The 288,358-nt window shown below is 41.0% G+C and overlaps 8 protein-coding genes and 2 long non-coding RNA genes across 26 annotated transcripts in view; 7 read left to right on the top strand and 3 right to left on the bottom strand.

Moving 5' to 3' along the window:
- The window catches only part of tet3 (tet methylcytosine dioxygenase 3), a 57,330-nt gene extending 54,442 nt beyond the window's left edge, over positions 1-2,888 (top strand). For all 7 annotated transcript variants that reach the window (XM_037779151.1, XM_037779150.1, XM_037779153.1 and 4 more), the window contains one exon: positions 1-2,888. This exon is cut by the window's left edge and continues 5,366 nt beyond it. The gene's annotated coding sequence lies outside the window, so the exon portion shown is untranslated.
- Positions 2,889-12,327: 9,439 nt separating this feature from the next.
- Positions 12,328-16,214, bottom strand: LOC119493664. Its single transcript, XR_005208011.1, has 2 exons — positions 16,132-16,214; positions 12,328-12,383 (listed from the first exon to the last, which is right to left on the bottom strand). It is a non-coding gene; the product is annotated as an uncharacterized LOC119493664 (long non-coding RNA).
- Positions 16,215-31,455: 15,241 nt separating this feature from the next.
- On the bottom strand, positions 31,456-41,987 carry npffr1l2 (neuropeptide FF receptor 1 like 2). The gene is made up of 3 exons (XM_037776906.1): positions 41,645-41,987; positions 35,779-35,878; positions 31,456-32,718 (listed from the first exon to the last, which is right to left on the bottom strand). Exons 1-3 carry the CDS (start codon positions 41,985-41,987, stop codon positions 31,710-31,712), a joined length of 1,452 nt encoding a protein of 483 aa, XP_037632834.1. The 3' UTR covers positions 31,456-31,709.
- On the top strand, positions 40,040-40,391 carry LOC119492447. The gene is made up of 2 exons (XR_005207783.1): positions 40,040-40,165; positions 40,270-40,391. It is a non-coding gene; the product is annotated as an uncharacterized LOC119492447 (long non-coding RNA).
- A 56,719-nt stretch (positions 41,988-98,706) lies between the features above and the next one.
- Positions 98,707-159,487, bottom strand: hk2 (hexokinase 2). Of its 2 annotated transcripts, XM_037776758.1 has the most exons (19): positions 159,367-159,487; positions 159,146-159,271; positions 147,869-148,031; positions 143,427-143,575; positions 142,578-142,697; positions 138,937-139,032; positions 133,235-133,334; positions 127,692-127,875; positions 124,069-124,230; positions 121,516-121,749; positions 119,619-119,923; positions 119,347-119,495; positions 118,214-118,333; positions 115,253-115,348; positions 112,206-112,305; positions 111,817-112,000; positions 109,768-109,923; positions 102,939-103,175; positions 100,839-100,983 (listed from the first exon to the last, which is right to left on the bottom strand). In XM_037776758.1, the coding sequence occupies exons 2-19, from the start codon at positions 159,206-159,208 to the stop codon at positions 100,839-100,841; spliced, it is 2,763 nt and encodes a 920-aa protein (XP_037632686.1). In that variant the 5' UTR covers positions 159,209-159,271; positions 159,367-159,487. The 2 variants fall into 2 exon arrangements, with proteins under 2 accessions (XP_037632687.1, XP_037632686.1); XM_037776759.1 differs by having other exon boundaries at positions 98,707-100,983; positions 159,146-159,436.
- Positions 159,488-173,438: 13,951 nt separating this feature from the next.
- On the top strand, positions 173,439-184,825 carry figla (folliculogenesis specific bHLH transcription factor). Of its 4 annotated transcripts, none has more exons than XR_005207763.1 (7): positions 173,439-173,749; positions 175,577-175,723; positions 175,818-175,907; positions 176,665-176,817; positions 180,354-180,390; positions 182,067-182,118; positions 184,160-184,825. XR_005207763.1 is itself a non-coding variant. In XM_037776790.1 (6 exons), exons 1-5 carry the CDS (start codon positions 173,564-173,566, stop codon positions 182,079-182,081), a joined length of 591 nt encoding a protein of 196 aa, XP_037632718.1. In that variant the 5' UTR covers positions 173,441-173,563; the 3' UTR covers positions 182,082-182,118; positions 184,160-184,825. The 4 variants fall into 4 exon arrangements, 2 of the variants coding, with proteins under 2 accessions (XP_037632718.1, XP_037632717.1); XR_005207762.1 differs by having other exon boundaries at positions 182,067-182,123; XM_037776790.1 differs by lacking the exon at positions 180,354-180,390 and having other exon boundaries at positions 173,441-173,749.
- A 2,784-nt stretch (positions 184,826-187,609) lies between these two features.
- On the top strand, positions 187,610-217,275 carry add2 (adducin 2 (beta)). Of its 6 annotated transcripts, none has more exons than XM_037776764.1 (17): positions 187,610-188,230; positions 194,021-194,074; positions 198,190-198,388; positions 198,900-199,041; positions 199,633-199,784; positions 200,875-200,955; positions 201,897-202,046; positions 202,835-202,978; positions 204,868-204,966; positions 205,429-205,605; positions 209,006-209,257; positions 211,000-211,113; positions 211,201-211,287; positions 211,386-211,512; positions 212,692-212,778; positions 215,719-215,752; positions 215,917-216,054. In XM_037776764.1, coding segments are annotated over exons 3-17 (1,794 nt in total). In that variant the 5' UTR covers positions 187,610-188,230; positions 194,021-194,074; positions 198,190-198,241; the 3' UTR covers positions 215,918-216,054. The 6 variants fall into 6 exon arrangements, with proteins under 6 accessions (XP_037632692.1, XP_037632688.1, XP_037632689.1 ...); XM_037776765.1 differs by having other exon boundaries at positions 187,614-188,230; positions 212,695-212,778; XM_037776760.1 differs by lacking the exon at positions 215,719-215,752 and having other exon boundaries at positions 187,612-188,230; positions 215,917-217,275.
- Positions 217,276-218,099: 824 nt separating this feature from the next.
- Positions 218,100-224,699, top strand: snrnp27 (small nuclear ribonucleoprotein 27 (U4/U6.U5)). Of its 2 annotated transcripts, none has more exons than XM_037776791.1 (6): positions 218,100-218,318; positions 220,623-220,752; positions 221,090-221,178; positions 221,830-221,909; positions 224,031-224,095; positions 224,479-224,699. In XM_037776791.1, the coding sequence occupies exons 1-6, from the start codon at positions 218,264-218,266 to the stop codon at positions 224,531-224,533; spliced, it is 474 nt and encodes a 157-aa protein (XP_037632719.1). In that variant the 5' UTR covers positions 218,100-218,263; the 3' UTR covers positions 224,534-224,699. The 2 variants fall into 2 exon arrangements, with proteins under 2 accessions (XP_037632719.1, XP_037632720.1); XM_037776792.1 differs by having other exon boundaries at positions 218,105-218,300; positions 224,479-224,696.
- A 1,010-nt stretch (positions 224,700-225,709) lies between these two features.
- Positions 225,710-247,616, top strand: mxd1 (MAX dimerization protein 1). The gene is made up of 6 exons (XM_037776788.1): positions 225,710-226,625; positions 227,291-227,390; positions 235,974-236,003; positions 241,881-241,995; positions 243,989-244,145; positions 244,733-247,616. Exons 1-6 carry the CDS (start codon positions 226,559-226,561, stop codon positions 244,927-244,929), a joined length of 666 nt encoding a protein of 221 aa, XP_037632716.1. The 5' UTR covers positions 225,710-226,558; the 3' UTR covers positions 244,930-247,616.
- A 16,520-nt stretch (positions 247,617-264,136) lies between these two features.
- Positions 264,137-272,258, top strand: zgc:65851 (uncharacterized protein LOC321113 homolog). Its single transcript, XM_037776770.1, has 4 exons — positions 264,137-265,258; positions 267,941-268,258; positions 268,732-268,856; positions 270,258-272,258. The coding sequence occupies exons 1-4, from the start codon at positions 264,506-264,508 to the stop codon at positions 270,610-270,612; spliced, it is 1,551 nt and encodes a 516-aa protein (XP_037632698.1). The 5' UTR covers positions 264,137-264,505; the 3' UTR covers positions 270,613-272,258.
- The last annotated feature ends 16,100 nt before the right edge of the window (positions 272,259-288,358 follow it).

Here is a 288,358-nt window from a genome sequence, read left to right as displayed (position 1 = left end):
TGCTTGACAGCAATTATTTGTTTTGACATTTTACAGCAGGTGTCCCAAGAGAAACTCTCTTAACACAAATTAATGGCAAAGTCAAATTTCAATTTAAGCTTGAAAAAAAAAATGTTGTACGTGGTACTCAACATCAGTGATCTACTGGCAGTAAGCTAAGGACTAATGTAAAAAAGGTAGCCAGAAACCTGATATGTGCTGTTTGTTGTTTGAAGGAGTAGTTTGACATTTTGGGAAATATGCTTATTCACTTTCTTTGCTGAGAGTTAGATGAGAACATTGATACCACTCCCATGTTTGTATGATAAATATGTAGCTGGAGCCAGCAGCCGGTTAGCTTTAGCTTAGCATAAAGACTAAAAATAGGGGGAAACAGTCAGTCTGGCTCTGTGAACAGGTTACAAAATCCACCTACCAGCACCTCTACAGCTCACTAACACATTACATCTCGTTTGTTTAATCCGTTCAAAAAACAAAGTTACATGTCAGACTATTCCTTGCAGGTAACTAGGCAACCAGCAGGGACTACAGGAAGTCACTGCTCCCAGTCAAGACCTTGTCTGGCCAACACAGTCTAACGCAGTTCATGAAATAGTCAGAAAATTTAATCTATTTGATTCGTGTACATAGACACGAATTTCCCTTTTTTTTGTGCGTTTTCCTATGAATGTCCAGCAACACGTGATGCCCGTGTCAATTTCCGCTCCAGTCTTTTCAAAATAAAACTACTTAGTGAGGTTTAGGAAGAGATCGACTTGGCTAGGCAACAAAATTACTTAGGTTTAGGAAAAGATTGCGGTTTCTGTTAAAATATCACCGGAAGTGGCGTAACTTAAGTATGGAAGTTACTTGACAGAAACTACTTAGGGTTAGAAAAAGATCGTGGTTTGGGTTAAAATACATCGGAAGTGGGGTAACTTAAGTACGGAAGTTACGTAACAAATAAATCGACTTTGACATCTGGTTTCACAAGGAACAGTGGTTTCCTGGGCAATCCACCCCGACCTCCTCCCTATGCGGCATTCGCCGCTCTCTATACTCCCCGGTTCACAATTACGTGGATTACATACGAATTGATTTTTTGCTGACCGTCACAAAAAAAATTTAAATTTGTGTCTTATGTACACGAATCAATACATTAAATTTCATGACTATCTCACTAACTGCTGTGCGACTGGGCTGGTCTGGCACATGACCTCCTGTAAAAATTGTCGTTTGTTTGTAGGCAGATTACCTTTGGTCAGAGCCAAGCTAGCTGTTTGCCCCTGTTTCCAGTCTTTATGCTAAGCTAAGCTAAGCTAAGTGGCTGCGTACAGAAATGGGAGTGGTATCGATCTTTCCCAAAATGTTGAACTAGTCCTTAATATCAGTAGAGCTGTCCTCTATAAATTGGCCACCAATCATGTGCAGGACCGCATCCAAAAGGGGGGGGGGGGGGTGTTTTGGAATATACTGGTAGTTGCAGAGTCAGTCTGAGGTGAATCAGTGGGCGATGTTTTAGCGAGTAATAGCCCAGCAATCTTTGTCAGTTGTGTTAGACTATCAGGTAAGAGACTGCCTCCCTGCTTGTTTAGATGTATCTATCATTATCTACTCTAGTTCTCATAATAGTATAAACTTGGCATAAAAATCATGCCGCCCCTGTGTTTAGTTTGTAATAATGAATCATATGATACACTGATCATGGCCAGCAGTAGTTGGACTGGTGCAGGTGCTGGGACTGGTACAGTAACAGCCCCATTTTACTCTTTAACCATAATGCATGGCCCACATTACACACACACACACACACACTTGCCTAACAACGGGTGCTGAGGATACAGTGTATATGATATCTTAATAACTTTGTAAATTTCTAAATGTCTCACTATTTTGGTGGATGGTTCTCATGAGAGGCGCCTCCTCCCGAGCACGTATACCGAGATGGGGGGAGGGGTCGGTCAGCCGGTGCTATGATGCCACACCTAAAAAATTCACTGTGTAAAAAAAAAAAGAAAATGCGAGGGATAAATGATTACCACAAATATTTTTCTGAGCTCTTCGAATGTCAAGAGAAGTATACTTTTGATTCAAGCAGTTTCCCAGGATGAGGAAGCTGCCCTGGTGCTGACTTTATGAAAAGTCTTTTGTTACGATGCTACAAATTTACATCTCTTTTTGAGGGCAAAGGGGGGGTGGGGGGGGGGGGGGCACTCAAACAGTTGATTACATTCTCTATTAATATTCATTCCATATTGTACTTGAACTCATTAAAACTAGGATGAGATATAGAATCATATTATATGAAGACTGTTATCTGGGTTTCACGTTTGGTACAGCGCAAGTACCAAAGGCTATTGAAATGATCTTTTGAGTATGTTGTACATGTTCATGTTAACTGAATGCTAAGATATTTGAACAATACAAGAATAACATGTGTACTGCCTCCCTTCCTCTTCCTCTCCCTGGTCATGCACTTCCTTTACTCAACCCCTCTCTTATTCTTCACACCTTGTATATTTTGTCTTTCTCTCTCTCACACACACACACATAGATATACATATGCATCTCACTGTGTATGGCCCACTTTTAGAAGTCTATCGAACACCTAATTTAATGAACACTCTCCAAATTTGGGATAGAGACTTGGACCCTGGCCCGTACAAAAAAAAGAAAGAAATTCAAACGAACCTCCACAACTGGCAGCTACATTCCTTTTTGAGTTTTAGGATTGTTATTGGTTCTTTATTTTCATGTCAAGGATGCAGTATGTAAAAAAAAGTGTTTTTGTTCAGTCTCTCTCTCTTTGTAGCTGTATGGTGTATTATGTGAATACATAGTGTATGTGGTAAAAAAACACCACAATATTGTTTTATGTTGCGCGATAAATAAAAACATTGAAGTGAAAACGTGTTTGGTTTAAGTGAGTTTATTTTTCGGTCAAGGTGTAATAACCAATTCTGATTTGGATTACAGTGATGGTCAACGTGGCACCCTGGAGCTGCAATGTGTTCCAACAGGAAATGAACTCTCATAATTTCACTGATTGGTGCCTCCACTTTAATCAGTGACCTCAGGGTGGTCTCATCACAAGGACTAGAAAGCTCCTCTCTCTTCCTCTTCCCACGCCATTCACCTGCTAGAGAAACATAGCAAAGGGCACCAAAGTGTAGAGGGTTTCCTCACTGGAAGAGCACTATAGAGGTCACTGTGGGGGCGATTACCTTGACACCGTGCCTTCTCCCACTGGCTTGAAAGGAGAAAGAACCATTGTGCAGGTTCATCGTATATCTGACTCATATGGAAACAAAAAGCGTTTCATCTCAAATGAAAAAAGAAATAGGCTACTTAAGGCTGCAGTGGGTAGAAATGGAGCAAATATGATTAAAAAAAGTTATTTTTATAACTATATATCCTGACAATAGTGTATGAGACAGGTAATCTGAACAAAATCATGTGCCTCCGTGTCCTCTGTGTCCGCCCGTGTTCTTCCGGTGCTCCTAACGGCATCTGCAAGATTTCACAGACCGGAGGAAAACAAGCAGTCACAGCTGATCTGGAGTCTGCCGTCCAGCTGCTGTCTATGAGAGCCGGCTGTCAATCACTCGCAAGCTCCGATCAAACAGTCAAACTAGTCAGCGCCGATCAAATATGAATCAATATTTTGTTACTGTAATGTCTATTTCTCGCATAAAATGTTTTCAGAATCATCTTGTAGTGTACTGTTTAGCTGTAAAATGATAAAGTTTGAGACCCGGCAGCCATGTTGAGATAAAGTTGAGGAAATACCAAGCACCGCCCACCAGCTGGAGAACAGCCAATAGGAACGCTCTCTCTCTCTCTCTCTTTGAAATGACCTGTGATTGGTCAAAGTCTCCCGTCCCGGGCTAGATGTTCTAAAGTCTGAAGTCTAGTTTTCTCTCAGAACACTTGAATTACAATATGCTGAAAGGTTATTATGGAATTTTTGCCCAATGATGCCAAAAAATTGTTGCCTACTGCCACTTTAAGTACTGGAAATACTTAAACATAAAATAATAGTCATTTGTTATACATACTGGAATTTAAGAATTTTAGCAATGACACTGTTGCATCACCTCAGGCTGGTCTGACATGTTCAATGCTAATTTCTGTAATGTTTTCTTTTATGAATTTTATCCCTTTTTTCTTTCAAGTCATAAAACATACAGAGCAACAGTGTGCTACAGATTTCTATGGTCCCAGTGGCGACCCATTGGCAGTGCACTAGAACCGCTATTAGTGTGAAACCTTACAATAGCCTATAGGCCTTCATTGTGTGGTCTGAAAGGATGCAAAGTGCAAAGAGCAAAGAGCGAGTCCATTCAGGTGATTTGAAAGCCAGAATGAGAGGTCTTGGCTCTCATGTACGGACAGCAAATCGCTGCGATGTGCGCACATTTTCTGGTTTGGATAGCTGTCTGAATTGATTGATGTGGATGACAAAGATAAGCTATGAAATACAGTATGTGCATGGATCAAACTTTCAATATCGGATAGAAAGAAATGAACAGATTCTGGCAATATTTCAATATTTCAGGTGTCGACAAGCTGTCTGGACAGTAGGCTTAAAGGCAGGGTTGGAAGTAACAAATTACATTTACTCTCGTTACTGTAACAAAGTCTTTTTTTTTGTACTTTTAGGGCTACTTTTTGAGTTTATTTTAAAACATGTGATTATTTTTACATAAGTACTTTAGTATCGTACTTCGCTACATTTCAAGTCGCATCGGTGTGAGAATGGACCAGGAGGAAGGAGATAAATCAACAGGTGTGTCTGCAGACACTGCACTCCGGAAATGATAACATTATAAATGTTGGCGTTGAGGTTCACGAGCTAGTACTTCAAGCACAATCAAACTGAGGATCTCATCAGGTGTGTGGTTATAATTAGCATTATTGTACCTTAATAACTGGTTTAATGCACCACCATGCTGGGTCTGGTTAACATGCTAAATATTAACATGCTCATGGTGGATATTCCAGCGGTGGCTTCTGCATTTACTGAGGAACTTTTACCTTCAGTGAGGTGTGTGAGGACTTTCTGCTGTTTGAGACTGTTAAAGCTTCAGTAGGCAACACTTTTTTGGCATCATTGGGCAGAAATTCCATAATAACCTTTCAGCATATTGTAATTCAAGTGTTCTGAGAGAAAACTAGACTTCTGCTCCTCCTCATGGCTCTGTCTTCAGGCTTTAGAAAATCTAGCCCGTGACGGGAGACTTTTACCAATCACAGGTCATTTCAGAGAGAGAGAGAGCGTTCCTATTGGCTGTGGGCGGTGCTTGATATGTCCTCAACTTGATCTCAACATGGCTGCTGGCTCACAAACTTTCTCATTTTACAGCTAAACTGTGCGCTACAAGATGATTCTGAAAACATTTGAGGAGAGAAATAGACATTACAGTTACATAATATTGATTCATATTTGATCAGCGCTGCTTAGTTTGACTGTTTGATCGGAGTTTGTGAGTGATTGACAGCTGGCTCTAATAGACGGCAGACTCCAGACACTGCTTGTTTTCCTCCGGTCTCTGAAATCTTACAGATGCCATTATGAGCACCGGAGGACACAGAGACACATGATTTTTTTTCAGATTGTCTCATGCGCTACTGTCAGGATATAGTGACCGTTTTATAAAAATAGCTTTTTTTTTAATCATATTTGCTCCATTTCTACCCACTGCAGCTTTAATCCCTGATGTGACGTTAGAGCCTCATTCCGCTCAAAACGTTTTGAATTTGAGGAGCACAGTGGGACCAGAGAGGCCGAGAGGACATTCCTAGCCACTCTGGCCAGGCTTCCTCACAGAGTTTATATATATTTTTTTACTTTTTAATGTTTGTTTTGTCTTTCTCTGTCCTTTTTGTGACCCTGGACAGCATTATGTGTGGTGGGTGGAGGCGAGTCATCTCATCAAGAATCTCAATGCCAGCTGCCTCCGCTTGTGGTTTGGCTTTTGAATAGAGGACCTTGAATTCCTCATCTTCTATCATTGCTTTCAACCTTTCAACAATGGTGTTATGCACATTCACATATATATGTAATTTATCTGGAATGCAGAAGAAGCAACAATGGCAGTCTCAGTGAAGACAGAATGAAGAGTTATAATTTCAAAATTGTTGCTAACAGAGAACATCCAGTTATTACCTACTGCAGTGTGTCCTCATTGAGGACCTGAAGAACACTACCGTCTGTACACTACTGGAAACGACACCAGTCAAATAACAAGGTTTTTATACTTGATTGTTTGTGTGTCTGTAATATGCTTTTTTGTGTCTCCATCCATATAGAAAATGCTAGATAAGCAGCTCAGCCTCCTCCTCCGAGGCGAGGTTGATGCTGGACGAACTCACAGAATTAAGGAAACATCAGTAAATATTCTCTTGATACTTTGATTATTGCTTCAGTTTGTTTTTTTGTTTTTTTGCACTTTGACCATATTTATTCGTAGTTTTATCCTTTTTTATTGATAGATGCAGATTGGAACCAGTGGAATTATATTGTATGTGTTGAAACCACTTGACTGCCTGGACATGCATGTTTTATTTATTTTTGATTTGTATTTTATATCATTTGTCTCCTTTGTTACGAAATTAATGGACAAGGTCTCCATTTAATCATTGTGAGTCATTTTGTGACTTAAAAGGCCTTAAATATAATTAAATGTAAGTCACTTTTAACTCCTTGTCATCATTACACAAGGCACATTGTGATTACATGATCAGATATCTACGAACCAATATACCTACCTATCTGTGTTTTGTGTTGTACGAGGTTTTGATCTATTTTCCATGAAAACAGATGCAAAATGTCTATTTGAAACGTGGTGAACCAGGGTCTGTTATTAGAGCAGGAGAGAATTTTGTATATGTCTCTGTTTTCTGTCCAAACTGCTAAATGAACAAAGGGACTTGAAGGGCCAGGAAGAGACGAGAACTGGAGCGCATAAAAATGTCATACTATGGTATCTCATAAAAAACGTCATAGTATAGTATATAGTATACCATGAAAAAGTCATAAAAATTGATATACAAAAATGTCATATAAAAAGTATTATAAAAAAGTTGTAGTATAAAATTTCATAGTATGCCATAAAAAACTGTCATAAAATGTTCATAGTATAGCAATAAAATGTCATAAATAATGTCATAAAATAGTATGCCATACAAATATCAAAAAAATATTATAATATAGTATGCAATGAAAAAATGTATGATATAGTATGTCATGAAATAGTCATAGTACCATGATAATACCATCAAAAATGTATTAGTATAGTATGCTATCAAATTGTTATTAAACACGTCATAGTGTAGTATACCATAAGAAATGTCATAGTATAGTAAGTCATAAAAATGTTTAGTATAGAATGGTATGCCATAGAAATGAGCTAAAAATTTCATGGTATAGTATGCTATAAAAATGACAGCAAATATCATAGATTAGTACGCTATAAATAGAGTCATAAGATGTTATAATATAGTGTGTCGTAAAAATTTATATAGTATAGTATCTCATAAAAATGTCATAAAAAAGTCGTAAAAAAAATATATAGCCTATTATGTCAGAAGAAAATGTCAGAAGAATATAGTAGCATAGTATAGCATAGTAAGTCATGGAAATGTAATAGTACAGTATAACATTAAAAATGAATGAAAATATCATAGTATAGTGTGCCATAAAAAAAGTCATACAAATGTAATAGTATAGCATGCCATTAAATGTGATAAAAAAGGTCATACTGTAATATGCCATAAAAAGTAATACAATTATATAGTATATTATTTAAGAAAAAATGTATTGTATGCCAAAAAGGCATTAAAAAGTCAGTATAGTGTGTCAAAAAAAAGTCATAAAAAAGTCAGATTATAGCATTTCAATGAAGTGACAATCAAAGTACAGTATGTTGAAAAAAAGTCATAACAAGTTATAGCATAGTATGTTGAAAAAATGGTCATAGTTTAGTATGTTGAAAAAAGTAATGAAAAAGTCACAGTATTGTATGTCAAACAAGTCATAAAAAGTCATAGTATAGTATGTAAAAAAAAAAAGTAATAGTATAGAATGACAAAAAATGGTAAAAGGGTAATAGTATAGTATGTTGAATAAAGTTTTGAAAAAGCCAGAGTATAGTATGTCAATAAAGTGAAAAAAGTATTATATAGTTTGTTGAAAAAAGTAAAAAAAAAAAAAAAAAGTCATACTATAGTATTTTAAAAAGTCATTGTATTGTGAGGTAAATAAAACCATAAAAAAGTCATAGTATAGTATATCAAGAAATTCATAAAAAAGTCATGGTATAGTATGTTGAAAAAAAAAAAGTCATAGTATAGTATGTCAAAAAAAGTCATAAAAAGTTATAGCATAGTATGTTGAAAAAATGGTCAAGGTATTGTATGTTGAATAAAGTCATAGTATAGTTTGACAAAAAAAAGTCATAGGATAGAATGACAAACATGGCAAAAAAGTCGTAGTATAGTATGTTGAAAAAAGTCATGGAAAGTCAGAGTATAGTATGTCAATAAAGTGAAAAAAATCATAGTATAGTATATTGTCAAAAAAAGTCCTAGTGACTTAGAGGATGTGTGTGATGCGAGTAGCTGGACATCCTTGTCAACCTACGCAAGGTTTCATTGCTTGAACCTGGCTTCTCCCGCTGTCCCCTCATCTGTCCTCAAGGCTGCAGTGCATTCTTGAACTTTTGTCATTTGTTGTTCTTTCTGGGTCCTCTTTTGTTTTCCATTCCATTCCAGTGGCGTTGGCCTTGATGTTTATTTCTAACCATTAACCTGGAGAGACTCACTTTGTTCGTATACCTTTCAGTTGCTGACAATAAAATGCTTGAACTCGATCGATTGTGTTGTGCTGGTTTACTAAGATGTGACTGAATCCTCCTCTGTACAGCTTATTGACCTGCGGGTGGTGCCGACCACAATTGCTCCTGATAGTTACAGGTTCACTTTCATTCATAAAACCGTGTTGAATCGTGCCTTTTGAATAAAGATGGTTCAAATTTGAACCCAGACACTCTCCCAACATACATAACTGTGTATCAGCTGCACAAAAGAAATGTATGAGGCCAGCAGAACACAGTTTTCAGGGTGTTTTACTGATCTGAAATTCAGGCTAAAAGAATGGGTCAGATTTTGACTTAACAGCATGCGAGGGCTAAGTCAGCACTTTTTAGGCTGATTTGTCTGCTTTTTCCCAACGCATTGTTTGTCATCAGTATTGTGCTCGAATCCCATTTTTTCAACAGCCATTGTGTGCTATCAAAATTATATGACAGGTCCAACGATCAACTGAAACTGTCTCTCTCTAGAGCCAGTGTTTGGTTTGTCCATTCTGGGCCACTGTAGAAACATGGCGGCCGGCTCCGTGAAGAGTACCCGCTCCGTATGTAGATATAAACGGCTCATTCTGAGGTAACAAAAACACAACAATATTTGATTTCAGGTGATCGCACACTAAAGAAAACGTATTAATATTATATTCCATTTCTGCCAATAGATCTCCCTAAATACTGCACACCTTTCCTTTAAAACGACAGAACTGTTCTCTTACCGGGCAATTCGTCTGAATGAATTTGTTGTTTTGAGATGTCTTGGGTGACCCAGCGCCGGGCTCATGCCTTGGTTGCCCTTCTTCTCACGTTCTTTAAGATGCAGTCAATTGGAGGGGAGATATTGGGGTTTTCCAGGGTCCCAGATCTTTTCCTTGCACGGTTTTGTCCTCAGTGATGAGCCGTGAACTGGTTCACTCGTTCACTCGTTCACATCCTCATCCTCGTCGCCAATTTGTGGTGGCAGTTTAAAGATGAATTCACAAAGAGCAAGCATGTCCTTTAAGAATGTTACTGCGATAATCAGTCAAACATTTAGAAATGGACCTCCGAGCTGGTCAGCCAAGAGATCAAGAAAAGAAATACAGAACAATATACTTGTAAAGGCAGGCGTGCGTCACAAACATCCTTAGTTCTCACACTCAGCAGGTGTCTTTGCTAAACATACAATATTCTGTCTGCCCATTCAGACCTTTGTCTAGTCCAGGGTTCAGCAACATGCGGCTCTTTAGCCCCTCTCCAGTGGCTCCCTGTGGCTTTGACAAAAAATTATACAGAAATAAATAACGGTTATTTTTTTGGCATTTTAACTTTCATTAATCATTGTTATAGGCCTAAAGTGATTCTTACATTCTCCAACTGGAAAAATGTGTAGCCTATACACTAAATAATATAATAAGTTTTACCATTTTTTTTTACCTTTATTTATTCAGGGGAGATTCACTGAGAGCAGTGCTCTCTTTCACAGTTACACATTCACACCTGGAACCTGCCCAGTACAACCACAGTTTGATCTGCTGGCCACTGAGCAAATGGAGCGGTTGGGGTTAAGGGCCTTGCTCAAGGGCACCTCAATCACTTTCCCCACCCAGGTTTATCCTGCCGGTCCTGGGGATTGACCTGACGATCTTCCAGTCACAAGCTCACTTCTGTAACCTTTAGGCCACCATTGCCCGTTTCAGTCAACTAAACTGTGTGTCATAGTCTACGTACGTCTACGGCCCGGCACCTCTAATTTTGCCAATCCTCAATAGCGTTGGCTAGTCTTGGCTAGTTTCCTTAGCTACAGCAGGTTTCCATATTCAAAAAAGAGAAAATTCTCGGAGGAAAATGGAGAATTAAATAGTGCGTGGACAGATTTCTTTGCTTTCTGCGGCGAGAAATTAGCAAACAACAAAAAAAGTAATTGAAAGGCATTTCCAGAACAAACACACTGGAAGCTCCTGCTGAAAAGAGATTCCAGCCAAATCTCCTCAAGACAATTCTTCAATGTCCCGCCTCTTGTTTGCACCTGGCTCCTCTCTGCATTACACTTAACAGACGGTGTTACCTTCATTATAAGGCTCAAATACATTTTGCGGCTCCAGACAGATTTTTTAATTTATTTTTTGGCAAAAAATGTCTCTTTTGATAATAAAGGTTGCTGACCCCTGGTCTAGTCTGTCTATGTTTACTGTCTATGTTTACTGGAAACCAAGAGTAGAAGGTTGAATCCCCACAACTCGGTTTTAATAACATTCTGCTGTGACATGGCCTTACCCTTCACACAGACATCAAATGACAACACCTGCTTCTTTGTTTGTGGCTTTGGAATACTTTGGATGGCTGCTGAAAGCTCCGGGGATAAGGATTTATCTTGTTCAGTGATCACGCCCCAGAAAGGTCACCTGACGTTGCATCAATTTTAATTTGCTCAGACTAACTTGGTGACCATTATCACGTTGTACATATATTATATGTTGCAACAATTTTCTTGTAGTATTTTCACAGGCCTCTTCTGTTGGTGAGCAGATCATTACTGTAAGTGATCAGTTAGGTTGACTTAACCTTGCCAGAGGTTTTGCAGAGAATATTGCCAGACTTGGTCTTTGGACAAAGCTGTTAAGCCATCTCTGATCTTTTTATTGAGAAATATTTGTGTTCTGACTGATAAGGTTTCACATGTTACAGTAATTCCTAATTTCAGGAGTGACTGAAAATAAACCTGGTATTATACCTTCTATAGCCTCTGGCTTTAGTGGATAGTGATATTGGGTATTGGATATTGACCTTTACGTTACAAATATCATATTGCTTTTAGCCCGGAGAGCTTTAGGAATATCTGTCAGCTCTGGTAAATCAATTTACAATTTAACAATGACGTTGTTGTTTTTCTGAGCAGGAGCTTCTGGTTGCAGGTTTACACCTCTTTTCCGAACAAATATGTCATATGTAGGGCTGTCAATCGATTAAAATATTGAATTGCGATTAATCGCATTATTGTCCATAGTTAATCGCAAATGAATCGTACATTTTTGTATCTGTACCAAATGTACCTTAAAGGGAGATTTGTCAATTATTTAATACTCTTATCAACATGGGAGTGGGTAAATATGCTGCTTTATGCAAATGTATGTATATATTTATTATTGGAAATCAATTAATAACAAATATTGTCCAGAAACCCTCACAGGTACTGCATTTAGCATAAAAAATATGCTCAGATCACAACATTGCAAACTGCAGCCCAACAGGCAACAACAGCTGTCAGTGTGTCAGTGTGCTGACTTGACTATGACTTGCCCCAAACTGCATGTGGTTATCATAAAGTGGGCATGTCTGTAAAGGGGAGACTCGTGGGTACCCATAGAACCCATTTTCATTCACATATCTTGAGGTCAGAGGTCAAGAAACCCTTTGAAAATGGCCATGCCAGTTTTTCCTTGCCAAAATTTAGTGTCATTTTGAAGCTTTGGTTGGTACCAATGTATGCCTTATGCTTTCCAGTTTCATATGATACCAGTACCTTCACTTTAGCTTTAAAACTGAGCACGCTACAACCTAAAAAATCGCAACTTGCGTTAATGCGTTAAAGAATTTTTTGGCGTTGTAACGAATTTGCGTTAAAACGTAAACTTTAACAGCCCTAATCATATCACATGGTGTTTTGTATGATTTAAATCTGCTGTTGTAATGAATCAAAGGCTTGCCTGTTTCTGACCAACACATATTGAGCCTTTTGAGATTGAGATTGAGATATGTGGAGCTGCGTCATGCACTTTGAAAGAGTGGTGTTTGACGTCAACTGATACTTACTCTCCTGCTATACTTCTCCTTTTGGTACCAATTTTCCTGTAGTCTGATTTGAAATTACCCAGTAATTTAGAAATACGATGTCACTTCAGGCAGATTCTGCTGTACCTGTTACATGTCTACTGTTAACTTTATGATAGGTTGCTACCGGACATTTCCTTTGCATTATCCTTTATGTTATTTATGAATACCTTCCTGTCATTAATGAATAGGTGTTTTTAAATCCTTAATGGGATTTTTGGAGAGCCTTTTTTTCCTCTTCAGCACCTAAACTGAATAAAAAAGGAAAGAAGAGCTCTGGGCAGCCTTCAGCAGCATCTGCCGCTGGGAGAGAGAGGGGGGGAGAAAAAACTTTGTTTGTTTTGGTGTGTTTCACCTGGAGTGAGAGCACATTCAGTCATCACACAACCAGACACTTTTCTGATTGCTCAATAGGCACGAATCATAAAACACAAATTTTAGATTAAAAAGAAGCAACTTTCACAATACAACTAGGAATTGATGTCAACAGTTTAATCCTGTCCCCCTTATTGCAGTGTTTTTATTTTTCTAATTTGAATTAATGCATTTACTTATAAACAAATGCAAATGAACCACAATCCTTTAATCCTTTCACAATCCTCAGTATCTTACTGGAGCAGAAACCAAAAGCTCTACGATGCATTTATAAAACATCAACATCAAGCAAAAAACAGATCTGAATGGTACGTTTTCAATAAAGATGGTTCAAATTTTAACCCAGAGCACCCTCCCAACATACAAAACAGCAACAGCTGCACAAAAGAAAAGGATCAGGCCAGCAGAACACAGTTTTCACGGTGTTTTACTGATTTGAAATGCAGGCTAAACGAATGTGTCAGATTTTGACTCTGAACAGCATGTAAGGGCTAAGACAGCCTTTTTTTTTAGGCCAACAAAAAAACAGTTAGGTTTAGGCAACAAAACTACAACTTCTTTAAGTTTAGGCAAAAAAAACCCAGTTAGTATTAGTCAACAAAACCACAACTTCTTAGGTTTAGGCAACAAAAAAACACTTATTTAAGTTCAAGGAAAAACATAGTGTTTACGCACACAACCTCACATTGTTTGTTTCACACGGGATGTAAACTCCGGTCTCCTGGGTAAAAGTGTTTTGTGTCCCATCCTTCGTCCCCGACCTCCACCACTTATGGAGTTTCACACTGTCTATACTACAGCGCCTGACTTCTACTTCTGCTCCTGTCATAATTACTACGGTCGCTAGATGTCGCTGTTGTGTGCTTTTATTCCTTCTTTCGGTGATCTACCATGTGAATAGATGATAAAACCTACTAGTGGGTGTAGTAGGCCCCTATTGACCCACATCTATGGGGCTTATAGCGACTGATAACGCTTATTTAATAGCCTGACAACAGTCTAACCGGCTGTCTTAACGGACAATTCCTCTGAGTGAATTTTTGGTTTTCCAGGGTCCCAAACCTCTGCCGTGCACGGGTTTCATTGCAATAATCAGTCAAACATTTGCAAATGCACCTCCGAGCTGGTCAGCCAAGAGATCAAGAAAAGTATACAGAACCATATACAATTCTTGTACAGGCAGGCGTGCGTCACAAACAGTCAGCAGGTGTCTTTGAATAAACGTCTGCCCATTCGGACCTTTGTCTAACCTGTCTATGTTTACTGGAAACCAAGGGTAGAAGGTTGAATACCCACAACTCAGTTTTAATCATATTTTGCTGTGACATGACTTCACCCTCTCACACAGACACAGAGACATGCAGCTCCTTTGGCTGCCTGAGTGCGTGGGGCCAAAGGTTAACAATCTGACAATACATAATGTTTTATGGGGAGGGGGTCATTACGTGTTATGTGTTCTTATTTCTTATTTTGTGTCTTGACTGTTATACTGACTGTTTGTTGTTCTGTCATGAGCCCAGTACACTGAGGCAATCCCTAACAACTACGTTGTGCGGCAATTAAGTATTGAATCTTGAATCTCGAGTATGTCCTTTCTGCTAACAGCACGTCGCCTGCAGTGCATTTACATTTCTCCCTCAGATTTCTCATTTAACATGCATAACATGCAGCCTAATTAGTGTTACTGTACTTGACTTTACTCAAGACCATATTCACTATGCAGCCCTCTATAATGAACCTTCATTTCTATGGCACATGCCACACAAAGAAAATTAATGAATTAAATTAGTGAGATGCTTCTCCAGTGGCAGAAAAAAGAATTCAGCATGTTTAATTTGTGTATTTTTTAATGCCAGTCACGATTTATTTCCAATGATGGAACTGCATCACTGAGGATCAGAGCACAGGGAATAAAATAAAGAATAAATAAGGAAAATTGATCACGATATACATACATACAACATATCTGAAAATGCTTTTTAAATGGTTGAACATACTGTATTTGTTGATTAGAGTGTTTTTACTGTATAGTACTGATAATACTCCAAGGCCATTGCAGCCATGGTTGGATTATAAGACAATGTGCCCCTGGGTACCGTACAGATATATAAAAGGCCCCCTACCCCTCCTACATAGGAGCAAGACACTGACTGAAAGAGACACACAACAACGTATACGTGTTATTTGTAGGGTTGTTTGTGTATCTTTGTACTACTCTTTTGTCTCTTTGTGGTTGTGTTTCTGTGTTTAGAGGCAGAGGCTTACAGACAAGAAATCTCTTTTAACTATCTCTTGAAAGCTCATATACATACATATGTATTAGGGCTGTCAATCGCATGATTAGCCGTGATTAATTACACATTAATCACACATTTTTTATTTGTTCAAAATGTACCTTGAAGGGAGATTTGTTAAGTATTTAATACTCTTATCAACATGGGAGTCGGCAAATATGTTGCTTTATGCAAATGTATGTATATATTTATTACTGGAAATCAATTAACAACAACAAATATAGTCTAGAAACCCTCACAGGTACTGCACTTAACATAAAAAATATGCTCAAATCATAACATGGCAAACTGCAGCCCAACAGGCAACAACAGCTGTCAGTGTGTCAGTGTGCTGACTTGACTATGACTTGACTATGACCCCAAAACTGCATGTGATTATCATAAAGTGGGCATGTGTGTAAAGGGGAGACTCGTGGGTACCCATAGAACCCATTTACATTCACATATCTTGAGGTCAGAGGTCAAGGGACCCCTTTGAACATGGCCATGACAGTTTTTCCTCGGCAAAATTTAGTGCAAGTTTGAAGCATAGTATAGCTAGTAATATAATAGTTAGTATATATATAGCTAGTATGACATGGATGGTACCAATGTATTCATTAGGCTTTCCAGTTTCATATGATACCAGTATCTTCACTCTTGAGGTCAGAGGTCAAGGGACCCCTTTGAAAATGGTCCATGCCTGTTTTTCCTCGCCAAAATTGAACGTTAGTTTGGAGCATTAGTTGGAGCGCTAGTATGACATAGTTGGTAGTGAGTGAAGACCAGACTCTTCACTCTAGCTTTAAAACTGTGCACCCTACCACCTAAAAATGGCAAGTGGCGTTAATGAGTTAAAGAAATTAGTGATGTTAAAACAAATTTGCGTTAACGCATTATTAACTTTGACTGCATTAATTATAAGACAATAGGCCCCTGGGTACCGTTTTGTGTGTGTTTGTGGTTGTTTTGTGACACTTTGGGGCAAAGGCTTACAGATATACAGTATATGTATGTATATATATACATATATATATATGTGTATATATATATGTATATATATATATAATTAATATATTAATTGGTCATGCTGTTGATGTTAGAATTTGTACAAAATGGAACATTATATGGTATTATTATTTTTATTTCTTTATAGCAGACCGTTGCTATGTATAGCAGACCGTTGCTATGGGCGCAGTTCTGATGTCGGACTCTGGCGGACCATTTCTGTGTAAAATTATTGATTTCATAATAATAGCTGTGTAATAAGCGGGATAATGTACAGCTAGTGGGTCATTGTTGTGAAAGAAATCCATTCAGCGCGATGTAAGGGCGTCCACCCCTCCACTCGGCGTCAGGGTGCAGCGTCGCCCTGTCGGGGTTTCTTTCACAACAATGACCGGCTCGCTGTACATTACCCTTACGTGTGTGTCACTGTCATGAACTACTGCTAACCAGGACTCACTTTCCTTTAGAATGACTTCCGCAATCTCGGTACCGTTTAACCTTATAATTCTCCTTCTCCTTACAAGCAACCTAAAATACAATGTTGTGTAATCCCATAAAACAGCTCACAGTTTTTCAAAGGCAGGAATTGTTGCAGGACTTTTACATTTAACTGGTAATTTGCTGTGGACTTAGCATCCATTCCATACTCTACTGTATATCATTTATTGGAATTCACTGCCTGTTTGCTTGAAGCCGTAACATGTAAAGCAGAGCACAGAGATACTCCTGCTGCGATCTGACTATAATGAAACCTCTGTTCTGTGAGTACAGAGCACATATCTCAAACCTTGATGTTATACTGAGATCAATATTAAACACTGATTCCATGTTGGTGCTTTTCACTGCAGTGCTATGAGCAACAATATCAATGTTCATTATTTTTCCAAATAACCCGATCCATCTGAAAACATTAATGAAGTGGGAGATAGTTTCATACCCTCAGAGAACAACGTTGTAAATTATTTTCAGTAAAAAGTTATGTTGGCTCATTTCTCAACAAAAGGACTTTCAATGTTTTTTAATATAATGACGTCTTCCTTTCATTCTGTCTTCCTGTACATTTTTTTAAACCATTTGTCCTGTTCAGGTTTGCAGGGAACTGGATCCCATCTCAGCACACACTAGGCAGGTCACCTGACGGTCACAGAGCTTAAATATACTCTTGAGGTTCATAAATGTAAGCATGTCAGCCCGGTGTGGAGCACAGTCCTAGTTCATCAACCCAGCTCCCAGTGAGGACAAAGAAAAAGCCCCATTCCTTACTGGACAAAAAAACCCACTAACATCTGGCTTTTGCCTTCAGTGGGAAAAGTTACAATCAACATTTTACTAACAAAGACCACGGCAATAATGGTGCTGTATGGGTTTGGAACAGTGTTCAAGATTAGTGTGAAGATAAAGGAGAGCAATGATGATGTAGGAGGAATGGGTTAGGAAGGAGGATGAGGGATGAAGGGATGAGGGTCAAAGGATGAAGGGATGAGGGTCGAAGGATGAAGGGATGAGGGTCGAAGGATGGAGGGATGAGGGTCGAAGGATGAAAGGATGAAGGTCAAGGGAAGAAGGGATGAGGGTCGAAGGAAAAAGGGATGAGGGTCGAGGGATGAATGTCAAGGGAAGAAGGGATGAAGGTCGAAGGATGAAGGGATGCGGGTCAAGGGATGAAGGGATGAGGGGTCGAGGGGATGAAGGGATGAGGATCGAAGGATGAAAGGATGAGGGTCAAAGGATGAAGGGATGAGGGTCGGAGGATGTAGGGATGAAGGTCGAGGGATGAATTTCGAGGGAAGAAGGGATGAAGGGATGAGGGTCGAGGGAAGAAGGGATGAGGGTCAAAGAATGAAGGGAGGAGGGGATAGGGATGAAGGGATGAGGGGATGAAGATCAAGGGATGAGGGTCAAAGGATGAAGGAATGAGGGTCGAAGGATAAAGGGATGAGGGTTGAGGGATGAATGTTGAGGGAAGAAGGGATGAAGGTCAAGGGATGAAGGGATGAGGGTCGAGGTATGAAGGGATGAATGTTGAGGGATGAAGGGATGAAGGTTGAGGGATGAAGGGATGAATGTCGAGGGATGAAGTGATGAGGGTCGAAGGATGAAGGGAGGAGGGGAAGAGGGTCGAGGGAAGAAGGGATGAGGGGATAGGGACGATGGGAAGAGGGGTCGTAGAAGGATGGATGGAGGAGAGCGATAGAACCGGTGGAGTCGAGACTCAGAGTGGGGAAGCCGTCTATTTACAGAGCTCCCAGTGATTCCTGTAATCAAACAAGAGAGAAAGAGTGAGAGAAAAGAAAAAGGGGTTTTGGGGGAGAGATGTAAAAACTGGGGGAGTTAACGGATCAAGTGTGTTTAAATACTTTTGCTGCGGAAATGGGATGTGTATGAAGCGTGGTCTTTGTTCCCGAACTTAGTTATAAAACTTCATTCATTAGCGGGGCAAATGACTCTGCAGTGGTCATGGGTATTTATCGGCTCAGGCTCCGATTGGCAGTGATGGAAACATGACACCCACAAAATATAAAATGAATATGCTCTCCTCAAAGCCACCAGACTCCAGTCAGACAACCGGAGTTTGACCTCGCTGATCGTCACACTTCATTCAAACTCAGCAGAAACAAAGTAAAACTCATCAAAACCATATTTGTTATTCTTCCCACTGTTCCAACATTCACCAACTCTGGTTTGAGAGTTTGATATAGAGACTGAATAACTGATATAAAAAAAGAACCAGTGCAACAGCACGGCATACTCCCATGGCAAAGGAGTCTAACGCCTATTTGTAGCGTGTTTTACCGTGTCTAAAAGACTAACTTTGGTGGGAAAAGGGTATTATATTTGTGCCAACAGAAACCTTGCATTCCTCTGTTTCCAACATTGTATTTAGGCATCTTAGGCTGTTTTAGCCTTTTTTGAAAACTTGTAATTTTGCCTTTATATACCACAATATATTATATATCATATTATGTCATATTTTATACCTATATTCTAACTTGCACAATTTTATATCCTAGATTTTCATTTTGTTTGTTTTTTTACTTGTGATTTTTATACATATTTAATTAGCATTGATAGAGAGAGCTTGAAACCCAAGATTTTTATTGACAACTGCTTCTTTAATTGTTGTGCATTTGATAATAAATAACATTAGAAAAATGTTTATGCCAGTGATTGGTATGATTTTTTCAGCACATCACCACCTATATGATCTTTTTTTTTTTCGCTTTGACATACTGCATCAATATATTGGACCACAAAACACACACAAAGAAAAACACAGTTATGCCCAGTGCGTTCAGGAGCATAACAAAGAAGGGAAATCCATACAGCAGCAGTTTAAATAAACAAGTAAATGTAAATGTATTAAAGATAATTTGAGGGAGAGAGAGACAGCCATCTTTGATTACCCAGTTTATATTTGCTCCCAGCAGGTGAATACAATTTCTTAATGAGAGAAGGGGGGGCGGCGGGGGGGGGGGGGAGGCAATCAGAGGGACTGAACGGGGGAAACAGGCAGGCCAAGACAGACAGAGAATCATATTGACCAGGCTGTCACAACATAAAATCAGATTTGGAAAATTATGTTTAAAAAAAAACAAAAACACAAATACGCTCAATGAATCATTTTAAATGTTGGACATATAAACACATGTGAACATATACAAGTAAATTGAGATAAACTCAAACTATATACAAATATTTACAACAAAAAGCAGGTGTTGCGTAGGCGTCTTTTTTCCGTTTTAGCTATGCCACTCTTCAAAACAGTTTACGTTCACAATTAGTCAGAGAACTACATTACAGGCCTTGTATTCACAGAGTGTGAAGGGTTCCCAAATAGTGCAGGAGTAACATTAGTGAAATTGAGATTCTTTACTGTTTAGTTTTTTTTGCACGTTTGTTGGTTTTTGCTGGAAGAAGTCCATTAGTGAGGGTTAAAAAACCTTAAACTTTATTAGAATCGTCACATACATACAGGTACATACTGTACATGAAAATTTGACCTCTGCATTTAACTAAGCCTTGTAGGAGCAGTGGGCTGCTGTAAAGCGCTTTGGGAGCAACGTGGGGTTCAGTGTCTCGCTCAGGAGGAGCCGGGGATCCAAACGCCAACCTGGTGGCAATTCAGAAACCTGCTCCCATTAGAAAGGAACGACTACTCTTAAGTTCTTAGTTGAGATACAGTATGCCCTTCTGGTGCACTTAACTTTTGTCGGTGACCTTTATACAGAGTCAATATGAGACAAAAAAATTACAATGTTGTTTGAGATTCTCTCTTTGTTAGAGGAAGGGGACGAGGTAATGGTGGATAAAGCCTTCCTCCTTATAAGTGACATTTTGTCTGCCATAAATGTCAGTCTTGTAATAACACCAGTCCTAAGGTCTAATTGATGGCTTACCCAGGAGGAGGTGTTGCAGACACAGGAAATTGCTCGCCTGAGGATTCATGTTGAACGAGCCATTAGAAGAATTAAATAATAGCATGTTTTTGATAGAACATTACCCATGACCACTGTAAGGTCTATAAACCAGGTCTGGAAGGTGTGTGCCCTCCTCACAACTTCTCAAGGACAATTGTTCAGAACCTAAATGTGCTATTGTATTGCTATGTTTGTTTCCTGTAACCTAGCTCAGGCAGTTATAGGCTACCTAATCACTTTTAAATACATTTTTATAAAAGCATCTACTAAATGCATTAACATTTTTTATTTTTTTTATTTATCCTTTATTTAATCAAAAAGGTCCCTTTGAGATACAATATCTCTTCTGCAAGGGAGCCCTGGTCACGATTGCCAGTAAGTCAAAAAAGTTTCAGATATGAGTACAAACGAGGACAGATAACATTACAATATAAAAACACAACAACAGACACAAAACATACAGAGATCAGAAGCTAAAATAATCAAGACAAAAATAATAGCACTTGTTAAAAGCAACTGAAAAACAACACATTTTACACAAGAGATGTTAAGATATTTTTAAACATGTCAAGAGGGTAAAGATTCAAGTTAAGTGTGCCTCGCAGCTCATTCCAAGCTTGTGGAGCGTGACAGGAAAAGGCAAATTTACTCAGCTCTGTTCGGATGATTGGGACCAAAAGAAGAATCTCTGATGATATAGTGTTATATAAAGAGGCCCGAAAATTTTAACATGATTTTTTTTGAGTTACTTTTTTTTGCCTCTTAGGAATACAGGTGAATTTTATTTTTTTAGGCTGATTTTTCGAAGTTACTTTGTTAAGTGTTTGTTGTTGTTCTAAGTAGGACTAAACATTCAGGTTTTCTACCGGGTGAGATTTAATTTCTCCATGCACTCTGAACACAAGGTACGTATAAACTGTTTCAACGGCATGGCGTCGCTAGGCAACAATTTGTGTCCGTGTTTACTTCCTGTCAGTTAATGTCATTCACATACACTGTAAACTCAGTCTCAAAATCAGCCTAAAAAAATCTTCCACCTGTTTCCCCTAAGAGGTAAAGAAAAAAAAAGGAACTTAGAAAATTCATCCTAAAATATTTTAATTAATTTTTTTTTTTTACATGTGTTTCAGAGACAAAAAAAAGGAACTTAGAAAGATTATCCTGGCAAAAAAAAAAGTCCCACCTGTTCTTAAGTCATAAACACAGGAGAGAAAATAGTTTAGATCAGACTTAGAAAATCGATCACCAGAAAAAAAAAAAAAATCTTGCTTGCCTTTAAGGGCTTCCGTAGATGTAGCTTGTTAATAAACCTGCAACTTGGGAAAGGTTAAGACCTGCCTTTGTCATTTCAGTAAACTTATTATTAGAATATAATTGTTAGTGACAGTAGAATAGCAACATTCCTTCCCTGGAAAAAAACAATCAGAGAAATACTTCAGAGAAAGCACAAACTATGCACTGCATACAAAATCACAAATATTTCTAAATGCAATAAAATGTTGTTGACTATTCAAGAAAGTGATTCAGTGATACAAATTCATGAATGTCAAAATGCATTGAAATGGTCATAGAACACAGTCTGTGTGTACTCATAACAATTTGCTTGTGTAGCATTCTGTAGCTACGCTTCAAAAAAGTTGGTAAGAAGTGTTAAATAGAAGCGGTCGAGTTTCTGCTTCACATCTGCACACATGTTGGCATCAAAACACAGTCTCTCTAAGTGGAAGTCACTGTGAGACATGACAACGGGGCAATCATCTTTATCTGGGCATTTCATTTCCAAGAAACCATAAGGGCAACCGTCAAATTGGTCAATCACTCTCCTGTCTGGGGTTGCACCTAAGTGGGGAGCATTGTGTATTTTTCTGCAGCCACTGGTTCCATTGCGATGTCCCTTTGCATTGCTTTCGTTTGTACTATTCTTTTATCCCTCTGTAAATTGACAGCAACGCTATCATAGTCACCTCGTCTTGAATACACCCTTTTAAATTTAGTTGATGTAATACGCTTAGGGCTGACAAAGCTAACGCAAATTTGTTAACGCATTAACATAATTTGTGATTTTTAGGTTGTAGGGGACTCTGTATTAAAGCTAGAGTGAAGATACTGCCATCATATGAAACTAGAAAACCTAAGGAATCCACTGGTGTCATACTAGCTTGTCGCCAAGGAGGCTAAATAACGCTCCAAACTTACGCAAAATTTTGGCGAGGAAAAACTTTTCAAAGGGGTCCCTTGACCTCTGACCTCCAGATATGTGAATGAAAATGGGTTATATGGGTACCCACGAGTCTCCCCTTTACAGACATGCCCACTTTATGATAATCACATGCAGTTTGGGGCAAATCATAGTCAAGTCAGCACACTGACACACTGACAGCTGTTGTTGCCTGTTGGGCTGCAGTTTGCCATGTTATGATTTGAGCATATTTTTTATGCTAAATGCAGTACCTGTGAGGGTTTCTGGACAATATCTGTCATTATTTTGTGTTGTTAATTGATTTCCAGTAATAAATATATACATACATTTGCATAAAGCAACATATTTGCCCACTCCCATGTTGATAAGAGTATTAAATACTTAACAAATCTCCCTTTACGGTACATTTTGTACAGATAAAAAATGTGTTATTAATATGCAATTAATCACGGCTAAACATGCGATTGTCAGCCCTAATACATATGTATGTATATGAGCTTTCTAGAGACAGTTAAAAGAGATTTCTTGTCTGTAAGCCTCTGCCTCTAAACACACAACACAACCACAAAGAGACACAAAAGTAGTACAAAGACACACAAACAACCCTACAAATAACACGTACACGTTGTTGTGTGCCTCTTTCAGTCAGTGTCTTGCTCCTATGTAGGATGGGTTAGGAGCCTTTTACATATCTGTACGGTACCCAGGGGCACATTGTCTTATAATCCATGCATGGCTGCAATGGCCTTGGAGTATTATCAGTACTATACAGTAAAAACACTCTAATCACAAATACAGTAAGTCTCCCCTTTACAGACATGCCCACTTTATGACAATCACATGCAGTTTGGGGCAAGTCATAGTCAAGTCAGCACACTGAGAGCTGGTGTTGCCTTATCCTATTTATGTAACGCTGTTCCATGTAATCCGTTACTCCCCAAGCCTGGTTAAGAGTTACACATGCACAGTAACGTTACCGATCGGGCAGGATGGCATAGCGACACCAACAGGACTGCAACCAATTATATTTAGAGACAAAATCATGAGTGGATCTGCCCACTTACTGTTGAAAGGAAAAAAAACACTCGCGGGCAGGAGAGCAATTATATTATTGTTTCGCTCGGGTATAACATTTTACTTGTGTGCACACTCAAAGCATGGTTTTCTACCCACAGACTACAATATTACTTGTGCACTAGCAAAAATAATATGCTTGCGCAGCTATTTGAGTTGCACACGCGGCTCCCCTTCATCCATGCGAATGGATCTCATTTGCGTTTGCATTTTGGCCGTCACACTAGTTTGTAAACCTACAGCAGCTCCCAGTGAGTACAAAGCTAATATGTGTGCTAAATTCCACTGTTTCCAACAATGTGTGAATTGAAAATGTGTCCAGCCGACAGCGTGACTGAAAGTGAGAGAGTACATTTCAGAGTGAGCTTTGTAAGCGGTGTTACAAAGGACCCTGCGGTTGTAAACATATTATTAAGTTATCTGAACTGCCTCAGTATATTGACAGTACACAATAACAGCAAAGGCCTTTGTATGAATCATTTATTTGGTAACCATCAAAAGGAGCAGGCATACAAAACAACACTGATAGTGGGCACATTAAACATGAACACACATGAACAATTTATGTGTGCATTAACATGAAAACCCCAAAACACAGATGTGGCAAGATAACACACTTTACATTACCTAATGGTTAGCCGCTATTGGTGTCACACAGAATTTAGCTTCAGCTTCTCAGTTACACCCACAACCAAATTCAGCTATGTTACCCACACCTGTCTTTTACACTTGACATGAAGGCATGCTTAGTGCGAAGTACTGGACAACAACCATGGTGCCCAAAGTATCAATCCTGCTGAGTCCGTTTATCCTCTGACTTTTCCTCGAGCGCCACCATGAGGTTGCGGTTTGTAGTTTTAAGTGAAATGCTACAAACTATTGGACGGATTGCCATGAAATTCAGGAAATCAGAGACTAAAGTGATCTTTTCTACAGTGAAATTGGCACCGTTGTAACTTATGTGTGTCCTTTCAATTATGGAATGCCATTGCATGCTCTGTGTGAAGGTCGGCACATTTGGGGTGAAAATTTAATTTAGTTGAACTTGGCAGAAAATCAGTGTCCAGGCTCACACAGTGGCTTAGGAGAAAATAATGGCCTTGCTTGCATTTTTAGTGTGAAAGGAGAGTTAGATAGAACATGTGATGGTGCAACACACCACACCACAGCCTAGATGCATTCATTGTTTTATTTGTTAAATCTATTAGGATCGATATTCCTCTGCTGGGATACTCATTAGCTACCGCTCCAAGCTGAGGGTCGGTAGCTCTGGCTACGCTAATGAGCTTAAAAAAATAATAACATGATGTTTGTCAAAAGACAAGCTGGTTCATTATCATACATCACTTCAAACTTTAGACAGGAAAACTAAACGTTGCTGGTTTGTTTGTGGTTGCAGCTTAGTGCTTTCTTTCCTCAAATACATTTCTCATAAAGAATAATGAATATTTGAACAAACAAATTGAGGAATTCAATACAAAAATATCAATAATTGAAAAAAATAATTAATCGAGCCATAGTACATAAATAGAAACAATATTACAGGCAGTTACACAGCATGAGAAAAGCATAAAGAACAACAATATACACTAAGTCAAGGTTTTACATTGCAAGCCAGAAACATACAGTAGTCTGCAACATCTGCTTTGGTTCATCAGGCATCTTTCACTAAAATAATTAATGTTGAACACTCTTCTGATGTCTTCTCGTAAATAACAACATACAAACTAGTGATTGGTACTGCGAACAATAGACCGCCTCAAGGCTGAAATACAATAATAATGTGGCACACGATGACAAGACCACAACCCAGGAACACTTTCAAGTTACACCACATCAGTGACGGATTAGCAATAAAGATGGCAGCAAAACACAATGATCCCAAAGATTAACACTTTAACACATGTGTAAGGATAAACCCTTCTATTATGATATCCAATTCTTTGGTTGTAGATAGATGGGTACAACACACATATTTTTGGGTATGCACATTTGTATTTGTATTTTATGTAGTAGTGCTGGTAATCTGTCTTGCTGTAGTGGACCACTAACCTTGCACGGCAGCTGGATTCTGGCAATGTCACGAGACAACGCGAGAATCACAGGATCAAATATCACACGAAAATCCATTTTGGCAGGCTTCAAGTAGCTCGCCAGACAATGGACCAATCAGGGTCCTGTGAGGAGGTACTGCAGCTACGGGTGTGGCTTAGGTGTGAGAGACCTGGTGAGACCATAGTGTGAGTCAACACAGAGAGGCGACTGTTCGTTCTAAACAACAATGGCGGCTCCTAAAAAGGTTAGCATAGATGTTGCAATAGCATCAGAACTGGAGGATATTTTTTCATTGAAAAACGAGCAAAGTACGGCACTAAAGGCGATGTTTTTGCCTTCAGTTAGTTTGGCTTTCGTTAGTTTGATTGACAGATGGTTCATCCAATCACCTGCTGTATCACCTGTTCAACGGTGCATCAAATGGGGACATTTATGCTTTACACCGTACAGGGTCCCTGGTAGTGCTTCTTGCAGCATTGGCAGGGGGGCATGCCCGTTCGAAGCGTGTGCCCGTTCGGAACGCGTGCCCGTTGGGAGTGGGCTGATTGCTTGGCCGCTGGATTGCTACTTGTAGTGTTGTCGAGAACCGCTCATTTGTTCGTTTTCTCCAGGGAAGTGAAGAAGAGTTTGGTTGTAACGTTAGTATTTTCCAGCATCCAGCAGCAAAGATGAACTGGGTCCTTGGGTCCCCAGCAATACACTCCCCAAGTGTGATGTAGATTGGATGAACGGTTCTTGAGATATTCGAAGAACATACCCACAAACCTACATACAGAAAGACAGAGGTTCCTTGCTTTATATATAGTTAGATATGAAGTGAAAGGATTTGCTGTGATTGTTAGAAGAAAGTTGAGCTTTTTGTGTACGTTGCATTCTGACCACTTGGAACGTTTTTTAAAGGTGTCTTGGTTTTGTACATTATTTTGATCAGCCAAACGCTTATTCAGGTGGAGGTTATTTATTGTGTACACTGATGGAAATTGAGGTAGTTTACCAATAGCTTTTGTGTATTTTATAATGAGTAATAAGGAGAACTTGCACTGACTTTTGTACATCTGCAATGTTGTAGAGGTAGATTTTTTATCTCAGCCAGCCGATCATGCGTTCCGTTGTGTGTGTGTGTGTGATTATCTTTGTATGTGTGATATTATCTTTGATAGCATTAGAGTTAATTTATCCATATTTGAAAGAAACAAAGAAAGATAAACAAATACTCATTAGGTGAAAGAATGGGTCCAGACAGTTCCACTGCAGTATATGGAGGCCCCCTCTTTGATAGGTAGACATCGCTCAAGGATGCAAGTCGCCTCTTGGCAATTTCTTTCAAAAAATGTCAGTATTATTATGGTAAAAGACCTTAAAAGTAAATTTTCTATTCTATTTTTTGTTTTTTAAAATGATCAGAAACAGAGATCCACACCTCGTCAGTGTAGCATGATAGTCCACTGTTGGTAATATAAGAATGTATGTGTGTGTGTCTGTCTGTCCACGGTTAATCTTGCATACAACTGGACCCATCTACCTAATCTCTTTTGTTCTCATTCATGACTGTATGCTCAAGGACATCTCGTGGTTGTGGTGATTCACTATTTTTGAAAAAACTATTTTATTGACTGTTTTATACCATCATTGACTCACTTCTCCTAACCGGCCAGTAGGGGTCACAAGTGATCACCAACTGCTTCAGTAGCAAAAGGCATTCAGGCAATTGGCTAAAAGCTAGGCTCAAAACTAGCCTTACCTAGTCTGTTGCAGACCACATTTTGGCTTCTGTCGTGGCTCAAAAACTGACATCAATAGCTGCATCTAATCTGCATCTGCAGATTAATTCCATACCCGGTTATGATCCACTAAAGTTGGGCCCAATGCGAGATGAATAAATCCCCGTTTTCGCTGCCATCTGGACTGTAAGGGAGCCGAGAGGGACAATTTCAACTCTTCTTTGTTTGGGAGGGGAGAGGGAGACAACCCGGCGGAGATCTGCACTCTACTGAGTGCACTTTTCTAGTTTATTATTGTTTGAAGGCACAGTTTTTGGTGTCTTGTATGGCAATATCCATCATATGACTCCTACAGAGGCATTAACTAGTACAACTGTTTTTGCTCTACAGTTCCATTGAAGTTACCGACCTACATATACAAGAGTAATCTAGGATAGACAGTTGTAATGCACTTGTAAGATTGGTAAAGGAGGCATGACAGTTGAAATAAGAAATTAGTTGGTCTATGAAATGGCATTTACTGTGATGCATTTCCTGTTAAAACAAGCCATTGAGGTGTGGTCTTGAATGTGCAGTACAACAATGAACTCTTTGTTATGGAGAGTATATATATACTGTATATTAGGGCTGTGAAAATTAAGGAATCCATTGGTACCATTGGTGTCATACTGGATTATCACGAAGGAGGGTAAATAACGCTTCAAACTTAGGCTAAATTTTGTTGAGGAAAAACTGGTATGGTTTCTAAGGGGTCCCTTGACCTCTGACCTCCAGATATGTGAATGAAAATGGGTTCTATGGGTACCCACGAGTCTCCCCTTTACAGACATGCCCACTTTATGATAATCACATGCAGTTTGGGGCAAGTCATAGTCAAGTCAGCACACTGACACACTGACAGCTGTTGTTGCCTGTTGGGCTGCAGTTTGCCATGTTATGATTTGAGCATATTTTTCATGCTAAATGCAGTACCTGTGAGGGTTTCTGGACAATATCTGTAATTTTTTTGTGTTGTTAATTGATTTCCAATAATAAATATAGACACACATCTGTGTAAAGCAGCATATTTGAGTATTAAATACTTGATAAATCTCCCTTTAAGGTACATTTTGAAAAGATAAAAAATGTGTTATCAATTTACGATTAATCGCGATTCAATAATTTAATCGATTGACAGCCCTAATATTTATTTTTTCTTGTCAAACTTTTCATTTACAGTTTAACAAGAACCTCAAACATCCTATGTTGATTTAATTTCTGGCATGTACAAGCATAAATTACAACATATGTTGTAAAAGTACATGGCAGTACAGTCTGACTTGGTATGGGTTCTATGCATGTTGCCACTCCATGCTGAGGTAACTCGGGGCAACAACATGAACACACAACAACATGATAACTAACATGCTGAGAGAATTATGCATAATCTCCCAATGCTTAGAAATGAAGGCCATCTAGAGTCTATTCAAACAGGACTGAACCCGAGAATGCAAGTCCTGTGGTGGAGGAGACTCCTACAGAAAGCAGCAAATCACACGTCGGTGGCCTTTAGACCACCAGTGAAGTTCAATGAAATGTGATGGTGCAATGGTTTGTTAAGTGCCTGAACTTCTGTCAGTAGTTTTAATAAGCATAAAATACAAAACAATGAGATGTATAACATGCAGGGAGCTTGAATTGTGCCTAGAAGATCCCTAGTCAGTATAATCAATCTTTATACCCCTGATAAATACTGACCGGACATTGCATGTACTTCTTTTAATTTCACACAGGCTTTGTCTTTAAAATCAGGATGAACTCAGCCCCGCTCCCCCCCCTCATCCTGCGCGGCTCCCCAGTTAACACGGTGGAGTCGTTCCGTTTCCTGGGCACGACCATCGCCCGGGACCTCAAGTGGGAGCTAAACATCAGCTCCCTCATCAGTAAGGCCCAGCAGAGGATGTACTTCCTGAGGCAGTTGAAGAAATTCAACCTGCCACAGACCATGATGGTGCACTTTTACTTGGCCATCATCGAGTCCATCCTCACCTCCTCCATCACCGTCTGGTTCGCCGCTGCCACCGCCAAGGACAAGGCCAGGGTGCAGCGGGTCATCCGTGCTGCAGAGAGGGCGATCGGCTGCAACCTTCCCTCCCCTCCAGGAGTTGTACACCTCCAGGACCTTAAGGAGGGCAGGGAAGATTGTGGCCGACCCCTCCCATCCTGGACACCATCTATTTCAGACTTTACCATCTGGCAGGAGGTTAAGGTCCATCAGGACCAAAACCTCACGCCACAAAAACAGTTTTTTCCCCATGGCAGTAGGGCTCTCCAACAGCCCTGTGACTGTCTCCCCCTCACACACACACTACTGCCCCCCCCCCCCATCCCCTTACCCCGACACTGACTCTCCCCCTCTCTCATACACTCTCAATACCACCCCCTACAGTATCCCTCTCTCTCCCTCTCTCTCCCTCTGATACCTGATTGTTTTGTTTGCACACCGGCAATATTTGCACTATCTGTTTATATCATGTTTGTTTTTATAGCTTATTTTGTAAATTGTACATTTTTATTCTTATTTTATTCTAACGTTTTATCTATTCTTTGTTATTATACTGTTTGTCTCGCACCAAAAAGCCAAAGAAAATTCCTCGTGTATACCCCTTACACCTGGCAATAAACACCTTTCTGATTCTGATTCTGATTCTGATGAATTCCATTGACTTTGTCACTTTTCTCCGTGGCTCCACATGCACATGGATGCACATGCTCAGCCAATCGTTTAACTTGACAGGGAGAGGACAGCAGTAATGACAGGCATGAAATTGGCACCTGCAGCTCTTAGCTCAACCATACTAATGTGTGAAATCAATCTGTTCATTACACTAATTGATTTGGACCAACTTCTATCATTGTTTAAAAGCCAGCTGGCCTGGCATGCTGGACGAGGCATGGCTGTCATGAAATGAGTGCAGATCAACCTATTTTTTCAACTGTTAATGGGACTGTTTGTAACTTCTTACACGTATAAATCATTGCGTGTCAGTGTCCCATGCGCGCTCACGTGTGGCTACGCTGTTCAGACTCTGACTCCAACACAAACTACACGGAAGCACCAAAACCGCAAAGTTCTATCTAGTGAAACCCGTCTGTTAAACAGTGTTAACTCTTCCTGCTCCAGCCCCCCGACCGCGGCCAGAAGACACAGGGGAGACCGTAGCTTTGGTCTCCAGGGCCGGAGTCTCTGCTGTACTCTGCTCCTCTGCCTCCGGTGTCTACCCTGTTCCTTCTGACCGTGGTCGGGAGGCTGAAGCAGGAAACACAGTCTCAGCATTGATTCATGGAGAGACCTTCGTCTGGTCAGCTAACATTACTGCCAAGCAGCTGAAATATAGAGTGATATTGTGGTTTTAGCTGACGTGTGTCGCCTCACTGTTTTGACCGATGCTCGTTCATGTCTATGTAGAGCGAGCACAAGCGCGAGCGCGAGCAACAGGACGCTGACTTTCGTTGACTTAACAGCCACAGGTGTCTCTGTTACCAAGCAATTTCTGATTCTTACATAGAGTCCCTTTAATGTTGGGTTAGTTAAATTTGGATTTTGCTTAGCGGTCCAAATCTTGTCAAGCACTCATGTCTGCTGTCTCTGCAGTGGTAGGGGTGAGTACAATAATATGTTAATAATATTATATAATAACCCCTGTTATTGCCCCTGCCACCTCCAGTAGTGTCATCTGTGCTGTCCATTGGCTGAGCATAAGCAACTGGAAGTGCTTACATTATATACAGTATGAGGCCTTGTCTAGAACTAGGGTTGCAATGTGTAACCATCATTCCAAACAGTAACAACATTACACATCAGATAATTTACATTGTCTCTTCCTCTGAACTACAATGCAACATACTATGGCTTTGTTTGGTTCATTACTGGGTAACATTGTCAACGCTCAGTTATCCCACGCCTGGCACACTGAACCTGCCAGTGAACTAACCCTCTCTGACTCCTCGCCATTACTGCCTTTCTTATGTACAGCTGACATTTCTAACCCTTGATCTGAAAGACTTCTCTCAGAGTTGACCGCCACACACCCCACCCTTACACTCCTGTTCACCTCTGCTGTTTCGGTCAACTTGTTGTCGTTATGGACTCGATTTCTCAGCCCCAAGACGAGATGGTTGTGATTGCTAGAGGCATCTCTGAAGTGAGTACCTCCACAAGGTGCTTGCGCGGACCTGTCTTTCCTGCCCCACCTGGCCATCCTCCTCCACTGCTGGCACTGGATGAGGCAACAGAAGGGCCTGGACTTGCACACCGCCTGGAAGCCCCTCTTAAAGTTCTCATTGTAGTATCCGTAGATGATGGGGTTGACGCTGGAGTTGGAGAAAGCCAGCCAGTGGGCAAAGGGGAAGATGTAGCTGGTCAAAAGGTCCAGCTGGTCCCTGTCCAAGCCTGCGTAGTCGGTCATCATCATGAGGGTCCAGAGTGGCAACCAGGACAACATGAAAAGCAAAGCCACCAGGATGAGCATCTTTACCACCCTGATCTTTTTCTGGGAAATCATTGGCTGACCAGCCCTTCTGCCCCCAACCTGGACTGCGCCGTTGGCCAGCTGTGGCTCTCTGTTTGCAACCACGGTGGAACACAGTTTGCCTCCGATACTTCCGTACATCAGTGTGATGACAGTGAGTGGCACCAGGTAGATGTGAGCAAACAGAACCGCCGTGTAGACCTTTCTCATCTGAGGGTTGGCAAAGTTTTCGTAGCAGGTATACAAGGGAAATGTGTGGTTGACGTCGTTATTGTACACCATGTAGTGGAAAGGAACTTCATCCACGGTCAGCGCCACAGCAGCTGGGCACATGATCACCACTGCTAGCACCCAGATTAACACGATGGCTGCCTTGGCAACAAGTACAGTCGGCTTGGGTTGTAGAGGGTACACTATACAGCGAAACCTGTGGTAAATAAGGAAGAGCATTGCCACAAATTAGCTATATGACTTTGTAAAGAAATTGATATTTCAGACTTATCAACTCTTATGGACCAGACACACCAAGCCGACATCTAGTGGCGATGAAGGGCGACTTGGCCGACATGTTGTACTTGAACACACTGCAAAGACTACAGTCGATGGCTAGTTAGCACGAACGTTTTGCGCCTGCGTGAAAGGAAATAACTCTCCACACCAGCAGGCGGCGGTAGTCTGTATTTGTCTTTCAAAAAGGGAAACCGGAAGACCGAGGACTGCGGATATACAAGACATTTTTTATGATACGTACATGAAACAAAGAGACATTTGCCAGTCATTCTCCGACCGCTCTCACTCACAACTTCAGACACAACACAGCTTCATTCAGATGGCCATGTCATTGTGAAAATATCCGTGTATTGGAATGATCAGATGAGATTCAACATGCTGAATCGGCCGAAAAACATCTGACACGAGCAGACTTGAGCCGACGGTCCGAAACTGTCCGAGGGCCAACCCTTGGCTTGGTGTGTCAGGGCCTTTAGCCAGTCCATCAAACACCACTTTAAGTATCAAAAATAGCAATAACTCTGATATCCTGGTGGGAATTCCATAAAATCACAAACACCATTCTTGCACCAACAAACTACACTCCCATTTGGAACAAACAAAAAGCCACTGAACTTTCAGTAATGGATCAAAAAGGGCATTACACATCTTAAACATATCTTCAATAATAACACCATGGTCTCATTCTCTGACCATGTCCAGAAGTACAGCATTGGGAGCAATCACTTCCTTGAATATCTACAATCTCAAAATCTTCAAAATCTCAAATCTTCCATTCAAACTAAATTGAACATGAATGACATTGACCTGTCCTTTCCTCGAGATTTAATTAACATCACTTCTTCAAACAAAACCATATCCAAAATATATAGAATTAGAAATAATTATAAATTATAATAAAATAGGAACAAGATTTATCGATCACTCCTGCTGCTGACTTCTGGAACCAAATCTGTAAGAACATTTTTTTTTTTTTATGGGTAAAAATACCCACATGGAGCTCATAAAATACAAGACAGTCCTTACGTCTCTATTACATCTTTATTATTAAACTTTGGGGGGGCTCTGTCAAACCAGACTGGCATGGGGTGATGTGGGCGAGGGCTGGGTCCCCTGAAACAATGGAAAAACTACAAAAGAAAAGAAAAATAACAACTACATAATACCTCACTCACAATGGACTGACTCCCTCCTACAGGGTGTGGAAGCAGCCCAATGTGAGAGAAGCTTGGAATAATCTTGCGTGGAGCAGCCCAAGGCAATGACCCCCTTAAGTTACTAAAAAAACAAATTGTGTGTTATGTTGTGTTTCTTTATTTGAACAGGGAAAATGCACAAAGAGCATTCCCCTTTTATTAAACAAGGAGATGTAATGTACCGGGGTTTTAGCAAACTGCTATTTTCAACCCGTAGTCCCTGGGAAAGTAGGTACAGTAGAATAATAAAGAGCATCAAATACAGTACTAAGGTAGTCAATACAAGTATACAACACAATGTTGAGTAGTATTTGATGCTTTACTGTGTCAGAAGCCTCTCGCAGGTCGAGGAAGACTGCCCCCACCACCCCTCCTTTATCCATTTACTTTGCAATCAATTGTTCTGCTACAACCTTTTAAATGACCTTTGAAATGGCAGGAAGCATGCTGATGGGTCTACTGTATAGTTGCTTACCTCCCATTTATCACACACCTGCTCACAGGGTTTATCTGTGATGGTGTCATTCCAATTAATTTGCTTTATTTCGTTATCAGTGAGCACTAGATTCTTCTTTGGAATGAAAGAGGTATTAGGATTCTTTTCCATTTGGTTTTGATTGCTGGATCCTGTCTTTGTCTGCTTTCTAACAGCTAGTGTAAGATTATGATGCGAGACACCTGTGATTAAGTGTCTGTTTTATTTGTGAAAATAAGGTTTGGGGACATTTTCTACTCTTAACTGGCCACCCTCTCGGCCACTGCTCTCCGGCCAGAGACGCAGGCTGTGGTCAAAATCGCATACTAACCTACTGCATGCTACATACTTCAATCAATATGTACTGCATTCTCGCCTGAAACATATCAAAACTTAATAAAGTGACATATTAACAGCTTTTAGCCTGACTCAAAATCTCACAAGATTGATGACCTGTTCCGGCTTCGGTTTCGACAGCGGCTCTGACACATTTGTGAAAACGTCGCAGCCAATTTCCAAACGGGCGTTATTTGGATAAACTGACCACATATTTGGAATGTAAATGGTTACTTTCTCGCATGAAAACATAATAATAAAACTTAATAAAGTGACATATTGACAGCTTTAGTCTAGGTCAAAATCTCATAAAATTGACAGCCAGTCTCAAGGCTTTTGAGAGTACTAAGTAGACTTGAAGCCTAAGTAAACATTACAGTACGTAGCGGTTACACCCGTGAGATGGAGCTGAGAGGGGGACTGCCCATTGCTCCGACGACCCATTATTCCGAAACCCCAATAGTCCGAAAAATGTCCCATTGGACCGAAAGCCCGTTATCCCGTTAAAACAAACGGCCATGTAACAAACAGAAGCACATGGCTTACTATGCAGAATGACGTTATCGGATCTTCCTGATTTTTCCTACTGGTAAAGGCATGACCCATCACCTACCGCCTCTTCTTATTAATAACAATAATAATAATATTTATTTAGTATAGCACATTTCATAGAACACAATTCACAAAATGATTTATATGAATAAAAAAATATTAAAAACAATAAAAACAATAACACAGCTGTTAAAAACATAAACTTACAATACTAGACAGCGCAAGGTGACACATAAGCCAGTTTGAATAAGTGAGTGTTTAGCTGTCTTTAAAAGGCGTCAAAAGAGACACATACAATACTAAATCTGTTTATGTTTTGTGTTACTGTCTGTCTAATTTGTCACCTTTATGTACTGTGTCCGGTTGCACTAATACAAGGGGGGGGGGGAAAGGTTATCAAAGCACAGCATACACTAACCTTTCAACAGCTATGGCCACCAGGGTAAAGACTGATGCAGAGACAGACATTCCCTGCACAAAGCCACTCATCTTGCACACCGTGTTGGAAAATGGCCAACCTGTTGAAAAAAAAGACAAATGCTCATTAGAGTCAAGCTTGTGGCTGGACCTCAGTGGTATTACAGTGGGGATTTTCAGAAACCTAGAAACACTAGTTCACAGCAGACTCATGCAGAACTTGTTACAGAGTGACCATAATGTGACAGGAAGATGTTTCAGGTAGTATACAGATATTATTAAATCTGGGTTTGAAATGGATGTGGAAATGCAGAGGAAACACAAAGCATCCAAGTGAGAGTGGAACGAAATAGTGAGAACGAGCGCAGTGTGTGAGTGAAGGCAGGCAGGCAGAGGGGCACAGTACAGCATGGACTCCGGCCCTGGAGACCAAAGCTACGGTCTCCCCCGCGTCCTCCAACCGCGGCCAACACTGTTTTGCAAGACGGGCTTCACTAGATATAACTTTGCGGTTTTGGTGCGTCCGTGTAGTTTGTGTTAGAGTCTGAGTCTGAACAGCGTAGCCACACGCAAGTGCGCATGGGACACCGACTTGGATTGATTTATATGTGTAAGAAGTTACAAACAGTCCCTTTAATTTCATGGAACCTTCAGTTTGACTTGACAGCTCCCACTCGATCTTCCCATGGAAACACTGGGGAGGTCGCCAGCTTTAAAGGCAAACTTGGTGGTCTTTGTACAGCGGTCTTGAAACCTTTCAGATGTGTCAACTTGACTCTCCATCTGTTCCTCAGCAGGTAATAAGACAACCAGCCGCCTAACGTCCCTGTGAAGGATGGTGGCTTGGATTTTCCTTTTCTGCCCATCAGAGGTAGGATGGTTTGTCTTTGCTTTCAAAACTTTTGTCACAGGTACATGGTAGCTTGGGAAGATCCTGACGTTAACGTCCCTCACGATGCCTTTGCTGTCTTGATTCGTGCCAACGACTCTGCCAAGCTTGAATTGACCCCTTAGCGCATTTTGGTTGCTTAGCCAGACAATGTCCCCAACAGTGACATTCCTTTGTGCAGTGTGCCACTTGCTCCTTACAAACAAGTTGGGGCCAGCGAATTGACTCTCCAGAACTTCGTCACCTCTGACTCCATTGCTCAGAGTCCTTTGTAGGGGGTAGGGATGTCCATAATTAACCGTTAACCGTTAACCGACATTAAGCATTTTAACCGATTAACGCTATCAGTTAAAACAGTTAAAAGAAATGTTAATAATTAACTCAAAAGCTGAGCAGCTTGTCACTTTAAGGAGAAAAGCTGGTCCACCTTAACAGCCCACCTTAAGAGGCGGAGCCGGAGTTGCAGGATACAGGAAGTCGGCTCCAGTCTCTGGCTCGCTTGAGTGGAGAGGAGTTGTAGTTTGGTAGCATTTATTCACCGACAAATAAACTGTACACACACTGCTACACCTACGATCACAGCTAGAACGCCACCAACAACCTCACACTCACCGCCAACACACACACGGTCTGATGGAAACTCACTAAAGTTACGCAGACTACGTGTGCGGCGGCGAGCACGAAGCCTCCGGCAATGCTAGAACTGCTAATGTAGCTCAAAAATACACACTGTTTGTTGGCCACTCGTTAAAGTTATAGCGGGCAGACAAAGGGTGCATCCCAAAGCTCTTATTTGTCGTTTCATCGCTACTCGCTCGAACCGGAAGTTGTTCTGGTGCGCCATCTTGAAGACCGTCCCAAAGCTCTTATTTCTGCACCGAGGACCGAGGAGCGAGGAGGGATCTCTGAGGAGCGAGGAGCGAGGATACATGAGAGCAGCCTTCACGGAAATCTTTTACCGACCGACACGCCCCCTTATTGGATATCAGTTACTGATTGGACGCTGCTGCAGACCGGACTGATCTGATAACTTTACCTCTCAACATCACTGGAGTTTCATACCGGAGTGAAGACAGATCACAGATTAACAGTTTTATAGTTTAGTTGTCTTCTGATTCACCATCTAGTTAAAATCTGTGTTAACTGTAGGTGTGAACAGCAGCAGAAGGACCTGCAGTATCTCTCCTTCACACACTGCCAGTGAAGCAGCTTAATACTGAGAGGGGTTTATAACACCTGACAAACGGGCTTAAATAACTTTCTTCATTTATTAGAATGTTTTTTCTTTTCATTATCTGTTATTTCGCCCGTTAACTTTTATTAATGATACTATTAAAGTCAGAGAGAGAAGGAGAGTCTGTCTGTCAGCAGCAAACACCTTTTACATAATTTATCCTCATTTCCATTCAGTCACATGCAAAGCTGATAATTCCTGAGTGTCGGGTTTGATATGAGTTACATCATTTACATTTTCCCTGAAACATTCAGCCTAATAAATAATGGCCAGTGTTCAAAAGACACCATAGTCATATTCTAGGTTATTAAATAATGAATTCACAATCAGAATATCAATAAATACAGACGCTAATAATGAATAAATAATATAAAGGCATTGTTCCAGTAGAGATGGTTCCTGGTCCTCTAAGCAGGACTCAGTCCACAGTAGAAAAACAGACTGCAGCTGTTATTCATGTGCAGGTGTTTGTTAAACAGGTAACAGGCTACAGAGAGAAAACACTGCTGCTCTGCCCCTGATAATAACTGTGTGTCTTTATTAGTATTATTAGTACAGTTCAGACACAAACTCCATCTAAAGTCTCTACAGCTGTTAAAGCCAACTGACAGCAGATCCAGCTGTGATCAGGTGCTGCTGTCATCGGAAACGGACGTTGCTTCACGTGACGCTTCAGAGGAAACGACCGTCTCATTTCTCTTAAAACATATTTCCTAAACTAAACAAAATGTGCGGTGGAGACTTTTACTGGGAGAGTGGCTGCATGTCTGCGACACTACACGCAGCATCGTGGCTGCTAAGTTAACGCTCCCGGACGGTGAACTGGGGACTCCCGGCAACCAATATCTGTTGTGCTCCTGCAGCTGGTACGAGGCACAAATCTTGTCGGCTAACGGTTAATAATCGGTTAATGAGGGTCGGTTATCGGTTAAGAAAACTTTTCAAAATGAGCATCCCTAATAGGGGTAGCTTGAAGGGTTGAATGTCTTGAAATCCCTGCTTTGAGACGCTCGACCAATTAGGAGCGAATTGGGTGTGATATATTGAATACAGTCCTCGTGGCTCTAAACCCTGGCGTCAATGGGGCGGTCATGGTGTAAGCCCCACAGCTACTGTAGTGGCTGTTTGTGCTGTGCGGTAAAATAAGTTTGGTCAATTATAATTCCATTAGATCTTCCAGAATAACAGCTTTTGATAGGGAATGATTTCAATGCTGTACGGCTTGATGCTATTGATCTAAAGGCCCAGACGCACCAAGCCGACATCAAAGAACTAGCGCCGATGAAGGCCCCCTGGTGCTTCGCCTCATATCGCAAGTTGTACTCGAACACTTAGCAAAGACTACAGCCGGCGGCCAGTTACCACCTACGTACTTCGCCTGTGAGAGAGGAAATAACCCTACTTCAGAATGACTGTTTTTGAAGAACTTGAGGCTGAACTGAATGAATTCATCAGTAAAAAGGGCATTAGTTGACGACCTTTGAGTGTTATGGGATGCTTCAGAAATAAAAAAAATATATCCTTTGCATCAAATCTTAATGACGTTAGGAGCCGTCGTATTGAGTCTTTGGAAATTGAAATTGCAACGTTAGAATAAGGCATGCTAAATAACCCTTCACCTGAAAACATTCACATGCGACGGAATTTACTGAATGAATAAGACACGAAGCAGAATTAATTTTTCAGTGCACGGCAGAACTATTATATAAAAAGTGCTTGACTCAGCCAACTGCTTGCTTAGGTTAAGGACAAATGGCCCCTTAGCAAATATCTCAGCAAATAGGACCAAAGACACTGACTTAACCTCTGATCCAATAAAGATTAATAGCACCATCAAATGTTGAAAAGAGGATGAAGCTGTTACTAACAGTAAAGGCAACTGCCTTCATCCCTAAAATAGTGTTAAAGCTTATAACAACCACAAATTATTTCATCACATTCACACACATTTCAAACAAAACTAGAATGGCAATCGTAAAATCTCAGAACAAAAATATCAAATATTAAAGCTTCAGTTGTCATGTTCACTACCGTTAGTCTAGGAGTTCCTTTTGTTTCCTATGTTTCCCTGTCCTTTTGTCTCTTGTGTGTTTTCCCCTGGTTTGTCTAGTTTGTCAGTGTGTCGGGAGGTGTGGCCTCCCTCCTCCTCCTCCTCCTCCTCTGGGCGGGCTCGGCTGGAGCAGCTGCCACCAATCATCACACCTGCAGTATATATACCCCGGTTTTCCTGCTACTTGTCGCCAGATCGTTCCGTCACCCACAGTGGTAGATACTATATCAGGCTCCCTGGAATTTTGCTAGTCTTTGCGGTTGCTCTTGTGTTTTTTGATGGTTTGGACTAAACCTCGTTTTTGTTGCTCTGTGTGCAGGTCTGTTCTCCTGCCAAGCTGTGGCTGCTTCCAAACCTGCCTGCTCACTCCTGCTCTCGGATCTTACTCAACCTGGAACCCTGTAGTTAAAATAAATTATTCTTTTTGTTCATACTTTAAAACTCTCGTGTTGTGTGCTGCATTTGAATCCACGTTTTTTGGAACTAAAACATAACATCAGTAGGCAGAAAGTTTCCATAATAACAAATTCCATAATAACCTTTCAACATTCAAGTGTTCTGAGAGAAAACTAGACCTCTGCACCTCCTCATGGCTCTGTTTTTAGGGTTTAGAAAAATCTAGCCTGTGATGGGAGACTTTGGCCAATCACAGGTCATTTCAGAGAGAAAGCGTTCCTATTGGCTGTTCATTGAACGTAGGCCGCTGTCAATCACTCGTGAAGTTCCAAACAAACGGTCAGTAGGCAGCGCCGATCAAATATGAATCAATATTCTGTTACTGTAATGCCTATTTCTTGCCTCAAATGTTCTCAGAATCATCTTGTAGTGTACTGTTTAGCTGTAAAATGAGAAAGTTTGCTATGGCTGGTGGGCGGTGCTTGGTTGGTGTCTGGTTAATTGGACTGGGTTGACACAGGGAGGCTAAAACTGGGACCTCATCCACTCTACATAGATGGTTTCCTCATTGCCCTCATTTTGATCCACCTTTCCCACATGAACCGAATCAGCTGTTTGACTGACAAAAAGTGGGAACTGTTCACCGGCCTAACTGTACAGTCAACTGATCTCAACATGGCGGCCGGGTCACAAACTTTCTCATTTTAAAGCTAAACAGTACACTACAAGATGATTCTGAAAACATTTTACACAGGAAATAGGCATTACAGTAACAGAATCTTGATTCATATTTGATCAGCGCTGCCTAGTTTGACCGTTTGATCGGAGTTCGCGAGTGATTGACAGCTGCTCAGAGACGGCAAGGCTCCAGCTCGGCTCTGATTGGATGTTTTCTTCCGGTCTGCGAAATCTTGCAGACGCCGTTAGGAGCACCGGAGGACACATACGCACATGATATTTTTTCAGATTACCTGTCTCATGCACTACTCTCAGGATATAGTGAGCGTTTCATAAAAATAACTGTTTTTAATCATATTTGCTCCATTTCTACCCACTGCAGCTTTAAATGTGCATTATTATATTTTCTCTCTCACACACACACCTGACATCCTAAGAAATGCTGTTAAGATTAGATTCTCTATTTTTACAAATCTTAAATTGAAAGTCCAACCAAAGTTACAAAACTAATTTCTGTTTGCAGACAAATTGAAATAATTGAACTAGAAGATTGCCAACACCTCTTGGTAATGTTGTGAAATTGTAAGTGCTGTTCCAAACACTTATGACGGGGTATTTACCTGTGATGAGGTTGTCCACCAGTGTTGTGGGGATGCAGAAGATGCCCACCAGCAGGTCACTGATAGCCAGGTTGAGGATGAAGAGATTAGTAACTGTGCGCATACGCCGGTTTTCCAGTACGATCAGACACACCAGGATGTTTCCCACCATACACAGCAGGAAGATGAAGAAGTAGGCCAGGATGTAGCTGGCAGCCACATAGAGAGAGTGCTGATAGTAGGGGGAAAAGATAATGTTGGTGACGTTTGTGGCACCGTCTAGGCTGATGTTTATAACGGCCGCTGTGGTGGCCGATCCTTCCAACTCCATCCCTCCCTCGCCCATGTTGTCCAGTATCTCCATTCTTTGGATGAACCAACACTGCAGGGGGATATCAAATAGTGTGGAGAATCAAAAAATATCACCTGATTTGCTTGACATTTAAAACATAACATCTGCAACACATTTTATTCAGTAAATAACACTTGACTCAGTAAGGATGTCTCATCTGGAAAATCTGTTGTTTGTCAACTGACTTTTCGCTAGGCAGGCCTGTCAAGCTTCAGATTTCTCCACATGCCAAAGTGTTGTGTATGAGACTCTAGTCAGAGCGATACTCTGCATTTAAAGAGTTTTGACCATTTAGTTGTGTATTTTTTTTAGCCTTTCCAAAACCAAATACACAAGAGCAGAAGTGTAAGAAGGAATAAAACATTATGTCTGTTGTGAACGTTAGCATGCGGGGCTAACTAGCTTACTGCCTAGTAACCTAGCACTACTTCCACGTCTAAGGGGTATTACATACAGAACAAATTGTGGGGTTACAGGTTATGTAAAAAAAAAAACACATAGCATATTCACTGTGTAGTATTTCACCACTGAGTTGAAGCCAGTCAAAGAATATATATTATTTTCAAATAAAAATTAAATGAGGTAGTAAGCCGATGTGCAAACTCAACATGTGGACGATTATTGCAGGAGCAAATAGTTTATGGTTATGGGTAGTTTATGCTCCAGCAAAGAGGGTCTTCACAGAGGAGGTAGAGAAGGAGCTTGCAGACCATATCAAGAAGCTGGCTGAACAGTTCCTTGGCCTTACTCCAAAGAAATGCTGTGAACTGGCATTGGAATTGGCAGAAAGAAACAACATTCCTGTCCCCAACAACTGGAAAGGGAAGGGTTTAGCAGGTAGGCCTAGGTCAAACCAAAGACCAAGACGAAAATCACAGCATACAGCAGTTCTGAGGAGAGTGATGTTCCCATCCCATTTGATGACACTTCTGAGCATGAGAATTCTAATGATGAGAAAAATGAATCAGACATCTCAGATCTGTTAGTTGGTGACTTTGTCATAGTAAACTTTGCATCCAAAGGCAGGAGCTACCATTACATTGGCTTGGTTGAGAGCCTGGAGGGCAATGAAGTGAGTGCAAGATTTCTCAGAAGAATCCGGGGGAGCACTAGACGTGAGAAGCCCAGCTTTGCATTCAAGGAAAAGGATGAGGCATCTTTTCTGCTGAGTGATGTGCTGAAGAAGCTACCTCAACCTCAAAAGGCTGGAGGAACTGTAAGGAGGGAGCAACAGTTCATATTCCCCTGCAACCTTGACGTCTGGAATATTGAATGACTTTTTTGATTGTTCAATGGTCTTGAAACTCACTGGTGGTTTGTTCTCACAAGTTCATAACTGTGAAACTGTTTGTTAACACACTTATGCTGAGGTTTAAACTTAAAAACTCAGATGTTCAGTTTACCCCACGATGGCTCAATTTACCCACTGACTCGGATCAACTTACCCCTTACCTGGGGCAAGTTAAGCCACAGGAGCACTTTTTTTGGAAGGTCATTTTTTTCAGACAGCTTTGTGATAAACGCATGCTGATCATTTCATTTGATAGGAGGCATCCTGAAATTAAGGTTCATGTTTTCATTCTACTTCTGTCTCATTTTTCCTAACCTCGAGGACAGCATAAGTAAAAATTGGCTCATCTTACCCCACTCTCCCCTACCTATAGCAGTGGAGGCTGGTCCATAGAGGCAGAGGAGGTTGATCCTCCTCTATTTATTTGAGAGGTGAGGAGGCAGGGAGAGCAAAATTTGAAAAAAGAGTAATGGTTGAAATAAATCATTACCAAATCTCAGTATCATTCAGAAAATATTTTTTTCTCTTCTCTTCTTTGGAAAATTCCATTATTTAATAAAGTCTAATTAAAATGCCTCAACAGTGACCCCTGCAGGGCAGAGGGGAAAAGGCAGCCTGTGTGTGTGAAGTGGTTGTGGGCATCGTGGGGGGTAGAGGAGGACAAGCACCCTCCGTGCTCCCTTAGGGCGGGACATATTCTATCAATTCAATGCATTTCATTTTATTTCATTGGTAACAGGCCAAGGGAGGATAACCTCCTGCCCGGGTGGGCGCGCGGCAGCAGCAGGAGTCGGACCCCGCCGGGGAGTGAATGGAGAGAGATCCGCTCGGAGCTCGCTGCTAGGACCTGGACCCATAGCGGAGCTACAGAGACGAGCGGCGGAGTGAGGCTTCTGGTGACATATTACAAAAATAAGGTTCATTTCCACGCTGCAGTGATTGTTTTTAAGAAATCTCATAAGCCTTTGTTTTACTGCTTCATTTTTCATTTTACATAAGAAAGCAGAGATAAGTAACGTAGGCAACTAGTATCGTAATAATAATAATAATAATAATAATAATAATTTATATAACACTTGTATAACTTAAGCACAAAGTTCCCCCCAAGCAGCACTGAGCCCATACATAAAATGGATGTGCAAGTGCAAAATAGGAGAAATAATGTAATAAAATAACATGACACCGTGGGCTGGTTTTCCTCCTGTCCTTCAGCCAGACACTGACTACTCTGAGTCACCAGCCACCACTGACCTATAGTCGGGTATCATTCAGGTTTTAGGAGCAGTGTCCCAGTCAGGAGGCTACTACATATTATGCAGCAGGATAAAGAGACACATTCTCAATTTCAACAGTCAATAAAAGATACCAGGATATATTGGGTTTAGGGGTCGTCCTCCCCCAAGAAAACTATAATATTTGACATCATTTTGGACCATTATTAGTTAAATGATTATTTTATTATTCACACTAAATAATACATTTCAGCTCCCACGTTCTCACACCTTTTGATTTTAGTGTGCCTGTGTAGAAGACAGAGAGGAGCTAACTGTTTTATTGCCTATTGAGACTCCTGTTGGTCAGGTCGTTGGGATCTGTTCCTGTTTTAACATTCATATTTTGATTTGAAGAAAAAAACTTTGGATTAAACTTCACTGTATTTGTTTAGAGAAAATAGCAAATACTGGAAATATTGTTATGTGCAGTCGGTTCTCAGGCTGTAACACCAACGCACTGACAGAAGTAGCGCACACCATGTGTGAAACTCCCGTGTCGGAGGTGCTTCGCAACTTTCATCAGGTGTGTATATCAATTATCTAAAAGATGTTTATGCCGGTGACAACACACTGCTGCATCGGAACCTGACGCTCATTCGAGCTCACTAATGATTGATAATTGGAAAGCTGATACAACACAGCGACAGTTTCTAAAGAGACAGAGAGAACTTGATTTTTAATAAACAAGATTAGGCAGGCCTGAATATCTCATTGGTTGGGAGTCAATGTAAGTCTTGCTAAGAATAGCAAGTCACTTTCATCACTTTTTGAAGCCTCAGCATGGAGTCTAGATAGCAAAGCAAAGTGACAACTGCAAATGAGAATAAAATAAGAGGAAAGAAGACTGCTTGTTAACCCTCTGAGACCGACTTTACTGTCTCTCATACGCTGTAGCAGATTCAGTTTTAGAGTGAAGGTGAAGGTATCATATGAAACTAGACAACCTAAGGAAGGTACCAACCACATCATTCTACCCTGTTGGGAAGGAGGCTAAATAACACACTTTATGCTAATCACATGCAGTTTTGGGCAAAAAACATGCAGTTTTTTTGGCACGCAGTATGAATGTGTTATTTTCGACCTATTCTAAAATGGTGCATTTAAATATTTCTGCATACTGGGGTCCCGAAACAGTCTTAAAATTGCATAAATTGGGTATGACTGTAAAGCTGAGACTCTTGTGGATCCAATGAGCTCAACTGTGTTCACCTGTGATGATGTTAGTCCCCATTGTAGCCATTTCATTGTGATGAGACCATTTTTTATAATTTGACCTCACTGTATAAAATGACCTGTGGTGACCTCTAGGATAATCACAGCCTCATGAAACGTTACAACCACAAACAAGAGACCTAGAGCATTCAGAGGATGGATGGCTTTCCTAGCTAGATTGACAATAAGGGGGTTTCTGAGCAGTTTACACAACAGAAGTGCTCGCCGTCTAAAAGAAAATGCAATTGTTGCAGAAATCTCAAAAGTTTTTGATACCAAACCACAGCATGGCTTTTTCTATGGTGTTTCACAAGGTCTTGGTGTCTTCATGTGGTAGTTTGGAGGAATTATTGGACATTTTTATCAATTGTTGATTGGCAACAAAAAGGGTTACATTTAGCACCAAATCTGTGTAACAAATCGTATAAACCCCCAAAAATTGCTGCAACAATTTATGAGACATAATAGAGCATGGGGATGACCATCATATACTTTGATCACAATGTTCTAAGCCCTCACACACTCTCACAGTTCATTTTAATTAAGTAATTAATTAGTTAAATAATTCATGTTTATTTCTGATTCAAGACTAGAACAACTTGACACACAGTGCTGAGCTGCATCTCAAATTAATCTCCAGGTTCCCAGCTTTCAGATGATGTACACCACTTCTATGTGACATCTACTGCTGACCTGCTATCTCCCCATAAAGACTCCCTGTACCCCCCTAAAAAGAGACAAAACTGTGCCTATTGTGGGTCTCAGAGGGTTAATGCAGGGTTCAAATGTTCATCAAATGTTTAGGAGGAAATGAGCAATAAAAAAAAAAACAGAGAAGAGGGAGAAGATGAGGAGGAAAACAGAGCAGATCACATCTTTTGTTCCTTCAACTCAAGGTGAGTGAAATATTGTATAATTTATTCTGCTAACATTCTAGTGTATGAATTTACCAACGTGTTGTTATGGTGATGATCGATGTTCTGCTTCTGTAGACACATGCATCAGTAGTATCCCATTTTACAGAGGAGAGCAGTGAGCTGAAATGTTGCATTTACCTGGCAGATTGTTGGAATTGACTACAGATCTCAAGAGGATCTCCTCTTGATAGCTCAAATGGTCTATGCCAGGGGTCAGCAACCTTTACTATCGAAAGAGCCATTTTAGGCACAAAAAAAAAAGAAAGAAAATCAGTCTGGATCCGCAAAACATTTGAGCATAGTGATGAAGGTAACACAGTTTATAGTCTCAGTATATAGTATATAAGTCTAATGCAGTGAGGGCCCAAGTGCAAATGTACTACGAAGTATTAGAGCCACATTGAGGGAAAAAAATCAGAGATTTCGAGAATAAAGTCATAACTTTACAAGAAAAAAGTCGTAATGTTACAAGAATAAAGTCATAACTTTACGAGAAAACAAGTCGTAATATAACGAGAATAAAGTCATAACTTTCCGCGAAAAAAGTCGTAATATAACGAGAAAAAAGTCGTAATGTTACGAGAATAAAGTCGTAATGTTACGAGAATAATGTCATAACTTTACGCGAAAAAAGTCGTAATATAACGAGAAAAAAGTCGTAATGTTACGAGAATAAAATCGGAATGTTACGAGAATAAAGTCATTACTTTACAATAAAAAAGTTGAAATATTACAAGAATAAAGTCATAATTTTACGAGAAAAAAAGTTGTAATATTACAAGAATAAAGTCATAACTGTACGAGAAAAAGTCGTAATATTACGAGAAAAAAAGAAAATAACACGTAAAATTACTACTTTATAATTTTATGACTTTAATCTCAAAATCTCAGATTTATGTTTTTTCCTCAATGTGGCCCTAATATTACATCGTACCACAGACCTACATCAATTATAAATAAAAATGAAAATAAAAAAATGAAAAAAAACCCACAAAAAAACTGTTATTCATTTCCACTAATTTTTTTTAAAAATCCACAGGGAACATGTGGCTCCGGAGCTGGAGGTTGCAGACCCCTGGTCTATGCCAACCAATGTTGGGAGCAAATGCACAACACGCATGTACGCATATATTAGCATCTGTGCTCATGCGACACAGAGCAAGACAATTCAAATACACAAAGCTGGCACAATACAACCAACGTTTAACTGGGATACCTTAAATACAAAGAATTCAGTTCACATTTTGTATTAAAATTGAGCTTTATTTTGCAATGGATTTTATTACCTGTAATATTGTGATTAAACTACTTCCGGGCGCCGAGCAGTAGGCAGCCTGTTGCAGTAGCTCTCTCTCTGTACTATTTCTTATTTTGGACTTTTTGTCTACTTCACACTTTTGTGATTCTTGACTACCTTTTGTAAGCTTGTGAGCACTACTGCAACGTTTTAGTTGTGGTGTTACTGGTGGACGGTCGGTAGCTCCAGCACATATTGTAAGAATATATAGTCAATCAAAAATCTAAAAAACACCTAAAAAATTAAGCTACGATTGAAGTTTACAGTGTTGGTCTTTTGTTCTTTGGTCTGCCTGGTTCTTGTACTAAGCCACTTGATGTCTTGATGTATGGCTTCCTGCTGAAGCTGAACATGAAAGGAGATATAAATGACACAAGTGAGGAAGGGCAATCTTCCATCACTGGTGACTGTCTGTTCAGACAATAGACTAATCTTCAAATCAGCTCAGTGCGGTGGCTTTTAATTAGCTGGTCTTTATGCTAATGTATTCTAAAAAAAAACACACATTTTTTACAAACAGAATTTGCACACAGTTTACAGGTGATCATGGTTTTGCTCTTAATGACTGACTTGCCTGGTAAAATAAAAGGATTGAAAATGGTGGCGCTATCAGCGGTGCGCTGATTGATTTTGAGTGCAACTGAAGGTGGAGACTAGGGCTGTCGCATGCAATCCCAATAGACTGCTCGCGAAAATGGATAGTAGTAATGCGTATCGCCTCTGGACATCACAAACCCGAGAGGGAAACACAGAGAGAAGCAGAGAGTGAGTGTGAGTGTGTGTGAGTGAGAGATGAACACACTCATTTCTGGCGAAAGTCTTTTAGACTAAAACATTACATTTAAAAAGAAGTCAACACTTGTAGTTTTACCTTGATCCACCAGTAAAAAAAAAAAAAAACGTTTTTGAAAAGTGAATAATTGTTTGGGCTGATGAAGCATCACTGAGTCTATTGTTGCACTTTACAAAGTGTTTCCAGTTTCCAGGCATGAAAGTAAAAGTCACAAGCCTTCATAGAAATACATGTCGGGTTCAAAATGACTGTGTCAATGAATGTCAGTGCAATACTTCTACATACTGTGCTTGTTAATATTCAAAGAGGTAGCTCACATGTATCCACCTGAAGGCATAATGCTGAGTATAGACTAATTACAGCTCTCCCTTGGGAAGTTAGAAATGTCAAACTAAGGAGGAAAAAAAACAAGCTTGACATTACTATGGCACTAGATGTAGACACACTGTTTAAAAGAGAAATCTTGTAATTATTTGTATAGTTAAACGATTCAAAAGAAAAAGCCCTTAATTTCTTTAAGCTTGTCATCTTGTAATTTAGTTTATTGTTATTTAATTTAATTTTTAATTGTTCTGTGTCGGACACACAACCTCTGGCCAACGGTCTATGACTGTGGTTGTCTGAATGTGAGAAAACATGTTGCTGGAAAGCAAGTATACTGATAAAAATGACTTAATTATGAAACAATAATCAATTATACAATAGTTAGTTCTGATCAGGTTACTAGATTGGAGTCATGCCATGTGTGCTGATATCACAATATAAAGCACTGCAGCATTTGAGCTGTAAAGTTAAGCTGCAGTGGGTAGAAATGGAGCATATGATTAAAAAAATATATATGTTTATAAAACGGTCACTATATCCTGACAGTACTGCATGAGACAAGTATTCTGAAAAAAAAAAATCACGCGCCTCTGTGTCCTCCGGTGCTCCTAACGGCATCTGCAAGATTTCACAGACCGGAGGAAAACAACCAGAGCTGAGCTGGAGCCTTGCCTTCTCTGAGCCAGCTGTCAATCACTCGCAAAGTCCGATCAAACGGTCAAACTAGGCAGCGCTGATCAAATATGAATCAATATTCTGTTACTGTAATGCCTATTTCTCTCCTCAGATGTTTTCAGAATAATCTTGTAATATACTGTTTAACTAAAATGATAAAGTTTGTGACCCAGCCAGCCTGTTGAGATCAGTTTTGATTTGTATTGAGGATTTTCACAACCAATAGAATAATAAAATGCATCAGACTCAGTGTGCAAGGTATCGGATGACGGATTTAAAAAACGCAAACAAAAAATACGAACTTAGTGTGCAAAGACCTTAAAATGGCAGTAGACAGTATATATTTTAGCATCAGTGGGCAAAAAGCCCATAATAACCTTTCAGCATATTGTAATTCAAGTGTTCTGAGAGAAAACTAGACTTCTGCTCCTCCTCATGGCTCTGTTTTCAGGCTTTAAAAAATCTAGCCTATGACAGGAGACTTTGACCAATCACAGATCATTTCATTGAGAGAGAGAACATTCCTATTGGCTGTGCTCCGGTCATGTGACAGGAATTTGGCGTTCCTTCAACAGATTTTACAATGGCTGCGTCACAAACTTTCTAATTTTACAGCTAAACAGTACACTACAAGATGATTCTGAAAACATTTGAGGAGAGAAATAGGCATCAACGTAACATAATATTGATTCATATTTGATCAGCGCTGCCTAGTTTGACCGTGTGATGCGATGTGGAAAACTTGTACTTCAGGTCAATCTTCACTTAGATCAGCGGTCAGCAACCTGCCGCTCTTCAGCTCCTCTCCAGGGGCTCCCTGTGGATTTTTAAAAATGGAAATGAATAACTGTTTTTTGTTTACATTTCCAATTATTATTTATCATTGTTGTAGGTCTAATGTACGACAATACGACGGAGTATTAGGGCCACATTGAAGAAAAAAAAAATCTGAGATATAGAGAATAAAGTCATAATATTATGAGAAGAAGTCGTAGTATTATGAGAATAAAGTCATAATATGATAAAGTATTATATGATGAAGTACTATACAAATATTTTGAATAGTACAAAAATAAATAAATAAATAAATATTCAAATATAAAAAAAAATATGTTTGATTGTGAAGAAAAAAAGCAGCACCACCACGGCTGGCTGCCTCTCGTGCACATCACTTTTATTTATTTAAAATGAAATGTAACGATAGTTCCAACTGAACGAGGAATAATTCAAGAATGAGCAGCAGAATGAGCAGCAATGTGCAGACAGTGAGTCAGACAATGTGACAGTACAGCATCAGAGAAAGACCACTTAATTATTCAAATCCTTTGAATTCTGCCGAGGGCGAGCTGTCTGTATCTGTGTATTTGGAGCATATTTTATGTAACGCTGTTTTTGTCTGTATGTGTTTTATAAATTTGTATTTTGTGTCTAGAGGACCACCTCGAAAATGAGATGCTCTCAAGGGGCTATCCTTTCAATAAATTCAAATTTTGTGCTTTCAAAAATCAGTTTTACAACAGTCTCCAATTTAAAAATCTGCATCTTTCCAATACCATTATCTCTGTGACCCACCTCGGTACATGAACATTACAAAAACAAAACATGAATCCTTCTGCAGTACATTACAAGTGTGCTGTGATCTACAAAAATAAGGTTTTCACGTAGCAGCTCTAAGACACGGCACTTCCTGAATGCCTATGGCATTTTACACCGCATGAACAAGGCAAAAGTGAGCATGGTTCACATACCCCCGCTCACCGCTTGACCCTTACGAAAGTAGGGCCAAAGGTTTAGGAACTAATGGAATTAAGTCTATTGAGCACAATGTAGCTTATTAGCTCACCTTCCGCAAGTCCAGGGTGCCCAAAGTTTTGGAAATTTTGGGCACCCTGGACTCTAACCCCCAAAAGGCAAAACTAGACCACACTGTTAACCATCATACCAAATTTGAAGTTCCTAAGTTACATAGTTTCTGAGTTCTACTCCGGAAACAAAAGTGTGACACGCGAACGGACGGATGGACGGACGGACACATGGAGCGCTAGATACCCGATAAACGGTGGTTTCTTTTCACATCTAACGTGGTGAATTAAGGGTTTATTTTGACCAAACCAGAGTTGGTGATTGTTGGATTAGTGGTAAGACTAACCAAGACAGTTTTGGTGAGTTTGAATGAAGTGTGTTTTACAATCAGTAAGATCAAAATTAGATTTTTCAATGGAGTTTGGTAGCTTTGAGGACAGCGTATTAATTGCACAGGGCTCTAGACCCATAGAACCCGTTTTCATTCACATATCTTGAGGTCAGATGTCAAGGGACCTATTTGAAAATGGCCATGCCAGTTTTTCCTCGCCAAACTTTAGCCTAACTTTGGAGCGTTATTTAGCCTCCTTCCTCACGAGCTAGCATGACGTGGTTGTTATGATATCTGTTCCTTTACTCTAGCTCTGAAACCTGCTACAGCCTCTGAATAGTGCAATCAGTGTGGGTCTCGGGGGGTTAAATAAAGATTAAAAATGACAATTAATTTTGGTCTTTGTTGTTATTTGATAACCACTAATAAATAAAACAATTTGTGAACGGGCAAGCAAAACTTGACTTTGGGAAAGTAGATTTCTGTTGGGCAAATGAAAAAAAACATTGACATTGAACCCTGTAACCTGATGTTGTGACCAGCTGTGAACGATAAAAAGTTCTTATTGTTAATGTGTTACTAATGTGTTACTAAGAATGTAACACAAGGGTCTTCTGACTCAAAATGACTGTAGGCGATGGCCCAGGCTAATAAATCATCATTAAAGTATTTATGAATTGCATTGTTTATTGAACCTGTGTACAGTAGGCCTATATGAGCAACATCACACTCAATACCATAGATATTAAAGGTCCCATATTGTAAAAAGTGAGATTTTCATATATTTTATATATCATAAAGCAGGTTTAAGTGCTTTATAAATACTGTTAAACTATCAAAACGCTCAATATACGGAGAAATACACGCAGCCCGTATTCAGAAACTGTGCGTTTGAAACAAGCCGTTAGGATTTCTGTCCATTTGTGATGTCACAAATATGCAATTATATAGATCATTACATGGTTTTTAAACATAAACATTCTAAATGTGTCCCAGTTTATTTCCTGTTGCAGTGTATGTAAATAACATCAGCTGACAGGAAGTAAACATGAACCCAAACTGTTGCCTACCAACGGAATTCCATTGAAATGCACTAAAACGGAGCGTTTCAGACAGAGGGTGAATACAGGTATATTCATACAGATAGTATGAGGAAAATAAAGTTTTTTTTAACATTACAGCATATAAACATGGTCTAGTAGAAACATAAAATACAAGTAGGAACCTGAAGATGAGCATGATATGTCCCCTTTAAGTATAGGCTCTATAGGGGTCTCCAACAAGTAGCTCTGCTAGCTTCTGAGTGGCTCGCTAACGGTTCAAAGAATATGTACAAGTCACTTTGTAAAACCGCTTAAATTACTACCCAATCAAATTCACAGACATCCCACCCTCTTCTGAGACCAAATGATTATATTTTATATCTGCTGTCATTTAAACTAGTTAGGCTGCTGTCAGGTTTGTAACGCTATAACATACAGCGATGTTAGCAGACTAGCAAGTGCACACCTGATTTAACAATGATCTCAGGAAATAGCCCGCCCAACAAAAGGCAAAAAAATATATAATTCTCTTGAGGAATTGGTATGTGTCACATTTGCAGTGTGAGCGTCAGTTTCAATCAGTAAAAAATGTAACATCGAGCGCCAAGTCCACGGCAACTTTTCATGGGACTTTTCCGGCTGGTAGCAGTCTACAAACAGAGAAGGTTAAGGAGCCTAAAAAACAACGCTTTAAAGACGACAGTCTCTTTTTACCAAACTGACGAAGAAGGCCAATGAAGCAAAGAGCCCTTCGTCTTTCCCCTGTGCTATTCTCTCTTTTTACTAATGAATTTATGATCAATGAGAAATGTTTTAGACTGTTTAGGTATGCGGATTACATGGCCTTAGTTGGCCTTTTACAGAAAACAGACCCACTAGGTGAAGCTGCCTATCCGGCCCACACTACAGCCCTTCAGACACGGTGTTACCTTAGCCAGCTAGAAATCAATGTGGCCAAGACAAAAGAATTAATCATGTGCTGATCATCTGATCACAGAGACAGTTACACTTGATGGCCAACATGTTGAAACTGTGGAAAACTTGAAATACCTCGGTACAGTTCTGGACTCCCTGGTGAGCTTCTCGGAAAATACAGAGTATATTTTCAAGAGATGCTCACAGCGACTTTATCTTCTAAGGAAACTTACTGGCCTCGGTGTCAGCCAGCAGATTTTAGAATTAGTGTACAAAACTATGGTTGAGAGTGTTTTAACCTTTCATCTTCCTGCCTGGTACGGCCACCTGAGCTGTAGATAGAAGAATAAACTGTCTAGGATTGTGTCAATGGCAGGCAAAATAGTTGGTAAATACCAAAAGCCCTCGACTCAACTTGTTACAGAAAGGACGAGGAAGAAAGCGAGGAGTATAGTGGCAGATAGCTCCCATCCTCTCTTCAGCCATGAACTCATGAACTCCGGGAGGCGCTATAGGGTCCATCTGGCAACTAAAAATGTGTTCAAAAAGTCCTTCATCCCAAATGCCATCAATATTCTTAACTCACAATGTGATCGAGCAGATCTAAGCAACAGACACTGACATGAACTGTTTTAATGTATAACATAAACTGTCTATGTATCTGTTTTTTTACTAACTACTGTCTGGTTTTTAATGTTGTTGTTTTCTGTTTGGTGAGATGAAGACAAATTTCCACCCTGGTGGACAATAAAGTTTTATTGTATTGTAATGTATTGTATTGTAGTGGTGCACATCTTAAAGAAACACAAAAAGCCTTCGCCTACGGAAAAATTTAAATAGAGGTGATGACTGCGGTGGCTGAAACGTTATTAAAGGACCATAAAAGCAAGACAGAAATGATGTTTGCTACTGGCGTTGTACAACTTGGTGCTTTGAGGAGCTCTCAGCCACTTTCACTTTGTCAAATTAGCTCTCAGAGGGAAAAAGGTTGGAGACCCCTGCTCCACAGTGTAAAGGCAGTTCACCTTAAAATAGCGTTCAGATATATAATAGACCTTTTCAAACTTGATGATATAAATAAAATTATAATTAGACCCCTTTGTATTTCCTGTTCCAATTATTGTTAAAGCTGGCAGGAAACAAACTTGGACCAAAGCTGTTGCCCTAGCAACAGAATGGCAAAGAAAAGGTCTATACTTCTAATATCATGCAGAAAAGGTCTTATTTGTAAGCTGAACAGCAGACAGACAGACTATTGTGATGATGTTTTTTGAGCTACACTAAACCCTGGGGCTGCTCCTTTGATAGAAAATAATGGAACAACTGTGCCACCATGACAATATAAGCCCTACATTCATATAAAATTCATTTGGATGTAAATTATAGCCCATCGATGAAACCTGTTGAATCAGAACCTAATTAAATGTCAGCAGTCACTTCACAGCATTTTCTGACAGAAAGCCATCTGTGTTGGTAGAAACTAAATTCTCCAAAATCCCCAAAAAACCCAGCACATTGACAATTTTATGGTGTATGTTCACTTTGGATTTTGTGGCCCATTATTTCCCACTTACATGGGATGCTTCACAGCTGTTCATGGTCCTACTTGGGTTGAATCCTGTGAATTGAGATCTTTACATTCATCAGGAATTCTCAGCAAAATTGACTTCCTTTTCAGAGGATAAATACCTGCAGAACATAGTTGTGCGCCTGTGTGTTCACATGCTCAAGACTATTGTTTGCAATAAAACAAAGACACCTTTTCGTAACCCAACTAACATGAACACACAGGTGTTATAACTAAACACCGGTGCTGACAATCAATTAAAATATTTAATTGTGATTAATCCCATGATTGTCCATTATTAATCGCGATTAATCGCAAATTAATCACACATTTTTTATCTGTTCTATTATTGTATTATTTATTTATATTATTATCCGTTATTAGAAATCAATTAACAACAAAAAACATTGACAAATATTGTCCAGAAACCCTCACAGGTACTGCATTTAGCATAAAAAATATGCTCAAATCATAACATGGTAAACTGCAGCCCAACAGGCAACAACAGCTGTCAGTGTGCTGACTTGACTATGACTTGCCCCAAACTACATGTGATTATCATAAAGTGGGCATGACTGTAAAGGGGAGACTCGTGGGTACCCATAGAACCTATTTTCAGTTCAAAGGACCCCTTTGAAAATGGCTATGCCAGTTTTTCCTCGTCAAAAATTGAGCTTGTAGTGTTATTTAGCCTCCTTTGCGACAAGCTAGTTTGACATGTTTGGTACCAATGAATTCCTTAGGTTTTATAGTTTTATATGACAACAGTATCTTCACTCTAGCTTTAAAACTGAGCCCAGTACAACCTAAAAATTGCAAGTTGCGTTAATGCCTTAAAGGAATTAGTGGTTAAAACAAATGTATGCTTTGACAGCCCTAATAATAAGTCTTAATCATTTTGTCATTCAAGTCTTTAATTGAAGACTCTGGGTTTTGCTCATATTTTCATTGTTAAATTTTCAGAGACAGGTATTTTGGCATGTATTTGATGAAAAAAAAGGTCAGCTTTTTCTCGGATTGCTCTTTGCACTTCTAATATTTGTCATTGTTTTGTGTTTTTAATTGATTTCCAATAATAAATATATATACATTTGCATAAAGCAAGCATATTTGTCCACTCCCATGTTGATAAGAGTATTAAATACTTGACAAATCTCCCTTTAGGTACATTTTAAATAGATAAAAAATGTGTGATTAATCGTGATTAAATATTTTAATCGATTGACAGCCCTACTTTTTATGAATAACAATGTCATGAATTCTTTTTTAAAACATTGCACTTTTTATTCAATCAAAACACTTCATTTTAACAGACAATGGTATGAAGTTATTACCCGATCAGCCTGAGCATTACGACCACAGGGTATAACACATGCGCAGCGTAACTGATGACGCGTTGAAGACTCATGACCCCGCCTTCTTCCTCCTTCTGAGAGCAGAGAGATATGTGTGTGGATGTGTGGTGAGATAACAAGGCTGACCACCTCACGGTACTGCCGGCTGTGATCTGTTTTTAAAGTCATGCACCTTGGCGGAGGTCTGCGCTCTCAGAGTGCCATTCTAGTTTGTTTTTAAAACACGTTAAAACATTTCATTTTTGTGGGGAAATCATAGTAGTTATGGTAATCCAACCCTTAATAACTACCTGTAGTCTCCTAGTCCAGTGGTTCCCGACCAGAGGTACGTGAAGCCTAGCTACTTCTGCAGTTGATAAGGGGTATGCGGAAAGATTGTGGAGAGGCTCAGCTAATTTGAACAAATAGAAATCTGGATTTTATTTAAAAATGTCTCCACATATTTGTGTTTAGGGGGAAAATAACACAAATGGGATTACAAATTTACAATTAAACTTTAAAATACTAGTAAATAACTTTAAAATCAGTTCAAATTAAAATGACAGGTGGTGTCAATTAAGGGATATGTGAGATAATCAGTGGTGGAGGAAGTACTCAGATCTTTTACTTAAGCAAAAGTACAAATACCACCGTCTTAAAATACTCCATTACAAGTAAAAGTCCTGAATGCAGAATGCCTCTAAAGTAAAAGTATGCAGTGTGTAATGGACATTTTCATATCTGGAGTAGGCCAAAGTTAACCATTTACCTTTAGAGAACCTCAGGCCCTTACATCTAGCAGACAACGTCACCATAAGCATTAAAACACTAACCCGACAGTTTGATCTTCTGACTGATGACCTCTGCAAACAACAGATGGCGGACGACTCGTTATGTCTCATAATGCTCTGTCGTCTGTGAAGATGCTGTTCTGTGCTTACTTAAGGATAATGATTCACTTTACTATTTTTCCATGACTGCACTTATCTGTGTGTTATGTATTAGTATGTATAGCAGCCAGACTATTCTTGTGCTCGGGGCTCACTTGCCACAGCCCACTCAGGTGGCTGTGCTCGTGAGTCCATCTGCAGATGCTTTTTTATTAATTTTACTTAAAAGACAAGTTGTGACCTTGGCTTGTGTCTTGTTTTAACAGAAACTGACACCACAAGTGCTATCAACAGAATGTACTGAAGGTATCAAAAGTAAAAGTACTCGTTATGCAGAACGGCTCCTTTCAAAGTGTTGTACTATTATAGAATATTATATTATTCTGTTTTTATCACTAACAAAAACATTTTAATGTTACAGTTCTTTTTCAATTTAGATATATTGCATATATATTTATATTGTACTGGGTAGATTAGTGGTACAGTACGGCATGATATCATAAAAGCAAATCATATATTTTTTATGTAAAAAGTACTAGTAGCTAAAGATATCAAGTGGAGTAGAAAGTACAATATTTTCCTCTGAGATGTAGTGGAGTAGAAATATTAAGTAACAGAAGTAGAGTACAAGTACCTCAAAATTGTACTTAAGTACAGTACTGGAGTAAAGCAGTTAAGCATAACAATTGCGCATTTTGCGATAAAATTACAAATTTGGCACATACGTAGGTTTATATGTTCTGAAAAGATATAGATATCAGGGTACTACAAATTTGGCCCCCGAGGGCCGAAAATGGCTGCTGAATTAATATTCCTAAATCCTTCCATTGGAACCTGCGATCCTCTTGCTGTGAGGCCACAGTGCTAACCACTGCACCACCCTGCAGCCTAATATTCCTGAATGTTGCCGAAAATTGATTTCATGACTCTTGATGATTTCTAAGGTGTGTTCAAGTTGATTAGATCAGGGGCCTGGATTACAAAGCAGGATTGACCAGTTATCGAGGTCACTTCAGGGTTAACCCTTCAGGGTTTTCCGTCCTACGATGGTGGTTCACTTCTTACCGGGTTTAGATCGCCATGGTAACTTATGCTGAACAGCTAACCTGCTCCGGAGCAGGTTAGCTGTTCAGCATATGTTCCAGATAAGAGATCAACTCGTATAAAAGCACCGCCTACTGACCAATCAGAGCTCGGTGCGCTGATTGTATGGTAATATTACACAAATATGAATTAGTTTAAGTCATAATCCAGACTAAAAATAACACAGTTTAAACTGACAAATGCAAGAAGGACAGCTGGATTTATGCTGTGGGTGTTTACCGCTTTGAATTATGTTTTTATATTAATTTTTTTACTTGCTCATGAGTCTATTTCACACCGCCAGAGACGGGAGCTGAAAGAAGGCTGAATTAGTCACACACGCCTCATCATTGCCAAAGGTCATAATGAAGTGTAATCCATACACCCATTACCCTTCTTAAAGATATTTAAACATCACTTCCCCATCTAGACGACTATATCTGACTGTTGAGTGTTCCGTTAAATTAATAAATCTGTTACGCATTCACACATTGGCAATTTTCTTCTTTCACCAGCTGTCCTTCCTGCATTTGGCAGCTTCAACTGTGTTACTTTTAGTCTGGATTAAGTGTTTAACTAATTTGTATTTGTCTAATACAGTTCACTCTTCCTTTGTAAAATGTGCCGCTCTGCCTGCATGTCTGTAGACTTGTCCATGTTTGTGATTGGTCAGATGCTGCAAATCCCGCCCCTTTATGTGAACTAACAAGCGTCGTAGGACCGTTTAGCAGGATCTCATTTGTTAGGGTTAGTGAAGCCAAATAACAAGAAGATACCCTGGGTATGTTGAACTGGCTTTGTAGTACAGGCCTCTGATGTCAGAAGATCATTTTTGCCCTCTTTATTTTTTAAGGTTTGGGAACCAATGTTCTAAATCATCTGATAATTTCACAGCATACACGCTACTGCAAACAGTTGGTTGATGTTGTAGGCATGTGATAGGAGGATGACGCCATATAAAAGTTTGCCTTATTTTATCTCCCTAACAACACGCTCTACATGTACCACTCAGTCTGGCAACGGCCTGCGTCTCCCTGACCTGGTATGCTGGCATCTGCTACTGCTTTGACAGAAAAAGGTGGGCAGTACACCTTGCATTTGTGACAATCGCTGATTAGGAAACCGTTATCTACCATCACTGCCATATTTTCTGTCAACATCTCAGCTATCCCAGATTGTTTGTTTTCCTTATCGCTAACCGAACCAACATACAGATCAGAGATGAATGTCACCGCACCACGTGGGGGGGATGTCAACCAGGGCTTTCACGGTGCAGTGGGGATTTGTATGCAGAGTACATCTCACTTTGGGTGAGGGGGTGAGAATTTGGAGTTTGACACTTCAGCTCTGTACAATCAAGGATCAACTGTGTGTCTGGGAAATCTCTGAATGCATCAGGGAGGAAAGCTTGTACTTCTGAAGGTGTAAGCCAAGTGCAGTGGCTAGAAAACTTGTCCATGTTACAATAATGCGGCTCACTGTGGACTGGTGTACATTGAATCGATGTGCCAGGTCCCTCTCCTTCAAACCAACCGACAGGAAGACGAGGAAAAGGAAAAACTCATCGATCGGCTGGAGCAGCTGTCTCTGGGAGGTTAAAAGAAGTGGTTACTCAAACTTTCTCTGTCATCCAGATACTGTCAGATACAGATGCAGCAGAAACAGACGTGCTCGGGTACACAATATGCAAATTAACTGTAACTTTCCTAAAAAAACAATAATCTGTTGTTTTTCTTCAGATGATAGATCAGATTATATTAATTATATAACTAATATTGTTTTGAGAAGAAATAATATTTTCCTATGATGGTTGTTTCTTGTAGTTTATTCAGTCGGTAGTCCTAGTATGTTAAATAGGTTGGTGGGACGAGAGTTAAACTTTATCAAACCACTTTTTATATCAACGTGATGTAAAGGTCTTCTTAATTTGTCGTGTCTCATGCTGTCAGCTGCCAGAGTTTTCAGATTTAAAATACACTCTGGTCTCTCCTCATCTCCCACCGCCTATATTAGTATTTATATTTATACATATGTAATTGACGGTACTGTTGGATTGCTGCTGTGCGAGAGAGAAAAAGGCAAAACGACAAAATATGAACTGAAGCAGAATATTTCCTTAGATAAAAACATGTAGTGAATTTTGGCAATAATTACAATCTCTCTTTTTTCAATAGATTTTGACTTTTGGACTTTTGGACTGAGGCAATTACAGAGAAGGAGAGAGCGCCGCGTCACTCGCTCTGTGTGTGTTTGAGAGAGAGGAGGAAAGAGAAGGTGGAAGGCGGGCTAATGTTTCTGTAAATTTAATAATAATTAGAATGTTATGAATGAACTAATCGGTGCAGCCCTACTTTGTCATATTTTCTTTCGATTACCGTCAGATGAGCACATTGTCTTGTTCGTCTCTGAAGCATTGTCTGTTTATCTTTTTGTCCCGTCAAATATCTGTCTATCCTGTAAACCTGCAGACTACCTGTCTGAATGAACGCCACTGCTGCCATGGATGTGTAAAGAGCCGATTTGTTTACTGATCCGCTGTGAAAAAAAGATTCCAACGTGAAACATTAATTGCGCATCTCATTTGAACCTGATCACGCGCCCCACCTGTCATGGGGTCCACCCCCACAGTTCAAGAACCACTGCATTAAGCTATGAACTACTAAGGTTGTGCTCTTGTTTGGCTAATGTGTACCACATGGAAAAACGGTGAGTTGCTGTAGTGCTCTGATGTATTTAAAGGGGGCTGAGTACTTAAGTTTAGCCTTTAGAACTACACAAATGCAATGACATACCTGAGAAATATTGTCTGCCCTCAGTTTTTGTGTGTGTGTAAATAACAACGCATGGACCCCCCCCGGCACTCCCCCCTTACCTCTGGCTCTGTAAAAGCACACACAGGCTCAGTCCATAACCTACCGTTGGAGGACGTGCATGTGTGACACCTTCTTCATTCCTCTTAGCAGTTTATTTGGCTCTTTAGACCCAGACCATTTTATAAATGGAAGGCTCAATGAGAAGCCAAAACCCCATCAGGTGGTCATAGCTCGGAAATCTATTCGCAAAAGACACATACATCATGTCAATCATTAATTAACATAGTAAATAAAATCATGTTAACTGTAACAACTAAACTAATGTGCCATCTCGTATGCTACACATATTGACATTCAGGTAGACTGATTAAAGAGGCTGTGTTTAATCTGTAAGCTATTTTAACCATTGATGCGTCTGTGTGAAACATGCATATCGTTGTAGTAGGTAAACAAAAAAATGTCAGACTGATGTCAGGATTCTTTATAATTTAACTGATGTCAAATACCATTAGTTAGCTGGACTAGATACAATTTAGGCATACCTGGTGTAGAATCAAATGTCGGAGCCAGCAAACCGCTGTAAACCGAACTCTCGCCAGACACGAAACTCCTGCAGTTCCCTTTTCAGATCCTCTATTTCTTTGGACAGGTCTTCTGTTTCAGGGACTGAGCAGTAGTCGTGATCCATGACATTGATGGGCTGTTCTTGCTCCTCAGGAGTGACCGGTTCAACTGGCCGTTCTATTTGCTCCCACACACTACTCCGCGGTATTTGAATGCTATAGCTATTAGAGCGTCAATACAGCACCTTAAACAAACCTTCTTCGACAATCAATGGTCTCTATGAGGTGACCAGTGATGAAGTGTCTGCTGCAGAGCTTAGTGTGAGAGGAGATGGTGAAATGAAACCCAGCGTATGTTTACCAACCATTGTCTTCTAGGTCGGGTTGAGTAGGAAAGCCATGGAAACTTAAATTTGGATGATGCCGAACAAAGCAGGACACAGCAATGCTCGGAGTATTTCTTCTCCTGTTTTTGAAAATGTTCCGTCTTGAACATTTTACGGAATACACTTATTGTGAAATAGACTAAACATTAGTCTAGCTCGAAGGTAACAATAGGGAAGGCGCCCGGAGACCGGAAACAGACGAGCAGCATTAGTTGGAATCGGATGTACGTCACAGACCTTAGTGCCTAATGTAGCGTATTACCAAATACAAAGACATTACTATTAATATTATTATATAACATCAAACATTCAATGTGCTGCAAGGTCTGCAGTACGCCAGGGCTTGAAAAAAAATACAAATAGGATATAAACACACAACTTGTCAGAATTGTGAACACTACCTGAACTGATGGTTTTCACCACGAAATCTGAATTTTAATAATTTTTTACTCCATTCCAAAACCCTGAGTGTTTCAGATAGCAAATTTCATGTCACTTTTGAAGTCCTCATAGGATTAGTGAAGAGGTATTCGAAAACTGTTTACACATGTTTGCTATCGGGTATCTCCTTCTCTGGAATTCCAGTGGATCCAGAGGGTTTAGGAGAAAACCCTGAAGGGCATACTTGCCAACCCTCCTGATTTTCCCTGGACACCCGTTTTTTATTGTCCTCTCACGGTTTCCTCCCAGGGTCACAATTCTCATGTATTTCTCCCAATTTATGGCAAATTTCCATACTTTTTTTTCCTTTTCGTTATCTCAATCTGTTTCTGGCACTGTACAGCGTGTGTAATCCCTACTGTTTCCACACGGACGACGATAACCTACAACTACAACTGTCGTTTCCCGGCAGAAGAGAGCAGTTTTCGCTCGCGACACAGCGCAGTTTGAGCTTGTGTTTGAGCTGCACTCGCCGCTAAGTTCAGCGCACAAAGTTGGGCTTTCCTCAATGTAGCGAAAATCCGGCATGGCGTGGCAAAAGCCGTTGGAAATGATGGGATTTAGAGCGCAATGGTGCCGTTGTTGTGTTGTTTTCTGAAAGGGCCTTCATTGACTGAGAGACAGAGAGTGAAATGGAGAGTACTATCTCAAGGAAATACTCAAGCAGGGGCAAAGAAATGAAAAAAAAAAAAAAACTGATTAATATTAGTATATCTACTCTGGAGCTGTAGAGAGCATCCCGACAGGAAGCATCACTGCCTGGTTTGGCAACTCACACACTCCCCTCCCTGCAGGACCTGTACACCAGGAGGTGCAGAACCAGAGCCTGTAAGATTAGGAATCCTCACCACCCAAACATCTGACTGTTCCAGCTGCTGTGGTCAGGCAAGCACCTCCGCAGCCACGCTGCCAAAACAGAGAGACTGAGGCAGAGTTTTTTTCCCCAGGCCATCAGGACTGTAAACTCTGACCTCTCCAGGGCGCCCACCAAGCGTAACATGCTGCCCCCCGTATCCACACACGTTAACACACACACACACACACATAGGGTTACATACAGAGCATACACACACACTCATTACTATTCTATTCATACACTTATATTTATAGTCCATATTGTATATAGACCCCTATCACTTCAAATATTGCCATTGTCCCTACAATTTTTATTACATTTTTAAAATATTTGTATAGTTGATGTTTTGCACAATCTCGTGAGCACTGCCACTTTATATTTCACTGCACATCCTGTATGAGTACGTGACAAATTAAACTCTTGAATCTTGAATTCAATCTAAATATGCCAGAGATTAACAAGCCAAATTCCAAAAGGAGGGGTGAATTACTCAGTTTTCATGTTCATATTCAGTTATCATGAACATGATTTTTTTCCCCCACCTTATACAATGACCATTACATAGATGTGATAAAAATATTATATATCCAAAACAAATTGTCCACATGCATATAAACTGGTGTTTTGATGTCTTTGAAGGAATCTATTGTGTCAACTGATTTCAATGAACAAATATATGTATATAAATATAAATATAAATATATATATATATAGTGCATATATATATTTTTTTTAATTTATATTTATATATATATATACTATATATATACTGTATATATATATATATACTGCATACATATATATTTTTTTATAGATGCAATTAACAGTAGGGTGACTGCAGAATAATTAAACTGGTTTCATAAGAAGGATGCTCAACTCACTCCTGTGCAACTGTAGCCTCGTCCACACTGGGAACGTCAGGAATGCGTGGCGGCTGCGTTACCTTCTACCTGTTTTTTTATTTCAGCGTCCGTGTTAACAGGTTAGAGCAGCAGCTCCGTCTTTTCTAGAGATTCAAGGTCTAGCCTATTTTTGACGTGAGCCACAGCAACAATAGACAGTGAAGGTGATCTATTGACTGATTATTAACATCATATCAGCAACATTACTACAGTTTTGATGTCTCTATCTGTAGGAAATTAAAAACAAATGAAAAAAAGTGAAGACTTGTTTTAAATCAACACTTCCTGCTTTCATTTCAAAATAAAAACCCTCAAGCATTTTTTTTCTGTGGACAGAATTCCTCCATTTGTTAACATGAGGCTTTTATTCTGAAATATGTGCAGGAACTTGGCTCCATGAATGAATATAGTGCTGGGTTGTAATTGTGGATTATTACTATTATTTACAAATTACCACAAGTTCCTTAACCGTTCTCTGTCTAAAATAAATACACATTATAATTATAATGAAATGAAATGGCCATTATGAAAGGCAAACTCTATGTAGAAAGAAAGGGCTGACAGCAGCAGCTGTAGCAGCAGATATGCAGCTGGCATCCAGCTGAAACACAGCTGACAAGCTGGTGTGAACACCTGACGCCTCGATCACGCAGCCTCCACGCACTCGTGACGTTCCCAGTGTGGATGAGGCGTTAAGTGTTTACCAAAATGCTTTGAATCCATGCAGGAATATTTCATTATCTAAATGTATATGCACCTGATGTAACTACCAGCAACCATGCAAAAGATTCAAACCATTTTTAGCTTCTAGTGAAAACTGAATGGTCTTGTTTTTAGTCTGTTTCTAATGAAGTGTTTAAGAACTGCGCAAACAATGAGGACATTATCATTTCCCCAGCAGTCTTTACAGAAAGACTGAATGCACACACACACACACACACACACACACACAAACACACACACACACACACACACAGCCTCCACAGTGACCAATGATCATGACATGCACAAAGGCAGCACTGCTTTATGGAAACAGCTGGTTACACTACTCCTCAAAAATCACACCTCGTTGTCACTGTTTCACTTCACATCCAGTGTGCTGAGGAACAAAGCCAGAACACCTACAACAGCCTGAGAACATGTTAATAACACTGTGTTGCTGTCTACACCAGCAGCATTATTATTCTCCCTTTGTTTAGAGAGGAACTGATGCTTCATGAGACTTGGGTGTTAAATGATGTATTACACGTGAGGAAAAATAACATTGACAGCCTGATCATTTAAACAAATAATACAACTATAGTATCTCCCGTTAAAAATGAATAAATAAATCAATAATGGGAGAAACGCTGACTTGGCTATCGACTATAACTATTTTTTGCACTCACTCAAACTCCAAAAAAACGACATCGTTTTCATAAGGGGATAAATAACAGATGTTACTGTGCGTGAAAATACACAACGGACTTTAATATGGGGGCTTGAATAGTTTGTGTCATTATTTTTCGTTCTTTTTCTAGTTTTGTTGACAGAAACGAGACTTTACAGGCAGAGACAAAGTTCAAGCTGGTCGCTATATTTGATCCTACTGTAGTGAACCTGTCGTTGCCTTCCTGGAACAGCACGGTGTATGTGTAGCACTGATATATATATCTATATATATCATATAGCCTAAGCCCAATTAAGTCCACATCCAGCGGGTGACAGAAGACGGTAACACCGGTGCTTTTTTTTTTCTTTAGTATTTTTCCTGCAACGAAGGTAAATATATGTGAAACATGTCAAATGAAACCTACCTTTGTGGTTCCAGCTGCTCTTTAACTTGCAGGAATCAAAGAGTCGACTGTAGAAAATGAGCAAATCAAACCCAAAGACCGCGGCGTTCTGCGTCGTCCAGATAGTCTACCACTTTACAGTTCTAACAGTGACAACGATAATGTAGTCAAAAAGTCATAATGTATTGTTAGAAGTTGCTCCGGAGAGTCAGACCGACCGACCTGCTCACTGTGCTCCGTGTGGAGGAGGGGAGACCGGGCGCAGTGGTACCATGATGGAGATGATGGAGCAGCTTTATTGTTGACTATAGGTCAGAGAGGCTGAGAGACATGACTCTGATCTCTTCACACTTTCTATTCCTTAAAGCTGAAGTAGGCGAGATTGGAGTAAATATGATTAAAAAAAGTTATTTTAATAAAAATCGCTATCGCTATATCCTGACAGTAGTACATGAGACAGGTAAAAAAAAAATAACGTGCCTCTGTGTCCTCCGGGGTCCTCTGGTGTCCTCCGGTGCTCCTAATGGCATCTGCAAGATTTCACAGACCGGAGGAAAACAACCAATCAGAGCCGAGCTGGTGCCTTGCTGTCTCTGAGCAGCTGTCGATCACTCGCAAACTCCAATCAAACGGTCAAACTAAGCAGCGCTGGTCGAATATGAATCAACATTCTGTTACTGTAATGCCTATTTCTTGCTTAAAATGTTTTCCGAAACATCTTGCAGTGTACTGTTTAGCTGTTAAATGAGAAAGTTTGTGACCCGGCAGCCATGTTGAGATCAGTTTAGGAAATACCAAGCACCGCCCACCAGCCGGAGCAAACATTCTCATTTTACAGCTAAACAGTACAATAAAATATATATGTTTCTGAAGACAGCTGCCTCCGTTGAATGAACAGCCAACAGGAACAATCTCTCTCTGAAATGACCTGCGATTTTTTAAAGCCTGAAAACAAAGCCATGAGGAGGTGCAGAAGTCTAGTTATCTCTCAGAACACTTGAATTACAATATGAGGAAAGATTATTATGGAATTTTTTGCCCAATGATGCCAAAAACATTCTGCCTAACCCGCTTTAAAAGATGGCTAAATGCATTGTCCATCTGAGAAAGATATCATGTCACAGAGGCTGTACAGTACATGAGTTTGTGAGTGATTGACAGCTGCCTCTGTTGAATGAACAGCCAATAGGAACGCTCTCTCTCTGAAATGACCTGTGATTGGCCAAAGTCTCCCGTTACGGGCTAGATTTTCTAAAGCCTGAAGACAGAGCCATGAGGAGGAGCAGAAGTCTAGTTATCTCTCAGAACACTTGAATTACAATATGGAGGTCAAGGAAGGTGAAGGAGAATTCAGAAGGACTTAGGAATGAACAACCGCAGTGTTCAGAGAATCCGACTGCTCTTTCACTATAGGCTCAGAAATGATGATATGGCGGATGTTAGTGACGCGGGTCTGTTGTGGTGAAACTACAATGTTCTGAAGATGGACTACAAAAGGCGCTTCTTCCCCCCCGTGTGTTCTTAAATAGGTCTTTCAGTGTCAGGCTACTTCACCATCAGTGTGTGTGAAAGAGAGATACCACCTGTCCTTCTGCTGCTGAAACACTTTACATCAACATATAGAAAAGGGTCATCTGACCTAACGTGAACAACCAGTGAAAAATATTACTTCATTACCAAAGTTGGAATTTAAATAAACAGGAATATATGATAAATATTGAGTTAATTGTTGGAATTATGCTGAAGGTGTAGGATCATATACTTATTCCAACTTCTTTTCAGACATGTAATATTTATTTATGTTGATTATTTGTTAATTAATTGTTTACGGTTCATTTTATTTGTTATTCTTGTTTTGTTTTTTACTTATTTGTTACATGTTCGAAATAAATAATTAATTAAAAATAAAGTGAAACAAAATGGTTGTCACTGTCCACTCATATTAAACATGAATCCCAATTAGTGTATGCGAGCTGCTTTTCTGCTGAAACCGATCTGCCCGTGTGCAAAGTGAAAGTGCGGAGCAGATGTATGTGGTGCTTGGCTGGTGGAACCTCTGCCTCCGCCGTCTCCCAATCCTCTGTCCCATCAACAACTCCATTTGACTGCATATGAGCAAATGCATCGATAACCTATTCAAAATTCATTATATGATAATAAGCACTAGGCTAAATATGACAAACATGTATTGATAAATTCTGAAAACTGGATTGCTTTCCGATGCAACCCACGGGGGGACTGAGACTGGCTGAGTGGAACCCTACAGAGATGTATTACGCACCAGCCTCATAACGCCGCCGTTTAGGGGGAGAGGGCCCCCTAAGTAGCCTAGACGTCTACACCGGCACACACAGGGGGATGATGAAAGGAGACGCCACAGAGGAGTGTGCACCGTGATCTCTCTGGTCACGGCGGTCATGCCACAAACTACAGACCTAGAGCATTCAGAGGATGGATGCCTTTCCTAGGTAGAATGACAATAAGGGGGTTTCTGAACGGTTTCCAGAACAGAAGTGCTCACCATCCAATCGCTGAAAAATGCAATTCTTACAGAAATCTCACAAATGTCAAAAGATTTTGATATCAAATCACAGCATGGCTTTTTCTATGGTGTTCCTCAAGGTCTTGGTGTCTTAATCTGGTATTTTGGAGGGATTATTGATCATTTTTTATCAATTCTCAACTGGTAAAAAATGGTTAAATTTAGCATTAAATCTGTGTAACAAATGGTATCAACCCAAAAACTACTGCAACAACTTATAAGCCATAATAGAGCATGGGGATGGACATCATATACTTCCATCATAATGTTCTAAACCCTTACACACAATTTATTTTAATTAATGAATGAATTTATTCATGTTTATTTCTGATTTCTGACTAGAACAACTTGACACACAGTGCTGAGCAGCATCTCAAAATAATCTTCAGTTTCCCAGCTTTCAGATGATGTGGCAGACTGGGTTGAGACACCGCGGCGCGCCACACACACACACACACTCAGCCTTTTCCAGTTACCTCGCCCTGCACATCTTCCCCAACTGCACACGGATTGTGTAAATTAGCAAAGTCTGGAAATAAAGCCAGTGAATGCTCTCGCACAATCTTTACACTCCATGTCCTCATTATCATTTTGAGTCCTAATCATAATGCAGGCCAAGTTCACTAAATCGAAACTTAAATAAATACATAAATTGTGTCAAACTTCCATTTTCAAATGATATCCCGAGGATTACGTGAATGGAAATATTAGGAGTGTTAAGTGACCACCTCACATACCAGCACTTTGATTTCTCTGTACCTTTTCTTGGTCTTCCTCTCGGTTGTTACCATGATTCACCGTAAAGAACCACTGATCAGCAGGCTCATTTCTATGTATCAACATTCATGAAGTGCTTTGTGTTGACCATTTATGGTTGAATGTGGGCGTGTAGTGTTGAAGAATGAGCTCTCTCAACCTCATATAAAAATGTCAAGTTGACCCAGGCACGACTGATTTTAAAATACGTAAGGGTTCTGATCTTTTTGGTCAAGACATTCCCCAGGGATGTGTCTGGGGGAAGATTAACGGTTTCCAGGGAAGTGGTATTGTGATAGAGTATCTGTGAGAAACATTAGTTAAAAACCATGCCAGGAAAATTAGGTGAGATACAAGAACATTTTCCACGTAAGGTGCTAGAACCAAGTTATAAAAGTCAGACGTAAGAACTCTGACGTTTGGAATCTGTTGTAAGCTTGTCATTCTGAGCAAGAAATATACTGTTTCCCCGCTGGTTGCCAACTCCAGAACTGGATCGCCCCCCTTCATTTTGCCACGACAGTAGAGGGCGGGATGTGATTTGGGATTTATAAAAGGAAATTGCGCACTGGCAGGTGTACGCACTGTTTTTACAAATCAGAATATTTTTTGGCGTACGTACATTTCCTCATGCAAACATTTAGTGTGGATCCTACGCACTGTTTTATAAATGAGACCCCAGGTGAGCCTCCAACCCCCCTCTACAGACTCTGTCCTTCCTGGGTCCCAGTGCTAGACTTCCATTTACCTTCCCTTCCACATCTATTTATCGTACTAATTTCTGTCCTTGAGCAGCTGCAACACTTAAAGAAATATAAAAATATAAATGGAAAGTCCAGTATTAATTGGACACTGGAACTACCTTGAAGCATTAAAGCTCACCATCTTGTCAGCTTTGGAAGATTTTACTTTTTCATGCCTCCACGCCGGTGACAGCTGTAACAGGAGGTATTATGGTTTTGGGTTGTCCGTCTGGCTGTCCGGCTGGCCGGTAGGCAACATGTTTTTGGCATCATTGGGCAAAAAATTCCATAATAACCTTTCAGCATATTGTAATTCAAGTGTTCTAAGAGATAACTAGACTTCTGCACCACTTTTGACCAATCACACGTCATTTCAGAGAGAGAGCGTTCCTATTGGCTGTGCTCCAGCTGGTAGGCGGTGTTTGGTATTTCCTTGACTGATCTCAACATGGATGCCGGTCACAAACTTTCTCATTTTACAGCTAAACAGTACACTACAAGATGTTTCTGAAAACATTTGAGTCAAGTAATAGGCATTACAGTAACAGAATATTGATTCTGCCTAGTTTGACCGTTTGGTCGGAGTTGGTGAGTCATTGACTCATAGATGGAAGCTGGACAGCAGACTCCAGCTCAGCTCTGACTGGTTGTTTTCATCCGGTCTGTGAAATCACCAGAGGTCACAGAGGCACATGATTTTTTTTTCTCCAGATTACCCGTCTCATGCTCTACTGTCAGGATAACCGTTTTATAAAAATAACTTTTTTAAATCATATTTGCTCCAATTCTACCCACCGCTGCTTTAAGTTTTGTACATATAATGTAAAAAGGATCCATCATCCAATAAAGCGGAAGGAAATATTAAGCTTTCTCAAGAAAGACAATTGGTACTGAGAGCTATTCTAAGAAACCCATTTAGTGGATAAAGAGTACATGAGCACACTTAGTATTCATCATTTACTTGCAACAGCAGGAGAGTCGCTATTTTTATAGACAGAGCCACTCCATTTGTAGCACATAAAAAAGGGACCCTCAGGCCTTCTCCATGGTACAGTTTATGGTATACATGTCAGTACATTATGTACAAACATTTATGCTCATAATCCACTGCAGTCATTTTGGACCGGCAGACCTGGAGGACTACAAATCCTCTCTACAGTGCTGGGTGGTGACTTTAATTTGTTGTTTAGACAACAAATTAGACATGTCTCGAGTAGATACATATAGAAAAATGAGTGCAGGTGCTTCACTAGTTAAGATGTTAGATGATATTAATCTGATAGGTGTATGGAGAACTTTAAAACCATCAGCCAGGGATTTCACATTCTACTCTAACCCATAGTATTCCTATACTCGAATGACCATTTTTTGTACCACCGCAGACCATATAGGACAAGCGATTACAGCGATTTGGTGTTTAGGTTCTGGCAGGAAAAAGGGTCTGAACCAGCTTGTCAAACTCTATGAAGGAGCAACAATAGTCATTCAAAATGTTCCTTACGGTCTCATTTTTTTCAGAATTTACAAATAAGGTGCTATATATACCAAAAAACAAACATGCTCCAAATGTCTTTCTTGGAAGACATTTATAAACAGCACATTCCAAAAAGATTTTTTACTTATGTTTTATGAACCTTTGGTTTAAACTTGCATTATTCTACTTATCACATCCGAAAGCAGCGACATACGTACACTGATGGAAGACACTGCCCACAACCTGCCCATCAGGATCTAATATAAATGGTAAATGGACTTGCATTTATACAGCGCTTTTCTAGTCTTCCGACCACTCAAATACTCATTCACACACCGATGACTCAGCCTTTGTGAGCAATTTGGGGTTAAGTGTCTTGCTTAAGGACACTTCGACATGTGTCGAACACAGAGCCACAGACGCCCCATATGGAAGAAAATATCTGGGCATCAGTTACTGAAAACACGCTTATTATTCTGAGCTGTAATACTGAAGGAGAGATACAATTCAAATATTACACAGGCTTCATTGCACACCATTATTGAGAAGCACGTTTGGTCTAAGCTCTCCTAAATGTGTTAAATGCAATTCAGAAATTGGCACATATGCACATGTTTTGGAAATGTGTAAAGATGCAAACATTTCATTGGACATTGGATTGTTACTCCCTTTCTGACTACTATAGAGCAAAATTTCATTTCAGCTCTTTTCTTGGATGGTAGTGGCCTTGCTTATCTTTGAATAGTGAAAAAATAATTGTACTGGTGGGAGGAAATCAAAAAGAGTTGTTTTGATGTAATATTCTGACCAGGTGAGTAGAGACGCACACCACTTGCTTTGTCTCCTCTGTGGTGCAGAGAATCAATTCCCCTGAATATCCAATTCCAAAGAAAAAAGGCACTTCTCACACGCACTTCTCTGCTCCGCATTGCGTAATTAAAACAAGGATCTTTCTCAACACATAACAATTATAAAGTGACACATTGATTAAATATATGCAAAAACATTACAGAAGTGACATTACAGATACAACAATGATAAGAACAAGGGGGAAATACCCAAGGAAAGTCTAAGAAAACTGGGTGACATACAGAACTTGACTCCCATGTGCCATCTTTGCCATGAATGCCTTCGTTGGTTGGATTGGTTAGGTTTAGGCATGATGAATAAGATTAGTTAGTTTAGGCTAAGAATATCAGGGTAAGCCAACCAGAGGCAGAGTATAGTGGGTATTGTCTTCGCCATAGTAGGAAAAAAATATTGCGATCCGGAAGGTCCAATGATGTCATTCTGCATAGTAATTTGCCATGTGCTTCTGTTTGGGATAACGGGCTGTCGGAATAATGGAAGAATAGAAAAAGGCAGTGTGGTGCACCTTGTGTTTTCAACCTATAAAACTCGCGCAGTCTGATCAGAGCCTTATACAGCGTTTAAAGCTTCAGTAGGCATCAAGTTTTAAGGGTCATTGGGAAAAAATTCCATAATAACTTTTCAGCATATTGTAATTCAAGTGTTCTAAGAGAAAACTAGACTTCTGCTCCTCCTCATGGCTCTGTTTTCAGGCTTTAAAAAATCTAGCCCGTGACGGGAGACTTTGACCAATCACCAGTCATTTCATTGAGAGAGAGCGTTCCTATTGGCTGTGCTCCGGTCATGTGACCAGATCTTGAAGTTCCTTCACCAGATTTCACAATGTCGGCGGCGTCACAAAATGTCTAATTTTACAGCTAAACGGTACACTACAAGATGATTCTGAAAACATTTGAGGCGAGAAATAGGCATTACAGTAACATAATATTGATTCATATTTGATCAGCTCTCACAGCACAGAGAGGGATCACTGGGACACGTGCACATAGCCGAGGGGCGTGACACAGCGGCTATTTGCTGACACCCAGAAGAGTCCAGAGTAAAGCAAAATATGAAGAAAAGAGAAAATGAAGGCAGAGGGCTGCAGGGTCTCTGCAGAAACAGACACCACCACACACTTCTAGTGGGGCATAGGTCATGATTGAGAGGGATTAGTTTTCTATCATTCCATACATTGTTTTTTGTTAATTCTTGCAAATGATATCTTTAAGAAGAAAAAAAGGTCTAATACCAATATGTATTGTTACCTTCGCCAAGGCCAAAGGCCTAGGAAGGAGGTTATGTTTTCACCGGCGTTGGTTTGTTTGTTTGTTTGTTTGTTCGTTAGCAGGATTTCTCCAAAAGTCCGCGATGGATTTGAATGAAATTTTTTTTGAGGGGTGGGGTGTGGCACAATTAACACTCCGGATTCAGGAATATTTTTAAGGATTCCGATCAGCCTGAGCATTAAGACCACAGGGTATAACACATGCACAGTTTGACTGATGACGCGTGACCCCGCCTCCTTCTGAGAGCAGAGAGATACGTGTGTGGATGTGTGTGCGGGAGCTGCTGGCTGTCCGTGGTGAGAAAGAACAAAGCTGTAGCTGACAGGATGAGAGACAACGTAGTGTAACGTTATACAGACATAACAAGGCTGCTGAATGAGAGAGGCATCCGCCGATACGTTACACGGAAACACACCATGTTAATAATAAGCCGACCACCTCACGCGTTGGCGGAGGTCTGCACTCTCCAAGTGCAATTCAAATTTGTTTCTACTTTTCTCTAATCTTTGATTTTTGGGAATTATCAGATAATTTGACCTCTTCTGGACTTGACCAGTTATTTAAATGAAATCATGTGAGCAGTTTAGAGGGTAAATCTCTCTCTTTCATCCGAAACATGACAAGGGGCAATGTGTTGTATTTCATAAGATTATCAAATGTTTTTAATGTAAAATCTTCAACTGAAAAGTAACTCCAGCTGTCATATAAATAGAATGGAATGGTTCAATATGAACCTAATTCCTAGGGATTCTGTGCTGAACAAGTTAGAACAGCTTCTACAATAGCAGCTATAACAACATTGGTGAAAATAGAAAACTACACCTGCATCTATGACCTGACACTTCAATCGTCACAGTAGGCGAAGGCCTCCGGTGAGAACTTGAAATTGATTTTTCACACAGTCCAATTCGCAAGTACACGATCTCTATGGAGGTGTGAAAATGTACGTGTCAATGAGATGGATTGTCCATCCATCCATCCATCTGCAACCGCTTATCCCGTTAGGGGTCGCGGGGGGGCTGGAGCCGATCCCAGCCGACATTGGGCGAAGGCGGGGTACACCCTGGACAGGTCGCCAGTCCATCACAGGGCTGACACATAGAGACAGACAACCATTCACACTCACATTCACACCTACGGGCAATTTAGAGTCAACAATTAACTTAACCTGCATGTCTTTGGACTGTGGGAGGAAACTGGAGTACCCGGAGAAAACCCACGCTAACACGGGGAGAACATGCAAACTCCACACAGAAGGGCCCCAAGCCAGATTTGAACCTGCAACCCTCTAGCTGTGAGGCGCCAGTGCTAACCACTGCACCACCGTGCAGCCCGAGATGGATTGTGTGAGGTGTAATTTAACTTATCCTGAAACCCATCAGCCTGCAGGCCAGAAGTTCAAGGGGATTTTAGTGTTCTCGCAGAAGCATTCGGTTGTGGAGGGATGGTGTATATTTTGTGGCGCCGAGACACGTACGGTCATGGGAAATTATAGGCCATTAGGACTTTATGGTTTGTTTTAAACTGCTACTTAAAGTACAAGTTGATAGTTGTTGTTTCGTTGAGCTACATATTGAGGATTCATATTCTGGCTCTAAACTCCGAGATGCTACACAGAGATGTTTCTCTTATTCCTTTTTCTATTTTCATAATAATCACTGCAAGGGAAGGGAAGATAAATGAAGAAATATGACGCTACTGATGATGTGCTTTTTGACGAAGACGGGGCCTTGTTTCCAGAGACAAGAGCTGTGGGTTTAACAGCACAACGGTGGGTTGTATGTTGCATGCGAGCTACATAATAACCTTTCAGCATATTGTAATTTAAGTGTTCTGAGCAGCGCTTGAAATGGAAAAAAATAAGTGCAGGTACTCCCCTTATTCACATGTTGTGTGTTCCTATTTATTCATTATTTCTTTAAGCATGTTAAACTGTGTCGCTATTCAGCTGTGGTTTTATTGCTATATTATTATACTTCGGCTCTGCATCATCTATAGAAGGCCTTTCGTACTCCAATTATATTCCATCTGGAACATTATGTGGTTAAGGTGGTGTGTTTATATATAGTGTTAATACTTCAAGTGCTGTCCTGTGTTATTTGTGGCCTACAGCATCACTCTATCACATATTATAGATGCCTATAGGCTTGAATCAACAGCAGGAAGCCAGACAGGCAGGTATGCAGAGCTGAGGTGTGTGAGAAAGAGAAAAGTACATTAATGTCCAATGTGAAAATATAGTTTTGATGTTCATACGGCTTAACGAATCTGGCAAGAAAACACACTGATAATCTATAAACTATATAAAAGATATATTATATGTGATATAAATGATCTGATTCTGATGAGATGATAAAACATGCATTCCACGAACACCTTTGACTTCCCTCCCCTCTCTCCCTGCTGTTCTCCTGGTGTTTGAATTCCTCCGATTCCTTCCATCCCTCCACCCCTATTTATTTATTTATTTATTTATTTATTGTTTATTTTTGCAGGGACAGCGCACAATTAAAAATAATTGCACCAGAGTTAGCTGGAAGCTAATTTGCATCTGCAGGTAGACAAAAAACAAACCACACTACATAACCACTGTACAATAACTTGTGCAATAATTGAACCGTGCAATAATACTAAATTTAAAACTGTACATTTTAAGAAATATTCTTATTTAATTCTTATTAATACCATTCTTGCATTTATATTTACACACTTAATAGAGCCCACTTATTTACTCATTTGCACTGTGGTTATATGATTCATACAATGCAAATACTATATTATATTCTCATTTTCATTTTTATTATTTACTTATATTTCTCTACATATATTGTGTTATATATTGTAACATTATGTACATAATTGACACGTTACTTACACCTTTATTTCAATTTTTCTTACATTTCTTTATGTTTATATAAGAGCAACTGTAACAGCCCATTTTACCACCGGGGATCAATAAAGTATTTATATTCTTATTCTGATAAAACAGCACAATAGTCCATCAGTGTACTGAATATAAACATAACATTGTTTAAAAGAAAACTCTACATGGCACCTTTAACCCTCACCACCATTTTTTGAGAATAAAACATGATGAAAAAAAATGTCTAATATAAAAAGAAATGTATCATAACCATCCAACCATGTTATTCAATTTAATAATGATCATGCATATAATTCTATCCGTCAAACTCGCAAACTCTATGGCACCGATCCACTCGGTATGTGCAGTATCGCCACATGGTGATGTTTGGAAATGGATGAGAAATCTTCTTTCCACTCTGCTGCTGCACCCGAACACAACAGATGGAGCATCACATGAGAGGCCAGAGAGCATTTTGGAAGGAAAACCCTCAGCAAAATGAGCGCTTATCGGAGCCAACGTTTGGCAGACGTTTCCCTCGAAGTTCAAATCATCTGGCTCAACAAGATCAAAAGATATGTCTTCAGGCGATTCCATAACTAAATCATCAAATAGACTCTTTTTTATTTAAACTGGTGGCCTTATTCTGGATAAGCCTGATTGTTGGAGGACATTCAGGTTTCCTCTCAAGTAGATTTCTCTTTATTTCTGTCGTATAAAAGGACGAGCTATATTAGAGTGGAGAATTCTCTCCATATACCAACCCAACCGTCTCCCAAAAGAATTACGTTCCCATTAGGGCTGTCAAAGTTAACGCCATAAAAATGCATAAACGCAACTTGCAATTTTTAGGTTGTAGCGGGCTATATATACAGTATATATATATATATAAATATATATACTGTATATATATCATATGAAACTATAAAAACCGAAGGAATCCATCGGTACCAACCGTGCCATACTAGCTTGTCGAGAAGGAAGCTAAATAACGCTCCAAACTTACGCGGAGGAAAAACTGGCATGGGCATTTTCAAAGGGGTCACTTGACCTTTGACCTCAAGATATGTGAATGAAAATGGATTCTATGGGTACCCACGAGTCTCCCCTTTACAGACATGCCCACTTTATGATAATCACATGCAGTTTGGGGCAAGTCATAGTCAAGTCTGAGTTTGCCATGTTATGATTTGAGCATATTTTTTATGCTAAATGCAGTACCCGTGAGGGTTTCTGGACATTATTTGTCATTGTTTTGTGTTTTTAATTTATTTCCAATAATAAATATATCCATACATTTGCATAAAGCAGTCAGGATTTTGATCTTTTTGGAAACTAACGAACCCCACACCTTCACATCACGGTGAAAGGCTTTCCTACATATGTTCCTTAGTCTTTTGAGATGTTTTTGGACCTTGAAATTCTTCCTGCTTTTGAGTCTAAGAACCGTTGGACCGTGTTATTAAGGCCTTATCTTACTTGCAGATCAGAAGGGAAGGATGCAAATCAAAATATGGAACAAATGAAATTAATAATAATAATAATAATAATACATTTTATTTGGTGGCGCCTTTCTGGACACCCAAGGACACCTTACAAGAATTAATTAAAACATAGACAGATAAAACAATATAAAAACAGCAGGACATGACAGAGACATATTTGTACAGACACATAGGATGGGTGATGATGAGTGCTAGAGAGAGTATGCCAGTTTAAACAGGTGGGTTTTGAGGAGGGATTTGAATGATGTGATATTGTCAGACTGCCGGATGTGTGGGGGGAGTGAGTTCCAGAGCCTGGGAGCAGAGCAGCTGAATGCCCTGGCTCCCATGGTGCTGAGGCGTGAGGTGGGGGTAGTCAGAAGTCCAGCTGATGATGAGCGGAGGGAACGGGAGGGGGCGTACTCCTGGAGGAGGTCTGTGAGGTAGGTGGGGGCGAGGTTATGGAGGGCTTTGTAGGTGAGCAGGAGGTTTTTGTAGTCAATCCGGGATTTAACAGGGAGCCAGTGCAGTTGGATGAGGATGGGGGTGATGTGGTCGGAGGATTTGGTGCGGGTGATGATCCGGGCGGCAGAGTTCTGAATGATTTGGAGTCTGTTGAGTAGTTTGATGGGAATGCCAGAGAGGACAGCGTTGCAATAGTCGATTCGGGATGTGACAAAAGCGTGAACCAGGATTTCAGTGCTGGAGTGGGACAGGGATGAGCGGAGTCTGGAGATGTTGCGGAGGTGGAAGAAGGCAGTCCGGGTGACGTTTTTTATGTGGGATGTAAAGGAGAGGGTGCTGTCCAGGGTGACCCCAAGGCTCTTGACGTGGTTTGAGAATGGTACTGAAAAGCCATCAATGGTGAGGTTTTGAGCAGTGGTGGGTTGAGATTTGGAGATGTTGTTTTTGGAGCCGATGAGCAGGGCCTCGGTTTTATTGCTGTTTAGTTTTAAAAAGTTCCTGCTCATCCAGCTCCTGATGTGTTGTAGGCAGGCGGTGAGTGAGGCGGGTAGGAGGGCAGCAGTGGGTGTAGTTGAAATGTAGACCTGGGTGTCGTCGGCATAACAGTGGAATAGGACATTGTGATGACGGAGGATAGTGCCGAGAGGAAGGAGGTAAATGATAAACAGGAGGAGACCCAATACTGACCCCTGGGGGACACCCAGTGAAACAGCGGAACACCTTGATCTGTGATTGTCCAGTTTTACAAATTGTTGTCTGTCGGTGAGGTATGAGGAGAACCATGTGAGTGCAACACCAGTGATACCAATATCAGTCAGACGTGTGATGAGTAGTGGGTGGGAGATGGTGTCAAAGGCAGCAGTGAGATCGAGGAGGATGAGGATGGTAAGCAATCCAGAGTCAGCTGCACGGAGGAGGTCGTTGGTGATTTTGACCAGGGCTGTTTCAGTACTGTGTTTGGGGCGGAAACCAGATTGGAAGGGTTCATGGAGGTTGTTTGAGTTGAGGTGGGACTGAAGTTGGGCGGCGACCACTCTCTCAAGGGTTTTGGAGATGAAGGTGAGGTTGGAGATGGGCCTGTAGTTGTTCAGATCAGCTGGGTCAGCACCAGGTTTTTTGAGGGTTGGTGTAATTGCAGCAGTTTTGAGGGTGGGGGGTACAGTACCAGTGGTGAGGGAGGAGTTAATTATTCTTGTGATCATGGGGGAGATGGAGGGCAGACAGGCTTTGACGAGGATGGTGGGGAGGGGATCGAGCTGACAGGTAGTGGGTTTGGCTTTATGGATGAGTTCAGTGATGGTTAATTCCGTTGTGGGTGTGAAGTTAGAGAGGGTGCTGATGAGTGGTTGGCAGGAGGTTGCCATCCAGGGTGGGTCACATGGGGAGGTGCAGGATGAGGCCAGCTGTTGGTGGATGGTGTTGATTTTGTTTTCAAAGAATTCCAGAAAGGCAGTGCAGTGATCAGTGGAGGTATTTTGGGGGAGGGTTCTCGGAGGCTGAAGAAGGTGGTTTACTGTTGAGAAGAGGGTTCTGGTGTTACCTTGACCGGTACTGATGAGGTTGGAGTAGTAGGAGGATTTGGCGGTGGAGAGAGCGTTCTTGTAACGGTGGAGGTGTTCTGTGTAGAGTTGGATGTGCACTGAAAGTCCAGTCTTTTTGTATAACCGCTCTAGTTGACGGCCGGTGGTTTTGAGATGGCGGAGGTAAGGGGTGTACCAGGGAGCGGTGTGGGTGAAGGAGACTGTGCGGGTTTTCACGGGAGCCAGGGTATCCAGGGAAGAGGAGAGACAGTTGTTGTAGTGATTCACCAGTTCAGCAGGGGAGGAGGATGGGGGAGGACTGGGGGAGGAGTTAATAAGGGTGATGAGATCTGTGGGGTTGATATGCTTGATGTTTCTGAAGGAGATGGTCCGTTGCTCTTTTATTTTGGATAGGGGGGCGTCGATTTCAAACAGGATGACTTTGTGGTCAGAGATGGGGAGGTCAGCATTAGTGAGGTTACGAGGGGTGATACCAGTGCAGCAGATTAGATCAAGTATGTGTCCTTTGTTATGGGTTGGGAAATTGACATATTGGGTGATATCTAGACATTCAAGGAGTGAGGTGAAATCATTTGTAAAACCAGAAGAATTGTCAATGTGGATGTTGAAGTCTCCTAGAAGGATGACAGTAGGGGACATGGCACACACAGAGGTTAATAATGCTGACAGTTCAGTGATAAAGAGGGCAGAGGGCTTTGGGGGTCTGTAGATGGTGATAATGATGATGGGTGTGGAGCCTGTGAGTTGTATGGCTAAGCATTCAAAGGTGGAATGAGGGGGGACGGTGACTGTACAGACTTTAATGCTGTCACGATAAAGTACAGCAAGACCGCCCCCCCTCCCTGAAGCACGGGGTTTGCTGGTGTAATTAAAGCCAGGTGGGACAGCTTCATTGAGCTGGGAGAAATCATCTAGCTATTGCCAGGTCTCAGTGAGGCATAAGAAGTCCAGTTTGTTGTCCATAATAAATTCATTAATCAGCAGACCCTTGCTAGTGAGGGATCTAATGTTAAAAAGAGCCAGTTTTAAACAGACCAGTGGTGTATAGGTGGCTGCTTTGTGCAGGGGGACAACACACTATGATTGACAGGACGGGTGGCAGTGCGAGGGGGGCGGGGCTTAGTGGACCAGAAGGAGGGAATGCTTGTGTTGTTGTTGTTGTTGTTGTTGTTGTTGTTGTTGTAGTGCTTGGTGGACTGAAAGTTCCGTCTTGATCCACGATGCACGTATCTGGGTCGTTTGAGGATGTCCCGATGTGGAAGCAGAGCTGGAGGGATCGTGTAGTGGGATCGGAGAGACAGCAGCTCCGTTGCAGAGTATTTCAGCGGCAGGGTGGCGCTTGTGATGGTGAAACACAGAGCGATCCAGATGAGGAGTTTGATGCCCAACATGATGAAGTGGAGAGTTGTCTGTAATCCAAGAGTTTTGTAATCCAGATGATGATGATGAGGCTACGAAGCCAGCCAGGTAGAGGTGGAGCGGTTGAGTGTGTTGGCTGTAGCCGTAGCGCTGCAGGCTACACCCGGGCGAGGAGACCAAAACACGCCGCTGAGACGTGCAGCCGGTTAGCAGGTTAGCTGGTTAGCCAGTGGGCGAGACCACACTGTGCTGTGAACCACAGGATCACTTGGAACCCAGGAAAGCAGGCAGGATAGACAGCAGACAGCTTCGACCAGGCGTGTGCCAGATCAGGGAATCCAGCCACAGTAAGCACAGGGGAGACCCGACAGTCCCATACAGGTGAACCCCTTTACCGGCGAAATTAGCTCCAAGCTACCGGGTGTAAAGTAAAACACAGTAGCGCCAAACACACATGAACAACCAAACTCTTGCACTACTTCTGCCAAGAAGCAGACAGTCTCAGCACTATGCAGCAGACAGGTTGAGGCAAAACAATCAAATAAACAAATAAACAAACAAATCACTGAGGAGGCGCGGCAGCAGCTTGCCAGCGGTCCCTCTCTCCTGACAGCTCACATACCGCCGCTTCGTCATGCGAATTGAGAGCTCAGAAATTGAGGTAGCTGACGGTTAGGTAGTCTCCTATGTTCCTAAAGACTGGTTAATAAAAGCAGCAACAACACAGAGATGTAGAAACGTTATAAACTCCACAGCGCTGCAGCCCACAAACACACATGTTAAAGCAAAAAGAGAACTGCACACCACGTTAGTGCATGAACACACACACACCTTAGCCCCATTGTTAGAATGCCCGAGCGGTCCGAGAGGCAAATGAGGAAGAGTCCACGACAGGATGGAGATTCAGCATGAAAACATTTTATTTTTCTTTCCCAGCACCGTGCACACATGTTGGTCTTCACCTTAGCATTGCCCACTCGACTAAGATTCACCAGCCTCATATTGCCCGTTCAATTGGCACATACCATTCCTGATATTAAATACAATACACAAATATACAAAAATATACAAATCTATTTACATAAAACCATTACCCCAAAATATAAATACTCTTAATAAATATATTCACACCTAAATATCTTTACTAAATACCAACAAATATTTCACATGAATAAATATATTTAAAACAGTCCCGCCGAACCTCCCTCTACCCACTTCCCACTGGTTTTTCTCTCCCTGAACTATTTATTGGTGCGCGAGCCCCCGGGGATCTCTTTCGCCCGAACACCCTGGTGACGGAAACAGGCAGAGGTAAGTACATGCATGATATTGAAATGACAGTTTTAATGTTAATACCAGCTTTGTGTCTAATCAATCTACTATTTAATTACTCCACATTACATTCCTCTACTACTGGGGTATACATCGATGTGCATTTTAATACGTATTTTGATCCTTTACAAGTGAACGACGAGGTGGAATCGCCCCACTTCCCCGCTGTAAGACGCCCTGCAAGCCAAACTCAAATACAAATACATCGACAATTAATTAATCAATCAATCAATAAATACTATACTATCTGTAAATATCTGTTAAAATACCATCTGTGTGTTTATTTAACCCTGTTATCAATCTGTGTAAATAAGTATTCAATTCAATTCAAATCACTTTATTTGTCCCCGAGGGGCAATTGTAGAGGCTCGTAGAGTAGTACAATTAACAACACAAAACAGGAAATTTGAAACATCTTGAAAGTTAAAAAAAGTGATTCTAATATAGTACTAATACTAATAAATACTTAAAATAGTACAAATAGTGCAGTATACACAGTATACGGTACATATGGATGTAAAAAAAAATAAGATGAATGAAAAGCAGTCCAGGGCCGAAGGGTGAGTAGAAGGAAAGGGATTGGTTGGGAGTTGAGGCGCAGGACAGCCTTGGGGACAAATGTTGCTCTTCTCCTCTGTGTCCTGCAGCCTGGGCAGCGAAGCCAGCGTCCTGAGGGGAGCCACTCAAATGCAGGGAACAGGACGTGTGAGGGGTCCTGTAAGATCCTGCCGGCTGACCTTAACATCTGCTGCTCGCATAGGGTGGAGAGAGCTCTAACAGGAAGTCCAATAATTTTGGAGCAGACTTTGACTGTGCTCTGCAGGCGGTTTCTGTTCTGAAGGCTGATGGAGTAGAACCAGCAGGTGATGGAGAAAGTCATGATGCTCTCAATTAAGGAGTAGTAGAAGGTTGTGAGGATTTCCTTGCTGACCCCAAAAGAGTTGAGCTTCCTCAGGAGATATTGTCGCTGCTGGCATTTCCTGAGGATCTCCTCTCTGTTGGAGGAAAATTTCAGCAGGTTACTTAAAATTGTGCCCAGGTACTTGTATTCAACAACAGTCTCTACAGGCTTCCCATGGATAATAGTGGTGACTGCCGCAGCCAGATCTCTCTGCTTGTTAGAGAACGTCACTACCATCTCCTCGGTCTTGGTCACATTCAGTTCAAGGCGAGAGTTGTCACACCACTCCACAAACTCATTAAGAGCTGAGCTGTGGTGCTGTGAGGGGCCTGAAAGCAGAGATAGGAGGACTGTGTCATCTGCGAACTTGACCATGTGACAATTTGGCTGGTCGGACCTGCAGTCATCAGTGTAGAGGATGAAGAGCAGAGGTGAGAGGACACAGCCCTGCGGGGAACCAGTTGAAGTGTGTGAGATGTCGGAGAAGGTGTTGTTAAAAAGCACTCTCTGTGACCTGTTGGTGAGAAAGTCTATTATCCACAGGATTAGTCGGTCATCTAGATGAAAGCGGGTAGTGAGTTTCTCAGCAAGAATGTGTGGCTGCAGCGTGTTGAATGCCGAGGAGAAGTCTGCGAACAGGAGTCGGGCTGTAGTGTTGGGGGATTCCAGATGCTTATGGATGGTGTCTATGATGAATGCTTTTGCGTCGTCCACCCCTTTGCCTGTGCGATATGCAAACTGGAGTGGGTCCATCTGTGAGTCTGTTGCCTCGATGATGTGATTTTTTATGACCCTCTCCATAGCCTTCATCACAAGAGAGGTGAGAGCCACAGGCCTGAGGTCATTCAGGACGTTGGTAGTGCCCTTTTTTGGTATGGGAATAACTGTGGAGTTTTTCCACAGCTGGGGGACTATGCTGCTGACCATGGAGCTCTGAAACAGGAGCTGGAACACGCCCCCCAGCTGCTCAGCACAGTGCCACAGGGTACGGCCACAGATGTTGTCTGGCCCAGGTGCTGTGTTCACTTTGGTCTTCTTGAGGGCTCTCACCACATCCTCTGTGTTTATGATGAGGGCAGAGTCACAAGGTTTGAGTGTGGAGATGGTTGCATCTAGCTGGGTGCTGTTGTCTGTCTCAAATCTGGTGTAAAAGGAGTTGAGGTCATTAGGGAGAGATGCTGGATTGCTGCCTGCAACCTGAATGGGCTTGCGGGTGGTGGAAGCAGTGTTCACAGCCGCCATGTTCTTGAGACCCTGCCAAGCTGAGCGGAGGTTCCCTCGCGTAAACCTTTGCTCTACTTTGTCTTTATATTTCAGTTTGGCTCTTTTAATGGCGCGCTTGACCTCTCTGTTGACCTCCTTTTTTTCAGTCTCAGAACCAGTGAAGAAGACTCTTTTTTTCTTGTTGAGGATTTCCTTAAGTTCTTTAGTCACCCAAGGTTTATTGTTGGGGAAGATTGTAACCTTTTTAGTGGGAATGATATTGTCCACACAGAAGGAGATGTATGATGAGACCGTGTCCACTTGCTCATTGATGTTGCTGGATTGGGCTATGAGGTTATTCCAGTCAGTGGTTTCAAAGCATCCTTGTAGCCTGTCAATGCTGTCATTGGTCCACTGTTTGATGGTTTTAATTACCTTCTCTGTCCTCCTCACAACTGGTGAGTAGGCCGGTGCAAGCAGTATGGAGAGGTGGTCGGCAGAACCAAGGGGGAGGAGGGCAATAGGTCTGTATGCGTCTGGGACTGAACCATAGCATTTAGCCAGTGTCTTTCCCAGGCGGGTGGCACAGTTGACATATTGGTAAAAACCTTTTAAAAATCTGTCGGCTGAGCAGTGGTTAAAATCACCCAGGATGAATTTGGGGGAGTCTGGGGATATGAGTTCAAGTCTGTCTAATGTCCTCTTGATGTGCTCTATGGCTGTGGTTGCATTAGCTCTGGGGTGAATGTAGACCAAAATGAAAAAGAGCTGTGGGAATTCCCTGGGGAGGTAGAAAGGGCGAAGGGAAACAGCCAGAAGTTCGATGTCTGTGGTGCACAGCTTCTCCCTGACAATCACTGTAGAGCACCAGCGTGTGTTTACAAAGAGGCAAACGCCACCGCCATGTTGTTTACCAGTGAGCTCACTATCTCGGTAAAGTCTTATGGGTTTCCCGAAGCCATCTATATGCAGAGTGTCATCATCGTCATTCCTATTCAGCCACGTTTCAGTGAATGCAAGAATGGAGGCAGCGCTGTACTCATATAAATGATTTACGTTAGCTTGTAGTTCGTCTGTTTTGTTGCGCAGGGAGCGCACATTAACTAGGATGACTGAGGGGAGCGGTCGTTGTTTACATTTCTCCCGTTTGAGTCTGGCTCTAATTCCGACCTTTTTTTCCCCCCTTCTGGTTACCTTCTTCTTGTTGTGAAAAGAATCCCCTTGGTTAGAATACTTGCATCGTATTTCCTCTGGGAACTTCTCTGTACCAATAGCATGGTGGGAGTGAAGTCGTAGCTGCAGCAGATAATCTGGAGTATGTAACTCGCAGGCTGTCCGGGAGGTTGAGTCCAGTTGTTAAGCAGAACAAATACTCCAAAACGAGCAGAAGCATCAGTGACCAAATGAATCTTCTGCGATCCATGTTGCTGGTTAGTGTCCCCAAGCAGTTTTATGCTCCACAGTGAGCGGTCGTGGCAGGTAAACAGAGGAAGCGGAGACGGAAAATAGCCGTGCACGAGAAAAAAACCTCGTCAAAAAGTTTAAGACGGCGACGTAAGCAGCCCAACGTCAATCACAATATCGAGAAGGATATAACGTAACACGAGCTATATATACAATAAATAACAGACCGATAGATAAAAGAAAAAGAAAAAGAAAACTACTCTCCGAGCCGACCGGTCACCACACGAGCAGTGACCCTGAAGTCTATCATCATAAAAGATATATAGTATATAAATTAGTTATAGCTATAGTTATATTTACTATAATTAACATCCAGTAACGGCGAGCCGTCATTACACCCATTCTAAATTGAATAAAAGGACACATTGGATTTCCTCAATTCAATAGTGGACATTGGTTGCACACGTACAGAATTGCGAAACACTTTACAATAAGGTACACAAAATGTGAGTATTACTGGGGAACGAATGAGGAACTAAATGCTAGTGAACCATTAGTTAATGAGTAACTCCCAATCCAATTTTATAGAGTAGCTAATGATTATAAAACGAGTGAGGAATAAATCAGGATGGGACTTCTCTAATAATTCCTAATGGAGGATATATTATATAGTAGATAATGATGAGTTATTAGAGAACAGACTGGGAGATCTTGTATTAACGAATCATTAAATAATGATTATAGTTCATGAATATTATGTGAATTGATCATACTGACCACTTTTATGAGTCGTTCCTGATTAACTCTGAATCAGCTGCTGGGTGGCACAAAAATAGTAACGACTCATTAATAACTGATTAGTTAAAGCTGAAGTAGGCGAGATTGGAGCAAATATGATTAAAAAAAGTTATTTTTATAAAATGGTCGCTATATCGTGACAGTAGTACATGAGACAGGTAACCTGAAAAAATCACGTGTCCTCCAGTGTCCTCTGGTGTCCTCCTCATCTTGTAGCTTTAGCTGTAAAATGAGAAAGTTTGTGACCCCGCCGCCATTGTGAAATCTGGTGAAGGACCTTCAAGATCTGGTCACATGACCAGAGCACAACCAATAGGAACGCTCCCTCTCAATGAAATTACCTGTGATTGGTCAAAGTCTCCCGTCACGGGCTAGATATTCTAAAGCCTGAACACAGAGCCATGAGGAGGAGCAGAAGTCTAGTTTTCTCTCAGAACACTTGAATTACAATATGCTGAAAACTTATTATGGAATGTTTGCCCAATGATGCCAAAAATATACTGCCTACTGAAGCTTTAAACATTAGTTACTGTTTTTGTGTCCTCCTCAAGTAAAGTGAGACATAAATACGGAGTAATTACTGAGGAGTCCCTCATTACTTCATCATTAATTTATGATTACTTGCCCTTTTTGTGTCAAAATCTGTGGTGGCAAAGACATTACTAGTAGAAGTATTCTGATGATACAGCTCTAATATCTCTGTTAAAGGTCCCATATTATAAAAAAGTGAGATTTTCATGTTTTTTTATTATAAAGCAGGCTTAAGTCCTATATAAATACTGTGAAAGTATCGAAACGCTCAATCCACAGGGAAATACACACAGCCCGTGTTCAGAAACTCTGCATTTGAAACAAGCTGTCAGGATTTCTGTCCATTTGTGATGTCACAAATATACAATATTTAGACCCTTCACACAGTTTTAAACGTAAATGTGTCCCAGTTTATTCCTGGTTGCAGTGGATCTGAATGTCATCAGCTGACAGGAAGTAAACATGGACCCAAACTGTTAACTAGCAACGCAATTCTGTTGCAATTTCGTCGCAGTTCCGTCAAAATGTGCTAAAACGGAGCGTTTCAGACAGAGGGTAAATACAGGCATATTCAGGCTGACAGTATGAGGAAAATAAAGTTTTTTTTTAACCTTGCAGCATGTCAACATGTTCTAATAGAAACCCAAAATACTAGTACAACTGGTAACTCGGACAACCTTGTGCTGCACTAACATGGCGTGAACAAAATGGTCGAGTGGAGTGATAGTAATGCTCTTAAGATTAACACAAAGAAAACAGAAGATATTGTATTTGGTTCACCATCTGACTCTCATAGAGTTCCTATTGTTATTCATAACGGAAAAATCATGCAGTTATTTTCATATAAATATTTGGGCGTAATGATAGACCATCTGTTATTTTTGGAAAGACAACATTGAATTTGTCTGTAAAAAGACAAAAAAGAAGAATTTACTTTCTCCGCCACCTCGGGTCTTTTGGGGGCGAGTAAAGAAATTCTTCTTTTGTTTTTTATTTCTGTGATTATGAGTGTCCTACAGTATTGTTTTACTACATTGTATACAAGAGTTTGTCACTACTTTAAAGACGAAACTGCTTCACCAAATGAAAATCTGCACAAAGATTGTAGGTCAACCCCTTGAGAAATTCTATGAAACAGCCTATCATAATAACATCTTAAGGCTGGCTAACACCATCGTCTCTGACCCCAACCATGTTATGAACAGTGAATACAAATTGTCCGACCATCACTGACCATCAAATCGGAGATATAGGGTTCCAAGGTTTGATAAGGTTAGAGCAGGGGTCAGCAACATCCAGCTCTTTAGCTCCTCTCTAGTGGCTCCCTGTGGATTGCTTTTAAAAATTAGTGGAAATGAGTAACTGCTTTTTGTTTACATTTTCATTTTTATTTATCATTGTTCTAGGTCTATTGTACGACGGTACGGCAGAGTATTAGGACCACATTGTGGAAAAAAAAATAAAGCTGAGATTTTGAGAATAAAGTCATAATATTACAAGAATAAAGTCATAGGTTTTATGAGAAAAAAGTCGTAATATTATGAGAATAAAGTCATAATAATATAAAGTAATAATTTTACGTGTTATTTAGTTTTTTCTTGTAAAGTTATGACTTTATTCTCGTAATATTACGGCTTCTTTTCTGGTAAAATTATGAATTTATTATCTTAATATTACTACTTTTTTCCCGTAAAGTTATGACTTTATTCTCGTAATGTTACAACGTTTTTTCTCATAATATGACGACTTAATTCTCTAAATCAATTTTTTTCCCTCAATATGGCCCTAATACTCCGTCGTACATTTGCACTTGGGCCCTCACTGCATTACACGTATATACGATATACTTAGACTATAAACTGTATTACCTTCATCACAATGCTCAAATGTTTTGCGGCTCCAGACAGATTTTTCTTCTTTTTCTTTTTGCCTAAAATGTCTCTTTTGATAGTAAAGGTTGCTAACTCCTGGGTTAGACTGAAGCACTCCTTTGTTCACTCAACGTGTGTCATGGGGTCAGAGTGCATAGATCGACTATATGCTATAGCCAGCTAGTTGCTTCTCAACTCCATCTCTTTCAGAGCAACTTCACCGCCAAGTTGTGCGAATTTCGCTCGTCAACAGTGTGCCAAGGATAACAGAGACTCCTTCAGTCAACATCCATCCTTTGATTAATCTATAATCACCATCATTATCTTTAGAATTTGGTATTAAATTAAGGACTGGTCAAACTCTGGCCTGCCTTTAAATGTCAATTTGTAATCCGTTTAGAGAACATGTGAACAATCACCAAACCGTATCTTTTCCCTTCTCAGAGAGTAAATTCAATAAAATCCATAAAGTCATTAGATGATCTGTGGTCATGAGTATCTGTGGTTACTCCCCCTTTGACACTATAATCTTTTTAGTAGGGAAACAAACATTGAGGTAAGCATATAGGTTAACAACAGGACCATATAAAACATAATTAAACATAACAAATATACATTTATTGTCTCTCTCCACTGGATACGCCCCTTGAGAAGCATTTTTCTGGGCCTCAAACTGGTCCGACAAGCCCTGACTTGGTGCTTGTTTGAGTTTGGTAAAACCAGTGGTTGAAGTGGAAAAAAAATATTTCTTTTGATAATAGTCAAGTCAAGTTCATTTTATTTGTACAGCCCAAAATCACAAATCACAAATTTGCCTCGGGGGGCTTTACAATCTGTACAGGATACGACACCCTCTGTCCTTTACAGTGCGACCCTCTCATCGGATAAGGAAAAACTTAATAAAAAAAAACCTTTTAACAGGGAGAAAAAATGTTAGAAACCTCAGGAAGAGCAACAGAGGAGGGATCTCCCTTCCAGGATGGACAGACGTTCAATAGATGTCGTGTGTACAGAGTAACAACATAATGAAAATACAACATAGACAATCCATATGACAAAAAATAATACATGTGTGAGAAGGTGGATCCAGGAGGATGTCAAGCAGCTTCCCGGCATCACCAAACCAGTAGAGCCAGAGCAACAAGACCTCCTCTCCACGCCAACCAGATAGAGCCTTAGCAACACAACGTCCACTCCACGCCAGATAGGTAGAGCCAGAGCAACACGACCTCCTCTCCACCATAAACCTAGAGAGAGGACCATATTTTTGTTTTTAATTCACAGTTGCTTAGTAATGTAAACGTCAATTTGAAGTTTTTGACTTAAAACAATTTAACATAATTTTGGACCATTATTATTACCAGTTAAATGATTATTTTATTATTTACACATATCACAGCCTTCATCTGAACATTTAATTCTTCTGTAAATATTTGCCCTAAAAGAGCAGATTCAGGATACTTTTAAATAAAGTTTCATTAATTATATTTAAGGACGTGAATATTGTATTAATAAATTACAGAACCCTCGTTCTCCAAAAGAGAAGCTGATATGGAGATGGCAGAAAAGTACCGTCAGCTTGTGAGAAGTGCCGGCACACAAGAAAAAGTCATGGTACACCAAGGAAGTGCCGCTACTGCGTACCGGTGAGTACCGGCCCACTTCGAGCACTGGGCAAAAAAAAAGTCAGTGCCCTCGGGGAGTCCAGGTCAAAGAGTCATTTGGTCTCCAGTCCGTGGTCATGTGTCATGCTTTGCAGAGGCTGAGCTTAGTTCAGCATAGTCAGGTAAATGTGTAGGAGCTTCGTTTAAGTAAATTTGCTAGATCTATTCCAGAGAAATGTGTAGCGCTTACTGGGAACCTGAGTCAAAATAATATGAGGATCCGGCACTATACCGGAGCTCTGACATGCACTTCAGCATTCACTGCTTTTAAATCTTGAACAAAATGCCAAGTGGTTAGGAGCCATTTTAACAGGGAAGATAAGTGTGTGACAAAGGGGAGTCTGGACGTGGCCCAATTGTTCCTTCCTTCAATAAGGATTCAAAGAGAGGAGTAAAAGTGCCAAATTCATACATCAAATCAAGAGCTAACAGATTAATAGGGCAACATGCTGGAAAGATGAAAGAATGCTTCCTGTCCTGTCTACCTGTTTCCGAAACCACAGACAGAGATGTCGTGGATCATCTCCCCTCCCCCCCTTCCCCCCTCCACCCCCCCCCCCCCCCCCCCCCCCCCCCCCCCCCCCCCCCCCCCCCCCTGCTCCTACAGTATACTGTGCATCCACTCATTTTATATATATAAATATATATATATATATATATATATATATTTATATACACACGTAGGCAAAATTGTTGGTACCCTTCCGTTAAAGAAAGAAAAACCCACAATGGTCACTGAAATAACTTGAAACTGACAAAAGTAATAATAAATAAAATTTACCGAAAAACAGAATCATTTTAAAAAACAAACTAATGAAACTGGCCTATACAAAAATCATGGTACCCTTAACTTAATATTTAGTTGTACAACCTTTTGAGGCAATCACTGCAATCAAGTGATTTCTGTAACTCTCAATGAGACTTCTGCACCTGTCGACAGGTATTTTGGCCCACTCCTCGTGAGCAAACTGCTCCAGCTGTCTCAGGTTTGAAGGGTGCCTTCTCCAGACTGCATGTTTCAGCTCCTTCCACAGATGTTCAATAGGATTTAGATCAGGGCTCATAGAAGGCCACTTCAGAATAGTCCAATGTTTTGTTCTTAGCCATTCTTGGGTGTTTTTAGCTGTGTTTTGGGTCATTATCCTGTTGGAGGACCCATGACCTGCAACTGAGACCAAGCTTTCTGACACTGGGCAGCACATTTCGCTCCAGAATGCCTTGACAGTCTTGAGATTTCATTGTACCCGGCACAGATTCAAGACACCCTGTGCCAGATGCAGCAAAGCAGCCCCATAACATAACCGAGCCTCCTCCATGTTTCACATTAGGTACAGTGTTCTTTTCTTTGGATGCTTCATTTTTGCGTCTGTGAACATAGAGCTGATGTGACCTGCCAAAAAGCTCCAGTTTTGTCTCATCTGTCCAAAGGACATTCTCCCAGAAGCTTTGTGGCTTGTCAATATGCATTTTGGCAAATTCCAGTCTCGCTTTTTTATGATTTGCGTCCTCCTCGGTTGTCTTCCATTAAGTCTACTTTGGCTCAAACAGTGACGGATGGTGCAATCTGACACTGATGTACCTTGACCTTGAAGTTCACCTCTAATCTCTTTGGAAGTTGTTCTGGGCTCTTTGGTTACCATTCGTATTATCCGTCTCTTCAATATGTCATCAATTTTCCTCTTGCGGCCACGTCCAGGTCGGCAGCCTACATGCAAAAGACAAATGCCCGTATAAAGAGAAGCTGAGTACATGCTGACTACATGCATGTCTGACAGATTTTGATGATTGAATGGATCATTTTGTGGCTCAAACGGTGAAAGAATGTTTAGAAGTTGTGATGAGTTGATTCTCAGTTTCACTGAGAATCAACTCATCGGTTTTGATCAGCAGGACATGTGCAAGTGGTTGTTGTACACAATTGTACTGACTTTTTGCACACATGTGCCAAAACACGTGCTATTTATTTGAATGAATGAGAAATTCTAATTTGTTGTGAGCAACAAACTAATTGTTCAGAGATTTGAGCTCATTGTTTTGAAAAAAAATTATTCTCATTAGAGAATTGAGCCAAAGCGAATGAGAAGAACAAATATTATTTAAGAAAAAAAAACAAAAACGTTCCCTCAGGTTGACTAATTAGTCTCCCTGTAAATTACTTTCACCTGTTTCCTTAAAGGTGAAAGTCATTTACACACACCTCTCTCTCTACTGGACACAATGGATTACATGCAGTGCTTGAAGTGGAAAACAATAAGTACCAGTTCTCCTCTTATTCACAAGTTGCCGTGTGTATCGGCCGGTATCAGCATCTCTTGTGACTTATTCCTATTTATTTATTATTTCTTTAAGCATGTTATACTGTGTCAGTAATCAGCTGTGATTTCATTGCTATATTATTTTACCTGGGCTATGCATCTACAGTAAACATTATAGGGTTAAGGTGGTGTGTTTGTATATCTACCCATAGTGTTAATACTTTAAAGGTCCCATATCATGCTCATTTTCAGGTTCATACTTGTATTTTGTGTTTCTACTACAACATGTTTACATGCTGTAATGTTCAAAAAATCTTTATTTTCCTCATACTGTCAGCCTGAATATGCCTGTATTTACCCTCTGTCTTAAACGCTGTTTTAGCAAATTTTGACGGAATTGCAACAGAATTGCGTTGATAGGCAACAGATTGGGTCTATGTGTACTTCCTGTCAGCTGATGTCATTCACATGCACTACAACCAGGAATAAACTGGGATGCATTTAGAATGTTTACATTTAAAACTGTGTAAAGGGTTTAATTATTGTATATTTGTGACATCACAAATGGACAGAAATCTTGACAGCTTGTTTCAAATGCAGGGTTTCTGAATACAGGCTATGTGTACTTCCCTGTGGATTGAGCGTTTCGATAATTTCACAGTATTTATATAGGACTTAAGCCTGCTTTATAATAAAAAAAAAAATTAAAATCTCACTTTTTTATAATATTGGACCTTTAAGTGCTTTCCTGTGTTATTTGTAGCCTACAGTATCTCTCTATAATATATTATAGGATGCCTAGGAGTCAACAGCAGCCAGCCAGCCAGACGGGCATGCAGAGCTGAAGTGTGTGAGCTCGTGTCCCCGTCAGGATGCTTCTATATAAACTGGAAAAACAAAGTTCGGAAACTTGTGTTTGATGGATTATTTCTCTGTTGTTAAAATGCTAATGGTCATTGTATTTTACATGGTTGGAAAGCCTGTTTATTTACCTTCGCAATGATGTCCAACTTGTAAGGATCATGCATTTGTGGGATGAGCAGCACAGCTGATTATGTGGGTAGCGCCCAAGAAAAATTTGCCAAAATGCTCCGTCAATGGTAAACAGTGAATTCTCCTGTTGGTGTTGACTCTTGTTTTGAGTTGTTTGCTGGATTGGATGATTGAACTCTCTATCAGTAACAAGGAACAAACAAGATATATTGGCTATTTTACACTTTATTCATTTAATACAATATGTCAGGACCCTCAGTAGCGGGTGGAAGATCCATACGCAGCCACAACAGTCTGGCACCTCCTCCTCATGCTGGTCACCAACCTGGTCACACGTTGCTGTGGGATGGCGTTCCATTCCTCAACCAGGATTGGTTGCAGGTCAGCCAGCATGGTTGTGTTGGTCACTCTAACACGTACAGCACGCCCAAGCTGATCCTACAAGTATTGAATTGGGTGGAGGTGTGGACTCTTGGCAGGCCGTTCCATTCTCTCTACTCCCACATTGTGGAGGTAGTCTGTGATAACCCTGGCTCTGTGGGGGGGGGGGGGGGGGGGGGGGGGGGGGCGTTGTCATCTTGGAGGATGAAGTTAGGTGCCAGATTGTGGAGATATGGGATCGCCACTGGCTGCAGAATCTCATCCCGATATCTCACTGCATTGAGATGGCCTTCAATGATGAAAAGCCTTGTTTTGCCAGTGAGGGAGATGCCAACAACCAAAAGCTGTTACTCGATCAGTGCAACAATCAGCATAGCGTTCTCCGCGTCGTCTCCATACTTTGACCCTGCCATCCAACTTTCGCAGACAGAACCTGGACTCATCACTGAACATGACATTCCCCCACATGTTCAGGTTCCATTGTCTGTGTTGTCGACACCAGCGCAAACGGACCTGACGGTGAAGGGCAGTCATTGCAGGCTTCCTGGTAGCCTTATGAGAATACACTGTTTACCATTGACAGAGCATTTTGGCAAATTTTTCTTGGGCGCTCCCCACATAATCAGCTGTGCTGCTCATCCCACAAATGCATGATCCTTACAAGTTGGACATCATTGCGAAGGTAAATAAACAGGCTTTCCAACGATGTAAAATACAATGCCAATTAGCATTGTAACAACAGAGAAATGATCGACCGAACACAAGTTTCCGAACTTTGTTTTTCCAGTATATATTACAGAGGCGCATTCTGATTCTAGGAGATGTTGGTTTCTGGGGATCCTCCCCCAAGAAAATTTGAAAGATTTTGACTTGTATTTTAACATTATGTTGGACCATTATTATTATTACTAGTGCTGTGCGTCGGCTCTTCCAGATGCCCTCCACATTCCACAGAACCTGATATGGAGAGGGCAGAAAAGAGTACCGGAAGCTTGTGAGAAGTGGCGGTGCACGAAAAAAAACAACCTTTGTAGTCCGTACTGGTGAGTAGCCTAACTAGTACAGGGGTCAGCAACCTGCGGCTCTTTAGCTCCTCTCCAGTAGCTCCCTGTGGATTTTTAAAAATGGAAATGAATAACTGTTTTTTGTTTACATTTTCATTTTTATTTAGTATTTTTGTAGGTCTATGGTACGACAGTACGTCGGAGTATTAGGGCCACATTGAGGAAAAAAAATAAATCTGAGATTTCGTGAATAAAGTCAGAATATTACGAGAATAAAGTCAGAAGTTAACGAGAAAAAAAGTCGTAATATAAAGTTCTAATTTTATTCTTGTAATATTACGACTTTTTTTCTCGTAATATTATGACTTTATTCTGGAAATCTCCGATTTATTTCCCTCAATGTGTCCCTAATACTCCGTAGTACATTTGCACTTTGGCCCTCACTGCATTAGACTTAAATACTATATACTTAGACGATAAACTGTGTTACCTTCATCACAATGCTCAAATGTTTTGCAGCTCCAGACAGAATTTTTTTTTTTGTTGCCTAAAATGGCTTTTTTGATAGTAAAGATTGCTGACCCCTGTCCTAGCACAACACTTCATCCAAATGAAATGCTCTTAATACAAGCAGGAAAAACATTTATAGATGAAGCAAAACTAATTCTTCCTTCCCTTAAACCATCCACCCCCAGGAGATCCACTAATCCTTCCTCTTCACACTTTGACCACCACGGTTTAATTAACTTCCCCCCTCGCGTAAAGCAATCGAGGGTCCGAGGGTGTTTTCGCAAACTCTTTAAATCTACACACAAAAAATGCAAATCTCTTTAAACACCGGCTAGTACAAGATAACACGAGTTAGGCTTCGGTTAAAGGCCTCAGTATATTATTCCATCATTTATAATGTCTGGAGCAGATGATTATGTTATGTAACAGATTCACCTGTATTTACATTTCTCACTACATGACCTCTGCTCAGGTTGAAGGTGGGCAGAGCTTTGATTTGTGGCAACAACACGAGTGTTTCTTTAACGTGTCTCCATGACTTCATTCATCCATCCTTTGTGAATTTTCAGTTCAAAGTAGTGCAAAAAACTAACCTGCGTGGGTTTACAGAGGCTAAAAGGTTTCCTATTTTACTCATCAGACCCAGCTTTTACCATCTGTTGTAGCATCGCAATATGATGAAATTAAATTCTCAGGAATGCTTACACTTTCACACTAATAGAACATGCTTTTTGTAATCAGAAGTCAGTGGTTAAAGTTCAGAGCACTGCAGATCGGACCTTTTTGCTTCAGTTGGCGTGCTGCTGCGCCAGCCGGCCTTTCAGGAAACGGTAGCTGGACATTTCCAATTGTTTTTAGTACGAGCTTGTTTAGCCGTTTTGTTCTGCCAGTGGAGTCGGGGGAGGCAGGATAGCACAGCAACATAATGAAATGTGGAGGTGGTGTGACAAGAACAAATGAGGGCACTGAATGGAGAAAGCAAAGCAATAGTGAAGTGAAAAGGTGCAAATATTGAGTAATTCGATCTAATTCAGCGCCCGTCTGAGGAGAACAAAGAGTGACTTCCACTGGATTGACACCAACAGCGGCTCATCTCTAGCTTTATTGGGACAGTCTTTGTTTGCTGATAACAACACCGTGGGAGTAATAATGATTAGTATCAGTCATCTTTTATCTAAATAACAAAGCAGACAAACTGTTGTTGAATTCTGTTTTTCTGTAATTATAGGATATGTTCTCGAAGGAGCGAGAAGTTTACAAAGATTCTTGCAAGAAGTACAGGAAGATTCATATTCATATCAAGCTAATCAAACATGGAGTAATCAGAATCAGTTCGGTAAAGAAAAATACCATTTCATATAGTAATTAGTAGGGCTGTAACAACGCAAATTCGTTTTGCCATTAATTTCTTAAATGCATTAACGCAATTGATCTTTCGGAAGTTGTAGCTCAGTTTTAAGCTACTAGCTTATCGCAAAGGAGGCTAAATAACGCTCCAAACTTGTGCTAAATGTTAGCGAGCAAAAACTGGCATGTCCATTTTCAAAGGGGTTCCTTGACCTCTGACCTCCAGATATGTGAATGAAAATGGGTTCTATGGGTACCCACGAGTCTCCCCTTTACAGACATGCCCACTTTATGATAATCACATGCAGTTTGGGGCAAGTCATAGTCAAGTCAGCACACTGACACACTGACAGCTGTTGTTGCCTGTTGGGCTCGAGTTTGACATGTTATGATTTGAGCACATTTTGTATGTTAAATGCAGTACCTGTGAGGGTTTCTGGACAATATTTGTCATTGTTTTGTGTTAATTAATTTCCAATAATGAATATATACATACATTTGTATAAAGCAGCATATTTGCCCACTCCCATGGAGAGAAGAGTATTAAATACTTGACAAATCTCCCTTTAAGGTACATTTTGAACTGATAAAAAATGTGCGATTAACTATTTTAATCGATTGACAGCCCCAGTAATTACTGATGGAATAAACATTTGTTCCATAAACAAAGACAGATCGTATTGATGATACAACTGGATGTTGGCGTTTATGGTTTTAACAACTGATTCTCACACATGTACAACAATTCAGGAATTATCTGAAATCTCTCTCTGAAGCTACACAGACCTGTTCAGACACTTGTCGTAGATTGCCATTTGTTTCTTTCTTTGTACAGCGTACCATCCAAATTTGATACGAAAGACATAAATAAATAAAATGAAACAAACAAGTCAACAAAAAAGATTAGAACAATCCCTTCTTTTACCTTCTGTATTCCTAATCCTAACCCTTTACATTCTGACCCCTGTGGTTTAATTAACCTCCCCCCTCCTGGTAGGCAATCATTGTAAGGGTCTCTCTGTTTTCTCTTTAAATATACCCCCAATGTATTCAATGTTTACCGTTGGTACATCTTACTTCATGCATGAGAATAAGTTTGTTGCAGTCATGAGACCAGACAGTATGACAGTATGACTAAATAAGATACAGTATGAATAAGCTTTGCTTCCAGTTGTCTTGTTCAGTCGGGTCAATCTAGCGAGTCTTTCCTTATTGATGGCAGACGCTCCACTCAGTGAAGAGACGGAGAGTGTAACATTTATTCTTAATGAATTTTTTTTTTAATATTTAACACTTATATGAAGACAAAAATTTAAATTTTATTTTTGAGGAAAAAGTACAACTGCATAAAAAGTTCTTAAATTCAAATCTTTTTCATTCTTAAAATTGATATGAAAATATAAATTCAGTGTGATAAAAATAATTTTATTCTATGAGGGGTGGAAGTAAAGAAAAATTTATAAAAATTGATGAAAATGCACGTGAATTAAAAAAAAAATGGAGCCTTAAAATGGATGTGAAATGAAAAATGGAGTGATAAAATATCAAGTGATTTGATTCGTTTAAAGCCGATTTCACTAAACCAGTCGTGATGAGATGAAAACGGAGCCACGTTTCATCATTTTCTCCATCTTACAGTCATCATTTACAACACCAAATTGCCATTTATCATTTTAGGAAAGTGTCTCTCAGGGTTTGGAAGTAACAAAAAAATAATTGTAGAAAAAGGGAAGTGATGAGAATGCATATGAATTAATAATGGCAGTGATGAAAATGTATGCAAATTGATAAATAGTGATAAATTGTCCATTGATTTGATGAACTTGACTGACATTTTATTTGAAACGGTGTTGCTCTGATGATCGACTGTTGACAGTTCAACACGATTTGTTGTGTTGTGAATGTTTTTACGCATTTTCATCGCTTCACCTTTTCTTCGATTATTTCTTTTGTCACTTCCACCCCTTGACGCCACTTTCCTTAAATGATAAAGGCCAATTAAGTGTTGTGAATGATGAATGTGAGACGGGGAAGATGATGACACATGGCTCTGTTTTCATGGCATCACAACGGTTTTGGTGAAAATCGGCTTTAAATTAATCAAATTAATTAAATGTATCACTCCATTTTTCATTTCACATGCATCTTCATTACCTCCATTTTGATCAATTAATTTTAATAAGGGATGGAGCCCAAAGCATAATAGAACTAAGTATGCAAAAATGCAAATGCAAAAAACTAAATGCAAAAATCATGCAGATGTGTTCCTTGTTGTTGCTCGGGTCATTTCCATATTAAGATATGATTTATTTTTTTTCAGCACAAGGGAAGGTTTCTTGGTTCTGTTGCACCGCAATCATCTACAATTTCCTTTCCAGCTTCCTTTATTTCATGTCTCGTGGCTTTTGATTTTTTTTTGAGAGGCACTTTGTGATGTCTGATCTTTAACGTTGCTCATCACAGACGTTATTAAAAAAAAATGAAGTCAGTTGGGATGAAAAGACCTGTGACTTTGAAGGTGCAAACAAAAAAGGAGGGAGTGTACCACAGATCGTAACAGTCATATTCCACAGAAGGTGCATCTCTAACACACTAGCTAAACTAGAATTTTCCACCGTCCTATGCAACGTCAGCTCATGACGAACAGTTCACTAATGATTCCGAACACAAACCAAAAAACTCACATGCACGTGTATGTGAAACCACACACAAAATAAATCAGATTGAACATATCAGTAACTAAAGATCTAAAACTCAGGTCAAGGCGTGTGTGTGACTGTATTTTGGCGACCTCAGATGTAGTGGCTCATGTTGACGATTCAGTGCTGCCCATCGCTCTTGATCCTGCAGGCCACGGCCGTGATCAGCGCTGCTCCCTTCCCGCTTCCGTCCTCGGACTTGTGGAAAGTCACCTGACACTGCGGTGCCAAATCCTGCAACGTCTCTTGCATGATGCTTGAGAAACTTTAGTGAGAGTGAGGGAGGGAAAGAGAGTAAAAAAAAAAAGGGTAGTGTTGAAAAGAGTGACGTGAAAATCTCCCCCTCTAATATTTGATGCACACTTAGTAGTGAAGTTATGAATAAACATTAAGTAGCTGTCTCAAAATTTGAAGGGGACCTATTATGCTTTTTCCCTTTCCTTTAGTGTGTTATAGTTTTTTGTGCATGTAAAAGGAGTTACAAAGCCCAAAGTCCACATCAAAAACAGTTACTCTCCCCCCACAGAAACACTGCTCCTGGACTGCCTGAGGGGCCGTACACATGCCGCGTCTAAAACGCACGAAAGAAACGCCAGCTGTGCCGCTATTTCTTTTCTTTCCAATGTGCCGCAGGAGGTTGTGCTCCTGTCGCGCCTACCGTTACTAAGCAACCAAAACCTGCGTGCTATAGTGATGATGATGATGATGATGATGATGATGAAGTTGTTTTAATTTAGCAGGAAGCCTCACTGACTAAACTAAACACAATCAAAACAAAGATAAATGGATTTCCAGCTCCGTAAATCCCTCACAGTGGATTTACTGCTCCATTTGCTTGCGTCAGCGTGGCTGACCTTTCCACCGGATGTTGTGACGTCCTCGGACAGAAAGGGGTGACGCAAGAAAAATATTCCGTGGGACTGATGCTAAAGCTCTGGGTAGCCCTGCAATAAAACGATTAACTTCTCCTACATATATTTATCAGACTTATTAGATTTACGGAAGAAAGAAACAATATCTGCTGGCTGTGATTGGTTGTTCCTCGTCACATGACATGCGGAGTACACTGCAGCATTCCGAAAAGTTGAACTATTTTAATCTCGGGGCGCAGCCGTCACGGCTCGAAAAAATACCTGCTTGGGAACGCTTGCGCGCTGCGACGGCGTCGCTCTCGCGTTTGAGTGTGCCTGCTGCGTGTCTACATTGACAACAATGGATTTGAGCATGCAAAAGACGAGGCATGTGTGCGGCCCCTTAAACACGTTGCTCGGAGTCCTGCCCTTTCTTCTAACATGGTGATGTCACCAAGTAACACATTTGCATAGCGGCTAGTTTGGCACGCCCTCAAACAGAGCTAGTTAGAGTGGAGTCCAAAGAGTTTTGTTTGATTGACCGATCACTTCACTGACCAATCAGAGCAGGCTGGGCTTTTCGAGGGGGGCTACAAGTAGCAATGTAGCACTGACAGCTAGCGTTTCAAATGGGTAACAGCAGCCCAAATTCAAAACATTGGAGCCGCCGCACGTCCGCTCCTCTGGTGTGACTGACAGTAGTTAGCACACATTTTCGCAATTTGAGGGTTATCGTAATCACTTCACCGGCTGTGTGTCTCAAATACTCGCTGCCATGATAACCAGCTGCACACGGACCACATAGAGAGATGCCCCGAGGCTTTCGGCCGGTCGGGTAGAATCGTTAACGTTATCTCTGTTGGTCCAGTTGGTTTACTTGTTTCCATGGCTGCAGAAGGCTGTGTTTGCATGCCAATCTGTTTCATATGTGGTAACGGGGTGTTGAAATGGGCAGTGGACGAGATCACACAGATCCAAAGCAAAAAACAGACGTTCCGGACCAGAATGGAAATTTCAAAGGAGAACATCCTGGCTGTAGCATTGTTGTAGGAGAAGCCAGTATTTCAATTCAGCATGTTTCCTTAATCTCTGATGACACATCAGGGTCATTTTACGATTTATTACAGTAAATATATTAAATATTGGTTCTTTAAAGCATGTAAACATGTTCTAGTAGAAACCCCAAGAACAAGTATGCACTTGAAAATAAGCACAACAGGTCCTCAGTTGTCTTGTATTAACAGGCTGGTTATTTACAGGCAGCACTTAGCCTGAATGATGGTAAGGTCCTGACAATGGTAACCCAAGGCTTAAGTCTACCTACGCACACTTGTTTAGTACTTTGTGTTAGGACATGATTGCTCCTTACTGAGGGTGCGTCTTATAAAGGGTGCCGTCCACTCCCACGGTGACCGAGAGCTGATTCAGGTTGCGGTTCTGCCGTATCTTGTCGACCACGGCGGCTAAACCGGCGCCGCAGAGCTGAGCTGCGCGGCGTGCCACCACGCTGCACACCTCCTTCACCAGTAGGCTGTCGTCTGTCGTGGAGCTGGTGAGGCCCAGGTGCTGCAGGATTGAGCGGACCTGTCGCATGGCCAGACGATCACTTTGGGGGTCAAGAGAGAGAGAAAATAAATCAGGGTTATGCACATAAAAGAGACGGCTGACATGCAGGGTGTGTGAAGGACTTTCTTTGTAGCGGTGATTTTAATTTATTTAACTTGCTTCAAAAGGGGTGACATTGCTGTAGATTGAATGTCGTTCAGTGTTATTATGCAGACAGAATCACTGTTAAACTGCACTTCACCCACACAAAAAAATTGTTTTATTCCAATATTCAGCACTTTCATGTTGATAATGTAAAAGCTGCTTAAAGGGACTCTCGGTGATCCGAAATTGCTTGTAAACAGTGACACCTGTGGCCGTTAAGTCAACGACAGTCAGCGTCCTGTTGCTCGCGCTTGTGCTCGCACTACGTAGACACGAGCGAGCATCGGTCAAAACAGTGAGGCGACACACACGAGACTGAACGTAATTGACAGGCATCATGTTGATTAACGTTAGCATCATTAGCAGCTAAAAGCACAATATCACTATATGTTTCACATGCTTGGCAGTAACGTTAGCTGACCAGACGAAGGTCTCTCCATGAATGGAAGGCCTGGCCGATGTTGATCCTAGTGTTAACCTTTCCTGCTTCAGCCTCCCGACTGTGGTCGGAAGAAACAGGGGAGACACCGTAGTTTAGGTCTCCTGGGCCGGAGTCGATAACGTTACTCGCTCCGGAGTTAACCCCCACCGTCACATCACGAGTAACAAAAGTTGCGTGGTGTAAACAACAAACGTCAGTGGGGTATTTCAAATTCAATTTATTTTTCTATAGCGTCAAATCATAACAGAAGTTATCTAAGTTTAGATCGTTCTCTATAATGAAAACGATTTGTTGTGTTGTGAATGATTTTAAGCATTTTCATCACTTCACCTTTTCTTCGATTGTTTTTTTGTTACTTCCACCCCTTGACGCCACTTTCCTTAAATGATAAAGGCCAATTAAGTGTTGTGAATGGTGAATGTGAGACGGGGAAGATGATGACACATGGCTCTGTTTTCATGGCATCACGACTGTTTTAGTCATATCGGCTTTAAATTAATCAAATTAATTAAATGTATCACTCCATTTTTCATTTCACTTGCATCTTCATTACCTCCATTTTGATCAATTAATTTTAATAAGGGATGGAGCCGAAAGCATAATAGAACAAAGTAATTTAAATGCAAAAATCATGCAGATGTGTTTTGTGTTGTTGCTCGGGTCATTTCCATATTAAGATATGATTTTTTTCTCTTGTGCTGTTGCTTGCGCTTGTGCTCGCACTACGTAGACGCGAGCGAGCATCGGTCAAAACAGTGAGGCGACACACACGAGACTGAACGTAATCGACAGCCATTATGTTGATTAATGTTAGCATCATTAGCAGCTAAAAGCACAATATCACTCTATATTTCACATGCTTGGCAGTAATGTTAGCTGACCAGACGAAGGTCTCTCCATGAATGGAAGGCCAGGCCGATGTTGATCCTAGTGTTAACTTTTCCTGCTTCAGCCTCCCGACCGTGGTCAGAAGAAACAGGGGAGACACCGTAGTTTAGGTCTCCTGGGTCGGAGTCGATAACGTTACTCGCCCCAGAGTTAACCCCCACCGTCACGTCACTCAGCAGCAAGGAAACAAGACACATTCCTGTACAAACTACAACTTCCACTGTACATTCACTTGATATTCTCAAAACTAACTCTCTTCTGCTCCGCTGCTCTCTTATTGTCTCACACATTTGCTGCCCCTTTCTCTCTTTTGCTTCACCACTCACTCCCCACGTGCACACACTCTCTTCACTCTGGCTCTGCTATTCTCCCACAACACTAGTTTTTGCGCCGGCGCCAATCACAATCATGTTTTGCAAGAAGGGCTTCGCCAGATCTAATTTTTGCTTTTTCTTGTGATTCCGTGGGGTTTGTGTTGGAGTCTAAGTTGTGGTGGGGGCTGGTCGTTTGTTGGCGTTTGCGGACTTCATTTCTAACCGAACGTTAGCTACGGCTAAGGCGCTCGCGAGCGCGCATGACGTCACATCCGTTGGAGTTTCCCAGAAAAAACATCCCGCATTCTTCAAATTAAAAGCAGTCTACAATAGGGATGAGTTATAATTTTCGATTTATTGAATAGGCGTTATTTGTAAAAAATAAATAAAATAGTTTTATGCGACTATTCGTCCCATCTTAAAAAATATATATTTCCCTTGTATTAACCGTTGCAGGCGCTGCCTGGTAGTAACGTTACTACCGGTAAAACATGTGTGGAACCGGGTATTATTCGAATAATAATCGAATAATTCCCACTAATTTTTTAATAGTATTTTTGCTTGAAATGCACATCCCTAGTCTACAGACAGAGAGAGGAAACCCAGAAAGTCAGTTCTCAAACACATTTAGACCGCTGAGTTTTACCACGTTTAAAAAAACAAAACGATTCATACGTGTAAAAATTTACATTCAGTCCCTTTAAATATATGTGGCCCTGAGTTCACTGATTTAATCCATGAGTTAACTTTATCTTTCTGGCATTGCTTCTTTCCTGAGTGAATTGCTGATAGAGACAATGCAGCCACCTTTTACGGGGGCACATGAGATTATTTTGTGAATAGAAGCGATTTTTGTATATCAGAGTCAGATCATGGTTGGAAATAAATACTGTGTCAACTGTTATCACCTTTTGTATTAAACACACAGAAAACAAGACCAGTACACTATAGAGTTTCTAATTGCTTCTTATTCCATTGTGGTTGAGTGTTTACATCTCTTATCTCAAAATAAACACTAATCTCCTCAACAGTCTTGACATTTCTAAGATTGGTTGGGCGATGGAGCCGACAGGCCTTTGTTTTCAATTATGATCCGTTTAAATGATTATTTTTCATCATGACTAGCAGATGAGCGGCATCATATAACATTTCAATTATATAAGTGTGAATGCTTTCTCAATTACTTTTCTGAATCACTTCCAGCTATCAAAACGTGTACAGTACATACTAAAGCAAATTAGAAACTTCTGTAGAAATGACAATCCTAATATATACCATATACTATGGTGTACGGTCTAAAACCTGCTCTGTATATAAAGCGTCTCGAGATAACTTCTGTTATGATTTGACGTTAATTAAAAATAAATTGAATTGAATTGAATATAAAACTTAACCCCTTCACTGCCTCATTGGCCCTTAAATCTTCCTCACGGGCGGCATGTAGCAGCATGTAGACTCGGTCTCATCTCTGTCCTGTATTAACGCCTCTCCCTCTGACCAAACCACCACATACTTGCACACGTGCTCTTCTACATGAGCGGGCTGCTGTGCCTCTCTGATGTCTGTCTGTTCTGTATTCAGGAAACGTGACACCTACGTAAAACTCAGCGGTCTAAATGTGTTTGAGAACTGATAATTTAACAACACCGAAAAGGTTACACAAATACATTTGAGAATGAACTTGTTGATGAATTACTGTCTTTATTCACTAGGTTTCCATTTATGTGGCATTAAAGGGATGTGAGTGTTTACGCGTATAAACGTTTTTTTAATCATTTTTTATTGCCAAGCCAAAATCCAACGGATGTGACGTCATGCACGCTCGCGAATGCCTTTATTTTCAGCTGCGCTACAGGGATAACAGTGTGCAACCATAGCTAACATTCGGTTAGAAATGGAGTCCGCTAACGCCACCAAACGACCAGCCCCCACCGACCACAACTCAGACTCCAACAAAACTCCAAGGAAGCACAAAAAAAACAACCAAAGTTATATCTAGTGAAGCCCATCTTGCAAAACAAGAATGTGACCAACGTCGGGCGAAAACTAGTGTTGTGGGAGTGGCGTAGGTCATTTTGGAGGATAGCGGAGCCAGTGCGAAGAGTGTGTGTGCACATGGGATGTGAGTGGTGAAGCAAGAGAGAGAGAGCGGTGGCGAGTGCCTGAGGAAACGCGCAATCAGCGGAGCAGAAGATAGTTAGTTTAGCTTCGAGAATATCCAGTGAATGTTCAGTGGAAGTTACAGATTGTGCAGAAATATATGCTGCAGCTCCTCGAGACCAACAACTTTCCTGTGTCTTGTTTCCTTGCTGCGGAGTTAACGGGGGGTTAACTCCGGAGCGAGTAACGTTATCGACTCCGGCCCAGGAGACCATAAATACGGTGTCTCCCCTGGGCCTTCTGACCACGGTCGGGACGCTGAAGCAGGAAAAGTTACCACTAGGATCAACATCGGTAGTGATAGTGATATAGTGGTTCCAGGGGGCTTATTGGTTCATGGTGGAGAGGAGGTTGTGTTGCTTGGGCTCTATCCTTCTGGCATGGAGATGTGGTCGTGTTGCTCTGGCTTTATCTATCTGGCGTGGAGAGGAGGTTGTGTTGCTCTGGCTCTATCTATCTGGCGTGGAGAGGAGGTCGTGTTGCAAAGGCTCTATCTGGTTGGCGTGGAGAGGTCGTGTTGCTCTGGCTCTATCTGTTTGGCGACGCTGCTCGACATGTCACTGTTTTGACCGATGCTTGCTCGTGTCTACGCACAAGCGCGAGCAACAGGACACTGACTGTCGTTGACTTAACGGCCACCATGTTCACTGTTATTAAGCAATTTCTGATTCTTACCGAGAGTCCATTTAACGCCCTGCTGAGCGCCAACCAACTCGTTTTCCTTGTGCTTGATGTTGTTTTTATTCAACAAAATCTTATTTTCGTAAAGTAAAGATTGGCATTTTTAATATAGTTCCTAGTTGTATATGCCTGCTGTCTGTGGCTCACACATGTAACAGCCAATTACTGTATTGATTTGACTAATGTGATCTCATTCGGTAGCTTTGGCGCATCACTAATGCCCATTCTTGTTTTGTGGCGTTGTAATTTATCTGCAAAGTCTCATATGGTTTTCTTTTTTTCCCCATTCTTACTGCAGTTACCAAGGTGAACAGGGGTGAGCTGAGGAGAGCACCTATTCAGACCTGGCAGTTACAGTGGAGGAAATAAGTATTTGATCCCCTGCCGATTTTGTAAGTTTGCCCACTGACAAAGAAAAGAACGGTCTATAATTTTAATGGTAGGTTTATTTTAACAGTGAGAGACAAAATATAAAAAAAATAATCAAGAAAATCACATCATATAAAAGTTATAAATTGATTTGTATTTTATTGTGGGAAATAAGTATTTGATCCCCTAGCAACCAGCAAGAATTCTGGCCCCCAAAGACCGGTTAGATTAGTCCTCTCGCTTTAAGAAAGTACTCTGAATCTCAACTCGTGACTTGTATAAAAGACAACTGTCTCAAGTCATTACCTGTATAAAAGACACCTGTCCACAATCAGATCCCAACCTCTCCACCGTTGGCAAGACCAAAGGTCTGTCTAAGGACGTCATGGACAAGATTGTAGACCTGCACAAGACTGGAATGGGCTACAAGACCATCAGCAAGCAGCTTGGTGAGAAGGAGACAACTGTTGGTGCCATTATTCGGAAATGGAAGAAACACAAAATGACCATCAATCGCCCTCGGTCTGGGGCTCCACGCAAGATTTCGTTTTGTGGGGTAACGATGATCATGAGAAAGGTGAGGGATCAGCCCAGAACTACACGGGAGGAACTTCTTAATGATCTCAAGACAGCTGGGACCACAATCACCAAGAAAACCATTGGTAACACACTACGCCGTAATGGATTAAAATCCTGCAGCGCCCGCAATGTCCCCCTGCTCAAGAAGGCACATGTACAGGCCCGTCTGTTTGCCAATGAACACCTGAATGATTCAGAGAAGGCTTGGGAGAAGGTGATGTGGTCAGATGAGACCAAAATCAAGCTCTTTGGCATTAACTCGACTCGCCGTGTTTGGAGGAAGAGGAATGCTGACTATAACCCCAAGAACACCATCCCCACCGTCAAGCATGGAGGTGGAAACATTATGTTTTGGGGGTGTTTCTCTGCTAAGGGGACAGGACGACTTCACCGCATCGAAGGGAGGATGGACGGGGCCGTGTACCGTGAAATGTTGGGCGACAACCTCCTTCCCTCAGCCAGGACACTGAAAATGGGACGTGGATGGGTCTTCCAGCACGACAATGACCCAAAATATACGGCCAAGGCAGCAAAGGAGTGGCTCAAGAAGAAGCACATTAATGTCATGGAGTGACCTAGCCAGTCTCCGCACCTTAATTCCATAGAAAATCTGTGGAGGGAGCTGAAGCTTCGAGTTGCCAAGTGACAGCCTCGAAACCTTAAGGATTTGGAGATGATCTGCAAAGAGGAGTTGACCAAAATCCCTCCTGAGATGTGCACAAACCTGGTGACCAACTACAAGAAACGTCTGACCTCTGTGCTTGCCAACAACGTTTCTCCACCAAGTACTGAGTCATGTTTTGCTAGGGGATCAAATACTTATTTCCCACAATCAAATGCAAATCAATTTATAACTTTTATATGATGTGATTTTCTGGATTTTTTTTTTATATTCTGTCTCTCACTGTTAAAATAAACCTACCATTAAAATTATAGACCGTTCTTTTCTTTGTCAGTGGGCAAACTTACAAAATCGGCAAAGGATCAAATACTTATTTCCTCCACTGTATATGCATGTGCAGACAGGGTCACTGAGACTAGTCTGTAACACTCACCTTTCAATCTGTGAAAGGAACTTTGTCTCGAAGATGCACCGGGTCTTGAGTCGCTCGGACAGTTTGCCCCTGAACAGCAAGCCCTTATCGGTGAAATCTATGAGCACATTCCTCACGATCTCCCCCAGGTACATGCCACTGATCATCTTTTCATACCTCAGAGAAAAAAGACACACAAACTGAAAAGTCTCCACAGCCACAGATTGGTAACATTCACAAGGTTCACATTAATATCTAGTATTTCAATCACACTATAAACCTTTTATTTTGTTGTACTGACACAAACTCTATAATCAAACAGGAATGAATCTAACTGAATCAAAGAGAAGAGCTCTAGCTGTATTTTGATGAATGAAAGTTGAAACAAAGACGAGCTGGCATCCCGGTTGTTACAGAGGGGGGGGTTTAATAGACCTTTTTTCACGGCAGACATTTTGACATGTCACAGCTGGAAAAGCACAGGTGTATTCGATAACATTAAAGTAGCAATCCTTGAGATTTCTCCTTGAGTCTTGCTTGATTTAGAATTTCTATTTTAGTGAAAACAAAAGAGTGCTTCAGGACTGATGTATTTGTGGAGGCCAACCAGGAAGTTAGCATCGCCCTGGTTCCCTCCACAAAAAGCCAATGGGATTTTTCCATTGGGTTTTGGATTATTGCTGAAAATAAACTCTGTGGCAAACACATGTTTTTGATACCTACACGTTTTGTTATGTAAAATAATCTCCACAAATGAACGCCACTTTTATGATTTTTGAAGTATCAATTCAATCGCCAGAAGTAAAAAAGCTAACGTCAGGCTATAAAACAAACTACTTAACTCAACTGAATAACAATTTGTGCAGTAATTCTACTGTACAATACTGTCATTAATACTGCATTTATACTATACATGCAAGAAATATTCTTATTCATTCCTTATTTATACCATTCCGGCATTTATATTTAGCACACATAGATCCTACTTCTCGGCATTTTGTATTTACTTATTTGCACTGTGGATAATTGTTATATGCGGCATGTCTTAAAGTGGTAGTAGGCATAATATTTTTGGCATCATTGGGCAAAAGTTCCATAATAACCTTTCAGCATATTGTAATTCAAGTGTTCTGAGAGATAACTAGACTTCTGCTCCTCCTCATGGCTCTGTTTTCAGGCTTTAGAAAATCTAGCCTGTGACGGGAGACTTTGACCAATCACAGGTCATTTCATTGAGAGAGAGAGCATTCCTATTGGCTGTGCTCCGGTCATGTCTCCAGAACTTGGCGTTCCGTCACCAGATTTCACAATGGCGGCAGCGTCACAAACTTTCTCATTTTACAGCTAAACCGTCCACTACAAGATGATTCTGACAACATTTGAGGAGAGAAATAGGCATTAACGTAACATAATATTGATTCATATTTGATCAGCGCTGCCTAGTTTGACCGTTTGGTCGGAGTTCGCGAGTGATTGACAGCCGGCTCTCATATACGGCAGCTGGACAGCAGACCTCAGATCAGCTCTGACTGGTTGTTTTCCTCTGGTCTGTGAAATCTTGCAGATGATGTTAGGAGCACCAGAGGACACAGAGGAACATGATTTTTTTCAGGTTACCTGTTTCATGTACTTCTGTCACGATATAGCGACTGTTTTATAAAAATACCTTTTTTTAAATCATATTTGCTCCAATCTTGCCTACTTCAGCTTTAAGTGGTGTTAATAGCGCACTTGGTGTGCACTTTCAGGCTCTGTGTAGGACTCTCGAGCTATTCAAACTAATGTCACGGTGCTGAATAGACTGCACTTCACACACATCTTTTTAATTTGCTGGACAATTCCTCTTTTACAGAAATGTTGTGAAGAGCCTCAGCTATTCTCTGTCACTAGTTTTTTTGTTTTTTTTAATCTCCGTGCCTATCTTGGTCTCTGTCCATGGCACCCACTCGCTCATTAGTTTATACTGTATTTGTGACTATGTGATGTTTTATGTGAGTGTTGGCACTTTGTGGTTGGTTTTTCCATTGACATAAAGTCGATTTAATATGTCATAAATTATACATCCAATACCTCTGTTTCCCAGGGTTGTTAGAGCAATCGTCGACTATGCGATCAAACTCGGTGGAGAAATCATCGAGTTCGCCGTTGTCACCAAATGCTCCCCACTCCATGTTGACACACATACGGCCATCATCACCCTCCACCAGTTCGATGTTCTGCATTTCCTCCATGTAGCAGGCATTGGTCCCTGTGCCTGAGTTAAAAAAAATATAAATGGAAAGGTATTACTTTAAGTTCTGCCGTGGAAGGAAAACAGTCAGTTTATAGAGCTTCATTCCGAAGACTCAAAGAAAAAAGATCACTCAATGTTCGCTCACAATTAATTGATTCTAATGTTTAAAAATGGCAAAAAGAGACAGAGACTGTCTCCCAGAGAGGAAGGTGGGGGACAGACTTACCTACGATGAGTCCCACCTCACATTCGGGGTCCTCATAGCTGCAGGTCATCATGGTTCCCACTGTGTCATTAACCACCGCCACAAAGTTCAAGTCAAATTCCTGCAAGCAGTGATAAAAAGATGAAAATCTATTATACTGGAAGCACACAGTAGCAGCCTACTTGTTTGAACTAATTACAACCCTGACTTTAAATCCAGAGTCCTAACAACTAGTACAGGTTACTGAGAGATTAATGTTGGTTTGGTGCAGCTCTCTTGTTGTAAATAAAACTTTCTTAAGCTTTAGAGAATGTCCTGATTGTATTATCGTCCTAAAGTAAATATACAGTAGTGCATATATATTATATAATCTATTTCTGGTTTTTTTTATTTTATTTTTTTTTATGAATTCCTGTGTTTACAGTTCTGTTGCTTGATTTTGCAATTTTGTTACCGTACTTAAACTGTCTGTCTTTCAACATTTTGTTGTTTTAAAGCCATGACACATCCATGGTTCACCCACACAGGTTGTGTCAGACCCACTGTTTTGACACCTCCCTGTTAGTTTTGTTGTACCTGTCAGAGCAAGACAACGTACACCTTAAGCCCCTTAGACCCACAATAGACCTGTTTTTGTCTTTTTTAGGAGGGTACAGGGGGTCTTTAGGGGACGATAGCAGGTTAGCAGTAGATGTCACATAGAAGTGGTGAACATCATCCGAAAGCTGGGAACCTGAAGATTCATTTTTTTTTTTTTTTTAAAGTTATTTTTTTGGGGGCATTTTCCATTTTTATGACAGGACAGTGGATAGAGTCGTGAAAGGGGGGAGAGAGAGAGTGGATGCGGAAAGGGCCACAGGCCGGATTCGAACCCGGGCCGCCGCGGTCAGGACCAAGCCTTAATACATGGACGCCCGCTCTACCAACTGAGCTAACCCAGGCGCCCCCTGAAGATTAATTTGAGATGCAGCTCAGCACTGTGTGTCAAGTTGTTCTAGTCATAAATCAGAATGAATGAATGAATTATTTAAAATTAATTGTAAAAGTGTATAAGGGTTTAAAACATTATGATCAAAGTATATGATGGCCATTCCCATGCTCTATTATGTCTCATAAATTGTTGCAGCAATTTTGGGGTTGATACCATTTGTTACACAGATTTGGTGCTAAATTCACCATTTTTTACCACTCGAGAATTTATCAAAATCAATAATCCCTCCAAAATACCACATTAAGACACCAAGACCTTGAGGAACACCATAGAAAAAGCCATGCTGTGATTTGGTTACAAGAATTGCATTTTTCGGCGATTGGATGGCGAGCACTTCTGTTGTGTAAACTGCTCAGAAACCCCCTTATTGTCAATCTAGCTAGGAAAGCCATCCATCCTCTGAATGCTCTAGGTCTCTAGTTTGATCCATCCATCCTCTGAATGCTCTAGGTCTCTGGTTTGATCCATCCATCCTCTGAATGCTCTAGGTCTCTAGTTTGATCCATCCATCCTCTGAATGCTCTAGGTCTCTAGTTTGATCCATCCGTCGTCTGAATGCTCTAGGTCTCTAGTTTGATCCATCCATCGTCTGAATGCTCTAGGTCTCTAGTCTGATCCATCCATCATCTGAATGCTCTAGGTCTCTAGTCTGATCCATCCATCATCTGAATGCTCTAGGTCTCTAGTTTGATCCATCCATCATCTGAATGCTCTAGGTCTCTAGTCTGATCCATCCATCATCTGAATGCTCTAGGTCTCTAGTCTGATCCATCCATCATCTGAATGCTCTAGGTCTCTAGTTTGTGGCTGTAAAGCTTCATGAGGCTGTGATTATCCTAGAGGTCACCACAGGTCATTTTATACAGTGAGGTCAAATTTTTAAAAAATGGTCTCACTACATTGAAATCCACAAGAGTCTCAGCTTTACAGTGATAACCAATTTATGTAATTCCAAGACCGTTTATGGACCCCAGTATGTAGAAATATTCAAATAACACCATTTTTAGAATAGGTGAAAATAACACATTTATACTGCATGAAAAAAACTGCATGGTTTTTGCCCCAAACTGCATGAGATTATCATAAAGTGGGCATGTCTGTAAAGGGGAGATTCTTTTCTAGTTTCATATGATATCTGTAGCTTCACTCTAGCCCTAAAACTGAACCTACTAGAACCTCTGAAAGACAGTAAAGCTGGTCTCAGAGGGTTATTAATCATTCTTAGTACTACATATAGTTTGGTGGCCTCAGAGCATTCCTAGCATTCCTATGAACAACCTCAATATGAGCCGAGGTCTAGTCATCCAAAATAAAGTAAAAAAAGAAACGTGGGTGTAGTTTTGATAAAGGATTACTGGTGAAACCAGAAATGATCTAAAGTTACATGTCCCTGTCACAGCAGTAATCTAATTAAAATAAAGTGTATATTATATAATATTATTTATAATTATGATAATTACTAGAGCATGATCCAGACCCCATAACAATGGAATATATTACACATTATCATTATTAGACGCTGCATTATACACAGGTTCAAAAGGAAACCTGACTTAAGATGAAACCATTTAGAATAAGAACTATGTCTTTTATTTTATACCTCTGAAACCTCACTAGATCAGCTACTCAAATTAATGGCTGGTTAAATTTCACCGCTATTGATTCTCCGTGAAACCTTTCAGATGTAACCAATTAAAAAAAAGTTTCTTGTATGGGACACTATAAAGAACCTCCAAAAGGTTAGACGTTGCTGTGTGCAGCAGTTTGCAACCTAAGATGTGAGGGGAATGAGGGAGGGAGAAAGAATGAGGGGGAATATAGCTGTAGACAAATAACTTAAAGGATATACAGATGAAACCTAAATCCAGGAGGACTGAATTCAAATACAATTCCATAGGAAACAGATAAGATCAGTGTGGCCATTTCAACTCGCTCTCTACATCACACACAGTAAAAAGCTGCTCGTAAGCCACATGGGTTTACTTTTTTATTATATTCTTCAAGTGTGTCAACACTCACAGGCCACATTTCTCAATAAACAAGTGTCTGACAGAGTGTCTGTGATGCGTTTACTGACCTGTCTTCGACGGACGGCATCTTGCAGTAACGTAATGACATCTTGTCCCTCACAGCCGCTGGCTTTGAAACCCTTTGTCCACTTCAGAAGAATGCCCTGGACAAATGACAGCAGTGATTTGTGTGAGTGTGTGACTTTTATTATGAATAGAGATAAATTACAGAATCTAAAATCTAAATCAAAAGTTGTTGCCACAATGAAGAATGCAGAAACAACAAATTCTAACATTTTCTTTAAATGCACAGATATTGTGTTTCACTACATACTTTTGCTTGCATAATATAATCGGATGTATTTTTTTTTTTTAAAGCTCCCATATTATAAAAAGAGAGATTTTCATGTCTTTTGTATTATAAAGCAGATTTAAGTGCTTAATAAATACTGTTAAACTATCAAAACGCTCAATAAATGGAGAAACACACACAGTATGCAGAAACTGTGCGTTTGAAACAAGCCGTTAGGATTTCTGTCCATTTGTGATGTCACAATATATAGATCATTACATGGTTTTAAACATAAACATTCTAAATGTGTCCCGGTTTATTTCCCATTGCAGTGTATGTGAATAACATCAGCTGACAGGAAGTAAACATGGACCCAAGCTGTTGCCTAGCAACGCAATTCCGTTGCACTGAACCGGAGCTTTTCAGACAGTGGGTGAATACAGGTATATTCAGGCAGACAGTATGAGGAAAATAAAGTTGTTTTTTTTAACATTACAGCATGTAAACATGTTCTACTGGAAACACAAAATGCAAGTATGAACCTGAAAATGAGCACGATATGGGACCTTTAAATCATAGCTTAGATACATGTGGTACATGCACACCGTGGCAGAAGCTCATTTACGCTTCACCAATCGATTTTTGTTATTTTGTGACCTGAGACACAGTGAAGGGGCGCACAGGTAAAACGTTGTAACAGGGTTTGACCTTGTGGGCCAAAGCTCAGTAAAGCCTTTGCTTGAGTTAAAGGGCCCTGGGCCTCATTCACTAATATGTGCGTAGAAATGTTCTTACTTTAAATAAGTGCACACGCAAAATTACTGTCAGATTCATGACACGTGCACGCCAGCCAATTTTGTTCTTACCACCTTGCGTATGTTAGTGAATCAGAATCATTCTGAATTGACAAGCGAGTGCCCGCTATTTGCAATCAGCATACTTTTTTACAGTATCCGAGGTGGAAGGCCAAAAAGGCACACTATTCCGAAGTGTACGGAAGTGACGATGATGAGAAAATAAAAGAGTGTCGGGCTGCAGTGCACTGCGGCGGTGAATGATGTGTCCCCTGAGATACTGACTGTGACTCCGGTAAAAAAAAAACAAATGGTTTCAATGTTAAAGTTGATGTGAAAAAAGAAATAACAGACCAGAAGAAAAAGAAGGAAAAGGGTGGAGGAGGTGGACCACCTGATCTGTCAGCCTAAGATGAGAGACTCGCCTGAAGAGGGACTCGTCCAATAAATGAGGGTGGGGCGCCGTAGTAGCTCACCTGGTAGAGCGGGCGTCCCATGTACCAAGGCTTAGTCCTCACCGCAGCGGCCCCAGGTTAGAATCCGACCTGTGGCCCTTTGCTGCATGTCATCCCCTCTCTCTCTCCCCCTTACAAAAAACTATCTTTGTCTCTGCCAAATAAAGGAATAAAAGCCCAAAAAATAATCTTAAAAAAAAAAAAAATAAATGAGGGTGAAAGTGATAACATCCAAGGACTTTCACCCAGAGTAGGGCTGGGCGATATGGCCTAAAAATAATATCGCAATATTTTTAGGCAATATCGCGATACACAATATACTGTATATCACAATATTTTCAAATATGCTCTAAGCACTTCATAAATGCTCAATTTAACCACTTTGATGCATACAATCACACCAATATTATGACTCTCGTAGTCCCTGCAGCACACTGTATGTCTGCATTAAAACCTTGTTTATATTCATTAGTGGTTTCTCTTGGAACAATTTTAATCTTGCATGCAAAAAGGGGGAAATCACAAGTTAAATGTTGTACATTTTAAAGTTAAATGCATCAATCTGGTGCACTTTGAAAGCAAAATTAAGAGACTAGATCTTCTACTCTTGTAAACAATTTTGTGCTCCAGCAGTGGTGGACTGTAGGCTACTCAAGTACTGTAATTAAGTACGGAGCAGGGGACCGCCCCTCCCCGCAGCGAAAGAAGGAACAGCCAGACCTCACTCAACGGCCCAATGTGTGTGTGAGAGGGAGCCGTAGGAGAGAGGGACAGAAGGAAATGCCAAAGTTAAGAGCTGATAATCAGGGGATTTATTTTGAAGTATAGTTCTGGTTGAGCTTCTGCTTCAATTTATGTTGATGGCCTTAGTCTATAATTACATTATATTTATATGAAAATAACAAAGCTGCATTTTCTTTCAATTAAGATTTGATAATGAAGAAGTGTTTATGTTACCTATGTAAACCTTACTTTTGTTAAGGCGAACATTTGTTAACTTATTTTTGCCAAATAAATGAAAAGCATGTTGAAATCAGATCATGACCTCCTCGCTGTTACATAAATGTACCGAACCGAACCGAAAAACCGTGATATGAACCCAATCGTGAATTTTGTGAACCGTTCCACCCCTAGTTCACAATGTACCTTAAAGTGAGATTTGTCAAGTATTTAATACTGATTTCTATCAATATGGGAGAGGGCAAATATGCTTGTTTTATGCAAATGTATATATACAGTATATTTATAATTAGATATCAACTAACAACACAAAACAATAACAATTATTATCCAGAAACCCTCACAGGTACTGCATTTAGCATAAAAAAATATGCTCAAATCACAACGTGGCAAACTGCAGCCCAACAGGCAACAACAACGTAATGTCATTCACACTTGAAGTTCAGGAAAATGTGCAAAAATTCAGAATGTTACCATATGCATGATAGCTAGTCTTCCACTTCTAATGAATACTGAATCAAACATTACCTGATCCAGTTTGCTTTGATGACAGGGGAAGGAGAATGTAAATCCCAGAGGTAAGGATGCTCCACTCATGCCCATGTATTCCAGAAAGTCGGCGATGCAGTGCACAATGTGGTTGAAAAGCTGGCACACAAGACAAAAAAAAACAACAAAAAGAAAAAAAAACTGAAGTTACATATCTTTATAAGGAAACTGAATGCAAAATCACATATAAAGCAAGTTGGTGTTCAATATAATGAACTGTGTTCCACTGTTATGCATTACATCAGACAAAACTGTTCACGTGTAAAATGCTAACTTTGATAAATAAAATGTGTTGCTCGTAATTAAGCATTGAGACATAGATGAGTCTATTTCAGATTTGCACAATTCATGACGCCATTTTTGTCAGCGGACCAGTTTCAAACATTGAAAGAGATGATTCAACTTTACAGACCGTCCCTCAGTTCCATCCTTTCAGAAGCTGTAATCACTTATAATTTGGGCTGGCAAAATTAATTAAAATATTTAATCACGATTAATCGCATGATTGTCCGTAGTTTATTGCGATTAATCGCAAATTAATCGCAAATTATTTATCTGTTCAAAATGTATCTTAAAGGGAGATTTGTCAAGTATTACCTATACCCAAACTGCAGCCCAGCAGGCAACAACAGCTGTCAGTGTGTCAGTGTGCTGACTTGACTATGACTTGCCCAAAACTGCATGTGATTATCATAAAGTGGGCATGTCTGTAAAGGGGAGACTCGTGGGTATCCATAGAACCCATTTACAGACGTAGGCAAAATTGTTGGTACTCTTCTTCTTGAGGTCAAAGGTCAAGGGGACCCCTTTGAAAACGGCCATGACAGTTTTTCCTCACCAAAGTTTAGTTTGGAGTGTTATTTAGCCTCCTTCTGTACAGGATAGTATGACATGGTTGGTACCAATGGATTCATTAGGTTTTTCTAGTTTCATATGATGACAGTATCTTCACTCTAGCTTTAAAACCTCCGAAATACGAATCGCGTTAATGCGTTAAAGAAATTACGGTCATTAAAACAAATTTGCGTTTGCAAGTTATTATCGTATTATCTTTGACGGCCCTACTTATACTGTGAAATACTAAAGTACTTCAACCCCAGTGATGTTTTTACCTCTTCCCCTGTGCCCTGCATAGTCTCCTGTGGGATATTGTAGATCTTGTGGTGCATGTCCACGTTGTGTCTCTTTCCACTTCGCACTCGCACCAGCAGCACCCGAAAGCTGGAGCCCCCAAGGTCCAAAACCAAGAAGTCTCCATGCTCTGATGAGGAACAATAAAAGACAAGAATCACAAACACATACATAAAAGCATTATATGAAAGAGAGAAAAGTGAACTCAATAACAAGTCAAGTGGAATGTCTGTTTTTTCTCTTTAAAAGCTACCGGTTCCATCTGGTGTGTCTCTAACATAGGTGGGAAGCATCTTGACGCTCGCTTGCTCGTGGGTTTGCTTCGACAGGCCTCGCACCATCTCCTCACAGATTCGCCTCTTCACCTCCAGCAGCTGTTCACGGCTCAAACGCAAGGCGTCGAGGATGCGCTCACGCTCGGCGTGTTGAGCGGCGAGACGGTAGGCTACTGCTGTTACCATGGCAGCACCCTTCCCGCTGCCACACTGCGACTGCAAAAAACGCACATCACAGTCCGGCACAAGTCGCCGTACCATCTTGTGGAGCCTCCTGGAAAACCTAGGGAAAGGAGGTACATTTTGTTAAATCTGTAGTCACTTCTGTTATCCCCTTTCCTCTTGCATAGACAAGCTCATTAAAGTTTAAAAGGTATCAAAATGCTGATTTATGCCATGTCATTTACGATTTACTCCTTCAAATGCAATAGCACAGCTCATTACGAGTGTAGAAGTTGGGAATATAAAAAGCTAACCTTGACAACCTACAGTGTGCGCGAGTGAACGTTATTAGCCCAGGAGGGAAAACATGGATGAACGTGTGAAACTGTGAAAGTAATAGCCTGTTAGGTAGGTTTTAAAGCCTTAGCCGAGGTATGCGCAAACATGTGCTTTCTTGTTTGTAAAGCAGAGTGATCACTCATCCCTTCAACTGCAGTAAAATCTATGTGCCGACTTTATGATAATCGCATGCAGTTTGGGGCGAGTCAGCACACTGACACACTGACAGACTGTTGGGCTGCAGTTTGCCATGTTATGATTTGAGCATATTGTTTTATGCTAAATGCAGTACCTGTGAGGGTTTCTGGACAATATCTGTCATTGTTTTGTGTTGTTGATTGATTTCCAATAATAAATATATACATACATTTGCATAAAGCAGCATATTTGCCCACTCCCATGTTGATAAGAGTATTAAATACGTGACAAATCTCCCTTTAAGGTACATTTTGAACAGATAAAAAATGTGTGATAAATTTGCAGCTAGTAGCAATTAACTATGGACAATCATGTGATTAATCGTGATTAAATACTTTAATTGAATGACAGCCCTGGTAAGAATACAAAATGCTATAACTAAGAAACATAAACTATATTAAGTTATTCTTTCTGAGACAGGTTGGACATGATAAGGATGTAGCTGTTTTTGTAACAAGCAACAAGACCAGAATGCATTCTGGGAAGAGAGCAAACACAATTAAAAAGACTGTTTTTTTTCCAGTCAAATATCAGTTGCACAGTTGATACTGGGCAAGCAGAAATGACAAGCAAGTACAACATCAACAACAAGTATGCAACGGGTAAACATGGAAACTCCTTAAATGTTATGGCATCTAGGCAATTTAGCTGGCAGCAATTTCCCTCAAACTAAGGGGGCCTATAAAATCAGTCACCCCCCCGTGGATTTGTTTGTGCTTATTGGTCTGATATTTCATCAGCATTGCCTGACACTGAAAAACTACAAGGACAAAGCTCATGCACTATAGCTCAGACCTTTTTCATCGCCATTCTGTTGCAACAGCTTTGTTCCCCGTTTACTTCCTTTTAGCTACTGGCACTGATAAACATTGCAACAGGAAACAAAGGTGCCCACTTAGAATGTTTTTTTGTTAGCAGGTGATAATAGTAAGTGCTTCTGTAGAGCGAGGTATACAGAATCAACAGCAAATGTGTAAACTCAACAATGTGGATTCAATCACGGCTATTATCTTGTCAGCTACTACTATCGAACTCTATTCAGCGGACATGCATTCAATCCTACCCCTACTATACAATGTTGAATACTGAAATCACTCTATAAACTCTGCTTAAGTGTATGCGTGTGTTTTTGTGAGATACACCGAGACAGACATGACGGTGTTCAGGAACACTTACTCTGGATGATTCTTGTAAACGGAGCCGTCCACTCCGATAGTGGTACGCAGCTTCTCAGCTGCTTTGTTATCCCGGAGCTGCCGCAGCACCGCCACTAGAGTGGCAGCGCACAGGTGTGCGGCCCGTGTAGACACGATCTGACACACCCTCTGAGTGGCTATGCAGTCCTCGACCGACGGGTCCAGACCCAGGCCCCGGAGCACCTTCTCCGCGCTCGCCAGACCTTCCTCATCTCTGCAGGTAAACATATTACAATTACAAACTGTAACAAAAGAGTATAGAAGCAAAGAGACAAAACTCCGATGCTTTTCTGACAACAGCCGCTAGATGGTGCTGCGGTAGAGCTGCCGCCATTTTGGACTGAAAACGCCAATGAGTCCATGGCCTTGGGTGTATAAAGAGACGACTGTAAATCAGAGGAGACTTTTTTTTTTTTTAGGTAAATCTACTTCCCAGTAGGAACACTTACATAGCCCTCATTTAAATCATTATTTCTTAAAAGTTGTAAAATGAACTAATAGCCAAATCCAGGGTTATTCTCCTCGGCATAATGAACGTGCATCAGACCCACGGGACTGGATTTAATTAGCGGAGGTATTTTGCCTGGCGGTAACGTTATTACAGTGGCAGTCACAGTCCTACACCAGGGAAGCACGGTCTTAGTCACAGGGGGAAAACACACAGGTCGCGGCTTACGCACGGTCACACCGGTGAAATACACTCTGGTTCAAGCTGCCTATGTGCGGATTCCGCTCTTGTTAACTCCAGGGAAGTGAAGAGGAGTTCGGTTGTAAAGTGAACGACAGGCAATGAGCCGCGGCTGTTGGGAACGATTGCTCCCGGTATTGCTACTGGCAGCATGGTCGGAGGCTCCTGCTCGCTGTGGACGTCATGCTCGTCTCAGTCCGCAGAGCCCTGAAGGCCCCTCCCCCACTGCTACACAGAACGCTATGTGCCTGTTTATTCAAAGTTAACTAATATTGAACGTGTCACGTGTCCAAATTGCACAAAATTCGACACAGAACGGTTCTCGAGATATGCAAATAAACACACAGACAGACAGACAGACAGACAGACAGAGATTCCTCGCTTTATAGTTAGATAGTTATAATAAGCATATTATAAAACTTGTTTTGTGAGGTCACAGTGACCTTGACCTTTGACCACCAAAAACTAATCAATTCATCCTTGAGTCCAGGTGGACGTTGTGTCTAATTTCAAGAAATTCTCTGAAGGCATTCCTCAGATATCGCAATCACGAGAATGGACCATACAGACATATGGACGTACAGACGGACAACCCGAAAACATAATGTCGCCAGCGGGGATGCATAAAAGCAAACACCATGCTGGAAATGTTTGTATTTAGCTGGTTTAGCAAGTGAGCCTGTTACCAATGCAAAATGATTGCTTATTGCCATTTTGAACCGACAGTACGACCTGCCTGCATCTACTGCTATACTTCACTGGCCTACAAGGAAGACTTCAAATGTAATGCAAACTCATCTTTTCTGTCCTTACGTATAATATAAAAGACAGGAGGGACAGCAAACATCAGGAGAGCCTATTCTTTGCATACTTAAAGGCAGGGTTGACGATGTTCTCCAGTATCCACTATTTGTTCTATTGGTTGAAATGGTCTTTACACCCCGACAGCGATCCATTACTGATGAGCTCTGAAAAAGGACCGGAAAAGAGCCGTCATCTGTAGCTGCTGTAATCCTGTAAAAACGTCTACCAATCACTGCCTCGTGGTACGCTTGGAAAGAACCAATCAGATGCCTCCCTGCTTGTACTCTACCCTTGGCGTGCACCAGCCTGAACTCAAAGGTTCCAAGGCAACACCCCCCCACACACATGCACGAGCACCGCCGCATCGTAACTACTTCACAGACACAGAGCGGAGAGAGGACCTCAACTCAACAACGCTACCTCATGACAAGTAACCGCAGCAGTGCTACTGCAGGGCTGAGTGTTCTCTTCCATTCTCCAGGAAACGTGCGGCGGTGACGCGCTTTGAGTTCAGGCTGGTGCACGCCAAGGGTAGAGTACGAGCAGGGAGGCAGAGAGGCATCTGATTGGTTCTTTCCAAGCGGACCGTGAGGCAGTGATTGGTAGACGTTTTTACAGGATTACAGCAGCTACAGATGACGGCTCTTCTCCGGTCCTTGTTCAGAGCTCATCAGTAATGGATCTCTGTCGGGGTGTAAAGAACATTTCAACCAATATAACAAATAGTGTATACTGGAGAACATCGTCAACCCTGCCTTTAAGTAATCAGTGATTACCAGATTGACTAACACGTGCTGATTGATACTGTCAATAGAGTCATCTCATTCATCCAGGTGATAAGATGTCAGGTCCAAGTTAACCAAAACCATTAGACCTTTTTGTGACCTTAAAGACGTTTCAGTGTTCTTCAGTTCTAAGTGAACACTATTTGTCTGCTTGTTACCACTGTAAAATCACTGCATCTGACTTTCTCAAACACACACACACACACACACACACACACACACACACACACACACACACACACACACACACACTAACTTGTCATTGTCAATGGCATAGATGTAGCTGGTGTTGAAGCTTCCAGTGGTGAGAAGCTCTGACTTCGTCTTGCCCTGGAACAGCAGCCGCTCTTTGGTCATTCTCACCAGGATGAGACGCACCAGTTCCCCCATGTACATGCCACTGATCATCTTCTCAAACCTGCACGCCAACACGAGAAAAAGAGGATCAAATATTACACATTGTCACATCTATAAGAGTTTCAATCATACCTTAAAAAGGCCTATCAAAAAATACTGTATCTATTCTACATATGCACATACAAATGCAAATGCAGCTAACTGAAAGCCTAACAGATGCTGAACTCTCATGAAACCAGTGATGTTTCAGTAAGGACACCTCCTGGTTTACATCTCTGTCTCGAGGACATACATTTCACATTTTCCACTCATGTTCTACTTGATCTGCCTTTTGATAGCAGGTGATTTCTGTTTGCAGCGAGGCAGCATAGAAACATGAAACGCAAAGTGCACTCATTTACGTCGAAAAAAAGCACACGATTAATACAATCGTGCACTGAATCAACCTGTAATAGTTCACTTTATTCAATACTATTCCTTCAATTTAGAGCGTGTGGGTGTATCTGTTCTCTCCATCGGTTTAGGCTGATTATCATCTGCATGTACTGTATTCATGGTAACTGCTAATTTGCTTTGACCTCTCTTCAGCTGGCTACATAAATGGTGAAAGGACTTTTATTTATATAGCGCTCCAAAGCACTTAAAGCACTTTACACTACATGTCACATCACACAACATTCACCCGTTCACACACACATTCATATACTGATGGCAGAGGCTGCCATGCAAGGTGCCGACCTGCCCCTCTCCCCGACAGTTTTTGGAGCTCCCGGACAACAGCCCCAGATCAGAGGCAGATCCACGCTGGCTCGGCGCTTGAGCCGAGAGGCTCACTGATTCATCACGGGCAGATAATTAGCATGCTAAATATGTGGACCTGTCAAGGAGTCTGTCAGGGAGCTATAATCAATGCGAGTGCAAGTCACGGGGTTGAGGGGAAACCTGGCGGAGGACCAAAGTTGTTGTTGCACTTAAGAGTGTTGGATGTTTGCATGAATAACCATAACACATGACACAGTCACCGATCTACATAGGGGAAATAGTAAATATGTGTGGAAACAGGCTATATCAACGAGCCTGACTTTGCACGGTCACGCTTGTTGATGTTAGTTTTTGTGACAAAACATAGTTTGGAGACCTCATCCGTGATTCCTCCTGGTGAAAGATCTTGTAGCGTGTAACTGCCTGTCTCCGGTCAGTCATTTTAGTATGAAAACCACGACTTCAAGACTCCCGATAAAGACAGCAAGTTGTGTAGTGTGAACTTGGCTTTACTTCAGCTGCTGTTACTGTTAATTACACATCCATGCATTAAAATACATTAAAGTGGCAGCAGGCGGAATATTTTTGGCATCATTGGGCAAAAATTCCATAATAACCTTTCAGCATATTGTAATTAAAGTGTTCTGAGAGAAAACTAGACTTCTGCTCCTCCTCATGGCTCTGTTTTCAGGCTTTAGTAAATCTAGCCTGTGACGGGAAACTTTGACCAATCACAGGTCATTTCATTGAGAGAGCGTTCCTATTGGCTGTGCTGCGGTCATGTGACCGAAACTTGGCATTCCTTCACCAGATTTCACAATGACTTGACTTGGCCCCAAACTACATGTGATTATCATAAAGTGGGCATGTCTGTAAAGAGGAGACTCGTGGGTACCCATAGAACCCATTTTCATTCACATTTCTTGAGGTCAGAGGTCAACAGATCCCTTTGAAAATGACCATGTCAGTTTTTCCCCGCCAAAAGTTAGCGTAACAAACTTTAGTCGTACTCGCAAAACGGCTCCGATACCACTTTACAACAGCGCGACATTAACCTCTCGTCACCATCTTTCGGGTCCTCACGCTCCACCTCCCCGACTGTGCGGGAGAGACATGCCGGTGCGCCCGACCCCGCTGGGCCGGCATCCCGCCTCAGTCGGCGCACGCCGGCCCTCACTTTCATTGCGCCACGGGGTTTTGCTTGCACCCTCTGACTCGTGCGTTAGATTCCTTGGTCCGTGTTTCAAGACGGGCCGGGTGGGTTGCCGACATCACCACAGACCCCTGGTGCCTTTTACGTGGGCCGCGGCACAACGCGGTTGGGGCGCACTGAAGACAGACCGCCCCGGTCGACCGTGACGGGGCTCCCTGCTCCCGGTCCAGGTCGGGGCAGGAAGCGCTGTAAAGCTGCAGCCGCGAGCCACCTTCACCCCGAGCCTTTCCAAGCCGACCTAGAGCCGGTCGCGGCGCACCGCCTCATAAGCGGGACTCCCCAGCCTGCCGTGTGTCGCTCACACCCTCCAGCTGGCTGTTAACGAGGGTCTTTTGGCACAGAGAAGTGCTCGTATTGGTACTCGGTATCGGCGAGTACTCAAATGTAAGTACTTGTACTCGATCTGACAAAAAGTGGTATCGGTGCATCCCTAGAATGAATGAATGAATTACCAGATATAAAACTGATCAAAATCAATTCAGCTCATTTAAGCAAGTCAGTGTCACTGACACTGGAAATTATTATTAACTACCTAAAATATCTCGACCAAACCTGATTCATTACATATTTATACATGAATGACTTCTTATATACATAAATATAAGGAGTCAGACTTCCAGACTTCAATTTAAAAGAACCGTATGAATGAATTAGCGCTGTCAATTGATTAAAATATTTAATCACAATTAATCAAATTTTCTATCTGTTCACAATGTACCTTAGAGGGAGATCTGTTAAGTATTTAATACTCTTATCAGCATGGAAGTGAGCAAATATGCTTGCTTTTTCGCAAATATATGTTTATTATTGGAAATCAATTAACGACACAAAACGATAACAAATATTGTCCAGAAAGTGAAATTGACCGTGACTTGGCCCAAACTGCATGTGATTATCATAAAGTGGGCATGTCTGTAAAGGGGAGACTCGTGGGTACCCATAGAACCCATTTTCATTCACATATCTGGAGGTCAGAGGTCAAGGGACCTTTGGAAAATGGCTATGACAGTTTGTCCTCACCAAAATTTTGCGTAAGTTTGGAGCGTCATTTAGCCTCCTTTCGCTACAAGATAGTATGACATGGTTGGTACCAATGGATTCCTCAGGTTTTTCTAGTTTCATATGTTGCCAGTATCTTCCCTTCACTAGCTTTAAAACTGAGCCCGCTACAACCTAAGTTGTCTTAATGCGTTAAATTTGTGGCGTTAAAGTGTTACAGTAGCTAACTTGTTGGCCATAACAAGGATTATTCCCTTTGAGTTGCTGAAAGGCTTTTTTATGTGCAGAAAGTGTTTCACTCAGTGAGTTGCATTGAAAGCAGCTTAACACAGTGAGAAAGAACATGAAGTTGAATAGACTGGAAATCGTGAGTGAGAACAGCATCCGTCTGTTTCAAGGAGAAATCAGAGTTATGGCAGGATAATGCTGTGGAAATGAGATAAGAAATAAAGGCATCTTTTATACAGGCCCTGTCTGCAGAGGAGTAAAGTCACTACTGGAGGGATGTTTTACATAGTACCAAGTCAGATACGCTCAAAGACACTCACAGCTGCTTGCCAGGGTTCAGAGAGCCTGCGTCTATGTCCCGGTCAATGTCGGTGCGCAGGTCCTCCAGGGCGCCGTCGTCTCCAAAAGCGCCCCACTCTGTGTTAACACACATCCGTCCCTCGTCACCGTCCAGCATATCAAGGTTCCTCATCTGCTCCATGTAGCAGGCATTGGTCCCCGTTCCTTGAGGGAAGAGATGTTAGAAGAACAATTAGTAATTCTCATCTAAAAATAACATCCAGATTGACTAAACATTCTATTGTAGAGTCTCTCAGTCATGTTTGAATCAACAAAAACTCTTCATTCAGAATCTCCACCAGTGTCTACTCTTTTCTTTAAATCTTAACAGTTCTGGTTTGTTTCATTACCAAAAAATGTGTCCTGTCAAATCTGTTCTGTGGTAAGAACTATTACAGTCTACAAAAGGGAAAAGCAGCAGCACTGAAATAATGTCAGCATCTCTCCCAGATGAATCTAACACCTTCTTTGCACGCTTTGAGAACAACTTCCTGGCTGAGCAGGTACAAAAGGACCAGCACCCCTGCCCACTAATAATATCCAGGTGCGTGCAGATTAACTGGCAGATGTGTTCACAGAAATGTTCAACCTCTCACTGTAGTCTGTAGTGAGGTAGTGCTGACTGATAAATCGGATTTTCATCGTTTTCGCGATATGAACATACCCAATAAACACATCGCAAAAGACCGCCTGAAACGTAATGAATGAGAAAAATAATTTTATTTAGGAATGGCTACCGAAACTCTGAATAAAACGGGTGAAGTGGAGTTGACAACTACGCTCATTAGGTCTCTCTAAGTAAGTGCAATAAAACCTTTGCAAGTAAAGCCAGCTCGGCTAACGTTAAAAGCATAATTTTGTTGAGTCCTGAATGACTTTAAGTTCCCTCTAGTGAGCAGTGTTCCAGTGTATGTGTCCGGGGATTTTATTGTGAAGGGTGGAACGGAAGGAGTGAAGCATGTGATGCTGCTGTAGTCAAGAAGGTTGGAGTAATAAAGTAATTCCCGTCTTGGTGCAGACTGCGGAGCCTCCGTGTTATTAACTTATTTCCTTCATAAATTATAGAGGTTGTGTCCTGTGCTTTTGCCCTGCGTGTTAGTAAATAGCCAACACTACATTAAATTCTGGCACTACTAGCTACTGGCCGATAGCCGGTTGTTTGGGAACAGAGACGTTAACACATCCAACACGGTACAGGCTTACACCATACAGCCCATGGGTGAGTTATAATAAAAGTGATGAATTACAGCCAATATATCCATTATTACAGCCACATACAGCTAGCAGGAAGCTGGCAGAACCGGATTTGTCATATGAGCGTACATGCCCGTGGGTCTGATGCACGAGGAAAATAACTCAGGATTTGGCTGTTCGTTAATTTTATAGCTTTTAAGACATGATTTAAATGAGGGGTATTTAAGTGTTCGTACTGGGAAATTGATTTACCTAAAAAAAAAAAAAAAAAAAATCCTCTGATTTACAGACGTTTCTTTATCGGAATTTTGTCTTTTTTATGGTCTTTGCCTGAACATCCTGAAGGGCAGACCCCAGGTTGTGCGTATAGGCACCACCAATCTCGGAACCCATCGGCTATTGGGTCTGACGACGGATAAGCCTCTTTCCGTGCGCTGCTCATTGTTTACAGTCCGATTAGCAACTTGAGATGCGAGACTGGAGCTGGATTGGAGTTGGGTTCCGAGATTACATTTCAGACAATGTGTTCCGCATCTTTTGCTCTCAAAATGGACTGTTTACCTGAATGCAACCAAAACTTCTTCGAACACGATTGGTCAATACTACTCATGGCTCACAATGGACACCAGAATGCTTCCGATACTAAAATCTTGTCCCGTTGCCTACAGCCTGTATAAACAGATTCAGCATATGAGTGCAGAATATGTTTATAGAGATTAAAGCACCACAAAGGCACCTCCACCCTGACTCTCAAAACCGGCACCCCTCAGGGCTGCGTGAGTCAGCCCTCTCCTGTACTCCCTGGTCACGGGTTAGGGGTTTGATCACCAGCGATGATGAGACGGCCTACAGAGAGGAGTTCAGAGACCGAAGGAGCCGATTGTGGACCCCATCTTCGTCAAATGGGACTACAGTAAAGGGAGTCGGCAGCTTCATGTTCCTCGGGGTTCACATCAGCGAGGACCTGACCTGAACCCATCACACAATGGAGAGCAATGGCTCTTCTTCCTCCACAGGCTGAGGAGGCTCAACATGGACTCCAGGATACTCTGCAACTTCTACAGGTTCACCATTGAGATTATCCTGACTGGCTGCATCACCGCCTTGTATGGCAATTGCACCGCCCTCACCTGCTGACGCTGTCACGGCTTACTGGGACACTTGAATAAATCAAAGCCATTGTTTATGTTATCAGTTAACACCTGTGCTTTTACTACTGTGACAAGTCAAAATGTCTGCTGTGAAAAAGACAGTAACCTGATAAACAGGGGGATTTGTCCCACCCTTAACAGGTGCAACTGGATAGATAGATAGAAAAATAAGCCTGTGTAGGTGGACTGTGGGTGTTAAGGGCATTTAATCCATTGTGGAATAAAGGTTTAGTCTTAATTTGATATAGTTATTGTGGGTACCCAAGCACATTCTCCTAAGAGAGCAATCAGGCAGGTTTGTGAGCACCAGTTGGCAAATAACGAGCCCTAAAATGACCAGATGTGTACCTTTTGGTCCACCATAAAAGATATTACCCAGGACAGCAAAATGTGAACATCTTTACATTTTCAGAACTACAGGTAAAATAGCAATATTCCAGAATACACTCTATACGGTAGTAGGAAAAGTATAACTTAAAGGGACTCTATGTAAGAATCAGAAATTGCTTGTCAACAGCGACACCTGTGGCCGTTAAGTCAACGAAAGTCAGCGTCCTGTTGCTCTCGCTCGCGCTAGTGCTCGCTCTACATAGACATGAACGAGCATTGCTCAAAACAGTGAGGCGACACACGTCCGCTAAAACCACAATATCCCTATTCTCACTGTTGGAGAACGGTGGTTGGCTGAAAGAATTGAAAGTTCTTACAGAATACATACAGTACAAATTAGATTCCTGTGTAAGTGTGTGACAACAAATAACGGTTAACAACAGATGTTACAACTAGTATTGTAACAGGCTGACATTTGTGTGTGGTGGGATGTAACATTTAACTGCTTCCTCAACAAAATAAAGTCATTCATTTTGGGTGGGGCTCCATCAAACCTAACTGGCATTGTTAACCAGTGGGATGCTGGTGTGGGATCATGTTCCTGTTGCTGCACCAGTGAACTCTGTCTAGGTAGTGAGCAGTGCTCGAAGTGGGCCGGTAGTCACCGGTAGGCAGAACCGGCACTTCTTCATTTTACTCCTTGGCGTACTGTGACTTTTTCTTGCACACACAAGCTTCCAGTACTCTTTTCTGCCCTCTCCATATCAGGATCTCTGGGAGATTCATAACGGCGCAATACCAGCGTATTTGCACCGCGCCTCTCGATGAACATTAAAAACTACGTGGGGAGCATCTGGACAAGCAGACGCACGAAGCGGAGGTGAGCTGCAATTTATCAGTACAATGTTCACGTCCTTTTTGTAAAATAATTAGTGAACTGTTCGTCATAACATTTGTTATTTATGAACAAATACAATTAATGAAACATTATCTAAAAGTTTTCTGAATCTGCTCTTTCAGGGGAAACATTTCCAGAAGAATTAACCTGACCGTGCAGTTGAGGTCACAGATTTCTCGCCTGGTGCAGACTTGCCATGAAGATTATGGGGGTCGATAACCACCCTAACCCTCCAGGTGCTTTATGAGCAGTCTGTCATCAGACAGGCACAGAAAATTGTGACAGACCCAACTCACATCTTTACATCAGGAGTTCCAACTTTTACCTTCCGGCAGGAGATATAGAGTCCCACGGAGCAGATTGAACCGTTACAAACATTCGTTCTTGCCGATGTCCATTAAACTTCTCAACAACTCGTAATATAAAACCATCATAAGGACAGCGCAAAATACACAGGGAGAGTGCAATATGTTAAGACAGCAAACAGGTGACATGAGTGCAATATAAAGGAAGTGCAATAGGGGACAAAAAGTCATAGTGCAATGTGTTATACAGGGACAATGCAATAAGTTAGGACAGTGCAATGTGTGAAATAGGGACAGTGCAATATGTTAGGACAGTGCAATGTGTGAAATAGGGACAGTGCAATATGTTGCATCTGTGTAATATTGGGTTATTGTCTGTGCAATGTGGGCAAGACGGTAGACGGTGCAATGCACTACCTGGGGACAATACCTGCCATGGTGTGTGTGATGGTATGTGCCATTATGTACGTGGACTGTCTATGTGTTGAAACATCTGTTTCCGTCAAACTGTTTCCCTGTCTTATGTGGAAACGTTTATCATTCTTGTTGTTGTTGTTTTAATTTAGTGTTAGTAACTGCAGTTGGACCAAGTCCAGGGAAAATTTCCCCACGGGGGACAATAAAAGTATATCTTATCTTAAAGAAATATTGAATAAATAGGAAATAGTCACAAGAGATTGCTGATACCGGCCGATACACACACACACCAGCATGTGAATAAGAGAGTACTACTGGTACTTATTTGTTTTCCTCTTCAAGCACTGATAGTGAGACACCTCTGCAGCAGGGGATGAGATCTAACGGGTAGATTAAAAGAACTCCATGTGAATCCGAGGAGACACAAATCTTTCCCCCAAAACAAGAGTGGGAGTTAGTAGTGACGGGCCCTGCAGTGCAGGGAAGAACTGGCTGATCCAAATTGGGAAAAAAAATAACAAAAAACAGACTAAAGGATACTATAATGTATATGGCACTGCCTAGGCAACACCCTTTTGCCCTCCAGGAGGTACAATTCTGCTCTGTTTTCTCTGAGAATTCCTTTAGTGTGCATAGTACTGTTAAAATCCATGTCTTCTGATTTGATGCAAGCACATATAAAATGAAATAACACAGTGATACTACAGGAAAGAGGAAAATCTATCATGGTATCGACACGATGGAACGGGTTCTTGTCCCATGTCAAGACACAGATCTATCCTTTCCAGCCCTCCTTCTGCTCGCTTTGCATATTTAAATCTGCACATTATACACCTACTCTATTATGGTTGCATAAACAATTCACTGTGGCTTGCGGCACATATACGGCCAGGAGACAAATTACAGGAAAAACCTGAATAACATTACCAATGCAGATGCTTCCATACAAGGCATGAGGGGCTCTCTGAATGGTTTAATGTTTAGGAACATTATGTAAATAACATGGAATAATAAAAATGTTACACCTATGTGAGATTATTTTACTCCACATGGCAAATGTTGGCAATCCGCCAAATGACGATGCATTTTTTCCCCTGAAATGCTGCTCATTCAGTAATGTTTCCTCCAGCATCAGTATCCAAACGCTCTGCTAATTGGCATATGAGCAAACACTGACCTTCACCGATCCTTTGTTATTTCATTTACATTCAAAGTTAGACTGGACTCACCCACAATGAGGCCAATTTCACAGTGATGATCATCGTAGCCGCAGGTCATCATGGTTCCCACGGTGTCATTGATCACGGCCAAAATGTCAACGTCAAAGTCCTGCGATGAGATTTAATTGTATACATTAAAAACAGCACAGACTGTAAAGCTGCGGCAATAGGCATAGAACTTTTGATTTACAGATAATATACGATATTTTCCTAATATTTAGAAGTATTTCAAGTCACCAGGACTTACATTCAAGCAGGTAAAAATGTCATAGACTAGGACTGTCAAAGTTAACGCGATAATAGCATGTTTATGCAAATTTGTTTTAACGCCACTAATTTCTTTAATGCATTAATGCAACTTGCAATTTTTAGCTTGTAGCGGGCTCAGTTTTAGGTAGAGTGGCGATACTGGCATCATATGAAACTTAAAAAAACCTAAGGAATCCATCGGTACCAACCATGTCAGACTAGCTTGTAAGGAAGGCTAAATAACGCTCCAAAGTTATGCTACCTTTTGGCGAGGAAAAATTGGCATTGCCAATTTTCAAAAAGGGTCCCTTGACATTTGACCTCTAGATATGTGAATGTACAGACGTAAGAAAAATTGTTGGTACTCTTCCGTTAAAGAAAGAAAAACCCACACTGGTCACTGAAATAACTTGAAACTGAGAAAAGTAATAATAAATAAAAATTTATTGAAAATTAACTAATGAAAATGAGACATTGCTTTTGAATTGTGGTTCAACAGAATCATTTTAAAAAACAAACTAATGAAACTGGCCTGGACAAAAATGATGGTACTCTTAACTTAATATTTAGTTGTACAACCTTTTGAGGCAATCACTGCAAACAAGTGATTTCTGTAACTCTCAATGAGACTTCTGCACCTGTCGACAGGTATTTTGGCCCACTCCTCGTGAGCAAACTGCTCCAGCTGTCTCAGGTTTGAAGGGTGCCTTCTCCAGACTGCATGTTTCAGCTCCTTCCACAGATGTTCAATAGGATTTAGATCCGGGCTCATAGAAGGCCACTTCATAACAGTCCAATGTTTAGTTCTTAGCCATTCTTGGGTGTTTTTAGCTGTGTTTTGGGTCATTATCCTGTTTGAGGACCCATGACCTGCAACTGAGACCAAGCTTTCTGACACTGGGCAGCACATTTCGCTCCAGAATGCCTTGATAGTCTTCAGATTTCATTGTACCCTGCACAGATTCAAGACACCCTGTGCCAGATGCAGCAAAGCAGCCCCATAACATAACCGAGCCTCCTCCATGTTTCACATTAGGTACAGTGTTCTTTTCTTTGGATGCTTCATCTCTTCGTCTGTGAACATAGAGCTGATGTGACTTGCCAAAAAGCTCCAGTTTTGTCTCATCTGTCCAAAGGACATTCTCCCAGAAGCTTTGTGGCTTGTCAATATGCATTTTGGCAAATTCCAGTCTTGCTTTTTTATGATTTGGTGTCCTCCTGGGTCGTCTTCCATTAAGTCCACTTTGGCTCAAACAGTGACGGATGGTGCGATCGGACACTGATGTACCTTGACCTTGGAGTTCACCTCTAATCTCTTTGGAAGTTGTTCTGGGCTCTTTGGTTACCATTCGTATTATCCGTCTCTTCGATTTGTCATCAATTTTCCTCTTGCGGCCACGTCCAGGGAGGTTGGCTACAGTCCAATGGACCTTAAACTTCTGAATAATATGTGCAGCTGTAGTCACAGGAACATCAGGCTGCTTGGAGATGGTCTTATAGCCTTTACCTTTAACATGAAGGTCTATAATGTTCTTTCTAATCTCCTGAGACAACTCTCTCCTTAGCTTTCTGTGGTCCATGTTCAGTGTGGTACACACCATGATACCAAACAGCACAGTGACTACTTTTCACCCTTTGAATAGGCAGACTGACTGATTACAAGTTTGAAGATACCTGTGATGCTATTTACAGGACACACCTTAGTTTAATATGTCCCTATGGTCAAATTATTTTCAATCTTTTCTAGGGCTACCATCATTTTTGTCTAGGCCAGTTTCATGAGTTTGTTTTTTAAAATGATTCTGTTGAACCACAATTCAAAAGCAACAGCTGATTTTCATTAGTTAATTTTCAGTAAATTTTTATTTATTATTACTTTTGTCAGTTTCAAGTTATTTCAGTGACCATTGTGGGGTTTTCTTTCTTTAACGGAAGAGTACCAACAATTTTGCCTACGTCTGTAAATGGGTTCTCTGGGTACCCACGAGTCTCCCCTTTACAGACATGCCCACTTATGATAATCACATGCAGTTTGGGGCAAGTCATAGTCAAGTCAGCACAATGACACACTGACAGCTGTTGTTGCCTGTTGGGCTGCAGTTTGCCACGTTATAATTTGAGCATATTTTTTTATGCTAAATGCCGTACCTGAGCACAAGATACGTCTGTACGCGGATGATGTTACTCTCTCCAAACCAGACTCTAGCCTGCCTAAACTTAAGTCCCACCTTGAACAGTTTGGTTTTGATTCAGGATATAAATTCAAAATACATAAAACCCAAATCCTTTCTTATGACTATTTACCACACAAGAACATACATAAAAGTAAATGGAAAAATAATAAAATTAAATACCTCATTGTTAATATACCGAAGAATCTGACTAATATTTTGAATTTAAATTACTCTTCTATCACAAAGGAAATGAAAACAGATCTGGATAGATGTATTCCCTTAACACTTAATATGTATAATCAAATATAGATTATAAAGATGAACATTTTACCACAATTGCTGTTCCTTTATCAGTCTCTACCTGCAGAGATACCAATGAAGCAATTCAATGAATGGAAACAAATGATTTCCAGATTCATATGGAAGGGTCAAAAGCCTAGGGTGTGACTCAAAATACTACAGTTAGCCATTAGAAGAGGGAGGAATGTCTCTTCTATGCCTGGAGGATTACTATAAAGCAGTTAAACAATTAAGATTCTTATTCTGCTGATGCAATGATGATTATAAAGCAAAATGGAAAGAAATAGAATTAAACCAATTGGATACCCCCCCTTCAATCCATATAGGGTGATAAAACTACTAAGACCATGCATTCAGAAAAATTAAATCACCGGAGAATGGTTCCTCTCAACATCACAGAATGTCAAAATCTTAACTTGCACAGTTTCCTCAGAGCCGCACCGCGCACCTCCTGAAAAATGTGTTCCCCCCCCCCCCCCCCCCCCCCCTTCTCCGTTCAGCTTGCGCCATCATCCATGTCTATTTTTTGTTTATGTTGAGATCAGCTGTTGTAAAACACTTCATTCAAACTGGATAGAAACAAAATAAATCTCACCTAAACCGTCGTCGTTACTCTTTCCAACAATCACCAAGTGTGCTTTGGTCGAACTCAACTGTAATTTCACAGAGTTAAATGTGAATAAACCGCCGAATCTACAGTTGAGTTCCATATCTACTGCATGCTGCAGGGCAGAAGCTTTACTGTACTTCCCACAGTTGTTCACGGATGAATCGGAATGTAAGTCCTCCCCTGAAGTGGTTGTGTTTGCCCCTAAGCCTCAACCAAGCTCCCGTCCACCTTCCTGTACCTCACCTAAATCCCCAGCTGTTGGTGAGTATCAAGGTGTGATCAGACAGAACTTGCAAATGCTTTGCCCACGTTTGAAACCTTTTTGACTCACGCGGACAAATATTGCCTATAGTCGTGCCTTTCCATTGTCTCTGTATGCAATCACGCCACCTCTAAATTTCGCTTTGCATTCTGTCTGAACACACGGTCGAGACAGATCCAGCCCGCACTCATAACAGTAACCCCTGAAGGTAAGTATGTTCCTTTTCGACATGTGGTATTTAAAAAAAAGGAGGAGTTCAGTTTTTTCCCACTGAAACGCTTCTGAGAAGAAGTGAGTTGTGCTGTGCCATGCTGCTTGTCACCGAGAGCTGCCAGGGGCTGTTTTCAGCTCACTTTGCAAATTTCCCTCAAGCATTACCCTCAGACTGAGCCTGTCAAGAACATGTATTCTTTCAGCTCTAGGACTATAACTATGTTTATAACTATACTTTGAGGTCCAAATACAAATTCTTTGTCATGTACAGTTTGCAGTGTTCATTGTTTTGGGTTGCTAGTAGGGCTGTCAATCGATTAAAATATCTAATCACGATTAATCGCATGATTGTCCAAATCGCGATAAATTGCAGAACATATCTGTTCAAAATGTACCTTAAAGGGAGATCTGTCAAGTATTTAATACTCTTATCAACATGGGAGTGGGCAAATATGCTTGCTTTATGCAAACATATGTATATATTTATTAGGGGTATAACGATTCATCTACTACATCGATGTATCGACTTATATTCCTACGATCCAACTACATCGATAGATACTCGGCAAGTTGTCCTTCACGGGAGACGTATATTGATTTTTTAGCATTTTTATTAGTAAAGATATGTTAAACGTTACTCCAGTTCACTCTCCAGACATGTGCCAGCTTGCCAGCTTGGCCCTCTGCAGCGCGAGCATGCATCCATGGCGTGCATGTGGACGAACAGCGCACTGGACTCCTCGCTCTCTCACCCGGTAGTGGCGTGGAGGGAGACGGGCAGCGGTCTGCATGAGCTGCCGGCGCTGCAGTGCCAAAGCAGAGTTTCATTTTGGGGGCATTATATGAGCAGGCGCTATCAGTCAACTTGCGAGGGCGGCTTCACCTACGGGCACTTTCCTTGTGCGCTGTCAGTTTTTCATTCAGAGAAAATGACTTTCCTTTCCCCGTCATGATATCTATGTGCACACAGCATCAGCCTCACGTATCCAGCCGGAGAGCAGAAGGTGCGCAAGGCAAATTATCACGGGAGTAAAGTAAAAAAACAAAACAGAAATTCAACTAACGTTAGTCTAACGTATTTTTAAAATGTTTTCCCAGATTAAGCAGGTTAAACCACTGTTCATTTAACTTGAATAGAAGTTGGTTTATTATATTTTTTGTTAAATATTGCACTGCCTTGTATCTTGAGAAATGAATTATTTTCTAATAAATATTTATTTGCCATTGATCGTTGTTCACTTGTTTATATCCATAATTAATTTATCCCTGATTCCCTTACAAGAAAAACTTTGAGGAATCCTGACCTGCTCTGTCCAGCATCAGATATTTATTTCAGTCACACTGATTGAATCTTTGGCAAAAAAAAGTTACTGTATCGATTTCAAATCATTGAATTGTATCGTGTCGTATCGTATCGCTCTTGATGAGCCAAATATCGTCCTTGAATGGTATCGGAAGCATGGAAATCGTATTGTATCGTTTTAAAACCGTATCGGTACACCCATAATGTTTATTATTGGAAATCAATTAACAACACAAAACAATGACAGATATTGTCCAGAAACCCTCACAGGTACTGCATTTAGCATTAAAAATATGCTCAAATCATAACATGGCAAACTGCAGCCCAACAGGCAACAACAGCTGTCAGTGTGTCAGTGTGCTGACTTGACTATGACTCTCCCCAAAACTGCATGTGATTATCATGTGATAGTTTCATATGATGCCATGATGGATCTTCACTCTAGCTTTAAAACTAAGCCCGCTACACCCTAAAAATCGCAAGTTGCGTTAATGCGTGAAAGAAATTAGTGGGATTAAAATTAATTTAAGTTCTCACGTTTTTAACGCAAAATAAATTTACACAGAATTATTAACACTAAACTAGAATATGAACACTTACCCCTCGTTTTTTGATGGATTTCCTCAGAAGGCTGACCACATCCTTTCCCTCAACTCCGTTTGACTTGAAGCCTTTGGTCCAAGACACCAAAACACTCTGCAAACAGGAAAATAAAAGACACAGAGCAGAACCAAGATTATCTTCCCATTTCAGCCTCGTCATATTGTGTCATTATAATCAATCAACACACTGTTCTGACCTCACCGAGTAACAATCTGATCGAATGACTTAACATAAACGGGCAAAAGTTAAAAGTTGACTCTTTCCTGTGAAAAAATGAGATATGATATGGCTAATTACTATGTTAATCCAAAAACCATGTATTTAATAAAAATGCAAGAAAAACTTGATGTTATTGTATCACATGGAAATCTACTATATATACTGTCTACTGTATTTACAACAAGGTTTGGAAATTGGCACCATTCACCAGCCAAATGCTGGTAAAATCTGCAAGTGGCTGCTACATTTGCTTCATTTACCAGCCAAAAAAAAATGTTATCTACTCTATAGATTACCTTTTTTTTTCACAGTGGCAGATGGACAAAAAAAGTCAATTTCCAACACTGTATACAGCTGTATTGACTGTTTGTTTGGTTTATTTACAATACGGTGTGATATTGAATTATTCAGTTCTATAGCTGTGTCTGTAGCTCAGAATGCAACCTTGCATTATGCTTCTTTTGCTGCATGTTATTGTCATGACTTTGTGAAGGACAGTTTATTGTGCAATGTTTTTCTACTTAGTGCTGAACAGCATAACAACAACACAACCAATTAACTGAAGTGACATTTTTTAAATAACACATTGTTGGTGCCAGCCATTGTCATCCACAGAGATGCGAGTGGTCCTTGAGCTGTCATACAGGAAGGTGTCGTAACCAGTTCCTCCTCATCATCCAACTCTTCCATAACTTGTTTTTTCTAGCCATGAAGTTGTGTTGGGCCAAACTTATATAGAACTATTGAATCACGCCTATCAAATAAATGAAAGACTGCCGACAAAGGATTTGAAAACCGTGGGTCTAAATCAAAAAGAAATTACGTGCTATGTGCAATCTGCCGCGGTACTATGGTGTGTGCGAGAGGGGCCCACACAGACCGCATAGGCGCACAGCCGCAGGTGTATAAATCAGGCATAAGCATGCTGTGTCCATTTAGGCAGGCCATGGTGGGAAAGCCACAGAGACTCAATAGGTGTGAGCTATGAACAATCGTTATTCTCTCAGGGCTCGACATATCTCAGGCGTTGATATAAAGGGCAACAGTATCATGTCAAGTGTCAAAAGAGGAGACCACACTGCACCAAATTTGCACATGACAGAGGAGGCAAATCTAGCGAGCCTTTTCAGGACAACGGAGTTCAGGTTCATACCAAGAGGAGGCCAAGCCGTATGCGCATTTTGCTGTGAAAATGTTGTGTGTCGGATGTGGAAGGGTAAAGCATGACTTTGAAACTAAGCATGAGGAAAGTCTCGATATCAGATCCATCTACCTTCATAAAACCCTCTCTCCCAGTTCACCCCTTCAGTCAGAATGTAACTGACATATTGTTATGTAGCTATAGGCATGCTCCTATTGCCTACTGGTGCACTGGTCATCGTTTCACCCTTCTGCATTAAACGTTCACAAAAATACAAATAAGGAGGATTATTCATATAATCTCATGTTCTGCATCTGATTCCATTAAGAAGCATGTGTAATGCTTTATAAGGCCCTGATCAGACAGAGTGCATTTTAGCAGGGGGTGCTTTCTGTAATTGACAGTGAAGCAACATGCAAGGGTTCCTAAGTGCCAAAGTGTTTCAGGACGCAATGGTTACGCCCCAAGAGGAACACCGTTCAACTTTTGGAACGCAGCAATGTGCACCGCATGTCATGTGACGAGGAACAACCAATCTCAGCCGGCAGGTATCTTTTCTTTCTCCCGTAAATATCAGCCTAGGTATGCTAATTTTGAAAACATTTCTTAACCGATAACTGACCCTCGTTAACCGATTATTAACCGTTAACCGACAAGATTTGTGCCTCGCATGCAGCGGTGCACCAGCTGCAGGAGCACCACAGATATTGGTTGGCGGGAGTCCCCAGTTCACCGTCCGGGAGCGTCAACTTAGCAGCTACGATGCTGCATGTAGTGTTGCGGACATGCAGCCACTTTCACAGTAAAAGTCTCCACCACACATTTAGTTTAGTTTAGCAGGTTGTCCGATACTTTGTCTGGCCGGCATAACTTTAGCAAGTGTCTAACAAACAGTGTGTGTATTTGTACTACGTTAGCAGCTCTAGCATTGCCGGAGGCTTCGTGCTCGTTGCCGCCACAACCGTGTGTGTGTGTTGGTGGTGAGTGTGAGGTTGTTGGTGGCGTTCTAGCTGTAAACGTAGGTGTAGCAGTGTGTGTACAGTTTATTTTTCTGTGAATAAATGCTACGAAACTACAACTCCTCCGCTCAACTCAAGTGAGCTGGAGAGACATCCACGTAGAGACCGGAGCCAACTTTCTGTATCCTGCAACTCCGGCTCCGCCTCTTAAGATGGGCTGTTAAGGTGGACCAGCTTTTCTCCTTAAAGTGACGAGCCGCTCATCTTTTTAATTCTTTATTAATATTTATTTAAACCGATAGTGTTAATCAGTCCCACGGACAACTTCACTTGCTTTCCCTTTCCGTTTGAGGATACAACATCCAATACAACATCCGGTTGAAAGGTCAGCCAACTAGACACGGAGAAATCGAGCAGTAGGCCTAACGTTACTGTGAGGGATTTACGGCGCGGAAATTCGTGTAACTTTGTTTTGCCTTTGTTAAGTTTAGTCAGTGAGGCTTTCATTTCCGCAGGTTCATTATCGTCATTGCAGTGCGCAGGTTTTGGTTGCTTATTAACAGCAGGCGCGTCAGGAGCGCAACCTCCAAAGCTTTTCCACGCGTTTTTAGACACAGCATGTGAACGACCCCTTTGAGTTTATCCGCGTTTATCTGCTTCATGCAACTCGCGTTTTTTGCAGGAGCACCCTGAACGCCTACATTTGAAAAAACTTCAACTCAGAGCGGAAAAGTGCCCAACGTCATAATCGTTTGTTTTTTTTCCCATTGTAGTGACTTTTGCTGGATACTCGGAGCTACAGTATATATGACTTTACCAACCGTAGTTACCATGATCTGAACAGAAAACAGCAGGCCTTGGAGGCAAATTAGTGCGGTACTTGAGATTTTGTTTTCGATAATTTAAACTGTACTATTAACTATTAGGGACCGTACAGTTCTCGGTTTGTGTTAAGCTAACATTAGCACTCATTCCGTGGTTGCCTTCCAACAATTAAAAAAGAAAAACATCGCAAAGCGCAAAAAAAACGCTTTATCTGATCGTGTGTCTTTAACAACAAAAAAAGGCAGTGCGGTGCGCGCTCTTGTCTGATCAGGGCCTAATAAAACCAATGAGGTGGATCTGATGGATCGAACAGCCGCTGTTAAGGACAACTCGGCTCCCATTCCTGTTGTTTTGGACAAGGCTAAAACAAAGCTGCACTAAAACTCACTGTATGCTATACTGACAAACTTCACCAGTGTTTGTTTACAAGAGCAACTTTCACTCAAAGTTAAAATATCACTAGAAGTAGATAAAAGAACTTTTCTATCACTCACCTCATCCAACTTGGTCTGTTGACAGGGAAAAGAGAAGGTGAAACCCAGAGGAAGCTTTTTATCCTTTATGCCCAACTTCTCCATGAAATTCGCCAGACAATCGGCTATGTGGTCGAATAGCTGCAGGAGAGAGGAAAAGGTCAGTTGTCTTATTAACCAAGGGCTTCAAAATTGAGGGTTTCATTTGAAACAGTAGCCTTGTGTTGTCACATTTGTGACAGTTACACTGAAATCTTTGTCTGTTGGTTAATGTGCTCTCTCCGAGCCGCTGAAAGTATTCTGCACAAAGATAGTTGTCAGGGAAAAGACCCATCACTCTGTAACATCACTCTGTAACATCATTCTGCGACCACAAGTGAACTGTGTTGTTGTAGTTCAACAGAGTGGCGGCTCTCCTCTAGAGAAATCATCTAGCTGGTTAAATACAGGAGTCCCAGGTAAACATTTTATGAATATGAAATCTATATTTTAATTTGATCTCTGACACCACAGGTGACAGGCTGTGTGTTCTGTAGGGGCTGACCCGAATGCTTCGAAGCTTTGACAGTTGCCATGGTAACTGACCTCCAAATCCGGATTCGAATGCTACGTTTTTTTTAAATAATTTATCTTTTATATATAAGTATGTAATATAAAGTATACATCCCAAAATAGCCCATGAAATAAAGAATAATCCCACATTAATCATTATTCATATTCATTATCAATTTTTATTAGTTCATCTCAGACGGATAACTGATGGGCAGGTCGGCACCTTGCATGGCAGCCTCTGCAATCAGCGTCGGAAGACTACTAAAGATAAATGCAAGTCCATTTACCATTTACCATGTAATGTGTAATGCCTCTCACCTCAGACCCGCTGCCTCTCATGAGGTGTTCAGGAATGGCATAAATCTGATTTTCCATCTCCACCTCTTGCTTGCCGTTAGCCATAACTTTGACCAGGAGCACCCGGAAGTTGGATCCTCCAAGATCGAGTGCCAGGAACTCACCTTGCTCTTTGAACAAAAACCAAAAGACAAAATGTAATCACGTATCATATCATATATCACATATCACAGACACACACACACACAAAAGGAATTCAAATTTTAATCAGAGTTCCTACCTCATAAAACATTAAAGCCGCAGTAGGCAGTATATTTTTTGCATCATTGGGCAAAAATCTCATGATTACCTTTCAGCATATTGTAATTCAAGTGTTCTGAGAGATAACTAGACTTCTGCACCTCCTCATGGCTCTGTTTTCAGGCTTCAGAAAATTTAGCCCGTGATGGGAGACTTTGACCAATCACAGGTCATTTCATCGAGAGAGAGTTCCTATTGGCTTCCTACTTGGCGTTCCTTCACCAGATTTCACAATGGCGGCGGCGTCACAAACTTTCTCATTTTACAGTTAAACAGTACACTACAAGATGATTCTGAAAACATTTGAGGAGAGATATAGGCATTAACGTAACATAATATTGATTCATATATGATCAGCGCTGCCTAGTTTGACCGTTTGGTCGGAGTTTGCGAGTGATTGATAGACGGCAGACGGACAGCAGACCTCAGATCAGCTCTTACTGCTTGTTTTCCTCCGGTATCTGAAATCTTGCAGATACCGTTAGGAGCACCAGAGGACACAGAGGCACATGTTTTTTTTTCAGGTTACCTGTTACCATGTCACGAGAACTGAGAACCAAGTCGATGCTAACATTTTAAAAAAGTTACGGTACTCTTTTTCTACAGTACCGAAGGTACCGTACGATGCCTGTAATGGTCATTGGTAGGGATGTGACAGTGAGGAAAATTTTCCCTGTGTGCTGACTCTGATCTTTACTGTCGGGTGGCGATGTGTCGGGCCTCTCCGGTAGCGCTTTTGCTGTGGGGGTCTACCTAGCGCCGCTGCCCTGTGCACACCGGCTGTGACGGCCCCATCCACCTCGCGGCGATTATCTCATTAACGTTATTGTTCCCTTATAGTATTGGGATTAAACGTGAAATATTGCCAAATAGGTGCGTTTGCTTTTTGCTTCCACAATAAATCCTCTGCTACAACTAACGATTATTTTCATAATCGATAAATCTGCTGACTATTTTCTCAACTAATCAATTAAGCATCTTTTCTGTAAAGTGTCATGAAATTGGGGGGATAAAAACAATGCCCATCACAATTTCCGAGGGCTCATGGTAATGTCTTCAAATTGCTGGGGGGGGGTTTTCAGGGGCAAAACTCCATAACCTAAACAAATTCCATTCATAATGATATAAAACAAGAAAAGCAGAAAAAAAAAAATCCTTCAATTTGAAAAGCTGGAACGAGCAAATATTTGGTATTTTTGCTTGAAAAAGGACTCAAACGATGAATTGATTATCAAAATAGTCGACGACTACGATTCTGTTGATGAACTAATCAATAAACAGACTAATTGTTCAATTAGAAGCGTGCTCGTGCATATACAGCGTAGGGCTGGGTGACATGGAGAAAATCAAATATCACAATATTTGTGACCAAATACCTCGATATCAATATTGCGACGATGTTGTATGGTTGACCATCGGTGCTTTTACAAAATATGTCCACAATGAGATTTTTGATAAATAATCATCAGTAATGTGGATATAATGACTAAGTTGCTGTAATGCTGTAATGTAATGCAGCTTTTAAAACAACTTGTATACAGATATCCAAAATCTAAGATGATATCTAGTCTCATATCACGGTGAGTGGTGTCAATGTTGGCTTATTAAACCAGCGGGAAAACTAGGGCTGACAATTTATTAAAATATTTCATTGTGATTAATTGCATGATTGTCCATAGTTTATCGCGATTAATTACAAATGAATCTCACATTTTTATCTCCTCAATGTACCTTAAAGGGAGATTTGTTAAGTATTTAATCCTCTTATCAACATGGGAGTGGACAAATATGCTGCTTTATGCAAATGTATGTATATATTTATTATTGGAAATCAATTAATAATATAAAACTATGACAAATATTCTCCAGAAACCCTCACAGGTACTGCATTTAGCATAAAAACATATGCTCAAATCATAACATGGCAATCATAACAAAAGTTATATTGTTGTTGCCTGTTGTTACCCAAAAGGCAACAACAGCTGTCAGTGTGTCAGTGTGCTGACTTGACTATGACTTGCCCCAAACTGCATGTGATTATCATAAAGAGGGCATGTCTGTAAAGGGGAGACTCGTGGGTACCCATAGAACCTATTTAAATTTACATATCTTGAGGTCAGAGGTCAAGGGACCCCTTTGAAAATGTCCGTGCCAGTTTTTCCTCGCCAGAATTTACCATAAGTTTGGAGCGTTATTTAGCCTCCTTGGTGACAAGCTAGTTTCTAGTTTCATATGATGCCAGTATCTTTACTATAGCTATAAAACTGAGCCCACTACAACCTAAAGTACGTTGTGTTTATGCGTTAAAGAAATTAGTGCCGTTAATACAAATTTGTTGACGCGTTATTATTGCGTTAACTTTGACAGCCATGGCTGTCGTGTGTGTGTGTGTGGGGGGGGGGGTTTCCTGTAACTGGCGATGTCCTGCAGGCCTCTCCACACTGTCACAGGGCTGTTGGCTGAAAACCTGTTTTTCAGCTAGTCAGTGTAGCTTCTCTTTGCTACTCTGCTCTCCTTTTTTGTTTCTGGCTTGGTTGTACAGGATTTAATTTATTCTTATATAGCATCAAATCATAACAAAAGTTATGTCAGGACTAGGGATACTAATTTTGAAAAATGTTCTTAACCGATAACCGACCCTTGTTAACCAATTATTAACCGTTAACCGACAAGATTTTTGTGTACCAGCTGCAGGAGCACAACAGACAACTGAGTCCCCAGTTCACCATCAGGAGAGCTACTATAGCAGCCACGGTGCTTCATGTAGTGTCGCGGACATGGAGCCACTTTCCCAGTAAAAGTCTCCACCGCACATTTAGTTTAGTTTAGCAGATTGTCTGTTGTGTCTGCCCGGCGTAACGACACTCTGTCCGCCCGGATTAACAATAGCGATTGCCCGACAAAACAGTGTGTGTGTTTGTGCTACGTTAGCATCTGTAGCTCTGCTGGTAGCTTCATGCGCACCGTTGTCACACACATACAGTCTGTCAGCGTATCTTCAGCAAGTTTCCGACAGACCGTGTGTTTGTCGTCGGTGCGGTATAGCTGTGAACGTAGATGTAGCAGACAGTGTGTGTACAGTTTATTTGTCGGTGAATAAATACTACGAGGCTATAACTCCTCCGCTCAAGCGAGCTATAGACGGGAGCCAACTTCCTGTATCTGTAACGCCGGCTCAGACTCTCTTAAGGTGGACCAGCTTTTCTCCTTAAAGTGACGAGTTTTTCTCAGCTTTTTAATTAATTATTAACATTTATTTTAACCGTTTTAACCGATAGCGTTAATAGGTTAAGATGCTTAATGTCGGTTAACGGTTAAACGGTTAATTATTAACATCCCCAGTCAGGACGCTTTTGGTATAGAGCAGATACTCTGTAGGCCTCTGTAGAGTTCAGCTGTAAACCAGGGTTTGTTGTTGTAAGTGCAGAAAGTTTGAGTTGGCAAACATATCCTACACAAAAGCTGAACTAAGATGTCACAGTGTTGGGGAGTTCATCCAGGTATGTAGCTGCAGTCTCAAAAACACTCCAGTCAGTGAAGTCAAAGCAGGCCTGTTACTCCAGCTTTGTCAGGAGAAGATGAACCAGACAGTGATCAGAGTCCCAAAGCTGCACGTGGGGGGAGGGGTGCGATAGACGTCCCTTAATATGGTGTAGCAATGGTCTTCTGTGTTTATATCTATAGTGGGACAATAAATGTGCCGTCTGTATATTTGCATTTCACTGCAGAGGTTTGCCCTGTTAAAATCCCCTACTACAATGAGCCGGGAGTCTGAATGTTTGTGCTCCGTGGAGGTTATCTGGTCAGAACAGGTGTTGTAACGCCTCACTAACACAGACCTGAGGTGGGATGAAAAACACCGACCAGAATAAAGGAGGAAATCTTCTGCAGTGAATAAAACGGTTTACAGTTAATGAAAATGGTCTCTTAGTGAGGAGTGCATGTTGTCTTTAACACTGTGACATCTGCACTCACCGACCTTTGTTTATATATAAACAGATTCCACCTCCCCTTGTTTTCCCCCGATAGCTCCGTGACGCAGGGCACTGGGAGGGAGTTGGAAACATGGCAGATGTAGTGTACTATCTGGGATGTGCTTACCCAGGATTTTGGTCTTAAGTGGACCCAGTTTATGTATTTGTTGTCTGAGAAGGGGGTATTACCTGTTCCATCTGGAGTGGAGAGCACAAACGTGGGCAGCATCTTGACAGCAGCTGTGGGGTTGGTGTCTCTGCACAGGCCTTTGTCCATCTCTCGCCGAAATCGTATTGACAACTCCATCAAGGTCTTATCTGACAGCTGAAAATGGTCCAGGTATTTGTCCACCTAAAGACGTTGCAGAGAGAAGAAACTGTTACACGCAAGCCAAGAAGTCATATATAGCAGTGGAGCAGTGAGTCAATAAATAAAATAGTGAATGCATTGTCATTAAAACAAATCAACTAACAAATTACATTAAAAAATGGAGAGCTGTGCATTGAGAAAAGCTCAGAAACTCTTTAGAAGGGTTCCTTTATTTTGCTGTCTGTAGCAAAAGCAGCATGTTAAAAGGCATGATGCGCCTGAAATAGATGCAAAACAACCTTTTTTTGTTTTCTCAAAAGCAGCTCTGCTGGTATTGCTGGCTGATGCGCAAGTGTGGATTTTCTTTCAGTGCCTGGGACAGTGCTGCTGCTGCACTACTGCACACAAATGCACCTCTACACACAACAAACAGCGATATCCATCTGAGAGTAGCTAATCATAATTAATGTTCAATGTGGAATTATTCCTTATTTCATGGGATATTTTGGGGATTTATACATTATTATTATTACATACTTATTTATAAGAAAGCTTCAGTAGTATTCGGGTCAGCCCGAATAGGATCCACACTAAATGTTTGTATACGCACAAATGAGGAAATGTACATACACCAAAAAACATTCTGATTTGTAAAACCATGCGTACGCCTGCCAGTGTGCAATTTACTTTTATAAATCCCAAATCAATTTGGAATTGTCTGCACAAGGATCAGCCTCATATACCGCCCTCTACACATCCACATTCATTCAACCATAAATGGTCAATGCAAAGCACATGCAAAGTCGTCCCTGAACACTCGTTCCCTCATAATTCTTCCACTCACATAGTCCCAGTGCATCCACCATCCACCGTTCAGCATTATGAGTGTCACCGCAATATTTATATGTTTACAGCAATCAGACAAATTTGCTTGGGAAATTTGGCTTATGTCATGATTAGGACTGAAGATATGGAGTGTAACGATTGTCACTGACTTTATTTCCAGACTAATTTACACATTTCATATGTGCAGGTGGTGAAGATGTGCCAGGTGAGGTGACTGGAGGAAGCAGAGAGTGTTTGACAGCCACAGCGGTGTCTCCAATGAGTGCGCCACAGAGCACTGGAGACACAGTATGATACTTGCATCGGATAGCGGTTTTCAGTTGGTCTATGTATACTGTATCTGTCTGTATCAAATCCATTTTCTCATACAATGTTAAATATATTTAAATATGATTGATTGGACTTATATTCGCCAGAAGTATAAAATATTATATGTCCCTTATAAATTAAAAAGAAACAATCACTAATTTGTGAGGGAAATGTCTTTATTATTTGTTTTTTAGGGTTGCTGGAAAACATTTAATAAATAAAATGCCTGACAATGACTGATATATTTGACTTTAGGACATCTCCGACTAAATACATGCTGAAAATCTAACATTTTACTGTATCAATGTAGATATTTTCCAAAGTAAAAGTCTCTAGAAATGTATGATTCAACATTTCCCCATGGTGTAGTGTTAAAAAAGTTAACAAAAATCACAATAAATCGTGATATCGAATCACATTACTTGTAGAATCACAATAGTTAAAAATCGCAACACATATCGAATCGGCATCGTGATGCTATCGAATCGGGAGATAGGTGTATCGCTCCAGCCCTAATGAAAACTAAAATCATGCTTGGTGATATATGCACAGTATTATAAGATTATTGAAAATATACATTCTGTTCTGCAGTTCTTTAGTGCTATTTGAGGTTATCTTGGATTTCTACGACCGATGATAATTTCAACAGCTTGAAAGGTGCTTAAGGAATAGTCATAGCTCATTAGCACAAGCACAGATGGCTTGAATGTTTATGATAAAGTGGGATCTATAAGTAACATGAGATATGAGGAATAATTAAATGTGTGAGAGGCATCATTATGTGTATAATGATGCCTCTCACACATTTCAATTTCTACCGTCTGGCTTCAATTCACCGCCTCACCATCCGCATCGCCAATTTCTCCTGTCTACATAATGTACAAACGCGTGGGTCACAGTTTACGTACAGGTGCGCACATTCTCCCACAAAGTCTGTTTTTATACATCACAACTGGAAGGTGGCATTTTGTGCATAAACAACGGTTCCAAACAAGACATTTTAAGATTTTTCTAATAAATAAATTGTGTACCCTGAGACCACCTTTTACGGAAAAAGTTTTCAGAATGGATTTAAGACAAAATAAAGACTTTTAAAAATGCATCAGCTTTCCTACTACATCACCTTGGCCTCTGGGCATAAAAAGAAACAGAAGTAAAGAAACAAGAACAGAAAGAACAGAATGGTCTGGCTCACAGGTACAAACTGTCTGTACTATACTACAGTCTGAGAGTGGAGATAGTGGGGATAGCAGAGTTTAACCAGAAATAGTTTGACAAAACGAGGTGAGAAGGCCTTTTCTGACGATAAGACCAGATTTTCCCCATCTGATGTTATGACATTCAAAAAAGGCCCAGTCTACTACTGGCATGTTTTGTCTGACACATCAAATAATCTAAGGGTAAGGAGTGAGTGGAAGAAACTAAATATGGGCCTGGTATTAACCAAAGGAACAGGGGGAAATGCAATGTTTTGTTTCAGGTGACCCTTTTTTTTTTTACTTTTGTACAAACAAAGGTCAGCATTCTTTCAGAATCAGAATCAGTCTATGTCTACATTACCTTATTTCAGACTTCTGAGGCCCACTAAGAGTGTTGAAACAGCAGAAACCATCCCAACAGAAATTCACAACACAGCTGCAACACTTTTTCAATAACTGGTTTGAATAGATTTGCGTAAGCAGAGGACCAACTACAGGGATCCTATTGACCCAGAGCAAGTTGAACTCCATGCAAATCCGAAGATGTGAATGTGCTTCGCAACAGGAAGCAAATGTTTTTTCGCCGCTTTGCTCGCATAGAATGGAAGCGAACAGGAGGCAAATGTTAATTTTGGATGTGTGACCGTGCCTTCAGGCTGCAGTGACATCAGATCCGGCTGTGCAGTGAAAATACAAGTCCACCAATTCATTTTGACTAGAGGTAGTGTGTTTAGGCTGCGGCTGCGGCTGCGGCTGCGGCTGCGGCTGCGGCTGCGGCTGCTGCGGCGGCTGCGGCTGCCACAGGGGGTGCCAAAAAGAAACACTACGGCTGAAAAGTAGGAACAGAATCAACTTTTGGAGAAACCGACATCACGCTTCGGTGGCCAATCACATAACTGGCGATCCAGAGCTGTACAACCTAGCCATGAGGGAACAAAGTCAGTAATCACTGCAATCAGTGGGCCATTAAAGTAACTGTCCCACAAGGCCACACAACCCTGCGGCGATTCGCCGCAACGCCTGATCTGGTGTGAATACAGCCAGTCTATGGGAAACCATAATTTCTCCACTGTTAAAAAGGAAATGACAGCAAGGAAATAGAGTCAACAGCAGGTCAACTGGGTCCATTCAACCATTTAAAAAAAAAAAAAAAAAAAAAAAAATCTATGGGAAAGGCCCAAGTGTAGTGTTACTGAGCATATGTTCTATGACGCAGTAGAGATGCTATGATTTCTATCAGTGATTGCACAAGACTGCTCTCTCAGGAATTGCACTGAATAAGAAATCAAACATTAGATAAATGAATAGGATAACCAGATATACTGTATGCAGTGCTTAGTGCACCTTGATCTTGCTGAGGAAACAGAAGCTCAATGTGAATTCCCACAAACAGTAATGACAACTGTGTATATTAATCCAAAGGCCAATCCTGACACTGCCACAAGCAGTAGCAGCAGTAGTAGTAGTAGTAGTACAGCATACAGTCCATTTCACACGTGGCTCCCAAATCTTATACCTGGAGATTTTTATCATGTGTTCCTGAAAAAGTTTTTGACAAATTTCTACCAATATGTAACTTGTCCAACCAGGCAGAATAAGATGTTAGATCTCTGTTATGGTACAGTTAAGGGAGCATATAAATCAATGCCCCTGCTCTCCTTAGATTCTGCCGACCACAACTGTGTGCTCCTTCTCCCCACATAAAAAACTGTCCTAAGGAGAGAAAAAAAAACCAGACCAAAGAGGTTAAATTGTGGTCTGAGGAATCCACTACTTGTCTTCAGGATTGCTTTGACTGTACCGTCTGGGAGATGTTCAAAGACTCTTGCAAGGCTTTAGTTCTTGAGATACCCCTACCTCAGGTAGAACAAAGCTCAACTGTGTGTTTTCATAACTGGTTGTATAAAAACATTTTACATGACTTAATTGCACATACCTGGTTGGTTTGAACATTCTGACTGAATGAATTGGGAAAAAAAGCAAAGATTCATCTTAAATTGAATTATAAATCATTAATAAATTATACAAAGTACATAGTAGACGGGCTATAAACTGGGGTCCTCTGTATTTGCATTTGCTTTGTATAGCCTATTGTTGGTTTTCCATTCAAATCAGTGATATAAATATGACATTTAGCCTGCTATTCATCATTCCTACTTTTAAGATTTACCTAGTTTCTCCATAGAATACTTTAATGAATAATTCGTACTATCGTAAGTAGGATACAATTAACATAAAAGGTTAAGTTACAATTCGGGGAACAATTTAAAGTGCACTGCACACACAGAGCTTTAATTTTAGCTTGTGTCAGTGACCTCCATCTACGTTGTCCTGTACATTTAAGAAGAGAAGGGCTGTTAAACGTTAAAGGTGGAATCCTTCTGGAGAAGCAAAACGGTAAGATCTGCTTTAAGTATTGAAAACAACAGAAAAGAAAAAATGTTCCAATGGATTTGCAACTAACATCAAGCTAAACCATAGTAGTTGTAGACGGTGTGTATTGTAAATGTGTCTAATGATGGGTTATATTTTACAATGCTTATAAGGGAAACATCAAGAATTTAACAGCCACATTTCTGATCGATTACCATCAACATCTTTAGTATCTATTACTGTTAGCGTTAGCGCTCCCCTGCACAGCTCTAACCAACTTGTAGCCAAGCCTAATGCTGAAGTGGAGGCTATTCATACATAATGCATGATCTCAAGGACATAGATAGCATTACTTCAGAGTCTGAATGAATTAGGGTTTCAAACACATTCTCAAAAGAATCTTGTCACTGCTATTGGGAGAGGGAAAAAAATCCATTGTACTGCCGTGGTATTTGATCGATATGACCACCTAAACTCCATCAAACAACAAGAAAGATAAAGACGAGGAGCAGTTGGAGATGCAGGAACCAACACATGTGATCTCAGGGCACACTTAAAGTGCCAAATTACAGGAGGTACTTGACAAGCAGTGGCAACAAGGCTATGCTTTCTGCTTTTGTTTGCAATTACATAACCAGTTCTGGTCCACGTAGACTCCCTGAGGAACAGACGATCATCTTGGCCAGAGGTTTTGAAGATGCAGAAGAAACCAACAAGGATAAAGCTACATGCCATCCACCTCGCCGAGACATACACAAGAGTCATCGTCAAGTGCAATGACACTGACTTTCTTGTGTTGCTCTCGTATCAAGCAAGTTGCAGCGTGTTTGGATCGGGTTTGATCCAAATGTGTGTCATGCACTGACAGGCTGATCCAACGAGCAGCTTTTTCAAAATAGGAAAAACAACTGCTTTCACAAAACTACAGAAGCACTTGGAGGAGCTGAAAGGCCGAAGTCACTATGGTTTGAGAACACATCTTGAGGAGTCATCGCCTGTGGCCAACGTTAAGCGCTCATTTTGTACGGCCAGAAGAAGAACAAGAAGAGGATCAGTGTACCAGTCAGGATAAGTTGAGGTACAGTATGTACTGGCATCCACCTCAGACATGCCTGCAGCATGTACTAAGAGCCATGTACCAAACTGCTGTTTGGTGTCACAGCCATCACAAAGAACAGTGCTTTGGAGTCCTGTGGGGAAAGGTTGGAGGTTGACAGAAGGAGTCATGGAACCAGTGATGTATGAAAAGGCAGCAGCACCACAAGAAGTGCAAGATCGCATTGGATCCTGTGCCTGTGACTTTCTAGAGTGCCCTAACAGAATTATGGATGACAGCATAGGTGGACAATGGAACTTATAATGTTGGGTCACATTGTATATCTATACTGTATATAAGTGATTATTCATTTAGGATCCAATTTAGGATTCATCTATGATTCTTCCAATTCAATGAGCCAACATTTTCAGTTAAATCATTCAAAGAAAATATAAAAAAACATTAAAATATACATTAAAATATAGAAAAAGTGCATTTAATATAATAAGGAAATGTATATTCAACCTGTTTGCATTAAATGTATATAGTTTTTGTCTTCATCTATGGTTTGTGTCATTCTCTGCCCATATTTACATAACCCTTTGTATTTGTGTGTTTTAAGTGCTGGCTGCATTAGTTACCTGTTAGGGGGTTGTGACAGAGGGTGAATAGTCAAATAACCTACTTTTTACGATAAGATAACGGTCTCCAGTACATGTACTTTTTTGGTGATTGGTCTCCTTAATGACAGACAAACACATACGGATTTTTTATTTCCTATTCAATTTCCGCCTATAATTCAAATGTGTTTGTGTATGCATTTTAAAAATGGACAAAAGTATTGATGATGCTTTATTGTATGCAATGACTGTCTGCAAACACCCAGTCCAAATTTGGTGACATTCTGATTATTATTTCCAGAACTACATGTGATAAGGCAGATGCTGTCCTCTTTGGAGAAGCCTACATTTTCACTATTTTCGGAATCAAAACATCAACCAAATAAACTCATTTTACAGTCAAATATTTTTTTATACAACCATACATTTAAAAACTAGACATAAAGTTATGAAAAAGACTCGGTCAAAACAGACTATATGGCTGGACCTTGTATGGTCAGTCTGTTCATTTGTGGACACACAAATAGTCAGTGGTCATGTCTATAATGTTAAATCCAGCGGTAAATGTCCACGAGGTCCGGCGAGGACACTAGGGGACACGCTGCTCCACTCAACTGGCCGTTCAAGCGGTGACATACCCCCTCGTGGAATGCACCCGATTGGTCCCTGGTTTTCTGCTTGCCGTTTCAAACAGGAAACAACATGACGGCCTGCTCATAAACTTTCTGTTATAACAGAACCAACATTACTATGGATGGCTTCAGGTCAGACAGTGAGTTTGCCAACGATCTTAATAAATTCTATCTGAGATTTGAATCAGTTTGATTTTAGAGATGAAGTTGAGGGACTCAGATGTAAACCAAAGAACGTTTATTGCCAAGAAGTTAAAGTCAATTGGTCATTCCATTGAAAACATCAGCGCCAACCAGCAGAACTATGCTTCCGCCACTTTGGACTGAAAGCGACTACCGGACGGCAATAAAACATCCGCCTACAAAGTGCCGTTCAAAAGTAAAATAATATTATTTCTATTCTATTGTCATATATTTAATGTCTCAACCGAAATGGCCTGTGTTGGAACAATAAAAATATTATAAATATGCATACTAATATAATTATTTACTTACTTACTTACTTATTTATTGAACTTTTTTGCTCGGTCGCTTCCCGGAGGAGCATAAAGTGAGCAATGGACATAAATGGAAGTTAGAAAAATCCAGCACACAGATTTTGGGAACAATCTCAAACTTTTTCATGTCAAGGATCTCTAAAATGTAAGTACAATAGACCAAAGACCGTTATTACAGCCGTATACAGCTAGCAGGAAGCCGACAGAATCGGATATGTCATATGAGCGTACTGGGCGGTGCAGTCCTGTGAATCTGATGCACGTTTATTACAACAAGGAAAATAACTCCGATTCAGCTATTAGTGAATTTACAACTTTTAGGACATAACGATTTAAATGAGGGCTATTTAAGTGTTCCTACTGGAAAGCTGATTTACCTCAAAAAATTATCCTCTGATTTACAGATATCTCTTTATATGTCCATGGCCAGAGACTCTTTGGCGTTTTCAGTCCAAAATGGCAGCAGCGCTATTGTCAAAAAACACCACAGTTTCGTCTCTTTGCTTTATGTAAACTTAAAGACAACCAGCATTTCGTCCTGGAGCAGAGAGAGGTTGAAATGGACTTCCTTTCTCTAAAGATAAACAAGGCCCCTGGTCCTGACAACATCTGTGGCCAACTGCTGAAGTCTTGTGCAAGTCAGTTAAGTTCTATCTTTTATGATATTTTCAACATGTCTCTGAGCCTACAACGTGTACCTAACCTGTGGAAGCAGGCTCAGATCATCCCTGTTCCTAAAGCCAGCAGCACCAAAGCTTTTAACGACTGAAGGCCGGTCGCCCACACTTCTCTCGTAATGAAAATCTTTGAAAAGTTTGTGAAGACAGAGACTGAGACTGAGTAAGGGGAACCGAGCATGCACTCGACCCTATACAATTTGCCTATAGGGCACATAGAGGAGTTGAGGATAATACAATCATCCAACTTAACCTTTTTGTTTAAACACCTCGGGAAATAAACCCATGATACATTGCTATTTATTGATTTTTCTTCAACCTTTAATACTATCCAACCCACATCTTAGCCATGAGGCTAACAGCATTTTGAGTTGAGTCCCAATCTGGTGGGTTGGATAATGGATTTTTTGACAAAGGGTGAAAGTGAACGTCAATTTATCAGATTCATTATGTTCTTCGACTGGCTCACCCCAGGGCTGTGTTCTCTCACCCATGTGCCGAAGTAAGCATGAAAACAGGACCATATTGAAGTTTCTGCTGAGTCTGCTAAACGAAAATGAGTTCAGTCATTGATGAGTTTGTCACATGGAACGACGGACCTTTCTTGGAGCTAAACATATCCCAGACAAAAGGATATAATTATAGATTTCAGGCTTCAATCTGTAATCATTAAGGACCAGGCTTATGTGTACAAAGCAGTTGTTGACTCTAAATTGACCTTTGGGAAGAACTGTGAGGCAGTGTGTAACTACAATTACCGCCTCGTGATTGTGTGCCTCCGCCAATCAGTCATGTGTCAGTTTACATCCATGTCTGTCCAAAATGTCATCACTTCATCAGTTTGTTGTGTTAATTCTCGTCTAATTTGTGGTCTGATAAACAGTAAATTCATCGAATCTGGTTTCATCTAAACTGGGTTGAAAAACGATGCAATCTGGTTGCCATAGTAATGAATTACGTCTGACTATTAACCACATCCCCGTTCTCTGTTTGAGAAAGAATGTTTACCAAAAGACAGGAAGCAACACTGGTGGAGGGGAGCTTTAAAGACACAGCCATGTACTCAGTCATACTAAGTAAGTTATAAAGTCGACTAAACAGATTTTGTTTGTCTTACAAAGTTTTATATAAATGATTAAGATGCAAGAAGCACAACATTTTTTTAAAAGACATAAATATCACAAGTGTGTGTCCCACATTGTGTCCTTGTTCAGTATCCTAAAGTTTAGCTGACTGCAAGTCATCTAAGACAAAAAAACATGTCAACTCAACCATTGGTTTCATTTTGCACGATACACTAAGTGTGAAGTGAAGCTTTAACTTTATCGGGAATTCTAACTTTTTACTAGTAAACTTTTTTTCTTTTTGACATTACAGATGCTGTAACAACAATGTTTGAGGACATCCAAGAGAGACGTGACTATCTACATGTCTGGCCCAGCCAGAACCTTTGGTGGGGGGTATAGAAGTGTTCTGCTACCATCTATCATATATACTATTCTACGCTGTCGTACATACACTATGATAATATCATATACCTGGCATCCAGCATACCTCAGAGGACCATTTGTGCAACCGTTCCATCTTTTACACCTGACGACACACATCTGCCCCGCTGTCTTGACCCCACAGTTACCACAGATGTAGTTAAATGACTATCTTGTCTACCAACAACTTTTCAAACACGTCTTTTTAAGGGGGGTGGGAGCGTATTAAGATTGCCATCCACTAAATGAATTTTAAAGACTGAATTCTAACTTTGCTTGATCTTGTTAGTTGAAGCCCTGGAAAAAGGTGTATTCTCAGCTCTGTTTGTGTTATGCACGTGTTTATGGCCATTAATTACAAAAAAAAATGTTGACCATGTCATACTAGCTTGTCAAGAAGGAGGCTAAATAACGCTCCAAACTTACACTAAATTTTGGAGAGGAAAAACTGGCACAGCCATTTTCAAAGGGGTTCCTTGACCTCTAACCTCCAGATATGTGAATGTAAATGGGTTCTATGGGTACCCACGAGTCTCCCCTTTACAGACATGCCCACTTTATGATAATCACATGCAGTTTGGGGCAAGTCATAGTCAAGTCAGCACACTGACACACTGACAGATGTTGTTGACTGTTGGGCTGCAGTTTGCCATGTTATGATTTGAGCATATTTTCTATGCTAAATGCAGTACCTGTGAGGGTTTCTGGACAATAGTTTTCATTGTTTTGTGTTGTTAATTGATTTCCAATAATAAATATATACATATATTTGTATAAAGCAGCATATTTTCCCACTCCCATGTTGATAAGAGTATTAAATACTTGACAAATCTCCCTTTAAGGTACATTTTGAACAGATAAAAAAATGTGTGATTAATTTGCGATTAATCATGATAACTATGGACAATCATGCGATTAATCGCATTTTTTCGATTGATAGCCTTAGTTACTATATAAAACCCAATGTTTTATATCGAAAAATTTAATATATATATATATTTTATATCTTATGTTTATTTTCTTCTGTTATCCAGTGTTTTTGTGTATTTTTATTTTCTAATATTTGCATATTTTTTCTTAAAGTTTTCATAGATGCAGTATATAACTAGAAACATAAACGCAGTGACTTCAGATCCACTGAATGTAGTAAACACCAGATGTAATGAACTACGTACAGTAAGTACAGCACTGCCTCATAATGGTGACAGGTCACACAGTGCTGTCCAATCCCTTATTGCACTGCACATCTGGTCTGAGCTCCCAGCTGATGTTGTGATGTTACAGGTCGATCAGGTGGGATATTTAGTTTGAGCATGAAGTGACGGAGGAGCCATCACTGAGTTTATAAGGTTACATGCTAGGAGGAGTCGGGCTCCCTGCTGGACCCGTGTTCACTGTCAAAGTAACTTAACTTACAGTCGAGCAACATTTCCAAATGTCCCTGAAACAACCCAGCTGAGTGTGTTACACCAGTACTCACTTTAAGCGCGGTGTCATCATGGTGCTCGGTACCGTAGTTAGCCAGCAGACTGGAGGCTAACATCTTGACTGAGTGATGTGATGTGTGGCGACTCTGAGTCCTGCTCGTCTTCCTGCTTTAGACGATCTACAAAGACAAACTTATTTAAATAATAAAAACACAAAAACAATAATAGTTTCACCCGCCGCTCGGTTTCTGGTCTAAAAACTCGTGAATTCAACCTGTAAAGTTAGTTAAACACGCAGTAGGTCGGTGGGTAACTTCCAGCTTCCTGAAGTTAGTAGTCGTTCGTTGACGTCATCCTGATTTGATGGCGCTGATTGGCTGCAGAGAAGGCGTGGCGTGAGCTCTTTTTTTCCTGCTAAAATAGTCGTGTCTAGAAGGTAACCCGCAAATTGTAAAATCTCGCGAGATTCGATTCCTAGTTTAACCGTAACCATTTGAGGTCAATGGGGTCAATGTTTTACCATAACCATCTCGCGAGAGTTTTGCAATTTGCATGTTACCTTCTAGCCACGACCAAAATATTGTCCATGGATGTGGTGTGGGTGGACAAAATAATAGAACTACCTTGTTGAGCCTTGCAACAAATACAACATTCAGCTGCATTTCAAAGTACTTTGCAGATTACGACTTTTCATACTAAAATTATAATCACGTTATGAAATATGATGCATTTTACTGTATGTTAAACTACCAAACAGTAATTAAAATTAGCTCCACCTTGACCAGCTGCAACGTAAAATGCCACTTACATGTAAATTCATTGGTAATAATATATACATATATGTATATATATATATACATCTCATTTCTCTGTAGGGTCCTTTCCATAATTTTGTCAGTAACTATAATAACAATCTGAGCATGTCAGTGGCAATAACAAGCACTTTTAGTGGACGTAAACTGACGATGCCAGGTTGCCCCAAATGTTACATCACAGCTTGTTTAGCTACTGACATCTGCAGCGATCTCCCTCAATACTGGACCAATTTCAAAACGTGTTGTCCCCACACTTAGACACAAAAACATGGAAAAATAGGGTCCAGGTTGAAAAATACCAAAGTTATCTTTTAAGTTATTGTCAGTGTATTGGCTTTCAATAAGTCACTGTGGTGCTGTTATGTCGGGGGAATTTATCTGAAATGCGGCGTAGGCATCGGCTGGGTAACGCACAAACCAACAATGTCCAGATGTTTACCTTTGCTGTTGGCCTCTTAGGGATAGGATAAGATAGGATAGGATAGGATAGGATTGGATAGGATAGGATAGGATAGCACTTTATCTATCCCCGTGGGGAAATTGCAGTTGCACAGCAGCACAGATTCTAACAGAAATAGAAATAAGAGCATGAAATAAGACAGGGCATACAATAAATATGAGTAAAAATACCCAAACGATAAGAACACTAGTAAAAGTTAAATGTTATAAAAAATAAATAAATATGTGCATTATAAGTTATGTGCACTGGTATGCATCAGCAAATTGCAAAACAGAATGAACAGTAGCAGTAGTGCAAACATTATATCCACATGAACAAGAAAAACAAAAAGAGTGCAAAAACAGACGGTGTCAGAGACCACCGAGTTGGCTGAGACTGAGGTCATTGATCACGTCAGTTGGTATTGTACAGCCGGATGGCTGTTGGCGAAAAGAAGACCTCAGAAGGATGAGTGGGTTGCTGAAGGAGCTTCTTAACCCATTCATCTTCTCATAGAGGACAAACAGTATGTTCTTGATCTTAGACCTCATCCTCCCCTCAGCCACCTCCTCCAGGCTGTCAAGGTGCACTCCTAAAACAGAGCCCGTCTTCCTGACCAGTTTGTTGAGTCTGTTTGCATCACCAGCCTTAATGCCGCCTCCCCAACACACAACTGCAAAAAAAGAGTACACTGGCCACCACTGACTCATAAAACACGCGTAGCAGCCTGGTACACATGTCAAATGACCTAAGTCTCCTCAGGAAGTACAGTCTGCTCTGTCCCTTCCTCTTCATTTTATGGCTTACAAAGTTAATTGTTGACTCTGAATGTCCCGTAGGTGTGAATGTGAGCGTGAATGGTTGTCTGTCTCTACGTGTCAGCCCTGTGATAGTCTGGCAACCTGTCCAGGATGTACCCCGCCTTCACCCAATATCAGCTGGGATCGGCTCCAGCCCCATGAACCCTGAATAGGATAAGCGGTTACAGATAATGGATGGGGAAAGTTTATTTCATCCAGGTAACATAAGCAACGACACAGTAAGGTAGCTTAACCAATTGAAGTCACCGCTATGCTACCTGCTGACACCATGGCCACGGTCAAAAACGGTATGCCACATCTAACATGCAACACACCTGGCTGCATTACCCTTCCCGTAAAAAATGCAGTCTCATTATAGGGGACTGCCACCCGGTGTACAAAAAATGTATTACACCAAATAAACACAAAGGCAAACAATTAATAATAAATGGCTCTTACAGTCAGGTTTAGTTTCGGAAATGCTTTCTGTTCGGTAGTAATAATCATAATTACACTAATCTCAACCTCGGGATCAACTTTATAGCTGAACCATTACAAGCAATGCAGAACAAGATCAAACACAGCGGCAAAAACAAGCACTTTTACTGGACGTAGACGGTGACGTCGCCATGGTTGCTGAAAATAATTACCTTGCTGTTTAGCGGCTGGCGGTTGCAGCGTTCTCCCTCAACACTGGACCAATTTCAGAAAAAGCTGTCTCCATTAGTCACTTATAGACACAAAAACATGGGAAAATATAGGGTCCAGGTTGAAAAATACTTTTCCCTTGAAATACATATAAAATGTCACTGTATGTGTCTGTTTCTGTGCTGTATACTTGAGGTCAGTATCAGTACCGTACAGGCCTCACATTCCCCCTGATATAGGGGATTATATTTAAAAAATGTGGTCATGGATGGAACCTGTGGGAGCTTGTGACCAAAGCTTCAATCATTCCTTAAGGAACAGGTTAAGCAGAAACTCATGTGAACTTGAAAGTGCAACCAGTGATCCAGGTATCAGATGAAGAACTATTTATAGCCTTAAGTTATGTTTGTCATAAGGGGTAGCAGTAGCTTAAAAGAAATGGAGCTGGTATGTGACCAGAGGGTATCTGATTGAAATGCATTCATCAAATGGAAAGATAGGCTTCTACAGGTAGGGCATCAAACTTAAAAGCATCTTGTTACTTTCACTTTCTTCTCTTGTGCAAATGATAAAGTGAAAATCTCTCATGTGAGCTCTCATTTGTAATCAGTTGTACTATGTCTTTAAACTAGGGCTGTCAATCGATTAAAACATTTTAATCGCGATTAACCCTCCGAGACCTGCGGCATCGCAAGCGATCCCAACCGACTTTACTGTCTTTCAGAAGCTGTAGCAGGTTCAGTTTTAGAGCTAGAGTGAAGGTAGAGATTTCATATGAAAAGAAAGAAAACATTACAAATCCATTGGTAGCCTCACAACCATGTCATGCTAGCTTGTTGGGAAGGAGGCTAAATAACGCTACAAGGTTAGGCTACATTTTGACGAGGAAAAACTGACCTTGACCTCTGACCTCAAGATATGTGAATGAAAATGGGTTCTCTTTGTACCCACGAGTCTCCCCTTTACAGACATGCCCACTTTATGATAATCACAGTTAGTCCCCATAGTAGCCATTTCATTGTAGTGAGACCATTTTTTTAAACTTGACCTCACTGTATAAAATGACCTGTGGTGACCTCTAGGATAATCACAGCCTCATGACACTTTACAGCCACAAACTAGAGACCTAGAGCATTCAGAGGATGGATGGCTTTCCTAGCTAAATTGCCAATAAGGGGGTTTCAGAGCAGTTAAACAACAGAAGTGCTCCCCATCCAATCGCTGAAAAATGCAGTTCTTGCAGAAATCTCCAAATGTCAAAAGTTTTTGATATACGCTCAAATCATAACATGGCAAACTGCGGCCCAACAGGCAGACTGACATTTCCTTAACGGATGATAAAGTGGTGGATCTGACTTTATTAGGCTGTAGCCTGCATTACATTTTAAATATTCAGCTTTAATCTGACGGGGGTCAAAACACAGGAGCTACAGCAGATATGAAGATGAAAACTAAAAGAATATATAGACATAGAGACATGATTGTAAGCTCACAATCTGATCCAGTAATAATGTGTTTGGTGATTTGCACTTGAAAGACTAAAATTAGTAGATCTTAAATTGTAGACATCTATTTGGATCTTGGCTCAATGGCATTTAGAGGTTTTATTTCAGCTATTTCAACAAATGTTGTAAATTGAATCACTGAAATGCTGTTAAAACACATTCAGACTATATGCAGTCTATTTAAAAGCTCACTTTCTCACTCCATTCTGCAGCTGAACCACGATCCTGCCCACTCAGAAATATTCAAATATAATCTCTAATATTATAGGAATCATGTTCCATCAGTGCGACCAATCACACCATGAGAGATAATTAATTCATTGATCCTACGTGTCTAAAGCTTCGTACCGATTTTCACAATTTAAACTGAGATTACACATCATGTGCAATGAACATTTTAGTGGAACTGCTCTAAGTCAAAGAAGGACATGCAGAGGTTTTATTCTGAGCTGAGTCACTTGATGCTATGTAATATTTGAACATGAGGGCAAAAAATGCTGTTCAAACAAATGACAGCACATAAAAAGCGGTAACTTTAGATAGTTACAAACTAATATCCAACTGGGATTTTGATTCTGCCGTACAGTTAACCTTCGATATGCTTTGATGCAGACTGAATCAATGAGGAAACAGCGTGTCTGGCTCTGTGGGGAGGAGACAGAGAGGACCTCAGGTTGATTGATAAAGAAAACCTGCCAGCGAGCAGGTTACCTCTCTTCCTGGAACAGAAAATCCAGAGTTTCCCTCATCTCAGGTTTAACAAAGTCAGAGTTTTCACTAATCCCGCTTTCTGAAACAGGGCCCTGGTTGTGGTGCCAGCTATGACAGGCTTTTCCAAGGCCCTTTATCGGCTGCTCAGGACAAAGGTAATGTCATATGACCTTTTCCTTTCAATGAAACCGCCCCGCTTGTGCAGAGAAATATTATAATATAAATGTTTCTGATGCGAATATTAATCAGAGATCACAAACTGTAAACGGTGTTTGAGAGAGACACCGCACTTTGTAGTCAGGTCATACTTGCCAACCCTCACGATTTTCCTGAGAGACTCACGTTTTTCATTGCCCTCTCCTGGTTATGGCAATATTTCACACCTTGTTTTTCCTTTTTGTTATCTCAACATGTTGCTGGCACTGTACAACATGTATAAGCCCTACTGTTTCCACCTGGAAAACAATACAGTTTCACCATAATGACTTTTCCTAGCAGAAGAGAGCTGCTTGCGACACAACATTGGCACATAAGGGCCTTCAGTGAGTGAGTGATGGAAAGAAAAATTGAGGGTACTAAGAGAAAGAAATACTCAGGCAGGTACAAAAAATAATGAATGAAATAAAAACTGATGAATAGCCTATTAGTTTATACCAGAGATTCAAACAAGTTCACACCAGAGGGACAAATTATTCTGTATTCTTTCCTGAGAATTAAAAGTGGGTCTACTTAACGTACAAATTATGTTGCAGTGTACTTATTATTTTACCCCCAGAAAACCCCACTTTGGTTTTGAAATCCTCCCTTTTTTTGATCAGCCCCATTGTCACCGATACCCGATACAGCTATTCGAGTCAGTATCGGCCCGATATCCATTGTCGGTATTGGTGCATCTGTACAATGCAGCGCATTTTGGAAGCTGAATAAAGTTTGCAATGTATACAATGCCTGAGATAAAAACAATATCCATAGACTATAATGAATTATTTAACTGATAATGAATTTTAAGATGTAAATTTGATTGGATTTGTATTGTTTAGAGTGGCAGAGTCAATAGTTGTCTATGTTAGTTTATTGAAAGTGTAAAAACATTTAAAGACAATTAAAAAATCAATCAGAGCAACAAATTACACAAAGGCTTAATGTAAATTGCAAAGATAAAAAAAACATATACAAATTAAACGTTTAGAAAAAAATCAGCAAAATGTCACACAAAAATTAACAAAAAATACAAATGTATTTTGTACTTAATTTCATGAAAATTAATTAGTTATTATATTTTTTCATCCTCTATTTCTTCCAATCACTCTGATAATGAGAATGTCTAATATATTTCCTAAATGTCCCCTGTGGGTGTGAAAGACATAGGAAATTAATAGAATGGAGAAGCATTTAGTGAGGACAGAGTATGGGAGTGCTGTAAGCTCTCATGCTGAGTGGCATGATTGCCACTGTGAGTATATCTATATAGAGGTAAACAACTAATTGACCTATACAAAGGACGTCTATGAGATTGTTTTCAAATTGTAATAGCTCAGAAAGTATAAAAGTTTGCAATTAAAAGGTCACAGCTTCCGTCTTCACAGAATTCTGCACAGTTTGACGTATCACCAAGGTAACATAGAAGCTGTAGGAGGAGATACAAGTCAAAGAAGTACAGTTTTTTTTTATCTGACATGTCGCTTTATGCTAATTTAGTCCAATGAGTCCAATTTTCAGCTTTGCCCAATACCTGGTCGTCTAATGGTTAGACGGAGACCTGGAGAGGCCTACAAGCCTCAGTGTCTCGCACCTACTGTGAAAGTTGGTGGAGGATCGGTGATGATCTAGGGGTGCTTCAGCAAGGCTGGAATCGGGCAGATTTGTCTTTGTACTTTGGCTTGATTCATGCGTCCTTCACAAAGTTGTCCTGGAACAAAACTTGCTTCCTTTTGCTCTGACAATGTTCCCCAACTCTGAGGAGTGTTTTTTCCAGCAGGACAATGCTCCATGCCACACAGCCAGGTCAGTGAAGGTGTGGATGAAGGACCACCAGATCAGGACCCTGTCATGGCCAGCCCAATCTCCAGACCTGAATCCCATTGAAAACCTGTGGAATGTGATCAAGAGGAAGATGGATGGTCACAAGCCCTCAAACAAAGCCCAGCTGAGGAGTGGCATAAAGTCACCCAACAGCCATGTGAAAGACTGGTGGAGAGCATGCCAAGACGCATGAAAGCTGTGATTGTAAATCAAGGTTATTCCACCAAATATTGATTTCTGAACTCTTCATAAGATAAAACATTAGTATTGTGTTGTTTAAAAATGAATATGAACTTGTTTTCTTTGCATTATTCCAGATCTGAAAACACTGCGTCTTTTTTGTTATTTTGACCAGTTGTCATTTTCTGCAAATAAATGCTCTAAATGATAATATTTTTATTTGAAATTTGGGAGAAATGTTGTCAGTAGTTTATAGAATAAAACAACAATGTTCATTTTACTCAAACACATACCAATAAATAGTGAAACCAGAGAAACTGATAATTTTGAAGTGGTCTCTTAATTTTTCCAGAGCTGTATATATTTTTTAAGTTACAGGTGAGGTAAAAACAGCACAGAGAACTGTAAGAACTAAGTAAGGGAACATGAGTGTGGTTGATGTTTACAGCAAATAAAGTCAAACAGAGCCCATGAGCTGAAAGAACAGAAGACTTAACGTGATTCATCCACATACTGCGAGAACCGTGAGCCTTCTTGAAAAGTACACATCTGTTTAATCAACGAGCATGCAGTGCACATGAAAGGCATTGATCCTTGTGACCATCTGCTCCGGTTGTTTACTCTGATGGATGCATCAGCACAAAAGATGGCAGACAGAGGAAGGCAGACATACACTGAAGGTGTAGTGAAACAGGGAAATATACTCTTGGGGAATCAGTACTTAATAGCATAATTGAACAGAAGCTGGCATCATGGCAACCACAGGAAAACAAGAACTTTTATGATGAATTTCTCTGAGGCCTTGCAATGGCTGTCGGTCGGTCCACCGTCTTGGTCCAGATTGAAATCTCTCAACAACTATTTGATGGATTGCCACAACATTTTGTACAGACATTCATGGTCCTAAGACATTGAGACTTTTCCTGCATAGATAGTGCCACAATGGGGTTGACATGTTTTGGCTTTTAGTTAAATATCTTAATAACTACTGAAATTTGGAACAGACATGCATGGTTCCCAGAGGATGGTATCCTAAGGACTTTTCCTCCACCGTGCACGATACCACATTATTGATTTTTGTTTCAACAACGATTGGATGAATTTCTTTGACATGTGGTCAAAGAGTATAGAAGCAAAGAGGCAAAACTCCGGTGCTCTTTTGACAAGAGCCACTAGATGATGCAGCGGTAGCGCTGCTACCATTTTGGACTGGAAAAGCCAATGAGTCTGTGGCCATGGATGTATAAAGAGACGTCTGTAAATCAGAGGATAATTTTTTTTATAGGCAAATAAACGTCCCAGTACAACACTTGTATAGCCCTCATTTAAATCATTATGTCCTAAAAGTTGTAAAATGACCTAACAGCTGAATCCAGAGTTATTTTCCTCATATATATATATTTCCTCATATATTTTCCTGATATATCCGGTTCTGCCAGCTTCCTGCCAGCTGTATGTTGCTGTAATAATGGATATATTGGCTGTAATTCATTACTTTTATTATGTTATAATACACCCGTGGGCTGTATGCTGTTAGCCTGTACCCTTGGTGGATGTATTATTAACGTCTCTGTTCCCAAACAACCGGCTATCGGCCAGTAGCTAGTAGTGCTAGTAGAATGACATTAACAGAATTTAATGGAGTTGTAGGTTATTTACTAACACGCAGGGCAAAAGCACTGGACACAACCTCTTATACATCCATGGTCTGTGGTCTATTGGACTCCATTTTGGATCCTTGACATGAAAAACGTTGAGATTGCTCTCAAAATCTGTGTGCTGGATTTTTCTAACTTCCATTTGTGTCTATCGCTCACTTTATGCTCCTCTGGGAAGTGGTCGGTCAAAAAAGTTTGAAAAATCAATAAGTAAGTAAGTAAATAGTTATAATAGTATGCATATTTATATTATTTTTATTTTTCAACACAGGCCATATTGGTAGAGACATTCAATATCTGACCTGTGGCCCTTTGGTGCATGTCATCCCCTCTCTCTCCCCCTTTCATAACTGTCACTGTCACTATCATTAAAGGCATAAAAAAAGACCAAAAATGATCTTTAATATATATATACAGTATATGACAACAGAATAAAAATGATTTTGTTTTACTTTTGTACAGCACTTTTTAGGCGGACGTTTTACTGGAGTCCAGTAGTCGCTTTCAGTCCAAAATGGCGGAGGGGTAGCTCTGCTGGTCAGCGCTGATGTTGCAATAAAACTAACAATTGACTTTCACTTCTTATCAATATACGTTCTTTGGCTTGGTTCATCCCCTCAGGATGAATTGTAATAACTTTTGTGATATTGTGATATTTCCTCTAGCGATCAGGTCAAAATGTCACTATGTTCAATGCTTTGGTTTATGACCAAATATCTGCAGAACTAATGCCTAGGTACAGCCTCACAGAGCTGCCAGCGTGGCTGTAGACGCCTGTTCTTGTTATTAAAGAGCAGATTTAATAAAACCAACATCTGTGAACGATGAAACCCAGATTGTTTTGTATGGACGGAACCTGCCAAAATAAAAAAATAAAAATAAATGACTCAATGAATACATAAATAATAATATTAAGAAGAAATGTAGCTATTAATTAATTGATCAAATGTGACATGTTTTAATTTGCTTCTTTATTTATCTTTGTATAAATTATCTTATTTATTAACTCTACTGTTTAATTTTCCTGTGTTTTTATCTATGTATTTATTTTTTAATAATTTTTGTAATTAATTAATTTATTTTTGCATTTTTCTTTTCTTTTCTTTTTTAGTAACAGCCCCCACGCTTGTATAATGAGGCAGAAAGGCATAAAGAAATGTGAAAAGAAATGTGTAAAAAAAAAATGTATGAAGAAAAGAATACAGGAATAAATAAGTTTGGGGAAAAGGGGCGAAATGCAAAGGGAAAATCCTGCATAAATAAATTCATACATTTAAAAATAATGTAAAATGAACAAAAAATAAATGTAAAAATAAATAAATACAAAATAAATACAAAATAAATGCAAAAATAAATAAATGTAAAAATAAATAAAAAATAAATTATACAGAAGAGTAAATAAATAAGGAAATGAAATTAATACAAAGATAATCAAATAAAGAAAGAAATAATTAAATTAAAACAGAAATATCAATTAATGTCACATTTGATCAATTAATTAATGGCTATATTTATTAATAATATTATTTCAGCTACATTTAATGACATATTTATCTATTTAATGAGTCATTTATTTATTTATTCATTTATTTTTGATTTTGGCAGGTTCTGTCCTTCATAGTTTTGGGGGGCAGAATGACATAATGCAATGGGTAATTTCTGGGTTTTCAGCTTCAGATTTGCTTTGGCTGAACAATGCAGTAATGCCCCAGAGCACTATACCTTCTGGAGTTTCTTGAGTTATACCATCTGGTGTGTAATGGTTGTGCAACTCAAATTAGGCTATGTTGATTCAAAGTGATTGAGTGAGCTAGAAGGAAAAGATGCTCAGCAGTGAAACCCTGGGGATTCTTTGCAAATGGAACAGGGAAAGGTGAATAGCTAAAAGGGGTCTCAGTGGTATGCATCCAGCTCCCACAGCTTTGAGGCCTCATTTAGAAATGTGTTCTTGGATTTGTACATAAAGCTGAAATTTGTACCTGCACATTCATACTGCAGCAAAGATGAGGATTCTTTGAAAATGACATACCATACATACAATACAATACAATACATGTTGAAAATGTCAAGGATAAACAATTCAATGTGAATGTAAAAATATGAGTCACTACTACTGAACAGATGAAATCCAGCCACCGAAGACCTCATATCAAAATATGTGGTTTGTTGCATAAATGACCTATGGGAGTTTTCTCATTAGCTAGCAATGGTATGGGTATAGTTATGTTTAGGCAATTCAAAGTAATTGGTTAGAGGTGTTCATAGCCGGCCGTGCGTGCCTTTTAGTGCATGTTCGTGCACGTGATAGTGCCCCTCTGGCTAGCTCAGAGCCGCCGCTCTGCACTGCTCTCATTCAGCGGTTTCAGCCGATAACACCGTCCCAACCGACAGTGCTGTATCGGAGGCGTAGCACCCACCCTTTGATCGCCCCTCAGGTTAACACTGTTAGCTCTTTCAGCAGTTTTGCCGTTGTTTTCACTGTTAGCGCTGTTAGCACCGTTAGCTAAGAGCCACCGGCTCAGCTGTCGCCATGTTGAGAGCCGCGCAAAGGCAATAGAAATGCTCCCAATCTCGCATTTGGCACCTTTAACGTTAGGGAACGATCATGATTAAAAACCAATTAAGACTTATGGTAGAAGAGGAGACAGAAACCCTCTGTTGTCAAAGTCAAATGCAACAACTAATTGCAATGTTTTTCTGGAGTGGACAGTCTCAACCTTCAGCAATCAGTTTCTGAAAATGTTCCCTGTAACAAAGCTGTTATGATTAATATATATTTTACAAATAAAATAACAATATAGTACAAACATAACATAAACAATCTTGATACGGATCCGTTTGATTTTTTTTCTTCATTTGACCAAGATACATACAAAACTTATTAGAAACCAGTCATGTTGGATGGACCATACTGGCCATAGTAACCAAAATAAATATTTGAATGAAGGTTTAGGCTAACTCCTTAAGACATGGATGCTCTGAAACAATAAGCATGAGTTTAAACAAGCACAAGTTGTCCAAACACCAATACAAAGTTCAATACCAAACCCATTTAATAAAAAAATATCAGAGGATGAAATCAAGGCTGTAGGCAACAAATAGTGGTGAGTTGCCGAAATGTGAGACACCTAAGCTCCAGTGGGTGTAGAAACAAACAAATACAAGTCAATTAAACTATTGGTTAACACAAGCTGTGGTGTTATGAGGTCAAAATCACATGGCTTCTCAAATGTCCTCTCATAGATTAGAGTGGAACAGCATGGTTTGTGCAATGACAATGACTATTTATAGGGTTTATGGTGAAAGGCAAATTATATTCAATAATTGGGGCTGGCTGCATCTCTGTTAAAATGGTAGTTTTTTTCTAATTTCTTCAGGTTGTTGTTTTTAAGCCTATGCATTACAGGTTATTCAATCATTATCCACAATGCAGTGTGTGGTAAGCAATGGTTTTTCAGGTTTTATGTGTTGCTTCAAGGTTTGATGTATTGGCTTCAAATAGGCCCTATGCCTGTTACGGTTATACTGTATGTGTTCCCTGTATAGTGAAATGAAAACATTTTAATGGTTTAACATTTTACCGTTGCAATTCACATCAGATTTAGCTGTGCATTTAATTATGCTTTCTTTGCATAACATATGACAATATAGGCTATGTGTTGTTTTTCTCATTTGCCTAAATGCTTCAAAACTATGATAGTCTATTGTTTGTTGACGTTGTTTCATTCTTCATGTAACATCCACACCTATAAACCTATATTTTATAACAGCAATAACATTGTAAGTGGTAAAATGACTGAACATGGGAATGCACATTTAGCCTTGAGTGTTTCTTATATTAAATATTATGTGATTTATTATTTAACAGACTTTTCAGTGTCCCACATTTCTGACATGACTGTCCCACATTAGGAAATAAAGATTTGTCTGAGACAACTTGGCATTAGAGTACTGATATCTACCATTTCTTTTATGTGGGTGAAATCTGCATTTTATTTTTTGGTTTGATTAGGACACATCCTGGAGATTTCAGAGTGGTACTGGGTGAGGATTTAATGTATTGGCTTCACATCAATAGTAATATATTCTAGAAATAATGTCCCACATTAGGCTAATTCACCCTTCATCAAATCTTTGTCTGATATAGCAAATTCTATTAGTTCTGAAATGCATCTAATACTTTGAAAATAATTTCTCTAGAAATGCAAGACCTATCATGGCTTCTACAATTAAATAGGCATAAAAACTTATTTTATTTATTAAGCAGGCCTGGCTTAAGGCATAGACCATAGGCTGGTTGCCCTCTTGTAGTAAAACTGACTGGACACTTTTAATATCAGGGACCATTTGTTTATTTATCTTATAATAAATACAGTTATATATGAAAATAAAAATCTTAATTTTTGTCTTAAAGCTGCAGTGAGTAGAAATGGAACAAATATGATTAAAAAAAGTTATTTTTTTAAAACGTGTATTATATCCTGACAGTAGTACATGAGACAGGTAATCTGAAAAAAAAGCATGTTCCTCTGTGTCCTCCGTTGCTCCTACTGGCACCTGCAAGATTTCACAGACCGGAGGAAACCAACCAATCAGAGCCGAGCTGGAGCCTTGCCTTCTCTGAGCAGCTGTCAATCACTTGTGAACTCCGATCAAACGGTTAAACTAGGCAGCACTGATCAAATATGAATCAAGATTCTGTTACTGTAATGCCTATTTCTCTCCTCAAATGTTTTCACAAACATCTTGTAGTGTACTGTTCAGCTGTAAAATGAGAAAGTTTGTGACCATGGCCGCCATGTTGAGATCAGTTGAGGAAATACCAAGCACCGCCCACCAGCCAATAGGAACGAGCACAGCCAATAGGAACGCTTAATAGGAACGCTCTCTCAATGAAATGATCTGTGATTGGTCAAAGTCTGCAGTCACAGGATAGAGTTTTTAAAGCCTGAACAGAGCCATGAGGAGGAGCAGAAGTCTAGTTTTCTCTCAGAACACTTGAATTACAATATGCTGAAAGGTTATTATGGAATTTCTGCCCAATGATGCCAAAAAAGTGTTGCCTACTGAAGCTTTAAAACCATTGTGATGTCTGATGTGTGCTTCGGTTTACGGGAGTAGGGTTAGGGTTCTATGGGGTTGAAGCACATTTTTTTCAGTTTTGGCTTTTTTTATTTATTTTTTTCCCAGATAATACAGGGATTAAATCTGTTTAACATAAGAGATGTGGATATCAGAAGTGGAGAAGCCTCTGTAGCATGAATCTATCACTAGCTGACTGGTAGAACCATTAAATTCAACTCGCTTTCTGATGGACAGCCTCAGGTTGCCTCAGGCTGTCTCAGGTTGCTCAGGTTGCTGCAGGTTGCTCAGGTTGCTCAGACTGCCTCAGGCTGCCGCAGGTTGCCTCAGGCTGCTGCAGGTTGCTCAGGTTGCTCAGACTGCCTCAGGCTGCCGCAGGTTGCCTCAGGCTGCTGCAGGTTGCTCAGGTTGCTCAGACTGCCTCAGGCTGCCTCAGGTTGCTTGAAGTTGCCTCAGTGGACTAATTAGTGCAGGTGTGATCCCGCAGCTCTCTCTCTCTTTCTCTCTCTCTTCTCCTGCCTTCGCTATTTACATGAGAACAGTAGCCTATAGAAAAGAAAAAATGAGCAGAAGCACCAGAGTGTGAAGGCTAATGTCTGCTACTCGATAAGATGAAGGTGCCAGAGGAGGAACTAATGAGTAATATCTTGAAGCGGTTGACGGGAGAGTCAGCTCTGCCTGCTTACAGCAACGTAGAGAAGTTCAGACGAGGAAAAGACGGCTCGTACTGCGTCTCTGAGGACTTCAGTGAAACTGTGAAGAAGAGAGAACTGGTCAACGCCAAGGAGCGACTGAGAGTGAGTGTTCCTCTGAATGACACTGTGTGAATACATGTTTGATATGTTTGACAGGAGGCTGTGACTCCTCCGAGCAGGTCCAGGTCCTCCTGTGAGCAGAGAGGTCCAACTTGGCCTCTTTAGCTAACAACACCAGTCATACCAACTAGCTGTAGCACAGCACTGATACGTTTCAGCTTTGACAATTAGTTTTACTATCCAGCTAAAGTTTCATTATTGTGGTCTCAACAGGCCACTCACAGTTAGATAATGTTAGTTCTGGTGTATTTTCATGCTTGGTTGCAACATTATTGAATACAGAATTTACTCTTGGACATGAGGTAAAAATCCAGGCCTACATCTTGTTTAAAGAGTTCAGTATTATTTGGCAGTAAGCCTGACTCTTTTAAATTTTAAAATTTGTAAATGTAGTTTGGCATAAAGTGGGAGAAAGCAAACTTTTTTAATGAATACAGCTAAACTTGGGAATTAAATTAATGGATATAAAATGGTAATAATGTATATAACAGTTTTCCTCCATTCTCAAACATGTCTTACCTTGATGTCTGGAAGATATTAAGGTAAGATAAGATAAGATATACTTTTATTGTCTCCGTGGGGAAATCTTTCCTGGACGCCATCCAACTGCAGTTACTAACACTAAATTAAAACAATAACAACAAGAATGTTAAACGTTTCCACACAAGACAGGGAAACAGTTCAACAGAAACAGATGTTTCAACACACAGACAGTCCATGTACATAATGGCACATACCATCACACACACCATGGCAGGTATTGCACCCAGGTAGTGCACTACACCGTCTACCGTCTTGCCCATACTGCACAGACAATAACCCAATATTACACAGATGCAACATATTGCACTGTCCCTATTTAACATATTGCACTGTCTAACCATATTGCACTGTCCTCATGATGGCTTTATGTTACGAGTTGTTGTGAAGTTTAATAGACATCGGCAAGAATGAATGTTTGTAACGGTTCAATCTGCACCGTGGGACTCTATATCTCCTGCCGGAAGGCAAAAGTTGGTACTAATATTAATATTAGGCCTTGTGACAGACGGTAATGATTTGTACTGATAATTTGAAAGAGCTGATAACATTCAGTTATATTCATTTGAAAATGCAACTCTCAAAGGTTGACTAAGTCAAGACGTGTGTTTGCTGGGGTTGCTGTGCTGTACAGAGCCATATTGATTTGCTGTATTGAAAACTGCCCGCCATATATTACGATCAACTTGGGACAAAAAAGGGACACTTCTATGTCTTCTGCATGATGTGCTGGATTTTGCAAAACAGTTATAGCTCATACTATCAGCAATGAAGGATGAAGTGCTTTAAACCTGCAGTAGGTAGAATGTTTTTGGCATCATTGGGCAAAAATGTCCTAGTAACCTTTCAGCATATTTTAATTCAAGTGTTCTGAGAGAAAACTAGACTTCTGCTCCTCCTCATGGCTCTGTTTTCAGGCTTTAGAATATCTATCCGTTACGGGAGACTTTGGCCAATCATAGGTCATTTCATTGAGAGAGAGCGTTCCTATTGGCTGTTCATTCAACGGAGGCAGCTGTCGGTCAAACGGTCAAACTAGGCAGCGCTGATGAAAATATTAATTAACATTCTGTTACTGTAATGCCTATTTCTCACCTCAAATATTTTCAGAAACATGTAGTGTACTGTTTAGCTGTAAAATGAGAAAGTTTACTCCGGCTGGTGGGCGGTGCGGTGACAGCTGCTCAGAGAAGGCAAGGCTCGAGCTCTGTGAAATCTTGCAGATACCATTAGGAGCATCGGAGGACACAGAACTTCTTTTCTGTGCAGATCAGGAACTTGAACACCATGTTCTCCCGCTTGAAACGCATGGTGCCACTGATGCGACCAGACCGGAAGCCCAGTAAAGTGGACACACTCAAAGCTGCGACGGAATACATTCGATTGCTCGTCGCAGTTTTGCAGGACACAGACAGTGTAAGTGCTGCATTCATCAGGACTCTATCAAATGACAAGTGTCCCCCATTGCTTTCCACTGAGATGTTGATTATTATTATTTTCTATTTCTCAGGTTGATGGCAGTGGGACTGATTTCCTAAAGAATGCAATCACTTATGGTCAGACTGATGGCTTTGGCAACGACCTATGGAGGGTGGATGATGTGAGTGTTTGCTTTTTCCACTGTGCAGTTATGACAGTTGGTTTGATACATTTTAGTTGCAACCAACCCACAAAGTGTGTAGGTAGGGATCTCGTCATTGTATGGGTGGCACAGAGGCCACATATAATGCTCTACTCAGTTTTTTAGTGGATGTAGTGGCTTTGGGGTTAGACCCCTAACAATGTACCTGCCTGCATTACCTGTACCTGTGGTAGCAAACACAGAATTAATCTCAGTGAAATAATTTGCTTTAAATTATAAAATTGTGCTGTATCATTAAAAAATCCATATCTACAGATTGGGACCATTTGCATCAATAAACAAGCATAGTGTGTCTATTACTCCCACGCACGTTAGCTTTGAGCGAATAGAAACTCTGATATGATTGTGACACATCACGTCAATCTGTCATGTACAGTATCAGTCACTTCACTCAGGGTGCAACAAACTGTTCCAGCTCCTGCCGCTTAGCTTAGCTTAGCTTATTAGCCAGCTAGATAGCTGGCGAGCATGGAGAAATATCTGAGTCAGTCCACATCGTCAAGTGACGCTAAGTCCAAACTAGCTAAATGGAGAAAATATGACGACAGTTATATCGAGCGACAGCGACGGGAGACCAAAATGTGTCACGCGTTTTTCTTGACCTTAATTCATTGCAACTGTCATGGATTCACTTTTCAAGCCTAAAGCAGGTGAGTATTTGATTGTAAAAGGTTATATTTTGATTTGTTTTTACTTCCGTGCTTTTTCCTGGCAGTTGCTGAACATGTCAGAGGAGCGCATGGAAGATGGATTCACCATGCCCCCAGAACCGGTAACAGAGGACGCAGATATGACCAGACTGGTGTTGCAACATTGTGTGATGCCTGCATACCAGTTCATCATCCAAGTAGCACCTGATCAGACTTTGGTAACTCATTTCTCTTCCCTAATATTCTGCCTCATTTTATGCTCAGTGTTTGTCAGCTACCCTTCAACTACATCTGTGACGCTGGCCAGGGAGCTTTCGTAGTGCAGCAGTCTGTCAGGCTAACCTCAGTCACGACTCAGAAAGAGGAACTTAATAGACGTGTCAAGGCTATACATTTTCCCTCTAGGTTTTTACACTTAATTTCTGAATTGAATTAGGTTGATCGCACTCCATCATGCAGGGGATGTGATACAGTGTTAGGAGTGTTTTTTTAATTGATTTACAGCCTTAGAAGCAAAAAAATCTGAAGAATACAATATACGTTTAATTTAATCTGTTGATTTAGTTTTCAAAAAGGTAATTTCAATGAACAAGTAGAGTAGGATGAGTGGATGAGTAGGATGCTGCAGGAGGAGAACACAACAACAGCAACATTTGTATACTACATCACAGCATTTGTATACTACATCACAGTCCAATACTATAGCCCTCTAATACTGAAGCTAATGATCAGTGTTTGTTGAGACTGTGGCTGTATTTGAAACCTCATACTATACTAGCAGTACATACTGATTTGGCCGAAATGTAGTGTGCAGTATGCAAACAAAAGCAAAATCTACAGTATGCAAAAAAAAATACCCGGATGTCGTACTGATTTGGAAAAAATCTCCAGTATGCATCGGACCGCGACAGGCTACGGTTACAACAGCAACCAAAAACGGCTCATTTTTAAATTTTTGTAGCTATTTCATCACTAAATTCACTTCTGAAAATTTTTGAGGCGAGAAATCAACTGTGTAGATTTTGAATTTTGGCAGTTTTACGATATTAGATGGCAAATAGAACATTTGTTCCACAGTTGTCGGAGTTAAGAAGCTCCACAAACTGCCATGACAGCTAGCTAGCGCCTGCCGGGGTCGCTACCTCTCCACCCGTGCAGTCACTCAGAACACTATGAGCTGTCTGGAGCTCTCTAGAGACCGGTCTGTAGACGAGGGGCTTTCATTTCCTTATTAACGAATAGTTTGTTTAAATATCACAACACAGATATCCATTATATATTAACAGGAACCTGTGTTTATCTGCCTTTTTGGAGTTTAAAAGCTCAACAATCGCCCGCGGGCGTAGCTCGCTGGAGAGCCGGCCACTGACACGCACAGACCGGCTAGAGAGCAGCAGAGTGGCGAGGGAAGAGGCGAGGGAAAGACGGGGCAGAGAGATAACCTGCTGAGACAACATGACCCTTTTTAACATTCCTCTAATATCTGGAGGGAGATCAGTCCACTGTTTTGTTGCTGTAACTGAAAAAGCAGTTTGAGTAACGTACATTTTGTCAAGCAAAGTTTTATTTTTCCCGTCTCCCCTCCTTAATAAGCCTGTTTGTCTCACTTCACTATGAGCTGTTAAAATAAATAGTTTAAACCTGCAGTATCTTATAAAGTAAACAAACATAACATAAACAACTAAATCTAAGGTTGTTTTTCGATAATATTGTAATAGTGGTTTGAGTTTGTTTTTTTTGTCCAGTGCTTTAAGAGCTAGTTTAAAGGGTAAAGCCTGGTCCAGCATACTGCAAAATGCATCGCTTTAACCGTCGCATACTGCATACTACTGAGGAACACAGTACACAGTATAGAGTACATACTGCATACTGTGTTCCTCAGTAGTATGTAGTAGGCGGTTTCGAATACAGCCTGTGTCAAAGAAGTGGTGATTCAGCTCTGGCCAGTTTTAGGCCATAGTCTGATTTACTGTACTGACTGCTGTACTCTATATTGTATAGCGTTTCTGTCCACCACTTCTATGTACTGTAGGGTTGTCCGAATTAGAGTAATGCACAATACAAAAAGGTGAAAATAAACCAACCCTGACCAGCCATGTGGTGCAGTGGTCAGATACTTTGATTCCACACCTATAAATGGATGTGTGTATTTTGGTACGCAGCGCCTTATTTTTCAGACGAGCAATGGATAAAATCAATTCTCACCCTCGCCATCAAACTCCTATGGTGCATCTGTATTTAAACTACTTTCTTTTTTTTTTCTAATGGCTGTTTAAGTAAATGTCAAAGGAATTCCTGCAGCTCTGGGAGTTGTGAAACTTGGTTTATATATTTTTTATTACCATTGGATTTTGTCTTCGGTATGTTGGCTTTATAGTGTTCTGCAACTGATTGACACATTTCTTTCACTTTTTCCAAATTGTTCAGACCATTCTCTTCACCAACATGCAGCTCAGCACAACAGTTAATCTCACATCCAAAATGCACTAGTGCAACCACAACACCTGATACACATCTCTTGTACCAGAACACTGACAACATTTGTCTCCCAACAGTAACACAACTCATTACAATGACATTAAAAACCGACAGGTAGCATTACAACGCGTACCTTTTATTTATTTATTGATTCAGCATAAACCCAGATTCCACTACAACAAGACACTTGCACTTGTTTATTGCGTGGATTTGCTGCCTTACAGTAAATGTCACAGAAATGAATCAGAAATGCTGTAATATGCTTCAGTAGGCTTTATCTTTTTGCCATTGTAGAGAGTAATTCCACGGGAAAAAAATTAAACTATAGCAATTCTAGTGCTGCAACATAAAATGATTCACTACATGCATATATATACTACATATAGTACAGCTACATAGATGGAAATACAACAGTACTAGTAAATCCTGTCTTCTGTATTTGGACTCATCCACATCACACCTTGTGTACTCTCACAGAGTAATATACCTGGGAAATAATCTGTCTGATCCATCCCTGGCAATCCTCTGCAGTTATTGTCCATGCACCCAAGAAGGACATCTGAGCATGTGGCTATCCACCTTCATGAGGAAAATAATTCCTCTATGGGGTTGAGGAATAGAGAGTAACCCCGGGTTCACAATTTTTGGAGAAGCGCTGCCCGCGTCCTTTCGATGTAAATCAATGGGCTGTTCACACAGGACGCGCGACGGAGCTCCGTGATACTGCTACTATAAACAATATAAATGATTCCCTCCCAGTCACTTCACCCCTAATCACATTTCAAAATTCATCCGCTATATTTATGAGAAACAGTCTAGTCTCACTGCTGTCGTGACTGTGGGTTTTAAATTACCTACTTATTCCACATATTTGTCAGTTGTGTCTAAACAGAGAGAAAGAGAGAGGAGGAGACACATACATACACACACACACACAGAGAGATCTATAGTAAACAGCAGAGGAACGGAATCGCTTGTTGACCGACGCAGAGAAATGAGCTTCTGGTGTGAACAGCCAGGCTTTGGCTCACGCCATGGTTAACATAGCACGGCTTATGTGAACCCACCGTGAGGTGGAAGGAAATGTGACTCCATCCTGGGATGGGCTGTAAACCACTCTGTGACTGGAAGAGATGGTGAAACGCCACATTCTCCCATACAATTACAAAATGTACCCCTCCCTCGCTTGGCACAAGTCTTTCATAGAGGTCATCAAGGAATAAAAATAGGCCTCAATTAGGAGTTTATGCATTTTGATTTGTTTATTTCTTTGTAGATGTAGCAGAATGTAGCAAGTTGCAGTCTAATTTACGGTAAGTTGAATATAAATCCAACAGTTATTACAATAGTATGTAAACATGGGGCAAAATCCAGTGTAAAAACACCGAGGTTTGGTGGTGGTTGAGTTTGAGTGAGAAAGCAGTTCATGGATTGTGAAAGATGTGGTCATTGAATGTCTTTGGTTTTCAAAGCAATGAAAAGTCAGTCCACATTGACTTCTGTTGTGCTGACTGTGTGGAGAGTTTTGAAAAAAGTGTTTGTATTATTATTGTATTGAGAAATACGTGTTACGAATTGTAAAAAAAAAAAAACAACTGTAAATGGTTTCCCCCAGGCTTTTTATGACAGTTGACTTGAGAATGAAAATCAATTATTTAATATGTATGTTTTGCTTATTTAGAGTTCACTTAAACCTGCAGTAGGCAGAATATTTTTGGCATCATTGAGCAAAAATTCCATAACAACCTTTCAGCATTTTGTAATTCAAGTGTTCTGAGAGAAAACTAGACTTCTGCACCTCCTCATGGCTCTGTTTTCAGGCTTTAGAAAATGTAGCCAGTGACGGGAGACTTTGGCCAATCACACGTCATTTCAGAGAGACAGCCTTCCTATTGGCTGTTCACTCAACGCGAGGCAGCTGTCAATCACACGTGACTTCCGATCAAACGGTTAAACTAGGCCGCTCTGATCCAATATTAATCAATATTCTGTTACTGTAATGCCTATTTCTCGCCTCAAATGTTTTCAGAAACATTTTGTGGTATACTGTTTAGCTGTAAAATGAGAAAGTTTTTGACCCGGCTGGTGGGCGGTGCTTGGTATTTCCTCAGCTGTTCTCAACATGGCGGCCGGGTCACAAACGTTCTCATTTTTACAGCTAAACAGTGCACTACAACATGTTTCTGAGAACATTTTAGGAGAGAAACAGGCATTTCAGCAACAGAATATTGATTCATATTTGATCAACGCCGCCCAGTTTGATCGGAATTCAGGAGTGATTGACAGCTGCTCGGAGACAGCAAGACTCCAGGTCATCTCTGATTGGTTGTTTTCCTCCGGTCTGTGAAATCTTGCAGATGCCATTAGGAGCACCGGAGGACACAGAGCCACATTATTTTTTTCAGATTACCTGTCTCATGCACTACTGTCAGGATATAGTGACCGTTTTATAAAAATAACTATTTTTTAATCATATTTGCCCCAATTCTGCTTTAACTAAATAATTCACTTAATATACTATGCAAATGCAAAATCTCTATCAGTTGTAGACAAATAGTGTAACCTTTTTGAACATAATACAGGCAGTCTTCACACAGCAATAAATACAGACCCCTTCAAACAATAGGCAATCAGGCATGTTTAATTCCTGAAACGATCTGACAGGAACGTGCTACAATTACAGCTGGCCATCCACACAAAGCATTTGATTGATTTCAGTGTAGCCCGGTTATCCGAGTCATTCACAACGTCCTCACAAGTGCCTCGTCCTCTGATTGAGATCAAGGTGAAGAGGTTTAGATCGACATAAGAGCACTTTTTTGTATTGTTCCATTGTCCTTACGATGTGCTGTACAGGTCATAACTGGTTACTGTGGCTCTCACAATAGCTGCTCAGGTAGTGCGTCTTGATGCTGTTTGTTCTATGAAGAAATTATATGAACACTGTAAGAACTCAGATGTCATCACCTTCTTCTTCTTCATTCAACAGATGTCTCAACCCTAGAGCAAGATGGCTTGGACCAATATTGGAAACCTGCCAGGTTGGGTATGTTAATACATGGATATCAAATCACTTATTATCAGAAATACATTTTCAGTTAAAATCCAGATTGCTGAAATCACACCAAAAGTTGGTAGGATTTTCTGAAGTCTTAACACTGCAGGGTGTAGATGATCATGTTAGAACACTAAATAGCAGGCAGATTATATCAGGGGTTATAATAATATGATTATAATTATTGTTTATAATTATAATGAATTGTGGCAGTAGTAATGGTAATAGTACCAAACCCCAATATGAACATGGGTCCAATAGTATACAAATGCTGCCCCCATGTGGTCTGAAAGATGATTGTCATTTTTTGGTAACTCAGTTGACAATTGTCACAAAACAAGCACAGCTCACAGAAAAACAAGACTTTTCAACCGCAGCCCTACTGCTCGATATTGTGTCTCATCAGTGGGCTATTTAATTCAGTTTTACAACCAGAGTTAATGTTAGTATGTTAATTGACTGATTCATAACTGAACTATATTTTTAGTGTTTAGTGATAAATCCTGGTATCTTCCTGCTCCCCGGAAGTATCTCAGTAGCAGCCATGATAAGAGCTGGTGGAATCCTCTAAATGCTGAGGAAAGGTGCTTCAGTGTTTCCTTTCTTATCTCCTTTAGCATAGGATACACCGGACCATCCATCACCAAAGGAAAGGAGATAATGTCGTCCCACAATCCCTTGCGGCAGCAACATTCAAAGCGGCGCACCATTCTGCCGTTCATAACATGTTACCTGTCTTGCATATTATTTTCATACAGTCATATACCAATTGGGATTCATGTTGATAAATATGAGCGGACAGTGACAACCATTTCGTTTCACTTTATTTCTATTTTTCATTTCAAACAAGTAACAAATAAGTAAAAAAACAAGAATAACAAATAAAATGAATAGTAAACATAACAAACTGTCAATAAACAAATAATCAATATAAATAGATATTACGTCCGAAAAGGAGTAGGAAGAAATATACATTTAATGGTTCTACCCCTTCTCCATAACTCAAAAAATAACTCAATATTCAGCATATAAACTTTGGTGGTAGCCTGTAGGTTATTCCTTTTTTTATTTCAATTCCAACTTTGGTAATGAAGTAATATTTTCCACCGGTTGTCCATGTTAGGTCAGATAATCCTTTTCTATATGTTGATGTAAAGTATTCCAGCAGCAGAAGGACCGGTGGTATCTCTCTTTCACACACTGATGGTGAAGCAGCCTGACACTGAAAGAGATATATAAGAACGCACCGGGGGAAAGAAGCACCTTTTGTAGTCCATCTTCAGGACATTGTAGTCTCACCACAGCAGACCCACATCAATAACATCCGCCGCCGTCGCATCATAATTACTGAGCACCTATAGTGTAAGTGCAGTCGGACTCTCTTAACACCATGGTTGTCTTTTCCTAAGTCCTTCTGAATTCATCCTCACATCTACCCTTGACCTCATGACGTTTTCCAACCGAGGTCAAGAAAAAGTGGTTAGGAAAAGACATTAGGACGACATTTTTTGACTTTGCGACCGCAGCCTGACACTGTGCTTATATGCCCAACCCACTGACACAGGTGTTTTCAGTTATTCTGGCTGATTAGACCTCTGCTCAAGTTGAAACTAAGTGTGACTGGAAATTTGCTGTGGTCACCAACTTCGCTTTTGCACATAGAAGTAATTACCCCTCTTTGAATTGTTCATGCTTTATTTTACAATAACACTGGAGCACAGTGGAAATGACCTTTTTTACAGTATTTTTCCCCACTGATTTGAAATGCATTGTTACAGTGCCCTCTTCTGGTTGAACGTTTCAAATCTGTTGCACCCAGCATCACTGTTATTGTGATCAGTAATGTGCTGTGTTGCACCTGTAACCACAACTTACAGGGACGTCAAGACTCTGTACTCAGTGCAGTATGGTGGGGGGGGGGGACACCCATTCAGATAAGTCATTTCTATCAACAAGTCTCTGAGTGTAGTAATTGTGCTAAAAGAACTATGCTATTTTAGATAATGTAATTCTTGTTTTATTTTTAGGGGCCTGTGGAAGAAAGGATTATTCAAGAAGAAAATTCAGTTTTATTTGTCTTATTTAATTTAACTTTTGAAATTTACATGTTGTTTGAGTAAATATGAATGTGTTTTTATTTTCATTTTACAAACCGTATCCTTGGCAGCCCTTAAATAAAATGTACAACAGCTTCTATTTTTTAATATTTCTGTCTGAAAGGGTTTGTTGTTGTTTTTTAAGTTGAATAGATGCCTTCTCATTTCACTTCAACACTTCATGGTACCAAGACTATTTCTCAATGAATATTGCAGCTTTCATGAATTGTCCTTTGAAGGAAGACATTTGTACCGAGAGGATAAACATTTTTGTTACGTTTCTGGCTCTCCTAATGTTAATTTGTCCATATAATTGAATGCTGTGTTTGTCAAGTTGTCTCATGTTAAAAAGCTTTAATTTCAGGTCTACTACCATGTACTAATCTTATTTCAAACTGGAAATATGAAAATGCATGATAAATGTTGTAATAACCCATCGTAACATGGTGTTTTTATTAAATCCATTATGTCATTTAGGACATATTTCCAGATTAGAATTAGTTGTTTTTTTTAGAAGAAGAAGTAATAATGATTTTTAATGAAAAAGAAGTAGCACACAATACCACAGTAGAATGCTCCATCTCAGATTAAAGGCCTGATTTTAAATGTTATCTAAAGTATCAAAATTACAAGTAGCCTAGTACTCATTATGTAGAATCCTGTAGGCTATATGTTATATAATAGAGTGCTACAGGAATAGGTCTTCAAACCCAGAAATGAGTTAGCATTTTAGCACTTCCCTTGTCTGGAAATCAGTGGGTTTTAGTTAGATGCCTAAAATAAGATCTGTGGTTAACACAATCTGAAGAGATTTTAACATTTTGTTCTACAATTCATCAATAAATACCCACTCATGAATTTTGAAGCCCTTATTTGTCTTGAAAAAGGCGGTTTCTAACAAGCGGCTAAATGAGACTACTAAACGTCATCACGCCGACTCGTCCGCCTTTACAGCCTCGTTGTGTATACTCACACTCATGCGACGGTGGTTTAGATAGTTTATAGCCTAACGTTAGCTTTGTACTTCTGGCGATTGCATTCACTCTTCGAAAATCATAAAAGTGGTGTTCATTTGTGGAGATTAACTTGCTGAACAAAACGTTTGAGTACCATAAATGTTTGTTTGCCACAGAGTTTATTTTCTGCAATAATCCAAAACCCAATGGAAATATCCCATTGGCTTTTTGTCGAGGGAACCAGGGCGGTGCTATAAAGAGGCTGGGTCAACGCGTCATATCTTTGGGGTACAACACATGCGCAGTAAAAGCTGGTCTGCACTCGCCGAAATTGAGCCAATTGCAACGCACGACCGCAGCTTCAGTTGCACTGACCCGTGTCCTAGCATCCTTCAATAGGCATTGGTTGGCCTACAAAAATATGTCATACCTGGAGCACTCTATTTGATTATCATCATTGCTGCATTAAAGCTGAAGTAGGCAGATTGGAGCAAATATGATTAAAAAAAATCATTTTTATAAAACGGTCGCTATATTGTGACAGTAGTACATGAAACAGGTAACCTGAAAAAATCATGTGCCTCTGTGTCCTCCGGTGTCCTCCGGTGTCCTCCGGTGGTCCTAACGGCATCTGCAAGATTCACAGACCGGAGGAAAACAAGCAGTAGGAGCTGATCTGAGGTCCGTTATCCACTGCCGTCTATGAGAGCCGGCTGTCAATCACTCGCGAACTCCGACCAAACGGTCAAACTAGGCAGCGCTGATCAAATATGAATCAATATTCTGTTACGTTAATGCCTATTTCTCTCCTCAAATGTTTTCAGAATCATCTTGTAGTGCACGGTTTAGCTGTAAAATAAGAAAGTTTGTGACGCCGCCGCCATTGTGAAATCTGGTGAAGGAATGCCAAGTTCCGGTCACATGACCGGAGCACAGCCAATAGGAACTCTCTCTGTCTGAAATGACCTGTGATTGGTCAAAGTGTCCTGTCAAGGACTAGATTTTGTAAAGCCTGAAAACAGAGCCATGAGGAGGAGCAGAAGTCTAGTTATCTCTCAGAACACTTGAATTACAATATGCTGAAAGGTTATTATGGAATTTTTGCACGATGATGCCAAAAATATACTGCCTACTGAAGCTTTAACAGTTAAACAGCATTTGAATGGTGTTAATGTTAAAGATGGAGAAAACCTTTATTGAAGTGTTCAATAGTCTCATGAGCAAGATGATATTACTGTGTGTTTTGTATGTAAAATCTTAATTTGCAATGTAACTACAGTAGTAATCACAGGTGTCAAATGGAATAAGAAGTATAATATTTCCTTTTGAAATGTAGTAGAGTAGAAGTATAAATTGGCAAAAAATGGAAATACTTAAGTAAAGTACAAGTAGGCTTCCACAAACTTATACTTAAAGTGTCAGCAGGCAGAATATTTTTGGCATCATTGGGCAAACAAAAATTCCATAATAAACTTTTAGCATATTGTAATTCAAGTGTTCTGAGAGATAACTAGACTTCTGCACCTCCTCATGGTTCTGTTTTCAGGCTTTTGAAAATCTAGCCCGTGACGGGAGACTTTGGCCAATCACAGGTCATTTCAGAGAGAGAGAGCGTTCCTATTGGCTGTTCATTCAACGGAGGTAGCTGTCAATCACTCGCAAACTCCGCTCAAACGTTCAAACTATGCAGCGCTGATCAAATATGAATCAATATTCTGTTACTGTAATGCCTATTTCTCCCCCTAAATGTTCTCAGAAACATCTTGTAGTGTACTATTTAGCTGTAAAATTAGAAAGTTTGTGACCCGGCAGCCATGTCGAGATCAGTTTAGGAAATACCAAGCACCGCCCACCAGCCGGAGCAAACTTTCTAATTTTACAGCTAAACAGTACAATAATATATGTCTCTGAAAACATTTGAGGAGAGAAATAGGCATTACATTAACAGAATATTGATTCATATTTGATCAGCGCTGCCTAGTTTGATCGGAGTTTGCGAGTGATTGACAGCTGCTCTTACTGCTTGTTTTCCTCCGGTCTGTGAAATCTCGCAGATGCCATTGGGAGCACCGGAGAACACATCATTTTCAGATTACCTGTCTCATGCGCTAATACTACTACTAATAATAATAATAATAAATTGGACTTATATAGCGCCTTTCAGAAACCCAAGGACGCTTTACAAAGGGGGCACACAAAATCATACTAATAAATAACAAAGAGGAAAAACTATAGCTAAGTAATTAAAAGAGTGATGTGTAGGAAGAGTCAGCATAGGCTTCGATGAATAGGTGGTGTTTGAGGTGTTGTTTGAAAATGTCCAGGGATGAAGCATTTCTTATTTCAGGAGGGAGAGAGTTCCAGAGGGCGGGGGCCGTTATAGTGACCGTTTTATAAAAATAACTTTTTTTAAATCATATTTGCTCAAACCTTTCTTCCCCATCTTTAAGTACAGTACTTTTAAAAATATACTGTTACTTTTTTTGTGGGTGTTAATCTCGACTAAGATGTGACAAAACCATCTAAAATGTATTTTTTCTTTCTTTCTTTCTTTTTTTTACAGTGTAGGCCACGGGCTCCTCTCCATTAGAACAGAAGGTGGCGCCTGTTTGATGGGATATATATATTTTTTTGTCCGACTTGAACTGGGCCTATAGCCAACTAAACACCGTTTTAGGAGACAAACAGTATAGTTATCTTTTACAAACACAATAACTAAATGCACTGCAAAAGGGTTTTTTTGTATTCCCACTGTACAGTAGTTGTATGAGTGGGAGCCCCTGCATGGTGCCAGACTGAGGACAGGCGTGGCAGTGGGCTGGTCCAGAGCACCGAGCGATGAACAACATCAGGGTCCATTGACTTGGTATCAGCTGAGGCCCTGAAAGAGTCTGACAAAGGATAGCCCCCCCCCCTGGAGTCGCAACCCAATAGGGCCAGATTTGTTGTAATTAACCACATCTGCTTCCTCTGAGGACGGCTCCGGGCTCCGGGCTGTGGGTGTGGTGCAGCCGCACTGAAGACTCGCTCCTGAGGATGCTCTGAGGTGAGTACACAGCCTTGTTGTGTGTTGATGGAGGGGGGATCGTGGTTAAATGTCTGGGCGGATAGCGGGTCCTCCCTGTGCATGTGTGCTCCGATGCTTCTCCCACCATCCTGCCTGATGTGTACCATGTTGTTGTTGTCGGCCATACGGCGCACCCCGCTGCCTCTCTACGGAGAGATCGGATGTGCTTGTATAATATTATTGAGATAGCATCGTTGTGCTGCAGCCTCTCCACAGTGCGCCATGCTTTCTCCATTGTTCTCTGCAGAAGAAGGACGAGAGCAAGCTGGTCTCACATGTGCATTTGGTGTCCTGTATTCATGGAGAGTGTGTGATGGCAGTGCGTTTAGCCATGCTCTGTCTAATCTCGCTCATTAGCCTGCATGTTTGTTACTCTATAGAAGCTCAGCCTGTGTGTGTGTGCGTGTGTTTGTGTTCCGGACGTGTTTCATGATTAATATGCGGGACATAATGAGCTCTTTCTTGTCCTCTGAAATTATACTTTTTATTAGAAAGTCGTGCAGCGTTGCTCCGTCGCTGCTGGCCTCTGCGTTCTGCTGGTGGCCATTAGAGGATCCTGGTGCTGATGCTGCAGCAGCGTGTGTGTGTGTTGCTAGGCAGCCATGCAGAGCGCACAGGGGCCGCCATGCAGCGGGTGGATGAACGGAGAGAGGATGCTATAATAATAGATAAAGCCATAAAACGATATTGTGCATTGACGTTGAAATATGGAGCTGTAGATACACGATGTATGTTGCCCTGCATGCACTCACGTGACTCAATGTGATCAATAGGCCTGTCCTCTTCCTCCCCCATGTGGCATCACAGTATCGTTGGGAGTGCACATTTTATTAATCTCCTCAGCACAATGTCATGATGGATTCATCTGAGCCACAGCAGTGTGGAAGTTGATGTTGAAGTCAGTGTTAGTGCAATTTAGTTTTCTATTATTTACCCTTAATCTATATGTCAGATAGATGATGAACTACTGAATCATGTTTTTCATAATTCCAGCCTTTTACTATTCCAACTAAAATGATGTCGATATACAGTAAATACTGTGTTTATACTGGGGCTGTCGATCCATTAAAATATTTAATCACGATTAATCGCATGATTGTCCATAGTTAATCCTGATTAATCACAAATTAATAAAAAAAATTGTATCTGCTCAAAATGTACCTTAAAGGGAGATTTGTCAAGTATTTAATACTCTTATCGACATGGGAGTGGGCAAATATGCTGCTTTATGCGAATGTATGTATATATTTATTATTAGAAATCAATTAACGACACAAAACAATGACACATATTGTCCAGAAACCCTCACAGGTACTGCATTTAGCATAAAACAATATGCTCAAATCATAACATGGCAAACTGCAGCCTAACAGACAACAACAGCTGTCAGTGTGTCAGTGGGCTGACTTGACTATGACTTGACCCCAAACTGCATGTGATTATCATAAAGTGGCATGTCTGTAAAGGGGAGACTCGTGGGTACCCACAGAACCCATTTTCATTCACATATCTGGAGGTCAGAGGTCAAGGGACCCCTTTGAAAATGGCCATGCCAGTTTTTCCTAGCCAGAATTTACCGTAAGTTTGGAGCGTTATTTAACCTCCTTCGCGACAAGCTAGTATGACATGGTTGGTAGGTTTTCTTAGCTTTAAAACTGAGCCCGCTACAACCTCAATATTACAAGTTGCGTTAATGTGTTAAAGAAATTTAGTGGCATTAAAACTAATTTGCGCTAACACTTATTAGCGCGTTGACTTTAACAGCCCTAGTTAATACATTGCAATACGGCTTGTCCAAGACAAATCATGTGATTTTTGCTGTTTTATTTAGTTGAAAACACCTTAATATCAAGTTTATAGTTATTGAAAATCAAACATGCTATTTTGAGGGGCAGGAGTTCTTGAATTATCACTCTGCACTTTCTGTCACATCAGGAATAATAATCCAATAATAAGTCATTAATATTAATGAAAAAGAAACAAATTTAATACTCCCTTGACTGTAATGGACTCCCATCAGCTGCTATTCCGTCTGCTCCTTTCTAAAGTGTTTCGTATTTTTTTATATTATTTATTTGCATTTATAGGTTGAAGCCAAATGTCCCATTAGAGACTATAGTCCTGCACAGAGTCAGCTAAATTTATTCTACCTCTACTTCATTCATGCTTTTTCTTCTTGTGTGTGCTGCGCTTTTTGGAAAGCACTCAGTCTGCAACAGATGTTTAGGGCCTATGTATTTGGGGGTTGAGTACAGCAAAGGTGCCCTTGTAAGTTCTATAAACATGCCATAATAATCCAGTTTAGTGTAGTCACCTAATGTGACACCTAATCAAGTTTTACGTTGGATTATAACGTATTGTTTGCCATGAAATTATCTGATGAGTTGCAGTGAGTTTAGAAAGTAAAAACATGATGACAATTATTCATCTTTATCATATTTTGTTTGTTTGTTTGTTAGAATCTAGTTCGATAACTGGTTGGGATCCACCGACCAGCCATTATGACATAAACCTAACGAAAGCGAAGCCGAAGAAAATCAATGCTGAGCTACTTAGGTAATTACACCCCCATCTGCCTCTCTGCTGTCAATGTCAATGCTCAGACACAAACCTCCTAAAACCACTCGAAAGTGGGTTTACAGCAGTCAATACAGGCATGTATATGTGAAGATAATGTACACCAGACTAACTAGAAAATGGATGGCTTAGTTCACCTCTTTTTAAGATACAGTTTAGGTCAAAGATCTCTGAGTATCTTGCAACAGAGCACAGCAACTTTGTTGTGTTCTGGTGAAGGACACTACAGCAAATAATCATATAAATCTGATCAATACTGAAATTCTGCATTTTTTAGTTTGATAAGAATGCAGCTGTAGAGGAGGAGAGACTGGCAGCTCCCCTACTTCCTGAGATGTTCTGATACAAAAGTGAGGTGATGATGCAGCATGATGAGCCGTCAGAGTGTGACTATGGATAAGAGGAGGAGGAAGTGATGGTGGGCCAGCAGCCAGATCTGGGGCTGAACAATTAATATGATTGAAATATAGCAATATAGCCTACTGCAATTTGCAAATCGCAGGAGATGATGCACGATATTCCTTACAGGTGAAATGTGTGTCAAAATACTATTTTAAATTAGATATTGAGATGTCCTGGGCTACAAATTATGTTCTACAGACTTAATCAAACATCTTTGTTTGGTACAGATCCCTGCAAAAATCACACTTTATCATAACCATCTTTAATAAATAGTAAATAGATATTTTTTTAATAAATTATTAGTTTATTGTTAACAAACAATGGAATGATGATTATTAATATTTACTAATTATTAATAAAGAAATAATTAACATTATTTTAACAGTTTATTGTTATAAACATTATAACATTTTATATACTATATTAAGTATTTAGTAATGATTATGAAATGACTTGTAAACCTGTAACAAATAATTTGTGAAACAGCTATAAGCATTACATAGAAAGATATTTTTTTTTACACTTTGTTAATGGTTAATAACTGCTTTGTAAACCATCTATAATCATTATTTAGATAGCTATGATACGACATATGATTTATAAACTAATTACTTAATATTACACAAACTAATGCAATAAAGGATATTACTAAACATTAAGTATCATTTCATTGTATGTTAACAGTAAAATAACTATTAACTAAAGTTTAATTTATTATCAATTTACCATTCTTCGGTGTTGGCTATTAAACAGTGTTACCTGGGCGCCTGGTTAGCTCAGTCGGTAGAGCGGGCGCCCATGTATGGCCAAGGCTCAGTCCTAGCAGCGGTGGACCCGGGTTCGAATACGGCCTGTGGACCTTTCCGCATGTCATTTCTCTCTCTCCCCCTTTCCAACACTCTATCCACTGTCCTATCAATAAATACTTTAAAAAAAAAAAAAAAAAAGTGTTACCTAACTTTAATGTTTTCATGAAAATGAGAATAATGATGTAAAAATGATCATTCCCTCTAATATCACAATTGCAATATCGGTCAAAATAATCGCAATTAGATATTTTTTTCAATATTGTGCAGCTCTAGTCAGAGGTCTGTCTCCTCTTAGTCATTAGGAGCCTCCCTGGAGGGAGAGGCTCTCTGTCTGCTGCCTGTCAGCAGCTGGGCCCCTCTACCCCCAGAGAGACACACACTGTGAACCAACCTCTAGTATGAGAGAGTACGAGACAGCCTCTGCTTCACATTTAGGTTGTTATAGACTGAATGCTGCTTGTAACTTTAAAATAAGCGAACATCCATCAGGATACATTCGAATGAAGTTATAATTATGAGAGTTTGTGAATGCTTAAAACCAAAAAACTAACCATCAAATTGAAAAGGAAAATCTACCTCAGATCAATAGTAAGTTAAACAGAGCAGTTCTTCCTTAAAGGAGCGATATGTAGCACTGACAGCTAGCGTTTAAAATGGGTAACAGCAGTCCAAATTCAAAACATTGGAGCCGGCGCCTGTCCGCTCCTCCGGTGTGACTGATAGCAGTTAGCGCACGTTTTCGCAATTTCAGCAGTAGACGGAATCATCGTCTGAGTGTCTCAAATACTCGCTGCCTTGATGACCCAGCTGCACACGGTCCACCAACACAGTCTCACGGCAGTTTGTGAACTAGTCACGAAATTTAGTCTGTTTGATTCGTGCACATAGACACGATTTTCCCTTTTTTTCCGTGACGCGCAGCACGACTTTCAACAACGTACTTTCAAAATAAAACTACTGAGTTAGGTTTAGGAGTAGATCGACTTGGTTAGGCTTAGGCAACAAAACTACTTAATTACGTTTAGGAAAAGATCAACTTGGTTAGGCTTAGGCAACAAAACTACTTAATTACATTTAGGAAAAGATCAACTTGGTTAGGCTTAGGCAACAAAACTACTTAGTTAGGTTTAGGAAAAGATCAACTTGCTTAGGCTTAGGCAACAAAACTATGTAGGTTTAGGAAAAGATCGGCTTGGTTAGGCATAGGCAACAAAACTACTTAGTTAGGTTTAGGCAAAGATCGATTTGGTTAGGCTTAATCTCTGATGACACATCATGGTCATTTTATGATTTATTACAGTAAATATATTACATATTGGTCTTTTAAATATGAAAACAAAAGAACATACTGCTTGTCTGTTGATGTATGATTAGGGAGTTTATTGCTTTAGTGACTGGCTGATGATGGTGGATAGCTGATGTAATGTTTCAGTGCTTTTGAGCGCAGGAAGCCTGATGTTGTCGGAGTCAAAGTGCACAGTTTATCCAGAAACTCCATTAAAGGTTTAGTCATCTGTCAGTTTTTAACGTGTGCAATGCAATGAGCTGTAGTAGTAATGCACGTGGATCTGATGTAACGTTCTCTTGTGCTATTAAGAGTGAGCATCTTAAAAGCTTGCCCTGAATGCACGAGGGATGGGATTGGCGATGCATGTGATTACGGATGCGCAAGTGGTTCTGTTACAGTAATGCATCTTATCAAGTAAGTAATGAGTGAGTTAGTGAGATGTAGCACAGGAGAGAGGGTGTGGTGTGTCTGGGACCTTATCTGCTCCCTGCAGCACTGTGTGTTTGTGTGTGTGTGTGTGTGTGTGTGTGTGTGTGTCAGTCGGGGAGTGGCCAGCTCTCCTCTGAACATCCTTACGGTAACTCTTTACCCTTTCTCCAATTACCGAGGCCGTATCACTAGCTAACTTCCTGTTAGCGGTTCTGACGCTGCTGTCTGCATGTGAGCTCTGCTAATGCTGCGTTTTCTATACAGCTGTGCACTTCCACCGGCCAGTGCCCTGAGGAATACAGCATCCTTAATGTGAGGGTAGGTTTTCATCTTTAATGCTGCCATTTGAAAATACTAAGACTACTATTTTTTTATTTTCGCACTTGTCAAAAGGAAACTGTTTCATGATAATGCAAGATACAAAAAGGGTTTGCTTGGAGTTTAATTGTACATAAGTGAGCATATTGATTGAACTGACAATTGTTATTTAATATTTGATCATCTTTTCTGGATGTCTTCATAGTTCGGGCTGATGTGCACTCTTGGAAGCAGGAAGATTAAACAATATTCTGCTCAGTGCACTTCTTCCATTTGCACATTTACTTATACTTCTTAGTATAAGCCGTGATAGCAATTACTTTTTCATCCGAATAGTATTATGGCTGCTGCTTTTAAGACATATGGTTAGTATAATTAGATTTTTTTTTTTCCTCCTAAAACGTAATTTCATAGCCTTGCTTTATGTAATGTCTTTTATTATTTTTCTTCTTTAATCTTTAAATCATATCTGGCCCATCCCCGTTGAACTTCACTTTCACCTCATTTGCCTGCTCGGTTAATTTCATATTAGGCATGAACTAGGGCTGTCCATCGATTAAAATATTTAATCATGATTAATCGCATGATTGTCCATAGTTAATCGTGATTGATCACCAATTAATCGCACATTTTTTATCTGTTCAAAATGTACCTTGAAGGGAGATTTGTCAAGTATTTAATACTCTTATCAACACAGGAGTGGGCAAATACGCTGCTTTATTCAAATATATGTTTATATTTATTATTGGCAATCAATTAACAACACAAAACAATGACAGATATTGTCCAGAAACCCTCACAGGTACTACATTTAGCATAAAAAATATGCTCAAATCATAACATGGCAAACTGCAGCCCAACAGTCAACAACAGCTGTCAGTGTGTAGGTGTGCTGACTTGACTATGACTTGCCCCACACTGCATGTGATTATCATAAAGTGGGCATGTCTGTAAAGGGGAGACTCGTGGGTACCCATAGAACCCATTTTCATTCACATATCTGGAGGTCAAAGGTCAAGGGACCCCTTTGCATGAGTTTGGAGTGTTATTTAGCCTCCTTCACAACAATCTAGTGTGACACGGTACCAATGGATTCTTTAGGTTTTCTAGTTTCATATGATACCAGTATCTTCTTTAGCTTTCAAACTGAGCCCACTACACCCTAAAAATAAAAATCACAAGTTGTGTTAATGTGTTAAAGGGACTATTTGTAACTTTGTACGCGCATAAATGTAGCGGGTCGTCACACATGCGCGCTCGCATATGCGCGTTCGCGTGTAGCCGCTGTACCCTCCTCCTCTGCCTGCTCGCCTTCACTCAGACAGCTCAGCTCGCCCCACCTCTAGACGTGAACGCGCGTTCACTCCACACTGCAGAAGAGTTAGTTTAGCTCTGAGAATATCTAGTGAATGTACAGGGGACGTTTGTGCAGAAATAACTGCTGCAGCTCCTCCAGACCAACAGAGGTTTTCCGTGTCTTGTGAAGTGACAGAGCTCTACAGAGATTTATGTAGTGTTCTCGTTACCGACCGGGTGCCGGTGTCTCCTCTGCTCTCTCCGGCTGCGGGCGGAGAGAGCAGAGGAGACACGCTGGAGAGCCCCGCTGCCTCAGCCTGCACTTAGGCAGGAAAAGCCAACACTAGGATCAGATCTTAATCATGTTCATGGAGAGACCTTCGTCTGGTCAGCTAACATTACTGCCAAGCAGCTGAAATATAAAATATGAGTGATATTGTGGTTTTAGCTGACTTGTGTCGCCTCACTGTTTTGAGCGATGCTCGTTCAGGTATATTGAGAGCGAGCAAGCGCGAGCCCGACGCTGACTTTCGTTGATTGCACGGCCACAGGTGTCGCTGTTAAGAAGCATTTCTGAAAGTTACAAATAGTCCCTTTAAAGAAATAAGTGGCGTTAAAACAAATTTGCGTCATCGCCTTAAATTTGACAGCCCTAGTATGAACAGGAAGTGATGACTTGAAACATATTTTCAAAATACAAACTGTGCCCTTTAAAAAAAATAAACCTGGTCCAAATCCATGACGGAGCAACACTCTGGCAAGAGAAAGCTAACCACTTGCAGCATGTTGTGTTTTGTTGGCCGTCCTCAGGCACCGTATTTGACTCATCCTGTCTGGAGCTCCTGCCGTAAGGAAGGGCCGGTCCAGTCGCCATGATTTGCTCCATTATTCCAATAAGTGGGGGCGAGCGCGACCTCTAATGTGTTTTCTGATTTATGATGTGTCATGATTTGCCTTCAGGCCGATCTCCAGACTGTTCTCAAGCTGAATTTACTGTATGGTTTTACAGTTTTTTTGTAAATGAGCTGCATCTCATCGGTATAACTCTCACTTGGAAGTTAAAGAATCTAAATTATGGTGGCTTTCCTGTACTTGCCATTGTTGCTAAAAGGATTTTAATTGTAATTTATGTTGTCACTCGATGCTATAAAGTAAATGAAAGAGTGCGGGTCTGGTGAATTTTGCCAGCACACACCTAGCCACGCATATAGCTTTCAACATGTCCCTCGCAAAACGATAGAATAGTCAAAGTCAGGGTTGAGTGTAGATGCTCAGTGGTCTGAAGGGGGGTGGGGGGGGGGGGGGGGTCCACTGATCACATGGTTGGCGGTTAAATCCATGGCTCCTCCTGTCCACATGTCCAAGTATCCCTGGGCAAGACACCCCCCCCCTTAAAAGCATAACTGGCATTTTCACTCTTCACTCATAGCTGTTATGCTAAGCTAACCAGCTGCAGATGAAAGGTGTATGGATCTTCTCATCTAACTCTTAAAGGGGAACACCACCTAAATTAAGAATTCCAATATGTTATTTCCATGGCCTAGTAAAGTCCAATCAATAGGTGTGAACATGAGCTACTCTCTCTCTCTCTCAAAGCCAGAAACCAGAGAAGTCAGTCTCAAACTTGTGATGTCATCAAGTATAAAGTCTGGAGCTGCTCCATAGACGATGAATGGGAGACCCACAGAATGTTTCTTTTCTTTTTTATACTCAAATGAGCTTTATTCTATTGTAGTGCTCTCAGATGTGAAACAGAAAATGTTCCCATATACTCAGAACATTCCCCTGGGTGCTCTCAGTGTCATCTAGAACATCTCTCCCAATTCATTGTCTATGGAGGAGCTCCACACTTTATACCACATGACATCACAAGTTTGTTACCTGCGCCAAGGCCGAAGGCCTAGGAAGGAGGATATGTTTTCACCGGTGTGTTGGTGTGTTGGTGTGTTGGTGTGTTGGTGTGTTGGTTTGTCTGTTAGCAGGATAACTCCAAAAGTTCATGATGGATTTGAATGACATTTTTTGGAGGGTTGGGGTGTGGCACAATGAACAATCCGTTAGATTTTGGTGGCGATCCGGATCATTATCCGGCTTCAGAATTTTTTTAAGGATTCTGATCAGCCTGACCCAGACCTCTGGGTACAACACATGCACAGTGTAGCTGATGACGCGTTGATGACGCATGACCCCGCCTCTTTCCTTCAGAGAGAGAGATAGAGAGAGAGCGGGGTGTGGGGGGGAACAACTGAAACAGAGTTTGTTCACATTAAACTCGGTGAAATTACAGTTGAGTTCGACCAAAGCACACTTGGTGATTGTTGGAAAGAGTAATGACGATGGTTTAGGTGGGTTTTATTTTGTTTCTTTCCAGTTTGAATGAAGTGTTTTACGATGCTCTGCTAAGTACAGATGATCTCTACATAAACAAAAATACACATGGATGATGGTGCAAGTTGAACGGAGAGAGGGGGGGTGGGGGGGGGAATCGTACTCGGGCAGCTTGGCGGAGGTCTGCACTCCACGAGTGCCATTTTAGTTCATGTTTATTAATGTTTTTGGACTGTCTTAGACCAGAGGAATAGCATGTATTCATTTTGAAAAATGGGTGTAGTACCCCTTTAAATAAAAGCAAAGAAGCCTATTTTCTAAAATGTCAAACAATTCCATTCAAATGGTCACCTCTCGCTGCCATTTACAGTCTAAAAATGTATAAATTGAATTAGAACCACCATAGTGTAACCTCTTGTGTTATGACAGTTCTCTCAAAAAGTGCTGCTTAAGCAGCATTTATAATATTGACCCTCTTTTTTTTTTTACAGTTATCCCCACCCACCCATTGGTTGTGAGACACCCACTGCAAAACAGTAGAAGATGAGCAAGTCCCCCACCCCCAAAGGCACCCCGGTGCAGCGCAGCCCCAGCGATGGGGTCCCTGAGGACCTCCAGTCTCCTCAGCATTCCACACCCAGCTCCGGACCCCAGCAGAAGAAACGCATCTCCAGCCTCCTTCAGAGTCCGGTGAGATGGCTGTGTGTGTGTGTGATTTATTATCTCAGTCTCCTTCTCTGTCTCCCTCTCCTCTAGATGTGGTTATCTCCTCACATTACTATGAATCTGTTCTCAAATGCCACTTGACAGCTTGGGCTGCAGTCAGTGCTGGACCCCATTCTGAGTGCATGACTATGTGTGCTCCTGCATATGGGGAGGGCAACAGTGAGGCTACATGACACCAATGAGGTTGTATGTGAGATGGAGAGAGAGTGACCATGAAGTGAAAGGACTGAGAGAGAGAGAGAGAGAGACTGACTCATTAAACATGTTTACTCACCCTCACCCCGTAGGAGTGTGTGTTCAAGGCTCCATGAATTTGTATGTGATTATCAAAGTTTTTCTTTGTGGAAAAATGAGATGATTCGGAGGTCGAGAAATGTTCCACTCCTACACAATGAGTATTATTGTGAAACTGAAAGGATTTATAATGTGTGGTTTGTGTGATAATACATTAATATCTGTGTATGTGTGTGTGTAGTCATTCAGGGAGGAGCTGGATGTGCTGATCCAGGAGCAGATGAAGAAGGGTGGCAGCTCATCCAACCTATGGGCACTGAGACAGCTGGCTGATTTCATGGCCTCACATGGCTCCCCGGCCGCCCTGCCCGTCTCCCCTTCTAGTACGTGCACAAGACTTTCAAATGAATCTCTAGGGTTGACAGCAGTGGTTTGCCCGGTTGACTTAACGTCTATGTTAGCCCGCAGGTCCCATGGTTAGTCTGGGTGTTCCATTGAACTACCAGAGCTAACAGTTTTAGCACAAGCTCGATTAAACATAATTTTTAAACCTTGTTAGCCTGAGACTTCCATTGTTAAACTTGGATTTATTATTTGGCTAATCAACTTGACATTACTCCGGGGGTTTCATTTCATGACCAGACCGGATGTTGATCAAATAAAAAGTAGAGCAAAGACGTAATCAGCTTCCACCCTACTGCCACTCACATCTGATGACCCGATTACGTTTAATGATTGTGTGGCACAAGTGTAACTAATAACATGAATTAGTGGCTGCATTCCATTTAAGTAGGTGGACCTGGTATTTTGCATACTTGTTCACTGGCACACTTAAGAGTAGAAACACACCTCATTAGGGGCAACATGGGATTGCTAACAGAGAAAGATGACAGCCAGTGTGAATGAAAGAAGCAATCAACCACTCAGCTACTTACCTTATTGTGTCTGTCTGCTGTTTTCTCTTCCCTCCACAGACATGATGATGGTGACTCCCATCAACGACCTGCAGGGCTGGGAGCCCGGCAGCATGGTGAAGGGGGAGAGGCTGATGCGCTGCAAGCTGGCCAGCGTCCATCGCCTGTTTGACCTGTACGGCTGGGCCCAGATCAGCCGCACCTGTCTCACTGTTAGTTCCACTACCGTCTTACATTACATTCCTGACTTAGTTCTTTTTTCCCCCCTGTGTTGTGAGGCAGAACACATACTTACTGAACAGACTTATTCATCACGTCAGTGGTCATGGAGAAATCTAGTTTACTGGCTGTTGTGGTTGGTGGTCAGAGCCCACCATGAGATCAGCTTTGGTCAGCAGTCTTCTGTGGAAGTGTAGCTGGAATGATCAGGCTGATGTGGTGATAGATAATAGAAGAGATAGATTGGGCTTCTAGTAATTTGTTGATTTATCTGACAGCAGTCTTTAAGGAGTACTTCACCCACAAACTGACCATTTGTATATCAGTCACTCACCCCGTGTAACTTTAATTCTTGAAGAAAACTTTGTTTTTCTCTCATGCCTCCCCAGTGAACGAATAATCCAAAAACCTACTAAATATTTGATGAATGGAAGTAAATAGGGGCCACGTTGAAGGTTCAGTAGGCAACAACTTTTTGGCATCATTGGGCAAAAAATCCATAATAACCTTTCAGTATATTGTAATTCAAGTGTTCTGAGAGAAAACTAGACTTCTGCACCTCCTCATGGCTCTGTTTTCAGGCTTTAGAAAATCTAGCCCGTGACGGGAGACTTTGACCAATCACAGGTCATTTCATTGAGAGAGCGTTCCTATTGTATGGGGGATATGTATGTGTTTTGGAAGTAGTGAGTATACGACTGGATAAAGGAGACTTGGAATTGTGTGAGAGTTTGTAAACGGATGTTTTGATGTAGTTTCCTGTTGTTAAACGCGGCCCCCATTCACTTCAATTCATCAAAACTTTTCGTTGTTTTTTTATTCTCCGTTAACCGCGGAGGCCGTGAACTGTTTCTTTAAGAATTCAATGTAACACAAGGTGAGTAATTGATATACAAATGGTAATTTTGGGGGTGAAGTATTTAAGTCAATGTGAGGGTAGAGAGTAAAAAAACAGTTAATTTATAGCGAACATTTAAGAGATAGGCTTTTAACATGACAACATATTATCTTGCATTATTATCTAGCATAGCTTTACGCCGTCATCTGTCTGTCTTCACTAACGCTCCTCTTCCTCCCTCACAGCTACGTGTTAGTAAAGAACAGGAACACTTCTTGGTGGTTCCAGACGGCCTGGCCTACAGCGAGGTGACCGGATCCAGTCTGGTGAGTTAGACCAATCACAGTTGAGATTACGCATACGTTCAGTGGCCACTTTATTAGGTACACCTGTACAGGCTAATGCTATTCAATACAACGGCTCTGACATAAATTCTACATTTATAATCACTTTTTGTTGGCATTGTCAGAAATATGTAAATTGAATTATGTGTGTAGTACTGAGGTCAGGGTGGTGTTGTACCAGACTTCTTTATATTAAGAGGTGTTTTTTGTCCATATTTACATACATGGTTTGGGGGGGCAGAATATTAGAAACACCTCTGAATATAATGCAGCTCAGTACAACACAGTCACTGACCATGACCTCAGTGCTAAAACATACAACTGGATGAACACATCTATGACAGTCTATAGGCATCATAATAGTAGACTTTATGGCAGAACAGTCATACTGGATTGCATTAGATTGTTCAGGTGAAGCTAATAAAGTGGCTACTGAGTGTATGCTGACTTGGTTGTTTATGGAAAAGTGCATTTAGCCCTCTGATAATATTGATATGTTGCTATTTTTTATGCTTTTGCTATTCTTTTATATGATGAATAGGGCTGTCAAAGCTAACGCGATAATAGCGCGTTAACGCAAATTTGTTTTAACGCCACAATTTTCTTTAACGCATTAACTGAAATTTTGATTTCTAGGTTAGCGGGCTCAGTTTTAAAGCTAGTTGGTATCAACCATGTCATAATAGCTTGTCGTGAAGGAGGTTAAATAACGCTCCAAACTTAGCTAAATTTTGGCGAGGAAAAACTGGCATGGCCATTTTCAAAGAGGTCCCTTGACCTCTGACCTCAAGATATGTGAATGTAAATGGGTTCTATGGGTACCCACGAGTCTCCCCTTTACAGACACTATCAATAATTATTCAGTCAGCCCAAACCTGCTTTTATGAACATGGGTTTTATAACATCTTTTATGTGGTTTCCAGGTAAAGGTGAATATCCTGGGTGAGATGGTGGAGAAGGGCAGCACCAATCTGGGCGTGGACACGGATAAGTTCAGCCTGCACTCTGCCATCTACTCGGCCCGGCCGGATGTTCGCTGTCTGCTCCACCTCCACACACCGTCCACGGCTGCGGTGAGTCGCCATAGGCCAGTGCCAAGGGAGAGGTTGGCAATAGCTCACAGCTCTGTCCTGTCCTGTCCTGTTTAGAGGAGACACCATTACTATTCTGCTGGTTGCATCCACATACGCATGGAAGAACACTTCATACTCTTAAAGGGTCCATCTGCTTTCTGCTCCGTTTTTTTTTTTTAAATGGAAACTCTCACTCAGACATTGCAAAAAGCAGTGACGTAGGTTATCAAAGTAAGCTAATCGAAGCTAATCAATAACATTATGAATAATTGTGGACGCTAGCACTAGCTGAGTCCAAGTTAGCTGTGCTACATGTAAGTTTGGAAATAACTGAAAGGGTTAGTTGGAGATGTTTAAAGTGGGATTGTCCCACGTTCTGCAAGGTCAAATGACTGTTTTTATGAATGTAGTCTGGTGGCTTTGAAGAGAGGAAATGTTTTTAGAAGGACTTAGGAGAATAGCATTTTCATGCTAAGACATACATACCAACATTTTAATAGCCGGATTTGAATACATATGTAAGGAACACCACTGTGAAGCTACATGATGATATAAAAACCTAAAAAAAATAAAATAATGGACCCGCCCTTTAAGATAGAATACCATTTACAAACTACATATTTTAGAGTTGTAGCAGTTGCACCGTCATCTTGTTCTGCTTGAGTCTGATAACATGATATCATTGACCAATATAGATTTGCTTGTAAAGCACATTGTGACGTCAACACTGTGAATGTGAGCCTGTTTCATGACCTTTGCTGCCACGACTGACCGCTAACCGTCTCCAGGTTTCTGCGATGAAGTGCGGCCTCCTGCCACTGTCCCACGAGGCTCTGCTGGTCGGCGACGTGGCTTATTACGACTACAACGGAGTCATGGAGGAGGAGGAGGACAGAGTGGAGCTGCAGAAGAGCCTGGGGCCGACCTGTAAGGTGAGCCGACCACAAGAGAGAAGACATTTAATCTGAAACGTGCGTATCATTGCACGGTTGAGCAGTTGCTGCTCCCTTGCGTCCCACATTCAGCTTTATGAACGAATGAAGAACAGACATGAGGTGATGTAAGTCTTACACCGGATTCATTATTGATGCCGGTGCTGCAGCTTGGAGACTAAACTTGGTAGTTGGTCTCAGTGTGCCTTCTCATTCTACAGTAACATTTCTCAATTAAAGCTGCAAGCAGCTATGAATGGGCCCTCGCACATGCACGCACGTTGGGGGACCCCGGTCGTCGTGGCCAGGCACAATGAAACAGGAACTCTGCTGAGTGCAACGATCCCTCCCTCTACTGTCTACAACAAATGGTTTATGGGTTATGAAAGGGGCGGGGCTAACCCACACCAATGAAATAGCAACTGTCTGCTAAATGCAATGATGCCTCCCACGAGAGTCTACGACAAACAGTTCACGAGTTATGATAGAGGGCAGGGCTAAAGTTTAGGGGCGGGACTATGAGTTGGTATAGAGTGCTCCAGGGATGACGTATTTTGGAGGCCAACCAGGAAGTTAGCATCGCCCTGGTTCCCTCGACAAAAAGCCAATGGGATTTTTCCGTTGGGTTTTGGATTAATGCTGAAAATAAGCACTGTGGCAAAGAGTAAATGCAATCGCCAAAAGTAAAAAGCTAAGGTTAGGCTTTAAACTAACTACACCACGGTCGCATGAGGGCGAGTATACACAACGAGGCTGTAAAGGCGGACGAGTCTGAGTGATGATGTTTAGTAGTCTCATTTAGCCACTTGTTAGTAACTGCCTTTTTCAGGACACATAAAGGCTTAAAAATTCACGAGTGGGTATTTACTGATGCATTTTATGTCGTACCCAAAACATTATAATCTCTACAGCTTGTGTTAACCACGGACATTATTTCAGGCATCTAACTAAAACCATTTAAAAAAAAAACATTGACTTCCAGACGAGTGAACCGGAAGTGCTAAAATGCTAACTCATTTCTGGGTTTAGGACTCATTCCTGTAGCACACTGTTGGCATGCAAATATCCTACGCAGGTAGGTAGGTACGCAGAAGTTACAACAACTTCCTGTTTTATGGCAAAAGGCACTTTTTTTGCTGCCATGCCACGTCACCAGTGTCGCATGAAAACGCACGATCGCAAAGGTCTTTAGATGGTACTGACCAAATTTTAAGCTGATCAGATGAATTCTCTAGGAGCAGTTCGTTAAAGGTACACTGCCTGTAAAGCGCAAAAAATGGGCGAAAATGGCACATTTTCACATTGGGTTTTGGGTATACCTCCCAAGGCCCCAGGAAGAGATCCCAATTTTTGTAGTGGCCAAACGGCGGTACTTCAACTTCCGTGTCCATCACGTGATGCAATTGGACCCAAAACGACTTTTTCCCATAGACTTACAATGGGAAAGAGACGTCTGTAACTCATAATAATAATAATAATTTCTGATAATTTAATGATAATGATAATGTTAATTTGTTTTGAGGTAAATCGACTATCCAGTACAAACACTCTAATAGCCCTTATATAAATCATTAGGTCCTAAAAGATGTAAAGCGCACTAATAGACGAATCCAGAGTTATTTCCCTTCCTCCGTTCATGAGAATGAGACACATTTTCAAATTATCAAATTTTCCACCATGTTTGATGGAAAGTATAACAACTTTCTGAGCACAGTAAGGTCCTTCAAAAATGCGATTCATTTTAAGAATAATAATTCCCTCAGTTTCAATAGGGCCTTCGCTGCCCGACGTTGACGTTGCTCGGGCCCTAATAACCCGCAGCTGTTGTAAAATAGAAATAACGAAGGTGGTTTTCATTCCTGTGTAAATGTTGATTTCATGATGTGTAGGTTCTGGTGCTGAGGAACCACGGCATCGTGGCTCTGGGGGAGTCTATGGAGGAGGCTTTCTACACCATCTACCACATTCAGGCTGCCTGCCAGATCCAGGTACACACACTATACTGACTCACAGCTGACGCACTGGAGACAAAGTGCTGCCACTGCATGTACGTATGTGGGTGTGTGTGAGTGGGAGAGTGAGCTGGCATGTGTACATAATGTAGATGCACTAATTTTACACCTGGGCAGTTGCTTTTCTCCTGGTACCCTTTCACTGTAATTGAGCCAGCAGCTCTGCACTGCAGTAGAATACACTAGAAGAGTCCCGTGTGCCAACGAGACACTGCAGTAATGCTACAGGAGCAACAGTGGCCTGTAGGGAAGCAGATATGTAACTGTAAGGTCATTGATCCTTCAAACCTATGGAGGTTGATGTGTAGAATTTAAAAATGTGTGTGTACATTGCTAAAAAAGAGAAAATTATCTCAGTAATTCTTTCCTGAATTAAAGAAAAAGGCCTAAAAGAAGCTGCAGCTTGTTCTAAATCTGTTTTTGTTTTTTTTATGCCAGGTGTCAGCTTTGTGCTGTGCCGGTGGTGAACAGAACCTGATTCTGCTGGACCGGACCACCCATAAACCCAACGTAGCCGGCACCGTGGGCTGGGCTGGCTCCACCTTTGGACCCCTGCACAAGAGCCGCATCGGGGAGCACGAGTTTGAAGCCCTCATGAGAACCCTGGATAACTTGGTAGGCAGCAGTTAATGCTACAGAAACACGCGCACAGCCATGATTGAGGATTAATACATCTTTTAATTACTTTTGGATTTTTGTTAAAGGGCCACTCCACCAATGTTACACATTAAGTTCAGTTTAATCGTCATGAAGAGTATGATGTAGTAAATAGTTGTACGTAATGTCGTCTGTGGCTCATGAGGGAGTTCAGGGAGTACCAGTCTAATGAAAGATGCTAGTGAGTCCCATTATGGCAAGTTTAGGAGCTTGGCCCATACTAAGTAATACAAGTCAGGATATCTCAGTCTCTTTTTAACATGTCTCTCCCAATTTTGTGGCAGTGCGATAATTATTTGCTAAATTACCCCTTGCTGCAGTGTGTAGGATTCGGCAGCATCTAGTGATGTGGTTGCAGATTGCAACCAGCTGAATACGCCTCCGCTCACTCCTCCCTTTCCAGACTGCAGTAACATGAGCCACTGAGTGCGTCTCGAGATAACTTCTGCTATGATTTGACGCTATATAAAAATAAATTGAATTGAGTGCAAAACCGTGGTAACGCCGTTCGCCTCGCTCAGTGGCCATCCTTACCATAGTAACGCAACTATAGGAGCAACGGAAGTCAGACGGCGGCTGGCGGTACCACGGTGTTGCACTCTGTGTGGCTCACGTTACCACAGTTTCACAAGCGTGTCGGAGAACTACGGTGGCCTTCAGGTAACGTAAAAATGTGAAAGTCTCTCTCTAAAGAGCCTGAGTTTGGTTTGTCCGTTCTGGGCTACTTTAGGAACATGGCAGAGCAACATGGAGGACTCTGTGAAGAGGACCCGCTCCCTATGTAGATATGAAGGGCTCATTCTAAGATAAAGAAAACACAACAATTCTTAGTTTCAAGTGATTATACGCTAATGAAAACATAGTTATGAATATTATATTCCATTTCTGCTCCCCAGAAATGCTACACACTGGACCTTTAACATTTGCTTGAATTTAAAAGGGTGGCACACTAAAGTTTTTACTTACCTTGATGTGTGTGGGAGGTTTGCTGATTCACTGTCAGCTCTAACCAGCTCACTGTGGCTGCTGCTTCTTTTACCAATCCTCCCATGCATTATTAAAAAACGGGATCCACCAACAAGAATCGCAGGAAGTGTCCATATCTTGCTGCGTATACAAACTTTTATTGAACAGTAACAGTTAGATACTAATGCCACATTTGGGAAAATATTGAGTATCACTATAGTATGTTTTGTGATACTGTATCGATTCTCAAAAATACTATCGATTTTTAATTAATAGTTTACATGCAAAGATTAACTCAGTTATTACTTTATTTCTTTTGCAAACATATGCACCCTCTCAGTGTGTGTGTGCCCCCTCAAAGTAGTGCTAAGATGTTGGATGGTACAGGGACTGTGATAAATGCAAATGCAGATCCCACTGTTCTGATTGAATAAGTAAATTCATTTTGTTTTTACTCAGATTTTATGCACATGGCGGTGTGTTCTTTATACTATGACAGTTTTCCTAAAATTAGATGTAAGAATTTGCAATATATCGCCTTGCTTACAGGATCGCAATATATCGTAATATATTGAATCGTAACCCCTGTATCATGATATGTATCGTATCGCCGAGTTTTTGCATACCTATTTACCTATTTAGTTACCTATTTTTCTGAATGCAAAACCAGCAGGGTGCTTGATTATATTAAATTGCTTCAAAAGACAAACAAATATTCATACCTCACATCAGCTAAAGTCCTTCAAGGTAATTCAACCCAAATTTAACAGATATAGTGCTACAGTATATGATCAATGCACAGCATTTTTTACCCTCACACAACCGCCTTGAGTTGTCTGATGTTGGGAGAGATTGCTAGTGGGAATCTTTCCCGTCTCTATTATCTATCCTATATCATGTGAACGCAACATAAGCACCGTGACAAATGCTGGTCCATTTCCTGTAGCTGCTCCACAGTAAAAGCGTAAAAGCCTTCCTGTGGTTTGCCGACGGAAGCTTTTAATGTAAAGCAGCAGCAGGAAATCCCAAATTCTGTTTGCATCAGCAGTAACTTAACAGCAGATACAGTTGTTCCGTGGAATACAACTACAAACCACAGACTTATTTATTACACTTTATTACACAGATGCTACTCAAATACTGAAAGTTAAACGTAGTGAGACTTTTGAAAATGTTGCTTGCTCTCTGATCACCTACTACACAATCACAGACATCAGTTAAAGGCTCGAGTTACATAATAAGATTGATACCCTCTCATACCTGTCCACTGAATACAAAGTCAGCAGGCAATCAGTTAGCCTAGCTTAGCATAAATACTGGAAACGGGGAACAAAATCCACCTACCAGGTCCTCTAAAGCTCACTAGTTATATCTTATATAACATTTCTTTAAAGGTCCCATATTATGCTAATTTTCAGGTTCATACTTGTATTTTGTGTTTCTACTAGAACATGTTTACATGCTGTAATGTTAAAAAAAAACTTTATTTTCCTCATACTGTCTGCCTGAATATACCTGTATTCACCCTCCGTCTGAAATGCTCCGTTTTAGTGCATTTCAACGGAATTGCAACAGAATTGCGTTGCTAGGCAACAGCTTGGGTCCGTGTTTACTTCCTGTCAGCTGATGTTATTTACATCCACTGCAACAGGAAATAAACTGGGACACAATTAGAATGTTTATGTTTAAAACTGTGTAATGGTCTAAATATTGTCCATTTGTGACATCACAAATGGACAGAAATCCAAACGGCTTGTTTCAAACGCACAATTTCTGAATACAGGCTGTGTGTATTTCTCTGTATATTGAGCGTTTTGATAGTTTAACAGTATTTATAAAGCACTTAAACCTGCTTTATAATATAAAAGACGTGAAAATCTCACTTTTTACAATATGGAACCTTTAACCAAAAACAGAACTGTTTTTTACAGGAGTCTTTGCTGGTTGCCAGCTGGCAATATCAACCTGACAACAAGACTCCATAATATCACAGCTCCTGGCAATTATAATGACCCCCTGTTAAACCAAACTTGATTTCACACTTCAGTTTTTGCAGGGGTTAAACAAATGATATCTAGTGTGTTAATAAGTGAGCGTTAGAGGTGCTCCTACTGTAGGCAGCTTTTGTTACCTGCAAGAAAGCCAATAAGCCCATTTCCTGAAATGTTGAACTATTCCGTTAATGACACAGCTCGGTTGAGGGAAGAAGAGACCGTAAAGGTTAGGCTCTGCTCCCAATCAGGGCAAGCCAGTGCTGTTACCCCCAGCTTGATAACACCTTGACATGACACGGTGCTGTATAAAGAGTGCTATAGCAAAGTGCCGGCTTTCTGCACCGTTCTATCCACCAGAAGCTGAGCTTCTGAGCCTTTTCCTTTCTATTGTTTCTCAGGGCTACCGTACAGGCTACGCCTACCGCTTCCCCGTGCTGCTGGAGCGATCGCGGACGCGGAGGGATGTGGAGGTACCCGCGACCGCCACGGCTTTCCACCAGTTCGATGACGACGGGATCCACCCGGCTCTGAGGCAGCACCCTTTCGCTCAGCGCCAGCAGCAGGAGAGAACTCGATGGCTCAACACCCCCAACGCCTACCAAAAAGTCAGCCAGGAGCTAGCCAGCCCGGGACACCATCAGCGTTCCACTGTGAGGCTCTGGGAATCATTACTTTTGATTTATTGTACATATCACACTATGGAAGGAGTTCAAGAATTGTTCTAAAATGAAGTTGCAGACCAGACGTGTGAAATAATTGTGATGTCCCAACTGTAGTCTAAAGTTTAAGATGATGTCAGGAGGAGGCAGACACAGAAACAGAGTCCTGAAGTCACCGTCTTTCTGATGATTTGAAAAAGAAATGAGTTATATGTGATGTGCATTTATTTCTGTATCAACAAAATCAACACTTTCCCCCTCTGATTCCCGCAGAGGTTGATGCACACGGTGGAACATCTGCTTTTATTTCTATGTAGCGTAGAGAAAAGATGAAGCAGAGCTGCAGTGATGAGTCCTTCAGAGACAATAACAATATGAGACTGGTTGTCTTCCATCAGTGGGCGGTGCTTGGCTCCCCCCCCTCTCTCTGTTTTCTCTCCTCCTCAGTCCCTCCCACCCTCCTCTCTCTCCTCTTCTCTGCATTGCAGGGGAAAGCCCACTGCCCTGTGAGGACTGCTGCAGTGCAGCGTCTGCCCTCTGGTGGACAAGCATCCGCATTATCAATGCTGCTTGATAGAAACATACTTTTTAAAAGCTGGGGGGATGCAGTTTACTTTTGGTGTTACTGGGCAAAAAATCCATAATAACTTTTCAACATATTTGTAATTCAAGTGGTACCACAGGGTAGGCAGTTTTCTGGAAAAGTAAAAAAAAGAAATTGCCAGAATTTGTAAATACAGCCCTCATCCTGCAGTTCTCTCTCTCTCCCCTCTCTGTCCTAAACCCCTCCCACCAGACGAGCACGGGCATGTGCACGCGCTTCATACAGTAACCTGTACGAGTACTAGTCATTCATTTCAAACATCATTCCGATCATCATTGTGGCTGAACAATTCGAAATGGGAAAAGAAAGCTGGATGCAAACTTTGTGTAAAATCTTAGTCAAAGCATCCTCCCCAAGTCACAAAGTCACAAAGTTAAATATGGTCTGAAAAATCTACCGAGAAGACTGGAACTTTGAGCCTGGAAAAGTGTGGAATTTTGACATGGAAAATGTGTAGGCAATCTGTAATGCTTTCACCTGAACTGCTGCTGTAGTTACTGTAGCCGTGAGGCTAGCTCACAGTGCTAGCCACAGCCATGAGTAGAAGGCTATTAGCTAACTATTAGCAACATTTTCTCTCCATCTCTGAAACACTTGGCTGATATTTACATACTCGCTTTTTGATAAGTCCATCTCCCTTTTTTAGGGGGTTGCTTTGCATTGCAACAACAGCAGTTGTTGCCAATGCTGAGATAGCAACTTTTTCCTGCAGGATGTTCCGCCCTTGAATCAGGCTTTTACCGAAGGGACGTGCACGCGCAGCTGTATTTCTAGAACAGCCAATAGGAACGCTCTCTCCCTGAAATGACCTGTGATTGGTCAAAGTCTCCTGTCTCAGGCTTGATATTCTAAAGCCTGAAAACAGAGCCATGAGGAGGTGCAGAAGTCTCTTAGAACACTTGAATTACAATATGCTGAAAGGTTATTATGGAATTTTTGCCCAATGATGCCAAAATATACTGCCTACTGCTACTTTAAGGGGACAAAATACTTTTTAAGGAAGCAAGTGACTAAATAACACAGACCCTGTTTGGAAATTTTGGATCTATTGAGTCATAAACTTCTGCTACTTTCTTCTTTTAAAGTCGATTATGAGTAATTGTTTTGATGTTGGTTGTCTTTCCCTTAGTGGTTGAAGGCAGAAGAGATGACACAAGCTGGCACAGCCATCAAGATAGAGAACCCGAACCAGTTTGTGCCTCTTTTCACCAACCCTCGAGAGGTGATCGAAACACGAAACAAGGTAACTTCTCCTTGCTTTTGGCCTCCCACAAACCTTTGCCTTCTGCATACTGTCACATGAAATCACAAGAATATTTACCCCCCTCAGATCCGACAGCAGAATCGTCAGGACATGAAGACAGCAGGACCACAGTCTCAAGTGCTCGCCAGCGTCATAACGGTTGACAGTCCTCCGGTAAACTGCAGACTCAGTGTTTCTTTCCCTCTCGCAAGTTCCTCCTCTTCAACTGCAGTATTAAAAGCTGTGATTTTGTGTCTCTGCGTGTCTATTAGTCTCCAGAGAGCACACCTACAGTCCCACCAGAGCCAGAACCTCCCAACCCCTTCAACCAGCTGACAGACCAGGAGCTGGAGGAGTACCGCAAGGAGGTGCAGAAGAAACAGGATGGAGGGACCAATGGTATGATTAATTCAACTCAACTCAGCTGATTATATGACTAAATTAACTCTATTTAGCATCTTAACCATACAGTTACAGTACTATAGTGGACCTTGTATACAGTAGACTCTCTATATTCTTAGGGTTGTTAGGACTTTTAGTCCCTGGAACTACTTTTCAAGGAACTGAAAGGTTCCTTCAGTCCACTGTTGTCTGTGTTTCCACGGCGGTCTAAAGAACTGCGAAGATTAGGCAAATTAGTCCGCTGACGTATGAAAAAGCAACATGATGAGAGACGCTGCTGGTGTTCACAGCAAACACACTCTGCAGCCTGCAGTTCAGTGTGCCCGCCTGTTTCATCTAAAAAAACAAAACTAAAAAATAAATATTTATTGCTGCATATTTTTAGCCTATGTACAAAAAATGTTTTGTGCTTTAGAATGTAACCGCTGTGAAACAATCAGAAAATAACTTTATTTTCTCTCATTCACAGCACCATCGCGCTGCGATGTCTGTCTGTCTCTCTTCTACCGATCGCCCTCTCGCTCGAGTTGTCTTTTTAAAAAATGAGTCAGACAGCAGAGCCTAACTTTACTTTAATGGTATCAAACAAAGACAAATGAAATGCTCTACCCTCGTCCCAAAATGGTCCGAAATCGATACTAGAGTACTTCCTTGTTCATGAATGAAGCAGTACCAGCAGTACGAGTTTAAGCAGCGGCGTTATGTCTGTGTTTGACCAATCAGCGACAGTCCTCCCTGCAAACTCCACCACGAAAGTTCCGGTACTTTCAGAAAGTACTAACCTTCGACTAGGGCCTTTTTAGGGGGTAAAAAAGGCACTGCAAAATGTCCCCGGAACTTAATTTAGACCCTGGTTCCTGCGGTTGAAACGCGAAGAGTTACTTAAAAGGTCCACCGTTACGGGGGAAAGTTCCTGCGGTTGAAACGTCGGTATATTAACTGCCAATACAGACTTTCAGTTTACCGGTTTTCACTTATTCCACCATCTTTCATCGTAAGAAACTGTTTAGCATGGTACAAAGTGTTTGAAAATGTATAGATACTCATTTTTGAAGTTAAAATACTACACACCTTCATGTATGCCATGTAAACTGGGTTCACAACCCGAACTTCCTGCACAGCTGAACCCTCACTGTCCCTCAATGTATGTGTCTGTTGTGTGTGTGTTTGTGTAAGTAGGGGAGGAGGTGGCAAACGACAAGGAGTCTCCCCCCGCTACCTCCCCCACAAAGGGCCCTCCGCCCAGCCTCCCTCCTCTCTCAGGTGAGGCTTGGCATAGCGCTGACCGCCTGACCCCGCTCGCATTGCACGCTGCCTATCTGACCAGCAGCCTGCTCCGAGTCTTACACGGGCTGTACATGTGTGATCCAGTGCTGCTTCTGCCCTCTCATGCTTCCAATGCTCACTGACAACTGTGTTACACCTCTCCATAAGCACTTAAAGGATTTACCTTGTAGATTAGAAGTATTCTTTTTTTCAATTTATAGAAATATATTCAGAAATATTAGAGAGAGCTTCTCGTCATGATTATAGGTACTACATTGATCCAAGTGCTGATCCATACTGTCAGGAGGATAAAGAGGACATACTGATGTATGGTAACAAAAATCTGACAAAATTCACTTCAAAAATATCTAGAACTTTTGAATCGGAATTTTCTTTCCATTTAAACATAGACGACAATTTCAAATTCAAAAGAAATCGCCCAGTTAAAGATGCTATAGATAACATTGATAACAATCAGCCACTAGCTGTCTCACCATCCCTCCCCCGTTCTATTGCATTCACTTCACAACAAGTGGTTGCCAGTTCGTTTCACAACCTGCATATTTTATGGTCGAGTGGAGTGAGACTCACAGAGACAGACAGTCATATCAAGTGATTAATCTTTCGTGGTATAAACTTTACATTTAAGTTATTTTGTGCGGTGGTGTTTCAAAATTGATGTAACATAATCTATGGTAATCTGAGGATATGGCTGTCTAGTTTTAGGTAACGTTTAGCTTGTCATCTAAGCAGTGGTGTGGTGCAGGGAATACGCAGGTATACGGCATATACATACTTATTTTCTAGTCGTCCACCCTCTTCTAAATCCCCTCTGATGCGCATCTTTGTTATACATTGTTTGAGGGAACTCTAATGTTAGGTAACTGGACGCAACTGTCACTAATGCTAAGATGCTAACGTAGCTCCACAGGGATTGAAACTGTAATTTTTCTCATTTTGACAATCTTACCGGTAACAACTAGGGCTGTCAAAGTTAACGCAACAATAACACGTTAACGCAAATCTGTTTTGACTGACAGCTGTTGTTGCCTGTTGGGCTGCAGTTTGCCATGTCATGAGTTGAGTATATTTTTTATGCTAAATGCAGTAACTGTGAGTTTTTGTGTTGTTAATTGATTTCAAATAATAAATATATACATATATATTTGCATAAAGCAGCATATTTGTCCACTCCCATGTTGATAAGAGTATTAAATACTTGACAAATCTCCCTTTAAGGAACATTTTGAACAGATGAAAATAAGCGATTAACTTGCGATTAACTTGCAATTAATAACGATTACCTATGGACAATCATGATGTGATTAAATATTTTAATCGATTGACAGCTCTAGTAACAACACATAATATGTGCTAACGTCAGTTGTCACTTATTGCCACGGTAAATATTCACGTATTCTGTAGCCTGATGGAGACACCAGTGTCAGTGTGGCCAGGCATGGCATAGGCAGCCTCCTTTTATCGCTAAGCACTTGGTACCGGAGTGAAGCCGGTTGCTTAATGTGAAACTCAGCCATGTATCCGTTTTTTTTCCACATTAAGTGGCAACTTGATAACTGATGACACAGAGAAACCACGTGATACCAACGTTATTATACTATTGACTCACAAGCCTTGTTGGAAGTGGGAAATATCTTCCACAGAGATAAACAAAACATTCATTTTGGACCCGTCAACATTTTATAAATGATTCATTCACAGTCATAATAATTTTTTTTAGGAAAAGTCACACTTTTATTTGGCACCTTTCTAAAAGCTCTATGAATGTATTATTTTTTTTAATAAGTTATTCGTCTACATAAAAAGTTTATCAATAAGACCTTTAAAACAGAGCTCCAAACACAAACTGAAGAACAATAGCACAAATAAAAAGATGTAGTAGTTATAATGCTGGTGAATACGGTACACTGCTGAGCCATCAGTGAAGGTTTACATGTTAGATACCTAAAGGAGTAACACGGGGTGTCAGGCTTTGTTGGCGTGTGTAATCGATGTTTCTCATTAAAGACATTTTGACTTGAACTACAGGTTGAACTTATAGCATTAATACTAATGGCTCTGGTACATTTAGCTCGAAATATCGATACACACGGGTATCGCGATATTACGTTTTGCGATACTGTAACGATTTTTGATTAACCTCTTAAAAATCCGGCTTCAGGCTAAATAACGCTCAAAGGTTATGCTAAATTCTGGCGAGGAAAAACTGTCATGGCCATTTTCAAAGGGGTCCCTTGACTTCTGACCTCAAGATATGTGAATGAAAATGGATTCTATGGGTACCCACGAGTCTCCCCTTCATAGACATGCCCACTTTATGATAATCACATGCAGTTTTTTGCAAGTAGTATAAAATTGTGTTATCTTCGCCCATTCTAAAAATGGTGTGTTTGAATATTTCTGCATACTGGGGTCAGTAAACAGTCTTAGAAATGCATAAATTGCGTATGACTGTAAAGCTGAGACTCCAATGAGTCCAATTGTATTCATATGTAATGATATTAGTCCCCATAGTAGCCATTTCACATTGTGATTTTTTTTACTCAGATTTTAAACATACGGTGTGTCTTTATATTATGACAGTTTTCCTAAAATTAGATTTGAAAAAAATTGCAATATATTTAATCGTCACACCTGTATCATGACACGTATCGTATCGACAGATTCTCGCCAATACACAGTCCTACCACTGAGCCAGCATTGCCCTGGAAATGACTACAAATAACTGGAATGCAGACATTATTTCTGTTATTAGTGACGCCTGTGGAAGTCAAAATGTCTGGTTTAAGTCTGAGCTTATCACTGTTTGATTTACATTTCAGCCCATCTGTCTCTGTACCTACTGTATCTGTTGTACTCTCTCCCTCTGTGTCTTTCTGTCTGTCTTTTTCTGTGTCACTCCACACTGATTCATAGGGCACACTTCTGGTGCTTTGGTCTTGTCTCACTAGTAAGTACAGAGAATGACAACCCACTTCTCATTAAGCAAGCATGTTCATCTGCAGAGACATGTCTAAGCATGTAGCCTTACAGCTCCACCCCACTCAAGGTTCTCCGTCTGTTTGCTGAATATTCTATGTTTTGCTTTTCTTTTTTTAACAATATCTGGAGCAGAAGAGGCAAAGCCCGACTCTCCAGCCATACAGAACGGAGGCGAGGAGGAGAAGCAGACGACGGAGGAGCTGGAGAAAGGGATGAAGGCTCTCTCGACCAACGACACCTCCTCCACCCCCGCCGCTCCGCCCCCCAAACCGCAGGGCGGCACCCCGGAGGGCTCGCCCTGCAAGTCCCCATCCAAGAAGAAAAAGAAGTTCAAGCCTCCGTCCTTCCTGAAAAAGAGCAAGAAGCAGAAGGAGAAAGCGGAGACCTGAGGGTGTTGAGACACACCTGACCTCGGTGAAATATTACCGTGAAACATCTGTCAGTGTAAGACGGAGTAGCAGATGAGTTCACCACATCAGATCCATTCAAACACAGTCAGTTAAGATGTCATTTCACAGACACGGTGTACTAAATTGACTTGCAAATAGTTTACTGTTAACACTGGTACTCACTGGTTTTTGATCTAAGTGGTGATTGATCTTAATACACTGGTAATTATTTTCACATACTATTTGACCCAGGTCAGACACACCCCAACCTTTTGATGCTTCTTGTCACACACACACACAAAGTCCCTGTATTACTCGCGTCTTATTTTCACCTGCTGTGCTATCGAACCATTACTTAACTTCACTGTAGAGGCATTGAAACACGTTCCTTTTCTTAAACTGGGATTACTAGTATGATGTTGTGCTCAGAATTTGTTTCATACCATTTAATTTTTTATCCACACCTTTGCAAGACACGGTGGAAATTGAAGTCCCCTTATCCATGTATCTAGGCACTTAACATATGTATATTGACATTCTAGTATGTTGCGTTTGTTCATCACCATCTATAGGCATCTTCTAGTCACGATTTGGTTTTGATTATCAGATAGATGTTGCAGGTATGCTATGTGAGCACGGGTGCAGTACATGTAGAAATATACTGATAGCTACTGATTGTGCTCTTCTGAATGCCGATTCTGTGTAAAAACTAACAGCCTATTGACGTTATTACAGCAGGGAAGAACAGGAAGGGAAAATATACTGGCTCGCAACAAAACACAAGTCGCTAGAAATGCCTCTTATTACCCGAAACAGGATAAAGCATAAAGAATTTGTTGCTTGCCGATGCAGTTTGAAACCCAGAAGATACTGAAGGTACTAAACATTCCACTTTTCTCATTTTCTTTTAAATGTATGTGTGCAAAATACCTCTTAACAGTTGTAATTATTTTCTGTTTTAACCAGTAGCTGTTATCAAAATGCTGATGTGTGATGGTTGCTCATGTTTTCAATTTATTTTCTATTAGAATGTATAAGTGAGTGTTGCAAGGTTACCATGTATCAGTCATTAAAGATCAAGTTTGATTTAAAACCAACTGGATATCTAGTTTGCGTCTGTCTTTCTCTGCTTGATTAACATGAAGGTTCTACTATTACTGTTAATTTAACAACTAATACACAATATTTGTTTAAATACCATAAAATATTAGTTTCTGTATTGACAAATATGTTTTTTTAAGGTAACAATAGTCGAAGCACTATACTATAATCTATCTAAAGTACCATACTACCATTATTAGTGGAGAATCAAAATCATGTCTATTGCCAACTTAGTAGGTTTTCACATACAACGAATTTGCTTTGGTGTATTAGTGCTTAGACAAGAAACATAAATATAGAATAAAAAAATTACAAATAATATATGTATATTTAAAAATGTTAAAATATGTACAATCTGATGAAAAAGGAAAGTTCTAGGCAGGAAGGTGCAAATATTTTCTCGTGGATGTACAAAGGTTCATAGTATTAAGAATAAAAAGAATATGCAATTTACAGAGATAATAGTCCAAAAAGATGTGCATTAATGTAACAAAGATGAATCGTGATTTTCTTATTTTTTTTCCAGAGTAAACTCTGTGTGCCATCCCAAATCCCCTATGGGTGCTGCTAGTGCCATTGAAAGACCAATTTCAATGGCACTAGGTGGCGCTAATCCACACTGTTCACACAAAATCTGATCTGAGATCTGCAAAAGCTCATCCCTTACCTTAACCATTCGAGGTCAAAGCCTAACCTGAACTATTCGACATTAATGCCTAACCGTTACCATCTCGAGAGTTTCCCCAATTTGCTGGTTCCCTTCTAGACACGACCCTGTCGACGCCGTCTCTCCTCCCCGTCGCTAGAGGGCGCTCTGCTGTAGAGAGCTCACCGGAAGCTCCCACAAGAGACAACAGACGAGCCTTGAAGTAACAGCCATTAATACAACGAGATACAAACAACACGCAGTTTGTTCTTATTTCTCACCTCAAATTGTTTTTTTTAGTGCTACAGTGATCTGCGAGGGTGACGTTTGATTGATTAGGACCATGGGGAGGAGCAGGAGTCGATCTCCTACAAGACGAGGTGAGAAACTACAAGCAGGTAACGGATCTAACGTCAACAGTACGTCCGTCGGTGTGGTCAGCTGCTGTATTCGCTCCTGTAACGCTGGTTTATGTTCTTTTACACTGAGAGAAAGCAAATGTGCATATAAGAAGATGACAATGAACGTATTATATTCCCTTAGCACTGACTTCACCTTAAACTGTGACTCATTGGGGATAGAGCGTACAGCGCTAGCATAACGCTAGCATAACATAGCGCTAGCATAGTTACTCACCGTGATGCACGTGACAGTCCGTCAGATAGCACGGCTTGGTGTGTATGTTAGTGACTGGGTTTACTGGGTTTACTGGGTTTTGAAGAGGCTGACAGAAAGTTCTGTTTGTCTCCTGTATCGGCCAAAATATGTGGTAAAATATCAGCCATCTGTTTCAATCAACCTTATTTCTGCATCCCTGTTTGCTATTTGAGACTGTGACTTCTGATTGATATCATCTAATCTGGGGTTTGTCCTCCTGAGAGGTTCTGCTCACATTGAGCCTCCTCACAGTTGACAATTTTCACATCAAATAATTCGGTGTTCAGCATGAACAGCAACAACACTCTTGTCACAACTTTGTCAACCACACACAGAGTCCTGGTTGAACTGCACCTCATGAAGCAGGGATTGTATTCCTAACTAAACAATAAAGGAACAACATCTGCATGCTAATGTGTCCTTGTATACTCAGTAGGCCAAGTTCTACTTGAAGTGATTAAAGGGAATCTGCCCTGACAACACTCTGTAATTATATCCACAATAATCTATACAATGTATAGGTAGTTTCAGAGCATGTTTCTTCTCTATCCAAATGTTTGTCAGTCACCTAGAAGATTCAGTTGCCTTGCGGCATACAAGTGAATTATGTCTTTGCAACAGAAAACTGTACATACAAAACAACATTTGGACTCACATGATGACTTTTATGCATGTATCAGGTAGGGCATATTTAAAACATTTTACAGAGAAGTACAACAAATTAAAGAAGAGAATCTCTTAAATTATCAGTACAGAGAATAATGTTAAAGCTGGGGTAGGCCGGGTGGAGCAAATATGCTATGGCTACATGGAGCCTTGCTGTCTCTGAGCAGCTGTCAATCATTAGCGAGCTCCGATCAAACATTTTACAGCTAAACAGTACACTACAAGATGTTTCTGAAAACATTTGAGGCAAGAAAAGGGCATTACAGTTAGGGATGCACCGACACCACTTTTTTTCAGACCGAGTGCGAGTACAAGTACTTACATTTGGGTACTCACCAATACCGAGTACTGATACGAGTCGCTGGGGAGTCACGCATACGAGGCGGTGTGCCGCGACTGGCTCTAAGTCGGCTTGGAAAGGCTCGGGGCGAAGGTGTCTCGCGGCCGCAGCTTTACAGCGCTCCCCGCCCAGATCTCCCCGCACCGTGACAGGGCTCCCTGCTCCAGGTGCAACTGTTGACCGGGCTGGACAGTCCTCAGTGCGCCCCAACCGCGTCATGCCGCGGCCCACGTAAAAGGCGCCAGGGGTCTGTGGCGATATCTGCAACCCACCTGACCCGTCATGAAACACGGACCAAGGAGTCTAACGCACGCACGAGTCAAGGGATGCAAGAAAAACCCTGTGGCGCAATGAAAGTGAGGGCCGGCGAGCGCCAGCTGAGGTGGGATCCCGGCCAAGCGGGGTCAGGCGCACCACCGGCCTTTCTCGTCCGCACCGTCGGGGAGGTGGAGCGTGAGGACCCGAAAGATGGTGACGAGAGGTTAATGTCGCGCTGCTGTAAAGTGGTATCGGTGCTGTTTTATCGGAGCCGTTATGCAAGAACGAATACATGAGCACAGTATCAACCCGATACTGGTATCGGTATCGGTGCATCCCTAATTACAGTAACAGAATATTAATTCATATTTGTTCAGCGCTGCCTAGTTTGACCGTTTGACTGTCTCAACATGGCGGCCGGGTCACAAACTTTCTCATTTTACAGCTAAACAGTACACTAAAATCTGGAGTTTGTGACAGCTGCCTCCGCTGAATGAACAGCCAATAGGAACGCTCTCTCTCTGAAAGGACCTGTGATTGACCAAAGTCTCCCGTCACGGGCTAGATTTTCTAAAGCCTGAAAACAGAGCCATGAGGAGGAGCAGAAGTCTAGTTATCTCTCAGAACACTTGAATTACAATATGCTGAAAGGTTAATGTGGAATTTTTGCCCAATGATGCCAAAATATTCTGCTTACTGCTGCTTTAATGTGTGGATGCCAATACACACTGTTAAAATCTCCCAGGTTTCTGCTAAAATGATCTTGTTTCCCCCTTTCCAGCAGAGAGAAGGCGTTCCCGCTCAAATTCACGGGAGCGTGACCGAAGACGAAGGGATAGGGATCGTTCTCGAGATCGGGACAGAGAGCGGCGGAGAAGTCGCTCACGATCTCCTCACAGGAGACGTTCAAGGTGAGGAAACACTTTATTTTTTTGCTGTTTTGGAACACTAGATGGTATTTCTCTCTGACACCAGTTTTTTTTTGTGTATTTAAAAAAAATATCCTTCCTGTAATGCTTGCAGTGGGCCATTTAGATTTTGGTGGCAAGCATTGTCTTTCAGAGTGTTTGCAGTGCATTTCTGGTACTGTTTTGCCATTTGAGAACAAGCACATGTATCTGCAAGCTTAATAGACTTAGACAAATCATGAACAATGTGAATCACTTGAAGTTGCAGAAGTGTCTGACCTCAGTAGTTGTAGTAAGCCATCCTGAAGCCATTTGACAGCTATTTGTGTTCCCTCTGTAGGTCTCCCCCCAGACGTCATCGCTCCTCCTCCCCCTCTGAGGAGCGCAAAGATTCTAAGGAAAAGTCAGCAAAGACCATTCAGATCTCAGGTATTGGATTAATAACATGCACGTATCTGCTATGTTCACATGAATTAAAGGAACTGTGTGTAACATTTCGGGGGATCTATTAGCAGAAATGGAATTTAATATTAAATATGTTTTCATCAGCGTATAATCACCTGATAATAAGAATCGTTATTGTTTCGTTAGCTTAGAATGAGCCCTTCATATCTACATAGGGACCGGGTCCTCTTCACGGAGTCCACTATGTTTCTACAGTAGCCCAGAACAGACAAATCAAACACTGTCTATAGAGAGAGCCTTTCACAATTTTACGTTATCTGAACTGAAGGCCACCGTAGTTCTCCGACATGCTTGTGAAACTGCGGTAACGTGAGCCTCAGAGTGCAAAACCGCTGTACCGCCAGCCGCCGTCAGTGTGATTATGGTAAGTATGGCCTCTGAGCGAGGCGAATGGCGTCACCACGGTTTTGCACTCGGCGGCTCGCGTTACCGCAGTCTTGGAAAGGAAGGAGTGAGCGGAGGGGTACTCAGTTGGCTGCAAAACCACCAGATTCCACTAAATCCTACACAATGTACCTTTTTAAGGAGTAAATTCAGCTTTTTCAGTGCTCATGACATTACCAAGCACAACATTTATGTTTTTGCCAAAATTGAAAACCATTATTGTTTTGACAGAGGAAGACATGGAGGGCAAAACAGAGGAGGAAATTGAGATGATGAAACTGATGGGATTTGGTTCCTTTAACACCAGCAAGGTAAGAGCACGAGGGTGTCCTATGTTGTGCAGCCACAAGGAGGTGCAGTTAATTTCAAATAAAGTTCATTGCACAGCTGAACTGAAGAGAGGCACATATGTTTGTATTCATCTTTGTGGGCCTTCTCGATGTCTCGATCTTCCAATTTATCGCAGTTGTTCTCTGAATTTCCACGAACACATGTTGAATGCCTACAGTATCAGAGTAGCCAAGATTCAGAGAGTAGGTGGCCTGATTATGTACTATTGACATTTCCCTTTACCATGCTTTTTTGATGGTATGAGGAAGGTCATGCCTCTATTTCAAAATTCTTCATCTATTGACAAAAAAAGTGCTGAAAATTGTAAAAATCTGTATTTAGAATAACTGTTTTTTTTCTTGACAACAAGCAAGCCCTTCATGGCTAACTCAGTTTACATCGTATACGCGACTGCTTGGCTGTAAAATCCTACCAGTGGCTGGAAGTGTTTCACTCTGAAGCAGTTGCAGACGGGATGTTGAAGGAAGTGTTGAGTTAGCCACTGAAATGCAAATCTTTTGTTGATAGAAATGTTGGACTACATGTTGGTACTCTTTTCAGTGGATCAAAACACCTCCGTAATATCTAATATATGTTTTGGATTTTGAGAATTTTGTTGTTAGTTTTATCGATCAAATACCGACACAGTATCACGGCAGTTCGTGAAATAGTCATGTAATCTATTTGATTCGTGTACATAAACACAAATTTCCCTTTTTTTCATGACGCTCAGCACGACTTTCAACAACGTATTTTTTGTGCTTTTTCCTACGAATGTCCAGCAACACATGATCCCGTCTTTTAAAAATAAAACTACCTAGTTAGGCTTAAGAATAGATCAACTTGGTTAGGCTTGAGGCCCAGACACACCAACCCGACATCAAAGAACTAGCGGTGACGAAGGCCGCCTATTGAGCCGCCTTTGTCTTGGCCTACAGCCGACGGCCAACTACCACTTACGTTCTGCGCCTGCGTGAGAGGAAATATCTCTCTACACCAGCAGGTCGCGGTAGTCTATATTTGTCATTTGAAAAATAAATGAAATAAAGCGGTGCCAGCCGACCATTTTCACACCACTCTCACTCACCACTTAGCTTCATCACACATGTCGTTGTGAAAGTATCCGTGTATTGGAATGATCAGATGAGATAAAGATGAAAAATGAGAAGAGCCTTCCTTGTTTTTCCTCTTGACTTTACTCGTTGGCTTGCTTTCCTCACGTCCGTTTCTCTTCTCGTGCACTTATTGGTTTAAGCTGAACAGCCAATCAGAGTGATTTATCTAACCAACAAGCGCTGCCGCCGATTCAACTTGTGAATCGGACGAAAAAACTCCAGCACGGGCAGACTAGAGCTGACCATGAGGGCACAAAAACTAGACTGACAGACGCTCACTGACGGTCGACCAGTGTGTCAGGGACCTAAGGCAGCAAAACTACCTAGTTAGCTTTAGAAAAGATCGCAGTTTGGGTTAAAATAACAACAGAAGTGCCGTAACTTAAGTACGGAAGTTACGTGACAAATAAATCAACTTTGACATCTGGTTTCACGCGGGACGCGAACACCGGTCTCCAGGGCGAAAGTCTAGTGTTTTTTGATCCATCCATCCATCCCGACCTCCTCTCTATGAGGCGTTCGCTGCTCTGTATATTTCCCAGTTCACAATTATGTGGATTACTTAAAAACAGATTTTTGTAATCACCATCACAGAAATAATGTGAAATTTGTGTATATGTACATGAATCAATACATTGCATGTAGTGACTATTTCACAAACTGCTGTGCGACTGAGCTCCAAAATACAATTTGAAAACTGCCATGATGGCTTACCAACATTATAACACACATTGTATAGTCTTTCTTCAACCCAATTCAGCCCTACATTTCAGGTGTATGATTATTGTAGTTTAGAATTGATTTGGAAGGTTTTGCAAAGGTCTATTTTCCAAATTATCCTCACAAGTTAGTTTTGTGAATTAAAGGAGCGATGGAAGTCAAGCAGAGACTACTACATTTTGTTAATTGCTAATATGTCACTATTTAACTTGAACTGTAATATGTGATGTTTTGTATTTAAGAGGCAATAACATTGTTTTCAAACAGGGCCGGAAAACTGACGGATCAGTCAATGCATTTGCTATCAATGTGAGCATGAAGAGGAAATACAGGTACGTCAACAACAACAAAAAAACAAATGTTTTAATGACAAGGAGCTGTTTGTTGGTCGTGCAGCATCGCAACAGTGCTGAACACAACTACAGACATTTTTTTTGGAATTGTTTCATAAGCACTTGTTCTATTATATAGTGATCGTTTTGAAGTTATTGTTTGAAGCCCAGTTGTCGGTCAGGTTGCTGAGTTAAAGTGTCAACTTTTCAGTCCCCTCACAGTGAGCGCTCTCGGCATCAACCACCGTTATTGTAGCCAATCACCTCTGCAGGTGTTTCCATGCAGAGATCCTGGCTCTCCCATTGGTGCTCGATGATGTAATCTGCAAGTGTTGCGAGGGTAACAGTGATGTAATGTTTTCTTATATATTTATTTTTTTCAGGCAGTACATGAACAGAAAAGGTGGGTTCAACAGACCACTGGACTTCATCGCTTGAAAGAATCAACAACTCATTGTGATACCCGAAAAGCTTACCTCCGTTCTCCCCTCACAGTAGTGGATGATATAGTGCTATTTCTTGTTAGTTCAAATCTGTTTTTTGTTATGCAACAGTTGTGTATATACTTTTTTTTCCCCCCAAGTGGGTCTCCTAACAATGCTCAGCTGTGTCTGAATATTAATAGGAGATAGGAGAGACAATGCATGGAGCTTTGTGTTTTTGAAGTGTGTGGGGTTTTATTTGAAATAAAAGCATTTTAAAAAATGTGTGGCTGCAGTCCTTATTATGAAAAAGAAATTAAATAAAGGCAATTTGCAGCTGCCATAATGTGCAGGAACACTTTCTGATATGTAATTGTCAATGCTGCAACACCGACATTTGTAAATTGATTAATTTGATAATGAGTATCACAGGGTCTAGTGTAACTGATTTTAGAAATATAGCTTATTCTACACTCAGATATATTACTTAAATTGGCTATGCATTCTTGTGTAGCTTGCTTGTTTGTTTTTTCTACTGTGTCACCAAATGTAATCTAATTTGGTGTTCTCTACAACCGTATGTAATGGGCTGGTTTTTCATCCAATTGTTGAATTCATCCCTGGATGAAGGACGTCTTCCAGCAGATAAAGCCGTCCCATGTTGTCTTCGTGTAGGTCCAGGGTTTCTCCCTGCTTTAAAACGGGCATCCATCTCATTTTGAAGCAGGCTTTCACTGATATGTTTCGGAAAGCAGTGGGCCTGCGCGGATACATGCTTTGTGATAGGATAAACAATAGTCCAATAAATAGACAACATGTGAATCTGGCCAATCCCTGAACACACAATGAGACAAACAACACCACGGGAGCCAATCACAGCCATCCACCGCGAAACAGCATGGCTCAGAGGCGTGTCCCTCTGTCAGGAGCGGGCGTTGTCACTTTAGCTCGTGGGCATTGCGACCAATAGCTAACAAGTTTATCAGACACCAACCAATCACGGTGCGCGAATGTGTAATGTGGAAACTGTGTCCATTTTGGCTCCGCGCAGTCCGCTATCGCCGATGTGAATTAGAACCAAAATGGCTGAACAAGGACCTCAGTTGCAGTCAGTGCCGACCCCCTCAATAATTGACGGCGTAAACGCCCAATAGGAGCTCGACTTGTTATATCCAGTAGCCAATCACATCGCAGCACACAGGAGCTTTGTGGTGAAGTACAGTAGTTCGCTGTCGTCCAGATCAACAAGCCACTATTTTGGAAGCAGTTTGATAAACACTCACTGTTCCTCACTTGATGTCAGTCAGTCGCTCTCTGCGCTTCCAGCGAGACGTTCAGCGATAAACCAGCACTAAACTAGACCAGCCACACAGTCCTGAACCGAGACGGTTGGATGACATCGTCGGTTTAACTTTAAGACAACTAACTCGTTCTTCTATCCATTTTAACAGCAGCAGGTCTGACAGCTCCACAGACAGCGGTCTGCTCCTCTGATTGGCTGATCAACATACAACCGAGCTAGCAACAACTCAGCCTTAATCTGACAACTTGTCACCAGCGCCAGCGTTAGACAACTTATATAGAACAATACTTGACTTATTTTTTTATGTCAAGCAAGTCTTCGTGTTGTTTTGTCAACAAGCAGTTGTTTTTCTCGACGAGCTTCATAGAAAACAACGATATTTAAGCATTGAAGCTAACACTTTGCTAAATAAAGACGTTAGCTGTTGAAGAAGTGAGCAGCCAGCTAACAGCAAACCCTCACCGTCTCCTGAACAATCATTAAAGAAGAGGCTAGTTTGTGTGTTAACTCCTTGGTGCTGTATTCAGGACATTTCACTTTTAAACAGCCCGTCTGATAGACTGCAGGAGGAACTGTTTAACCTCTCGCCTCTTAAAACAACAACAGAGCAGCAGCAGCAGCCAGCTGAGAGTCAGCAGGAGAGCAGTGGTAGCTGAGCTGAGCTGAGGATCTGAGGCAGGTTGTGTACAGACACGGATCCCTCATCGGATTGTTATATTATCAGTGTTATTGTTGAAAATGGCGGCGATCGGAATGGTGCAGATGTTGATCGAAGCAGCCGAGTACCTTGAGCGCAGGGAACGAGGTAAAGTGGATTGTTTTCTACGGTCTGTTTTCTTTATGCACAACTACAATGACCCCCCTCCACATAAATCACGCTCATTTATGCACCTGTCATTTTAAAGCTATTTTAAATCCTGATGCTGCCCTTTATTTATTTTGTTTTACATGAAGTAATCTGGCCATACATTAAATACTGTAATTGGATTTTGCAAAACATTTTTGCACACAACGTTACCTAAAATAATCGATGTTAATATTCAGACAAATGTGCAAAAACACGTGCATTTGCCTTTTTCTGATGATGAATAAAAGAGTGCATGCATATGTGGCAGATGCAGTGAGATGTGCAGGGAGACATTGTTTTCATGGAGGCCCCTCCTTTCCCTCTGTTGTGGTTTGCTGGTGGGGTTTATTCTAGTTCAAGATGACATCATTGTCCAGGCTGAGGGGAGAAAATGCTGTATTAAGACACTGCATGGGATCCATCCATTGCATGCCTGCACTTCAACAACAATGCACTGCTACTGAATTCCAAAAGGCTCAAGATCAAATGTGGCACATTTTGCAGCCTTTCTATTCTCGGTTTGGCTTCTTTTCACTAGAAGCCAAACTGAGGCTATATCTGGCTATATTTTGCATTGCCAGATATCTGGACATGTGACCACTATGTTGTTTACTTGCTTGCAGAAGCTGAACACGGCTATGCCTCCATGCCACCTTTCATCAGCAGCCAAGAGAGGGAGAGCTTGAAAAGGAAGAGCAAAAGCAAGAAAAACACAAGTAGCAGGTAAAGACATGTCAGCTCCTGGTGGCCAGAACATAAACACCGTATCATTTTCCAGCTCTGCAACAAGGCGCTCATAATATCCCCACTTCAAGTCAGGCTTAATCCATTGTTTCAGAATCATATGTGAACACATTGAACATTTTGTTTTGCATTTTTTTGATGCTGCAATTAGAAATATTTCAAACCAGAGTAATATGAAATACAACCACTGCTAATTTGTGCCCAACACTACAGAAAACGGTCCTCTGATATTACAAGATGCAGCTGCATGTGAATGTGTGAGTCTATCGGGTTAAAGCCATGTTTTGACTTCCCCCTTGTCTTCTTTGAAGCGTGTGACTGACAGCAGCAAACATCAGTCTGGCTTGAGGCGAATGGCCACTCGGTAAGGCAAACGGGGTCAGTCAAGGTGACTGCAGAAGACATTTCAGTGAGGGAGCATGTCCTGACAGCTCCAGTCAATAGACACCACTGCACACACATAAAAGTCCATAAATCAATCATATGGGACGGATTTATGTCGCGTCCATGCCCCTCGGATCAATGTGTGCTCCGTGATTAGATTGCAGTTAGGGTTTCATGCAATTGCGAAATTTCGTTTGTAAAACTCATTTGAACATGAAGCTTTTGTGAATGCATTGATGATTGCATTGATTATTCTATATGAACTAAAAGATTTGTGTTTATATCTACCTGTATTTATGCGCATATGCACATGAGACGCCCTGAATAAAACACCAGAAGAAAACAGCTAATTAGTGCTGGCTGAGGTTGAAAAGTTGGCTTGTCAATATAGAGAAGATGTAATAAATTCTGATGAAAACCCTTTTTTAGATAATCGCTGACATTGGGGGATACACCAACGGCATATTGCTGCCACCCACCATAGCGTGCCTTCTTATCATCAGAGATAAAAAACTGACTAAAACACTGCCCTGTGTGGAGAGAGAGGCCATAGATTAATGTATATACAATAGGGCTGTCAAATTTAATGCGATAATAATGCATTTTTTTGGGTTGTAGTGGGCTCAGTTTTAAAGCTATGTGAAGATACTGGCATCATATGAAACTAAAAAACCTAAGAAATCCATTGGTACCAACCATGTCATACTAGCTTGTTGTGAAGGAGGTTAAATAATGCTCCAAACTTACACTAAATGTTGGCGAGGAAAACTGGCATGGCCATTTTCAAAGGGGTCCCTTGACCTCTGACCTCCAGATATGTGAATGTAAATGGGTTCTGTGGGTACCCACGAGTCTCCCCTTTACAGACATGCCCACTTTATGATAATCACACGCAGTTTGGGGCAAGTCATAGTCAAGTCAGCACACTGACACACTGACAGCTGTTGTTGTCTGTTGGGCTGCAGTTTGCCATGTTATGATTTGAGCATATTTGTTATGCTAAATGCAGTACCTGTGAGGGTTTCTGGACAATATTGGTCATTTTTATGTGTTGTTAATTAATTTCCAGTAATAAATATATACATACATGTGCATAAAACAGCATAATTGCCCACTCCCATGTTGATAAGAGTATTAAATACTTGACAAATCTCTCTTAAAGGCACATTTTGAGCAGATAAAAAAATGTGTGATAAATTTGCGACTATTCGTGATTAACTATGGACAGTCATGTGATCAATTGACAGCCTAATTAAAACAGAATTTTTAGTTAATCAGTGACATTGGGGGCACTCCCCCCCCCAGTAGACAGAACAACAGCATATTGCTGCCACCCACCAGCATACATTCTTTATATCAGATAAAAAGGGTGACCGACTAAATCACTGCCCAGTGTGTAGGGAGAGGCAATTGATAAATGTATGTACAATAAATGCCATGATGTACCAGAGTTACAGAAGAGTAGGGTAGCAGCCAGGTCATATAATGCATGTTACCCATTCAGATTGATGGTAGCCCTGGACTGAACCCACATCAGCTATGTTGGCTCTGAGGGCACACTATCCATCATCCTCTGGAATGAATGCAGAAGACATGTGGTGAAAGATAAAAATACAGATTTATATATATAGGCCTCTTACCTTGTGTAACCCAATGTACTGTATATCCAGCTGTAATAGCTGGAACCATTTCTGTAACAGACTATCTGACATTAAGAATGCCTACTTCAGGCAGTGATTGGTCAGGTGTGAAGTCTTCACACATCTGCTTCCATCACTTTCGTTATCCCCACTTGAACTATCCCACCTTGCCCCTATCTTTGATTGCAGGCCTTTAGACGTTGTTGGATGACACGTTGTATAAACTTGTTTGTTTGAAGAACAGCACCTTGACCTGAAGTGTCCTCTGGATGGCTCAGTATTCAATGTACAGAGCTCATGATATGTGAAGCATGTAGATTGTGTTTATCTATAGGCCTGTTACCCCTCATAACCCAATGTACATATCCAGCTATGTCATCCGCAGATCTAAAGTTGCAAGACTGCTATACAAAGACATGTGGGTATTCCATACCTTCACGTTTGCTATCGGTTAAACAGTTGATTATTTTTTCAATTAATCATTTGCTCTATACAATTTTAAAGAACATAGTTCCCAGAGTCCAACATGACGTCTTCAAATGTCCTGTTTTGTCAGACCAACAGTCCAAAGCCCAAAGATATAAACATCGACTACGTTTACACGCACAAAATATTCAGTTTTTTGCCCTTATTCCGAAAAAGACAATATTCCTACCAGGCTGTTTACATAGCCAATGAAAATTAATGTTCCACTAATATTCCCATTTACATGCAGCCGTGCATACTATATATTAACGTAACCTGTGTCAGACATGTTGGACCGTGCGAACACAGCCTCCCTCTTTCATTCCTTCAACCACCGTCTTGGAAAGATCGGCGTTGCGATATTTGCACATATCCAAAAACCTGTTGATATTATCCACATCTTTCATTAAAAAGGAGGTGTGTTTCTCCTTCCGACCAGAAATGTGGGCTTTTCTTTTGGGCACGCATGTCTGCAAATTCCGCTAGTTGGTTTGCGTTCAACGCACAGAGCTGTCCGTAACTCAGCCGGTGTGTCGCAAACTGCCGTAAAAACCCCAATTGAGTCGATATTCTGAATGCGCTGTATACATGTCCAAATTATGCTCCTAAATCCTGAATAATATCGTCATATCCCACGTCTTAATCGGAAAATGCTTCATTCTGAATAAGGCTTAATTCAGAATATCCAAATGAAATATGCTGTTTAAAAGACCCGTATCAAATTCGGAATATTGTCATATTTGGAATATTAGTGTGTATGTAAGTGATAGTAAAAAGCAAATCCTCACATCCACACATACATGCATTTACCTAATTGGTGTGCCTGATAAACGGGAAGACATTTTTCATTCATTGTATATATGTGTACATGTGTAAGTACTGCTCTTTTAAAAGGACCTTGGTGTTACTCAAATATTTGGTTTGGCCTGTTGTCCAGGATTATGTCTGTAGGGCTTGACAGCGCATTCCATGACTGTGTAATGTTCTTCTTCCATTACCTCCGTGTACTAAAAGATGCAGAGTGCGGAGTGCTGCAAGAACACACCCACGTCCAGCTCCGAACATGTCTTAACATGCTTATGTGGCGTTACATTTTTAGACATGTCTAGTGGGACTAGCTTTGTATGTCAAGTAGACTACGAGCCGCTGCAGGTTTGTCCTCCAGCCATAAAAAAGCTTTTCAGCTTACCAGCACTTTCTCCATTGTATTTGTTTAACTACAAGGTCATGTTAAGCCCTCATCATCTATGAGCACTTAATCAGCTATTACTCGTTACTATTCAAGGGCCACACTTGTTATTAATAAGGCTTTCTGTCCTGCCTAGATGATGTGATGTGATGTGGTCTAGTGTGATACTGGCTCTTGATCATTAATAGGCGGACCAGCACTATGACTGAATGTAATTGCCTCGTCGGGGGGGGGGGGAGGGTGGATGGGGGATTTCTGCTGGACCATTAATTGATCAGGTATGATAAGTAATGTTGTTGTTGTTGTTGAGGCTTGGTGAGATGTAGGGCGGGCAGCCATGTATGTATGTATGTATGTGAAGCCACTCAAATCAGTATGAACAAGCTCCTCCAGTTTCTGTTGTTTAACCACGGCGTGGACGTGCGAGTAGTGGGGGAGGGGAGTCTCCGTGTTTCTGGCGTGTATGTGTGCCTGTGTGTCAGTAGTAGTGACTCCCCCTCATCTCTCTCTTTTCCCATTTTCTCTCTCTCTCCTCACCTCCTCCACCCTCCTGCTCTGTTCTCACTCTTGGCAGGCAGTGGAGAGCACCAGCTCCTCCATTACATAGATGGAGCGTCCTCCCCCACCCTGCACACACACACACACTGTGCAACTACAGTGCACTATGGAAATCATACAGTGATCTTGCCATCCATGTTGAGCAGGCAAATTGTGTCTTTTCCATATTCACCACCCGGTGTTGTTGTTGTTCAGGCAAATGTGGCCGACTTGGGCGAGGCCACAGAAAGGAAAGCACGGGTTGATGGTAGACTCATGGAGAAGAATCTTGTTGTAGACCAAGCCAAAGGAAAGATACATCATCTTGCTACAATTCAGTTATCCAGTATAATCTGATAATCTTAAACTTTCTCCATCAAGAACCCCCCTAAAGAGACAATAGCCCTTTGACCCCATGTAGTAAGACTATGTCCAGGGATCTATATGGGAAGATTGAACGGTCGTTCCGTTTCTTGACATTGCCCTGACTGGTCCGCACCAAGTGACGCACTGTCATTTTCAGTTGACGCGGAAGCTGCGATAGTAGCTGCAAGGAGCAGTTTCACAATGATTTAACTTACTTCTGTAAGTTGACCCAAAGAAGGAACCAGGAACCAACCATGGTTTTATCATTCCTGTCGTTAATTACCAACTGCGACAGCAATGCTGGTATTGTTTTCACCTTGTGAGTCTGTGTGTGTGTGTGTCATCATGGCAAAATGTGGTCCTGGAGAAAACAGGAACTACCACAAAAGAGGTTTTGAGTTCTTCTCTGGGTGTTTATATGTCTGTCTATGGACAGATTTTCTCAATGCGAGGTTCAGATTTCGAAGATGGGTGTGGTCCGAGCAAGAGCGTCAGAAGTAGGGGGGGTAGCAAGTGGGGAAGGGGCCATTGGCCCCTCTTTACGCCCCTGATTTGGCATCGCGGTTGGTGTGATCCCATCACCAGATGGTCTCTAGTATTAACTTTGTACTCACTAAGGTAATTGCTAAAATCTAGGAATGCAGTGACATTGCTAAAAAGAAGTTGAACAGGGCAAGAAATATGATCAGCCTCCTATTTGGAGGAAACAAATGAAGGCCAACTGCAAAATTATCATCCAAAATGGTCATTATAAACATTCATCACAGTTTACAGACCCACTTCCCGATTCAACTTTGACCTAGCGTACTTTCTGTATTTGTGCGCACACACCGTTTTTCTGTGTTATGAGGAACTACTAGCAACGTCAGGTGTTTTACCTGCAAACAAAGTGGTTTAGAGAACCTGGCTACTCTGTCGGCTTCTTTACAACCTGTCTGATCACATGACTGCTCATGTTTTTTTGCTGCATCAGACTCAGGTGTTGCGATGTTCCCAGATGTGAGCACTTAACTTTGGTGAGGAAAATATCCAATGTAATGTACGGATATAGAATTAGAGCAATCCATACATTATTCTACATGCTCACAATAGAAAACCTCATCATTACTCAGTATGACCTAATATCAGCTGTACCCTGTCGTGCCATGGGTGCATTAGATGGAGGGGTGGAGGGTTATGGGGCGGAGGTGGGAGGTGTCCCAGAGCCTGAAATGTAGCCTGAATAAGTGGGATCATTTCCCTGCCAGCGCTGTTATGTCACCAGCGGCTGTCTGCCCTGCACAGGAATGCACACTGGCTGGAGGGGGCCAAGTGAGATAGAGAGCACCCAAAGCTGAAACAAGATGATACCCCGCACCACACACAGACATGACACCCACTGCCGTACTGAGGATAGTGGAAGACAGTATTTCTAAGCTTAAGTCTTGATAGTAAGTTGTCAAACATGGAAGTTAATCAAGGATCAGGTGTGATTAGGGGCGGGAAAAAAATCGATTCACTTATACCTTCGTTTTGTTTTTTTTACGATTTTGAAATTAATTTTTTTAATGCCAGAATTGATATATTTGCTTCATTTGAGTCTATGCGGAGGTAGAAGGAAGTTACCGCTTTTATTGTTGTAGTCTGAGTAACGTGACGTCATATCCGTTCCGTATTCTTCAACAAAAAACAAACCGCAGCCGGCCGTAGTGAGCCGAAACGAAAGCAGGAAATGGCGGAGGGTCGGCGTGGATAAGACCTGCACCTTCACATTTTATATCGAAAGTGGTAAACACTACACACTGCCAGGCAAAGCAGTGCTAGACACGATGGCTAAAGCTACATGCTAACTCTGTCATGGACAGGAAATGTTATCGTATTGCGGTAACGTGCGGTCAAGCCGGCCGTCACTCTCATCTCCGTGATCAAATCGCTACAACTGTAGAGCACCCATATACTGATATTGATGTTCTCTGCATTCAAACGGCCCCGATGGAGCTGACCATGGATGTATAAAGAGAACGGTGCTGACGGGAGAGCTAGAGGAGGACTTGGCAAAGTCATATGTGACTATGTCCGGTTTTCAAAATAAGGTGTTAACAAAGGGAACTGTATATACAAAATACATATATGGAAATAAGATTGATTGGATTATGTTCACTAGAAGTATAAAACATTACATGTCCCTTGTGAATTAAAAAGAAAATACCACTAATTTGTGAGGGAAATGTCTTTATTCTTTGATTTTTGGGTCGCTGGAAATTTTTTAATCAATATTTCTTGACAATAACTGTTATATTTGACTTCAGGGCACCTCTGACTCAAGCCCCCAGGAAGTGTGCCGGTCGCCAAACGGTGGTACTGCAACTTCCGTGTCAGTCACGTGATGCATTGGGCCCAAAAACACTTTTTCACATAGACTTCCATTGGTAAAGAGACGTCTGTAACTCAGCGGATAATTTTTTTTGAGGTGAATCAACTCCCCAGTACGAACACTCTAATAGCCCTTATTTAAAAAAATAAGTTTTTAAAGTTGCAAAACACACTAATAGCTGAATCCAGAGTTATTTCCCTTCCTCCGTTCATGTGAGTGAGACCCAGACCGAGGCTGGAGCGCAAGCCGTGACGACGGCGTGACGTTTGGACCCGGGACGTTGGGATCCGAGATAATTGGCGGAGTAGCGTCCGCTCGGTCACATGACCTGTCATGTGACCGAGCGGACGCTACTCCGCCAATTATCTCGGACGCTACTCCGCCAACATCCGGGTACTTTTCCAGACGGAAGTCGAGCCATTTAGGCTTCATGTGCCAATGAGCAACTCTCATAGGAATGACCAGGGCCCCGCCTCCAACACTGTATCCAGTTCTTTTAATATATCTATGCTCTGACTACATACACGCTGAAAATCAAACATTTTTATAGTCACAATTTAGATATTTTCCAAAGTAAAAGTCCCTAGAAGTGTATGATTCATCTTTTTCCCGTGGTCTGGTGTTAAAAAAGTTAACTAGTAAATCGTAATATCAAATCGCAATACTTGTAGAATCGCAAAACTTAAAAATCGGCACCCAAATATCATGATAGTATAGAATCGTGAGATAGATGAATCGTCCCAGCCCTAGTGTGTGCGTGAGAGTCCTCTGAGGATCTGGGCCATGGCATGGTGACAGTGTCAAGCTGAGCAGAGCTGAAGGTGCAGAGGCTATTTTTGGAGCCGGGTTGGGGGGATCAGGAGGTCAGGTGGAGGTAGATGAGGGTTCAGGAATGCTGAGGGGATCTTTACCTTTTGCCACGCCACACACACACATACACACACATACACACACATACACACACATACACACACATACACACACATACAGACACAAAACCACCACCCATTCAGCCTTTATCACACAAGTCAGTCCAGCACATTCATTCCAATAACTACACATAACCCTGTTTCTGCACCCTCTTTTTCTGTCTGTCTGTCTCTGTGTGTGTGTGCGTGCGTGCGTGCGTGCGTGTTGCTTAAACACTGCAATGCAGAAGTCATGCTGGCCACTAGCACACCTCCATCTCTCAGTTTACCTTCAGCACCGTGTCTCCCTCACCCCCCACCTCTCTCAGTACTACATGCACAGTGGATAATCAGGCAGTATGAAGGGGCATAGTCCCTCGCTTCTGTTTCTAGTTACTGTTACTATGTTTACCCCCGGCCTCTTCCATCACGTATCTGAGTGCGGTCCTTAAAAAAGCACAAGTGTCCCCCTGTAGATTGAGCCTCGGGCATCACAATACACCAGCCTGTTCTTCTATTTTTCCTAGAAATCTCATTTTGTCAGCCTTTTTCTGGCTGCTCATAAACTCCCACACAGCCTTTTCTCTCCCTCTCTCTCTCACTCCCCTGCAGCAAGGCCTTGGACCGCATTGATGGCACACAATGAGGAAACCTTACCCTGTTTAAGCAGTGGCCCTGTTATTATGTGTGGTTCCTCATATGTGTTTTTTATCTCCACAGGTCTACGCACAATGAAATGGAAAAGAACAGGTATGTAAAAGCATCCTCATCTCATCTCTGTGTGTGCACTTTTGTGAATTGTCGCTGTTCCTCTGTCGCCGTGGAAAGCGTCTGTAAATTACGGGTTGTAGATGGAAAATATTTTTATATATCAGCTTAAGAATCACCGTTAAGTATGGAGAATTCAAATTAAAAGAGTTAATAAATTATTCTCATTTTAGTACTCTGGATAATCAGGCCATAAATAAATGTTTTAAATGAAAAAGGAAACTGAAAAAGCAAATTGGATATTTAAATGATAAATTGATATTGTGAAATTTGAAATTTTGAAAGTGTTTGAAAAAAATCCTGATCTGGAAAATGGAGACATTTAAATTAACGTACGTACACACATTCATGCTCACCAGAGGACGACTTATCACTTTGGTGATCCCCCTGACTTTTCCTCTAGCACCATCATCAGCTCAACATTTCAATGTGTCCAATACTCTGTTTTATGACCTAATGACATTCCCATCAGCCTCAGCTGTAATTTGTGTAAAGGCTGGCCCATACTAAAAGATTTCGCCAAAACAGCACACACCACACAGTGGAAACAAACATAGCGACGGGCAGAAAGAATTAGTGATGTTAGTTATTGTACTACTTTGTACTGAAAATTCACAAAGAAAAAAGAAAAATAAGGGATGAAGTCATGGAGACACGTTAACTAAACACTTGTGTTGTTGCCACAAATCAACGAATTAGTCCTTCATTTCTGAGCTCCATCTTTTTACTACTTTATGCTTAGGGTTTTGCATTAGCTCATGCATTAGCTCAGCCGATGACTGCGTCATCGGCTGTCCTCGGGGTTCCCCACACACACACAACGGGATATCCGATCATAAATATTGAGCTTGATTCTTGTGTAGTGTGACTTAACTGATGTCACCTTGTAAATGCTTGTGTGTGTGTGAGAGGCTGCAAGGGCTCGAAATAGTATAAATACGAATGGGACAACACTGTTATGTAACATTGCGGATTTTTACGTTACGTTTTTTACTGCCCGATTTGAACGTCTTTTAAGGCTCTTGCCTTATGAGACGAGAGGTAACTGTCAAATAATCCATTTACTCGTTTTGGTCAAACAGCTTCAACTAGGTGTATAATATAGCCTATGCTTGCATTCCTCTGAGTTCATGTGTTTTAATGTAACTCCTTAATGTTATGTAGCGTTTCTGTGTAAATGTAGTATGCCTGGCTGAACACATAATGGGCCGTCCTCTTTGTTTACCTTTCTTTTTTTAAGCCTCCCGGCTTCCCCTGGTAACCCAGTGTTTATTGTCCAAACGCTATGAATTGTGGGTAATTCCCTCAGGCAAAAGTCTGCAGAAATGTGGACTTACTGAAAGTGTGCGTAAAGCGCTCAATATGTCTGTGAGAGAACCCTCCAGCACTTGACCATTTGACAGTGGGACAGCCCTAAACCTTCACGGACCTTCTGGGAAAGCGCCTCAAAGTCCGTGAGCTTGTGCATCAGAGGACTGGGCCTATACCTGCTTAACGTCAGCATGTTAGCTTTGACATTGCGAGCATCTTAGCATGCTGATGTTAGCATTTTAGCTCAAAGCACCACAGTTCCAAAGTAGAGCCTCACAGAGCTGCTAGCATGGCTATGAAACACCACATTAATACGTTTACTATAATACTTTTTGGCTAAGATAATGTCCCAGTTGTAATACCAGGCTGTGAGGTTGTAATGATTCCAAACAAAACACCAAACTGCTGTTGTTTTTCAGGAGTTTCTCACTCAGACAGCAAATTAGTATTTTATTTCTTTATTTCTTTATTGGTCACTCTCAGTGCTTCCATCATGCCTGTGCCAGCTGATCTAAACCAGCAGCTCGGTGGACAGCCTGAATAATATATGGAACTGAGGCCTGTGCCTGGGATTTAGCTCTCTGTATGTGTGTGCGTGAGCGTGTGTGTGTGGAGACACCTCATGCACCTTAGCAGTGCGTCAAAATTACGACCACAGCCCGTCGTATTACACTTGAGAACATTCATAGCCTTTAGCCAGTTTCTCCCACCAGTAGCTTGATGATAGAAAGCCATCATATAGGCAGATAGTAAATTACTCATGGAGACCGACTGCTAGCAAAGCCAGAGGAGTGCAACGAGACCCCCCCCCTCCGGTAATATTGGCTCAGTGAAATCTCCATACACACCTTCAAAGTCTTATTTTGTACAACTCCCCTCCCCTATGTCGTTGCACACAGAACCAATACCATGCATGTTTGTGTCTGTTTGTGTGTGTGTACATGTTTACATCCATGTAACATGACTCCAGCCACCACCACGCCTTTTTTGCTTCCCACCCAGCTAGTCACGGACAGTTACTGTTGGGGGTCAGAGGGCGAGAGCGACGAGGACAGCGGGGTGATTTGCTGCTGGACCTGTCGTGTGCATTTAAAAAAGGACACATGCGCGAAATTAGGGCAGAGAAATGCAGGTTCTGGCTTCAGGCTGCACACGCACGCCTATATCTCCACATACACACTCACCTATTCACACACTGCACTGAAGCCACACTGAACCAGAATAACCCGTGTCGCTGAAATAGTGCTGTGGGTTACAGCCACACCCAAAGTGTTTTGTTTTTTTCACTCAGACACCATGTGACCTGACCTGTGCTGTTTGATGAGTCTGCTGCTCGTCAGTGTTGTTTTAATGAACATTAGCTCAGCCCTGCTGATTATGTCAGAACAACTCAGCCAAGGGCATTTCTCTGTTATGTAATGGCAGTCTTCATGCACTTTGGACTGAGTCAGCTGAGAAACAGGCACTTGGTTTCTGCAACTGAACACTGCTTTGTACTGTATGTGCTTGCATGGGCCTCACTTGCAGTGCCGGTGTTTTTTCAAAAGGGCAAGGGGCAATGACGGACCAGCCATCTGGAGCACCGGTAGTTTTCCCGGTGGGCCGCTTGGCAATTAGGGCCAATGCAACACAAAATATTCATATTATAAAATAATATACACGAATTACATGAAACCTGCCTTGGCGGAGGTCTGCGCTCTCCGAGTGCACTTCTAGTTATGTATGTGATTGTGATTATTGACAATTTAGTACTTTGCATTAACAAATTAGAGACTAACCACCAATGTAGACCATTTTTCTTGCACTAGGATTTAATGAAGGAACAAAACCTACAAAGAAATATAAATATTGGATGATTATTTCTTAAACTGCTGTATAATAAATATTATTGTTTATTGGGTGGGGGGGTTGTGATGGGCCGGTCTGAGGCAAAAAGTCCAGAGCCATTTTACATTCCCAAGGGCTAGGAATATATTTGTATGTGTCCTCTGCCCACAGTCAAATCAGTCTTACCCTCTCTCCATGTCCTCTTGAATAAATTCTTTCCGGCCGTGACGCTCACATCAGGATTACCTGCAGCAGACAATAAACGAACAGCTCATCCAGCCAGCCCTCAGCTGCCAAAAAAACATTTTTACACTCTCTCTCAGGAAGAGTCTGACGTCCACACGCCCACGCGCTCAGGCACACACGGGCATACAGACACGTACACACTCCGCCGAGGCTGGAGCTGGGGGTGTGTGTTGTGTAACAGCGGGGTCAAGTGGTCGCAAACACCCACCAGACCGTAGCAACTGCCAAGGCTGCCAGCTGAGAGCGACTGAGAGCAGGCTACAGGGAGGAAATGGAGCGGAGATGAGAAATGTAAATGTGAACTGTGTTATAGTACAGCTGACATTAATAATCAGTTCAGATCTGAAAATATGTCATTGATTTTCTTTGGATTTCAGCAAATTTCTGGTTTCTTCTTTTCAAAGGGAGGATTTGCACACTGCTCCTCAAATATCCTGCAGTACATAGCAACATTATGAAGTAATGTTCCAATGCTGAAAAAACACACGAGGGTCTCATCACTTCAAATAGAACCCTACATGTGCAAACATTTTACTCACTTTCTCTTATATGAAGGAGTAGCTCAAGCTTTTGTATCAAAGAGCAGGAAACTAAAACACATGTACAGTTGCTCATGTAGAAAATGCGAATTCCTCTTTGACATTTAAATTAGGGACGTCAATCAATTAAAATATTTAATCGCAAATTAATCGCACATTTTTTATCTTTTCAAAATGTACCTTAAAGGTAGTTTTCTCAAATATGTAGTACTCTTATCAACATGGGAGTGGGCAAATATGCTTACATTATGCAAATGTATGTATATATTTATTATTATAAATCAATTAACAACACAAAACAATGATAAATATTGTCCATAAACCCTCACAGGTACTGCATTTAGCATAAAAAATATGCTCAAATCATAACATGGCAAACTGCAGCCCAACAGGCAACAACAGCTGTCAGTGTGTCAGTGTGCTGACTTGACTATGACTTGCCCCAAACTGCATGTGATTATCATAAAGTGGGCATGTCTGTAAAGGGGAGACTCGTGGGTACCCATATAACCCATTTTCATTCACATATCTGGAGGTCAGAGGTCAAGGGACTACTTTGAAAATGGCCATGCCAGTTTTTCCTAGACAGAATTTACTGTAAGTTTGGAGCGTTATTTAGCCTCCTTCGTAACAAGCTAGTATGACATGTTTGGTACCAACCACTACAACCTAAAATGCGTTAAAGAAATTAGTAGCGTCAAAACAGATTTGCGCGTTATCATGTTAACTTTGACAGCCCTAACCAAAACACATGTAAAGTGGCTCACAGAGAAAATGCAAAATCGTCATTGACATTTAAATGTTTTTTTGCTTAGTGTTCGGGGAACGATCCTCCCTACTCCCTACTTCCTTTTTGGCTGATATTTATTTTCTATATCTATTGATGCCAAAGTTGCATTAATGATGTCTTATAATGGGCGGGGAACTTGAATACCTTTTAAGTAATTAATTAATTTAAGTATTGAAACTGTCAAATATCCAAATGTAGCTTACTTATTCTTTAATCAGACCATATTTTGATTGAAATTATGATTTTCTCAATTTTAGATAGCATTTTATTGAGGCACAGCTCTTGTAAGGCCGCTTGTGTATAGACAACATTTAACATTTCAGAGGTTTGCCTTCTATTGTATAGCAAGCCTTTTGTATAAGTCTACAGCCACGCTAGCAGCTCTGTGAGGTTATACTTAGGCATTTAGGTGGTACTTTGAGCTAAATGCTAACATCAGCATGCTAACATGCTCACAATGACAGCGTTCACCATGTTCACCAACTTAGTTTTGAGTGTTAGCATGCTAACATTTGCTAATTAGCACTAAGCTCAAAGTACAGTTGCGGCTGAAGGTGATGTCATTAGTTTTGCAGGACATTTGTCATAGACCAAAATATTGGTTCAAACTGGAATTTCTGATGATGACACTAAATGAAAAGTTAAGGACTCGCCAACGTTACGGTTATTCATCCTGAGGGGGACATGAATGTCTGTACCGAATGTCATAGCAATTCATCCAATAGTTGTCAAATGTCAACTTCATGGTGGTGCTAAAGAAAAAGTCAGAGGATCACCAAAGTCAGTAGGATCATCATCTAGGGACCATGAGCTCAAAATGTCATAGCCATCCATCCGATAGTTGTTGAGCTATTTCTGGAGCTTTCAACCACATCTCATGGTCTTCTTGAGCAGATGAGGTTGTCATGATGAGATGGCTCAGTTTGCATCATGCGACCGAAGCTCCATAATTAGATTACCTGATACAACTGCGATGAAGCTCCAGAAAAAAGTTAGGAAGTGGACCTTGAGTTATTTATTTATTATCATCAAACTACTATTTCCAAGGCCAATAATAAACTTGGATATAAAGGTCAACAAATCACATTCTTCTCACAATAATGTTTGACAGTTTCTCTCTCTTTGTTTCTTCTCTTGTGTGTTCAGACGGGCACATCTACGGCTGTGTTTAGAGCGCTTGAAATCCCTCGTTCCCTTAGGACCAGATGCTAACAGGCACACCACCCTCAGCCTGCTGATGAAGGCCAGAGATCATATCAAGGTGCGTGTATTTATGTGTGTTTAGTTCTCACAAGAGGTAAGGCGAGTTTGTTTGTATAGCACATTTCATACACAGAGGCAACTCAAGGTGCTTTACATGATGAAGCTTAAAAAAGACACAGGTAAGTGAAATAAATAAACTTTTTTACATAAAGAAGTTTAAATCAACACAGGTAGGAAGACTTAGATAAAAAGGCAAAATAAAAGTGCAATTTTAGTGCAAATCTTACTATTTCAATTAAAAGGCAGTCATGAACATAAAAGTTTCAAAGTAGTTTCAGTTGGTGCAAATCTGGGATTTTCTGGTAGTCTGTTCCAACCATAGAAATAGAATATAGGCGTAGAACGGACATTTCCATTCAAATCAACGTAGCAGGATGGTCAGAGCGGCGGCCATTTTTATGTGTACCGTTGCCATAGCGACCGTTGTAGGGTGTTGACTTCAGCATAAACTAAACCAACTTGCAGCAAGTTGAGGAGAGGTTTTGCAGTAGCGGCAACTGAACGAGCATTGGAGTAGTAACGTTACGAAGCACAAGTCAAATTGAACAACTTAATGCTTCATTCACACACTCTTGTCACAGCGGAGGAAAGCACATTGCTATCGCCAGATTAGTGACAACTTTGTTTGGCTTGTTTTCTGTAAGCAGTGTGGCACTGGAACATGGTGGAATTAGCAGGGAAGCTAGCTAGTGGACAGCTGGCTGGTTAGCGGGCTGACGGCCAGCGGCAGCACCGGGATAAGTCAAAGATAGTTCGAGGCCCTGCTGCTAAACCTCACGCTTGTGCTCGCACTACGTAGACGCGAGTGAGCATCAGTCAAAACAGTGAGGCAACACACGCAAGACTAAACACGATTGACAGCTAAAACCACAATGTTAGCTTACCAAACGAAGGTCCCCTCCATGAATCGGAGGCCCGGCCGATGTTGATCCTAGTTTTACCCCGATGCCGGTCACATTCCTGTTTTGCAAGACGGGCTTCACTAGATATAACTTTGTTCTTTTTGTGCTTCCGTGGAGTTTGTGTTGGAGTCGGAGTTGTGGTGGGGGCTAATCGTTAGCGGACTCCATTTCTAACCGGACGTTAGCTGTGGTTGCACACTGTTAGCCCTGTAGCGTAGCTGAAAATAAAGGCACTCGCGAGCCAGCATCCTTCACATTAAAAGCAGTCTACAGGCTGATAGAGGAAACCCCGAAAGTTGCAGAAGGTCTCATTTTTTAGGTTAGGTTACAACCTGTTCACACATAGGCAATATAAATGATTAAAAAAACATTATACATGTACAAATTTACATACAGTCCCAGTTAATGGAAATGGAGTCGGGATGAGCCTCGACTTTTAGCTTTTCTTCTTTAGCACCAAAGACAATGATCTAAGTTGTTTCTTTATTTAGAAGAACATTCTGGTTCATCCAACCATTTATATTGTCAATGCATTGATGCAGCAAGTCTATTGGAGCATAGTCGGTCAGTGAAAGTGCCATATAAAGCTGAGTATCATCCGCATAATTATGATAAGCAATGTTGTTATTTTGTATGATTCTGCCTAAAAGGGAGCATTTAGAGGTAAAAAAAAAAAAAAAAAGCAGATGTCCAAGGATGGAGCCTTGAGAAACTCCACACGTCATGCTAGATTGCCCAGATACTTTTTTACTTTGTCAAGCTATATTGCATGATGGACTGTGTCGAAAGCAGCGCTGAGATACAGAAGCATTAGAATTGACATTTTGTCAGAGGTGTTGAATCGGATGTCATTTAGAACTTTTAATTAGAGCGCTCACAGTGCTGTGTTTGGATCAAAATCCAGACTGGAAGTCATCTAGACAAAACGAAAGAGCAATTTGTTGAGCGCTGTGGTGGGTTAGTGTGTTTGTATTGTGTTTGAGTGGCTGAATTGTCTCGGATAAGCCACTGAGGGAAAACACACACACACACACAGAGCGACATTTTTGACAACTTCTCCTTGTGTTTTTTCCTCTTCCCACCCGGCAGAGGTTGGAGGAGAGCGATAGGAGAGCTCAGCACACCGTCGAGCAGCTACAGCGGGAGCGAAGACACCTGAGGAGGCGTCTGGAGCAGCTGGGAGTGGAGAGGACCCGCATGGACAGTACCGGCTCCACTATGTCCGACAAGTCCGACTCTGACCAAGGTACGCTGACATAATACACTCACTAATCACCATGAAGTGGTTGATGGTGCAGGTGAATCCAGATGAGAGCAAGACAACAATCATCTCCGACTACATACATGCTGAAAATGTAACATTTTAACTGTGTCAGTTTAGATATTTTCCAAAGTGAAAGTCCCTAGAAATGTATGATTCAACTCTTTCCCATGGTGTAGTTAACAGAACCCCCAATAAATCGAAATATCGAATTGCAATACATATCGAATCGACACCCAAGTACCGTGATGGTATCGAATCGGGAGATGGGTGTATCATCCCAGCCCTAGTGTGCATAAACAATGAAAGTTTAAGTCTAAGTATTTCAAACATGGGGGAAAAACGCAAAACACAATGCTTTTTTGTTGTAGGCACATACAGCAAAGCACACAGTATCATGAACACATAAATACCGATTTAAGATCTGTAAATAGCAGCTGCCTGCTGCTGCTGACTGTACAGGTACCTGGTGTCCTCAGTTCACCGGTACAGGTGCTAGAACAAATGACTAATATTGAATTATGCTTCAGCCCTATAACGATGTTGTCTTTGCGGTTCCTGTGCTCCAACAGAGGACCTGGATGTGGACGTGGAGGGGACAGACTACCTGCTGGGTGACCTGGAGTGGAGCACCAGCAGCGTGAGCGACTCAGGGGACGAGCGAGGCAGCCTGCGCAGCAGCTGCAGCGACGAGGGCTACTCCAGCGCCAGCCTGCTGCTCCTGCAGGACACTCAGGAGAGGGCCAAGCAGCTGGGCTGCAGCCTATAGATGCCACTGGTCACTGACCCAACTCCCAACTCCTCCCCCTCAGCCAATCCCGTCCCCAAGATTGCCTCACCACTCCCCAATCCCGCTCAGACCTCACCCTCTTCCCTCTTCCCTCCCCCCTCCCTCCCTCCCTACCAGGACTTGACCAAGTCTGAGGCCTCTCCTCCAGCCAGGCCTGTCCCCAAGACGACTTCCATCCAGACTGCAACACCTCCGAGACAAACCCGCCACAACATCCAGCCCATCATCAGCGGTCAGTCTTTACGGTGTCACCCCGCTCTGCTCTGCACCAATCAAACGAGTGGGATTTTAAAGACACTCCACCCCTCCGTCTCTCCGTCCATCCATCAGAAACACAACTTTCAGCCAGAGAATGTTACCACACAATATCCCACTGCCTCTTTTTCTATGCCTCAAGAGCCATGGGAAGCACTTCTGAGATTTCACCCCATACGTCACACATATTTAGACACACACAAACACACACACACACACACACACACACACACACACACACACACACACACACACACACACCCACACCCCTCCATCACTCCTAGTTGTCCAGTGAGACATCCCAAAGGTGTGACATGATGTGGGGCTTTTTTTCCGCCCTGCTCTCCAGTCGACCACCTGTGCATGGTATTTTGCACTTAACAGTTGCTTTTGTAAACAAAACTGTTACATCTTTTTTCAAATGCTGTCTCTGAAAAACGTAAAGCCCCCACCCGCCCCACCCCCCTCCCCCATTACAGCTGTTACAGTAATGTTACAAAATGATACGAGTGTTTGAAAAACATGCCAGTGGTCTGAGTCTGGGGATACTAAAGTAGACTGCGTGTGGTGATAAAATGTCGTGGCCCGACAGCAATACGTCCCCTAATCCCCCAGGCATCGGCAGGCTCCTAACTACCCTGTCATTTTCTGTCCACACCTGCCGTTTAGAGGAAAACAAAAACAAACACAAAAAAAATCGTGCAGCATGAGATTGTGAAGGGGCCCGGGGGATATACGGGAGGGTTTTTGGGGGGGTGGGTTTGATGTTTTCTGCCTCTCTCTGATGACTGTGGCGTTTTTAACAGCATACTTTTATCATAAATGTGTGTATGTCACGTCCGAGCCCGGCGACGACGGGGGTCAACTAGCCGGCTCGGAAAACGTTTTAACACCAGCCACCAGGGCCGAATGCTGGTATATCTTGGCAGGTGCTGGTACATTTTTGTACACTACTTCTTCTTCACTGCCCCGTTCACCAGGTATTAATAGGAAGGGAAGAGCCTATCTACTGAGAGCAGTCGAGAGACTGGAGCACATTCCATTATGTAGAGAGGACAGGCAGGTAAGATTGAGAGCATTATTTTTTTTTGCGAGTGGATGTTCCTGCCAATTATTTATGAAGAGGGAGTTCAGTTTGAGACGAGCCGAGTCGCCCTGACGCAGAGCGACCGGCTTTGACTTTTCAGTGGGAACACGCCGAGAAAATGTGTTCACATCTGAAAAGCACTAAAACGTTAAAAAGCCACAGATTTTCCCTCCTTTGCCTTGCCTTCATATAGCTATTTATTGTTTGTGCAGAAATGTTAATGTAAATAGTTTACAGAAAGATCTCTATGTCTATCAACAAATGTATTTATTAGATATACTAAATATATAGATGAATATATAGAAATATATTTAATTAGTCATAGCCTATGTTCTTCTTGTGTGGTTTATTGAGAGTTTCCTACGTGTAGTTTGTTTGCACAGCCTAGTCAACCCATATTTAGAGATGTCTCTTGTGCCTCGAGGCTTTTGTGTCTGTTCAGAATTTCGGCACTGTGCTCCAAGAAAAATGAAAATGTTTTCTCTGTGGTTGATCATAATTTTTTAGCTGTTTTCAAAGCCATCTAACGGGAAAATGAAAGGACAAAAAAAATCTGAATAATTTCTAAAAAATTAGAATTAAAAAGTATAAAAGTGAGAGGAGCCGGTGGCCAGGTTGAGCGGTGGCGACGATTCCTCTGGCAAAGCTACTGTTCGCCCATCTCCGTGCCTGAGAACCTCAAACAAAAATGGCTGCTCCACCTCTTGAGAATTTTCTTTGGGTTCAGAATCATCACGGGCGGGGAGAGGATCGCAGCTTTTCAGAATGTAGATGTTTCCTCAACCCTGCAATGCAGCGGCACAGTGCCAAAGGAACCTCCCCGCTGCTGCTCATCCACCGCTTGCAAATCTCAGTTAAAGCATGAAAATGAATCGGAAAAAATAGATATAGGATTGTTTAGTGTTTGAGTGTGGAATGCTGCTGCTTTTTTTTTGTCAAATTGAAACCTTTTCAAAATCGAGGAGGAACTGTGTAGCCACGTTTCTAAGGGGGACTGACTAAAGGGGACATGTAATACAAATGAGGTGTGAGTGGGCAGTTGTGTTCACTGAAATGCCATCTGTCGGTGTGCGCATGTGTATACAGTATGTAAGTGTGTGTGTGTGTGTGTGTGTGTGTTTCGTCACTGTCTTCAGAGAGAAATTTTTGGGGTGGTAGAGGGTGGGTGGTTTAAAAAAAAAAGATGTAAGGCTAAGTTTCTGTTCTTTTGTTTACTAGTAAAATGCAAAAAAAAAAAGTCCACTTGACAAAGACTTCATGTATTAACCTAAGCATTAATGTCTGTCTACGGGAGTCTCGTGTTTCTTCCTTTTTTCCATCCATGGTCTGTTGTCTGTCTTCCGCCAATCTACATGCATCCGATTCAACTGTAATCAGGCCATTAAGTAGGCGTTATCAGTCGACATAAGCACCATAGATGTGGGTCATTAGGGGCCTACTACGCCTACTACGTTGTGAAAGTGAAACTTAAAAGCAACACGTTCTAACATGTTGTAAAACCTGAAAGGGAAAATCCATTTTGAACACAAACAAAAAGGCTTCTTTAGGTTTAAGCAAAAAAAACCAGTTAGGTTTAGGCAACCAAACTACAACTTCTTTAGGTTTAGGCAAAACTAAGACCTTTTAAGTTTAGGGAAAAACAGTGTTTTGGGTTAAAATAACCACGAACACAAAGACAACTACACATGTTGGTTTCACACGGGATGCCAACTCCGGTCTCCTGGGTGATAACCCTGTGTTTTGTGTCCCATCCATCGTCCCCGACCTCCACCCCATATGGAGTTTCACACTGTCTATACTACAGCGCCTGACTTTTACTTCTACTCCTGTCATAATTACTACGGTCGTTAGAGGTCGCTGTTGTGTTCTTTTATTCCTTCTTTAGGTGATCTACCATGTGAATAGATGATAAAACCTACTAGTTGGTGTAGAAGGCCCCTATTGACCCACATCTAATAGCAACTGATAACGCCTATTTAATAGCCTGACAACAGTCTAATCGGCTGCTACATGTGTGTGTGTTTCCTGTGTGCACGTATGAGCGTGACTCCCTCGTCCATATGCTGTGTTGGTATCCATGGTGCAGGCGAGGCAGGTGCGAGTGGTGGAGGCAGCGTATGCGTTAACCATCACACGCAACTATTGCTCCTCACCTCCGCCCTTCCTTCCCTCTTAAAAACAGACCCTGGTGCTCCCAGCATCTGCCTTAAGAAGCAGGTGTGGAATCTCTCAAAGAACAAGACTACAGTCCGAACCAGTGTGTTAAGCTACAGGTTTTCAGCGTCAGGGGGAAACTGGTGTTCGTGTGTATATTTGATGTTTGCACATTCGTCCCTCGCATACAAAAGTGGCTGATAATGCCCTTAAAAACAGACACAACCTACAAAGAAGTTATATGATATGTATGAGTGTATATGATATATCGACATGTATCACAAGGGCCATTCCTTTTCATTGTCTCAGGCGTGGTGCTTTCATGCATTACACACACACCAACACACACACACACACACACCGCGTCATAGCTCCATGAACATCGTCGTCGCCTGCCTCCTTTCTCCTCAGAAAGGTCAAATGTCTGTTTATTGAACAATAACTTAAAGGAGGGCGTTTTGTGCACTTACCTTTTAATAATTGGGATTATTGTCTTCTAAATAAAAAATAAAAAAATCACTTCAAATGTGGGGAAAAAAACTTTCAAAATGAATTGTGGAGCAGCAATTTGTATTTGCCATTGACATTAAAGGAATAAACATTTGAAACCCTTGTTTACCTACCTATCCCCTTGTCATTGTCTTTATTTTGTGGTTCAAGTCACAAAAGCCTGTACAGTATACGGTATTAACCGAGGAACCCAACCACCGGTTTTCTCATACAATGAATAATCTTCATGTCGAGGCTGAATAGACAGTAATGAGGAGGTTTTTGCATGGCAGATGAAAGAAGGCCTCCATGGGGGGCTTGATCCTCGCCAGCCCTCCAGTGTGTTTCAGAGTAATCTGCTGGCCAAATCCCAGGTTTGTTTGAACACAGCCATCTGACTGCTGCTCAATAACCAACACACACAGAAAGAGACAGAGTAGGAGAAGAAAGAGGGGGGACGAGCATCTTGAAAAGCATCCAGCATCCCGCATCCCTTCTGGAGCTGTCTGTCTGCTGAGGGGGAGGGGAGACACAGGAAAAGGCCTTTTTTCCCATCATGGGAAGCCCCTGTTCATTGTTGGCTCCAATACAATTTCAATAGCATTATACTGTAGGTGATGGACTGGTGACCTTGCCTGAGGATTGAGCTCCAATTGGTGAAATTGAGAAATACTCATATGTAGGCTGATCAGTCCATTCTGGATAGAGGACATGTCTTCTCCACCATTTGCATCTACACCCAAATGCACTGGAGACTGATATTTGGAATCTATTGTTCCATTGAAATATAAGCAAATATATCATTATTGCTCATTGATTGACAAAACACAATCAGCCATGCAGGATTCCCCACTCTGATATGACAAATTGAATAGATTTTGATATCATATATTAGTGTAGAGTTGATCCGGTTTATAGCAGTGGGTCCCAACCTAGGGGTCAGGGGGGGTCACACAATAAATCTAAGGGGTTGTGAGACAAAAAAAATGTAATTACAGTTTTTCCGATTGTTTACAACACATTTTCTGAAAGCATGCCTCATACTCTCAGAACTCTACACGCAATCAAAAAACACACACACAATGGGCAAAACCCCTCAATTCTCCTGCAAAATGAAACTTTACATTCAAAACAATGTTATTTCTTCTCAAAATGGTATTTTGTTTTCAAATGACCACACACAAACCATCATATGAATAGACATTTATAAGAACTAGTTGAACACTGGATGTGCTCAATGTAAAACACTATGATGAATGGAAAACACTTCTTCTCCATTCATCATAATGACTTAGGCCTTTTTTTTGTTCAGTGTTTACACTTACTACAGACAGTACATACATAAGTGTGTTGTAAAATATTTTAGAATATTGTTTTTATACTCAGAACACACAAATACACCGGTAACAAATATAGTTTTATTTTCCCCACAAAACAATGTACACAGTGTACATCCCAACCAACACAAAGTTGCACATACAGTTGGTCTACATACCAAAACAACAGAAGAATTTACTGTATACAGTTACAGTAAAAAAAAAACGAAAAAAAAAAACTATGCTGCATCCTCTCTTCTGTTTCGGTCTGGCCACAGCACCTCATCCACATCACAAGCAATGTCTTCCCTGGCCAAGCAGCGGGGGAAATATCGCTTAGCATGTCAAATACAGCCATGAAAAGCATCAACTGCTATAGCTCCACATGCGTCTTCCATAGCTTGGAGAAGGGGTATACGCGTTTGTGGATTTCGGTCATACACTTTCCATGATTGCTAATTGTAACACTGTGTGACAGGTGTTTGCCCATGTGATGAGTCAGTGTGCATAGTAGGGCAATTGACTTTAGAATTTTGAATGACAGTGTGTTCCTTGTGAAAACGAGATTTTCTTCATGAAAATTATGCCAAATGCAGAGAATTGTGTGTAGTGTTTTGAAAAAAGTGTGTTTTAGAACTGCAATTTGAGTGTAAAGCAGGAATTGTGCTTGTAGTTTAGCAGAATTGGTTCAGGGGGTTGGTGCATGAGTTACATGTGTGGTCATTGTGTGTCAAGTACCAGTATTTGTGTATAAACAATTGAGAAAAACTGTAAAAGAATCACATTTGTTTTTCTGATGTTCCTCTAAGCGTTTCTTTCATTGTGAATTACTGGATGTTATCACCATCGAGCCATACAGAGGCAAAGTCCCGCCCCTTCCGGTGGACCACCGTGGGACCTTATTTCGGAAAAAATGTACAGTAGTCAACGGAAAGAGACAAATCATTTTTTGATCCTGTTTGAATGCCACCATATGATGTTTAAAAGATAAGTTTGCAAGTCAAGAAAGCCGCAGTTTGTTGTAAAACTGTTGAAGTATCAGACTGTGAAAATACGTAATTAGAAAGACTACACACCCAGTGTAAGTGACGTCTCTCTCGCTGAAGCTACGATGTCTTTGTGTTTCGTACTGGGATGTACTCACTCGAGCAAAATTCCCGGCTGAAAAAAAGACCAGGAGTCGCTGGATAAAACACATCGGATAAGATAACGTTACATTTGTGGGTGGAACATAGCTAAGTTAGCTAGCTAGCTAGTATTGGTGACGTATATTGTTCGAGATGAGAGATGTAGTTCACTGAGCGGTTTCACAAAAAACTAAATGATACTACGACAAACTGAGACTTTCTTAAATTGCAAAATTATCTTTTAAAATGACAAACATCATGTGTGTGATTCATGTTGCAATTCAAACAGAGTTAAATAATTACTTGTCTTTCACCATTGACAGCGGTACATTTTTTTTTTCTTCGAAATAAGTACCCATGGTGTCCATCGGAAGGGGCGGGACTTTGCCTCTCTATTTTCAAACAAAATTAGGTTGCACAATTAACTAAAGCTTAAGAAATGTTAAAGCGGCAGTAGGCTGTATATTATTGGCGTCATTGGGCAAAAATTCCATAATAACCTTCCGGGAAAATTACTGACATAATGACCTTTACTTTTTAATTGACCTACTCTAGAAAAAAATAACACACAAAGAACTGTCAGCGACGGGTTGTGTCGGAGTAGAGCTGGCTTCATTTTCATGGCCAAAAATGTTCACAAGCCAAAAAGATTGGGAACAACTGGTCTACAGAAGGCCTTTAAGACACAACCTTTTAGAATAGACATGAGACAAATAACCAAACACCTGTAATTATTAATTAAATTGTCAGTCGATTAAAATATTTAATCCCGATTAATCGCATGATTGTTCATAGTTAATCGCAAATTAATCGCACATTTTTTATCTGTTCAAAATGTACCTTAAAGGGAGATTTGTCAAGTATTTAATACTCTTATCAGCATGGGAGTGGGCAAATATGCTGCTTTATGCAAATGTATATATATATTTATTTAAAAATTCTTAGAATTAAACTCTTCTGCAGCGTCTGGTGGCCTATAGTTTTTAAGATAAATAGTTTATAACTGCAATGTTTGAGTCTTACCCCTCCAATAAATGAAAAAACAGTTATTAATCACAGATTTGTATCTGTTAGTGTAAAGTTTGTATATAAATGAATAAACATGAAGGGTAAAATTTAGGGCTGGCAATCGCTTCAAATATTTAATCGCGATTAATCACACATTTTTAATCAGTTCAAAATGTACCTTAAAGGGAGATTTGTCAAGTATTTAATACTCTTATCAGAAACCCTCACAGGTGCTGCATTTAGCATAAAGAAATATGCTGAAATCATAACATGGTAAACTGCAGCCCAACAGGCAACAACAGCTGTCCAGTGTTGTCAGTGTGCTGACTTGACTATGACTTGCCCCAAACTGCATGTGATTATCATAAAGTGGGCATGTCTGTAAAGGGGAGACTCGTGGGTCCTTATTATATTGTTATTTGGCCTCCTTCATGACAAGCTAGTATGACATTGTTGGTACCAATGGATCCCCACTACAACCTCTGAAATTGCAAGTTGCGTTAATGCGCTAAAGAAATTATTGGTGTTAAAAAAGAATTTTGCGTTAATGCAACATTATCGGGTTAACTTTGACAGCCCTTAAATGATTACAAACACTGTTAAGGTCCCATATCATGCTCATTTCAGGTTCCCACTTGGACTTTGTGTTCTACTAGAACATGTTTACATGCTGTAATGTTCAAAAAAGCTTTATTTTCCTCATACTGTCGGCCTGAATATGCCTGTGTTTTACCCCTCTGTCTTAAACGCTCCGTTTTAATGCATTTTGACATAATTGCGACAAAATTGCAATAGAATTGCGTTGCTAGGCAAACAGCTTGGGTCCATGTGTACTTCCTGTCAGCTGATGTCAGTCACATACACTGCAACAGGAATAAACTGGAACACATTTACAATGTTTACAATCTTTGTAAAGGCTCTAAATTATTGTATATTTGTGACATCACAAATGGACAGAAATCCTGACAGCTTGTTTCAAATGCACAGTTTCTGAATCTCATTTTTTATAATATGGGACCTTTAAGTGTTCCATGTCAGTATAGGCTACAACTAAACCTCTTAGCAGTTGAACGATATCAACAAATAGCATATATCAGACATCATATCATATAATAGATATTGGCCGTGTGTTGTTGAAAGCAGAGCTGTGAGTCCCAGCTGTATTCGTAGACGGTACAGTGTCGAGGTCATGAGAATGAGTCCGCTATGGGGTGGGGGAGGTACAACAGGGTCAGGGCTGTCAAAGAAAGGCTTGACAGATGGCTCAGTACAATGGAGTGGACAGGACAGTCTATCTATCTATCTATCTATCTATCTATCCTCTCTCTCTCTCTCCTCCTCTCTCTCCTCTCTCTCTCTCTCTCTCTCTATCTATCTATCTATCTATCTATCTATCTATCTATCTATCTCTCTCTCTCTCTCTATCTATCTATCTATCTATCTATCTATCTTAAACAGGCGTCCACCAAAAGACACACCTTACGTCCTAATCTGCACATGAAACACGAGACAGACACCGCAATGCAGCTTAGCCTGAGCCGAGCCACAACGCGCTCTAGCTGAGTGTATTGACATAAACCTACCTGCTGGTTGTGTGTGTACTGTATAGAAATGTTATTGACAGAGTAAGAAGGTGTGTTTGTTTGTGTCAGGATCACAGGCCTACTGACCCACTCTCCACCTCCTCCTTTGTCAGATTAGTCAAATCCAGCGCTTATCAAGGACCTCATTTTGACCTTCGCCTTCGTAATGCCTGACCAGTGCAATGCACATTCACACCCCGCAACACATGACACACACACACACACACGCACACACACACACACACACACACACACACCAAAGCATCACAACCAAACAGCAAATGACGTGTGCCATGGAAACACACAACACCAAGCTCTTGGGAACAATTGAGTTAGTAGGCTACATAGAGCGCTGCAGTGATGACGTATTTCTGTAGGACAACCAGGAAGTAAGCATCCCTCTTGTTTCCCTCGACACAAAAGCTGATGGGATTTTTCCATTGAGTTTTGGATTATTGCAGAAAATAAAACTCCGTTTATGATACTTCCACTTTTTGTTCAGCACAGTTGATCCTCACAAATGAACACCAGTTTTATGATTATTATGATTGCTGAAGTCGTGATATGCATTCACCAGGAGGTCTAATGTTGTTATTAGTTACAGACTACCTAGTGTTTGATAACGTTCAAAATGTCTGCTGTGGAATTGGGGCGTTACAGTTGCTCTTATAATAAACATAAAAAATGTAAGGAAAATATAAATAAGTATAAGTAAATAATAGAAAAAATAAGGAGTACGTAATGTGTTTATTATGAATATAATGCTACAAATCATAACACAGGATATGTAGAGAAATATAAGTAAATTGTAAAGATGAGAATAAGAACTGAGAATATAAGAAATATGTAGAACTATTTGCATAAAGACATACAATAATATAACCACAGTGCAAATAAGTAAATACAAAACGCCGAGCAGTGGGATCTATTAAGTGTGTTACAGTTTTTCTCAATTGTTTACACACAAATACTGGTACGTGACATCACAATGACCACAACATGTAACTCATGCACCAACCCCCTGAACCAATTCTGCTAAACTACAAGCACAATTCCTGCTTTACCCTCAAATTGCAGTTCTAAAACACACTTTTTTCAAAACACTACACACAATTCTCTGCATTTTGGCATAATTTTCATGAAGAAAATCTCGTTTTCAACAAGGAACACACTGTCATTCAAAAATTCTAAAGTCAATTGCCCTACTATGCACACTGACTCATCACATGGGCAAACACCTGTCACACAGTGTTACAATTAGCAATCATGGAAAGTGTATGACCGAAATCCACAAACGCGTATACCCCTTCTCCAAGCTATGGAAGACGCATGTGGAGCTATAGCAGTTGATGCTTTTCATGGCTGTATTTGACATGCTAAGCGATATTTCCCCCGCTGCTTGGCCAGGGAAGACATTGCTTGTGATGTGGATGAGGTGCTGTGGCCAGACCGAAACAGAAGAGAGGATGCAGCATAGTTTTTTTTTTCGTTTTTTTTTTTACTGTAACTGTATACAGTAAATTCTTCTGTTGTTTTGTATGTAGACCACTGTATGTGCAACTTTGTGTTGGTTGGGATGTACACTGTGTACATTGTTTTTGTGGGGAAAATAAAATATATTTGTTACCGTGTATTTGTGTGTTCTGAGTATAAAAACAATATTCTAAAATATTTTACAACACACTTATGTATGTACTGTCTGTAGTAAGTGTAACACTGAACAAAAAAAGGCCCTAAGTCATTATGATGAATGGAGAAGAAGTGTTTTTCCATTCATCATAGTGTTTACATTGAGCACATCAGTGTTCAACTGGTTCTTATAAATGTCTATTCATATGATGGTTTGTGTGTGTCATTTGAAAACAAAATACCATTTTGAGAAGAAATAACATTGTTTTGAATGTAAAAGTTTCATTTTGCAGTGAGAATTGAGGGGTTGTGTGTAAACAATCGAGAAAAACTGTAAATATAAATGCAAGAATGGTATAAATAAGAATTAATTAAGAATATTTCTAGAATGTAGTATAGCTGCAGTATAAAGCTGAAGTTGGCGGGATTGGAGAAAATATGATTAAAAAAAGTTATTTTTATAAAACGGTCGATATATTGTGACAGTAGTGCATGTAAACAGGTAACCTGAAAAAATCATGTTCCTCTGTGTCCTCCGGTGTCCTTCCGGTGTCCTCCGGTGCTCCTAACGGCATTTGCAAGATTTCACAGACCGGAGGAAAACAAGCAGTAAGAGCTGATCTGAGATCTGCTGTCTAGCTGCTGTCTATGAGAGCATGATATTCTGTTACGTTAATGCCTATTTCTCTCCTCAATTGTTTTCAGAATCATCTTGTAGTGCACGGTTTAGCTGTAAAATGAGAAAGTTTGTGACACCGCCGCCATTGTGAATCTGGTGAAGGAACGCCAAGTTCCGATCACATGACCGGAGCACAGCCAATAGGAACGCTCTCTCAATGAAATGACCTGTGATTGGTCAAGTCTCCCGTCACGGGCTAGATTTTCTAAAGCCTGAAAACAGAGCCATTAGGAGGTGCAGAAGTCTAGTTTTCTCTCAGAACACTTGAATTACAATATGCTGAAAGGTTATTATGGAATTTTTGCCCAATGATACCAAAAATATACTGTCTACTGACACTTTAATGACATTATTACATATTAATAATATATTGCCGTAATATACAATAAATATGTTATCAGTTAAACTGTATCATCCATCGTTTTGAAGGTGGACCACAGTAAAGATCAATGAGTAGTAGATGGCACGTATCACGTTACGTGTCCACATTCACATCCAAAGTGAATGAATTTATCTGGATTTCATCACCTCAATAGAAGTCCTGCAGTCGCCAGATACGAGTGGCTGAGTGACACATGATCATCCTCCATCACGGCTGACGGCTCAGATCAAGAGGTAGATATTTGAGTGCGTGTGCTTTGCATGTGCGTTGTGTGTATGCAAACAGATGGAGGAGATCGTCTTACATTCTGGAGAGAAGGCATCCCAGGAGAGCGGAGTGAAGAGTGCACATCAGACAGGATCAGTGCATCCGAGATAGAACAAAAGCGAGGGAGCTGAGTGGCCTGTACGTGACACATAGTGAAGCTCTTCACAGAAACCTCCGCTTAGTGAGCAACACCTGGCATATCAAGCACAAAGGGAAACCAGTTTCAAAGGAGCAGGGCCTGCTGGAGAGTGGTTTGTGTCGGGGCTTCCATGGAGATCTGGAATTTCTGAGTTATTAGATTCCATTATACTGTATAGTAAAGATATATAGTAGATATATAGTAAAAGAAACATTAAAAGGTCCCATATTGTGAAAAGTGAGATTTTCATGTCTTTTATATTATAAAGCAGGTTTAAGTGCTTTATAAATTACTGTTAAACTATCAAAACGCTCAATATACGGAGAAATACACACAGCCCGTATTCAGAAACGCGTTTGAAACAAGCCGTCAGGTTTTCTGTCCATTTTGTGATGTCACAAATATACAATATATAGATCATTTACACGGTTTTAAACATAAACATACTAAATGTGTCCCAGTTTATTGGCCTGTTGCAGTGTATGTAAATAACATCAGCTAACGGGAAGTAAACATAGACCCAAACTGTTGCCTAGCAACGCAATTCCGTTGAAATGCACTAAAACGGAGCGTTTCAGACAGAGGGTAAATACAGGTATATTCAGACAGATAGTATAAGGAAAATAAAGTTTTTTTTTTAACATTACAGCATGTAAACCATGTTCTAGTACATACACAAAATACAAGTATGAACCTGAAAATGAGTACGATATGGGGACCTTTAAGATATACAGCACAATGTTTCCCTTGCAGTACTGAATGCAATAAAAGGGTTGTTTCTGCAACTATGTTCACTTTTGACTCTCCCAAATAAAAAAATCAACCTCTATGAATTTTAACCATCAGAGTATATAATACATATAATCAGGTACACAACATTACATATAGTGGTTAAGATTTTAATCTGTAACATGTTTATTTTTATTTTTTTATGGTTTTCATCACTTGTTCTTACTAAATGCCCTTAGTAAGTTACAATAACGTTCATTTTTATACATTTTGCTTTTTTTTAATTTCTTTAATATTTTCAAGACATTTAAATTAATTTTTCGTGATTTCTTTACACCCTGAAAAATGTAAAAGACATTAGACAGTAACCATAGATGTCAGTCTTATACACAAAAAATATATATAAAATATGTTGTGTTTTATGACAAATATTGCAATTCTGATGTCTTTACAGACATATTGCACACCAATATTTTTGCTAATATTGCAGATAAATGGCAGCTTGCAAGGTCTGCTACGTTAGCTTTGACTCTTAGCATCCAGTATACATTAATTCAACAGTAACAATTAAGTTATTTTTTTAAAATGTAGTTCAAAATATCACAATAACTAAGCTGTATGGTAAGGATACACAATAAATACTTCAGAAGAAAAGGTGACCTTAACCTTGTGTCTCTGATCTTGAGGGTCACCTATGAGGGCGGCCCAACCTGTCATCCATGTGCTCACTTGTTAACTTCCGTTTCCATAGAAACTAGATTTGTTTGGATTTGAATAAACTTTTACTATGGTATTTGTTCGGTGTCGCGGGTAAGGACTCAGAAGTGTGGGACAGGTGCCTTACATGAAAAAAAAATCATTATAAATGATTTGTAAACAAAAACATAATATTAATATGGTGTAAGGTAATATTTATATGAAACAATTACATTTGAAATCATATCATATTATAATTGAATTAGCTCATTTTACATATGTCAACATTGAGACCACAGTTGTGGGACATGAAGAAAAGTGATGTTTGGACCGTCATACATCTTTATTAAATCACATTATTTAGTAATTATTTTTTATGTCAAGATGGGGTGATAACACTATATATTTATCAAGCATTGCGCTGCAAATTTTAACATATACTCATCATGGAAAAATGACCGTAGTACGTAATCAATCAAACTGCATGAACAGAGGTGGACCGCGCTGACTGATATTCAATGGTACTATATGTGTTTTTTTCTTCAGGACTCAGTATGGTTGTTGTGCTGCAGTTGAACAGCTGAAGTGTACCAGCCGCCATGTGGACCAGTGTTTACAAGTCTATTAGCTGAGACCACAGTGAGGATAGTGTGGCCGTGCTGGCAGCAGCTGTGGTTGGGACAGCAGGAGGAGAAAGGTTAGAGTAGCAGGCTGGTGAAGGGAGGGTAACTATGTTTGAATCCCACTCAGGGAGGTGGAGTGCTGGGGGGGCGGGGTAAATAAATAATAATCTGTCTCCACCCTCAGCACGTAGTATTACAGCATGCAGACAGAGTGAGGGCCTTAGTATGTCTCTCACTCTCTGCCAAAAGATGATATTTATAGACTTTTAAAGGTGTGATGTGCAAGATCTGGCCGCATGCTCCAAACAAACAGGGAGCAGCATTTCACCTCTACTACTGGGTCCATACAATATATTTTACAGTCATTAGTTACAAAAACAAAGCCAACTAACAGCCATACTTGCCAATCCTCCCAATTTCCCCGGGAGACTCATGTTTTTCCCGTTTTTTGACCAATCACAGGTCATTTCAGAGATGCTGTTAGGAGCACCGGAGGACACCGGAGGACACCGGAGGACACAGAGGCACATGATGTTTTTCAGATTACCTGTCTCATGCACTACTGTCAGGATATAGTGACCGTTTTATAAGAATTACTTTTTTTAAATATTTGCTTTAATTCTACCCACTGCAGCTTTAAGTTACGTCAATTCCAGTGTTATTTCAACCCAATCCGCAATCTTTTCCTAAACCTAACTAAATAGTTTTATTTTGAAAAGACTGGAGAGAGCGGAAATTGACACGTGTGTCACGTGCTGCTGGACATTCGTAGGAAAGCGCAAGAAAAATCCACTGATCCACTCCGGTGCTCCTAACGGCACCTGCCAAGATTTCACAGACCGGAGGAAAACAAGCAGTCAAAGCTGATCTGAGATCTGCTATCCAGCTGCCATCTATGAGAGCCGGCTGTCAATCACTCGCAAACTCCAACCAAACGGTCAAACTAGGCAGCACTGATCAAATATGAATCAATATTCTGTTACTGTAATGCCTATTTCTCTCTTCAAATGTTTTCAGAATCATCTTGTAGTGCACGGTTTAGCTGTAAAATGAGAAAGTTTGTGACCTGGGAGCCATGTTGAGATCGGATTGAGATGGCTTGAAGGAACGCCAAGTACCGGTCACATGACCGGAGCACAGCCAATAGGAACGCTCTCTCTCTGAAATGACCTGTGATTGGTCAAAGTCTCCCGTCACGGGTAGATTTTCTAAAGCCTGAAAACAGAGCCATAAGGAGGAGCAGAAGTCTAGTTATCTCTCAGAACACTTGAATTACAACATGCTGAAAGGTTATTGTGAAATTTTTGCCCAATGATGCCAAAAATATACTGCCACTTTTAGAAAAGTGTATTGCCTTGCATTGCTCGATATGCCTGTCAGTGTTTTTTCCTCTTTACACTGAAGAGGATATATGTTAGAGGTTGTTTTTCTTTCACTTGCTCCACCATTTGTATGCCTGCCATTGCCACAAACAACGGAAAGCTTCCTTTCTGTTTCTGCTGGACTAACAGCGCCCTCTTCCTGTTTCTTCGTTGTAAAACACCACAGCATGTTTCCTGTGAAATCCAACCAGTGGCTCTGTCTGCATGCAAAAGGCAATGTAGGGACTGCTCAACGCTGCCAACTGCAGTCTGGTTTGTTTACATCATACGTCATTCCACTGTTTCCTCACTATTAATGTGCTAGTTGTTTATTGACGCAAAAAAACCCTGCACATCCCACCTGCACGCTGAACTGAAAGTCAGTTTATGACGCTGCAGTTTTGTGTTACAGCCGATGGGATACGTGAGCCGACTGGGTGAATGAGGAGTTGATGGCGTGTATCAGTTTACTGAGTGATACAGATTCAATAAAGGTGGCGATTGTCCTGTTACTGTGCTGTTTGGTAGGGGGACGAGGACGGGGAGGCTGAGCAGCACACATACTGAGAGGAATGATAGAGTTCTGGCTACCTGTCATTTCTTGCTGAGTCACCGGCGTCCTCCCTCTTCAACAGGCCCTTTTGTTACCAAAGACTGTCAAAATGGCTGAGCGCCAGTGGGCGGCCAAGGTATCTCTCTCTCTCTCTCCCTCTCTCCTTCAAACACAACATACAGTCTGTCTGCAGTGATGAGTTCTCAGTCATGATGAACTGAACTGTATCACCGAGGTTTTCCGCCTCACTGTGGAGCTGAGACGTGAGGTGTGAGGAGTTAGCTGTCTGTATATCTTTAATGGAGCCCTGCAGTTTTACAGTGACCTTGGGGGGGGCTGACCAACACCAAGACCAGGTCTATTATAGACCTGCAGCAGGGGCCACTGTCTGGTAGGCTTTAAGCTACAGTGGGTAAAAATGGAGCAAACATGATTCAAAAAAAGTTTTTTTTTTTAAACGAGCAATATCCTGACGGTAGTGCATGAGACAGGTAATCTGAAAGAAATCATGTATCTCGGTGTCCTCCGGTGCTCCTAACGGCATCTGCAACATTTCACAGACCGGAGAAAAACAAGCAGTAAGAGCTGATCTGGAGTCTGCCGTCCAGCTGCCGTCTATGAGAGCCACGGGTCAATCACTCGCGAACTCCGATCAAACGTTTAAACTAGGCAGCGCTGATCAAATATGAATCAATATTATGTTGCCTATTTCTCTCCTCACATGTTTTCAGAATCATCTTGTAGTGTACTGTTTAGCTGTAAAATTAGAAAGTTTGTGACGCGGCCGCCATGTTGAGAACTGCTGAGGAAATACCAAGCATCGCCCACCAGCCGGAGCACAGCCAATAGGAATGCTCTCTCTCTCTGAAATGACCTGTGATTGGTCAAAGTCTCCCGTCACGGGCTAGATTTTTCTAAACCCTGGAAACAGAGCCATGAGGAGGAGCAGAAGTCTAGTTTTCTCTCAGAACACTTGAATTACAATATGCTGAAAGGTTATTATGGAATTTTTGCCCAATGATGCCAAAAACTTGTTGCCTACTGCCACTTTAAATCTGATCCAAACCCCCACATTACTGACAATGTTGAGTTCCACAAAACACTGTTTCTGGCCATTATTGGTTCCATACACTAGATGGCAATAAGGGACCACTTGAATAACCTCGTTCATTTCTAATTATGGGATGGTCTTACGGATGATCCTGTATCATCAAGTGGTCAGTGGTCACCTTGGTAATCTGTAGGTTGCAAAAGACTACAAACAGTCCGAACCAGAAAGCATTTCAAGCTGAATCATACAGTTGACTCAATATCTCTCGAAACATAACACATAACAAAAAAAAGCCCTGAACATTAAATCCTCTGTGATGGTAGGATCTATTGCAGGACTGTTGTATTACACTGCATTAGCTTAAGCTAGGTGTACCTAATAGAATAAAAAATAAATTGGCTACTGAGTCTATGTGAAGGCAATGACCTCAGTATGAAGAACATGAAAGTGGTACTGTAATAAGAGTGAGAAGTGCTCAGCATCAGTAGGTGAAATAACACTAGTGCTTTATCACCCCTTAGTGGTCAACATGTGTAAGGACAAATCAAAAAGAATCCTTCCAATGTCATTCATCTACCATGTTGACATTGCTTACCAAGTTCTAAAACAAATAGATGTGGTATACAGTAGCATACATATTTACATGCTTTCATTGTTCTGATATGAAATATCACTGTGTTGAATAAAAGAAGAATCTAGGGATTGGACCGCCTTAAAATGACAATGATGAAGGAAGATTATGTGTTTAAAGGCAATAATTCAAGACTGGATTAGTGCAAATATTTTCTCCTGATAACAATATGTGTTGACTAATAAAGTATATGGAATCAATAGAACTTTAAATATACATTATGTTTTATTGCCTTTTATGCACATTTCTATGTCTTAAACTCTGTACAGGCTACCTGTATTTTTGGCAAATCCTAACCCATCCACCTCTACTGTATACAGCACTTTGGCTCAACTCAGTGTTTTTAAATTTGCTATACAAATAAACTGACTTTATTTTATTTGCAGTGAAATAATAAAAAAAACAAAAACGTTTCCACTAATAAATTACTGTTAAGATGACTTTTATGTAGCTCTTTCTTCATTCCCATGGTAACAGCAGCATCATCAGAAAAAATAAATTTAGGATTGACTTGGCAGTGCCTGTGTTGTTGCACATGTTCACTGTTTGGGCTGTTTTTCCAGTGTGAACAGGAGCACTAGAGGCGCCTTGTGTGGTGTTGGGAGGTGGTGAGGCTGCAGTCTTGTGGGGGGTGGGAGGGGAAGGGGGTTCTCTCCTTTACAGGGGCGTGGTCCTCCTCCTGGATCAGGACCAAGGCCAGCGACAGCTCAGGCGCAGCACTTAAACACCACACAGGCTAGACAGGACTTTTTACACTGAATACTGTATGATAACAGGACAACTCTTGTGCATTTGGACATAATGTTACCTCACGAAAGGATCAACTTCTATCCACCTTTGGTTATCTGGGGACTCAGCTTTACGCACATTTTAAGGGAACATGTATACTTCTATAGTTCCAGTGATCTATAGAGTTATAATACAGGCTGCTGGTGCTTGTGTTGACTTTTAACGAGGACTGCAGTGGGAAAAAAAATCACAACTTCATATATAAATTATATAATGACATGTTTTTTGTTGTGATGCAATATGACGAGGACTGACAGGAGGTCACTTACAATTTGCCAATCCATCACTGATGTTTCCTCCAGGTTCCAGAGCTGTATGAGACTGCTGTATAATGAGTCTCATCCAGTATTCCGATATTGCGGAGGTCGGTGGGGGGGGGGGGGGAGGGGGGGTATGAGGGCGGCTGGATGAACACTGCAGCACCAAAAACACACTCCCGCGCACAGCTCTATACGCATCGATCCCATTTGCCATTCTGCTGGGACAGCAAAGAAAAACTGCAATGACAGTGGACAGTATGGACTGAAGTAACATGAGATAGTCCAGTGGGATAATAAATGTACTGGGGGAAATTTGATTACACGTGACTTTATTATGATGTGATTGTATTTGCATGTCATTAAATCAGAGCATGAGAGGAAAGGGCGGTTAATAAGTGAATGAAAGTGAAATTCAATAATCTCTCAGGTCACAGAGGCTACAATAAAGCCCCTATAGAAAGTTTTCATAGTGTTGATGCCTGAGCCACCAGGCAGTAAAAGAGGATCTGCATGAGTGACTCCGCGCTTCCCCAGGAGGGTGGAGGGTGGAGGCTTTCTGCTAAAGCCTGCAGGTTTCCCCTCATCTTCTGGTGACCCTGCATCATATGACGCGCCGGCGCCTGCACTATAAGAGCACCTGTCCGGGCCAGACATCACTCGCATCTCACTTTCTCTCACCCTCACACACACTCTCCTGAACTCCACTCTCTCTCTCTCCAGCTCAGACACCACCAGGGTAAAGGCACCATGAGTTACTCCAGCGACATCTACAGCAGCAGCTCCTATCGGAAGATCTTCGGAGATGCGCCCCGGTCCTCCGGTCGCGTGGGTCTGGGCAGCAGCAGCCCGTCCCGCATGCACTCTGCTGCGGGGGGATACCGCAGCGGACACCGCACCTACGGCTCCCCCTCCGGGATGTCCTCCTCCAGCTACCGCAGGACGGCGGCGCCCGGCCGCGTCTTCTCCTCCATGCCGGACTCCGCCATGGACCTGACCCAGTCCACCGCGGTCACCAACGAGTTGAAGATCATCCGCACCAACGAGAAGGAGCAGCTGCAGGGCCTCAACGACCGCTTCGTGTCCTTCATCGAGAAGGTGCACAACCTGGAGCAGCAGAACAAGGTGCTCGAGGCCGAGGTGACGATGCTGCGCCAGCGACACAACGAGCCGTCGCGTCTGCACGAGCTCTACGAGCAGGAGATCCGCGAGCTGCGGGGTCGCGTCGAGGAGCTGACGCACGAGAGGAGCCAGATGCACCTGGACTGCGTGCAGATGAACGACACGCTGGAGCGCGTGAGGGAGAAGTTGGAGGAGGAGACGAAGCTGCGCGAGGAGGCGGAGAGCGTGCTGAAGGGCTACCGGAAGGACGTGGACGACGCCACCATGTCGCGTCTCGAGCTGGAGAAGAAGGTGGAGTCGCTGCTGGACGAGATCGCCTTCCTCAGGAAAGTTCACGAGGAGGAGCTGCTGGAGCTGCAGGCGTCTCTGCAGGCCACTCAGGTACACACACACACACACACACACACACACACACACACACACACACACTAAGGTACACACACACTCAGGTACCCACCCACTCAGGTACACACCCACTCAGGTACACACCCACTGGTGTACACACCCACTGTGTTCTGATGACCTGTAGGTCCACACTGACAGCTGCTGCTCTGGGACACTTGTCAGATTCATTAGCAACCACTAGTTCTCAATGTCACACCATAAATACTCTAATACCCCCCAAGGCTTTGTGGCCTTCAGTTTTTACAATGTCACATCCTACATGTTTTACCATTAGCCGACATATAATATTGCTACATTAAATTTGAACTTTATTATAATATTGCTACATTAAACTTAATTAGAATAAAACAGGAATCGAACCACTAACCTTTGGGATGAAAGACGACCAGCCAAAACTACTGAGCTTAAACAACTCATAATATTTCCAGTCTAGGACTGATTTTATAGTGATAAACTTGATGGGTACTTAATGTTTTCATTTTGACTATAACATCCATATAATATCACAAATCACAGAATAACCAGATAAAAGTATTGATTTGTTAGAAATGACCTACACACTGGTACTAATGGCCTACTTATAGTCAAATAAGCAGGTTCATCACAACTGTTTATATATTATTATTAAGTTTCCCACAGTAGTCCAGTAGTTCAGTAACCTGTTCGTGTCTCTGTGTGCGCCCCACGCTGCGTCCTCCTCACACTGAACACTGCGCACGGGCTAATTGATGGCACTGCAGTTCCGTTTCAGCACCGCGCGCTGTCCCTCCTCCTCCTCTCATCATTCCGGTGCTCTCGAGCGTCCCTGCAGCCGCAGCGTCCCGCGCGCTCCGGCACGCCCCCGTAGCGCCTAACTTCATCATGTTTGGGCTGTAAAAGAGTGTCTTTTATCAGCAGTATGTACCGGACCGGTCGTCGATGCCGGTTTGTCGGCTACAAAGTGTGCCATAAAACTGTGTGTGAATATTATGTCAGTATGATGTCACAGGGCTGACTCTTCAAATATGAATAACGCAACAAGGTCACTGCGAACTTTGAGGAGGCTCCTGTAAAGCCCCGCTGTTAGCTTCAGCTAGGGAGTTGTTTGGGGGTAATGGTGATGTTTTCATTAAAGGAGGAGAGGGAAGGGGGGAGAGGAGGGAGGGAGAGAAATGCGGAGAAACAGCGCAGAATGACAGGGTGTGGTCGTCCCGAGGGAGCAGCCGGCAGCACAAACCTCCACCAGCAGCTGTGTAACGGTACATTACAAGATACATTGTTTTTAACTGCAGCACAACAGTGAAATACAGTCACTGTTTGACAGAAAAACAAAGTTTAGGTATGCCCTGAGCGGACACGCGCACGATTAGCACTTGGCGTTGCTTTAATTAATAAAACCATCAACTATATCGATTAGTGGACAAATATAGAAGCTCCTTTCTGGAGCTGAGCCGAAGATGAAGAAAAGCATTGAAGTGAATGAGAGCAGCAGCAGCAGCAGCAACTATCACTGCGACTTTGAGCTTCAATCGATTGATTGAATGTGCAGCAGTGAGTGAGTATATAAATCGTGCAGTGGAGTGCTGGTTGCTGGGTAGACTCCTCCAGGGTTTCTCCTCTTCCCTGCTGGGATAGTATTACCATGTCAGCTCCTGACAGCACAGCTTCCTCCAGCAAGAAGACCGAGTCAGCAGTCCATTCATCAGTCCTGCAGCAGCGCATCAACACACTGCTCACCTTATACATATATACATGTATATATAATACATGTCACCAGAGTCTAACTAGAGGAGAGAGGGCATTGAACACAACTGTGAGCAACAGAGGAAATAACATTTATTGTCAGGCAGATTGCATTAGTTAATACAGTTAGATTATACATTTATATCTGAGATAAATAAATACTCCCGAGACATCATCACAGTTTTTAACAGGCTGGTGAGTTCATTAGTTACAGTCCAGTCAGGCTTTTTTTGTCATCAGTGGTGAAATTCAATCAGTCTAGCAAACCAGTGTTACAATATCTTCAAATTACAGTCCCTGCTGTTCAAAGAACAGACACAAATAAGGTCAACTGCCCAATGTCAGGGTAAAATAAATGGTAAATTGATAGTTAATTAATAGTTATTATATCAACATGTTGAAATGAATGATAGAAATGATATTAAGATCAAAGAAATGATAATGAATAATATTTACTATAGATTAGTAATGCTATACTTTTGCAGTTATTTTACCGGGTTTATTGTTGCACACATTATAACCATTTATATATATATATACTATCTATATATATAGATAGTATAAGTATTTGTTAATAATTAATATATTATTTGTAACCCTTAAAGAAATTGTTGGATGGCTATTATAAAGTTGCAACTGATGATTATAATACCTTGTTAAATGGTAAATAAATTTGTAAAGCATCTATAAACATTATTTAGATAGATAGTTAATACTTTGTTAATGGTTAATAATTGGTTTCTGGTCCATCTATCTATGTAATGTTTATAGATGTTAAACAAACAATTTATGAAAGGTTTACAAATCATTTGGTAATCACCAACCTAGTATAGTATATAAAAGTTTAATTAACTATCACTTTACCATTTATAAATGATGGTTATTATAAAGTGTTACCAAAACGCCTTTCTGTTTTCCCCCCTCTCCTACATCCAGGTGTCAGTGGAGATGGACATGAAGCAACCGGACCTCACTGCCGCCCTAAAGGACATCCGGGTCCAGTATGAGAGCCTGTCGGCCAGGAACCAGTCCCAGGCTGAAGACTGGTACCGCTCCAAGTTTGCCAGCGTGACTGAGGCGGCTGCCCGTAACCAGGACGCCGTCAAGCACTCCAAGGAGGAGCTGAGCGAGTACCGCAGGCAGGTGCAGGCCCGCACCCTGGAGATCGAGTCCCTCAGGGGCCACAACGAGGCCCTGGAGAGACAGATTGCAGAGATGGAGGACCGCCACAACAATGAAATGGGAGACATGCAGGTGAGTGACACTGGCTAGTGAGATGTTTTATTGTGTTTTACGGTTTGATGAACCTTTATTTCAGCAGGTAAGGGAGACCTACATGGCCAAGATGGCATCATAATCAGGCAACAAATAATCAATACTAAAAACAGTTAATAATACAAGCCAAGCTCCTCATAAGGCTGAAAGTAGGCTGATATCAGAGACAATTAACAAAGGGGTCATTTACCACATCATTTACACTAGTCTTGAATTCTGCCAGAGATATCAGACTAAATCTCAAGGACCCTGGTGAAGGACACCACCTGGTATATGTAGTTACATATTTATGAATCACTTTAATATTAAAAATGAACGCACTCCTTCAGTGTGACAAGACAAAAGTGAAAATCTCTACTTAGATGTTTATCAGCACATTTTCAATCTATTTATATTCACAATATGGTTTTGTGTGTGTGTGTGTGTGTGTGTGTGTGTGTGTGTGTGTGTAGGACACCATTCAGCAGCTGGAGAATGCCCTGCGCAGCACCAAAGGAGAAATGTCCCGTCACCTGCGTGAATACCAGGACCTGCTGAACGTCAAGATGGCGCTGGACATTGAGATCGCTGCCTACAGGTCGGATACATTACAAACAACACAGCAGCAATCAGTTTGGGACACTGAGCTAACCTGGATTTAAGCGTTAGCGTTTACACTGTGCAGTACATTGCCCCAAAGCTCGCTTATTTTAAACATTCATATGAAGAAGGAAAATGGTTTATTAATGTATTTTTTAAAGTTCAGTGGATACATGCACAACTCCACTTCTTTGGCGTACAGGTCAACACGTAAAACACTTTTCTTTTAGTTGATGAAAGTTTGAATTGTTTCAAGAGTTTCACTTTCACTCCAACATTTATTTGAAGCATTCTTAGAATTAAACTCTTCTGCAGCATCTGGTGGCCTAGTTTTTAAGATGCATAGTGTATAACTGAGATAGATAACTGTTAGAGTCATACCCCTACAATAAATGAAAAAAGCTCCGCCCCCCCCAAAAAAAGTATGTATTAGGGCTGTCAATCGATTAAAATAATTAATCGAGATTAAACGTAAATTAATCGCACATTTTTTATCTGTTCAAAATGTACCTTAAAGGGAGATTTGTCAAGTATTTAATACTCTTATCAACATTGGAGTGGGCAAATATGCTGCTTTATGCAAATGTATATATATATTTATTACTGGAATTCAATTAACAACACAAAACAATGACTTTAGCATTGCATTTAATATGGCAAACTGCAGCACAACAGGCAACAACAGCTGTCAGTGTGTCAGTGTGCTGACTTGACTATGACTCACCCCAAACTGTATGTGATTATCATAAAGTGGGCATGTCTGTGAAGGGGAGACTCGTGGGTACCCATAGAACCCATTTTCATTCACATATCTGGAGGTCAGAGGTCAAGGGACCCCTTTGAAAATGACCATGCCAGTTTTTCCTCCCTAAATTTAGCGTAACTTTGGAGTGTTATTTAACCTCCTTCGCAACAAGCTAGTATGACATAGTTTGTACCGATGGATTCCTTAGGGTTTTTAGTTTCATATGATACCAGTATCTTTGAACTCGCTACAACCTCCAAAAAGTTGGTTGCATTAATGCGTTAAAGAAATTTGTGTTGTTAAATCAAATTTGTGTTAACGCGTTATCGCGTTAACTTTGACAGCCCTAATATATATATATATAAATTAACCTCTTTTCCATTTTGAAAGTCCCTCTTTCATGCAAATGGATCAGTTCTTCTCCCACTGTAATACAATAGGTGAATGGAAGTGATACAAGTGAAACCTTACAATACTCTAACTCAGCAACTATGATAATCTGGGAAAATAAACCCAAACAGACATTAGAGGTGCTGCCACTGATACTCCAGTGACATTAGATCCCTCAGGAGAGACGCGGCGAGGTAATTATAGTAACGAAAGCAGACTGGAGGAGACTTCATGTCTTGTCTCTCTCTCTCTCTGTCTGTGCAGGAAGCTGCTGGAAGGCGAGGAGTGCCGCCTCAGCTCCGTCGGCGGAGCCATGGTCCAGTCCGGCTACCCGGGCTTCTCCTACATGTCGGCCCGCTCCTACAACCTCGGAGCCTACAGGAAGCCTGAAGCCAGGCCTGAGGAGGAAGAGGAGGAGGAGGCTGAAGAAGAGGAGGAGGATGAGGGAGAGGAGGGAGAGGAGGAGGGAGAAGAGGGAGAGGAGGGAGATGACCAGGAGGAGGCTGAGGGTGAGGGAGAGGAGGAGGAAGGGGAGGAGGAGGAGGAAGAGGAGAAGCAGAAAGAGAAGGAGAAGGAGAAGAAAAAGGAGAGCCCCACCGGCAAGAGCAGCAAGAGCTAAACTGCTTGTGTCAACATCACCATCTTCATCATTATCAATAACACATTCCTCATCCTCATTCCAATCACTTCGATGGATCTGGTTTCCGTTCACATCATCTCCGTCTCACACGAAACTGCACACTCCAGATGCCTCACTCCTTTTCTGTCTCCGTTTGCTCCGTAATTCAGAAGTGATTAGTACAAACTTCATCAGGTGGAGAAGGAGCTTTAGAAGGAAATAGATGTGTGTTACAATGTCATTTACATACTCCGCAGATGTTGTCACGATTTTACATCACATAAGTACAGAAAGCTACAGTAGCATGATGCCACCAAGTTTCCTAAGTTTGAACTTTTCCTCATATGAGCAACAGTAAACGTGCCATTAATGATAAATATTTGCAATCAAAACCTTGAAAGTAACAATTTTGTCAGCACAGACTTTAAGATAAACGCACAGAGTAACAGCCAGGCCAACTTTTACGGTGCTATTTGATTTTTACATATAAAAGTTGGGGAGTACTGTATGTAAAAGAGATTTTATCATAGATCTACCAGCTCATTCCTGAATGTCGGCCTGTTACACGGGAACGTTTAGAGGAAAGACGTAAGTCCAACCCCACATTTCCCACAGCAGGTGAATGCTTTTCACTCCCCCTCTCTCTCCCACCCCTTCCCATTACTGTCTAGTTGTGCATCTCATCCCACCACGACAAACAGAAATGTACCACTCACCATTCAAGCCCTTTTCCCCATTCTCTTTAATTCACTGCAGTGTCACAGCACGGCAATAAAGGCAACTTGGAGCTCAGACAAACTGTATATAGAAATGAGTCGGGAGGGAGGGAGGGTGGGTGGGTGCAGTTGCTTGAAAGGAGGAGTGCTGCAGCTTCTCCATGAGGAAGTGCATCTTTGGGAATGAAAAATGTAGAGTTTAAATTGCCGCTATATATATATATTTTTTGATTCTTTGATTGATTCATTTGTCAATGAATTTATCAGCCAGAGTTCAATATTTATCTGCGAGTCTACTTCCTTTCTTTCCCTACATGTTCTTTTAGAGAAAACCAACCCGTTTTCTTTCTCCTCATTCAAATGTAGTGGTGCTTTTGTTTATTTTAGCTGAAGACAAGGTGATGGTCAGCGTGGCTGTCGGTGTCAGGCAGCTGATGGTGACACCGACAGCCCTCAGCTCAGACTGTAAGTGGCAGGTGGGGCAGATGCCGCAAGGGGTCGTGGCTATATGGTACATATAGAGTCGTGTATAAGGGCTATTTTCACCATAACCCCCTCTATCACTTTGCTCTGAATTGTTTTATTTCACGGATGCTCATCAGCTCATCATCCTCTGGCATTTTCTTTTTGACAAATGAATCAACCAACGGGCATGAATGCATGGCCTGACTCTTGGAGCTTGAATATCTGCTGGATGGGATAGAGTTTTTGCTTGTTGTGTGTTCAATTAAAAAAAAACTTGCCTTAACCATGACTGAAAGTTAAAATAAGACATGTTCCCCCCCCTCCATCTCACTTGTTTCTGGGGAGGCTGAGGAGCGCCAACACTTTCCACACCTCTGCTATACAACTGTGACTGTACGTGCTGCTATCTCATGCAGTGATATTCCTCTCAAAGCCAAATAAAGACATTTATTAACCAAACCTTCACCACATCTCTGCGTCTTTATTGTCATGAAATAGGAATTTGGAAAGGAAAACATATATGATAATATTCTCCCACTGCTATAAAGTACATAATATTATAAGTTTTCAATGTGACAAATGTTAATTTGTAACAACTTATGAAGTTTAATGAGAAATGACATGAATCTACGTGAAAAAGACAATTATATATGAATGACATTTTACTCCATAGTTGTTTAGTGCTTCCAGCAGAAGTTAAAATTGACCAAACATGGAGTCATAATAATTTTTAATTGAATATAGTATTGTAGAGTGTTGAGCTAGTGTAAAGTGAACAGTAGTAGTGTGTGTATGAATGAATAAACAGGAAGGGTGAAATTTAGGGCTGTCAATCTCTTAAAACATTTAATCGCGATTAATCGCACATTTTTTATCTGTTCAAAATGAACCTTAAAGAGAGATTTGTCAAATATTGAATACTCTCATCAACATGGGAGTGGGCAAATATGCTGCTTTATGCACATGTATGTATATATCTAATATTGGAAATCAATTAACAACACAAAACAATGAGAAATATTGTCCAGAAACCCTCACAGGTACTGCATTTAGCATAGAAAATATGCTCAAATCATAACATGGCAAACTGCAGCCCAACAGGCAACAACAGCTGTCAGTGTGTCAGTGTGCTGACGTCACTATGACTTGCCCCAAACTGCATGTGATTATCATAAAGTGGGCATGTCTGTAAAGGGGAGACTCGTGGGTACCCATAGAACCCGTTCACATTCATATATCTGGAGGTCAGAGGTCAAGAGACCCCTTTGAAAAAATAAGTTTGGAGCCTCCTTCTCAACATGCTAGTGTGACATGGTTGGTACAAATGGATTCCTGAGGTTATCTAGTCATATGATGCTCCCTGGAAAACAAAACAATTTTGGGATCAACGCCCATTTTTAAAATTCATACATGTTATTCTTATGGTCTTGAAAAAATATTTGTATACATGAACAACTCTCTCCCAAATCCAAAAACTACAGTGGTAAAACTCAAACTTGTGGTATAAAGTGTGGAGCTGCTCCATAGACAATAAATGAGGAGAGATGTTTTAGATGACACTGAGAGCACCCAGGGGGATGTTCTGAGTATATGGGAACATTTTCTGTTTCACATCTGAGAGCACTACTAAATAACTACTAATAAAGCTCATTTGGGTATAAAAAAAAAGAAAACAAACATTCTGTGGGTCTCCCATTTATCGTCTACGGAGCAACTCCAGACTTTATACCCGATGACATCACAAGTTTGAGACTTACTTCTCTGGTTTCTGGCTTTGAGAGAGAGTAGCTCATGTTCACACCTATTGATTGGACTTTACTAGGCCATGGAAATAACATATTGGAATTCTTAATTTGGGTAGTGTTCCCCTTTAAAGCCTTTATTTATGCGTGATGTGACATCTCCCTTCATATTTCCAGTTCAGCTGTTTTCCATTTCAACTGAAACCTCAGCTTATTTCAGTGTGCATAACTGACCTAACTGACATGTCAGTTGCTTTCATCACTTCAGCTGATAATTGAACTGCTTTCATTGTTTACACCTCAGTTGACACATATGTGCACTCCCTTCTAATGCTTAATTTATGCTTCTGCGGAAAAGCTTGCGCAGAGCCGGTTTGCAGAGCTCTCGGTGAACCACAGAGATGCGCCGTGTACCTCCTGAAAAATGTGACTACGCCCCAGGCACTGCAGACGTTTGATTGTAGATCAGAGCCGGGAGGTGGGAGTGCCAGATAAGTACAACAAGAATCTTATTAATTCTAGGCACAGGAGCTCCTCCTCATCATCCATCTCTTCCATTATTTTTTTTCTAGCCATGGAGTTGTGTTGGGCCAAACTTATATGGAAGTATTGAGTCACGCCTGTCAAATACATCAAAGACCACCTAATAAAAGGATTTGAAAACTGCGGGTCCACTCCAAATCAAAAAGAAATTACATGCAATCCGCCACAATACTATGTATGCCTGGCGTGTGAGAGAGGTGCCCACACCAGGCCGCACAGAACGCATCTAGGCGCAAAGTTGCAGGAGTATAACTCTGGCATAAGATTTAACATGAACTGACAAGTAAACTCCTCTACGGCTGCATTCACACCAGATCAGGCGTTGCGGTGAAAACACACGTTATTCCATTTTGAATGGGGTAGTGTGTTTGGGCTACGGCTGCGGCGGCCGCAGGAGGGTGCCCGAAAAAACGCAGTGGCCTGCGGCGGAAAGCTAGAAATGGGATCAACTTTTGGAGAAATGCAACCTGACGTCGTGCTGCTGTGACAAATCACGTAACCGGCGATCCAGAGCTGTATAGCCCAGCAATGAGGGAACAAAAGTTTTTTAAAAAAGTTATTTTTACAAAACAATCGTTAAATCTTGGCAGTAGTGTTAGATACAGGTAATCTGAAAAAAAATCATGTGACAGACCGGAGGGAAACCAACCAGTCAGAACTGATCTGGAGTCCAGCTTCCGTCTATGAGTCCGCGAGTCAATCACTCACAAACTCCGACCAAACGGTCAAACTAGGCAGCGCTGATCAAATATGAATCAATATTCTGTTACTGAAATGGCTTGTAGTGTACTGTCTAGCTGTAAAATGAGAACGTTTGTGAGCCGGCAGCATGTTGAGATCTCTTGAGGAAATACCAAGCACCGCCAACCAGCCGGAGCACAGCCAATAGGAACGATCTCTCTCTCTGAAATGACCTGTTATTGGTCAAAGTCATCTGTCACGGGCTAGATTTTCTAAAGCCTGAAAACAGTCTAGTTTTTCTCTCAGAACACTTCAATTACAACATGCTGAAAGGTTATTGCCCAATGATGCCAAAAAGTTACCATTAATGTGATTCTCCCACACTGCCGCGCAACAAAAACAAGGCATTCATCCTGGATACCTCTGTTTGTGTCCTGTGCGTCACGTTACAATCAGCTGTTCGTTCATGTCCTGTGTTCACAACGTTCATTTCTCACTGTAGTGTAGCTTTAGGCCCAACCATGTATTTCTTTCCTAAACCTAACTATAGTGGCAGACACCGACGCACGGGGTACCCCTCTTGCATTACTTCTGGACGGACCAGGGACGATGTGTCAATGTAGACTTGTTACATGCATAGTATCCTTTCAAAATAAACTTCCGGACCAGGAAGTTAGGTTTAGGCAACACAACCATGGATATATTAAGAGAACCGGATACAGCGTTGGAGGCGGGGCCCCATTCATTCCTATGAAAGTTGCTCAGTGGCACATGAAGCCAAAATGGCTCGACTTCCGAGTAGAAAAGTACCCGGATCTTCTGGCGATCTTCCGCATCCATTGGACCTATGGAGCAGGCGCAAAAGCGTCTGCTCTGTCACATAGCTCGGTCACGGGGTCACAGCCTTCACGCTGTTGTCACGGCTTGCTAACTCCGCCTCCCAGCCCTTGCTCCAGCCTCGGTCTTGGTCTCATTCACATGGATGGAGGAAGGGAAATAACTCGATTGGATTTTGGCTATTAGTGCATTTTACAACTTTTAGGACCTAATGATTTAAATAAGGACTATTAGAGTGTTCATACTGGAAAGTTGATTTACCTAAAAAAAAAAATTATCGGCTGAGTTACAGACGTCTCTTTCCCAATGTTAGTCTATGGGAAAAAGTATTTTTGGTCCCAATGGCATCACATGACGGACACGGAAGTTGTAGTACCGTTGTTTGACCACTACGAAACATTGGCATCAACGACCGGCGCTCTTTCTGGGGGACTTGAGCACAACCACTTAGGTAGGATTAGGAAACGGTCATGGTCGACGTTAACTTCATGACTCCGTGACTGACGATACCGACGAGTCATGTGACTAAAGACTGAAGTGACAAAATAAGTCAACGTTACTTTAAGTTTCAAACAGGACACGAACACCGGTCTCCTGGTTGAAAGTCTTGTGTTTGTTTGACCCATCCACCACCCATCCCACTCACCCTGGACTGACTCTCACACTGTTAATACTACGTAACTTGCTCCAACCGTCGAATAACGCCACGAGTGGGTTTACACTGGAGTTAAATGAATGCCCGTTTCGTCAAATACTGTTGCTAAAGGGCGCCTCCGTGCATCGGTTTCCGATGCCGAGGGGCTCCGACCAAACGGCGGTATTTGACGAGTTGGGAGTGAAGCAGCTAAACAGAATTCAGCCAACATTACTGTTATAGTTGCCACCTGTGCTTTTCCTCCTGTGATATGTAAAAAAGGCCTACTGATGTATAAGTTACCAATAGGTCTGGATCAGTTTAAGGTTATGAGCTAACTGGTTAGCATATGTTATTGGAGGAGGTGTCTACTTCTAATTTACTTTCACTCACAACAGAAGTAATACAAACTGTCTATTTCCAGTCATAGGCCTGCCTGTCTCCGCAGCCTTCAGGCTGAAGTCGCCACCTTTTCGTTAATGCGCGGAGCTGGAGCTGCATAATGTCTGCTGGGGTTGTTATCTGCTCATCTCAGTTTCTGCCTGCCTGCACCCAGAGGTGAAAGATGGGGCTGGCTAAGATGGATGGCAGTTGCCAACGCTGACCACCAGCACAGCTGCTCACACACCGTAGTCCTGTGTGTGTGTGTGTGGGAGGGAAAATCAGCACAGTGGTGAAAACATTATCAGCACTAACAGACAATCAATAAAACTATCAGAAAAGCAGGGGGGGAGTAGCAAGGACAAATGTTTTTGACTATAGTATTAGATGAAAAGGAACACATGAGTTTCAGGAAAAGAAAATGTGATGTGACACAGCAAGGTAAAGGAAATTCTTCTCTGGGCGAGCTTGGGACAGTCAATAAGAAGTTACATGCAATTTGAGACAGATCACCATAATACTGCATTAGAGATAAGGATATGGATTTGCACTGTGTATTGAGTTTAACTGCACATTTGCATCTTTTAGCATTCTATCTTAAGATCATGGTGCTGACTTGCCGAGAGTTTGAGGAGTAGATCGATACCACGTGAGTTGTATCGATCTTCTTATCGAATTCTCGGCAAGTAAGCAAATAAGCATATTTACCATCAAACATTTCTTTTAAAGGTGCAAGGTGTAAGATCTGGCCAGACTTTTAGTTTAAATTAGGGCTGTCAATCAATTAAAAATATTTAATTGCAGTTAATCGCAAATGAATCCCTCATTTTATATCTGTTCAAAATGTCCCTTAAAGGGACTGTTTGTAACTTTTTAAGCGTATAAATGTAGTGGGTCGGCACACATGCGCGTTCGCATATGCGCGCTCGCGTGTGGCCGGAGCCTCGTCTCCGCTGCCTGCTCTCCTTCACTCAGAAAGCGCGCGCGTCCTCGCTGTCTCGCTCCACCTCTAGACGTGAACGCGCGCTCACTCCACACTGCAGAAGAGTTAGTTTAGCTCTGATAATATCTAGTGAATGTACAGTGGACATTTGTGCAGAAATAACTGCTGCAGCTCCTCCAGACCAACAGAGGTTTTCCGTGTCTTGTGAAGTGACAGGGCTCCTCAACGAGTTACGTTATCGTCTCGTTACCGACCGGGTGCCGGTGTGTTCGGCTGCCGGCTGTGGTCGGGAGGCGATAACGTAACTTGTTGAGGAGCCCCGCTGCTGAAGACTGCGCTGAGCAGGAAAAGCCAACACTAGGATCAGCAGTGATTCTTGGAGAGACCTTCGTCTGGTCAGCTAAGATTACTGCCAAGCAGCTGAAATATAGAGTGATATTGTGCTTTTAGCTGACGTCAGTCGCCTCACTGTTTTGAGCGATGCTCGTTCAGTTCTATGTAGAGCGAGCAAGCACGAGCTCGATGCTGACTTTCGTTGATTTCAAGGCCACAGGTGTCGCTGATAAGCAGCATTTCTGAATCTTACAAATAGTCCCTTTAAACTAAGATTAATAATAACACAGATTGTGAACTGTGTCACAAACTGAATCAGGTCAACTGAAAGTAAAACCGGATTATAATTATTCATATTTAAAAGGAACAGTGTTTAACATTTCATCAGGGGATCTATTAGCAGAAATGGAATAAAATATTAATATCTATGTTTTCATTAGTGTGTAATCACCTGAAACTAGGAATCGCTCTGTTTTCGTTAGCTTAGAATGAGCCCTTCATATCTACATAGGAAGCGGATCTTCTTCATGGAGTCCGCCATGTTGCTCCGCCATGTTTCTACAGTAGCCCAGAACGGACAAACCAAATACTGGCTCTAGAGAGAGCCTTTCACGTTTTTACGTTACCTGAAGGAAACCGTAGTTCTCCGACACGCTTGTGAAACTGCAGTAACGTGAGCCGCAGATTCAAAACCGTGTTACCGCCAGCCAGGCGCCATCTAACTTTCGTTGCTCCTAAAGTAGTGTTATTATGGTAAGGATGAGTAGAAAGTAGCGACAAGCATGGCTCCAAATCTTGAACAGTATCGGGTACCCGGTAGTACTAAGAACGAAAGAAGCAAATCATAAATAAGGTAATGTAATAAGATAAAGGGTCTTTCTTAGATTATTCTGGGCAAAAAGACGAACACGTTTCAGCTATAAGCCATCATCAGCGTCACAGAGTCCACCATGCTGCTACCGTAGCCCATAACGGACAAACCAAACACTGGCTATAGAGAGAGCCTTTCAAGTTTTTACGTTACTTGAAAGCCATCGCCGTTCTCCGAAATGCTTGTGAAACTGCGGTAACGTGAGCAACAGAGTGCAAAACTGTGGTACCGCCAGCCGCCGCCTGACTTTCGTTGCTCCTAAAGTAGTGGTATTATGGCAAAGATGGCCTCTGAGCGAGGTTACCTTGGATTTGCACTCAGCGGCTCACGTTACCACAGTCATGGAAAGGGAGGAATGAGCGAGGGGTAATCAGTTGGTTGCATTCTGCAACCACACCACTAGATGCCACCAAATCCTACACAATGCATCTTTACATTTCTATTTATCAAGGCAGCGCGTATTTGAGACACAGCCGGGGAAGTGATTCCGACAACTGCTGCTGGCCAGAGGCTAACACGGTTGTGTCGAGAAGGTAACCCTCAAATTGTGTAAATTTGTGCTGCTATCAGTCACACCGGAGGAGCAGACGGGCCACGGCTCCAATGTTTTGAATTTAGACTGCTGTTACCCATTTTAAACGCTAGCTGTCAGTCCTACATATTGTTCCTTTAAGTATCATAAACTGCATTACATAAGGAGGGGCTTTACTTATTTGGTTTTGCTTATTTGCGACACTATAGCACCAGTGCACGGATGGTACCACTGGCATCAGCTAATGGGGAACCTTTTAAATAAATAAAAAAAGAATTAAAAGTGAAGTCTGAATTTGCCTTTGCTGTAATAGTCTCACAAGCCCACATTTAATGGAAAATAAAATGACACCCGTTGTCTCATTAATGCAAAGGAAAATAGTAAAAGAAAATGAAAGGACTTAGATAAAGCACCCAGTGTGAAGGTTCAATACATTAGCGTCTCTCTGCTGGATCCTTTCCTCTGACATAATTGTTAATACTGTGATTTTAGGCTCAAGCATCAGACAAGGCAGCATGAGGTTCAACAGAGAAGCTAGTAAGTCGGCAAACACATCCGAAGATGAAAAACAAACAGGATGAAGGTCAAAAAACTAAGACAGGCAGTCTAGACCGGAGAATAGAGCAGTACAACAACATAGACAATCTGACAAAGAATGAACACTGACTACAGAATATATATACAGTATATACTGGAGTAGAATAGCTGATGGAGAGCAGCTGAGTGGAGAAAGTGAGGTCACTGACTGGTGGTCAGAGGGGGGAAAACCTGGAATGAGAGGAGATTGATGAAACAGAGGAGATAAAACCTTTGACACCAATAATACAGAGGCAATATATGCAACTAATAAATCAATAAATACAGAGAGAAAGAGAGAGAGACAGAGAGAGAGAGAGTTTCTGAACTCTGTGTGTCTGCCACCATAAAAATGAGGCCGGTGATGTTTGACAGTGGACGGTGGGAGCGTTTGTTTCCTGTGTACGTGATTGTAGGACCAAAGGGAGTCATTTCTGTGGCTTTTGAATCAGGAGAAGACAGAGAAGAGAGGCTTTCAATTCTTTCCAGCATAGCTGGGATCCTCTCATCTGGCTCTGTGTAATGAAATACTGATCAATAGTTGCAGGTGTTTTTCCTCCAGTGCTGGCACCAGTAAATGTTCCCAGCATGTCACTCTGCATTATTTCACCTCATTGCACCTTTGCACTGGTGGTCTTTTATGTTTTTACAAAAACACATGGTCCTGGTTTTAAATTGTCATTCTTGCCTCATATTCTCTCCTAAACTTCTCATTTATTCCTTTAAAACAACAGGTAATGTTTGTATGTCTTTGAGCCAAATGGCAGTTCCTGTTGTGTGCCATTGTGCCCACTTTGTCTGCTGTTATCTAGCGAATAGTGAAGCCTGCTGAGCTGTAGTGGAAAGTACATGTACTAAATAAAAGATATATGCAAACATGAATGAATAAATAAATAATGCAAAAATAAATAAATACATTAAAAAAATAATACAAATAAATAAATTAAACACAAGAGTAAATAAATAATGGAATTAATACAAAAATAAATAATTAAAAAGCAAATTTAAACAGAAATATGAAGTTATGTCTCATTGTATTGATTAATTAATGGCTACATTTATTTTTTAAATTATTTTTGCTACATTTAATTACATTTATTTATTTATCGAGTCATTTATTTATTGATTGATTTATTTTTTATTTGAGTAGGTTCCGTCCTCCATACTACTCTTGTCAAAAACTCATTAAAAACTACTTGGGTTAGGTTTAGGCAACAAATCGACTTGGCTAATAATTTACCTTGGTCCAGTAATCGTTTTTACTGAGCAGAGTTTTAACGCATCATAATGTAACTGCTGCTGTCTACAGACAAGCAGGTCACAGTGAATACTCTGAGCAGCATGCACTTAAAACACATCTTTCACTTAAAAAAACTTTCTGGAGAAAGCGCTCTGACTCTTATTCTACCTCAGAGTAAATGGTGACAAAAGAGATGTCACAACCATTAATTAGAATTATTAGGATTTTATTAGTATTTATCATCAGTATTTACTGATGTCAAAATTCAGATGTGTGGGCAAAGTCAACACGGGGAGAACATGCAAACTCTAGCTCAATCACTGAGCCACCGTGGAGAACATGCCAACACTAGCTCAATCACTGAGCCATCGTGCTGCTTTCACTCTTAAAAAGGATGTGCTTGTTTTAGAGTTGGGCGATCATCTCCATAGTCACATAGAATGATCAGCCCAGTGGCCATTTTAGGACAGAAAAGAGTTTTTTGACAAAATCACTTTGTGAAATGATCACTCCAGACTGTAATTTACCAAACTCCAAACTAACACGTCCTTTTTGATAGTGTCATTTTGAAAAACAACCCATGTCACTAACCCATGGCAGAAAACCAGGGATTGTTTTTCAAAAGAAGGCAAAAGAAAACATATTGGGGAAAGCTTGAATGTTGGATGCTTGCGTGAGCTAGTCATCCTGTGATCCACAGCTGATGCAGCTGGTGAAGGTCTTCCTTAGAATCCTGGCCACGGAACCAAACATCCCAATGCTGGCTGAGCATTTCTGTTTCTTCTCCAGGAGGGCGACATCACAGACTGGAGTTACTATACTTTTTCTTCTGAAAAACGTCCTCACTTTTTTAACAAAGCTGGGGGATTTTCGTATAGTCTCCTCCAGCTTTGCAGATCCAAACTCCTCAACCATGAGATCATTGTCAGGTTCCTTTGTGCTGAACTCAACCATGGACTCGACGTCGAAATCCAGTGAACTGAAGTCCTCAAGAATGAGATCGTTCTCAGGTTCCTTTGTGATGAACTCCTCATCCTTGGGCTCGTTGGTTGGTTCTTCTGTGCCAAACTCCTCAACCATGAGCTCGTTGTCAAGTTCCTTTGTGATGAACTCCTCAACCTTGGGCTCGTTGTCAGGTTCCTCTGTGTTGAACTCAACCATGGACTCGCCGTCGAAATCCTGTGAACTGAACTCCTCAAATATGAGCTCGTATTCAGGTTCCTCTGTGCCAAACTCCTCAACCATGAGCTCGTTGTCAGGTTCCTTTGTGCCGAACTCAGCCATGGACTCAACGTCAAAATCCAGTAAACTGATCTCCTCAAACATGGTCTCGTCGTCTGAGTCCGGTGAGCTGTACGTGGACCTGCCGTCTAAGTACTGTGTACTGAACGCGTTGGCTGTTTTTTCTGTGCCAAACTCCTCAAACATGGTCTCGTCGTCTGGTTCCGGTGAGCTGAACGGTTCCGTGGACCTGCCGTCTAAATACTGTGTAGAGGACGCGTTGTCTGGTTTCTCAAGGTGGACCTGAAGTTGGTCCTTCTGTAAGAGGCATCTGGTCAGTATTTTGACAACGTGGAAAATCATATCTAAAGTTAAATCCACTGATCCTTGGAAAGGGGCTGTCTGCCTGGTAAAAGCCAGTGTGCAGTTGACCCTCTCAGCCACATCTTCTGCAACCAGCTGCAGCAGTTCTTCAGAGTATTTTGACCTCTCCTCTACAACTCCTACCACTTCTCCAAGACACTGGTATCAGAGCTGACTAGTTTGACTGTTTGATCGGAGTTTGTGAGTGATTGACAGCTGCTCAGAGACGGCAGGCTCCAACTCGGCTCTGATTTGGTTGTTTTCCTCCAGTCTGTGAAATCTTGCAGATGCCATTAGGAGCACCGGAGGACACCTGAGGACACTGTCAGGATATAGTGATTGTTTTATAAAAATAACTTTTTTTTTAATCACATTTGCTCCAATTCTACCCACTGCTGCTTTAAATACAAATTTGAGGTACTTGTAGGCCTACTTGGAGTTTTTTCATTTTATGCTACTTTAGACTTTTGCTCCACTACGATTCAGAGGCTTTTTACTCCACTTTTATTTGATAACTGTAGTTAGCCTACTAGTTAATCTGCAAATTTAGATTAATAATAAAAAATATAATCAACAACAAATAAATCATGATGTTTTATGACAAGATAAAATAAGATGAGACTTCATTGATCCTAAGGGTCGTTAATTCACAGGCTACCCAGCAGTTTAGTCATTAAAATAAGCCCTGCCTTTACCCAATTCTCAGCTGCAACATTAAAGTGATGTATAATGCATCAATAATTATAATCCAATGATATAATATACATTATTCTGAAATGGGCCATTCTGTATTATGAGTGCTGCTACTTTAAGTATATTTTGATCCAATACTTTGGTGCTTTTACTTAAAGGGACTATTTGTAAGATTCAGAAATGCTGCTTAACAGCGACACCTGTGGCCTTGAAATCAACGAAAGTCAGCGTCGAGCTCGTGCTTGCTCGCTCTACATAGACATGAACGAGCATCGCTCAAAACAGTGAGGCAACACACGTCAGCTAAAACCACAATATCACTCTATATTTCACCTGCTTGGCAGTAATGTTAGCTGACCAGACGAAGGTCTCTCCATGAATCAATGCTGATCCTAGTGTTGGCTTTTCCTGCTCAGCGCAGGCTTCAGCAGCGGGGCTCCTCAACGAGTTACGTTATCGCCTCCCGACCGCAGCTGGCAGCCGAAGACCTGGTCGGTAACGAGACGATAACGTAACTCGTTGAGGAGCCCTGTCACTTCACAAGACATGGAAAACCTCTGTTGGTCTGGAGGAGCTGCAGCATTTATTTCTGCACAAACGTCCACTCTACATTCACTAGATATTCTCAGAGCTAAACTAACTCTTCTGCAGTGTGGAGTGAGCGCGCGTTCACGTCTAGAGGTGGAACGAGACAGCGAGGACGCGCGCGCTTTCTGAGTGAAGGAGAGCAGGCAGCGGAGACGAGGCTCCGGCCACACACGAGCGCGCATATGCGAACGCGCATGTGTGCCGACCCGCTACATTTATACGCTTAAAAAGTTACAAACAGTCCCTTTAAAGGGACATTTCTCAAGTATTTAATACTTTTATCAACATGGGAGTGGGCAAATATGCTTGCTTTATGCAAATGTATGCATATATTTATTATTGGAAATCAATTAATAACACAAATCAATGACAGATATTGTAGGTACAGCATTTAGCATAAGAAAATATGCTCAAATCACAACATGGCAAACTGCAGCCCAACAGGCAACAACAGCTGTCAGTGTGTCAGTGTGCTGACTTGACTATGACTTGCCCCAAACTGCATGTGATTATCATAAAGTGGGCATGTCTGTAAAGGGGAGACTCGTGGGTACACATAGAACCCATTTACATTTGCATATCTTGAGATCAGAGGTCAAGGGACCCCTTTGAAAATGGCCATGGCAGCTTTTCCTCGCCAAAATTTAGCGTAAGTTTTGAGCCTTATTATTTAGCCTCCTTTGCAACATGCTATTATGACATGGTTGGTATCAATGGATGCATTAGGTTTTCTAGGTTCATATGACGCCAGTAACTTCACTCTAGCCTTAAAGCTGAGCCCACTACAAAATAAAAATTGCAAGTTGTGTTAATGCATTAAAGAAATTAGTGGCGTTAAAATGAATTTGCGTTAACGCATTATTATCGCATTAACTTTGACAGCCCTAGACACACAGATTGCTAACATAAACCACAGGCCGACGCCACATGTAAAGATTATAAGATAGCAGTGTTATTTTGACCATGTCTCAAAGTTTCAGCAGTTTGGTTGAATTTTGCATATTCTTGCCCTGCTGTTAGTTAGTAGTTGGCTATATGTTACACATTGCACCTTTAAAGGTCCAGTGAGGATCTGGCGGTATCTAGCGGTGAGGGTAAGAGGTTGCAACCAACTGAAGCCTCTCCCCTGCTCCAAACGTGTTGGAGAGCTATGGTGGCCAACATGAAAATGCAAATGTCCCAGAGCCAGTGTTTAGAGTATGTGTGTGTACATGGGAAGTGAGTGGTGAAGCAAGAGAGAGAGAGAGAGCGGCGGCGACAGGAGTGAGTAACGTTATCAACTCCGGCACAAGCAGGAAAAAGTTAACAGAGTTTGGTTTGTCCGTAGAAACATGGCGGAGCAACTTGGCGGACTCCATGGAGACGACCCGTTCCCTTTGTAGATATAGACACAACGATTCTTATTATCAGGTGATTATACACTAAAGAAAACATACTTAATAATATTATATTCCATTTCTGTCAATAGATCCCCCTTAATTGTTACACACTGGTCCTTTAAATGATACATCATTCAAGTTAAAAACTGCTGTACACAGCTTTGTTGTCAGCATCTACATCATTAGCTATGATGTTAAAATAATCATAAATGCCACAGATACATTCCAAAAATAACATTTCATTTCAATTCATAATTTGTCAGTAATTGTAAATCAATACACTTGATGTTTTAATGAATACTGTGTTAGAGTCCCTGGCGCTGCTCCAGCTATCCCTCTCTTGATTGATGCTCTCTCTTCCAGCCGTGACACGAGGAGAGTTATGACTCGGCATGGACCTCTGGGACGGAGAGTCCGACAGGGAGCGTGTCAGAGGGCAGATTTATTGAAAGTTCAAGAGTCCGATCAATCCCACAGCTCTGCAGGCACCGTGGCCCGCCGACCATAGGATCGTCCTTGATTTGGCCGTGCCACTTTCCTGCGTGCGTGCTGAGCTCTGCTGTCAGCAGATTCTGTTGTTGTGGAGGTGCATACATAATTGAACCGCTCTCCTCCTCCTCCTCCACTGCCCTCCCGAGACTCCTCGAGATAAAGCAATAAATACTCAACCTCAGCATTTAGCAACCCTTCCATGTTCCAGTTGCTGGGAGGTCACAAGCATGTAATTCCATTTCCTCTTTTAAGTGAGTTAAACAGAGAAACTGGCATAACTCACTTCACTGTGACCTTGCCATTGAAAGTGCTGACATCCTGAGTGGACACTTCGGGTGGACCCCCGTGAAAATCGCCATGCCAGTTTTTCATCGCCAAAATTTAGCGCAACTTTGTAGCGCAACTTTGTTTGTAGCGCAACTTTGTAGCGCAACTTTGTAACGCAACTTTGTAACGCAATTTTGTAACGCAACTTTGTAACGCAACTTTGTAACGTTATTTAACCTCCTTCCCGACAAGCTAGCAGGACATGGTTGGTACCGATAGATTCCTCAGGTTTTTCTAGTTCCATACCATGTCAGTATCTTTACTTCACCAACCAACCTTCTACAACCTCGGAAAGACAAAATAGCAGCCGGGCACGCCCGCCGTCGGGCCATTGGAGTGTTAACTAAAATTAATTTTTTACAGCTTTCTGTTGGCACAAACTAGGAGTTTATTTTGTATAAGCTGTAAAAGTTTACATTTGGCATTGAAGAACGCTGCATTCTGCTGGCTCTGTATTAGTCTCCAGCTCATTTTCAGTTCAAGGTTCACTCTTTTCATTCATTGTTTATCTCTGTCTTGTCCTTCATCTCTGTCTCCCATCATCCTCCTGTCTCTCTGTCTGTCTGTGTCTCTCTGTCTCCCTCTCCCCGCCCCCCTTTCTCTCTCTCTCTCTCCTGTAACTCCATGGCTATATATAGACTTCTGCATTGCAGATGTCCCAGAGCCCTGCAGTTCTGGAGGAGCTGCTGAGGAGTCCCAGCCAAAATTTGGGCTACCCGACACATACACACACACACACACACACACACACACACACACACACACACACACACACACAAACACACGCACACACACACACACACACACACACACACACACACACACACACACACACACACACACACACTGAGCCCAGGCGAGCAGAAACGGCAGAGTGACTGTGCACCCCAGGATGGGACAGTTACGGCATGACAGGACTCCACACGACAGCAGTGTACATGTGCAGCATGCCGTGCAGCAACGTCCGAGGCATCACACTGCAGCAAGGATGAAGTGCCCCCACAGAATAGAGTCAAAAGCACTGCAGTCATAATCTGTGTGTGGGTGGGTGTGAATGTGAACGTATTCTTGTTGTCATGCTAATGTTTCTGAACCCCCTTCTCTTACATTCTCGTTTTCTGCTGAGTCATGGCTCTATTTTTTAGAAAGCTTTACATGTTAAGGTTGGATTGTGAATATATTTCAATAACAGCATTAAAGTGTATTCCAATACATATATTTTTGATGACGCAAGTCATTACAAAATTATTGTAATTAATCATTCAGATGTCAGTCAGGAACAGATAATAACTTAATTAGCAAAATTATAGCAAAGCCAGTTATTAAAGAATAGAATACTGATAGGAGGAAAAATTTAATTCCGCATTTCATTAAGATTAACATCAAGGTTCAGTAGTAATTAATTTCCTGCAACAACATTCTTACAGAAATGACAGCAATGCTGACAAAAGATCGTTATTGTTCTCCAGGATTTAATCACAAAAACAGCAATCAAATTGCAGAGGCAACGCAGGAAAAATAGAGGTTAAATCATTGGTACTGACAAATAGGTTCCATAATGTCATATGCTCTCTGCTGTGGTGGCTTAATGTGACCGTCAACTTTCCATTAAAGCTAGAAATTTAAGGAAAGATATTGAAATTCAAAGTGCTTTACATAAGACATAAAAAGGCATTAACAAAAACATTGGTAACACTTTATAATAACTACCATTTATAAATTGATAGTTAATAAAATTTAGTTAATTTTATTATTAAAATATTATTTGTAAACCTTAAAGAAATTATTTGTAAACCATCTATAAACATTATTTGGATGCTATTATAAAGTTGCAACTGATGATTATTATGCCTTATTAAATGGTTAATAAACACTTTGTAAAGCATCTATAAACATTATTTAGAAAGATAGTTAATACTTTGTCAATGATTAATAATTGGTTTCTGGCCCTTCTATCTATATAATGTTTATAGATGATTTAAATTTCTTAAAGGTTTAAAAATAATTTGGGAAATAAGTTACTAATGTAATCACAATGTAATTGTTATCGCCTCTTATCAGCTATATTATAATATAGAATTTATAAACAATTTATTTCATATTACACAAACTAATAATAAAATAACAGATAATAATATCATTACTTGTAATTAGTAAACATTATTAATTATCATTTCATTGTTTGTTAA

This window comes from Sebastes umbrosus, chromosome 8, assembly GCF_015220745.1.
Source record: "Sebastes umbrosus isolate fSebUmb1 chromosome 8, fSebUmb1.pri, whole genome shotgun sequence".
NCBI lineage: Eukaryota > Metazoa > Chordata > Actinopteri > Perciformes > Sebastidae > Sebastes > Sebastes umbrosus.
Note: the sequence above shows the minus strand (reverse complement) of the source record. Positions and strands in the feature narration are given on the sequence as shown.

What these genes read in the sequence shown, in the direction of transcription:
- npffr1l2 (XM_037776906.1), bottom strand. Translation starts at nt 41,987, where the DNA reads ATGGAGATACTGGACAACATGGGCGAGGGAGGGATGGAGTTGGAAGGA. An exon ending in GGTGGACAACCTCATCACAG is followed by an intron (nt 35,879 to 41,644) that starts GTAAATACCCCG and finishes TTTTTTCAACAG; the next exon opens with GTTGGCCATTTTCCAACACG. An exon ending in GTGGCCATAGCTGTTGAAAG is followed by an intron (nt 32,719 to 35,778) that starts GTTAGTGTATGC and finishes TATTTACCACAG; the next exon opens with GTTTCGCTGTATAGTGTACC.
- hk2 (XM_037776758.1), bottom strand. Translation starts at nt 159,208, where the DNA reads ATGTTAGCCTCCAGTCTGCTGGCTAACTACGGTACCGAGCACCATGAT. An exon ending in TGAAATTGGCCTCATTGTGG is followed by an intron (nt 127,876 to 133,234) that starts GTGAGTCCAGTC and finishes TCTTCCCTCAAG; the next exon opens with GAACGGGGACCAATGCCTGC. An exon ending in CTTTATAAGACGCACCCTCA is followed by an intron (nt 100,984 to 102,938) that starts GTAAGGAGCAAT and finishes CTCTCACTAAAG; the next exon opens with TTTCTCAAGCATCATGCAAG.
- figla (XM_037776790.1), top strand. Translation starts at nt 173,564, where the DNA reads ATGAAGGTGCCAGAGGAGGAACTAATGAGTAATATCTTGAAGCGGTTG. An exon ending in TTTTGCAGGACACAGACAGT is followed by an intron (nt 175,724 to 175,817) that starts GTAAGTGCTGCA and finishes TCTATTTCTCAG; the next exon opens with GTTGATGGCAGTGGGACTGA. An exon ending in ACCTATGGAGGGTGGATGAT is followed by an intron (nt 175,908 to 176,664) that starts GTGAGTGTTTGC and finishes TTTTCCTGGCAG; the next exon opens with TTGCTGAACATGTCAGAGGA.
- add2 (XM_037776760.1), top strand. Translation starts at nt 198,242, where the DNA reads ATGAGCAAGTCCCCCACCCCCAAAGGCACCCCGGTGCAGCGCAGCCCC. An exon ending in AGGTGACCGGATCCAGTCTG is followed by an intron (nt 200,956 to 201,896) that starts GTGAGTTAGACC and finishes TGTGGTTTCCAG; the next exon opens with GTAAAGGTGAATATCCTGGG. An exon ending in TAACGGTTGACAGTCCTCCG is followed by an intron (nt 211,288 to 211,385) that starts GTAAACTGCAGA and finishes CGTGTCTATTAG; the next exon opens with TCTCCAGAGAGCACACCTAC.
- snrnp27 (XM_037776791.1), top strand. Translation starts at nt 218,264, where the DNA reads ATGGGGAGGAGCAGGAGTCGATCTCCTACAAGACGAGGTGAGAAACTA. An exon ending in AGGTGAGAAACTACAAGCAG is followed by an intron (nt 218,319 to 220,622) that starts GTAACGGATCTA and finishes CCCCCTTTCCAG; the next exon opens with CAGAGAGAAGGCGTTCCCGC. An exon ending in AGCATGAAGAGGAAATACAG is followed by an intron (nt 224,096 to 224,478) that starts GTACGTCAACAA and finishes TATTTTTTTCAG; the next exon opens with GCAGTACATGAACAGAAAAG.
- mxd1 (XM_037776788.1), top strand. Translation starts at nt 226,559, where the DNA reads ATGGCGGCGATCGGAATGGTGCAGATGTTGATCGAAGCAGCCGAGTAC. An exon ending in AATGAAATGGAAAAGAACAG is followed by an intron (nt 236,004 to 241,880) that starts GTATGTAAAAGC and finishes TTGTGTGTTCAG; the next exon opens with ACGGGCACATCTACGGCTGT. An exon ending in CAAGTCCGACTCTGACCAAG is followed by an intron (nt 244,146 to 244,732) that starts GTACGCTGACAT and finishes GTGCTCCAACAG; the next exon opens with AGGACCTGGATGTGGACGTG.
- zgc:65851 (XM_037776770.1), top strand. Translation starts at nt 264,506, where the DNA reads ATGAGTTACTCCAGCGACATCTACAGCAGCAGCTCCTATCGGAAGATC. An exon ending in ATGAAATGGGAGACATGCAG is followed by an intron (nt 268,259 to 268,731) that starts GTGAGTGACACT and finishes GTGTGTGTGTAG; the next exon opens with GACACCATTCAGCAGCTGGA. An exon ending in ATTGAGATCGCTGCCTACAG is followed by an intron (nt 268,857 to 270,257) that starts GTCGGATACATT and finishes CTGTCTGTGCAG; the next exon opens with GAAGCTGCTGGAAGGCGAGG.